The sequence below is a fragment of the Musa acuminata genome, chromosome BXJ2-4 (assembly GCF_036884655.1).
Source record: "Musa acuminata AAA Group cultivar baxijiao chromosome BXJ2-4, Cavendish_Baxijiao_AAA, whole genome shotgun sequence".
NCBI lineage: Eukaryota > Viridiplantae > Streptophyta > Magnoliopsida > Zingiberales > Musaceae > Musa > Musa acuminata.
In genome coordinates, this window is record NC_088341.1 from 6,400,289 (window position 1) to 6,660,045 (window position 259,757).

The 259,757-nt window shown below is 40.6% G+C and overlaps 32 protein-coding genes, 3 long non-coding RNA genes and 3 pseudogenes across 67 annotated transcripts; 21 read left to right on the forward strand and 17 right to left on the reverse strand.

The window, feature by feature from the left end:
• Positions 1 to 5,829: 5,829 nt before the first annotated feature.
• On the reverse strand, positions 5,830 to 7,069 carry LOC135608961 (protein VERNALIZATION 3-like). Its single transcript, XM_065102043.1, has 4 exons — positions 6,869 to 7,069; positions 6,670 to 6,731; positions 6,263 to 6,303; positions 5,830 to 6,169 (listed from the first exon to the last, which is right to left on the reverse strand). Exons 1-4 carry the CDS (start codon positions 7,064 to 7,066, stop codon positions 5,931 to 5,933), a joined length of 540 nt encoding a protein of 179 aa, XP_064958115.1. The 5' UTR covers positions 7,067 to 7,069; the 3' UTR covers positions 5,830 to 5,930.
• A 586-nt stretch (positions 7,070 to 7,655) lies between these two features.
• LOC103981615 (uncharacterized) lies at positions 7,656 to 15,047 on the forward strand (annotated as a pseudogene).
• Positions 15,048 to 16,455: 1,408 nt separating this feature from the next.
• On the reverse strand, positions 16,456 to 20,645 carry LOC103981616 (TPR repeat-containing thioredoxin TTL1). Its single transcript, XM_009398363.3, has 7 exons — positions 19,485 to 20,645; positions 18,618 to 18,813; positions 18,336 to 18,520; positions 17,921 to 18,254; positions 17,627 to 17,831; positions 17,215 to 17,321; positions 16,456 to 17,123 (listed from the first exon to the last, which is right to left on the reverse strand). The coding sequence occupies exons 1-7, from the start codon at positions 20,408 to 20,410 to the stop codon at positions 16,971 to 16,973; spliced, it is 2,106 nt and encodes a 701-aa protein (XP_009396638.3). The 5' UTR covers positions 20,411 to 20,645; the 3' UTR covers positions 16,456 to 16,970.
• Positions 20,646 to 24,370: 3,725 nt separating this feature from the next.
• On the reverse strand, positions 24,371 to 27,916 carry LOC135609717 (protein trichome birefringence-like 42). The gene is made up of 5 exons (XM_065103264.1): positions 26,999 to 27,916; positions 26,732 to 26,906; positions 25,508 to 25,689; positions 25,219 to 25,377; positions 24,371 to 24,796 (listed from the first exon to the last, which is right to left on the reverse strand). Exons 1-5 carry the CDS (start codon positions 27,712 to 27,714, stop codon positions 24,460 to 24,462), a joined length of 1,569 nt encoding a protein of 522 aa, XP_064959336.1. The 5' UTR covers positions 27,715 to 27,916; the 3' UTR covers positions 24,371 to 24,459.
• A 2,997-nt stretch (positions 27,917 to 30,913) lies between these two features.
• On the reverse strand, positions 30,914 to 34,921 carry LOC135609718 (malate dehydrogenase, mitochondrial-like). Its single transcript, XM_065103265.1, has 7 exons — positions 34,542 to 34,921; positions 34,234 to 34,407; positions 33,932 to 34,100; positions 33,780 to 33,841; positions 33,536 to 33,660; positions 32,442 to 32,559; positions 30,914 to 31,298 (listed from the first exon to the last, which is right to left on the reverse strand). Exons 1-7 carry the CDS (start codon positions 34,794 to 34,796, stop codon positions 31,158 to 31,160), a joined length of 1,044 nt encoding a protein of 347 aa, XP_064959337.1. The 5' UTR covers positions 34,797 to 34,921; the 3' UTR covers positions 30,914 to 31,157.
• A 1,198-nt stretch (positions 34,922 to 36,119) lies between these two features.
• LOC103980952 (riboflavin synthase) lies at positions 36,120 to 39,842 on the forward strand. Of its 3 annotated transcripts, XR_010485849.1 has the most exons (3): positions 36,120 to 37,119; positions 38,569 to 39,473; positions 39,570 to 39,842. XR_010485849.1 is itself a non-coding variant. In XM_065103267.1 (2 exons), exon 1 carries the CDS (start codon positions 36,231 to 36,233, stop codon positions 37,101 to 37,103), a length of 873 nt encoding a protein of 290 aa, XP_064959339.1. In that variant the 5' UTR covers positions 36,120 to 36,230; the 3' UTR covers positions 37,104 to 37,119; positions 38,338 to 38,555. The 3 variants fall into 3 exon arrangements, 2 of the variants coding, with proteins under 2 accessions (XP_064959339.1, XP_009395767.2); XM_065103267.1 differs by lacking the exons at positions 38,569 to 39,473; positions 39,570 to 39,842 and adding an exon at positions 38,338 to 38,555; XM_009397492.3 differs by lacking the exons at positions 38,569 to 39,473; positions 39,570 to 39,842 and adding an exon at positions 37,894 to 38,185.
• A 3,048-nt stretch (positions 39,843 to 42,890) lies between these two features.
• On the reverse strand, positions 42,891 to 43,711 carry LOC135609719 (eukaryotic translation initiation factor 1A). Its single transcript, XM_065103268.1, has one exon. The coding sequence runs from the start codon at positions 43,584 to 43,586 to the stop codon at positions 43,152 to 43,154; it is 435 nt and encodes a 144-aa protein (XP_064959340.1). The 5' UTR covers positions 43,587 to 43,711; the 3' UTR covers positions 42,891 to 43,151.
• Positions 43,712 to 47,064: 3,353 nt separating this feature from the next.
• On the forward strand, positions 47,065 to 48,126 carry LOC103981617 (protein RKD1-like). The gene is made up of 3 exons (XM_009398364.2): positions 47,065 to 47,210; positions 47,287 to 47,803; positions 47,950 to 48,126. Exons 1-3 carry the CDS (start codon positions 47,065 to 47,067, stop codon positions 48,124 to 48,126), a joined length of 840 nt encoding a protein of 279 aa, XP_009396639.2.
• A 624-nt stretch (positions 48,127 to 48,750) lies between these two features.
• On the reverse strand, positions 48,751 to 49,880 carry LOC135608962 (uncharacterized protein At4g00950-like). The gene is made up of 2 exons (XM_065102044.1): positions 49,184 to 49,880; positions 48,751 to 48,957 (listed from the first exon to the last, which is right to left on the reverse strand). Exons 1-2 carry the CDS (start codon positions 49,799 to 49,801, stop codon positions 48,892 to 48,894), a joined length of 684 nt encoding a protein of 227 aa, XP_064958116.1. The 5' UTR covers positions 49,802 to 49,880; the 3' UTR covers positions 48,751 to 48,891.
• A 702-nt stretch (positions 49,881 to 50,582) lies between these two features.
• Positions 50,583 to 59,840, forward strand: LOC103980954 (uncharacterized protein At1g51745-like). 9 transcript variants are annotated; one of them, XM_065103271.1, is made up of 9 exons: positions 50,583 to 50,736; positions 50,834 to 51,042; positions 51,152 to 51,257; positions 51,396 to 51,632; positions 51,751 to 52,453; positions 52,564 to 52,663; positions 54,124 to 54,328; positions 56,474 to 57,513; positions 58,535 to 59,840. In XM_065103271.1, exons 7-9 carry the CDS (start codon positions 54,138 to 54,140, stop codon positions 59,701 to 59,703), a joined length of 2,400 nt encoding a protein of 799 aa, XP_064959343.1. In that variant the 5' UTR covers positions 50,583 to 50,736; positions 50,834 to 51,042; positions 51,152 to 51,257; positions 51,396 to 51,632; positions 51,751 to 52,453; positions 52,564 to 52,663; positions 54,124 to 54,137; the 3' UTR covers positions 59,704 to 59,840. The 9 variants fall into 9 exon arrangements, with proteins under 9 accessions (XP_064959343.1, XP_064959347.1, XP_064959346.1 ...); XM_065103275.1 differs by having other exon boundaries at positions 50,834 to 50,996; positions 51,390 to 51,632; XM_065103274.1 differs by having other exon boundaries at positions 50,834 to 50,996.
• An 853-nt stretch (positions 59,841 to 60,693) lies between these two features.
• Positions 60,694 to 64,706, forward strand: LOC103980955 (vesicle transport v-SNARE 13). The gene is made up of 6 exons (XM_009397499.2): positions 60,694 to 60,863; positions 61,242 to 61,392; positions 61,464 to 61,522; positions 61,605 to 61,793; positions 62,695 to 62,865; positions 64,338 to 64,706. Exons 2-6 carry the CDS (start codon positions 61,299 to 61,301, stop codon positions 64,488 to 64,490), a joined length of 666 nt encoding a protein of 221 aa, XP_009395774.2. The 5' UTR covers positions 60,694 to 60,863; positions 61,242 to 61,298; the 3' UTR covers positions 64,491 to 64,706.
• A 595-nt stretch (positions 64,707 to 65,301) lies between these two features.
• On the reverse strand, positions 65,302 to 66,258 carry LOC135609720 (small ribosomal subunit protein eS30z/eS30y/eS30x-like). Its single transcript, XM_065103278.1, has 3 exons — positions 66,145 to 66,258; positions 65,687 to 65,824; positions 65,302 to 65,569 (listed from the first exon to the last, which is right to left on the reverse strand). The coding sequence occupies exons 1-3, from the start codon at positions 66,146 to 66,148 to the stop codon at positions 65,523 to 65,525; spliced, it is 189 nt and encodes a 62-aa protein (XP_064959350.1). The 5' UTR covers positions 66,149 to 66,258; the 3' UTR covers positions 65,302 to 65,522.
• A 1,312-nt stretch (positions 66,259 to 67,570) lies between these two features.
• Positions 67,571 to 72,724, forward strand: LOC108952530 (uncharacterized). Of its 3 annotated transcripts, XR_010485851.1 has the most exons (5): positions 67,575 to 67,604; positions 69,674 to 70,454; positions 70,854 to 71,699; positions 71,771 to 72,053; positions 72,220 to 72,724. It is a non-coding gene; the product is annotated as an uncharacterized LOC108952530 (long non-coding RNA). The 3 variants fall into 3 exon arrangements; XR_010485852.1 differs by lacking the exon at positions 69,674 to 70,454 and having other exon boundaries at positions 67,571 to 67,604; XR_010485850.1 differs by having other exon boundaries at positions 69,674 to 71,699.
• Positions 70,021 to 72,338, reverse strand: LOC135582599 (transcription factor bHLH87-like). Of its 3 annotated transcripts, XM_065103277.1 has the most exons (3): positions 72,198 to 72,338; positions 70,823 to 72,073; positions 70,021 to 70,370 (listed from the first exon to the last, which is right to left on the reverse strand). In XM_065103277.1, exon 2 carries the CDS (start codon positions 72,050 to 72,052, stop codon positions 70,850 to 70,852), a length of 1,203 nt encoding a protein of 400 aa, XP_064959349.1. In that variant the 5' UTR covers positions 72,053 to 72,073; positions 72,198 to 72,338; the 3' UTR covers positions 70,021 to 70,370; positions 70,823 to 70,849. The 3 variants fall into 3 exon arrangements, with proteins under 3 accessions (XP_064959349.1, XP_009395775.2, XP_064959348.1); XM_009397500.3 differs by having other exon boundaries at positions 70,021 to 72,073; XM_065103276.1 differs by having other exon boundaries at positions 70,021 to 72,079; positions 72,198 to 72,337.
• Positions 72,725 to 78,578: 5,854 nt separating the features above from the next.
• On the forward strand, positions 78,579 to 84,111 carry LOC103980957 (single myb histone 4). Its single transcript, XM_009397503.3, has 6 exons — positions 78,579 to 78,857; positions 80,264 to 80,460; positions 81,137 to 81,221; positions 83,081 to 83,164; positions 83,498 to 83,780; positions 83,871 to 84,111. The coding sequence occupies exons 1-6, from the start codon at positions 78,708 to 78,710 to the stop codon at positions 83,900 to 83,902; spliced, it is 831 nt and encodes a 276-aa protein (XP_009395778.1). The 5' UTR covers positions 78,579 to 78,707; the 3' UTR covers positions 83,903 to 84,111.
• A 323-nt stretch (positions 84,112 to 84,434) lies between these two features.
• Positions 84,435 to 85,551, reverse strand: LOC135609722 (uncharacterized). The gene is made up of 2 exons (XR_010485853.1): positions 84,953 to 85,551; positions 84,435 to 84,716 (listed from the first exon to the last, which is right to left on the reverse strand). It is a non-coding gene; the product is annotated as an uncharacterized LOC135609722 (long non-coding RNA).
• Positions 85,552 to 87,299: 1,748 nt separating this feature from the next.
• On the forward strand, positions 87,300 to 96,960 carry LOC135609724 (casein kinase 1-like protein 2). 2 transcript variants are annotated; one of them, XM_065103280.1, is made up of 14 exons: positions 87,300 to 87,674; positions 87,765 to 87,805; positions 88,511 to 88,580; positions 88,656 to 88,804; positions 89,197 to 89,292; positions 89,371 to 89,441; positions 93,994 to 94,055; positions 94,232 to 94,295; positions 94,379 to 94,463; positions 94,550 to 94,676; positions 94,787 to 94,869; positions 94,969 to 95,029; positions 95,400 to 95,545; positions 96,327 to 96,960. In XM_065103280.1, exons 1-14 carry the CDS (start codon positions 87,599 to 87,601, stop codon positions 96,615 to 96,617), a joined length of 1,422 nt encoding a protein of 473 aa, XP_064959352.1. In that variant the 5' UTR covers positions 87,300 to 87,598; the 3' UTR covers positions 96,618 to 96,960. The 2 variants fall into 2 exon arrangements, with proteins under 2 accessions (XP_064959352.1, XP_064959353.1); XM_065103281.1 differs by having other exon boundaries at positions 87,305 to 87,674; positions 96,335 to 96,538.
• Positions 96,961 to 98,259: 1,299 nt separating this feature from the next.
• LOC135609723 (IQ domain-containing protein IQM1-like) lies at positions 98,260 to 101,171 on the reverse strand. The gene is made up of 9 exons (XM_065103279.1): positions 100,318 to 101,171; positions 100,128 to 100,242; positions 99,971 to 100,036; positions 99,802 to 99,890; positions 99,624 to 99,711; positions 99,392 to 99,529; positions 99,208 to 99,300; positions 99,010 to 99,111; positions 98,260 to 98,934 (listed from the first exon to the last, which is right to left on the reverse strand). The coding sequence occupies exons 1-9, from the start codon at positions 100,785 to 100,787 to the stop codon at positions 98,497 to 98,499; spliced, it is 1,599 nt and encodes a 532-aa protein (XP_064959351.1). The 5' UTR covers positions 100,788 to 101,171; the 3' UTR covers positions 98,260 to 98,496.
• Positions 101,172 to 104,218: 3,047 nt separating this feature from the next.
• LOC103980961 (WD-40 repeat-containing protein MSI4) lies at positions 104,219 to 115,320 on the forward strand. Its single transcript, XM_009397507.3, has 15 exons — positions 104,219 to 104,463; positions 104,992 to 105,055; positions 107,062 to 107,148; positions 109,007 to 109,069; positions 109,570 to 109,635; positions 109,721 to 109,795; positions 109,988 to 110,063; positions 111,088 to 111,304; positions 111,536 to 111,617; positions 112,469 to 112,542; positions 112,731 to 112,842; positions 112,942 to 113,016; positions 113,474 to 113,553; positions 114,725 to 114,824; positions 114,987 to 115,320. The coding sequence occupies exons 1-15, from the start codon at positions 104,342 to 104,344 to the stop codon at positions 115,086 to 115,088; spliced, it is 1,395 nt and encodes a 464-aa protein (XP_009395782.1). The 5' UTR covers positions 104,219 to 104,341; the 3' UTR covers positions 115,089 to 115,320.
• A 426-nt stretch (positions 115,321 to 115,746) lies between these two features.
• On the reverse strand, positions 115,747 to 116,574 carry LOC135609286 (NDR1/HIN1-like protein 6). Its single transcript, XM_065102393.1, has one exon. The coding sequence runs from the start codon at positions 116,565 to 116,567 to the stop codon at positions 115,815 to 115,817; it is 753 nt and encodes a 250-aa protein (XP_064958465.1). The 5' UTR covers positions 116,568 to 116,574; the 3' UTR covers positions 115,747 to 115,814.
• Positions 116,575 to 120,116: 3,542 nt separating this feature from the next.
• LOC135609725 (SWR1-complex protein 4-like) lies at positions 120,117 to 132,822 on the reverse strand. 2 transcript variants are annotated; one of them, XR_010485854.1, is made up of 17 exons: positions 132,575 to 132,822; positions 132,369 to 132,458; positions 131,161 to 131,226; positions 130,999 to 131,058; positions 130,842 to 130,898; positions 128,632 to 128,761; positions 126,644 to 126,711; positions 126,124 to 126,216; positions 125,995 to 126,042; positions 125,518 to 125,682; positions 124,076 to 124,186; positions 123,824 to 123,919; positions 121,110 to 121,181; positions 120,855 to 120,912; positions 120,708 to 120,742; positions 120,375 to 120,505; positions 120,117 to 120,270 (listed from the first exon to the last, which is right to left on the reverse strand). XR_010485854.1 is itself a non-coding variant. In XM_065103283.1 (16 exons), the coding sequence occupies exons 1-16, from the start codon at positions 132,686 to 132,688 to the stop codon at positions 120,425 to 120,427; spliced, it is 1,344 nt and encodes a 447-aa protein (XP_064959355.1). In that variant the 5' UTR covers positions 132,689 to 132,822; the 3' UTR covers positions 120,117 to 120,424. The 2 variants fall into 2 exon arrangements, 1 of the variants encoding a protein (XP_064959355.1); XM_065103283.1 differs by having other exon boundaries at positions 120,117 to 120,505.
• A 3,266-nt stretch (positions 132,823 to 136,088) lies between these two features.
• Positions 136,089 to 153,262, forward strand: LOC103980963 (protein ROOT HAIR DEFECTIVE 3). 3 transcript variants are annotated; one of them, XM_065103285.1, is made up of 24 exons: positions 136,089 to 136,122; positions 136,192 to 136,273; positions 138,220 to 138,369; positions 139,544 to 139,610; positions 139,702 to 139,804; positions 141,270 to 141,340; positions 141,451 to 141,514; positions 141,606 to 141,671; positions 141,774 to 141,821; positions 141,898 to 141,960; positions 142,045 to 142,101; positions 143,245 to 143,403; positions 143,474 to 143,542; positions 143,625 to 143,716; positions 146,183 to 146,261; positions 148,328 to 148,490; positions 148,603 to 148,727; positions 148,877 to 149,139; positions 149,230 to 149,326; positions 149,425 to 149,586; positions 150,269 to 150,377; positions 152,351 to 152,441; positions 152,527 to 152,623; positions 152,723 to 153,262. In XM_065103285.1, the coding sequence occupies exons 3-24, from the start codon at positions 138,222 to 138,224 to the stop codon at positions 152,951 to 152,953; spliced, it is 2,424 nt and encodes an 807-aa protein (XP_064959357.1). In that variant the 5' UTR covers positions 136,089 to 136,122; positions 136,192 to 136,273; positions 138,220 to 138,221; the 3' UTR covers positions 152,954 to 153,262. The 3 variants fall into 3 exon arrangements, with proteins under 3 accessions (XP_064959357.1, XP_064959356.1, XP_064959358.1); XM_065103284.1 differs by lacking the exons at positions 136,089 to 136,122; positions 136,192 to 136,273 and adding an exon at positions 136,444 to 136,569; XM_065103286.1 differs by lacking the exons at positions 136,089 to 136,122; positions 136,192 to 136,273 and adding an exon at positions 136,701 to 136,810.
• A 517-nt stretch (positions 153,263 to 153,779) lies between these two features.
• Positions 153,780 to 157,112, forward strand: LOC135609727 (mediator of RNA polymerase II transcription subunit 9-like). The gene is made up of 5 exons (XM_065103288.1): positions 153,780 to 154,056; positions 154,615 to 154,677; positions 154,876 to 154,956; positions 156,760 to 156,818; positions 156,918 to 157,112. The coding sequence occupies exons 1-5, from the start codon at positions 153,865 to 153,867 to the stop codon at positions 156,979 to 156,981; spliced, it is 459 nt and encodes a 152-aa protein (XP_064959360.1). The 5' UTR covers positions 153,780 to 153,864; the 3' UTR covers positions 156,982 to 157,112.
• Positions 157,113 to 157,998: 886 nt separating this feature from the next.
• LOC135609726 (probable mitochondrial-processing peptidase subunit beta, mitochondrial) lies at positions 157,999 to 161,391 on the forward strand. Its single transcript, XM_065103287.1, has 9 exons — positions 157,999 to 158,925; positions 159,008 to 159,172; positions 159,257 to 159,394; positions 159,482 to 159,633; positions 159,726 to 159,834; positions 160,300 to 160,398; positions 160,532 to 160,597; positions 160,754 to 160,861; positions 161,054 to 161,391. The coding sequence occupies exons 1-9, from the start codon at positions 158,341 to 158,343 to the stop codon at positions 161,132 to 161,134; spliced, it is 1,503 nt and encodes a 500-aa protein (XP_064959359.1). The 5' UTR covers positions 157,999 to 158,340; the 3' UTR covers positions 161,135 to 161,391.
• A 3,085-nt stretch (positions 161,392 to 164,476) lies between these two features.
• Positions 164,477 to 168,173, forward strand: LOC135609729 (protein REVERSION-TO-ETHYLENE SENSITIVITY1-like). Of its 4 annotated transcripts, none has more exons than XM_065103290.1 (4): positions 164,477 to 164,546; positions 164,654 to 164,766; positions 166,394 to 166,781; positions 167,622 to 168,173. In XM_065103290.1, exons 3-4 carry the CDS (start codon positions 166,500 to 166,502, stop codon positions 168,039 to 168,041), a joined length of 702 nt encoding a protein of 233 aa, XP_064959362.1. In that variant the 5' UTR covers positions 164,477 to 164,546; positions 164,654 to 164,766; positions 166,394 to 166,499; the 3' UTR covers positions 168,042 to 168,173. The 4 variants fall into 4 exon arrangements, with proteins under 4 accessions (XP_064959362.1, XP_064959364.1, XP_064959361.1 ...); XM_065103292.1 differs by having other exon boundaries at positions 164,528 to 164,546; positions 164,654 to 164,749; XM_065103289.1 differs by lacking the exon at positions 164,477 to 164,546 and having other exon boundaries at positions 164,591 to 164,766.
• A 1,137-nt stretch (positions 168,174 to 169,310) lies between these two features.
• On the forward strand, positions 169,311 to 174,120 carry LOC135609730 (uncharacterized). Of its 5 annotated transcripts, none has more exons than XM_065103294.1 (11): positions 169,311 to 169,511; positions 169,598 to 169,675; positions 169,763 to 169,814; positions 170,086 to 170,159; positions 170,245 to 170,375; positions 170,480 to 170,546; positions 171,005 to 171,348; positions 171,445 to 172,365; positions 172,652 to 172,720; positions 172,851 to 172,976; positions 173,723 to 174,120. In XM_065103294.1, exons 1-11 carry the CDS (start codon positions 169,487 to 169,489, stop codon positions 173,780 to 173,782), a joined length of 1,947 nt encoding a protein of 648 aa, XP_064959366.1. In that variant the 5' UTR covers positions 169,311 to 169,486; the 3' UTR covers positions 173,783 to 174,120. The 5 variants fall into 5 exon arrangements, with proteins under 5 accessions (XP_064959366.1, XP_064959367.1, XP_064959368.1 ...); XM_065103295.1 differs by having other exon boundaries at positions 171,011 to 171,348; XM_065103298.1 differs by having other exon boundaries at positions 169,493 to 169,511; positions 169,763 to 169,895.
• A 797-nt stretch (positions 174,121 to 174,917) lies between these two features.
• On the forward strand, positions 174,918 to 181,534 carry LOC135609731 (V-type proton ATPase subunit C-like). Its single transcript, XM_065103299.1, has 11 exons — positions 174,918 to 175,235; positions 175,346 to 175,414; positions 175,493 to 175,620; positions 175,731 to 175,830; positions 176,650 to 176,717; positions 176,808 to 176,949; positions 178,570 to 178,686; positions 178,904 to 179,029; positions 180,741 to 180,824; positions 180,902 to 180,981; positions 181,174 to 181,534. The coding sequence occupies exons 1-11, from the start codon at positions 174,933 to 174,935 to the stop codon at positions 181,268 to 181,270; spliced, it is 1,314 nt and encodes a 437-aa protein (XP_064959371.1). The 5' UTR covers positions 174,918 to 174,932; the 3' UTR covers positions 181,271 to 181,534.
• A 287-nt stretch (positions 181,535 to 181,821) lies between these two features.
• Positions 181,822 to 185,027, reverse strand: LOC103980969 (protein CHUP1, chloroplastic-like). Of its 5 annotated transcripts, none has more exons than XM_065102046.1 (4): positions 183,878 to 185,015; positions 183,679 to 183,773; positions 182,852 to 183,472; positions 181,822 to 182,743 (listed from the first exon to the last, which is right to left on the reverse strand). In XM_065102046.1, the coding sequence occupies exons 1-4, from the start codon at positions 184,005 to 184,007 to the stop codon at positions 182,498 to 182,500; spliced, it is 1,092 nt and encodes a 363-aa protein (XP_064958118.1). In that variant the 5' UTR covers positions 184,008 to 185,015; the 3' UTR covers positions 181,822 to 182,497. The 5 variants fall into 5 exon arrangements, with proteins under 5 accessions (XP_064958118.1, XP_064958117.1, XP_018680511.2 ...); XM_065102045.1 differs by having other exon boundaries at positions 183,679 to 183,776; positions 183,878 to 185,014; XM_018824966.2 differs by having other exon boundaries at positions 182,852 to 183,598; positions 183,878 to 185,012.
• Positions 185,028 to 186,835: 1,808 nt separating this feature from the next.
• Positions 186,836 to 193,976, forward strand: LOC135609732 (KRR1 small subunit processome component-like). Its single transcript, XM_065103300.1, has 12 exons — positions 186,836 to 187,140; positions 188,109 to 188,185; positions 188,376 to 188,486; positions 188,849 to 188,917; positions 190,191 to 190,247; positions 190,369 to 190,407; positions 190,516 to 190,620; positions 190,733 to 190,815; positions 190,902 to 190,983; positions 191,954 to 192,097; positions 192,191 to 192,271; positions 193,778 to 193,976. The coding sequence occupies exons 1-12, from the start codon at positions 186,924 to 186,926 to the stop codon at positions 193,898 to 193,900; spliced, it is 1,188 nt and encodes a 395-aa protein (XP_064959372.1). The 5' UTR covers positions 186,836 to 186,923; the 3' UTR covers positions 193,901 to 193,976.
• A 2,548-nt stretch (positions 193,977 to 196,524) lies between these two features.
• LOC135609733 (verprolin-like) lies at positions 196,525 to 198,800 on the forward strand. The gene has a single exon (XM_065103301.1). It carries the CDS (start codon positions 196,876 to 196,878, stop codon positions 198,622 to 198,624), a length of 1,749 nt encoding a protein of 582 aa, XP_064959373.1. The 5' UTR covers positions 196,525 to 196,875; the 3' UTR covers positions 198,625 to 198,800.
• Positions 198,801 to 205,343: 6,543 nt separating this feature from the next.
• Positions 205,344 to 206,355, forward strand: LOC135608963 (uncharacterized). Its single transcript, XR_010485651.1, has 3 exons — positions 205,344 to 205,645; positions 205,746 to 205,895; positions 206,016 to 206,355. It is a non-coding gene; the product is annotated as an uncharacterized LOC135608963 (long non-coding RNA).
• A 2,207-nt stretch (positions 206,356 to 208,562) lies between these two features.
• LOC103980971 (3-ketoacyl-CoA synthase 4) lies at positions 208,563 to 210,387 on the reverse strand. The gene has a single exon (XM_009397520.3). It carries the CDS (start codon positions 210,220 to 210,222, stop codon positions 208,768 to 208,770), a length of 1,455 nt encoding a protein of 484 aa, XP_009395795.1. The 5' UTR covers positions 210,223 to 210,387; the 3' UTR covers positions 208,563 to 208,767.
• Positions 210,388 to 214,714: 4,327 nt separating this feature from the next.
• Positions 214,715 to 216,933, forward strand: LOC103981623 (uncharacterized; annotated as a pseudogene).
• Positions 216,934 to 218,655: 1,722 nt separating this feature from the next.
• On the forward strand, positions 218,656 to 227,729 carry LOC135586668 (type IV inositol polyphosphate 5-phosphatase 3-like; annotated as a pseudogene). Its single transcript, XR_010485856.1, has 11 exons — positions 218,656 to 218,920; positions 219,094 to 219,199; positions 219,454 to 219,525; positions 220,400 to 220,487; positions 220,693 to 220,797; positions 222,270 to 223,095; positions 223,491 to 223,665; positions 224,810 to 224,918; positions 225,815 to 225,957; positions 226,354 to 226,582; positions 227,025 to 227,729. The product of XR_010485856.1 is annotated as a type IV inositol polyphosphate 5-phosphatase 3-like (transcript).
• Positions 227,730 to 237,028: 9,299 nt separating this feature from the next.
• LOC135609734 (brassinosteroid LRR receptor kinase BRI1-like) lies at positions 237,029 to 240,808 on the reverse strand. The gene has a single exon (XM_065103302.1). The coding sequence runs from the start codon at positions 240,671 to 240,673 to the stop codon at positions 237,221 to 237,223; it is 3,453 nt and encodes a 1,150-aa protein (XP_064959374.1). The 5' UTR covers positions 240,674 to 240,808; the 3' UTR covers positions 237,029 to 237,220.
• A 2,922-nt stretch (positions 240,809 to 243,730) lies between these two features.
• Positions 243,731 to 248,259, reverse strand: LOC135586070 (pentatricopeptide repeat-containing protein At4g18520, chloroplastic-like). Of its 3 annotated transcripts, none has more exons than XM_065103305.1 (4): positions 244,744 to 248,259; positions 244,570 to 244,632; positions 244,286 to 244,407; positions 243,731 to 243,917 (listed from the first exon to the last, which is right to left on the reverse strand). In XM_065103305.1, exon 1 carries the CDS (start codon positions 248,105 to 248,107, stop codon positions 245,354 to 245,356), a length of 2,754 nt encoding a protein of 917 aa, XP_064959377.1. In that variant the 5' UTR covers positions 248,108 to 248,259; the 3' UTR covers positions 243,731 to 243,917; positions 244,286 to 244,407; positions 244,570 to 244,632; positions 244,744 to 245,353. The 3 variants fall into 3 exon arrangements, with proteins under 3 accessions (XP_064959377.1, XP_064959376.1, XP_064959375.1); XM_065103304.1 differs by having other exon boundaries at positions 244,570 to 244,637; XM_065103303.1 differs by having other exon boundaries at positions 244,570 to 244,647.
• Positions 248,260 to 249,812: 1,553 nt separating this feature from the next.
• On the reverse strand, positions 249,813 to 251,328 carry LOC103980975 (ribonuclease 3). The gene is made up of 4 exons (XM_009397530.3): positions 251,170 to 251,328; positions 250,711 to 250,863; positions 250,416 to 250,608; positions 249,813 to 250,335 (listed from the first exon to the last, which is right to left on the reverse strand). Exons 1-4 carry the CDS (start codon positions 251,266 to 251,268, stop codon positions 250,055 to 250,057), a joined length of 726 nt encoding a protein of 241 aa, XP_009395805.2. The 5' UTR covers positions 251,269 to 251,328; the 3' UTR covers positions 249,813 to 250,054.
• A 3,445-nt stretch (positions 251,329 to 254,773) lies between these two features.
• On the forward strand, positions 254,774 to 257,828 carry LOC135609738 (auxin-responsive protein IAA1-like). The gene is made up of 5 exons (XM_065103309.1): positions 254,774 to 255,191; positions 255,366 to 255,547; positions 255,646 to 255,757; positions 257,376 to 257,437; positions 257,571 to 257,828. The coding sequence occupies exons 1-5, from the start codon at positions 254,935 to 254,937 to the stop codon at positions 257,603 to 257,605; spliced, it is 648 nt and encodes a 215-aa protein (XP_064959381.1). The 5' UTR covers positions 254,774 to 254,934; the 3' UTR covers positions 257,606 to 257,828.
• The last annotated feature ends 1,929 nt before the right edge of the window (positions 257,829 to 259,757 follow it).

A 259,757-nucleotide genomic window follows, 5' to 3' on the forward strand; every position in this document is an offset into this window, starting at 1 on the left:
ACACAGTCCATTTGTTACTGTGGTCTTCCTCAGCGTATCTCTGTATCATTACTCTAAAAACTTTAATTGAACCTTCTAAAAAAATCATTGGAACCTTGTAAAAAATGATTGATTCTGTAAATTTTAAAGTCAAATTATAGATAATTTTCGTCATCTCTCACGTTGTGTTCATTTGACTGAAAGGAACCATACATACAGTCTATTGGTTTGGATTTGTACAATTTGATTTGTTTCATTTTTAAAAGTATTTCTTTGTTTCTTCTATAGACGTTTTCATGTTCATTCATATAGAAGGTTATGGCCAAAAAGGATGAAGATCTTATATATGCACACGTCTTGCTCGTGGAGAGTGGTGTACAATTTGATTGTTTCATCTAAAAATTGTTTTTCGTTTCTAAGTATGTTCATTCATATAGAAGGGTTCCTCGTCTATATGAATCCATATTGGCCAGGAGGCAAAAGAAGTGCGGGAGAAAACACAAGATGTGGGTTCCTCGTCTCCTTCCTCTCTGCAGATGATCCTTCTGCGGCTGAACCTGATGCTCTGCTGTCAATCCTGTCTGAAGGACCTCCGAATATTCCCTCTGAGAAGCCGCCAGTTGTGTATGGTTCTAGTTCTTCTACAGTGGAGAAACCGAGCGCACAGGTGAGCATGCCCAGGTAAGCACAAGGAGTGAGTCAATCAGGGTTTGCAGGTCAACTTTCTTTCCAAGCTATGCCTAGAGCTTACATGCTAAGGAAGTTGCCTGTAACGGGAAAGTTCCTGGGTAATATTCTCACTCGGGTGGTCATTTTGCATAGCACAATGTCCCTATGTCTAGATGCGGTGCCTTGAGGAGCTCAAGGAAAATACCTTGATCGGGTCTCCCTTTGCCCAAGAAATTCATGACAAGTCTATCCCCCTCAACTTTCGCCTCTCGACGTTGGAGACCTACGATAGTTATGCAGGCGTTCTTGACGGGTCTACGACCTTCAAGGTTTTTTTGGTCGCTGGTCGAGAGACCACCAGCGATCGTTCCCGAGATACTCCAACGAGCCAACCAGTATGTTGCGACAGAGGCACTAGTGGCAAGAAAGCACAAGGAGTCGCACAAGAGAACCCGTCAAGAGCTACCCATGTGAGCAGATCGGGGAAAGAAGAAGACCCACCACGACATGACCAAAAGAAGAGCCCAAGATGTGCAGATCAAAAAAAGAAAAAGAAAAAAAGAGGAGGTGTTTCCCAAGATGTTTAGCCAATGCCTGAGCTACGTTGCTCGGCTAGTCCAATCCCCAGTGCCCGAGCAATGTTGCTCGACCAGTCATGTATAATCAGTTGCTACTCAGTTCGTTCAATGCTCGAGCTACGTTGCTCGGTCAATCCAATCCCCAATGCCCGAGTAGTGTTGCTCGACCAAGCCAATGCTCGAGCTACGTTGCTCGGTCAATCCAATCCCCAATGCCCGAGTAGTGTTGCTCGACCAATCCAGTCCCCAATGCCCGAGCAGTGTTGCTCGGTCAGTCATGTGCAATCAGTCATTGCTCGGTTCGTTCAATGCTTGAGCTACGTTGCTCGGCTAGTCCAGTCCCCAATGCTGCTCGAGTAGCGCAGCTCGGTTTTGTCATGTGCAGCAAGTCGCTGCTTAGTTCAGTCATGTGCAGCAAATCGCTGCTCGGTTCAGTCGAGATCTAAGCAATTGCTCGGCCAAACATGGGCCCGAGTGATGTTGCTCGGCCAAGCTAATGCTGCTCGAGCAACGCAACTCGATTCTATCATGCACAGCAAGTCGCTACTCGGTTCAATCGATGTCCGAGCAGTTACTCGGCCAAACATTGGCCCGAGTTATGCTGCTCGGCCAAGCCAGCGCCCGAGCCACGTTGCTCGACCAAGCCAATCCCCAGTCAAATGCCTGAGCCACGCCTTGCAGTCCAATGTTCAAGTCACGCCCCAGCCAGTCCAAACTCCCGAGCCGCGCCTCCCGGCCAGTCCAATGTCCGAGGCACGTCTCGGCCAGTCCGATGCCCGAGCCACGCCTCGCGGCTAGTCCAATGTCCAAGTCACGTGCCCAAGTAGTGTAGCTCGGCTAGTCTAGCGCTCGAGTAGTGTTGCTCAGCCAGCCCAGTCCTTGAGTTATGTCGCTCGACCAGTCCAGCTCCCGATCAATCGACGACCGAACCACTAGTCCCATCACGACAACCAACCCAACCAACAAAAGGCACCAAGCCATGCCCCGAGCCCCCCCACACGGAACCCGGGGCATGCCTCTTTGGGGGGGGGGGGGGGGGGGGGGGGGGGGGAAGGAGGGGGAGAATGATATGGCATATTTTGACATTGTCCACGTGGACCCAAGTAAGCAAACACGACAATGCAAACGTGGAACCTCAAGTACGATGTGGCACACAGCACACACGTGGTAGGTAGCTGCTTGCCGCCCCCTCCGTACGAACGACATCATCACGGTACAACCGTCCCGGAAAGCTCAGGGTGACTACGAGTGGCACCGATCCGTGCAAGTCGGTCGGCGCTCGTACAAAAGCTAAAGTCGACTGCCCGAGGAGCCGACCGTAGTTAATTAACCCTATACGACTAACTCATCCTCGCAGGTATAAAAGCTAACCCTCCTTAATCAGGAGGGAGAGGACTTCAGATACTCAACTCTCGCTCATTTTACCTTAAGCTTCAGAGGGGTCGAGTCGAGAAATCCCCCTCCCGACCTCGACCTGTGTGCAGGAGTCCAGCGACGGAGAAGCAAGCCACTCATCAAGAGAGAAGACCGCGCTCGGGGGATGAGGCTTGAACCCAACCCGACTTACGCTCGCCCTCACCACCCGAGTATTCACGTGGGCAACCTTGTACATCTAGGACTAGACCGAGCCCCTTGCTGACACCTTGATCAATGCGTAAAGGTTCACCAACAAATAACCCAGTTTGAAAAGTAGATTTACTGTGTATGTGAGTACCCCAGTTTGGTTAGTCCCAAAATGCTTGTGGTCTATACTTTTGATTCTAAATCGGTCACAAGTCACCTTCAAATTTTAACTACTCCTTTTTGGGCATAGCCTAAGTTTGTTATATTAGGGTTGTGACAACAGATGGCGTTCTTATCACCACTTTTACAAAAAAGCATATGTTCAATTCCCTTACCTGGAAAAGACTCGTTCAAGCCAAATCATCCCATTTTTGACACAAACAGCCGACTAGAGAACTGAATATTCCACTTGTATAATGACTATCACTATATCCAGTACGAGAGATAACTTTCTCCGACTCTTTATTGAACAGGTAAGGTTGGTGGTTTAAACTTTAAACCTTACATCATCATACAATAGTCGTCACACATTGTTCTGCCACAGTCTACGATAACTATATTCAAATAGTTCTAATGACTAATTTATTGAGCTAGATACAAATAAATGATCCAAAGATTTATAGGCACCAAGAATTTGATTGATTAAAAAATTCATTGATTTTGTATGAAAAGGCAGTGCCACAGAGATGACAAAAAAGCCATTGTCTAGAAGACTGGTTGGAAATGAATTTCAATAAGAGTACAAAATAAATTTAGACTAGCTAATTTTTCTCAGTGATCATGTAACAGTGCTCTTGTCTAACCTTTAAAACTAATGTTACTGCATATGTAGCATCCCACCAATTCGATTAGTCTCACAATGCTTGTGGTCTAAACTTTTAAATGAGTTACAACTCACTGACAAGTGGTCGGTCGGTTACACCATTTAGGGGCAGCATAGTCTACACGAGGTTAGATTATAGTTGTGACAACACAAGTCACACTATCCATTACAGAAAGCATATAATTGGTTTATATAAGCGATATTAGGTTCGTATGACAGGTATCACTAAATCCAGCAAGAGGGATTTGATGTACACAACATAATTATTTTATGCATCCTTGAACTGCAATTTTATTAGTCTATTTTGCAATGATTTCATTTACTATAACATTTACTACATTATCTTATCAATTAAAAAAAAACATCAAAGAATCTTTTAAGCATCGCAAATTTCTTTCAATAGACATGCCTTGTTTTATTATTTTTAATGAAAATATCCACAAATCCTGTCACTACTGACTTATTCTAATTGTCATCAAAGCAAAATCATGATTGCAACTTGTGCCACTCTCTCATTAATAAAAGAAAGCTCCTATTGTTTTCATTGTCCTAGTTAGAAAATCTCACTAAGAAGAAAAAGGTATCAACAGTTCAAATGTCTCACGATCATATAATGCAGGTGAGACAAGTTACACGCTGCAGCACAATATTTCTGGTGACATTGAATTACTTCTTCTTTAATAAATCATTGGCTTATATGTCGATCGTTATAATTAATTTTATTTTTTGCTAATGTTTCAAGACACAAATGGTGCCATTTTCACTCTCTAATACCATAGAAAAGGCATCATTAAGTGATTGGAAAAGGCCAAAATAAATTGCCACCACATCTTCCTCGACAACAATTCCTAAGTCCACTAAATCATAATAAAGAATGAGTTGAAATTTCTGCATGATAACCTCTCTCAAATTCAACCTACAATTGTATGTTTTAAGATAGTTATAAAGAGAAATGAATAAAATGGAGAGAACAGTGACACGAACAAATTCTTGACATGTAAATCAATCAATATAGGCATGCAGTTGTAAAGAATCACCACAATAAAGCATATTGGCAACAATCAAACGAGAATATAATCTACTAACAACTTTGAAACTAAAAAGGATGATGGCTGCCTTACCACTGTCGGCTCTTTAGATCATGCTCCATGGGCATCAGGAATGTCCCTGCCAAAAGCCTTCCTACGCCATCCCGTTGGCGCCGTTCGAGTGCTGGCCGGTGATGCCACAATTCCTAATTCCACCAGATCTTTCTCAAAGAGGGCCCGGCTCCACCATCCCGGACGCCAGATCTAAAGAAACCCTAGGGTTCAAGATTGCAACCGGCTCCTCCTCCGTTCTCTTTGCCTCGGAATCGGACCGATCCCACACCAACCTCGCGCGGGAGGGACGAGATACATGGCGAAAGGTCCCCAGAACCCTTGGGATCTAGGAAGGTACAGATCGAAACCCTCGAAATCGATCCGAGGTGACGCAACACGAAGGAGGGCTTGGGGGTCAAGAAACAGAGCATACCGCCCAAAGCCGAAGAGGATACCGGAATCAAGAAACGAGAATACCGCTCCGAACCGAATCGATCTATTTCGAACCCGCCGCCTTGGGTCCGACGTCGACGCAACGGAGAAGACGGCGTTGAGAGACCAAAAGGTCCCCAGAACCCTTGCGCCACCTTGATCGTACGTTGGTCTCTGTCCGCCCTCCTTTCCGTTGTGTGACCGTCGGATACAAGGCGGCGGGTTCGAAAAAGATCTATATATATATATATATATATATATATATATATATATATATATATATATATATATATATATATATATATATATATATATATATATGTGTGTGTGTGTGTGTGTGTGTGTATGTATGTATGTATACATACATAGATATATATATATATATATATATATATATATATTACATATATATATGTATATATCACAATACCTCTAATATAAATGATTCGAAATATTTAATATTTGTATTAACAAATATTCGAAATATTATAAACGTCGTATCCAATCCATAAAAGTTTCTCGTGTAGGTATTTATTCCATGTAGAATACCCATAAAACTTGTCTGGGTTTTATGCTGTTCCTAAAGGTTAACCTGGAACGTCGGATTCACGACCACAGTGATCGGCATCTACTTTTCCTGCGGTCTTCTTGCTTTCCATGTTACAGTCATCTTCAGATATGGATCACACGTTATGAAGCCTCACAAAGAAGGGATAATTTGATTCCAGTTCACCACCAAGCATGCAATCCAATGGCTTTATTGATACTAGCATGGAGGAGGTGTACGAAATGAGACATCAGAATCTAGTTCTGGAAGAGGTACATGCGCCTACCGCCGGAGCCGGCCTCCCTTTGGCAGTTGTAGTAGACGGCGGCGACGGGGGAGCCGAGGTTGTAGAGCTCGGCGAACTCCCTGGTGTTGAAGTTTTGGCGCCACACGGGGGCGAACACCGTGCCGCGGCCGAGCTGCTGGAACAGCACGAACACCAGGCGGTGGATCCCGGAGCTCGGCCGTGGATTCTCGTAGCACATCGTCTCTTGCCCTTCGGCGTTCATGCAGCAGAGGAACACGTTTGTTAGCGACGGCATGCATGCAGCACGCAGAAGAGCCTGTCATAAAGCTTTAGATAGCTCACCAAAGCTTGATCCAGTGGTTGCAGGGATGTCTGTCACCAGCCTGATTCATTCACAGGGAGTTCGATTAGTTAGTATTTAGTAAGGTGTAGCAGAAAGCCTATCCCTAATGTACAAGAGAGATGTCGGCCATGGCCTCCGGGAGCAATCAGTTCATGTTATATTAAGTGTATAGCCAGCCTCTCACTGAAAGATTATATGACAACATAGATTCATAAGACCAAAACTTGTCACTCTAAGTTGGACGGTGATTGCCTTTTACTTGCCATCAGGACCTGAATCAATCTGCCAAAGACTTGTAGAACTTGGTTAAAGGATTGCTAACGGAAGTGGTCTACAGGCCTTCGGTGCTTGGCCATGCTATCTGAGAAACGAGAGAGAAACCGAGAAATGCGTGAAGAGCTTTTACCAGTGCAAGTATTCTCTTAGTGTTGGATTGCTCGGACTTGGCGCATCAGGATCCACCATGACCTGCATCATTTAAAGGCACCACAGCTAGAATGAACAAGATCACAGCACTTGTTGGATCATTTTGCGGATATCCAACTAGCAAAACCATCATTATAAGCAGCTTAAAAGATGGATACTGCACGTAACAGGAGTCATACGAGAGTGTAGAAGGTCCTCAGGTCATTGCCTCCGACATCAACCCTGGGTTGATTGACCACCTGCGAGGGCTTAAACTCGCGCCCGTTTGCGACTTCCCTGGAGCCATACCTCACGCTGAGGGCGACGCTTCTCGCGAATGGATCCAACACATCCCCGACCACCCTTCCCACAACCAGTGGATCAGTCTCCCTACTCATGGTGAGTGAGCATCAATGCCAGGAGAAAGGTTGGGCATATCTTCGTTCTACAAGAGGACCTCTATATATACACACATATACACACACACACTCCTTGCGAATGAATGGATGGTTTCAGATGTGGAATATTCCTTTCTTCCAGTACGTAGCCCTGCCACTTTCAACCCTAAAGACCATGAGTATCTATCTTTACGCCCAGCTTTTGTTTGCTCAACCTAGTCCAGAGCTGATGCCAAAAAACTTGGCTGATCATAATATGTTCTTACCAGCCTGGTTTCAATCGGAGTGGACAATGCGACAGCAACCAATTGCCTTCCTTCAAGGCGTGTGATGGCAGATTAGCTTATCGTGAACGCTTGTGTGCTGCGAGGGGGAGATGTCACCAGCGAGACATACTCAAAGCTACGATGACAAAAGCCAGACATATCTGATCTATGCACCTTTGTGAGAATTATTGGCGGCCGTTGGAGAAGAGGTGGGGAGCAAAGCATTGTGGTCGGAAAGAGCCAAAGCGGATGTGCTCGTCGTCAAACCCGAAGAGGGTAGCTTGGAGACAACGCGCCTTCCAATCTCGGAAAATGAAGCTCCCATGGCGCATGCAGTACAGAATCATCTGCGTGTTGGCGTTGGTAAAGGGGAGCTTAAAGGAGAGACCAAAGCTGCTGCAGCACTTCGATCGCCATCCGCTTTTTATCAGCAACAGCACCATAATTTTGTGCACGGCTTTGTGAATGAGGCATAAATGGTTCGCATTTGCAGCTCTTTCTTCTTGTTTTACCCACTGCAACTTCTGATATCGTTCTTCCTTACCAACCAAAACAAGATCGTCTGATGATGGTGAATGACTTCACTTCTCCCTATGAACTGAAGTAGATTAATGGCGTAAATGATGCATATGATTTTATCATCGACTGTATGTATGACTTTTATGATTCACGTTAAAATTCTGGCTAATATAATTGGATCATTCATTGAACGACGTGCCTCAGGTCAACCTTCTGCAGTGACCGCTGGGCCCAACAGAAATGCTGATGAGTTGCTGGTGCAAGCGGTGTTTGCTTTTCCTAGTACTAAATGCTTTTGCGGGCCCGGATCGGCTACAAAGTAGGGTCCCACATTAACAATGGTGGGAATCCTCTGTGCGTGGATGACAGAGAATTTGATTGTGGGCCATACTAAGATGTTTTGTCGAAGTGGTATAAGCTGCTACCGTTTTATTACTTAATTATTAATTTATTTAAATATATGTGATGAAAAAAGATAAATAAAAAATAATTTTATATCATTAAAAATTAAAATAATCGATATATATATATATATTTTTTAGATTTGATTAGAATCTAAAAGCTTTGACTTCCCTAACGACGTCCAAAATGATTACACTTTCAAGTATAATAATGTCAACACGTTGACATCATTGGTTAAAAACTAAATCACGGAATCATATGCCAAGATTATTTATGTGATAGATTAGACGCAATCTCACGTTGACTTTCTTTGGCTGCGGTGTTGATGATACTTTATACATTGAGTTCACTAGTTTGACACAGGAAGCCACCCCCAACGACGTCAACTGTGATGAGAGAATCCCACGATATATTGATCATAGTAACCAGTAAAAATATTTGTTCTTCGTAAAGATTTCCAACGGAACGTCCGATGCAATACCGAACGTCGCCTAAGTCTGTGGAAAGGAGATCGCAGACTATGAGGCAGACGCGCCAAACGGGATGTGAGGAACGCACCCACTCGAGGTTTGACAAACTTTTGATGCTTACTCGCCACTGTTCTCTCTCCCTCTCTCTCACGCACACCTTTCTCATGAATCAAGCCTCCCTTTCTGACCTTGTCGATGGTTCTTGTTGTTTGGTCTCAAAAAAATTTATGAAAGGATAATTTGATAAAAAAAATAAAAGAGATAAAAACATCATATTTACGTGATCAAGAAGCAAAACTCTACTATAAAAGAGATTATTTCTATATTATAAAACACCTGAAACTACTAAACAATAAATGTTAAGTCTAAACTATTTTAACTAAGTGTGAATTTAATATAAATTAAATTCAAAATAAATAATTAGATTTTTCTTGTGATACATCTAACTTCAAAGTCCAGACCCTTATTTATAGTAATAACAAGTTTGATTTTCTCGATGTGTGACTATGTGAAACTTGCCAAACTAACAAATCTCTACCTTGGCATGTCCCAACATTGACAATTAATAAAACTTGCTCCATCTTCTTCATAAAAGTCCCAACGGATAATCACCAATAATGAACACCAACCAAGTCCAAGTACTACTTGAACTTGTAAACCGGAAGAGGTTTCGTAAGCATATCAATTGGATTGTCCTTTATATGAATTTTCTGAATAAGGATATTTTCTTCGACAGTGGTATCCCAAATAAAATGAAACTTCATATCAATGTGTTTCGTCCTCTCATGATACATCTGGTCTTTAGTCAAATAAATAGCAATTTGACTATCACAGTAAATTATAGTAACACCTTGATGCAAACTTAATTCACCGAAAAAACCAACCTCTTAATCATAAAACTTATTTGATCTCCTCTGTAGTAGATAAAGTCATGACAGGTTGTAAGAAAGCTTTCCAACTAACTGCATAACCGCCAACGCAAAAAATATGACATGTCAAAGATCTTCGTTTATCAAGATCCGCAGCATAATCAGAGTCGACGAAACTAACCAAAGTGTTATAATTTTTTCTAAACTTCAAACAAGCATCTGAGGTCCCTTGCAAGTATTTGAGAATCTACTTCATAGCCTGCCAATGTGTTTTATCCGGGTGACACATATATTTGTTAACCACACTGACTACTTGTGAAATATCTGGACGAATACAAACCATTGCATACATAATACTACTGTTGATGGCATTGGAATATGGAACTTACACCATATATTCTTTCTCTTCAACTGATTGTGGTGACTGAGCAACAGATAGTCGAAAATGGCTAGCAAGAGGAGTACTTACTAGCTTAACATTTTTCATGTCAAACCTCTTCAAAACTTTCTCGAGGTAATTTTTCTAGGTCAGAAATAATTTTCCAATTCCTCATTCTCTTTTGATCTCTATGCCAAGAATTTTCTTAGCTGCTCCCAAATCTTTCATTTCAAATTCACTACTCAACTATATTTTCAAAGTATGAATTTCTGACAAATTCTTAGCTGCAATAAACATGTCATCAACATAAAGCAACAAATACACAAAAGAACCATCAGTTAACATCCAGAAGTAGACACAGCTATCATACATGCTCCTCGTGTAACCATGACCCAACATAAAAGAATCAAACCTCTTATACCACTATCTTGAAGACTGCTTCAATCCGTATGAGGATTTCTTTAACAAGCAAACATGGTCTTCCTTACTGTCAACTTCAAATCCATGAGGTTACTCCATGTAAATTTGTCCTTCAAGTTCATCATATAAGAAAGTTGTCTTGCCATCAAGTTACTCCAATTCCAAATCATACATGGCAACCAAAGCAAGCAAAACACGAATAGAGCTATATTTAACAACAAGTGAAAATACATCATTAAAATCAACACCATGTACCTAACTATAGCCTTTTGCAACCAATCGTGCTTTGTACCTTGCATCTTCAACCCCTGGAATACCTTCCTTCCTTTTGAAGACTCATTTGCATCCAACAATTTTCTTACCCGAAGGTGGCTTCATAAGATCCCAAGTTCTATTCTGATAGAGAGATTCAATTTTTTTATTCATCGCAATCAACCACTTAGCAGAATTATCATAAGAAACTGCATCTGAGTATGTAGTAGGCTCACCAACTTCACCTGTTTCTTCTGGATAAAGCATATGTAACAAAATTTGCATATTTTTGTGGTGGTAGAATATCTCTCTGTGGTCTATCCTTGGCTATGGAATATTGCTCTTCCTCTGGATCATCTTCGTTAGTAGACTCGGGACCATCTACCGGTATTCTTTGAGTAGAAGAGTTCGATTGAAAAGAATCAGAACTACCAATCTCAAGCTCCACCTGCTTCTGTGCACTATCATTTGTACAACTAGTAGATTCCTCTTTGGAAGATAACATAGACAATTTATCAAAAGTAATATCTCTACTGATTACAAATTTTAGGGATTTAGGATCAGAACACCATAATCTGTTTCCTTTCACCCTAGAAGGATACTCAAGGAAAATGTACTTTTTAGCTCGAGGCTCTAATTTTCCTTCATTTATATGCATGTATGTTGGACACCCAAAAATTTTTAAATCAGAGTAATAAGCAGGAGTACCTGACCAAACTTCCTCTGGAGTTTTAAAATTAAGTGCTGTAGAAGGAGCGTGGTTGATAACGTAACAAGCCATATTAATTGCTTCTGCCCAAAAGTCCTTTGTCAACCTTACATTTGAGATCATACACCTTGCTTTCTCCAAGAGTGTTCTGTTCATACGTTTAGCTACACCATTTTGCTGAGGCTTCATCCTAATAGTGTGATGCCGAATAATTTCTCCATTTTTACAGAATTCATCAAAGTCACCTTCACAAAATTCCATGCCATTATTTGTTCGGAGCCGCTTAATTTATTTACCTGTTTGCTTCTCAATCTAAGCCTTCCATTGTTTAAAGGTTTAAAAAAATATCATTTTATGCTTCAAAAAATAAACCAAATTTTTTCTGGAATAATCATCAATGAAAGTCAACATATACCTGGCACCACCCTTAGACTAAATACGAGTTGGACCCCAAAGGTCTGAATGAATGTAGTCAATAGTACCTTTCGTTTTGTGAACTATCGGAGAATTGAAGTTAACTCTTTTCTACTTTCCAAAAATGCAGTGTTCACAAAAATCCAGTGGCCAAGTACTCTGTCCGCAAAGAAGACCCCTTTTGCTCAATATGCTCAAACATTTTTCGCTCATATGACCCAAATGCATATGTCATAATTTGGTGATGTCAGAATCAGATAATGATGATGACGATACTGCAACCGAGCCTGTGACAGTAGTTCCCTACAAAATATACAAGCTACTAGACCTACAAGCTTTCATAACAATAAAGGCACTTTTAGAAACTTTCATAACTCCACATTCAACTGCGTATTTACACCCAAGAGTCTCTAGGGTGCCTAAAGAGATAAGATTCTTTTTTAAATTAGGAACATATCTAACATTAGTGAGCGTCCTCACAATACCATAATGCATTTTAATTCGGATTATGTCTCTATCAACAACATCACACGCGACATTATTGCCCATCAAAACAGTTCCACCATTACAAGATTCATATGTGAAAAACAAATCTAGATTGAGACATATGTGATAAGAACAACCCGAATCTAAAATACATTCATTTTTAGACCTCGTCCTATCATCAGTAGCAAATAAAATATTTCTAACATTCTCATCAGCTGCTACACTAGCTTTAACAGACTAAGTAGTTTTCTCAATAATTTTTTCTTTTGCTTTAATTTATTTTTTTAATTTAAGTGTGCCCCATTTTATGACAATATATGTACTCTAAATTTCTATGTCTGGATTTAGATCTAGATTTAGATCTTCTACTATCAAATTTCCTTTTATCCATTCTACCCCTGACAACCAAACCCTCAGTCTGATTCCCTCTACTTTCCCCAATGATATCCCTGTCTATCTGCTCCTTAGATTTAGTGCATATTTAATTTCCTGATACGAAATTATTTCTTTTCCATCAATCATAATGTCACGAAAATATTTAAAGGATTGGGGAAGAGAACACAAAAGTAATAGGGCCTTATCCTCGTCATCAATTTTCACATCTATATTCTCCAAACCATAACTAAGGAATCAAATTTATCAAGATATGAGAGTATAGATGTACCTTTAGTCATCCGAAGCATATACAAACTCTGCTTCAAGTAGAGACGATTCTCCACTGTCCTCTTCATATACAAGGCTTTAAGCTTGTCCCACATGCTCTTAGTCGTAGTCTCCATAGCTACATCCCGTAAAACCTCATCAGAGAGATTTAGAATAATGCTTGATCGGGCCTTCTTATCCATATCTATTGCCAAAGTTGATATTTCTATTAAATTTCTTGACATTTATCTTTGTTATTATCATCATTGCCAAAAGATCCCGAAACCAGGCTCTGATACCAGTTTGCTAGAGTTGGCCTTAGGAAATTTACCAAAGGGTAATTTGGCAACCCAATAAAGATGATAAAATAGAAAAATAAAAGAGATAAGGATACCAGATTTACGTGGTTTGATCAATTGACCTACATCCACGGATGGAGGATGAGCAAAACTCTACTATAAATGGGACAATTACAAATTCTTTAGGAAAATGTTTCTTGGCCATAAAGCACATGAAACTATTAAACAAGGAAAGCCCAAGCTATTTTAAATAAGTATGAACTTAATATAAATTAAACCCAAAATAAACAATTAGGTTTTTCTTATGGTGCATCTGGCTTCAAAGCTAAGTCCCTTATTTATAGTTGCAATAGGAGATAACAAGCTTGATTTTCCTGATGTAGGACTTGCCAAACTAACACTTCCTCACCCTCTCTGCCGGAGCCATCATCCTCCTCCATTCCCGGTCGATCACCTCCTACAGTAGCAGCAGCAACATCAACTGTTATTTAGTTAGTTACTACGGATGAAGCAAGAATACACTTGAGAATATCTTGTAGGTGTTATATGTCAATCCTCCTGTTTTAAATGCTACATCAGTTTTCTTGAATCGAAAGGATTCTTTTTACTTGTATCGTAGTATTCTGTTTATCCTCTTGTTTTAAATACTACATCAGTTTTCTTGAATCGAATGGATTCTTTTTACTCGTATCGTAGTATTCTGTTTGCCCATCCATCCCCAACAGTCATCGCGCCCGACCCTGTCGTCGAGTGAGCGACCACCGGAGCAGGGAGGGAGGGAGACAGGCCGCCCGCGGCTCCACTTCCTCTCCGGCGCCAATTGGCGGTGCCACGAGGCGTGGAAGCTGTACGAGGCGGGAGGCGGAGCGGGGTGGCCCATTTGACGTGGTCCACTCGGAGAGCGTGGCGCTGTTACACCGCTGGGCGCGCGATGTGCCCAACTTGGCCGTGTCGTGGCACGGTATCTCCTTGGAGGTCCTGCACTCCGGCATCTACCAGGACCAGGCTCGCGGCCCCGACGAGCCCATGTCCCCGGGCTTCAACCGTAGCCTGGCCGAGTCCATCTAAAGGGTGTTGAACGATATCAGGTTCTTCCACGACTACGCCCACCACGTCGCCGCCAGCGACAGCACCGGAGAGATGCTGCGCGACGTCTACCAGATTCCATCAGGCCGAGTCCACGTCATCCTCAACGGCGTCGACGACGACAAGTTCGCCCCCGATGCCCAGCTCGGCGCCGCGTTCCGGAAGGAGATCGGACTGCGGGGCGGCGCGGCCTTGGTCATGGGCGTGGCGGGGAGGCTGGTCAAGGACAATGGCCACCCCCTCCTCTTCGAAGCTTTCTCCAGGCTGGTGCCGAAGCATCCGGACGTGTATCTGGTGGTGGAAGGATCGGGGCCGAGGGCGCAGCGGTACGCCGACCTCGGGGCCAACGTGGTAGCGCTCGGGCCGGTGCCGCCGTCGAAGCTGAAGGCGTTCTACAAATCGTTGGACGTGTTCTTGAACCCCACGCTGAGGCCGCAGGGACTGGACTTGACGTTGATGGAGGCGATGCAGTGCGGGAAGCCGGTGGCGACGACGAGGTTCCCGAGCATCAAGGGGACGATACTGGTGGACGAGGAGTTGGGGTACACGTTCTCGCCAAATGTGGAGGCGGTGTCGGAGGTGTTGGAGAAGGTGGTGGGGGAAGGGAAGGCGAGGCTGGCGCAGAGGGGGACGGCGTGCAGGGAGTACGCCAAGTCCATGTTCGTTGCCACCAAGATGGCCTTGGCGTACGAAAGGTTGTTTCTGTCTATGAAGAACGAGACACACTGCACGGACCCCTCGGCGTTTGATGAGAGTCCTTCGTTGTAACCATTGTACCGGATGGAATTACTATGAACAAGATTACATGTTTTCTAAACCACATGTTGATTATGGCATGAGATTAAAAGAATAAAGAATAAGATTAGATATATATTGGACTTGGCTCGCAACATATGGTCTCTCGTGTCAAGCATTTGGGCGGGCCATCCTACTGCAACTCTGAGGACAACACTGTTCCTTTGACCTTCATCGCTTGGATCATTGTCCTCGAGAAGTAAACTAAGCAGTCCACTTCCAGACTGTAGACCTCCACGTTGCTTTACATGTTCATAGCTAGAATGGCAAAGAGAGGGCAGCACTGTGGATAGGCGAGCCAACAGGAGCTTGGGATCCATTCAAGAACTCCACGGGAATCGATGACGAGGTGATGGTGCTCTTTACAGCTTGCAAAAGATCCATCAGCTCCAACTATTATGTTCTCCACCTCGTGAACTACAGTTCTCTGATTGCCTCAGAGAATTTAGTGCACGGGGTGGTAGGCACCAGCCACCTCTTGCATACTTCCTGTGGGAGCATTGTCGCGTCGTTTTTGCTACAGGATAGGCCCAATTCATGGTGATCCATCGAGGAAGAAGGACGGGGGACAAGTAATCATGGGAAGGACGACGAGAAGACATGCATGCATGAGAGGGAGGCTCATGACGGAGAAGCCTCGCTGCATGAAGCCATGGGAATGGTCCGTCTTCGGAGGTTGTGGGGGGCACCCCAACGATGGTCACGGGTTGGATCACCTGCCTGCCGACACCCAACCCAAGCAGGGAAGAGGCAACTGCTGCTGGGCGTGAAGACAAATCCGGTGTTCTTCCCTCCTTCCCTCCCCACCAAGCTAGCTTCCATAGCAGATGAGTTTGATACCTCCTTTGTTGACCAACTGCTAAAGACATGATGTAAAGGGTTCATCCGATCTGTTCGCCCACGTTTGGGAGGTTTGAAGGTCCTCATACTCGTATATTTCTTTTGGACTCTTGAGGGAGACAATGGTAGACTTGGTTGTCATTGAGGACCTACTTTGGACACCCCCTAGTCCTTTATTCTTGACTTGTGTGGCTCTCGCTGATATCAGAAGATTTCGACGTTCTACCTGTCAAAACCAATTCAAAGAGGCAACAGAGGTGGCGGTCTCTGTTCAAGGAATGAATGCATCCAACAACCAACAACAGGCCACCGCCGATGTGCACCATCACCAGACCTACACCATCAGATCTGGGGACCATGAAGAGATTCTCTACCCTCAGAACACTCTTAACATGAAAAGCCAAGGAGAACCCTTTGTCGCTCCAATCACCAGTAGATACACGGAAGCACAAGCCAGATGAAGAAAAGGATTGGGATCATACTATGATCGAAGCAAAACCAATCAAATTTTGCCCTGTGATCAAATAGTGTTGCTATGAAGTGAGAAATAATTTTGAAGAGTTCTTTTATTCAGAGGTGGTAGCATGTATCAGTCCGATGAAAGAAAAAACATGAACATCTCTCTCTCTCTCTCTCTCTCTCTTTTTCCTCTCCCCTTCCCCTCCTGTTGACACCAATTTCATGGCTTCCAATGACTTTTTATATGGGATATATACATGCCATAAATCCAAACCAGCCTCTGAACTAAAGAAATGGTACAATCAATTTTCTAAAGAGATAAGAAAGATGAGAGCAACCTGAGCTGACAAAGGCAAGGGATGAAAACGGATTTAGTGATATTGAAGCGCCGCAAATGGAGGGAAAGAATATATTAGGTAGCAGAGGAAAATAAGGTTAAAAGAGTAAATGGGGAAAAAATGGGATTGGGGTCTCCAGTTCATGCTTTGGCACAAATCAATTATTTTGTAGCTCAGTTGCTGGTTCGATGGCAGCTGACATTTGTATGAACAAAGGTGGGGTTTGCCAGTAAGTATCAATGCAACCACTTGTTTGATCTTAAAGACTGTAGTGCCTCACCGAGTACTCCAACACCTGCTGGCTGGGGCAGATCATCTCCTTCACTCTTATTCCATTTTTGTAGATCTTAAATGTTGGGACTATCCGAACATTCTCTGCCTTTGCAATAACAGGGCTCTGGTCGACGTCAACCTTTGGCACAAGCACAGAACAAAATCAGACAATAGAAGAAAAGAGGATGTGCAGATAGAGCAAAATTGCAATGCATCACCAACCCATTTACCTTGAGGAAGTTCGCAGATGGGTACCGGGTACAGAGCGCATCGACAAAAGGGGCTATCTGAGTGCACTGCTTGTTCAAAGATGTCATGAAGTAGACAACAGAAGCGCCTGAAATAGTGAAACTTTAATCTCAGTGGAAAAAGTATAGTGGTAGATCTATGTTGCTAGATGATGTTATGACGTGAAATAGTCATATCGACCACATGAGACCTGAAGAATGTCTGATGAGCATTAAATTTGAGTACACCATATTAACAGGAAAGGTATCGACCAAAGAATCGTGGTCTACCAATAAACTAAAGATCACAGGTGTACCACATCCAAGCTGCAGATCCAATCTAGGAAAGAAAAGTGGAGCACAAGAACAGAGGGCTGATAACACAGAAATTTAACCAGTCAAAATACATACTGACCAGATAATGATACAGCAGCTTGGAATTGTTCTGCACCAGTAACCTCCTCTACCTCTCCTCCAAACTTCAAATTCGAAACCTCCTCGCCACGGGATGCTTTTAGTGCAACCTGAGCATGGAATAAGGCCTCAGCCACTTCGTTGTCACCTGGAAGCTCCTTCCTCAGAACTTCATAATCTCGTACAGATTCAGCCCAGCGCTCGAGCTAATTACCATGCCACGTGATAAAAAATGATGTTAAATGTCAATTAAGCCTAATTTAAATGTCAAAGAAGCTGGATGATCTGCGACAACCTTCGCATACGAATCAGCTCGTCTGAGAAGAGCCTTGGTGTAACTGGGTTGGATTCTAAGGGCTTCATTGCAGTCCTCCACAGATTTAACCCACTGCCCAAGCTTAGAACGGCAAGCTGCTCTGTTGCATAGAAGGACTGGATTTGAAGGATCATGCTTTAGTCCTTCCCCATACGCTGTGCAGGCCTCTGCAAAGTTTCCTGACTTAAAGAGCTCATTTCCTTGAGCTCGAGCACTTGCCACCGATCTTATATTGCTCAAGACCATTGCCACCTCTATGTTCCTGGTATCTATCTGCTTGGCCTTTTCGGCTGCTGTGACTGCATTCTCAAACCTGTAAGAGTTCCACTTTCATTCTCATCACCCAAGAATTGATTATATGCTATTGTTCAGAACTTTGGAGTTATCAGCTTACCTCCCCAATGCCATATCAACTTGTGCTCTAACAATGTAGAAATAGGAAAAGGAAAGCATACCAAAGATCTTGGTAGCTGTGGAAAAAGGGAATGAATCTTCAAACTTGGGTGATCTTGTTAAAACTGAATCAGCCTCATCAAGATGACAGAGATGGAGAAGAGATTCTGCCCTGGATGCAACAAGCTGTAATATCAAAGTACAAGTATATTATATATTCATTTTCACTGGAATAAAGAAAATCTGCACACGACAGAAATCCAATCAAACATTCAGGATTTACCAGCGGAGAAGAGTCTGCTCCTGCAGCAATTGCAGCATCAGCTTCCCTTAATGTGCTCTTCCAATCTCCTATCTTCCTCGCATCTCCACATTTTGCCAAGTGTCTTTCCACTGCTTGCAGCTTCTGCAACTCCACTGAATCGGGTGTCTGCCCAGTCAAGAAAAGATGCTTCCGTGCATCCCCAACTAGCCCTAGCCTGCAATATGAAATGGATTAGATAAAGGAAAACCATAAACAAGTTGAATTAAGAATTATGAATTACATTGCGGTTATAGAAATTACTGAAGCAAGAAATGTATTTCAAAAAAAAAAATTCTGTCTCCGGCAGCAAATTGCTGGATTAAGAAGGAATAATGTGCTTTGCAAAGCATCCACAGGGCTCCCAAGCAACCATTATTTGAGCAGAATCACAGATCAGCCAGCCAGCCGGACACAGTAAAACAGTCTGTGAATTGGTCAGAACATTGATCGTATCCTGTGAAATCAAGAGCAGCAAATATTTCCATGGATAGAGTAAGTTTGCAGCATTTACCAAATTACAATTTTCCAATCAAAGGCATACTCTACTGGCAAAAACAAGGCAACTTGAAGATGTATATAACCCTAATCCTTAACATGCGAAGTATGGATCATAGTGTCATCACATGCCATCCAACTACAAAAATATGACGCAATAGATCACCCACAAAAAGGGATCAACATAAAACAAAATGTACATAAAACATAGAAGATCTACCGAGCATAAAGATCAAAACTATGGACAACAGAACGAAAAGAACAACCAAAAACATGAACGAGAAGGGACTCCCAAAGTGACAAGAACAAGCAAGTAAACTAGAACACATAGATGGTACTTGTCGGTCTCACCGTCGATTTAGGCATGCCAGCCGATGATGCGCCCGCCCGCTCGTGGGATCCAACCGGACAGCCTCCTCGCACTCCTTCACCGCCTCTCCTAACCTGTTCAGCCCCATCAGCGCCGCCGCACGATTACTCCGGCATGCGGCACTCTCTGGGCACATCGCGACCGCCTTATCATAGAAAGCCAGCGCCTCCCCGTACTGTCCCTTCTTATAGTGCATATTCCCAGTCCGAGTCACTTCTTGCGGATCCAGTCTCCCTGCGCTTGCACCCGTCAAATTTCCCATTCCGACATCGCCGCCGGAACTTACGGCAGCGCCGCCACCACTCATCCCGCCCCGGATAATGCTTCCGTGGCCGTAGTTCCCGGTGCCGGAACCGAGCACGTCACTCCTCGGCGTCGTCCTTGGCATCATCGCCGTCTTACCGATCTTCCCCGAGGGGAAAATATTCCCGGCCGGAAGTGCATTGGCGACAGGAGAGCTGGCCGTGCTACTACTACCACCACCACCACCACCACCACCGTTGCCGCCAGAGAAGATCAGCGGCCCCGAGCCCGATCGACGGTGGGCGGCGGCCTTCAGATCGCGAACTTCCGCGGCGGTCGGGCTGATCTCACCAACAAGCTCTCCGGAGTGGCATCGCCTCCCGGGGTCGGGCGCTCCCGCGCCGGGCTTCCGTACGGCAGCGTCGGTGGCCGACACGGACTTGCTGGTGGCAGAGCCGGAGGAAGTGGAGCAGCTGCTGGTTTGGGTGGATGCGTGGGGGCGAAGGGGGGAGACGGGAGAGCCGAGGTCGGGGAAGTCAGGCTTGTTCTCCTCGAAGGTGAGCGCCGCCTTGAACCGGTCGGCGACTGCCTCGACCCCGCCGGGTGTTCCCGAGTCCAAACCGGTCTTCTGGTACGGCCGGCCCATCTCGCCGGCACGTGACATCGGGGCCTCGTTCCCTCCGCCTCAGATCTCCAGCCCCCCTTCTCTCCCTTTCTCGGTCTCTAATAGATCAATGCCTGCAGAGACACAAGAGATTAAAAGAGGAGGAAGAAGAGATGGGGGATCTCGTGATTCGGGAATAGGAGGATTGAATGCGAGTGGCGTTGGAAACGGAAAGGGTGGGAGAACAGAAGGAGAGGCAGAAGGGAGAGAAAAGGAAGGAAAAGGAGGAGACGACGAAGAGAGGAGAAACACAAAATTAAAAGGATCAAAATTTTCAGTGTCACGACACTTTTTCTCTTGTTTACCCCTCTGCTTCTACGACTCGGTGGTACGCACTCATTTAGTCAGAGGCCCCACAATCCCCCCTCTCTCTCTCTCTCTCTCGCTCTATCTTGTCTTTTCCCAAAGTCAAGATTTCTGATTCCCGTGCGTCGGTGTCCAAAGCACCGTTACGTTATGACTGTTGCGTAACATTTGTTTTTATTACAGACACCGATGGTGGTGGTTGAGAGAGAAAGAGATTTGGGAATCCTGATGAGGAGAGGGGCGTTTTGGGAAATTCGATCGGGTTTGGGGACACAGGCAACTGGCCATGTGCGGTGTTGCGAGTGCCAGCTGGCCCATTCAGGAAGCCCGAAGCGCCCCCATCGCCCGTCCAGCTAAGCACTTCGCCGCTCCACTCTCCGGAAAAGAAGAGAGAAGCGATCGATTTCGACGCACTTAACCATAGATTTATGGTCGTAATTGGTCGTCGTTAATGAACAGGTGTCATCCTTACGCAAACTAGATAATTCGGGCAGTGAATGGACCATGGTCTTGTCAGCCAACTCGAGACCAACATCATTTGGACGAGAGAGTAAAATTGACGCAATCAGATCGACAGGTTGCCCGTCATCATGATGAAGTGTTCATACGTCCCGGAATCATGCAGTGTTCCACCTAAGAATGTGACACCTGGTGGAGCATATGAACTCTGATGCAGAAGGGGGTGGGAAGCTAAGTACAAATGGAACGGATGGGCAGGAAGATGGCAAGCTAATTAGCTCTCCCCTAGTGGAAGAATCGTGTTAATTATGGCACTAGGAAAGGCTCCTCTTTCCCTGTCTCATTGGATTCATGCGCTCGGTTTGATGTGCTGGGAGCCGCTCAGTGCTTGGTTTTGGTGTTCTTCTCCTACAATTGTCAACCGCAGCTCATTGTTTTATTCATGGCGAGCAAATCATTTAGCAGACAAACACGTTCAGTGAAAAAGAATGGCCCATTGCTCTCTCTCTCTCTCTCTCTCTCTCTACTGATCGAGGCTACCATCACTCATCATTCCTCCAAACTTAGCCTGATCATGACATATGATTACAGTGACTGCATCTGGACAGTGAACCCTCTTGTTCTCAACATGAACACTTGCTGTTCTTTCGAACGAGCTCTCTTGCATGTACATTCCAGCCAAAAGCTTATGTTCATATTTGCCCCCGCCAGTGTAGATGTGGAAATCTTGATCTCTCATTACACTATATGCATAGCGTGGTGATGCAAACCTGACCACTTTTTGGCGAAGACCAAGTACACACAGCGGCCGCTCATTTAAGAAGAAGAAGAAGAAGGAGAGCTTCCATGAGCCATCACCTTTCTTCATCGCATCTTGGTCGAGTTATGGTCAGTACGCACTAACTTGCAGTGAGAGGTTCGATTCTGCACATCATACCGAAGCATCAAAATAGCCATCACTGATCTGTGGTCGGAGCTGTGTAAGAAGAGTGGTACTACGCTAGCTTTCAAGTTTCCCACTCGAATTAAAGACATAGGGTACCCTTCTGCAGAGCGAGGCCCATTCGTTCGCCTTTACCGTGCAAGAGATTTAAGCTGGAGTGGTCCTACAGGGTCCTCTAATCCTCTTCAGCTCGAGGGTTGCAAACTTGTCCGGCCTCTCATCCTTAAAGTGATGGCTTCTTGTAGATTCCCTGACACCGGTGAATGATTGAAGAAAATAATGTGCATCCTCCAACGAAGAACATTAATGCGTCCTCCCTCTTCGTTTAGCCACGCTGCAAGTTCAGTTCCTCTGATGATGCTCAAGATCAGAGGTTATACATATGGAAGACCATGTAGCAGATCTATATATTACTCGAATTACTTAGATTTTGACCATTAGTGGCCACAAGATACCATGATATCTGTGTACTCCGGCGTGGATGAGGAAAGTACCCATCAATGCATCATTGAGATGGCCACAGAAACCATGTGAACAGTCCCTTCGATCATTACAACCACACTGCACCATGTTCGACTGCATTGGCTTCTGAGTTGCCTCAAGAAGCAGGGCCAATGGTTTCTCTACCACTAAAGGAATCTGAAGCAGGCAATATTGAACAGTAGCTTTTGATTCTTCTACGACAAAGAATAATTAGGAAGTAAGTTCCTATGCAGTGAACCAAATGGCCAGCTTCAGAACTTTTGGGACTCACAAAGTTCACCATGTCAAGCAATCTGAAGTCGAAGTACTTCTTTTCTTTTTGAGAGCTACAGCCAAAATTCCTGGTCCTCAGATCACATGGTTAGAAAATAGGATTACAGTTCAACATGTTCTTGAAGAGATTCATAATCATGCTTAGAGAGGTACAAAGAGAAGAAGGATTCCAGCTATGAGAATGCTACACTTTCATCTGAGGTGTGTGACTGGTGGAAGGCATCAATCAGTGGACTTCAAGTCAATTGAAGTCCTTATGAATCCTATAGTTCCTGTGGCTACAGTACATTAGAGCAGTTAAGGGCCTCTATCATGCATGTTCAGCTTTCATATCTGTTGTTTTCTTCTCTTTCATCCATTCACTGCTACATCTAGCCAAAAAAAATAAGCCTTCCTCTACATCAAAGTATCTACAGATCTTCCCCCCAAGATAACAAAACTAAAACCTAGAAGTGATGGCAAACCTGCTAGAGCTCACAGCCCTGTTCCACAAACACCAACACAGATACAGAGAAGATAGATGCAAACAAATTTGATTACATGGGCCGATTCCATCCAAAGTCTTAGCCAGTGGCATCAGACGAGGACGAGAGCCAAACAAATGAACCCATCTCCCAAGGAAGCCCACACAGCAGGGAATCTATTGTTCACAGCATGTCACATCTCAGTACGGACGTATGAATCCTTAGAGATATGAGCAGAGGAGGAGTAGAACACCACCGCGATCGTCAGTATAAATCACTAAATATAGAAGACAGAGAGAGAGAGAGAGAGAGAGAGAGTTCCAAGGTTGCTTCAATATTCGCGACGTGATCACGTGGAAGGAAGTCCCTCAAGGCTCTAAAATGTGGAGAGCGCATAGAGCACGTGAAGGATTCAGGTCGGTCACGTGCCCCGCATGCCGAGGCTTGGGGATTCACAACGCAAGGGAGGGAGGGATGATGGAGGTGGTGGTGGTGGACGGTGGCTGTTAGTGTTGGTGGACATGGACTTGGCTCTCGTTTCATAGCCAGTCCTCTGCACATCCTCTCTCCTACTTCTGTTTGCTACTGCTCTGCTCCCTCTCTCTCTCTCTGCTCTCTCTGCTCTTCATGCAATGGAACTTATCTGCAGCTCAGGAGTCGCCATCTCTAGTGTAGATGGATTTACCCGAGCCTGTGAGCATCAGATGGCAGAGACCAGGGGATCACAACTATCTGTACAGGCTGAGAGTCAATACGGCGTGGGGATCGAAAGGAAGATATCTGTAGATAATTCAACCCATTTCTGTCTCTTTTCTGGTCCACAACACACTATCTTATCACCCCCAAATCCATGCAGAAGAGCAGCATCCATCGGTCTGCTGTGCTCTTCTCATGGTCGGTAACAGCTGGGTTTGACTTGGAACAGTAGCCATTTAGAATTTGATTGATGGGCCTCCTCCCGTCGCATTGGGCCAACTTCAATTTCGATGGGCATTTGGTATTTGATGATACTGTTAGGTTTCTACTCGAATGTTTCCATGAACTTTTTTCCGATTTATAACCCTCAGAAAAGAATGGGTTGCAGTCTTAGAGGAACATTAACGTACGTACAATGAGAAGATTCATGAAGGGATGGTGGGCGTTCCGATGAAGGAAGCAAACAGCAGCACGTTCCAAGTATCAGGTAATCCTGGAAGACACCAGTGGCTGCAGTCGGCATATCTTGCCGGTTCCTGCCTCTGCCCCGCCGTCAGCAGCTTCCCTTGCTTCGAAGTGTAGACGGCTGTGTGCGCATCTCTCCGGTATTCCGACAGCCGCGTGATGTTTAGATACGTCACCGGCGTCCTCATCTTCCTGATGGTTCTCTCCACCAACTCCACCATGGATCTCGGAAACAACTGCACGTACCTCTGGTGGGTGATGGGATGGGTCTCGTTGTAGCACCAGTGTAGGTTTTCCCTGCATGCATGCGATGAGTTAGGTTGTGGAACTCGAAGGTTCCGGAGCACCGGATGATGCATGTGAGAACGTGGAAAAGTTGCACTTGAGGCGACGGCTCGTCTTCTGCTCTTTGGATGCATCTCCATTGTAAGGCCATGCATCGAACATATGCTTCGTTGGGTGAGTCTAAAGACAGCTAAAACATATGGAGAATTTGAGGGAGTAGTTGAGGGGCATGGATAATATTCTGTGGAGCAAAAAGGCAAGGAAAAGCTTCGTAGAATTAGTACTTCTCGTTGTCAAAAGACAAGGCACTCGGGTTCCTTTTGCCTCCTTTAAACTAGAGAAGGCACCTCTTGTGTTCTACAGATGTGATGTGGTGGACGTAGAAGATGTGAAGTAGAAGAGAGGAGAGGAGTTGTGGGTCCCTGAGTACGCACCGCTTGTGCTCGGGTGAGACGCTCCTGAAGAAGACGGTGGTCTTAGCGGGGTCAACACTGCCGTCAACCCAGCGGGCCCACGTCCTGAGCGCCCTGTTGAACGCCTCGTTGGCCTCCATCGCCTCCGTCAACTGCTCCCGGCGCTCGAAGTAGTTCCACCTGCACCCAGACACCATTCACATGCGTCGTTAGGTACCGGACCGAGCTGTACAAACAACGACCATCTTGTCCCCGTGTGGTCGTTAGAGAGAGAGACTGTGGGGAAGACGACATGGCAAGGTGCACTCACGCCCTCATCTTGCCGCGGTGCGTCCACCAGTGGCCAGTGTTGAACACCATGACGTCGGCGCCCAGCCATCGGTTAGCGCTTTCCGGGAGCTTATCGACCCTGAGGATCTTGGCGTGGTCTTCCCTCTCCTTCAGCTCAACCAGGAACGGGCTCCAGAAGAACTCCACCGAGCAATCATAGTCCTTCACAGAGAATACAAAAGAGAGAACGCCGAGATCAGTCTCAACTGTGAATTGCAAGGTCATTCCCCCATTTCTGTGGTAGATCGGGACGAACCACAAGACAGATTAGAAATGGACAATATATGAGGCTGCCCATGCATATGATGCACACAGGTTGAGAACGACTTGTCACCCAAATGTACTCTCGCCTCTCGTGTGTGGAGTACTGCAGAGAAGATGAGATAGATCTAACCTCGTCAGAATCGATACAGATGAGCTACCCCCCTCAATAATTGAGCTACCTCTGTGGCATCTTGTTTCGACGGAGATAGCGAAACAATTGTGCGCATCTATCTACACACTGTGTTGGTGTTCTCGCTGCCCAAACTGTATCATCCTCCTCCCGGTGGTGCATCGTGTGCACACCAGCTACTTGATACTACGTCTCAAGAGTTCAGAGCTTAGTCGCATCATGCACGCATGCATGCACGAGCATTCCTCCTAAGAAAAGTTGCTGTTGTACATCCCACGAACCCGACGCAGCTTTTGAATTCTACAGCGCTGCTAAGTCATCTAATATATATATATATATATATATATATATATATATATATATATATATATATATATATATATATATATATATATATATATATATATATATATATATATATATATATTAGAGAGACCAGATAGGAGTAATATGGTGATATATTTTTGGTTACTGTTACAATATTTAATTCACAAAGTTTATAAGATTCACATAGTAAACACCTCAAATGCTTTCGATCTCGCACTTCACATCAATGGCCCCATCAAAAATATTCTTCTGTTGTTGTTCTTAACCGGCCTGCTATTTGAAACAGAAAATAAATATCATATAATTGACGCAATTAAGACAGATGAACAGGTGGGAAAAGTCAAGATGGGACGGACCGTCCGATGCGACTTTCAGGGATTGCACACGTACTTTCGATAGTGTATCAGAATTCATGAAATAAAGCGATATGCATGTATAATCTGTGCATAGTAGATCATGATGAAGCAAGCAAGCGAAGCATACCAGGGCTCGGAAGACCTTGTATTCTGAGCCGTGCCACTTGACGTAGGCGCGGTTCCGCCGCACCGACGAGTAGAGGATGCAGGCCAGCGACTCCCACATGTTCCTGTTCAGGGAGTCGCCGACGATCACCACTCGCTTCCCTCGCCACCTCTCCAGCATGTCCTTCCCATTAAACCTTCATGCGTGTTCGTAATCATCAGCAACAAGACTGCCTTCAGGTAGTCAGAAGCAACCGAAGAAGCTGACGATGGCATGAGAGGTACTGACCATGGAAGGTCGCAGCCATTAGGCTGCCACCGCCAGTGCTCGTAGTCGGAGTCCGGCCTGCCGTTCCGCTGGCAGCTCACTTGGTCGCTGAGAAAAGGGCACCAGTGGGAACGGTACAGCGGGTACCGCTGCCGGTCGTAGACCCACCGCCCGTCGAAAATGTCGCACTTCTTCTCCACCACCTTGCCCTCCTCGCCGCCGTCAGCTTCTGGATTCCTCGCGGCACCAGCTGCTTTCGCCGTAAGGATCTCTTCGTCGATCACCTGCGAAGTGGATTGCTGTGGTAGCAGCGGTATGCTCGGAGACTCTGCTGAACTAGCCATCTCTACGACCGCACTGGGCTGTAGAGACACCAGCTCCGCTTCAGCAGTTGGCGGCGGGGACATGGCAGCTTCAGAAGGAGGCGACACGTCCACATAATTCTCTACGACCGCCGCACTGGGCTGTGGAGACACCATCTCCGCTTCAGTAGTTGGCCACGGGGACATGACAGCTTCAGAAGGAGGCGACACGTCCACATAATTCTCTGATGGCGCTTCCGCATCCCCGCCGAGAGTAAGCTTAGCAGGGCCATGGAACCCAGGGAAAGACACGATCGTTGTGCTCGGGCGGAACGCTTTCTCAAGGCTATAGGAGAGCAGCAGGTAGCCAAGGAAGCAGGCCAGGGTGCAGAGCAGCCACTTACGGTGGACAAGAGGAGGAGGATGGGACTCCATGTCGCGCGAGCTCTCACTACCTCTGCGAAGCAGGAGGTTTGTACTTGGGTCGGAAGTGGTTCTCCTTTTGGTTGGGAGGGGTTGGGGATTAGGTTAGTGCATGGAGAACTTGAGATCCCAAGCGTTCTTAGGACCGAGTCAGAACTAGAAGGGATTTGGTGGCCATGGCGCAGAGGAGCTGGTGGTGCATGCAGCGCCACATGGTCCTGTAGGGAGGGAGAACTACAACCTCTCTTTTCTGCTGTCATGGGGGGTAGAGAGAGGTTAGTTTATGGAAGCGGCGGACAAGTCAAGAGAATAACAATTTATTGCCTCTTTAATTAATGAATTACTCCCTTTCCTTTTTCTCTCACTTTTTGGTTTTGGATTCCATTCAGTCTTATGGCCAAATAAGATAAAAGAAATATATCGATAGGAGGAAATCAAAGTTCAATATATTCCCAATTTTAGATCGTTTTGTGTGCCTAATTTGTCAACTACAACCTTCTGGATTGAAAATATCTAAAAAAAGGAAGAAGAAAAAACCACATATATTTCCTTAAATCTTCTGTAATTACCACCAAAGAAGGAAATAAATCTATAAATAGATTTCTATCCAGTATCCAAAGACAACTTCTGATAGATACGGTATTCTCGTGAAATCTATGATGCACAAGCTTAAGTTGAGCTGGAGATGTTATTAAAGCCTAAACACAAATGGCGTGAAGCTAACGACAATAAAGAATGGCTTTTAGTTGAACCTCCAAAGTCAAGCGGCAAGTGAAGTAGAGAAGAAACAGCGCACCAAAATGAGCAATGGGGGCACAGTTAACTCGTCCGTCTCAACGTCGAAAAGATGGAATTAAAGAACTCCCAGAACTCCACGCTCCATTGATGGCTATCTAATTAAGGAGATCGAGCACGACATGGTTCGATGGAGAAAGCCAGAAAAAGGACCGGAGATGAGAATAAAAGAACAGCCTACCATCACGACCGAATGAAGGCTACATGTTTGAAGAAGGAGAACACCAAAGCTAACTTAGTGGAGATAGATAGGTTAGTTTGCTTTGTTTTCGTTGGATTACTGCAGCCGTGGGAGTTAAGACTGTGGCCATCTCGCCGGTCTCTTTTGGTAACATCTTTTCGTGAGGAGCGTTAATCGAGTCGGTCGATCTTAGAAAGCAGATAGCTGGAGTTCATCCTGTAATAGGAACAAGAACCACATGACCACAGCAGTACTCTTGTGCACCACCTTTTTCGTCTCCTCCACGAGGGGGATTGGAGACGACCGGCAGCGCAGGCAACGTTGCTTGCCGTGGGAGATGGGGTCTCGACGAACGTGAACTGGGCATATGATGATGATGATACATAACGCAAAGACTTATCTTAGCACGATGTGCACGGTCATCAAGAATGAACCTCTCTCTCTCTCTCTCTCTCTCTCTCCCATTGTGTGTGCGTTGCATGAACATGTGCTTGCCGTACTAATCATCTAATCGATAACACCATAGGTGATCACTGGATCCAACACAAATTAATACAAGGTCGTGGGAGGAGAGAGAGAGAGAGAGAGAGAGGTGTGGGAGATGCTTTTGACTTGGCAAGCACAGCAATTATGGTTCTTAGAGAGGATGGGCAAACGAGGGTTCATAGCATCGAAGAGGAATGTGCATCGTTGAGGAGGAGTAAATGAATGGGAAGGACGGAGACGGTGACAAAGATGTGGGCCGCCATATCTTGATGTGCCACACCACAAGTTTCCATGACATCAGTTGCGCCCATTGAAGGCGCCGTAGAAATTGGACGCCACACACTTAAAAGAGTGTCCCTTTTACTGCAAAACACTGATATTTATTTAGAGTGAGGGGTGAGAATTCAAAGAATGATGAATTTGGTGAAACATGTTCAACTTTAATATATATCATTTTAAATATTAATTTCATTTAAAAAAGTAAACTTATAATTATCGATTAAATTTAGTATGTTCGATATAACTCTTTTAATTTTTAATGGTATTAATATTTTTGGCATCTTTCCTTCTTCCCGAGAGAGTGGCCGATTGTTTTTCTCGTACGATATTCGTTTAATCGAACTATAACTTGATCATAATTATAAAGTTTATTTTGATTTTTTTTAATTCATTCGAATCAAAATTTATTTATATAATCTAATATCATATTAGATTATTATTTTTTTAATCTCATACATACATATGAATACCTTCAAGACATATTAATTATAATTTTTCAAACTGATTGGTTTTACATCAGTTTTTGAAATCAGAAAATTGTAAATTAAATAAAATCATCAGAGACAAACAAAATTAGATATTATATAAAAAGGATAATTCAGTTAAATACATTAATTTTAAAGACACGCCTACACTTGCATATAATTAGGTGGATCGATCGAGTCCGTGAGGTTGGAGAACCAGTGGTTCTTTCACCGGGGAAGGACGAACAAAACACCGTGGACCGTTGTATGCAATGTGGTGGATCGCCAACACTATCGAACTTTTGATGATACGCATTATGGATTTGGATGACCTCATAAGACCAGTGTATAGATGTAATACCAGTAGATTTCACTAATAAAGATGAAAAGGAACGGAGGATCACAAATCAAAAGAGAAAGGGAAGAGAAGAATTGAAAGAAAGGGAGATGGCAATGAAACAGAGGAGCAGAAGATAAAATTCATGGTATTACAGCGTCTTCGATAGCGAATACCTATCGTTGTCGTCTTTTATTCATGGCGGAGCAATTGCACGTCACGGCATCACAATCGATCTTAATGGATTCGGGGCATAATGCCATGTAGAATGATGGGTCAGTCCATCGTGATCGTATACGATTAAGCTCGGGAAGAGAGCTTTGTGCTTTTAGTAGTGCACTGATTTGTGTTAGTAGGTCTCCTGAGCTATGCCAAACGCATGAAACGACAAACACGCGAGGAAATGCTTCTACGCCCGTCAATGGCTGGGCTGGCTCAAGTTAATTGCCTGTTTTACTTGCAACTCTGCATAGACCGACTGATTCCATCTCCAGCGGGGTTTAGGTCCCCATCACTCAGGTAATCGAAAGACTGATTGATGGTAGCAATTCTTGCGTCAACATTTGCGCAAGGACTACAACAAAGCACGTAATCGGCAATTGGTTTCCGCACAAGACTGACAACATAACGATCGGAAGAGTTCGAGTTGAGAGAGAAAGTAAAAAGAAATTGTGCCAGTGAAACTACCAGTTTAATTAAACCATCCGAAGTGTGTAAATAATCAAAATAAACAGGTCATGCCGATCGGCCTGTCAAATTAATCATAGTTGGCATGATTTATTATTACAGGTTTGGAAGCCTCACGAAGTTGACCAAAAAATAGAAAAGAAAGGCATTGAGATAAGGACACCTCAACAGCAGATGCAAAATCAAAATTTTGATGGTTCTGGGAACCCCCACAGGTTGGGGCTCGTTAATTCTCCTTTGCAAACTTGATGCCCTTCTCGATGGAGGCCTTCAGCTCAGGCTTGAGCTTTTCCAAGCCCTCTTTCTCGTAATCAGACAGAGGACCAAGTCCGAGTACTTCCTCCACTCCATTCTTTCCGAGCCTTACCTGCACGCGAGACACCGAGGAACAATTTGTCATACACAAAGAAAAGTGCTTGCTAAATAAAGATCGGTGAATCAAGGTAACAAGTAAAGCAACACCATGTAAAGAAGAACCTGATCGGGATTAACAATTTTCTACTCTATGTAAGAGGGAAGCAAAATATGCACAGAAACCAACCATCAATCACATCTGTTGAAAAATTGAAAGACCAAGGCATGCAGCTGAAAGAATACAACAATGGTTCTTTACAGAGAAATAAATACATGTGTTCCTTAACAGAAGTTATTAGACACTGAAGGATTGGAATCACCTATGATCAACAACTTCAACTAATTGTAACAATTTAGCAATCAGAATCGTGACCAACTTCTTCAGCATTATGATACAGCATTAAAGTTTATGAAGTTCATAATCATGTGAACATTGTACAAGGAAGAGTAATATAGAATTTTGGCAGTATTATTACTTTAAAAAAAAGGGTGAAAAATGAGCAGAAAAGTTGAGGAATCAGTCTGACTACTGAATATCATGGAATCAAACTTTTTTCCCTTTTTATTTCCTTTTTTGGAACCAACTGCAAGACATGTGCCTCGGTTCATATTCAACTGCCAGCTACTAGATCATATATTACAAAGAGAGTAATTTGCACTACACATATTATGTGAAAATGATAAAATCCCATCCACACGAGAGTCGATGAGTGACGCGTTGTCTCACTCATCACAACCACAGTCAGATGTCAGATACAATGTCGACAGATACACTAGATTACTCACTGCAGCTACATGTAAATAGGCAGTCGCTGAGAAAACCAGCTGGTACTGCAAAATATGAGATGATATTCTACGCATAGGAGTTCATCCTCGTGAACTATATGATCAAATAGATGATCTTCACAGAAAATAATTGCATTAATTATGTAGTGGTGCCAAGTTATACGGTGGGTTGTTAATGTTTGGACATTATAGCTCATTATTCTTGTTGTTGATGATGATGATGACGATGTAGTGGTGACAAAACATCTAATTTCATGTATAAGAAAGAAGAAGGTGCAGATTGTGTGAAACAGTAATGGGTGCTAGGTAAGAAATTTCTTCCATAAAATCGATAAACCCAGAATAAGATGACAAAAGTTTGTTAAATAACCTTTGAAGCAAAGAAAGGCAGCTCTGTGATGCTTGATTGGACAAATGTACACTCCACAATGTCAGGGACTCCATTAAGACCTTTCAAGCATGCATCTGCAAAGATGGCCCCTGCATATCTGTATGAAACTGTTCCTTTAGACACAAAGAATAAACTTTAACCTTTCACAGCTTCTACTCGGATGAAATAAAAAAACTTGAAATAACCAACTAGCTAATCAAAGGCAATGAAAAATGACAGTCAGACAGTACCAAGACAAATGCAGTCATGTCCAAAATTTTCTGGCTTACATTGCAAAAATCATTAAATTGTATGGATTGTCAGATTACAAACTATTTCTAGTTAACCATAAAATATTAGACATTCACTACATTCATTTGAAAAATTAATTATACCACTACTGATGCAGATGAGCATTGAGAGAGAGTTTTGGAGATTTGCATGTATATGGATTATAGTCCTAGATAACTATATTTCCCTAGTGGTCTAAATGCCTAACTGAGGCACCTTTTTGACTTCAATATAGGGCAGTTGGTAATTAAGATAGTGATCCCACAAGATAACATACTAATAGCACTAAAATCAAATGACATTTTTTACTGGTATATTATACAATTAAATACATATAGTCAGCTTACCTCTCTGGAATTCAAAACACCACATAAATCCCTCATTTAAGACCTACCAATTTCTATCCACTCGCTCTATAATTCACCTACTCTTAACTGTACAATTAAATGGATAACTAAATCCAGAACAGTAAAATGAATTAAATAATTTAACAGAATAAAGTTTTTTCTGTTTATACATAAAAAGAGGGCTTATTATCCCCACTTAGTGGCAAAAGCAATCATGTGACATGTCAATATAAGTATCATAACAAAGTTTACAAATTGCAATAGCTTTAAAGGAGCTGTGAAGATCGAAATTTAGATCTCACTTTCTCAACTGAAACTATGCAAATATGGCCTACATAACATTCAGATAACCAGTATGAAATAAATAAATGAAACCTACGACTAACAGTGCTTGAAAGTTAATCATATTATTAATACATAAAAACAAGAGTTGAAACAATATGTATAAAGACTTACGCCATAGACAAAGTTGCTGAGCCTTTCCCAGCTTTCGCCTCCACAACCTCCGTCCCACCATCCTGTGTCCTCTTTGTAAGAGCCTCGATATCATCATCAGACAAATCATTACTAGCAGGAGTTGCCTGTACAGATTTTTTAAAGCAAAAATGCCAACATTCTCAGAGTAAAACCACAAAATAAAAATCCTTATTATGCATTAAAAAAGGCAGTTGAGGGGAGACATCAGATCTAGGGAAATCACCTGAGAAAACAGTGGCAGGATGGTTATGCCAGCATGGCCACCAACAACAGGAACATTAACACCTGCATGTAATATCCCATACATCAATTGAACACATTTCTAAGCAAAACGAAGAACAAAACAACCTATAACGAAAAAGTAGGAAGCATTACCAGCTACCGGAACCTTTGCTTTCCCAGCATAAAAAGTTTTAGCCCTGACAACGTCGAGTGTAGTGACACCGAAAAGCTTCCTCTCATCATATGTCCCCGCCTTCTTGAACACCTCAGATGCAATTGGTACAGTCGAATTCACTGGATTGCTTATCATAGTAACAACAGCCTGACAAGAGACAATAGCATGATTTAACTCCTTTTATAGATTAGAAGTCCAAAAAGTTGGGAACACTGAGATTGCGCAAAAAGAAAAAATATGAACAAACATCTTTGCCGGTTGTGGTCACAGAAGCACATACATTAGGGCAGTACTTGGAGATGGCGGTGCATAGCGACTTCACGATGCCGGCGTTGATGTTGAAGAGATCATCACGAGTCATACCGGGTTTCCGCGGCACGCCGGCCGGGATGATCACGACATCGGAGTCGTCGAGGGCCTTGCCGAGCTGCTCGTCGCCAGCGTAACCGACGACCTACATAGTCATACAGAAACAGATCCAAAACCCTCGATCCGATCAGATCTATTCAGGATAAGCAGGATTGAGAGAGCAGGGGGGGGGGGAGGGGGGAGGGGAGGAGGAGGGAGAAAAAAAGGAGATCTGCAAACCTCAGCGCGGGTGTTGATGTGGCTGACGTCGGCGGCGACGCCAGGCGTGCCAGCGATATCGTAGAGGGCGAGGCTGGAGACGAGGGGGTTGAGCTTCATGAGGAGGGAGAGGGGCTGGCCGATCCCGCCAGCGGCGCCGAGGATCGCGACCTTACGCTCGGGGGCAGAGTCGGAGGAGAAGCGGCGGGAGGAAGAGGCGGAGGCGCCGCCCCGACGGATGGCCGACTCGAGGGATCTGATCACGAAGCGCCTCATGGTTTCAGAGAGAGAGAGAGAGAGAGATTGAGTGCGGAAGGAGGAGATGAGATGGGACGAGGGCGCCGATCGAATAGAGGGAAGGAGGGCGAATGCAAGATGTGCGCTAGGGCTTTTGAAGATAAAAAAGAAGTGGTGGGGGGGCGGGCGTGAACGGGTCCGGTAAAGCAATCCCAATACTAAAATCGAATTTAACTTTTTTACTGACATATTTCATAATAGACAAATATCTTTAAAAATTCTCATTTTTTATTTTTATTTTCCACGTAACGTTCTTTTCTTTGGTTATTCTCACAAGATATATATTTTTTAAAAGATAAGATTACCTAAATCGTTATTTTATTTTGCATATATATATATATATATATATATATATATATATATATATATAGAGAGAGAGAGAGAGAGAGAGAGAGAGACTTGATCGTGATGTAATATCTTAAATTTTTTTTGTGATTGTTCAAAGATTGTAAGGTGCATTGTAAGTTTGCTAAAATAAATGTGATCGTGAGATTTTAAATTAAATATATTTTTAATTTTTTTTATTTTTTTATATATTTTAGGTTTTGAGGATATTGATATTTTGCGAATGAACACATAAGTGTGTCGTATGATTTAGATAAACTAAACTAACTTCATTGAAGTTAAACATATTAATTTTTTAAATTGATTTTATTGAATAATTTAGTAGATGAAACAAATTATCATTAAAAAATTTTGTATTATTAATCATCATGTTTACTCTATTATTTCTATCTTTACTCTTTTTGTGTATTATAAAAAAAACAGGCGAAGATGATAAAAGAAAAAGAAAAAGAGAATCAAAAGAGGAGAGGATGATGGGTGACGAGACAAAAATCATAGATAATTTTATCTTTATAAAAATAAATTATACTTTACGATTTTATACTCCAATTCGTCATCACCCATATATGTATATTTTATACTCCAATTCTACTATTTTATCATCGTTTTCATACCTTTTAACCTTCTTCCTCATCTTCCTCCTATTTTCTTTTTTATCATTTATTTTAATCTTTTTCGCCTTCAAAACAACCAATACATATCAATATTACCATAAAATGTTAATATAAATTGATATATACCAATCCCATCAATAATCAATATGGGTAGAAATAATAAGACTTTCATAATATTTGGTGTGTATATATATATATATAAGAGAATTATAAACTACCCTCCATCACCGTCCATCATTATATCTGCTTAAATTTCAACCGCCTGATATCTCAGGTTTGTTGTTGTGGACCTCGACGGACGGTGATCGAGGCAGTTTTATATTCCATTATTGTGCAGGACGCTTGCACATCGATTTCGTTGGTCACAAGTCTCCAGCAGAGCAAACGGACCCTATCGCCGTCCCCAATTTTCGCCGCCTTGCATTTTGCTGCCCTCGAATCGTCGAACAGAACAATGGCGGCGTCGTCTGCCTCCGCCCGCCTCCATCTTCCCCTCGCCAGGCTCGAACCCTCTCTTCTTCGTCCTCCCCCGACGAGCGCTTGCAATTGCTACTTCTCCGTCTCCTACTCGCTCTCTCTTAAACCCTCGTCGTCGTCCATCTTTCTCAAACCCCTCCTCCTTCCCCGATCCCTTCGCTCCAAGCCCCTCAAGAGCCGGGCCCCTAGATCTAGCGCCTTCACGTGCCTCTTCACCGGCATCGTGGAGGAGATGGGCCACGTCGAGCGCCTCGGCCCCTCCGGGGACGATGACGGCGGCATCGAGATGCGCATCGCCGCGAGCACCGTCCTCGAAGGCGTCCAGCTCGGTGACAGCATCGCCGTCAACGGCACCTGCCTCACCGTGTCCCACTTCGACCCCGGCGCCTCCACCTTCACCGTCGGCCTCTCGCCCGAGACCCTCCGCCGGACCGCCCTCGGTGAGGTCGGCCTCGGGTCCCCCGTCAACCTCGAGCGCTCCCTGCAGCCGATATCGCGGATGGGCGGCCACATCATGCAGGGCCACGTCGACGGCACCGGCGAGATCGCGTCCTTCGTGCCCGAGGGGGACTCGCTGTGGGTGAAAGTGCGGGCCACGCCGGAGCTGCTGCGCTACGTCGTGCCCAAGGGCTTCATCGCGGTGGACGGGACGAGCCTGACGGTGGTGAAGGTGTACGAGGAGGAGGGGTGCTTCGACTTCATGTTGGTGGCCTACACACAGCAGAAGGTGGTGATCCCGCTGAAGAAGGTCGGGGATAAGGTGAACTTGGAGGTAGATATACTCGGCAAGTACGTCGAGAAGCTTCTTAGAGGCAGATTCGATGATCATTCCGCTGCTATTACTTCTTGACAGGAAACGGGAGGAGGTAATTGATTCTGATCCTTGCTCTTCAGTTTGGAGTTCTCTTTTCTTAGATTTACATGTTCTGTTTATCTATCAGTTAATCATGAAACAAGAATCTCTTGTGCTTATTTATCAGTCAATGATGATGGGATTTGGTGATCCTCCCAAGTCTTGGTGTTTGGAATAAATGCACTGAAACTTCATCTTGCAAATTTGAGCATCAAAATCAAATTTTGCTTTTGATGAATATTTTGATAGATATGGATATCATAGTTTGCCTACCTTAGAAATTTCTGCATACTTATGTTATATACATGCACACACATTGCTGCATTCTGTACATGTACCAAAATCTTTAGTTTAATAATCACTCTGCCTTCTATGATGAACATGAATGAATGTTATTACGAACGAATAGTGTTTCTCTTCATCATTAAGCCACCTGTGACTTTTACCAAAAGTTTACTGTGATCTTTTTGTTCAAATTACAATCAAAATGAAGTAGGGTTGGGAATAACGAATCTCGTCTCTGTTGAGACATCAGGCTTGGTCGGTGCATTATTGCACAAGTGATAGGTCTCAGATTCGAATCCACGTGCGAGCATCATATATGCCATTTGATATAATGAAATTTTCTTCTAATTTTGGAGAAAAAAAAAAGGATTAATGAATCTCTTTATGATTCGGTATCTAAAATGTTTGCTATGCCTGTTGTGGTTCTTCGGCACAGTCTTCTCTTTCACTGACTTGTATTACAAAGATACGTTGCGAAGCTAGCTAATGTTCTTGCCTGTAGTTCAAAGGCAAGAGGCATCAACATAAGCAAGCATCCAACCCGAACATTTTAACAAGTGTGAGACTAATGTTGCCGATCTTTACCAAGGATAGTTTCACAAGACGACACTACTACCTTCTATGAGGAACATGATTGATTTATGACTATTACTTGTTCTTGAACATGATATTATGCTTCTGTCATTCTATAGTCTAACAATGTATGCTATGCCTGTTGTGGTTCTTCAAAACTGGGTTTTGTCTGTCTTATCTTCTTTGAACTTTTATTACAACTATACATAAAGCTTCACGCCTGTAGTTCGAAAAGCAAGAGGCATCAACATAAGCAACTAGCTAACTCTAACACAACATTCTTGCCTTCTATGAAGAACAAGATTCAGATGTTCCTCAGTATATTTTTGTGAATGACACTAAACTTTTCTCTCGCTGTTTTTGGCATCTGCAGATAGCACTATATTCTGTTCTAAAATGTTTCCTGTGTTTGTTGGCGGTTCTTCGACACCGGGGGGTCTGGTCTGTCTTTTTTTTTTACTAACTTTTAGGACAACAATACCTTCACACTTTAGCTAGCTAATGTTCCTTCCTGTAAGTTCAAAAGTAAGTGGCATCAAAATTAGTAACTGATTTTTCCCGACTCCTGAAAATAATTCTTGTTCTTCTTCTTTCCTACTTGTAGGGAGTTGTATGTCATCAGCCGATTGTACCATTATGGATATTCTAGGAGGAATGATACATTTATTGTGCTTGTTTTGTTTTCTTACGATTAATGGGCAATGTCACTTCATTATCATGGGCTCAACCTTCCATAAGTTAATTGTTGAGTTTAAACTGTTGATTCAAAAATGCTTAAATAAATCATAGTTAACAATAGAAATAGTTAATCCATCATCAAACACTTATAGGTCTTTCTAAGTAACCTGTGCATCTTTGTTAAGATACAACATAACCCAAAATCAAATCCAGTAATAGTCCAACGAGGCCTCACATCATCGCATCTTTGAACGAGAGATTACACTCATCTAAATTATTATGCCTAGTCATATAGAGTCATATACGATTCCTTGGCCATCAATCCCTCTCCCACATCAGAGGTGGTGGCACGAAGAAAGCTTTACTTGGGGAACAAAAAAGCTTATGTCCAATGTTACCGAGTAGAGTCAATATATTTTGAGGCAGTCTCCATACGTGTTCTTAAGACGAGGGTAAATTTGGGACGGACATATGCACAATGATTGATGTTCATCGGGTGGGACGATCGGTGTGCCAACGTAGTCGCGTTGGCCACCATACACGCGTTCTGATGCCAGCTCTCATCGCCTTCCAAACACATGCTTTTGCTGTGTCGGGTTAGGATTATAAATTTGTGTATCGATATATACCCATTCGCCTATACCACCACCAGGAGAACAAGAGAGGACCAAAGAGGGAGAGAAGAGAGAGAGAGAGAGATCTGCCGCTACCATCATCATGAAGGCGACCGGCATCGTCACGGTCGCTTCTACGGCGATCATGGCGGCCGCCTCGTACTCGACTGCGGTGTCCGGCTCGCTCTCGGATCCCAAACTCCAAGCTCCAAACCAGGTAAGTGGGCGTCCGTCCACATCAGCTATAACGCGTAACTAAGGATGCTGTGTTCGACTTCTCACCACGCTCCTCTCGTCCGACACCATGGAGCAGGGCCGAGAGTCGTCGTCTCAGGAGAAGCAGAAGCAGAAGCAGGAAGATGGATCGACTCCGAGATTCGACGGGTTGCGGTTCATCGAGTCGCTCGTCACCGCGCATCGATGAGATGAGACCGCGCACCGTTTGCTGCTACCAATGATTGCACATCCATTCTTCTCGACGGTGCAACTACGTTTGATCATTGCTGTTTAGTGGTTGGAGAAGGTGTAATTTTCTTCCCCCTGTTTTCGTGTTTACAATGAAACGAGAAGCACATGTTCCATGTGATGCTGCTGTTTAATCGTGGTTACGTCCTGCGGAAGTCGATCTCGTCGACCACGTTATACGCACCCGCTCCTTGTTTTTCTCGAATCCAAAAACAAGATAACGATTACTTGATACCGTAAACTACACCGTTCCTCGAAAAATCAGAGCCAAGTACGGAGGGAGCTCTACTGACCAAAGTTTCTACCTCACACAAGATCGGTCTTTTGGTTCAGTCGGTTTGCAGATACATTACCTTCTCTAAGAGCATAAACAACAGAAAAAGGCTTCAAAAAATATTACTAATCTATTGTATCGTTGATTCGTCCTTGGAGTCGACCATCCGGCTCGCCAAATGACGAGTTAGTCCGAGTCGTACTACATACATCGGAATTTAGCTTATACATAGATAGGTTGAGATTGTGAATTCTACTAGTATTCAATCTCCATATATGATAATATTGATGACGAGTTAACACTAACTACATCCGGCAACGATTCATCGAGTTCCTACTTCGCACAAATGGATCCCAAAACAATGCAATGAAGGATTTATGAGAGAGATGAACGCTGAAACCGAGGCCACCTCGCAAACTCTTTTATAAGGTGAGTTTACCGCATCATTACCAAGGGAAAGAAAATGCTCCATAGGTAGTGACTTATAGCTGCAAACCCATCCCCCTTTCCGATGTTCAAATCAAATCGAAAATTGAATCAAACCAAATCAAATTTGAATTGAATTATTTATATCTCATCAATGATTCTGACTACAAAAAATATTATCATGTCGTTCGTTCAATTGGAACAAGATTATGATTCGGTTCGATTAACTGAATCGATTCATTTAAAAATTATATATATTTTTAAATTATTTAAAATTATAAACATATATATATATATATATTAAAATTATTTAAAATTATAAACTAATTAATCAAATCAGATTAATTAATTTTGAATCGACTCTGACTTTCCATTATCACGAGATCAAAACCCTCCACCACTTTCCATTTGTAAAAGACATCGTAGCCGCAACCAACAGATCCCTGCTGCAGGAATCACAAAACTTACGGAATAGGGAATACATAACGGTCCCAAGGCTATTATGATTAGGCTTCAAGCACCTTAACTGTCCTATTGAGGATCTAATGAACACCATATTATAGGGGCCCTCTATCACACTTACCCTATATGACTTATTTAATTTTCCCTACTCTAGAGGAACATATTAAAACAATTAATATGTTAACATCAATGGAGAAGCAAATAAATTCAGATGTTGCATAGCAAGAGCAGAGGAATGATTTTAGTGTTTCCAATAAAGCTGCTGAAAGTTTTAGGTACCGGCCGTCAAACTATGCCAACCAATATTGATTGGTATTGCTAATAAATAATTAAAAAGACAAACATCGGGATGATATCAAACAATATTGACAGTAGATTTGCTACATGACTGAGAAGCTACTTAGCATTAAACTAAGACTCAAGAAAAACTTGGCAACAACACAATTCGACAAACCTCATCAGATTTCACTTACCTGACATCCACCGATGCAAAAGAAAGTTTCAAAAATCTATCAATGACATCCGCATAATAATCACAGACATCCTGCCAACTTCCAGTATCATTTTGACTAAAAGATTTGCTTTGAAACATGCTGCTTCCTCCCAGCAAATGTTGTGGCAAAAAGGGTTCTGTAAGAGTATGATTTCAACAGAAATATTTGCCTCCTCCTAACAAATGTGGTGACAGAGAAGGGTTCTCCAAATGTATTTGATCCATGAATAGCAAATTCAGCCTAAAGAAACAGGGCAATCTGCTGCATCATTATGAATGCAGGCGGGTCGTCGTTAGTCCATGTGTCACACTTATTCACTAGCTAAGAAGATGAATCATAGACAAAGCCATCATCTTCTACCTATTGTCGTTCCACTCATTCACTAGCTAAGAAGATGAATCATAGACAAAGTCATCATCTTCTACCTATTGTCGTTCCACTCATTCACTAGCTAAGAAGATGAATCATAGACAAAGTCATCATCTTCTACCTATTGTTGTTCCACTCGGGGACAATCTCTTAACACCAGATGAAGTGTCACCAAGGGAGATCTAGATAAAAAAACACAGTATTATGAGTTCATGACGCCAGTAATTTCTAAAGATCCCCAATCTATCTTTGCCACACCTCGTGTTACCCAGATCACCCACCTTCTTCATACTTCGGAGTTGCCCGCGCCATTCATATTGCAAAGTTACATGCTCCATCAGCAAGAAAAAAAGAGATGACAAAGTTGCTTCATCCAACCATGATTTGGCAGGCTAAGATGTTCATTTTTCCACAGAGAACTTCTCGAGGTTGCAGTAATGCCTATCGCTATCTATTCTTACTCCCCCAGCTGGCCTTCCCAACGACATGGCAAAGCCACCAGAACAACCTATCAGGTTACTACGGAATCACGCAAAAGATAAATAAATCCCCACCATCTAGTTTAAACTTTAAAGGCCATAACAAGTCCAAACAAACTTGTTCATTGCCATGATTTCAGAAAGAATACGGTAAACTTCATCGGTCGATTAGAGAGCACATTTCCACCAAATGGTGCTTGAGAACACTTGGATCAGTACGATCGAGGTCACTCTGGCTATCAGAGGTAACAAGAGGGAAAACGAGAACTACAGTGACACAAGTCCTCATGTGGTTGCATTCTTTTTGCCCTTAGGCATGGAAAGGCATATGGTCAAACAAGCAATCTACAATCATCTTAAATATATCAACCGAACAAGATTATCACAAAATCATTGAGATAATGAATACCTGCTAATGTGAAGACAACAAAAATGATTGTAATCACACAAATGTTAACCAATGCCTCTCCAAATACATATGGAAATTTAAGCTAAGGCTTCTTGAGGTTTATGAGGACAATCCTTTGTAAAAATTCTCTAGAATTTCACTGAAGACCTGAAAAGGAGACATGCCTATGACCACAAAACTTCTGTTTCGACCTAGATGAAGATAAGAACCATTTCAAGTTATTGTTAGATTGAAATCAAAAGTATTGAAATCTGCATACCAAGAATCCTCAAGGATACTAAATTAATTGTTATGATAGCACAGTGCGACAAAAGCATCATCATGATCAGATAGACACAGTCTCTTTTACACCACCAGTAATCATCATAAGATTTTAAGACCATCCAAGCATCTGTGTACTTATTTCTATATTATACCCAAACTCCAGCAGCATACTTGCAAGAAACGGAATTGACATCAAATTCAAGACATAGATAGAAGGAAAGGAAAGCCAGACCTTATTCGATCCTTCCACCGCTTAGATCTTGTCGATGTCCTCGTCCTCGAACTCGATGTAGTCATCAGCGGCGCCCTCCTCCTCTTCATCGAGTCCTCCGATGCCTTCGTTGAGGCGGGTGTTCTCGGGGAGCTCCCCGTAGGCCTTGAGGAGACGGGCCTCGTCGGGCATGTACTTGAATATGACGTCGGCCTTGTCGTCCTGGTAGTCGCGGAGGCCGACGAGGATGATGTCGCCGGCGGCGATCCAGACCTTCTTGTGCATCTTACCGCGGATGTGGCAGAGCCGCTTGCTGCCGTCGATGCACATGGCCTCGCAGCGGCCGTTGCCGAGCATCCGAAGGACCTGGGCGTACTCCTGGCCGTCCTCCTTGAAGACCAGCTCGCGCTTCTCGTCGTCGGCCTCGTTCTTACCGCGCTTGCGGTTCTTCCCTCCCTTACCCTTGTTCTTCGGCATCCTTCGCGACCGTCGATCGAAACCCTAACCCTACTCCTCGATCGTTCTAGTTTCTGCTCCTTTCCTTGAGCAGCCTTTGTTCGGTCCTCAGAAAGGATCGCGTGAAGGCCACGCAATACGAAAACTTGTGTGACACGCTTTTCTTCTACCTATATATATATAATGGACGTTCGGAGGAGATGATCTCCGTTAATCTGGCGTTGCACGCATCTCGGAGCAAGCCCCAATTGTAGGCGCCGTGTAATTGGAGGAAGCATTGCTCAGTAACTTTTTATTTACATAAACATAGATAATTATTAATTATTATTTCTATAGATGATAAAATAAGAAAAAAATTCATGTAAGATGATGTCAAGATATATTGTCACTAGTAAAACATTATTATTAATTTGGCTTAGTGACTAATTATCCTTTTCAAAATTGCTAATAATGCCATTTGTACTCTAATGGTTTAGCTCATTCCGCGTCGTAGGTCTAATCGTCTGTGCCTTCTCTTAATTAATTATCAAGCAATTGCAATAAGTGAATTGACGACATGGAGCGATCACAGATTTGCAATGCGGCTCCAAACAGACGTCGCTTAATCTGTCGCAGCACGAATCTCGAAGCATGCAACCCAAATCGGCATATGTAGACGTCGTAGCGAAATCACGATCAGTGTCTTTGACTGCGAGGCATAAGAACTCGAGCACTGTATGCATTAGAATCACGCCTAATACTATATAATGTGGGTGGTGATACATACCGAAGAAAAATCCATATATATATGCCGATGGTATGATAGATGTTGAGTTTGTGTTGGAGTCCTTGAGGCTGAGGTCCCATGATCAATTATCCTGAAATGTCGAGAAAAGAGTTTTCTTAATGGTGTATTCTCAAAGAAAAATATTTTAATTTTGAATCTCTTGTGATAATTTCTTTGGGCTCTTCTTATGACATCAATCTATTAGTATTAGACATGATTATTTGATTCATCTAATTGAGTTGTGCAAACCTACCAAATTTCTAAAATATGTTTGTATTTGAAAACCAAATATGGCTCATAAATATAATATTGTGGGTATGCCTGACAAAAATTGTTTTGATAGAGTCAATAAAAAAATATATGTGAGAAAAAAAATTAAAGAGAAAGTTATACTGTACAGCACAAGCTTCTATTGAATTACGAGAAAAATATTCATACAATAATAAATATTTTAAGTCATAATTTTCTCTTTAATTTATACTAATATTAGGAGCACTCGACTTTACTTGCTGTGCTCGGTTATTTTAAGCAATATTTTTCTCCTCAATTCATATTAATCTTTAAGCAAGATTTTTTAGCTCCAAATATATGAAGAATCCAATATAATCTTTCTACAATTTAGTTATAGGAATGTTGGTGATGATATGAGTTTCTTTCTATTTAGTCTTACGAAAACACAAACTCATCCCGCAAAATAATTTTTTTTATTTATTATTGAATGAGTGTTCATTCAGATATTTGATATACGTCAACAAGATGATTAACTTTTAAATATGTATTTATTTTATAGTTGACTTATAGTGATTTCTACTTACCGTTGATGAAAAAATTTTGTTTTAATTTTTATTCTCTGAACAGTCTCTCGGCAGTACTAGAGCTTATTGGATTTATTTTTAAATTGATATCACTATGTTTCTCAAGAAAGTCTATGATTATTTTTTATTTATATTTTGATAAATAAATAAATTATAATAAATAATTATAATTTATAAATATTAATAAAATGATATTCATTTATTTAGTTCTTGATACACATGTGAAAAAATATTATGATGGCGTGAAAAGAGAAAATATAAGATGTGATAACAATCTTGATATCTGAGTTTGGAATTATGATAATTATCTTCCTGTGTAAGATTTGCATAGACCATACATAATTGGATTGGATGAATACAGTAGTCCAAATTTAACAATTATATTGCATCTTAGTTAATACCGGATGTATACATTAGCATGATAGCTCGAACAATGTTCTCATTTATCGAGAAAAAAAAATGTAGGCTAGTAAAGTTCAAAAGTTTGTCTTGTAATAGAAATTTATCTTGATAATTTGTCTAGCCTTTTTTTTTTAATCTTTAATAGGAAAGTCATGTTGCATAATGTTATCAGTATTGTGGACGGTGCAATTGTCAAGTCATTTAAAGCAAAGACCTAAACATCGATGCTTCTTTTTGTGTGCATTGATCGCTCCACCTATATTAACTTGCAACCATTCATTTGATCAATTATCATTTGATAAATCTATGCATGCTTATAAGTACATCAAACGGTGCAAAGTGTCCCAAATCATGCACGGCTTTTTTTTCCCCGAATATGATTCCCAAAAATTTTTTTCAAATCAACATGAGTTGGCGACCAAAAGAAAAGAAAAGAAAAAAACATTAGTTTTTTTATTATAATACCTCTTTGTTTTTGCTCGATTTATCGTCAGTCCGCATGATTTGGTCTTGTCCTGAAGGCGTGAGGTTGTTCGAAAAACCCTCGTGATAGTCTCGAGCAGTAGTTGCACAATATTGAGGTGCCCAAGATGGCTCCGAAAGAGTCTTCTATATGACTTATGAGGATCCGAGGTGAATTTCAATCTCCTCTATGGGTTCCTGCATAAAGGTTAGCATCAGAGGGAGTTTCTTGACTCGATTTTTCTGACGTACAAGTTAGCTCTTTTTTCCGGGATTACGTAGAATGTGAAAGGTTTTGGAAAAAGGTTCAACTCTAGGCAAATGTGAAGGTTCCATTTTTATACCTGGTGGATTAAGGGGATTGTCTGTAGCTATCGTAACGACCTCCTTTTGGGTCAACTAATTATAACACCAAAAAATAAGATTATATCTAAGCAGGTGATTCGTATTCTTCCAAGCATCATAGAATCTGTTGGTTTGATCCAAATCAACCGAGGATGACGAAGAACTCTCGATGCTTGTCTTCGACCTCAAACGCTGACAGCGAACGTCCCCATTAGCTGGTCAGCCTAATCCCCACGCGTAGGTGTGATCGGGTAGTCAGCTCACCCCCAAAAGGCTTCCATCAAACGCCCTTATCGCCCTCTCTGTCACCCAATTACTTGGAAACCCACACACGCATACGTTATCCTCTCCGTCCATCTTTTCCTCCCTTGCCCTACAAAAAAAATATAGCAAAGCGTTCTTCCCAAGGATTAATGCCCCCTTCGCAGAACCAGAGGCACGAATCGAGAAGGGGGGATGAGATCTCTTTAATCTCTCGGGAACCATCATAATTGGCCGTAAATGCATGCATGCATGCATGGATACGTTGAAGTTGAGAGAACTCGATAACGGCGCTAATAACCACAGTAATAATTAGCCGCATAACAAACACGTTCTTACGCCGTGCATGCGTATGTATCGGATGTATATATTCGCCCGTCTGTGGCGCACATCATCATTCCCAAAGGGAGGTTTTGCAGGCATTCGCTTCCTTTTGTCGGTCGCTTGCATGGATCGCAAACCCGCGGCGAAGCCCCCTTTATTCTTCGGCATGGATCTCGACCGCATGAACAATCTCATGTTACTGGAGGAGAAGTTCTTCTCGGAGTGGCCTCACTATGGAGATTCCCTCCCTGAAGTCCCTTATCTCCTCAGGTATGTGCTGCATGAAGCCTGTGACTCACGAAAGCAACTCGTGCAATAAGATCGTCCTTTTGCTTCGTTGGTGCAGTGGGACGGACGATCTGGTGCCGCTGCCGGAGAGTCTCGACCCGTTCGACGACACCTTGGGGTTCTCACCGTCCCTCATAAGCTCTGATACCTCTTTACCTTCGGTTCCTTGTCAGTACCATGTCCTCCCGGAACCGCTCAACCCAGTGCACTTGGAAGATATCGATCTGGAGCCGTTTGCATGGCCGCACGACTGCGTCTCGACCAGCAACAACGAAGACCTTCTGCTTGATCCCCTGCCTCTTAACGCTTGCGACTTCCCGATCGAAGCCTTCGACGGTGAGAGTGGTTGGGACGGAAAGAGAACGACGGAGAAGCGAGTTGACGGACGGACGTCGAGGCTGAACGATGTGGGCTTCGACGAGATCAAGAACTACTTCTACATGCCAATAACGAAGGCCGCCAAGGAGATGAACGTGGGGTTGACGGTGCTGAAGAAGAGGTGCAGGGAGCTCGGGATCGCCCGATGGCCTCACAGGAAGATGAAGAGCTTGAAGTCTCTGATCCATAACGTGCAGGTGCGCCTTCTTTTCCCCATCAAGTGATTAGAACAGCCATGATGCATGCAGAAGCTCCCAATGGCTGCTTGTCGATTAATGATCGCATGAATAAGCATAATCATCTCGGATGCATAAATGTATTTGCTGCGCGTATTGTTCTGCAGGAGTTGGGGAAGGGTGTCTGCGAGGAGAGCATGAGGAAAGAGTTGGAGACATTGGAGGACCACAAGAGGCTGATGGAGGAGAACCCTGAGATGCAATTGACCGAGAGAACGAAGAAACTGAGGCAGGCTTGCTTCAAGGCTAATTACAAGAGGAGGAGATTGTCGCAGCAGTTCTAATGATCACTGTCATATGGATTGCCATACACCTCTTGGTTATGTACTCTTTTTGCATCTTTTGTGCTGGAGAAATGGTGTGCCCATCAAATCTCGGGCCTGTGAATGTGAATATAGTTTATCATAATACACTTAATTTGAGATTCCTCACAAGCATCATGACATCCCAAATTGCAGTTTTCCTTTTGCATTTTCACAACTATTACTTGATTGATAATTAAAGGGTTGTACTTAGTAAAATTATATTTTTATTGTTTTTTAGTGATTACATGAAGTATGGTAGATTGCGGATGTCAATCATACTAATAATTAGTATGAATGACCGCTATAAATAATCTCCATTAAATTTGAACAATGGTATACTATTTAGATAGAAAATTGCATTTACAATTCTCCTTCTTCACCATTAATGGAATCATAATGATATGGTCGGCCACTATTTATTCCCTGGAACGCAGGTAATGTGTTAATTGGCCATCTGATTGTAGAGTGAGTCATAAAACCTCCGTCCTCTCTCTCTCTCTCTCTCTCTCTCTCTCTCTCTCTCTCTTCTGATGGGGTTTTCATTGTTTGTTTGAGTGAAAGAAAGAAAGAAAGATGTTGCCATATTTACTGAAAACTGATACAATTCCTTCAGTGCATAGTGATCATATGCATATGCAAAAGCCTTGTATAGAACAGATATATGAAGGTTGAAGAACACCGCAGAATGCCTCCCACAAAGATCGACTGGTACATCGAGGATTGTCGTCAGTTGTTTTGAGAACTTCAAACCTTGCGCTCCCTTCTCCCTGCCATCGGCAACACCTTCTTCAGGCTGCCATAAATGCTACCCTGTAGCCATAGGGAAAGGATCGCATCAAACGCTCTCACCATGCATGACAGTCCACATGAAGACCCGACAAACTAGAAACGAAAGAACACCACATCTTCTCTTTATCGAATAATTCATGCATCCAGGCTAATCTTACTTGTTGTAACTAAGCAAACAAATGGACATGGAGGATAGATTGGTTGACAGAAGAGTTGGAAACTTGGGTTTTAGGAGTGAAAGACTCACCCAGAGATGAGAGGTGGATGTACTTGCAATACTTCTGTTCCTCCTCAGCCTTGTGATCCTCACCTTCCCCTCCTCTACAACCTCATTCTCATAGTCTCCACCAAGCTTGCAAGAAGAAGAAAAAGAAGAAGAAGAAGAAGGCATAGAGGAGCAAGCGATACCCTTCTCTGTCAGCCCTTCCAAGCTCATCTCGCAGCTGTTTCCCTCCCTCGTCACCTTCCTCGCACTTCCCCTCTTCCAAAACCAAGCCACTCCTTCCTTCTTCCTACCTCCCATGTTGACGACGGTCCTTCCCTCTCCAAACGAACAAGAGTAGCAGGAGCCGAGTGGCATGGCCCGGGACGACCGCTCTGGACCGTCGAGAACTGTGGTGGGCGACAGCGTCGTCTTATCGAACTTGATCTCCGCAGCCGCCACCAATCTAGGAGGCAGGTCCAAACTCCGGATGGCACCGGCGCCAAGGGTGGGTTGCTTCCTCGGCTTCCCCGGAGATTCTTCCCACAGGAAGGGGACGGAGACCGGAAGCCCGGGAGGCGGTGTCGCCATGCCAGGTGGCTCTGGCCGCTGGCTGGGAAGCCAGTAGAGGGAGAGCTTGGGAGGCGTGGAGCTCGGATCCATGGTGGAGCTCGGTAGTGTCTGACACACACTAATACACGTCGTGACGGCGGTCTCGGTGGTTGTGCATTTAATATAGCCGAGACCGGTCGAGAACGGGACTACGAGAGGCTACTTGACATGGTGCGCCTGAACAGGGAAGGGCGTGCGACTCAAGTACGAGAGAAGTCACAACTCAATGAGCGATCTTAGCGTCGGTCGTCGGTGCGGCTGTGCATCCTCAGTTTTCGCATCCCTTCAACTCGTTTGACGTGCGTCATCAACGCGGTTTCCGCTTTGAGTACGGAACGTAGCTGTCAGAGGCGATGATACGGTTTATGGCTCCTCTTCCCCGTTACGTTATTCGCCTACCCGTCTTTGTCACCTGCCGACGTTGTTGTTATGACGTTATTAATGCTGAACTAAATCTTTCTTTGCAAGAAATTATTGAAATATTATTATTGAACTCAATAATTTCAATAATTTAAATATTATAATTATTGAACTAAATCGATGACGAAGGATCCGAAGCGAAAGATGGGTCCCACACGGCCTCGTTATGAGTTGCGTCCGGGTAACGGATAACAAGGTAGGAGAAGTATTTTCTGCCACGTCGACTCTCCCGACTTCACCGCTGTGGGCTCCACCTCAAACCTTGCGATTTTGTGATGGCGCGTAAAGTACCCACCCCAAGTACCAGAAATTGACCCGGTGGAGGTACTCGGTGGGTCCAGAGGGTTCCGCCAATCACGACGCGGGGAATCATTTGCTATGCAATATTTCAGTTGGTTGTCGACAGGGGGTCATCACCTATGCAACGGAACCAACCCGCGCTTCCGCCGCCGTTCTCCTCTCTCTCTGCCTTCTCCCTCACTACCCCCCGCTTCTTCTCCGACTACTGGCTGGCAACCCTGACCTACCATCACATTGTTCCACTGCTGCATTCCGCGATTCTTGGGGTAATCCTACTTTTTCTTGGTCCGTCAAGGTGCGTCCTCCTTTACCGTCTTCTCCGTTTCGGTTCGATTGATATCTTGCGTTGGGCATGTTCTTCAGGGATCCGTTGCTTTAGGGTTTCTAATCCGTCAGATTTATGGCGCATGGACCGGTCACAGTGACGAAGAATGATTGATCGTTGCTGATTTGTAGTCTTAATTGTTGCCGTGTATCAATGCGCGAGTCTGTTCGGCAGATATCAATTGGAGCAGCATGTGATCTGGTTACCTTTCATGGCATTTTTTAGGGTGTTTTTGATGACGTTGAGAGTATTTTGCTCCATCTCACAATTTGTTCTTCTGATTACCAGATGGTTTGAAAGACTACATCTGTTATTGGATCTAATCTTCCTTCTAACTGTTGCTACTTTTATGGTAGGAACTCAATTGCCACGCCCTGAAAGCATGGAAACAGTGAATTCTTCAATTGCTCGTACTAAACTCCGACATTTAAAGAGTCAGAACAGTAGTGTTTCTCTCGATTTGTAAGTGTTGCTTTTCCAATTTCTTTGTTGCTTTTTGATATTGGAAGAGTTGGAATACTGGTTTTAGATCTCTAATCATTTCACTTCTGGACCAATCTATAAGATAAAACAGAGAGCTAACAGTCAATTCAGTTGCAGGTCAAGGAACAGGGCAATTACTTCCGTCTGCTGTGTGACATTCACCTCCAATTCCTCGGACAATGGACTTCAAGAAACCAATAGCTTGCTTTCTGATATTGCATCTGATGTTAGCAAGAGGCATTTGATTAAATCTATGGTATGGCGGTCAAGATGCATAGCCTATCTGGGAGAACAAATTGTTATTCATCCATGCACAATGTTCAACCATCCCTATTTAATTTACTTGCTGCTCCGGTAAGTAGCTTCATCAACTTTCGGAATAGAGGCAATATGCATATACATTTGTCTTGTTCCACCTCTATTCATTCCATTGGTTCCAATAGTAACTAGTCTATTTGTAACCGTTAGATAGATTTTCCTCTTGAAGAATTTGAGGAAGGAAGAATTTTAAACACGAGCATTGGAACTGGCCCTTGAATACAATGATCCACATGCCAATGTATATGTGAGTATGAGTTACTGGCACCCTTTCCAGATGGGGTGCTCTTCATCAGGTTTGTAATTGTGATTGGCATGCTAGTAATCAACAAGTTGCTTAGCCCATAATATAACATGTATCCAAGCTATAATTGTCTGCGGTATATCTTGACAATTTGTAATTTCTGTATCTGATACCACTGGCTCTTCAATCATGAAACTATATGTCACATCAGACTTATTGTCAAACCAGACTTCTTTCTTGTTATTTGTCATTTGTTGACAGAATTCATGCATTCTGCACAGCCTCAGTTATGCAATTTTGTTACAGGCATAAACAAACTATAAAGTTGTGCAATTCACTGCACCAGAAATATCAACAAGGTTATTCTGACCTCAATTTGCATATATATAATTTATTTGGCGAAACTTGGATGTGATTTGGAGTGCTTCTTTTAGTTTGTGAACTTTTAGCTCTCCTTTTGTTTTGACTAGATATATAAATGATTTCATTTTGAGTAATTATGATTACAGATAAAAAAAGATAAAACAGCAAGCTCGTTATGTTTCCCACATTATCATCAATTCTCTATATCTACTAGCAGTTCTAGCATCCATGTTCTCCAGAGGATCATCGGGTAGATAACAATTTCTTTTTCATTTCTGTTGACAATTATGAATTGTCTTCCAAAGTAAATGTGTTGGTTTGTCTTTTTTTTTTTTTAACTGGACAATATTCACATTTCAGGAAAGATGCTTAGTCTGTAGAACTCCAATTTCTATCAGTGAAACCATGGTATGAACATGAAGCTAATGATGAGCTACAAAGTTTCTCTAAGCCTGAGGAGGTAATCCATATTAACTTTGTAAATGTGTAAATGTTAAGCAGTCTTTCTTCCACTTTGTCGATTATGCAATGTGATTTGACGGTTTATCGTGTAGCATCATCACATGTATCATGTCTGTAACATTTTCCCATCTGATTTGTTTATCGTTTATACTTATGTGTTTTTATACTGAGTTGCATAAATAATGGATGGAGTGAAGTAGAGTCATGAAACTTGCTTGTCAGACCAGCTGACTCATTTTGTGTGGAAGGGTGATGGTGTGGTGGTGGTCATGGTTTTAGGTCAATGTTAAGCAGTCTTTCCCCCTCCTTGGCAAAGATTAATCCACAAAACATGCTTTCCCTAAGCCCTTTGCATGATAAAGGAAAATATAAGATATTATGGATTATTGAAGGTCAAGCACACTTCTTATATCTCCTTGCATTTTGAGTGATGTTAATGGTAAAGAGCTGTAACTTGTGGAGGATCTCATACTTGATAGTCTTTCCTCTTGAAAGCAGATTTTATATATGTGTTGGCTTCTAGTTTCAAAGGATGAAGGTTGTGTTAAATAACTAATACAAAATTATATTAGATCTCATGGGAATCGATTTCAAATGTCTTATTGTTGTTGTTGCAGAAAAGTTGAAGGTAGAGTTAGGTTGGACTAATAAGAGTGGAACTGTTCCACAGCATATAAAAGGAGAGTTCCTTATAGCCAGTAGTTACTGCCATTCTCACTAGTAGAAGCCTCATAAGAAATACCAAGTGACGTTTGGCCCACTTGTGTCTACGAGTTCACCAAACACTGCGCCGGATACCTCCTTCCATGCCCTCCCTTGTCTTTCCGTCTCCCTCTCCCTCTCCCTCTCCTCCTCCTCTCCACTCCTCTGTCGTCTCTGCGCTTCGCCGTCCCCTCTCAACCTTCCCCCATTTGAGGTAACGCCGCCATCGCCAACCATCTCTTTGAAGAAGACAACTGAAAACTATAACGAAGAAGAATAACAAAAAAGATCAAGCCGCTTTCTTCACTAGTGACTAATCCAGTCGAGGTTGGGGAGAAGCAGATGGAAATCTCGTAGAAAATGATATTTTTATCCTATCTCGGATCTTTTCTTCCTTGGACCGTTTAAGCTTCGTGGCCTCTCGTCTGCGTTTGCGGTCCTTTTGGTCTCTTCTTTTTCGTCAGCAGGGAAGGACCTATCTTCCGTAGGTTTTTTTTGCCTTCTCGTCCATCTTCTCAATCCATTACCCAATAATTTGTTTTTTATTTATTTATTTGATCTTTTGTGCTTTGTGTTTTCTTGAGATTTTGTAGTGCTCTTCTTTACTTGGCATAGTCATTTTTTCTTGTTTTTTCTCCGAGCTAATAAGATCTGCTCTTGGAAATTTCTCCGTTCTAAAGCAGAAGGGGGTGTTCCTTTTTCTCCTCTTTTATATGTATTTTGATTTGGTTAGCTTAAATGGTTATGTTCTTGTAGGTTTTGGTTTTGCTATGGGCAGCCAGCAAGATGCGAGCTTAAGCAGTATCAATGTGTCGGCTGGGGGCCTGGTGTGGGTCCGCCGCCGAAATGGATCATGGTGGCCTGGACGGACTGTGGGGCTGCATGAACTGCCTGTGAAATGCTTGCTTCCTCCGAGATCGGGAACTCCCATCAAGCTTCTTGGAAGAGAAGATGGGAGCATGTGAGCTTTCTCATCTGTTAAACCTATTCTTCTTTCTGTCTTTGTTAAGTTGCTTGAAATGTTCTTCTTTTCTTCAATAGGGGACTGTTCTCAATTAAGTACAGAAGTAGAGAGATTTTTCTATGTTCACATTCAAAGTATATAGATATATGTTTTCACATTTAGAATAAGTTATAATACATAAGACTTGAACACATGTCAGGTGATTATGGAAAAGAGAATCATTTATATTTATCAAGTCCTTAAGAACAAAGTTTATAAAATAGTTCACCTGCTGCCACTACTGCAGTCTTGACCTGGTTATCTACTCAGTCTTCTGGGGAACCCTCTTGATTTTTGATTGTGCCTTGTATCAAATCCATCTTGCATGATATTGATAATTACGAAGTTAATGATGATGATGATGATCCACCCTTGCTTTTATCTATTTATGATACAATTATCGCCTTTGTATGTTGACTTGTGTGGTTATAGAATCTGAATGTAAGTGTTTAAATGCAGAATTCCTATAAAGTCTGTCATAAATGCTAAATTGTTAGTTCATCATTTATCATCATGAGGCCAATTGTAGAGACTAAAAGCCTAACTTTAATAACTTGAATTTCTTAAAGATGTAAAGGCCTCCAATTTGCATGCTGATTAATGTCCTTTGTATCAACCATGTTTTTAACTAATGAATTATGGAGGAGGGGAGGGGGGGAGGTTGGGAGTATCTTCGTAACTAAAAATCATTTGCACAAAATGAAAACATAATGATAATCTTTGATTGTAAGTTAGATGTCCTATTCTGAAATAGTGCAGGAGTATGTTCAAAAGTGTTTCAGAGTCATTCTCACATTCGCTGTTGGTTGAAATTTGAGAACGAAGTGGTTATGGAGTTATTAATGTGGTCATTTTAGGTTTTCGATGTTATATTTGTGTACAGAGATAACAGCAGTCTTTTCTACAGGCTTGTTGCTGTTGCTGTTATATCTTTGAACGAAAAGGTCATATGGAAACTATGATCAATTGGAATATTGGCATTACCGATGGACAAAGTTTGTGATTGCTATGATAGAATATCTGATGTTTAAATATGAAAGACCAAATTTTACTAGTTCTTGATTCCCAAGTTTACAGTGATTTTCATTATTTCAGGAGTTTAACTATTTTAAACTTTTGAAATCAGTATTTTCACTCGATCTGTGAAGAAAACTTAAGGGAGAGATATCATAAATATAAGCATCCAATGCAGCATAGTTTTCTGGACCCTTGTGAAGGAAGTCATTCCATGCAGCTTAATGATAGGAACCATAAAAGAACAAATCCCAGATCAGTTCTTTGATCAACATACAATTTTCTGTGGAGCCCATCTAAGAAATTGTGAATAAGTTTAAGGGTTTATGGATGTAGAAGTAAAATAATCCTTAACTTCTTTTTATTGCCTGATTAATGCTCCCAAATTACAAAAAAATGCAACTGAACCTTCTATTCTCTTGGTGGTTTGGATCAAGTCAGCTGTTCAATGACAGAAAATTTGGGTTAAGGTGTTTAATATGGATGGTTGAAGAGTTGGGATATCATTTCAAGCTTAAAACAGAGACTAAAGTGACAAAGAAGTGAAAAGGTTTGGGAAAAATGAGATATAAAAAGGAAAAGTGAAAAAGAAAAAAATTATATTAATTGGGTTAAGGCATTTATTAAGTTGACCTATAAGAGAGATGACAAAGTGGAGGAATATGTTGCAAAAGTATCTGCATATGACTCAATAAAGTGACATCTAATTGCTAAGTGTTAATGTAAGGCATTCCATCAAACAAGGATTTAAATCTCAGTCAGATATCGCCTTTGATAGCTGATTGGACCGACATGGTACCAGTGTAGCAGGTGGTTTACCGATTCATATCTTCCAGTTTTATCAGAAGAAATAATAAAAAATTAAATACTGACCAGTGGCAATCTATATGGTCTAATACTGGTCCTTGGTGAGGCCAGTGGTACATACTGACTGGTGTTTAATTCCTTGGATTCTTTGGTTTTTTCTTTATTATTTAATTAACATTGGCATATCCCATGCGAAAAAATTTTCTGCGACTAGTCTATGTGATGCTTATATTATCTTGCTACTAGCATAAACTTTGTTTTGCTAATAATTTACTTATTCAGGGACTGGTATAACCTTGAGAAATCAACACGTGTTAAAGCATTTCGCTGTGGGGAGTTTGACGAATGCATCCAGAAGGCCATGGCTTCTGCAGTTCATTCAAGTAAATTCTCAACCAGTACAGGGAAGTACGTCCACAGAGAAGATGCCATTCTTCATGCCTTGGAGATTGAGAAGTCTTACTTTCCTTCCAGAAAGCAGAATGGCTCAGGAATGAACAACTTCTACAGAGCAACAGGTTGTGATTTTACCAAAAAATCAAAAAAGATGCATAGACTTGACAAGCAACGAGGTTTGATTGCCAGAAAATTTGATACTTTTGAAGAGAATTCACCCCAAGAGATACCTCAATCTTTGGTGTCATATGAACAGCTGGATAAGTTGATTGCTGCTGATGCTCAACTGATGGAGAAAGAACATTGGAGAACTCCAAATGATTCAGAAGGTGAAGGAATAAACCATGTGAGAGATCAAAAGGACATAGGATTGGGGATTATATCAACTAGAAAGCCTCATGTGCATGTTGAAACAGAATTATTTACTGACTTAGCCCTTCCTGACAGTGCTTCGCTCAGCGAATCAAACATAAATAACAGGTTTTTTAGTTCTGGTCCAATAATAAGCTGTAAAAGTTCTGGTTCATGCCTGAAACGGAAGCGATCGAGTGCCAAAGCTCCTGAGGATGTGAGAAGAGACTGTCACCATGCACTGAGTAGAGTTTGCAAAGGTAGTAGGATTATAATTCCATCATATTGTTACTGGGATGGTACTTTTGGAGGATTCTGGCCTCTTAAAGAAGCTACTGAGAAAACATCAAAGGAACTGCTATCTATTCCAAGTTGGACAAATATTACATGTGGTTCAGGAACATCGGGTGAAACATTGTTGGGTGCATCTGAGAGCACTTGTAAATTTGATGGCACAGACTTCAATTCTCAAATCAAGGACTGTGAACTTGCAAGCATGTTGGAGTTCATCGACAATGAATGCTCTGATGGCCTCGTCGATATTCCCCTTGTAATGGGTGACCGTATTGGTGAAGGTAAGCTTTCAGTTTCTTTCTTATTTTATATTAATAATTGACAGCCTGGCTAATTGCTTTTGCCGCAGAATGTGAATAACAATGAATTACTTAAAGGTTGAGATTGCCAAAAATCCTATTTGCGGTTGATACCTCTATTTTGTTTTGCCAATAACCCAATTGTGGTTCACCGATAGGCATGTTAGTTGGTCATATGTGACGAGTCTGGTGTTGTTAATTGATCCTTTTTTTTTATGGATTTGTTTTAAATGGAGATGTTAAGTCTCATATTGAAACAAGGCTAGATTACTACATTAACGAACAAGGCTGACTGTAATTTAAATATACCAAGTACCAACAACCTAAGTAAATTTCCTTTTTATAAACTTGATTGAGGTCCACATCTCTGAGAATCAGATATCCTTCTATTTTGAGATTTTTGGTTCATATGGTATCTGCAACATTGATGAGATTTATGATTAACAACCCTGATAGTTCTGGTTAGTGTAGCTTTATCTTAAGGATACATTGGTCATATTTTGTTTAAGAACTTAGTCATATATAAATTCAATGTGTTTGGTTTCACTGATCTTTTAATATCACCTTCTGGTTCTCCATTTTAATTTTTTTATCACACGTTTTTTGTTTTATAAATTTCTTGTTGTTATAAGATGGATCTTCAGTGCAAAACAGGGACAGCCATCTCCATGAGACCACTGTAACTTAAGTTTCCTATGAGTGAACACTCATCTGGTGCTAAGAATTATATGCGCTACTTAGTGCCTCCAAGGGCTTTGATATTTGTAATGTTGTTGGGTTAAAGATTTAATCACATAATGTAGTCTTTTGCTTTTTTTCCCCCATCTACTTTTGTCTTTTCATTTGTCTTGTATTTCTATGTTCTCTTTTTCTACTCATCTGTACTTGTTTCATATACTAGATGATATAAGTCTGAGAAAAACAGGGTTGATATTGCATGATCTTATGTTTCCTGTTGCTGGTGGAAAATGGATTAACTGTTTATGATTTGATGCGGTTCCAGATTTTCAGAAGGCTTCTGAATATTGTCCGATCAGAGATCTTCTGCCACGTGTAGATGAGAAGCATTATAATGGTTGCTGCAAGGATGATCTTGTATCACATTTTGCTGAAGGGCTTAGAGAGAGTAGCTTTACTGATTCTCGACATCAGCTTAATAGTGTCAATAAGAAGGCAGAAAAGAGGAGTGTGGAACCACATTTAATCAGTAAAAAGAACCTGAATTATATGAGGTTCAGTAGAATTACAAATTCTGAAAGCCACATCAATGGGGCCAATCAATCTGAGAATTCCTTGGATCAAATGGAGAAGAAAATTTTTTTTGCAGGCTTGGCCAGAAAAATTGGCAGCAATCATTCAGATGAATTATTGACTCTCAATAGTTGTCATTGTCATTTAGTAAAGGATGAATCAGTTTCAGAGGCATATGATGTTTCCCAATCTCAGAGTTCTGATCTTCCTTGCTCTTCTAGTGAATGGGAACATTGCCAGTCCGAAGCTTTAAAGCATTGTGTAATAAATTGCTCTACCTCACTTCTACCCTCAAGAGACCATGAGAGATCATCCAGGCGACAGATTCCTATCTCCACTCTGATGACTCGACAATTGTTTCCTCGTGACCGAGTCTCTACTCTGACTTGCTCCAAGTACCAGGTTGTGAAGCAAATAAGAAGTACAGGTCTGGGTTCTTCACTATATGATGTTGAATTGACTGTAGAAACAAAAACTGGCAGACCTCATGTGCCTCTGAATTCTCTCATGAGTAAATTGAATGGTAAAGCAATTGTTGGCCATCCTGCTCCTGTTGAGGTCATGGAAGACGGCTCCAGTGATACTCTGATAACTAAGAACGACTGTTGGCCAGCTACAAGCAACATTAATCGGTCACTGAAGAATGGATTAGTAATTATTGGGAGAGCAACTCCTAGGAAGAAAGCAGCACAGACCTATCGTGGCGTTCAATGGGGGAACTATGATCAGCTCAATGTTCCTTCTCTTTTGGAAAGAAAACATTCAAATAGCAGAACATCAAGGTTGTCTCCCAGAAAGATCCGGAGGCTTTCATCCATCAGAAAGCCAGAGGTTGAAACGATTGTGAGACCTGCTGTTGCATGTGTTCCACTCGGACTTGTCTTTAGTAGGATTACCGAAGCATTTCCTTCATCACTATAGCTAACTCCAGTCATTGTAACAATTACTTCCCTTAAAGCGTGCCCAGAGAAATCTGTTCTACCTACATATCACTTCCTAGTTGGACACTGTAAATTTTTGCCACCGGTTTGATGCATAGTGTTGCACATATCTTTCGATTTGATCGTAGTTCATTTGTGATTCGGTTGAAGCAATAGGCATTCAAGATGAAGCTATAATGCTCAGATTTTGATGTAGTGTTGTCAGCCAATGAAAAATCTCATCTTGTTCTGTCCAGTGAAATGGTTGCTCTAACCTTTTCGATGTTCTTCTTCATCAGTATTTCACATGACCTTATACTATCTTACAAAATCATTCTTCACAACCTAAATATGTTAATGAATTCTTTAGATCAATCATATAATAAAATTTCTTCTAAATTTTTTGTTCGATCCTACGATATAAGCCTATCTCATAAGCCTTTTGAGTGAATGTATCGAGGAGCTCAAAGTCTAATCTCAATGAGATTTAACAGGAAGATTCACTAAAAACAAAAGAAGAAGAACGCTCTGCACTTGGAAGAACACCTCTTCTTCTACTATTCCAGAAGAATAGAGAGAGAGAGAGAGAGTAATCTACGAACTCTGATCAAAGAATGCTGGCAGCTTCCATGTTTAGCGGGTAGAGTTAGTCGTCCGTTTTCTAGCGCCGTTAATCTCCTCCTATTCTTTATTTTGTCTTGATAAAAAAATTAAAGGATTGATTTCCAATTTTAATGATCGTAAATTATTGGCAACGTATATGAGTACAATCAAGTCCGATAATTTTTGGATCGAAGGTTGATCTTTAGATCTTGATTTTTCTTATTGACAGTGATGTGAACGAACGTATGACGTTCAGTTTTGCTTCGTGAAACACAAAAAAATCTCCACCTCTTCTTTCGCGGTTTGAGTTAACCTAACTGCGGTTAGTTGTGATGTAAGCTAAGGATTGTCCGACCGGAAGGCGCCTCAGGTGATGGACGGTCGGATTCGCGCTTTCTGGAATTTTCTATCCTATTTCCTCCCCCTTTCGATATAAATAAACGAACCAATAAAAAGCCACCTTCGTTGATTTCGTCCGATCGCCCTGTCTCCTCTCCCTCCCCCCTCGCTCTCGTTCTCGAATCGATTTACTTCGCGACCTCGTCGTGCGGTCTAATCGTAAGATCCGATCCTTAAAACTCTTAATGGATGTTTTGGCTTTTGTTATGATTGATCTCTCACTCACTCTCTCTCTTCGTCTGCTTTAGTTCGATCCGGAATGATCAGTTTCTAGAGAGTTTTTATGCTCGATCTACGAGGAGGGGTTTCGATTTCGATTCGTCGGTTCTTTTTCTTGTTTAGTGGGTATCGATTTCTTGCGATTTCCTGTGTAAATTTCCAGATGCCTTTTAGTAAGATGTACGATTAGGTTTTTGGCTTCAGATCGGTAGTCTCGTTGACCTTCGAAGTTCCAAGGAGAAACCGATCTTTCTTTACTCGACCGCCTTGTTTTTGTCGATCGTCGTTCTCTAAGCTTGATTAATTACATCTTTATAGGATCAATATTTCAATTGTGATTTTGGGCATCGAATCAAAAAATAAGGAAAATTCAGAATGAGCGAAGTTTTTGAAGGCTACGAGCGGCAGTATTGTGAGATCTCGGCGGCTCTCTCGCGGAAGTGCACATCGGCTGCTCTTCTCGATGGAGGTAATAAGATTTAGGCGCTTGTCTTGTAATTGAGAGGTGGCGTTTGGATAATATCATGTGTTGTTTCGCAGAGCAAAAGAAGCAGAAGGTTTCGGAAATTAAATCTGGAGTGGATGATGCAGAATCTTTGGTAATGTTTTGGACTGACAAATTTACCGGATTCCTCGGTCAGATAAAGTTGTTCTTAAAGCTCTTCATGCATTGTTTTGTAGATCCGAAAAATGGATCTTGAGGCAAGAAGTTTGCAGCCCAGTGTGAAAGCTGGATTGCTTGCAAAGTTGAGGGAGTACAAGTCAGACTTGAATAATTTGAAAAGTGAGCTAAAAAAGATTACTACTGTCAATCCTAATCAAGCAGCGAGGGAGGATCTGCTCGAATCAGGAATGGCCGACACACTGATGGTAAAAGATCTTATACTTTTGCTCAGTTTTACTGTGTTTAAGAGCTATGCTACATCTCGGTACAGTTCCATAAATTATATCTCCTCTATCTGAATAGCAGGTAACTAACTACAAAGAGACTTAGTTCATACAAGAAAGCTTATATTTTTTGTTGCAGTATGGTTTCAGAGAAGATTTTGTTTTTGGGCAACTAGTTGTTGCAGTGGCACAACAACAATAAAAACAACAAAGCCGTAGGTCTCAATTATTTGGGATCCACTACATGGATCATTAACCGCCATTAAGATTTGTTGCAGTGTAAAACTGATAATTTAAACTTATTGAATTGACCTTTTTTTTCATGGTTAACAATATTCCACTTAGGTCATCTTGCAATGAAAGGGATATCAAGACATATGATTCTTGATATGCCTCTTCCATTGATAAGTGCTGCTACTATGTTACCCATTCTGATCTTGTATCCCATTTATAGTTTTGCTGAGTGATATCACATTTCGAAGTACAGTGTCTTGTATAGGTGATATGACCAGATAAAATGCTAGAATAAGTTTTTTTTAAAAAAACTCATTATATTGGATGTATATATGTCGGTTCCTAGTTCACTAAATTGAATATTCCATTATGAAGTTGTTTTTCTCCCCTATGACGTCTTTCACCAGTATAGAAGGCTGCAAAACCTCCGATCTAATGTTGTTCACCTTTTGCTGCCCTTGTATCAGCCAATTAACACCAAAGGAATATCAGATCTGATCTGATTTTTCTGTGCTTCTGGGCCAATGAATAAAGTTTAAAAGTACTTTTTGTTGCTTTATGATAATCAACATAGTTGTTTATTAATTGGCTGGTCAGTGACTAGTGCTTTCTAATAGGATTCATGTTTCATTGGGTTCATATGTTACAGGTCTCCGCTGATCAAAGAGGAAGGTTGATGATGTCAACAGAGAGATTGAATCAATCTACTGAAAGGGTAAAGGAAAGTAGAAGAACAATTTTGGAGACAGAAGAACTTGGCGTGTCAATTCTTCAAGACCTGCATCAACAACGTCAATCTCTCTTGCATGCTCATAATACAGTATGTTCCCATTCCGATCATTTAATATTCTCTTTGTGATAGATATATCTGTAAAATTCTGCACTACCTGATGTCTCTCTTTTTTTTTCTCTCTCATTTTCTTTATTGTTCAAAAATGTGGATGGAAACACCTTGGATCATGCCAGTCGTGGCTTATAATTTAGAAAATACAAAAAATTTTGGAGTCTTTTTATTTTCATTATGGACCAGTAGTCATAGAGTTCTGAGTGAGTTGCAGAGAATAAAAGGCACTATGGATAAGCTGAAGCGATCTGGTGAATCATAAGTCAGATTTTAATTAACTTTAGAGCAGTAGTTCTCTTGGTCCCTTTTGGAAATTTGTAGTAGCCATGTTAATCATAGTGCTTTGCTGCTGGATATAATTTGGGGTTTTTGTAATTCTGCTAAAAAAGAACCATCTATAACATATCAATAGCTAATGCTTCTGATTATGTGGGGACAACTGCTTAGCATTCTATTACATACAATGAACACTAGTATTTGTTTATGAGTATAATCACAAGATATCCTTAGTTAGCTTGTCACTCTAATCTAGTCATTGATAAAAAAACCCGTAAACTTTATCTCCCCTCTCCCACCTCCTTTAGCTCGGGCTTCTTTCCCTTGAATACTTTTTTCCTATTAGCTATACATCTGAAATCGCAATGTCAATCCAAGCTAGCTTCCAGATGGTGGTCCTGAGGAGTAAAATTTGTGCACGGGAAAGTTTGACTCAAGTGACCAGGTGAATATAGTTACCTGCTCATGTTCGATAAGAGAGTGAGTTCCTAAACTGTTCTTGGCTGCCATGTCATCTATTACTTAGCAAATGCTAAGCACTAAATTAATTAGAGACTATATGCCACTATGTTTGCAATTAAAGCTTTGCTTCTCAGGTATCGTGCACCAGTTGGAACCTGCTCTGCTATCTTGCTCTTTGAAGAGCAAGTCCTTGTTGGGATAATCCAATGGCCCTCTTTCTCACATACTTTGTGATCAACTCTCGTTGAATTATATGCCTTCTCTCCTGATACGATGAACTTGACTCCTCTTTTCCTTACTAATGCATCTAACTAAAATGAGCTTACTGGGACATATGTTGAGACCACTTAGACTATCTTTTCTTTTGCACCATGCCCAACCACCAGAAACGAATTCCATGGTATGGTTTCACTGCTGAGGTACTTCAATATGTTTTTCTGATTTGATGGGACAATGCATCCCAAATATGTTACAATTTTTTCGAAAAGATTTGCTATATGCATTATGTTTCCTCATTGAGAATCCATCATCATTAACTTAACATTACGATGCATGATTGCATTATCTTTCCATGCCTAGGTCAAGAGACAGAATGTGCAATATATTTGCTTGTAGCTGTAAGAAATCTTTAAGCTTTCAGTCTGAATTTTGTTTTTATTTGGGCCTCAATGTTATATGTACTAAGTTTTTTAGCATGACTTGAATTGCAGCTGCATGGAGTGGACGACCACATCAGTAAGAGTCGAAAAATCCTGACAGCCATGTCGAAGAGAATGGACAGGAACAAGTGGATCATCGGTGGCATCATTGTAGCGCTGGTTTTGGCAATTGTGTTGATCCTATATTTCAAGCTCAGGCATTGAGTAGTATTGAATGGATCAAACTTTGTACATCTCCTGCCTCGTGTGAATCAGTTCTTCCAATCATTTCCTACTTTGATGTTCCGTTTGGATCCAGATTTATCATTTGTTTGATATGGAAAACGTGTGTTTTCTTTACGCAGACATATAAAACACATGTATAAATGTTTGTCAAACCAAAACTTGTTTAAATATAAAGTGTGTTGATTTGCTTTTCAAGTTTTCTGGTAATATTACTACAGCTACTTCAAGTTTTAAGAAAAGGTATTACTAGCTTATATGCCATGTGGTTGTTGCAATTGTTAAAGCGTAAAATACTTGAAAAGTGACATTAACGTGTATATCGACATTTAAAAATTCAAAATCATTTTTTTTATGTTCATCTAAACTATTTTTCTACCATCTTTTTATTTCGTCCAATGTCTCATTTGTTGAAAGAGAATAAAAAACTAAATTACTAATAGAGTCTTTTACGAAATTTCTCCGTTATCATTAAACATATGGATCCACAACAAATGATTTCAAAGAGGAACAAGGATTCAGGTTTTGTCATATATGAGAAATAACGAGGGGCAAAAAAAAAAAAAATTGTTCCTCGCATGTTATCGTTCTCTAATTGGAACAGTCACCATTACGAGCAGGGTTTAGGGTTACTCCTCGTAGACTACCTATGCAACTAAATCTAAGAGATTCTTACATTCTTCAAATAGTTTTGGAAATCTACAGATAGTTTTGCTCAACAATAATACTGGACGGACACCAAGGTTGGTTCAAACCCTTCGGCACTGAGAAAGAAGTCGGAATAGCTTACTCGGAGAAAAGAGGCTCAATGCATGAATCATGTTTGACAAATTCCATTAACAAGCCGTGAATTAACGACTAAACTGACGAACTATATACTATGGATTCGACTTCATAATTGGATAATCCCAAAAACAATTGCAAAGTCCTTAAATCCAACTATAACTATAGCATTCAGAAAGGAAAAAGAAGTCATAAGAGATGGAAGTAAGAACTATATTACAAGAGAGCTGTTTACTTGTCGGACGAGTTGGGCCCCTTCTTCTTCCCGAATCCCACGACTGAATTTATGGAGGGGGAAAAAGGAATCGGAATCATTAACAGCAATGATTCAGTTATAGAACACGAGAGAAAGGGAAGGCGAAAGCTTTGAACAAGAGAAGGATAGAAAGAAGTACCTGCAGTGACGAAACGGCGGTTGTACTGCATGCGCTTGAAGGCCCTTCCCCTGGGATCCTTCGGTTTGTCCTTCTTCTCCATCTTGGGTGTCTGCCCTCGCACCTTTCCAGCGCGAGCCAACGATCCGTGCACCTTACCTATGCAAGAACACACACACCCGCACACAATAATCTAACGATCAGGAACGAGGTAAACCCTAGAATTCGATCGAAAGACAAACGATGAAGAAGTAAAAAAAATATTAGATTGGAACAGACTAAACCCTAGAATCCGATCGGAATCAGCAAGGAAAACGGGTGTGGAAGTCAAACAATGGTAACGAAGAAAGAAGATAAGATTGGATTGGATCAGATTCAACCCTAGAATCCGATCGGCAGCAGTAAGGAGAACGTGTGTGGAAGACAAACGATGAACAAGAAGAAAGAACATAAGATTAGAACATATCAGATCAACTTACCCATCGAACTAGATCTCGAAGAGCCTGCGGCGGTTGGTGGAGGACGGAAGAGGGCGGGAATACGAGACCTCTACGATGGGGTTGCTCCTCCGGAGGTAGAGTTCTCCGTTCAAGGGAGGAGGCTGCAAATATATATAGCCGCGGACAGGGCGCGGGAGTACACGATCGGCACGTGCCTTGCAAGTGCATTCATATGCCGGGAGGAAACGTAGAGCGACGGGCCAACGACCGCGCTCACGTGACTAATAACAGGCCAATTATGGGCCCGTTTGGATTTCAATTTTGGGCCATTTGGAATTCAACCGATTCCTCTCTTTGATGAATTGTTATAACTTCAAGAGTATTCATCATGTGGGTTTCTATATAAATCGATCATCATTTAATTTCGCATTGAATGTGATAAAAGAATTGAAATTATTTATAAGGGTAGGATTTATGTACTAATTTGATTAAAAATATTTTAGAACGATGAATCATGCTTTAAAAATTATTTATTTATTTATCCCATCAAAAATAGTTTTTATGCCTTCTTTTCTTCTCTTAGCCTATCTTAGTCTCTTCTTTCCTTCTCTTTGTGTGAAATCACCCAATTAAATTTAAATTTAGAATGTATTTAACTAACTTTTGATTTATAATAATTTTAAATTTTAATTCATGTGAAATCATCCAATTAAATTTAAATTTAGAATGTATTTAAGTAATTTTTATTTATTTAGAATAATTATTATTATTTAGATGAATTCTTGGAAAAACCCTCTTGTTTCTTTTTTACCCAATACCTAACACTGCTGACATGTCAATTGATCCACTAACAATTTAAAAATACTGTAACATAATATATATATATATATATAATTTTATAAAAATATTTTTATTTTTAAGTATTTATAGGAGAAGCATTTATCCGAATCACACACGTGACGATACAATCAATAAGAGAGAGCAAACGCTATCCAACAATGTAGTCACAAAAGTATTGATATATTATAATTTTTTTAAATTATTATATCCATATAATGAAAATATATTTTTAAACTAAACGCACCGTAAAAGTCGATCAAACTTTCTTTGAAATTAATTAAAACATGAGAAAAACTTCATTGAATTATTCAACCTTGATCGTTATGTAAATTGATTGTTCGATGAATACTCAAGCGTAGTGTTCGACTATATTGGACTATCAACACATATAGATATGAACTAAGTTAGGTTATTTTAAATATCATCCGGATTCATCATATCAAATATATAAAATTTTAAATATACATATATATATATATATATATATATATATATTCTCTTCCTATCTTTATTTTCGTTGGTGCACTAATAACAGGCCAATAATGGGCCCGATTGGGTATCAATTTTGGGGCAATCGTGGGCCGACTATATAAAGAAACGACGACGACCGAGGCGGAATAGCCTTCTGCGGAGGAATAGAGGGAGCCGAGCACCTCCAGGTGTGTTTCCCTCCTCGTTCCGTTCTCATCTCTCTCAAACTCTTCTTCTGTTCTTCGATGATGTATTCTGCTGTTAATTCTTCTAACCTCGGAGCATTCATCATGTTGTTGTCGCTAACTAGTTGATCGGCTGCGTCTTAGGTTTCTTCCGACTAAGATGATTCGAGTTCATGCTCTCGCTTGCCGATGCATTCTTAGATTTCTGTCTTACCTCTCAATCTTCCCTTATAATTCGCCTCAGGCCAATCGATTTCTTTCTCTGGCGTTCTCTCTCTTGGATAGCTTAATAGCATCTGGAATTCGTGGCGATGAACAAATAGATCTGACTGAGTGAGGACACATTCCCTTGTGTTATTTCCTTCTTGATAAGATCGATATCTGCGTGAGTCCGACAAACCGGCTAATATACTAGGAATTTCGTAATTGTCGATGGGGGCTTTGAGTTTTAGCATACACATGTTTGTGTTCTGCAATCGAAGGCCCTTTCCAATGATCAAGGAATGAGAATTAGCCTCCCGTGATCATGTAGCTGACAAACATTGCCTTTTTGATAAGATCTCACTCACCTATGTTTCTTATGCTTTTATGGTTGTGAGAATACCACGTTACTTACATTCTATTCCACCATCGGATCACCAAAGAGGGATCGTTTTGATGCTCTTTTTATGTCTGTTGTATGAACCACTCTGGGACGTGTATAAGATAGAGCTGCTTTGCTGCAAGTTTGGATCTATGGTTCCTTTCTACCACTGTAGTCATTGAAGCTACAATTGTTGTAGTTGATGGCTCATATCGTATAAGCAGTGAAATAGGACTCGATCATAATCCTAAAATGTTAACTGACGGCGATGGGGAAGGAGGGGTCCAAGAGGAGGGTGGAATAGAGGAGGAGGATCGGAGTAAAAGTGGGGACGAGAAGGGAAGGAGAATGGCACTCAGGCCCTTGTCGGCCAGGGTCACTTTGTGTGCATGGAACAACATGGCTTGTTGCTGGGTCTGATCTATGGGCCTCATAAACTTTGCCATATAAACATGTCTTCCTTTTCATTAAAAAAACATGAGTAATTAATGTGAAGTTAGATTATTACATAGTTTCTTTTACTATGGGTTCCATATGGTAGGGAAATATTCATCTCAATCCGGGCTCAACACGTGGTAGCCTAATCAAACCAAGGTGGCCAAGGACTCGGTCAACGGTTGAGCCGCATAGACATTGGCCCAATATAAAGTTTCGAAGAAATATTTTATCCATATTGTAGAGTAATCGATGCGAGTCATTGATTTACTTGAAACTCTCACTTTCTATTCCGTGACTAACTTAAGCGTTAGAATGATCATGTTGGGAATTCAATACGTCCTCGGTCTTTGTTTAGGTCGGCATCCGAGACTTTCTTGGCTCCACCTAAGTTTTTGTACATGTAAACTCGAACCAATTCCGGCTGATTCGGACATTACCGACATTCTCCCAAATGATAGTACTCTTGCATAGCACTTCATCATTACCAGATCTATCTAGTGATTAGGTCTTCAATTGGATCACCAGTTGCTGAGAAACGGCAGCTACCGATTGTAAATGCTGAGAAAGGGCCCCAACACACTTAGGTTCTTGCAAATGCATGTTCTAGGGAACATCAATGTAGCAGCCAATATCAATTTCTTTGTTAAAAATGCAGGATATTACTCAACAGAGCATCAAATGTAGTACTAAAGTTTTCACCTCTATCGATCATAGCTTGCAATATTCGAATTGGACTTCTATGGTGGTTCTCTTGTTTTCCAAGTAGTAGTTCATCAAGTGTTGGTTAATAATACAAGAAACAGTTTGCATGACAATCTGCCTATCCATTTTTGCATTGCCATGCTTTAATTAATGACATACACTCCTTAAATCTTTAGTTGTTTTGATCATACATAGATCCACGACTGTGAAATAATTATTTTTCTCTGTTAAATTTTTTTTCTCTAAAATAATGCGAGGCTGTGAATCATCTATTTTGATTTGTATCCTTTCTGTTTGGTAGAATCACTTGGGTTCCTTCTCAGTTCTCATATAATTATCTGGTCTACAGATATCAGAGTAGAGATGGTAGCGAATGCTGAACCAGTAGCTCAATAAAGGAAGAACTAATGCAGCTAAAACTTGAAATCACATAAGGTAGGAGAAACATCTGCCCTATCACACAAGCCAACTGGGTTGGGTACCCCATAGTCTAAGTTGCCCTCTCTTCGAACCTTCGAACCCAACTCCAGTGTCTACAACTTGATCTCCGACTCCCCAAATCGAGTAATAAAAGAGATCCTTTTTGAAACAGAACAACTATCTTTCAATCCCTTGGGTGAAGTCAGACCACTTTGGTTTCGATGTACCAGACCTTCTTTCTCCTTCGAGCATAGAAAAATGAAGGGGCAATTGACATGCAATAAGACAAATTAGCTTAGAGTGCCGCCCATTACAAGTTGCCAATTCAAGTGGCCAATTACACTTCAATTTTATCCAATGCTTCACCTTCACATTCTTTGTTCTCCATGAGACCTGAACAGTGGAAGAGGAGGAGATAAGAAAGACGTTGGTTGAGGCAGGCAGGAGTTATTGTAGAAAGGCTTGCTCTTTTTCTGATCACCATGTGCTTGCCATACTTGGTGGCCTTCTCAAGGGCACGCTTGCCTTGAATTGATGGGGGACAATCCTCTCTGCCACATGCCCGGACCCAAGAGAATGTCTCAGCTTTTGGGCCGCATGCCCGAAGAGACGCAGCTTTTACTAATCTGTAGAAAGGAATGAGATTATGAGGGAAGCTAAAGATGGAGTTGAGCAGCCCAGGGAAGAGAGAAGTTGTGACCACATCAAAGGTAGGGCTCCTAATCATAGATGTCATGATTCCTCATTCCTTTATGCATTGGAAGGGTTGGATTAAAGGCTGCGGCTGCCATGCTTCCTAGACAACCAGAAAGGAAGAACTCGCGACTGTATGATGGTTTTGTTTAGGGTTTTGCATGAGACTGACAACTCACAGAAATGATTCTTCGAACTAATGGGTTTTGGACCAAGATTGCTTTAGTTGAATTAAGGTTAAAAGGGAGGAAGACCAGCTTTAGAATTAGGATTCTTTGCAAGGGAAAAGTATGTCTGCTACAGAGAAAGGGATGAATCCATGAGCCCGAGACTCTAAGCTAATGATGAAGGCAATAATATGATGTGTGGGTCTCGAGGAGCTTACTTAATCTGTCTGACCTTTTGCATGTGTTTAGGGTTCTCGGTGGAGGAGAATTGTCTGCGTGGAAGAAGCTTGGTTCAATGGCAGTGGGAAGGGTGGTGCTGTGGTGCTCCTGTTAACTGGAAGGAACCTGTTACCCAGGGTTTCCAGATCTCTGACTTGTGACTTGAGGAACTTGAGGTAGTTGACAGCCTCATCGAGCATAGACGCAGTGTCCATTCTGCTGCCCCCTGGGACCAGCCTTTGCAGTATTCTCAGCCTCTCACTTATCCTTTCCCTCCTATGCCTTGCAGCCACAGTCTGTGGGTCACTCGATATCTTCACGTTCTTCCTCTGTGGCTTCTCCGCTGCCTCCTCCACCCCCAGACTCACCGGCCGCAGAGCTGCAGCCCTATAGATCATCTCCTTCGCCTGCGCGATCGCCTCGGTGTCGGGCTCGTATCCGCCTTCCCGAACAAAATCGATACTCGAACTCCCCGAGTGCTTCTCTGATCTCGGCTTCTTCGATTGGGCTCCCCTCGAGAAGCTAATTTGATAGCCTCCCTCCCCTGTTGAGCAACTCGATTGGAGGAGGCTACAAATCGGGTGGTTGCTTTCCCCTACTCTCTTCACCTCATCTAACTTTCTCTTGGTGTTTCTCCTTCCCTTCAGAGATTCAAGTTGCCGAACCGAGGAAGCCTGTGAAGCCACATCGTCCAGGTTTGGCCCGCCGTTCTCGGACTCCCCCGAAGAAATGTTACCGCTGCAACTCAAACCATGCACCACATTTGTGCGTCGAGAGAACGCAGCCGCGGTGCCATCTTGCGCATCGACGGTGTTGCTGATGACTTGTAGCTCTTCAGATGTCCCGAATGATGGAGGAGCAGCAGCATCGCCCAAGGTAGTACCCAGTGCTGGTGTCACGAGAACAGAGTCAGCTGCTGACATTATCGCTTCTTGGTACTGCAACAGATCCAGATTCAAACTGTTGTTGATGGAGTCCGAGGCGGGAGTTAAGATTTCCATCGACTCACTGATTCCATCAACATCAGAACTGGTTTGGCGTGCAAGAATCCGCTGAAGCTCGAGACTTGAGCTGAGGATGAGAGCTTCGTTGAGGTCCGACTCCTCGTTAAAGCTGTTGTGGCCTTCGCTAGAGGTCGTGAAGTCATCGTAGTGATTGCTCCATATACTTGGCGACATGGAAACCTCGGTTCTGATGGCCGCTGGATTCTCCCAACCAAATCTATCCATGGTGAGTTAGCTGTTCCGGATCTGTATCTTCCACAGTCATCAAGATAGCCTTAGTTTGAGTCGTAAGACCAAAGCAAACATTCTATCAAACATTTGCACCTCGTAAAATAAACACGATGTTTCTACTACTGCATATGAGTTATACCTTTGTGATCTGGTGGATGCAGCAACCTCGATTCCTCGATTGGTCTCAGGAACTCAGAAGAGTGTGTGGCCAAAGACCGAACGATGTCGTCGCCGCTGTCTTCTGCCCACTGTTTCTACGATGTCGTCGTTCATCACTCGTGAAGACATTAACTGCACGGAAGCCAGCTAAAGCAGCTTCTGCTAACGTCACTTGTGGCACAGGCGAACTTGCTGACTATATACAACAAGACAAGGCATTAAAACCCCGTAACCTCCCAATAATGTCCACCAGATCACATGTCGAAGCCGGGCATCCCCGAAGAAGCACCGGGGCAGAGATAAAAAGAAGAAGATGCATATGGCGTACCGCTGTGTTATGTTATCTTCTGGGGTAGGCATGAAGAGCTCATCTCCTGCAAATAAAGCTTATAAGTGAGTAGGGCAGTGAGATGGTCTTTGATGAGAGTTGTCTAGAGGTTCTCTTTCACCTTTGTGTTTTGGGAGTTTGGTGGTAAATTGATGTGATTTGCCTTGTTGATGCTTCTAGTTATGCAGTATTACTCGTGCTGTCCCTGTCCCTAATTCTACATCAACGATTCTATCTATCTCCTCCATACCATACAAGGTATTTCTGATCACATATATGTGAACAAAATAGATCCTTTTCTAATAGCTTAAGCTTTTAAAGTTCATGATATTTAAACTGGTTTCACAGCACATCATGAAATCTTTAAGAACATATATACATACATATACACATGATCATAATGCACTTCCACCTTTGCTTAAATAGTTAGTCTTGGAAACAATAACAAAGCCAATTTTTTTTTAGTTTACATCGATCTCAGTTTTGATTATTAGTTTGATTTCTTGTCTGATCTAAAGTTGATTGGATCCAAAAGATTAGTGCATCACAAATCAAGAAAGCAGAATCAGAAAAATCTAAAATCGATCGAGTGGATCAAAATATTCAGATCATCCTCACCCATTGAATGAAATCGAGATCGATCGGCCTCGTAGAGCCTCTACCCCCAATTTCATCTATCAAACACTTGACGTAATCTCGTGAACCGGGAGACCGATGTTTGAACTACAGCACTACAGCAGGCCGCGAGTCACCTCCCAGAGATCAATTCATGGTTGACGTGACGGGCCTCGATTCACCAAATCGTGATGTGATGTCGATCATAAACTGTCTCCCGCTTCGATGTGACCTCGATCGTGGCCTCCGGTGAACCGGTTGACTTCATCTTCCGCTTACATTAACTACTGTTACACTCTTTAACCGCTGTCATTATGAATTTATATATGTTGATGAAGAACGAATGATCCAACAGTATAAACAAAGATGTGCTCCCACAGTGCATACAATTCCTAAATGTTTTATTATATTCCGAGAATTATTTGTGCTGTGCATACATTTTTTTACGTCGGGAGAAAAGAACACCGTAAAGAGGTGGTACCACCTGGAAGAGCGTAAGGCCCATTCCGGGCCCGTATCGACGGCACCAGGAAGTCGATCAGGATTCGAGACCACTGGTCCCGCTATCACCGTGGTGGGGCCGAGAAAGGCGCTGCGAGTGAGCACCGGTGCCGTGGGCCGCACCGGGGTGGGACCAGCCCGCCACCAGCTCACCCTTTCTTTGCTGCCGGATCCGGCACGGGAACTGCACGTGGGGTTGACGTCTCGCCCGACGACGTGTCCACCTCCTATTGCGCGAGTCGAGGGGCCGGCACGTGGGAGCGTTCGCTCTCTGAGGGACCACCCCAAGACATGGCGAGTTCTTGAGGCCAAGGAGAGAGAGAGAGACCAGCTTTGGGCGTTCACGTTCACTCCCTCCCCTCGCTGTCGGTGCCTCACAGAGATAGATAGAGAGAGAGAGAGAGAGAGAGAGTCCATTTCAAGAGCTGCGATTAATAGGGCAAAGAAAAGAAAGAATACGAACTAATTGTTTTGTTGGCCCCCACCGCATTTACTGCGAGGGCCCACCGATGATTGGGCAACAGCACAAACAGGATTCTCTTGCCTGCAAGTACATCCATAAGTGGCTGTCCATTCTGACATGTTTCCTTCCCTCCTCCCGGTGGATCGATCGATCTCATTTCCCCATCTGCCGGTCCCTCTTCGCTCGACCTCCATCTCCACGTCAAGAGACATCACGTGGCTCCTCGAAACTTCAAGAACATGTTTCTGCATCATTTAAATCTTGGATTGGAGATAGATATTAATGAAGCAGGAAACCGTTCTTCGGTGTATCACATTGTCCTGTTGATATGCTGCTGCATAGCGAGAGTTAAACTACAGGTAATGGTGTTCTATGTGGTCCTTCCTGTTCAGTGGGCTTCATGGTCCACAAATTGTTCGTGGAGCAAATGAAGAGAGTTAAAAGCACTGTGAAATCTCCCCTGTTTCGGCACAGAACCAAACTGAAGAAGAAGGCTGTTCGATCGTGTTCATTCCTCGGATGTGGTCATGTGTGCCTCGCAAAGAGAAGAAGACCGTCATTTCTCCGTGCCGATGCTTCGTTGGTCTTTCTTTCATGCAGAGAACAACCTCGAGAGCGTCTCAGCATGCCTCTCGAGGACCACTTCGCGGCTGGAGCCGCCGTCGTTGTCGCCGACGTGTTGGCATGTGAATTGTTTGTCCACTCTATTCGTCGCCATCGATCAAATGCTCATCCACTCGCTTGTCGTTCATGCATCGCCCATTTGGAGTAGCTTTGTCATGTTCCTCGTCTTTGTACACTTCGATCCCATCTCTTTCTCACGTTATCCCGTCCTGCGTGAACGTATCCAGCCGGAATCCAACCACCGTGGCTCCACCTGGCCGCCTGAAAGAGACAGATTAACTCCATTATCGGCAGTCCCGACATCCGTCGATCCGTCACTGTTAATGCAAACTTTAGCTCGAAAGAGACGCAGAAAAAAAAAGACTGTCCTGATGACCACTCACATTTCGCATTAATACTTTCTCTCGGTAGATAATATTTGCTGTCACTGTTCCTTTGACCTTGTGTTCATCTCCTCTCCTTCGTCTGTGAGGATCCAGAAAATATGTCCATGAAACTGCGATCTAGATGGTCCGGCAGGATGCATTGCATGACGAAGGCGCCTCAATGGAAGAAGATGACATTGATCGGTGGATGGGTTGAGGTCCCCTACACTTAAAGTGCCTTACGACAGAAGACTTAGGCAACACCGGCAAACCATGGCCCCAGCACTAGAGGAAATGAATGACTTTCCTCCGCAGAGGCAGTTCTTCCTCTTTGATCCTTTCTCCACATTTCCACATATTTTTACTGTTACAACACGCATTGGTTAGGGTTAGGGGGACAGGCTGACCCTCTTTGGTCCTGAAAATTTCGGAAGACATGAATTCATGTTCTTCACATCCTTCATTCTTGTCATGCTTCTTCCAAATTGGGGTCATGTGTCTGCCTTACTGCTTCCAGTAAAGGAAGCTCTCAAATGTAGAGTCCAAGACTAGAGCTATACAAAGAATTTCTCCATGCTCTGTGTAATGTAAAAAGGGAGTTACATAGCCGATTATTCATTGTGCAGATGAGGTAGAAGTGACCACAGAAGCAGATCTAATGATTAAGATCATTAGCAGGTGTACTTTCTATCAATCATGACCGTAAATGAGGTTTTAGTTTGAAGCAGCCAACCGATTATGATGGACACATTTTGTACCCAATGTGCTGGAACAAGACTTGCCAGAACTACTAATTAAGACAGTGGACCGCAAATCTCTTAGCATGCAAGGAATTAAGTTTCTTTTTTCTTCTGAAATAGGGATAAATTAAATGACGGACCACATACCTCACAAGAATTTGGATGCTGAAAGTTACTTTCGATGAATGACAACCGAAGGTCTTGCTAGAAATCTAGCAACTGTATTTGTTCAGCTGTCCCCTTTCAGCTTCGGAGGAACAATGGTGAAGAGCCGCAGCCTACAGGGAAGGCACTAGCATCAGGCACAATGCTATCAACATCTTAAATGTCAGATATAAAGAAAATCCGATAGATTGTAGGCACAATATGGTAAGAGATGCTGACAACGAGGTGTTCATCATAACTGTAATATCGAATCAACAGTAACTATCTAGTAGCGATACTTTTCCGACTCTAGAGTTGCTTACATTTTACCAAACAAACATATTGAGGATTGAGATGATCCGAGATTTCTCAAATATTTTGCAGTCAATGATTTTCCAAATTGGAAAACAGTCCAACTGATATTAGTATGTGAAATGACTTTGAATGGCATTGATCTCCATTTGTTTCACGAAAGTAAATAATCATTATCTAGTAAAAGAACGGAAACACTTTGTCAGGTTGCAGTTGTTTTATGAAATTCTAGCAACGAAGAAATGAAATAATCTTCAACCCAATATCATGATACTGTCTTCTGTGGAAAAACCAAGAGAGAAGAGATCTTTACAAGAAGGCAGATCAGATGATCGAAGAATTAATGGAAGAATTTCTGCAACAGCACATAAGGAGTTTCGTGAAGCTAAACATTCCACAAAACTCATATACTCCCCATTGTCTTCAAAAACTTAGCGTTCCTTCAGAAAGCTTACTTTGGTGTAGGAACTTCTTTTTAAGTGTGCTTTTATAGGACACCTTGATAAGCAACAGTAATTAATGTTCTAAGCACCAGTCACAAGATTTTTGGTTGAATAAAACAGATCAGTGAAATATTATATATCTATTCGATTCAATTTCATTAAGCTATCAAAACCATACATAGAGAATATGTCCCAACAATTCACTCATTGCACATTGCTGCTTGCTAACAATCGAGCCAAATTAACCGATGCTCCAAAAGAATGTATGAGTTCAACAGATGATTCTGGTCTTAGACTCCAACGGCAGATTAGATATCAAAATATTGATATAATTAATAAATTGTTTTGCCGTGACAACGATTTCAGGGCTTCAATGTTTGCAAAAAAACCTACAATGTTCAGTTCAAGGACAACAAAGAAATACCTGTAACCATTGGGTATCTAGCATCAGTAATGCGAAAATGCCTAAATATAATAAGCTTGGGAAGTGTGAGCACTAAGTAAATAATTAGTAATTAGGAAACTACCAAGAGAAATGGCAACTAAATCCAAATATATCTATAAAAATAAAAATTCTTGTAAATTCGTCATTCCATTTTTTTGCTTCATTCACTTAAAATTTGGCTGCTGGCTTATAGGCTTGTATTGGTGCCTTCAGTAGCATCAGCATCAGACAGTCATAAAACTCTGCAAACTGTGAATAGGAACAAGCAAGATTGAGCAGAGGCAAAAACAATTTTTGCTCATAATCCTTTCAAATTGAATATTACATGGAAAGGGAAATCATCACTTCGATTTTAAGAGGATCAAAGTACAGTTGCTAGTAAAGTCCAACTTAAGGAGTGAGGTGAAATGCCGTAGAGCTTAAAATTGCAAACAAAGATAAGGAGAATTAAAATTATGGGAGAAGATAACATACAAGATCCATCTGTAATTTGCAGAAAGCCATTTAACTCTATGCCGTGAAGTTCAAATAGAAACCGCAACGCCAAGTCAAGATAAAGAAAGGGGTTAATTGCAACAGTTCAATATGGCATCAAAGTTTTGGGTTTTCACTAAGTGGAACTTCCACGATATGTTTTGCATAATCCTCAACAAAATGAAACCTTTTCTCCAGAAAATGTCCGCCCAAATATTATTCGCAACAAAACCAAAAAGTAACTTCAGTAAATAAGATTTACCCATTGCCAGAGTAACTCAAGCCCGATGCTTCACGAGGATCGACCGCAGTAATGGTCACATCCACGAGAGGATCAACGAAGAGGGGGAAGGGGATTTCAGGTGATGGGATTAACCGCGTTTCCTATATAACAATGTATGTATACATTCTACCTTTTAATGCAAGAAGGTCTCCCTAACGGTGGCGGATCCTCCCCAAAGAAGCTTTGAGATCAACCCTTTCCAATTCCCGTGTTCAAATCCTCCGAGGAAATGGACCCCAACTAAATCAGGGATCCTTCCGAATCTGACCGTCAGATGCCCCTTTCCTCGGATCCTCGTCGTTCATCTATGCACGGCCCCACAAGTTTTAAAAGAGGTGGTTGGACCCACGGAGAACGGTGCAGCTCACGTACGTTTTCTGCGTCTGAGGAGGATTCAAGGAGCCTGTCTCGATCGAGACACCAATCAGGAAACGACGACTTTAAGTTGTACGCAAGATTGGGTCCTGCAAGTTGGCCACACTTTCGTAGGCTCAAGTGTGGGCCATCTCTTGCGCCGGACAGGTCAATGACCAATAGAAAGAAGTTCTATGCTGTTTGGTGAACCAGTTAAGACACAGGATAATTAACTCGACTGTACGTCTTCGCTCTGTTTCGTCCCGTTGTGCTGTTAACCCTAATATGAGAGGAAGGGCGAGGAGGATGAAGAAGCGGAGGAATTAGGGTTCGATGCTAAGTGAAGAAGAGTTGAGGAGTGGACGGAGAGTGATTTGACGTGGGAGAGAAGGTAACTCGATGGGGGCTCCGAAGCAGAAGTGGACGGCAGAGGAGGAGGAGGCGCTGCGCGCGGGCGTGGACAAGCACGGCGCCGGCAAATGGCGGACCATCCAGAAGGACCCTGAGTTCAGCCGCTGCCTCGCCACTCGCTCTAACATCGATCTCAAGGTCGCCCTTCGATTCCTCTTCTCCTCCAGCAACGTTTTTGGTCATTTAGGGTTTTACGTTGCCGTTTGTTGTCTTCTGTTGATATCCTTTCATGTATTTGGATCAAACCATGTGTAGTTTTCTCTAGGTCTATTGCTTTTCAAACAACAAGAACAATATGATTTCCCCCCCGTAATATTTGGGTTCAGCTAAAAGGATGCTTTCCCGCCATTGAGCTATCTTCGGAGTAGTGTTAGTAGATAATCTAAGAGTTACAATATCGTTTTCAATTGTTTCTAACAGAGTCTTCCTTATCTTCTTATACATCTCCTGACAACTTTAATCAGTACTGGCATCCCATTCCATACAGTGCATGAACAAGTCTTCTTTGGATGTCGATGAACTACGTTGACATTTTCACCTCATTTTTATCCTCGATTAGTATTATCTGTATCTTTTTGTCAGTACAACTGTGTCTTATTCGAGAGCCTACATCTCATTATAGTGTATAAAAACTTGAAAGTTGTAAACAAGTTGATAATATAACCTTGTTGTTCCCAAGTTTTCATGAGTTGCAAATTTCGAATATAAATTAATCGTCAGCTACGAATTAAATAGCTAAAGCAATGCTCTTGAACAACACGACAAATTATATAAATTACTAGATAAATATATGATAAGTATGTAGAATCAGAAAAAAAACATAAGGAAGAGAACAAAAAGTAGGAAGCATAATTAACAAATAGAACTTTACAGAGTGTTTCGTTTATGTATCTTGTGACAATATTACAGGGAGCACTTTGGAATAGCTTAAATTTAGTTTTAAGTCATTCATTTAACTAAAAGTGATACTATACATTAGATCAATTATGTAACCAAGAAAACAAAATAATGGTCATTACATCTTTCTCCTATTGGAATATGTTGATGCCAGAATATTGTGAAAATGACTTGTGTTTAGTAGGTGCATTTTATGTAAACTGGCCTTAGTGCTCCCTGTAATCTTGTCACAAGTGCAATTTTCTCATATGGACCTTTCTAAGAGCAGGGAAGTAACCGAGGTCCCTTGGCATATGGGCCTATGTGAAGCCTATAATGGATCTATGTCATGCTTTTCTTCGCTTCTCATCTTTCCTTTTTACAGTTTGTTTGGCTTGTGAAGTAATCCTCATCTTTACATTTGTAACATAACAAAATCAGAAGTCTTCTATTTGATGATTTTGTTTAGTTTACCTGCTTAGGTTTGATTCGATAATTGTACTGTGAATAATGCTTAATGCACCAGTTAACATTTTATATCATAATACTAGGAGAGTTACAAATTTTATTTTGTTTATACATTTTAGATATGGAACAATCCCCCATCTTCCTGCTTATGTCATTTATGCTTTTATAGTTCCATCTAACTCATGCAGTAAATGTTTCAGGATAAATGGAGGAATATGAGTATAAGTGCCAGTGGCCAAGGCTCTAGGGAAAAGGTAAGGACACCAAAGGCAAAAGGTGTTCCAGCCACCCCAGTATCTGGCTCTCAGAGCCTTGTTGTCTATGTCCCTCATAAAGATGGAGCACCTGCAATTTCAGATCCAACAAAAAGTTCACAAGAGGCAAAAAATCCTCCTCGGTGGGTGATATTTAATTTAACTTATTCCATTATGATCTAGTGAACTTCTCTTGGAACTACAAGAACTTCTCTTGGAACTTTTTTCATTTGACAACTTTTTTCATTATGATGTAGTGAAATTCTCTTGGAACTACAACAACTTTTTAACTATGGTCCAGTGTTCTCTTCAAACTACTAACAAGGATAATATGGATATTAGTTCCTCGATTTTAGTAATGAAAAAGTAACTTGTAAGTATGAGATTTTCACATTGCAACCTGTTAGAAGATAAACTTCTGTGTTTTATTGAATTATTAGTAGGCATTGATTAATCAGGAAAACGCTTTGTTTGGTATTCTTGAATTAGTATGTAATAGGAAGATGAAATCGCTTTTCTGGTAAGATCTCAGATGCTATGGAACCAATTATAGTATGATGGTGCTGCAATGCTAATTACATTTGAACTTTGAGATAAAGACACCTTTGTTTTTTTGGATGCTACTGTATCATATTTACATATATAGTTTGAATCAGTATGTTATCGGTGTCACTTTTTTTTTTTCTTCAGGCATGAAGCATTTCTTAGCTGGGGAAAGAACTTTCTGCTAACTTCATTTTTTTCCTTATCATTCAGATTGTAACCAATATTCCTAATCAGTATTTGTTCTTACATTGTGATCCATTTTTTGTTTATTAGGTACACTGCTATGATAATTGAAGCACTTGCATCTATGCAAGAACCTAATGGATCAGAAATTGGTGCTATTTGTAGTTTTATTGAGGTTTGTGGGTATAACCTGTCATCATCATGTTAGTGAAAGGAGCATCCATGTTGGTTTTTTTCCTTTGTGCTTTGGAAGAATGGCAGATTTATGCATTTCATATCATGTTGTCATTGTTAGAATTTGAGACATCTATGCTATGATACTTTGAAGTATGTCAAGGTTGTCATGTTCTCTGCAGTCCTCTAGAACACCCGAGATATGAGGCTTCTATTATGAGCATTTTTTTACTAATGTAACATTTTCTTCTGTGGTAAAGTTTGTGCCTTTGATTTCAATTGCAGCGTGCGGAGGTGCTAACATAAGCATAGTGGATAACTCTGTTTGCTTTTGTTGGATTTTCACAACCATCAATTTATGTGAAGGCTAGACCCTGTAAATCTATAAATTTTTACCCACCTGCATTCATGATGGTCATGGACTTCCTTGTCATCTTTGTTTCTTTCATGACCCTTTGCATCATGTTTTACTCGTAATTGCTTTAATTTCATAACTTGGAAAACCATGTGCAATAGTGTTACATCTTCAATTACATTTATACTATTGAAGAAGGTTTAACTCGAAGGCAATGGTGAAAATCCTATAGTAAGTTTTATTAATTGCAAATATAGTAATGACATAAATTATGTTTTCATTTAATAAAGAATCTAGAAGCATCAAATCTCTGTATTTTTCTTATGCACAGATCTACAAGAATTTGACCTTCAGATCATGTGTTGTTCCTAGTCTTTGTGACATTTTTAATTGAAATGAAAAAGGGCATACCCAGCACCCAGCACCCAGCGCATGAGGCTCCTGCTACTGTGAGGGGAGGGTCAATGCAGTCTTTCTAGCCGGGCAACATCTTTAATTGAAATGACCTATAGAATATAGTGCTTACCTGGTTTTGCAACATATAGATATTTTTGCACGTACAAAAGGTTCTCAGTTTGTCAGAATCTTGGTTTCTACGCTTTAAATGTTAGAGATCATATTCAACAGTGTCAATCTTCGATTTGGAGCCTCTTGTTCAACATTAAGTAGACTTGAGGTCTAAGTACTTTTGGTTGCTTGCTAGTTAAACTCTATTTCATTTACCTTTTATGTTTTCCTAAAATTTTTAAAAGGAAAATTTATTAAGTTGATAATTAGGAGGAAAAGGAATACATATGTAGATTCTGGTGTTCTAAAGTAGCTTGATCTGTGTGAACCTAAATATGTTTCTTTGGGTTAGCATGATTGGAACAAAACTATTAAATGATGGCTACATATCATCTTAACTCAGTCAGTAGCATTTGCCTTTATTCTGATTTGCATTGCAACATCTGTTAACAAAGATGCCTGGTACTATTAAATGACTATATAAGCAATCTGATATATCCAAAATTTAGAAGGGGAACCTTAAAGAATAGTAGAAAACTTGCATTATCCATTTGCATCTTTGGTTTACATTTTGTCACTGAAATTTTCTATGTTTATCTTGCTTTGCTGTAGTACTCATTTCACTGTGGTAGGTTTCATAGACAGCTGGTTCTTTTTAGCTACTGAAATAGTTAAAAAGCACAAAATTTACAGCTACGGCCTATGGATACCTTATATATTGTTTACATTGTCATCCTTTCAACTTACGCAAATGTTTAAACATTACATTTCAGATGATCCTGCAAATTTGTTAAAAGTTAGGTGAATGTTATTGTAGATTACTTTGTGATATACAGAAGCATTTTGCACTTATTTTAAAAGAGCATTGAGTATAGCATTGCACTTGTGCATGTAAAGTTTCTGTAGTTCTATGATATCTTTGCAGTAGTACTTTGCCATGGTTGATTCCTTTTTAGTGATGTTTGTCAGACTGTTAATTTCTTTGATATCTTATGCAGCAAAGACATGAGGTGCCACAGAATTTTAGGAGGTTGCTTAGTTCAAAGCTAAGGCGGCTTGTTGCTCAAAATAAAATAGAAAAGGTAAACCATTAAGACACTCTCATTGTTTAATAGTCTGGTACTTGTATGATGCTATTTTTTTCATAATTCCACTATTACTAAATTCATCATTTTTGTTTGCATGAAGTGGATGGTAAGTAGTTCTTGAATCATATAATAATGAATATCATGTCCCAAAATGTCAAACAATACATGTGTTCTTTGAGAGAATAATTAGGTATGGATGCTCACTTGCCTTTATTTTTAAATTATAGGAATATGCTTTTTCACATGCTTCGAGAAGAAATTTTATTGCCTTATACAAATAATTTTTTATCTTAAGCTTGTTCATCATGTTGTGTGAACACATTGTAGGTTCAAAAGGGTTACAGGCTGAAAGATTCCTCGTATGCAACAAAAACTCCAACCCCAAAACAAAAAGATCCGGCAAATCGAGCTAGGGTACATCAGAATTCCAGCTCAGCAAATTCGATAGACCCTATAGAGGAAGCAGCAATAACTGCTGCTTACAAAGTAGCAGATTCAGAGGCCAAATCATTCTTAGCTTCTGAAGCAGTCAAGGAAGCAGAGAAGATCTCAAAGATGGCTGAAGAGACGGATTCACTTCTGCTTCTAGCGAAAGAAATCTTTGAGAGATGTAATTGGATACAACTGATGATCTTTTTAATTTTTTTCTTGAGGTTCTTGTTTATTCATGAAGCACTTAATGGATCGTCTAATTTTACAGGTTCACGGGGTGAAATTGTCACTATTGCTTAAGCTGCATGGATAGAATTTGTTGTATCTTCAGGTATGCTCTCTGGCTTGCTCAACCGAACCTTTAATTTCCTGTAGTTTGCTAATTTATGGCTGATGCCGAGAGATGCAATTGCATGAAACCAATCGGACATCCATGCTGGATAAAATCTGTATATAAGCTCTCATTCAATCAGATTACAATCAGATGATGATGACTCTTTTTGTTTCAAGAGGGCAGCTCATTCATTGTGGATGTGTTTGCAAGTTACTATCTGATGCCTCCATATTTATGAAGGAATCATCAATATTCTGCCATATGATATGTATATGATTTGTAGGTTATTTTCACATGTCAGGTTATTTCTGTTGTAAGGTCATTAAAAAACACTCAAGCTGGAGATCATTAGGACACTGCAAACGTCTCTTTCTGTTCCATGCAAATTGCACAGCTTGAAAGAAAGTTAATTGTTCTTTCCCACTTGGTTAACTCTGCCATCAAATCAAATCCATGGCTTACGGATCTAAAATGCATTTTGTCTTCCACATGTCTGTGTATGGAAAAGTATATGTCGTGCCTGACAAATGACAATAATATTCACAGGTATTCAGATCCATCAGCAGATGTACACTATTTCGGACAGATTTCTCTATTAGATAACAAACATATACCTTTTATTTAACACGCAATATTTATTCAAACCTTAGGGCAAAAATCAATGAGCAGAAACTTCTGGCTGGAATATAACTACTATTGCTGATAATGGAATCAGCAAACAACTTCCTCCTTCAACCTTCAAAATCCAATAACTTCGACAAAGCTCTACAAACCATCAATCTGCCATGGTATCAGCAAACATTAACTCATCATCGACGAAGAACAATACCATATGAGAAGAAATAAGAGAGATGCAAGTGACGGACGTCTTGTGTAAACGAAGGATGATAGATATTTACTGAAGGTAAAAAGAACAGATGCTTGATCAGATGAAGCAAGCTCATGGCAAGTTCCGATCTTTTTGGCACAGATCGATTCCTAAACGGAAAAAGATGAAACCTGGTTAGAGACGATACCAGGAGGAGACGGATCACCACCAGCCATAGACGATTTGGGTGTATTTATCCTTGAGCCAGCGGAAGCCCCTCCTCACGGACCCCTTCACCCTGCCCTCCACGGCATAGGCCTTGTAGCTGGCGACGCGCTTCCGCCGCTGGAAATCAGGGTCGCCGAGCACCCACCCGCCCTTCTTGGATGAGGAAGAGGGCGCAGCGGCTTCCTTCTCCTTGATCCCTTTGGAGCCGTAGCCACCGTAGGCGTAGGAGCTCGTGCTGTTGCTCCTGTAGTCGTAGAGGCTGGACGGAGGAGGCACCGCCGCCATCCGGCCGTCGTTGTATGACCTCGATCTGAAGTCTTTCATTGGACCCGTGCTCTCTGCGGAGGGAGTCTCCGGAGAAGAGGATGAGGGAGGCGGGGAAGAAGGCGGAGGCGTGGACGGGGATCAGGTTCGGTTATTGTGGTCACGTTTGGCCCGGTGGTTGAATCTTTGTGAGGTCGAAGACCACCATCGAGTCGACGCTGCGACAACGTGTGGAACAGCCTGTTGACTTCCGTCCGTTTGCAGGCGCTGCTTTCGTGCGCTGCTAGGCATGATGTGAACTCCTCCGGCCGCCCTGAGCGTTGACTACTTTTCACTCTGCTTTTTTACCTTTACGTTACTATTTACTGTTTCTTCCTCACCAATTTCCTTCAATTATATACATAAATAACTTATTATTTTTCGGTATTTAAAGCCCTTCAGTAATTGAAAACGCCTCGTTATATATTTTTTTGGGAATAATAGGATATCAATGTGCAATAAATGGCAACGCAAACTGAGAAAGAAAAAGGACAAGTTGGATATGCACTCCTCTCCCTCTCCTTTTCTACGTTTAATTTTCCCCCACCCTTTCCCCGTTCCACATTTAAGACTTCACTTTTGATTCAATTGCCATTCTTGCGAATTCAAATTTAGTGTTTGAAGGTATAATAATTCGATTTCTTTATATTATAAAATTGAAAATATACGCTCTCAGTGAACTATATTTTGGATTTTTCTCATATCTCTATTTTATTTTATTTTATTTTTCAAACTAACTTGAAAAATATATAAAATACTTCTCAAAAAAAAATTCATTATATTTTTCTTTCGTATTTTTACTTGTTTTTGAACTGTTATATTATTTTTGTAATATTTTTTTATTGAGACACTAAAAATATTATTAAAAAAATACTATGCATGACATCATATTGTATCTCTCTGATTGCAACTATTTGTAGACCATTACGATATTTAGATTTATATTATATCATATTTTTAGATTTATATTTAATTTGATTGAGGTTAGGTGTTTATTTGAGCTATTTATAATATTTATAATAGATTTTATAGTATTTTTATTATGATGAACAAAACACTCTAAAAAATTAATTTTTTTTTATATGGGTGATATTATTCATAAACAAATATAAATACCTATTTGAATCAGTATTTTGATTTAATTTGATTTATTTATCATGTTTTCAAGTAGTCTTTATAGTATTGTCATGACCAAGATATTATAACACATCAAAAATATTATAATAAGTAAGATATTTTTAAAAAAATAATAAAAATATTTTTTAAAAAAATTAAAGAATTATTTTAAGAAAATATAAAAATACCAATTCAAAAAAAATTAAAATTATGAGTGTTTTCTAAAAAATCGCCCAACATCTTTTGGTTGGAACGTAAATAATATTTATAATAGATTTTATAGTATTTTTATTATGATGAACAAAACACTCTAAAAAATTAATTTTTTTATATGGGTGATATTATTCATAAACCAATATAAATACCTATTTGAATCAATATATCAAATACTTTTTAGTGTATTTTGATTTAATTTGATTTATTTATCATGTTTTCAAGTAGTCTTTATAGTATTGTCATGACCAAGATATTATAACACATCAAAAATATTAGAATAAGTAAGATATTTTTTAAAAAATAATAAAAAATATTTTTTTTAAAAAAAAATTAAAGAATTATTTTAAGAAAAATAAAAAAAAATACCAATTCAAAAAAAATTAAAATTATGAGTATTTTCTAAAAAATCGCCCAACATCTTTTGGTTGGAACGTAAATAATATCATAGTGGTGAGGTATTTCGAGTCGGACAAGAAACGTACGTTTACACCCCCACCCACATAGTAAGTAATAGGATTACTCGTTGCATGAGCGATTCCTATCCGCATCGAAGGGTTGGGATAAGCCACCATTCCCATTCCCTGCGATAATTGCAGATCCGCTACCATCAAAAGCGGAAACCCCACACCGTTACGAAACGGCTTCAAGAAGGTTTAGGAAAGGCTTCTCCCTATTACGATATATGGAGACTCCTATTGTGTCGTATCGTATCGTGCGCTATAGTAGTTGGTTACAGTCGGATTATGCTCCTCCCATTGTTCTCTCCGACTCCGAAACCCTAATTTGCCGAGCGAGTTCGTCCGAATCGGAGACTCCGAGGCCCTGACCGATCGATGGGTGCGATCTCGCTTCCGTCCCCCGCGTCGTGGATTTGGTGGGATTCTCTTGGGTGAAGCTGTGTGGCTTCGCGATTTTGTTTTCTTGGTGATATCCGTCGCTAGGGTTGCGGTTTGACTTGCATTTTTCACCTGCTCGTGGTCGCGGTGGTCGGATGGAAGCTCGCGTCGGGAACAAGTTCCGCCTCGGTCGCAAGATTGGGAGCGGTTCCTTCGGAGAGATCTATTTGGGTCGGTGGTTGCTTTTTTTCTTCGAATTTTCTGTGGGCTGTAAACTTTCAGGAACTCTTAACGTTTGCTCCTTTGTTATCTTGGTTGCAGGTACTAATATCCAAACGAACGAGGAAGTTGCGATTAAACTCGTGAGTGTAATAGCCCTTATATTTGTCTATGTATGACTGTGGTGTTTGATTTAGTCGACATGCTGGATTGATATGCAGATGGTTTAAATTCATACTCTTTTGAGTATATATTACTTGCTTAGTTTATTTTAATTTGTATGTTGAAAGTACAGTTTATTCTTGAGTCAGTTTGCGTGCTATTTTTTTCTTTTCTTTTTATATATTCCCCTTAAAAATAGAAGCTGATTAGCTTGCAATACAACTTAATGAAATCTTTAGATTGCTGATATTTATGCAGAAAAAAAATTCTATAAGCTAAGAGGAACTTGTTTGCTTTTATAATTTTTAGTTCAGGTTAATAGAATGACGTTCTGTCTAAATTTGGTAAAGACCCCTGCAGCAAACTTCATTTTGCTGTGTGGATATCCCTGTTTAAGCCAGAGAAAAGAACAAATTCCCTTCGCATAGTTGGTGTTATTCCTTTTCAGTATCTCTTATCGGTTGTTGGCTTTTTGAATAATTTCACAGTAATATACATTCCATCCATTATGGTTATTGTTCTCTATTGTTGATTCTCGTCTTTATGTATAAGCTAAAATCTGATGTTGTATGAGTGTGTTTAAGCTCGTGATTGATAGGTTAGTCTTTAAAAATTTTATCCTCTACATTGAATACTTCTAATGGCCTTGATAATTTTTCTCATGTTTATGTGAATCTTCTTATCAGGAAAACGTGAAGACAAAGCATCCCCAGCTGCTATATGAGTCAAAGCTGTACAGGGTTCTTCAAGGAGGAAGTAATGAAATTTGTACATCGTTTTGGTGTCAGGCATTCATTTAACTACTTTCACTCATTCCTTTTTTTCTTGCAGCTGGAATTCCAAATGTCAAATGGTATGGTGTTGAGGGTGAATATAATGTCCTCGTGATAGACTTACTAGGTCCAAGTCTTGAAGATCTGTTCAACTTTTGCAGCCGAAAACTTTCTCTAAAGTCTGTTTTGATGCTCGCAGATCAGATGGTATTTTATCGCTATAGTGTACCTTTCTGAATTAATGTGGTACTATGCTTTTAAAAAATTGGAACATGCTTGATGAATCCTTTATGGAGTCAAAGTTCCTTTAGTACCAACTGCTGTTACCACCTTCTTTCTGCATGCTTTCACTCGTGGCATTTAGGTTTTTCTTATTATTCTTATTTTTCTTCATAGATGCCTTTCATATACTGATGATCCTGGCAATACCATTTATGTCTATCTGCCTCTTACTCCTTACCCTGATTCTGTTTACTACAATATGCTCATGATACCCTCTACTACAAATGTCACACTGATCACACCTGTTTATGGTTGCCCAAGATTGAATTGCTCACTTTATATGGCTGCATCTGATCTATTCAGATTTTTCACTTCAGATTAATCGAGTGGAATTTATGCATTCTAAATCATTTTTACACCGAGACATCAAACCAGACAATTTTCTTATGGGCCTTGGTAAACGAGCTAATCAGGTATGCCTCCTAAATTTTCTATATTTTTTTCTTTCTATTTGTTTACTGAAGAATAGTTTTGCATTTGCTTCCATCTAGGTTTACATTATTGATTTTGGCCTTGCCAAGAAGTATAGGGATACTTCAACTCATCAGCATATTCCGTATAGGTAAGATATAATTGACCAAACAATGTCTGAGCAAGGTGCCAAAGTATTCTGTTTAAGTGATTGACATTCGATGTTGGGAAGTGATGGCTCTTGTAATGATTTCTTTTTTCTTTTTCACAAAGTTTGCTCTAAGATGTGGTAATGTTTCACAAGGTGGATGCATATGGATGCAATACCATAGCATAAGGTCTTTCTTTTGTTGCTTTTAAAGGCCTCTCATTTTTCATGTCTTTATGAACCAATGATACACAAGCTCTTGTTTTTTGTGTCTTCGTCAACCAAGGATAGCCATTGCACTAACATTTCCAACCAAGCAATATTTAGAAAGTTTCAAATTGCAGTGTTCCTCTCCTTTCATGCCATTCAAGTGAATGAAGTATTTCCCATAAGACTATGCAAAATATTGAATGAAATTTTTGTTGCCCATGGTTCTTTGTGAAATCCATCTGAATGATAATGTCATTCTAGCGATTTGTCTAATGAACTCTGCTGGTGCTTGCTATCATATTTCACCCTCAACCATCTTTCCTACACAGCAACTTGTTTGTGGACTTTATCATGATATAATAATTCAATTATGTTCGTTGTTATGGTTGATAAATAACACTCTTTGTGCTTGCTTGCTTCAATTCAGTACTTGTATTGGACCATTTAGCCTTTTCTTTATGCCATTTTAATAAAAGTTTGAGGGATTCTGTGACCTCTCACACTTGATGAGTGGGGCAAGGATCCCATGTGCTAAATCTGTTTGAGACCACATCACCATGAAATGCTGAGGGCTGATTTAGTTCACCTAAATGGCTTTTGGAAACCTTTGCTGTTCCTTCCATTGATTTTTGTTATTCATTGGGAGGACATTCTGTTCCTGTATATGGACAATAGCTTCTAAATTAGTTGCATGCTGCATATTCATCCTAGTTGGCCGGGCTTATGAGATTCCTTAGGTTTCAGCTACATTGTTTCTTTTACATTGCCCTGAATGAAAGTTGCTTTTAAAATGTTTTTGATTATTGGATCTTTGTTGCTTGTCTCCGTCCTTCAGTTTCCTAATCAAATTGGCACTGTACTATCTTTTTTTGGAATTCTTTTGGATCATGTACTAATTTTTAGATATATTTACAAGTAGTTAAGTTGAAAGTTTGTTTACCTTGTAGGTGTTTGTTACCAAGCGGTTGCTAGTGTTTATTACACTAAAGCCAACCTCACATCTTTAAACAAGTTCATTATAATGAAATCATATTTCATACTATGTGCCTAATAGCTGATGAGGCTGCGGTTGGCTTCGGAAGGGTTAGGCTTCAAATTTGGTCATTTTGTAACTGTCAAATCTATACTTTGTGCACATGTGTGTATATATGGAGAACAAGAATAAGGTTCCAGACTCAGTTGAACATGTAAAAATTTTCCCACCATACCCTATTCTGTGTTGGATATTTTGGGCCCAAACCCTAACAAATATTTTATAAGTTTGGTGACCCTATAAAATTTCATTTTTAGAGGCGCTTAGAACTCCCAGATAAGTGATTGTAACTAAACAGCTCTTACAACCTAATCCTAAATAGCTCTTGCAACCTCAAAGAAGGACTTCTGATGCCTTTAGGACTAGACATGAAAACTAATCATCATATTGTTTAAAATCTTAACAAATTATAGCCTCCAAATTAACTTAAGAACTGACTCATTCCCGTGTCTGTTCTCTATAGTTAACAGGAATCAGGTTACATCATTCCTACATTGATCACTTCTTTGAGTCCTCAAGCGACAGAAGCAAATTTACTTTAAAAATAATTAAATTAGAAAATATGATAAAAAATGGTTCCAAAATTGACTCGACTTGTCTCTAGAGTTATTAGGACTTAGATTCAGCACATTTGTTCTACATTAGTTGCTTCAACGGGACCTTCTAGACATTTTCTTCACATTTGGTCCACTCAGTGAACTGAACTCCATGACATAATGGATACTAGAACTTAATTCATGTCCATTTTTACTGACTAATAGATGAGCAACAGCATCACAATCATATGTATTTTACACTTGATTAACTATGGAATTGATGTCATCTTCCATTCAGACCATGAAATAAATAGGATTTGTGTTCTACAACTTTCAATGATTTACTGATCCCATTTTGGGTTTTTGTGGATCTTTTTTTTATATTTTGAATAACTTGAATATCTTTAAATTCGATGGTTCGTTTGCTGCTCCATTCTATTCCTTGACTAACTTCGGATATTTTTTGGTGCTTCTGGAATCAGTGGTGCTTGCAGCGAGTAATAAAATGTATGTTTGCCAGTGTTTTGTTTAATTGGTCACATTTTTCATTTGCAAGGTAAGCTTTTGTGTTGGGATTTGTTGTAAGTTAAGTGGAGTATGGGATGTGTGGAAAATAGGTTGCAGATATTGAAGTATTGCAATTGAGATTACAAGATTTAGGATTATCTGCAATATGGAAGCTAGGTCTTGGATTTTGATCTTGCTAGAACATGAGGCCTTGTAGGAGGCTTTGTTACTAAGATACTAGTGATGAGCATGTGAAGGCCTTTGGACAAGCAACAGGGTTTAGATCTACGCAACCTGTTGAATCTATAGATCTTATGATGTGGATTTTGGGGTTAGGCACATTAAGATATTGATTTAGATCCTTGCTGTTATTAGAGAACATATTGTACTTGCTATGCCGAAGAGAAAACAAAACTTGATAGATGATAGCCAGGAATGTGCTATCCATAAGAAAATTTGTTAATGTGCCATTTTAAGGAAAATTCGATGGTAGATTAACTATTAGAAGAGAGATAACAGTTAAATGGAGAAAAGAAAGCATATAAAAGCATTTATATAGGGGAAAGCCCTAAACATTATTCATCAACTACCAAATTTGCTCAGCCATATACCTAATGACTTGAACTTGATAACTATCCTATTCAGCTAGTTGTGCATTTTCTGCTTCTGTTTGGCTTGGTTTCTTACCAAATTAAAGCTGAAGTGTATTTTCTGCATAAGTGAATGACTAGAGAATCAGTTGAAAAAATATATATGTTGGACTTGGTCTCAGTTTCCTTTTGTTCTGTCAGAGAGGAGACAGAAGCATTCTGAGGATGTTGAAGTGGGAAAGGTCAGGAGTTTGGGGAAAGATGTTTTCTTGGCCTCCTGATTGGTGATCATTAAACTGATGTCATGGTGAGAGTAGTTGATTGGCCTCGTTATCTGTGAGGACCTTGTCATCAAGTTGTACATAGGTTGAGTTAATACATTTTCCAAATTGGGCACTGTGGATTTGTACCACCCCTGTCAGGAGATTATTGCTTTAGGTTGAATCTGCAATGGTAAAGGCTGTTGATAGTGGCACAATAGTTCGAGGAAGGGTTGATCGTAGATTTGCTGTCAGAGGTAGTTGGTGGGGACATGGGGTAGTCATCAGATGACAATCTTGGTTGGGATAGGCATCAGATCAAGGGAGACGATGCCTGTAGGCGACTGGGAGATTGAAGAGGAAAGGGCAAAGGAATTAGTGGTAAGGAGGTAATTAAAAAGGGTTAGAGTGCAAAAGACTTCTGACCTGCATTACTCTTCTAGAATTTAGGATTAGAAGTTGTAGAACTATTGGAAATCAATCTGCACTGAGGAAGATCTAATAAAATGGTTTAGGAAATGTATGTGGATAGTTGATCTAAGATATAATAAAAAAACTCTGGTCCTTGCCTACATAGAGCTAAAGTTACAAGTCCTTGATGCTTTGACACTGACAATAATGATGGAACATTTGACTAGGAAACTCGAATGGTTGAATGATCAAGTGCACCTAATGTATCTATTAATGGAAATTGTTTCTTTTCTTGTGCTTGTACTCATTTTATAGTAAAATCTAAATGTTCATTTTATGTTTTGACTTGACCTATGATTAAACATGCCCATATACATTTGGGACGAGTTTTTTTCATATTTCTGATCTGGATCAATTGTTTGGATTTTCAGATACATGGTATAAGATGTAGGATATGATGAATTAGAACCATTTAGGCATTTATACTGCCCTTTTCAATTGATAAATAATCATTGAAAGAACAGAAGTTTGTTTTCTGGGCATATCATATGTACTTCAGTATGCTTATCAGTTCTGATTTTTCATCTTATGCTCTGTCATTGATTTCAGATGGAAAGTATTAAGTGTCAGATACTATATCCGATTATTCTGTGTTTGCTTCTGATTAGCTCAAATCCATTAGTATGACTGCTTTACTAAATTTGCACTCCTATGTGGTGTGTTTTCTTTTCCTTCCTTAACGTATCACATTTATCATATTGAGGCACTTTGGCCTAATTTTATGGATTTACAATTTGTCATCCACAAGTTTGAACTATCTTTTTTTCTGAAGTTTGAATCTCATTAAGTACATTGTAGTCCTTAAATCAATAGTAGTTTTATATTAGTATGACTGATATGGTAATGCTTATTGGGTAATTTAATTTAAGGTTGAACATCATGCAATGTTTGTAGTTTTTAAGAAGTGACCCTTCTGTTTCATATTAATGGTCTTATAATCTGTGGCAGAGAGAACAAAAATTTGACTGGGACAGCAAGGTATGCAAGTGTGAACACACACCTTGGCATAGGTATATTCAGAAGATTGTCTGATTACCTTTTTCTTTATTTTGATACAAATCTGCTTATGCAGATTGATTAACTGTTATTTTTCTTGACTGTTCTACTCGTATCTCCTATATCTTTAAAATGATTGATTCTTTGGTTTTTCCATCTTGATTGTGTGTGTTGTTTTTCTTCTTTTAAGAACAAAGCCGGAGAGACGATTTGGAATCTCTTGGATATGTTCTTATGTACTTCTTAAGGGGGAGGTATGTTCATGTGGTGGAACCTTTCCCCTCCTCTCTTGGTTTTTTTTGACATGTTTAACTTTTTTTTTTGTTGTTTTTTTAAGTCTTCCATGGCAGGGTCTAAAAGCAGGAACCAAGAAGCAGAAGTATGAAAAAATCAGTGAAAAGAAAGTTGCCACATCAATTGAGGTATTCTTATACTTTCATTATGACTTTGAGTTTTTTTGTCTTTTCGCCATCGTTATGATAATGGAAAAATGTATTTGTACCCTTAGGCTTTATGCAGGGGATATCCTTCAGAGTTTGCGTCATACTTCCATTATTGCCGTTCACTACGATTTGAGGACAAGCCTGATTATGCATATCTTAAGAGACTGTTCCGCGATCTTTTTATCCGCGAAGGTTGATTTTTTTTCTCATATTTGTCAATTTTTGGGTTTCATGATTAATCAAGATGCAGAATTTGCATGTTGAGTATAATGGGCATCATCTCTATTATCTGTCCTCTGCAGGTTTTCAGTTTGATTATATATTTGATTGGACTATTTTGAAGATTCAGCAATCACAGATAGCTGGTGCTCCTCCCCGTGCTATTGTTAGTCAAATGCAGGAATTCTTTTGTTATTATATATAATATATATACATTTACATACATTTGCTGAACAAGTCAATAACCTTCTCAACTATTTCCTAGGGTCCGAGTGTAGGTCCTAGCTCTGGCCTGACACCTCCCGTCGCCAATGATAAGCAGTCAGGTGATCCTCTCTCTCTCTCTCTCTCTCTCTCTCTCTCTCTCTCTCGCTATATATATATATATATATATATACATATATATATATATATACATATACATATATATATATACATATATATATATATGCCCCGCACCCCACCCACACACAAAGAACACCATTATTGTCATTATACCCTATATCTGCTGATTTTGATATTGACGATTGACTCCATTTCTTGGTGTCTATCTTTGTGTTGATTATTATATTCATGTTGCATGACTCGCAAAAGCACATAGTTTCTGATCTATTACTTATGCTTGCACGTTATAAAGAATTTGCATATTCTATTTTCATAATTTGGAGGGATATATTTTTCAAAATTGCCTTTCAGGTGGTGAGGAAGGGCGGGCAAGTGGTTGGTTGGCGATGGACCCATCTCGCCGTGGACGAATTACACCTCCATCTGTAAATGTAGGCAGCTTATCAAAGCAAAAAGCCCCTGTGGGGAATGATCCATCTGTCAATAGAGATGCAATGGTAATTTTGTTGTTCCTTATCTTTCTCTCTCTCTCTCTTTTATCCTCCATTTCTTTTATATGCATGTTTATGGAAACTGTTCATAAGGCTTTGTGATATATGCATGGTTTTAGCTGTGTGGCTAGCATGGAACTTTAGCAGCCATGATGGGTTTGTGATGCCTAAAATAATTACTTAGAAAGGGCAATGATAATATAAAGTTCTGAAATAAGGAATTTGCAACTGTTAATAAAAGTAGATCATATTCAGTGCCATTCTAATTGTCTGAACTCAATCTTAATTATTTGGATTGGGCTTTATCATCCAGTAAATGACCTAAAAGTGTCTGGTATTCTTTACGAAATGGACGGGATGTGGCCCATAAGTGAGCCCACTCCCTCGACTCATCTTTTCTTTAGTTTTCTTTTAAACATTTTTCATTATTTGTATCTTATTTTGCTTTGCTGCTTCAACTGCAGATATAGTTGGTCCATAATTTGGTTTGTCAAGATCAGTAATTATTTAAGGTTAATTTACTACAAGATAGTTGAAAGCAATTGATTTAAAGAGTTCTTGTGATCAATCATGCCTAAGTTATGATTTTATGCAAGCATCCTATGGCATTTGTCCTCATATAAGCGCCCTCTTAAGGATGAATAGTAAGTAGCAAATAATGGTTTGTGTATGTTGCCCACCTTCATATGCTTTTGCGTCTTGCATATAGGCTACTTTGGCCTTGTGTGAGATTGTCATGTGAATTATTCTTTGTATAATTCCTGACCTCGAATTCAATGAATATTAGTTTTCCAGTTCAACTTTTTTGGGACGGTCAAGCGGGTCCTCAAGGCGAGCTGCTGTTTCCAGTAGCAGAGAAGTGACCGGTGTTGAGGCAGATCAATCTCGCAGTCGTACCGCAGATGCCAGCCCAGGGACTTTCCGCAAGGTTTCAAGTGCTCGGAGAAGTTCCCCAATTGGTTCCATGGAGCACAGGTATACTTCTGGAAGGAATGTATCTACAATAAAGAATTACGAGTCCACGCTGAAAGGAATCGAGGCCCTTAACTTTGACGGCGAAGAAAGAAAGCAGTTATAGTGACTGCAAGTGCCGCTGCAACTTATTTTATGTTTCTTCAGCGCAATTCATGAACTAAAGTAAGAGAACACTTTGTGATGTTTTCTCCTGTGAGTGAAGAACAAGTCTGAGACAACTGTGGATGTGAATTGCTGATTTGAGGTGCCTCAAAGACGAAAAACAATTACAAGGTTGGTCTCATCGTCCAAGGAGCTCTTCGTGCATTTGCCCGAACGTAGGTGGCTCCTCTCCTGTGTGGATTGCTGTCCTTTGTTATTTCATTGTAATTCTTGGAAGTTCTTATGCTTGATTATACATTTCAATCCATCACTTCCCAAACAATTCCGTTTGGGCTTCTGACCAATTTCTATTATCTCAGGTAGGCTTTTGGCACTGCAGACATTTAGAAAAGATGATTGTTCTTAAAACCAGGGTTTATGTGCTTTGCCTTCTATAGCAGATCTTGAATGATCTATCTGCTCTTTCCACTGTCTCGTGTGTAGTTTAACATTGATTCTTTTGTTTTTCTGCATGAGGGTAATTTCGATAGATGTGGTTTTTGCTTCTATCAGTTGACAATTTTAAGGATAATGCTGCTATCGAAGGATGGTTTCTGCTGCTAGCAGCTCGAGTAAATATTTATTCTGGACAAAAGAAATTACTGAATAAATAAATAAATAAAATACTTGAGCATAAATTTCTATCGAGATAGTTTTTTTGAGTAATTAATACTTAATAATATATATCGTGTTTATGGAGGTCTTGTCAAACTTGGATGATTCTTTTCCCAACAAAGACAAAGGCATCAAGGAATCTAAAACAACCCCAACGCTCACTGGGTTAACCTCTACTATTAATTCCCATGCTTTGTTTCCCCTCCTGTGAGTCGCGTCTGTAAATAAACGAGCGAGCGGAGGCTGGGTCTCTCTGCTAACTGCTCTCTCTCCTCTTCCCTCTCTTCTCCACCCCTCTTTTGGTCTTGCACGACAACGCAATGCCGTGGTACAAGGACGGCAAAGACTGGTACCACTGCATAGAGTTCGAGTCCCTCCTGCTCACCGTGACCACCGACGACAAGATGGCCATCGCCACCCTCGGCTCCACTTCCTTCATCATCGACGAGGAGGGGGTCGTGGTGGACACTCAGTATACTGTCGAGGTGGTGCACATCCTGGAGAGTGAAAGCTACTACCTGGAGAGCATGCAGGTCTGGCATCATACGTTCGTCGTGGACTGGTATGATTTGGTTGCCACGTTCACCGCTTTGGTGTATGGCAGACAGATCGAGTCTCTAATTCTGAAGGTGGAATCATCTCCACATATCAGTAGTTCTCGGCCGCTCTGGTAGTTTCAGTTTAGTCTCTTCCGATTTCTTCTTCCTCTCTCCATGTCTGTAGGTAATTAGTCCGGTGTAATCTCTTTTGCACCGAGTGTGTCTCCTGCATGGAACCGAGCCATGATCGAACATAGTCCGTGACCTTCTCATAATTAGCAACATACACAGCTACGATGATTCTCCTGTTTGCCATAAACAAACGTTGATGCCTCGGGTTTTCTCATCGTCCAATTTTGCTGGTTGGTTTTGCCATGGCGGATTTCGATGGCATCCGACGTCTAAGAAAACTACTACTCGTCACATTCCATGAAGAACCATATTCTTTCAATAAAACAGTTACATAGAGTTCTTCTACAATTCCATGACCAAAGACCAAAAGAAAGAAGTGAAGATTTCTTCACGATCGAATGAATGTCTAGAAAAAGTACGAAACTAATCAAGTGCTTCAGCGATCAGACAAATCTGTAATCAATTCAAAGAACGAAAAAAAAAAATCGCTGTGCAAAATGTAAGCTTGTATGATGCTGTCTGTCGGTGCACCGAAGCTTTGGACGCGCTGAAACATCAGTGATCGGCGCTACCAGCGTCATCACGCAATCTCCTCCTGTGCTTGGGTAGAGTGAGGGAGACGGTGGGGCTTGGGATGCCCATGTAGTGAAGCCTCGGGGAAAGCCTCACCTTGGGGCTTGGTCGAGGAGATGGGATCGGGACTCGGTGGCTAGTGTGCGAGGGAGTCACTCTCGGGGAGAGGTTCACGTGCTCAAGTGCCTTAGTCTGGAGATCGACTGGGTAATCCCGCACGCATCCGATTCGAGCTCCGGTAGCGGTCGTCCACTTGCACGGTAAGCGTTGGCCAAACTGCGACGCCACGGCCCTGTCATGCTCTGTGGAATCCCCCATAGGTTCTACAGCCTTTGCCTTCCCAGCCTCCTCAGCTGCGGCCTCCACATCATTGGCACGCTTTCTAAAGGAAGGGTGCTCATCATCGTCGACCGAACATTTCTGTGAATCAAGACATCGTTCATGAAGTTTTGGTAGCTAAAATTGAACCGCGAGTATGAGGCAAGGAATGTTTACCTTCACATTGCTGAGGTCTACATTGTTGTCCTGAAGGAAGATGATGAATTCCCTGAAGTTTTCTTCTGTCGGGAGGTAATGACCACTGTATGGCCATATGGCCTGAAGAAGAAGAAGAAGAGCAGCACAAAAAGAAATAACCTTTGATCAAAACATGTTCCTCGATCAATCAGCTTCATTAAGGCGTACGATGCATACCTCCAATGCCCCTTCTGCAGCAACCAATCTTCCAGCTGCTGTTATGGCTCCACCAGCCAAAAAACTGGAGTGCTGGAACGTGCCTTTCTTCTTCTGCTCAGGGAAGAACATGTCATGATGTCAAACAAGAACTCTAGGCGTATGAAGAATAGGTAAGACCAGCCATAAAGAGATTGGCATATACCTGACCCACATACAGTACTCTCGATGTGCTGAGGACAAATATCCACTTGGAGCCTTCCTTGGTACAGACAGGCATTTCAGTTTGTTTATAGAGAAGCTTTCCATTCTTCACGATGACTTCATATGCTTCCCTCTCTTTCTGCTTACAGGGATAGAAACCTTCATCAGAAGACTTGTTCTTTTGTCATCATCAATAGAAACACAAGAAACTTAGATAAGGCCAAGTTGCGTACGGGTCCAAGGTATTTGATGCACTGGCTTTGAAGCTTGCTTCTGGGGCACTTTTCAAGGTTCATCTCCCTTCCGTCACCAACATCCAGCCTTACCATGCGCGAGGAAAGCCAAAAGGAAAGGAGGTCAGCGCTGAGAGTCTCCGAACGATAACATGCCATGCGTGCTTCTCATACTTACCAGTAAAAGAATGGTTGGGTGCTCTCACTCTCGAACCAGACATCATAATAGTAATGCAGATTGTGCCCATACCGATGCCGTGGATCGATCTGTACAATGAAGTCTCTTAGTGCCCTGTGTTTCATTCTGAGCTGCACAACTTAAAGAAGATGCAAAGAAGGAATCTTACAGCTTCCAGCCAGTGCTGTAGTGCTAGCTTCTGAGCCTTTTCATCTTTTGACAACCCCTTACCAACCTGAGGAGGATGGAAATATATGTACACATATCTCGATTTGACTGCACGAAATAGAAGCAAACTATAGAGATGAAATAGATGATCTCATTACCTTTGCTGCTCTGGTTCTTGCCCTTGCCCATCGCGAAACTGCAGTCTCTGGTTTTTCGACGTTGAAGAATGACACAGAGCTATGTTCCAGAGATGCAAAGTCTAACGCCTTCCACCTGCAGTCGAAGGAAATGAAATCAGAGGAAGTCTTTCGTGAGGTACAACATCTGGCAGAACGGTAGGAGACGAACCAGAGCTCCTCAACCACGACCGCGCAATCTGCAAGATTTCTTCTGGTTCGGTAGCTCTTGTACACCTTCTGCAGCTTCGTGGCAGCTGCGTCAAGCTCACTCAAAGGCCTCGGAGAAGAGAACTCGAAAGGGCACTGCAGGACTGCAATCTTCATGGTGCTCTCGAACGAGCCTTGTGCTGTTTCGTTCTCATCCGTGACTTCATTCTTGAATGATAAGGCCGTTTCTTGTTCCCATCCTTTGAAGCTTAATGACTTCTCCATCGCCGAGGTATCGGTTACCTTTGACACCATCGTTTTCGATGAATCACTTCGTTTGAAGCTGAGTGATCTCAGGGTCATCTTCACGTCCTTCTGATCACCAAAGCTGATAGATCTCACCAAAGCATCTGTCGTTTCCGGCAACCCAAATATTTTGCTCCTCATGCATTCAATCCAAGCCCAGGAAAGCAAGGAAAGGGATAAACCCATCGAATCGACCCCTGTTCTCGATCACAGAATATTACCCTGTCAAAAATGTATCACCAACTATACCACAAAAAGCTCCTTGAAACGAAACCTATAGCAGAGGTAGCAGATGCAACAAGGGGAGAAGATCAAGTTCCGATCGATGTTACCTGATCAAACGGAGGAAAAGAAAAAGCTTACAGCTGCTTGTCCACAATCTCTGACCACTTCCTCCCCTTGATTTATAAAGGCACAAGATTGCCATAGCAGTTCTTCGTCCTTGGTAGTCTTCTAATGAACTGACCGCGTTATCGTGGAAATCGAAATGGGTTGGGAGTTGAATTTGCAGAAGAACGACAAGGCTGACGACCACAGTTTTCCTCCGTCGTAGAATGGAAGGAGGATAGTACGAGAAGGATTCAAATCTCGTCTCCGTGAGAGATCACGGCACTGCACCTTCAAAGAAGCCGACGATCTAAGAAGTCAACGTGCATCAACAATACTGCTAGATAACTCACAGCGTCATCTCGCACGGACCCTAACATTCATTATGAAGCTCACGTGAGGGTCACGTGCGCGCACGAGGCCACCATCGCCACCGTTCATCCAATAGTTTCGATGGCACGCGGAGACGTCGACCGATGTTTTCTGCTTCGGCCGTGCAATACGGTGTGCTATGGTTTGTGCCGCTTCAAAACATTCGACCCTTTATTTTATGGATGAATGGGATGTAACCAAATCTGATCTCTTGATTGTTAAGTGGGTATGATTTGGAAATGCAGATTGGAAGTCAAACATAGCATCTAACACATGATCAGTCATTTACATATGCCGATTGGAGAATGATGGAGATCGATTGAGTGTTTAATGAACCACATATGCGTATATTCCCAGTATTTTGATGTTGATATACACTGACACAATGTGCTGTGTGAGATACAGAATATTTCCTGTGGATAAAGCGAATAAAGGGAGAAAATAAAACGACGACGGGGTGTGTGAAAGATACGAGGGAGACGGGTCAAAGAATGGACGATCCAATCGTCAACGTTCGCCTGCGCATGGGGGGTTGACCGTTGACTAGATGCGGCATCCGTGTGCCGCGTGTGCCGCGTAGGACGCAGACATGTCTCCGGTTATCCATGAATCTGAAGTACGCCGGATGGAGACTGTGCGTCGACGCGATCGGCTGTCACGACAATGGTATCGAACATGTTTGGAACGAACATCTATTCCTGATCATGCGTTTATCACGTCCGTTGATGCTTAGTCTCTTTCGACAGATTGTCATGCAGTACAAGTAAAAATAAGTAGATCTAATTTATGTCTCATCATCTTCTGTTGTATTTTCATCACATTCATAAATCTCGCTCCTACTACGATGAACATTTGAATGTTAGATAGATCTATTGATCCTCCTCTCGCAAACAAACGAGTCAACAGTTCTCCATCAAGATACGCTTACAGAAAGGTCAACGATGTGTGTGACTTAGTACGACTACTGCATGTTGGCGATCAAACACGAGAGACTGCTCTCTCATTGGGTGTCAGCTGTGGGTCTCTTTAAATGGATTGATCTTACGTGATTCCTTCGATTCCAACGTTGAAACCAAAGGATGACAATCTCATCAGGGCTGTAGAATTTTCATATCAAACCAAGTCAGATTCAAGATCAAAATTCTAAGTAAAACCAGCTAAGCTGTAACCTAATTTGACCGCACGTTCTCATGTCCAGACCAAGTCATAAGTCATAATCTCATCAGTCCTACTTGTGTTGGTCTAACGTATGATGTATCATCATGTTTGCACGATACAGAGAGAGTGTCTTTTGGAGGTTCATCAATGACTTGTTCACCTCGTCATGATTGACATAAAATGTTGCAATCCTTTGGTTTCGTCCATGACAAGTCATCCACGTACTTCTGCAGATAAAGCTGTCATCCATGAAGGAACAATTCTGCCAAAGGCTCATCTCGAAGCACGTTGACCATGACGTTCATGAGATTATCCATTAGACTTGTCTAACAGCGCTTCTACAAGCATGCATGCGTGCATAGCTGCGACGATTTCCCAACACTTGTGGAGACTCGGTCGTTCTTTGCGGAACTGTTACCGCAGCTCTGGACCGAGAACCACTGTGTTGACAGGATTCAATGTTTTCTCTTCTTTATTGGTAGGATATATTCTGCAAGGGAAAAGAATAGAATTCCAATAATAAAATGACACATATTCTGCCTCCCAAGGAAGCTTCATCGCAGCTGCTTTGGCAAGAGACTTCGATGTGCATCACTTGTTCTTCGATGGTAGCAGCTCCGTGGCATAGATTCCGGTTGAGGATCCTCCTTTACTTTCAACATTAGACCACTAATCTATTTGAATGGAAGCCGTCTCCAGCATTGTTCAACTTGGAGTTGCAGTCTTTGTCGTCTTTCTAAGGTTGTAGTCTTTGTCGGATGCTGCTTTGCAGCTCGAAAGAAGAAGTTTGACAGAGTAAACGGATTAGCCTCACACGGAGGAGGCGGTAAAAGGTGAGGTTGTAATCTTGCAGACTATTGGTTGGTCAATGGGGAGTCTTACGTATGGATCGCCTCTCTCTCTCTCTCTCCCTCTCCTCGAAGAGCCAGTTTTGGCTAGCAGAGCCTTGAAGAGGGGGCGAAACATGAGGGCAAGGGAGAAGCAAAATGGGTGGATGGAAGAGGAGGCAGGGACGCAGCGTGCCTCCTCTTCTGCGTTCCCCCAAGAAGCAAGGAGATGAGTCGGTTCGTTCGTCGAACGGGTGGTGCGCGTCGGCCGTTCCGGCGCAGGGAAAACTCGAGAGTTCCCAGATATTTTTAAGAATGGATGCGGGCCGTTGCTTGGGCCGATAGCTTATTGGAGTCGATCCGTGGCAGCCCATTCATTACAAGCGTCTTTAAATGGACATTGCCTCTAATGTCTCGAAATTAGCCCATCATACAAACCATTACAGGCCCTCTTCTTCTAGGGTTTCTCTGGTGGTGCCTCTGGTTTGAAGTTTCATAGGTGATTACTATTTACCATCCGGTCTTTACTATTTATAATTTTATTTTATTTTATTTTTTAATATTTTTAAAATATTCCTTTAAATATATATAGTTATATATATATATATATTTCCTTCTTAAAGAACGACATCAGTAGGAAGTTAAAAAAAGGATAAAATCTATAATACTAAGTTTACAAGATTATAAGTAGTAAAATAATATTTTATTATTTAGAAAAAAAAGGTATTAATATCAAGTAGGTGTGAATAATAAATAGGGGACTTTGAATAGTAGATTTCTTCTAATATTATTATTTTTATCTAATACTTAAAATACCTCAGTTGCATATCTTATTTTCCCGAATTGATCTAATTATAATATTTTTATAATATTTTATCGTAACTGAATCAGTTCACTATATATATATATATAAATATATATGCGATGTTGCCCAGTTAATAGACGGGTGATAGGACTACTCGACTGACAGGTTCCAGCGCACCGAGGTTTAGTGAGGGTTCGCCGAAGGATTCCAAAGCGGAGTTGCCGAGGAGGAGAAGGCGGAGGTGGAGGAGGATGAGGGAGCGAGGAGGGAAGGCGACGGTGGACGAGAGGTACACGCAGTGGAAGTCACTCATCCCCGTCCTATACGACTGGCTCGCCAACCACAATCTTGTGTGGCCTTCCCTCTCCTGCCGGTACTTCTCTCTTCTTTTTCTCCTTCTTTCGTTTCCTCCCTTCTCTTCCTTCTTTGGTTTCTGGGCCGTGGCTAGGGTTTTTTCATATCGGAGCTCGTCCTAGGGTTTCGCATGTTGCATCCTAGGGTTTCACGTCCTTTCGGTGCTCGATCGTGTCGTGAACCTGATCCGTGCTTCTCCCAGACTAAGATGACTTAGGGATCAAGATCTACGGAGAAATACATGTGAATTGAGAAGATTTCTTGTGCATTTGACCTTTTCCCTTCCGTCTCCTGTTTCTACGGTGCTCCTGTTTGGCGCAAACAACTGGAGGGTCTCGCATTTTGGGATTTTGGCAATTGGTTTGGTGTAACAATCTCATATATAGCTAAATCAGCAACCTTTTCATATTTTCTTTATAAATTAGGGATAATGCAAGAATACGAGGGGATTTTGGTGTATGCATCGTCTTGATGAACAAGTGACTGATTTCTTTTCCTTCATACACTTCACTGTAGCTGTTCGCCTATATTTCTTTCTTCTTTGTAGGTGGGGGCCACAACTTGAGCAAGCAACATACAAAAATCGCCAGCGTCTGTACCTCTCCGAGCAGGCAAGTGAATCGAGATCCTTAGCATTTACTATTATTTTGGCTGGTAATGCAATTCATCCTTGCTTTGGTGGAGCAACGTATATTGCATGTGGTCAAAGCCTGTTGTTGATCCATCTACCTGCAAGATGACAAGTATTTCCCACTACTTGTGGCTTAGAACCATATTTTCTGTTGTGCAAGAGTGTGCAGTTTTGACTGCGTTTCTTGTCATTTTGGGTTTCCTTGACGTGTGTCATGTTAGGTCGGGTAAATTTTATATTCCAAACATGTAAAACCTTTCATCAGAACTTATTTCCCGTTGCACTTTTAGCAGTAATCCTCTATGATGCCATTGCGACACACTAAATATCTTTAGGGCATGACCTGGACCACATGTGACAACAGACAACTTTTTCCATTAAATATGTAGAGGTCTATGCATCATCGAACACCATCTTGAGTACAAAATGCTATCGTTACTGAGAATGATATAATATGAATGAATAAATAATCTAACTAGAGAGCATGGATGGAGTTTGTTTCATCCCTTAAGAATTTGCTTACAACAATAAGAACATTAACAACAGCAAGCTGTGATGTTCCAACTATGATTTTTGGAGTTCTGACACAGTTTTAAGGTTCATATAAACCAATGGAGATTATTTATTTACAGTGGATTACGTGCAATTCCTGACTGATAGAGTTGAACTGCAATTGGTTTTCTATAGCATCTTAGCACCAAAGCTAAGATCTAAACCTAATAATTGAATTGATAAATTTCCAACAGAATAAAGATTCAATCGTATTGCCTAATGTATGAAAATTTCGTGTCAAAGATTTCTTTTAATCCTCACTTTTTCTAATTATGATTAATCTTAGTTATTGAAATGTTAATTCCACTTTTAGGAATCTGCTAAGATTGATTTTCTTCTTCACTTTGCTTTTGATTGAACTGAAGCAATATCACTGTCATTTCCAATTTTCTATTGCTATATACAAGTGCGAATCTGGTAGTTCTGCTCGTTTAACTTAAAAGCATTTTCTTATATATATATATATATGTGTGTGTGTATATATATATATATATATACACACACACACACATATACACACACACACACACATATATATATATATATATATATGTTTGTGTGTGTGTGTGTGTGTGCCCGTCCGTCTGTCTGTCCATGTATATAGTAAGCAATACCAACCAAATAAAAAAAAACAAATTGTATAAAGCAGATGATATTAGCAAGCAACCAGTCTGCTCAAAATAGTCAACTAATTCAATAATATCTACAATGAGATTAAAAGACTAATCAAGCATACAACACATTTTATTAATTTCTAACTGAATGAAGTGGTAGAGAACCTCAGGCATTAAACACCTTGCAAACACCATATACACTTGCAAATCAATCTCATTACAAACAGGAAGGGCTCAGGGTTCTCATATTGATGTCTGGATGGTAATTTATATATATGCTGGCTACTCTTAATGTTATTGATAATGCACCTCTGAAAGAAAGCAAAACTAATTATGACAATCGAAGACAGAAGTTTGATATCTTTGGTTGTCAATGGGAGATATGTAACAAGGCAAAGTATCTTTCCTTTCCCAATACCATACGTGAATAGCACATGTACACACTACACAATATTTGAATATAATTATTCAACAAATCATAAGTGCTGATTTTTTCTATGATTGCCTCTATAGCAAGCCTTTTGGATGTATATTCAGTTGGCCCTTGAAATGCACTTATTTGTATGCATCTTGTCATGTGACGTACAATGTGTCATGTTTTTTGTATCACTTTGTCTATTATTGTTCTTACATGCTTCAATGGTGCTGAAAGATATTTTGAGATCTTCTTTGGAGAGAGTAATTTTGTTTACCTACGCTTATCTGCTTCTGCTGTGGAACAGAGAAATTTTTTGTTGTTATTCTATTTTCTTTCTGATGTAGACACTTTGAAATCTGAAAATAAGCTATAGTGTGTGTCTAATTAGCTGTAACATTGCAGACTGATGGCTCTGTACCAAATACCCTTGTTATAGCAAATTGTGAAGTTGTCAAGCCAAGAGTTGCGGCTGCGGAGCATATATCCCAGGTTGGTTAAATAGATCATTGATATTTATGCATCTAGCTCATGCTTTGATCTGAAATGCAGTGGTGCATACTTCAGGCTCATCCAGATCCAGTCATCTAACTAAGCTGACAAAAAAGAGTATTAATAATCTTATAGTCAATTACTATAGATACTCTCTGATGATTACCATTTCAATCTCTGCTTCGAGGTTTTGGTTAATGAAGCTAACTTCCATGTCAGAACATTTGATCTCGAAAGGATGAAATTGTAGCTTGTCCTTATAAGTTCATGACAATTGACATGATCCAATATTCAGTTTTTTCAATTTATTCATGTTTGTAGCACCAGTCATAGCAATATTTTATTTATTAGTTAAATTTAGTTATAGCAAGAATATAATTTTTTTTTAATCTCAGCTGGAAATTAGATGTTTTGCATGGCTATGTAAGTTACGCGTGCTTTTGTACAACATTATATATTGTTGTAACTTGTATGAGACTATGAGTCGCCTTATTATTTTAGTTCAGATTGTTATGTTTCTGGTTTTGAATTCATTTTGTTGGTGCTTTAGCTATACTGGAACTAGAATCTCTTTACTAGAATTCATTTTATTGGTGTAATATCCCAGTAGTCCCACTGGTTTTGCTGGAGTACGAGCTTTGATAATTCTGCCACTGGTAACTTGGGCTTAAGCATCAAGCCTTATGGTTTTAGGCCTGTAAATCCAAGTTACTAGTTTAGTAGTTGTGTTCGGATAGGTCAGGACAATATGTGTGTTCCTATTCCTGTTTTTTTATTTATTTCGTACAAATGATCCAAACATGGAGCATTGATGTAAAAAGCTTTTCACTAGCGCAAGCAATCATTGATCATCTCACTGCATCATCGAACCACAAGGCATGGAGACATTGCAATTTCTCTAGATGTGCTAGTTGACATGTCTCAAGATTTTCAGTGGAATAATCATCAGCTAGATGTTTAGTTATTTACTTCTGCACTTGATTTGACAAGCATAGGTAATTTTTATTTGTTCTTTGTTGAAGCTTTGATATCACAATGATTTTACTCAGCGTATAGTCGCCATGATTCACTTGGGGAGTGCTTTACTTGCCAAAGGCTGGTTTTATTACCCTGTTCAAAACCGATTAAATTGAGGGTTTGGTGTGTGTTCTCTTAGCCAATATTAATGCGCCTTAGTTGTTGTTGGCTTAACACATTTATGCATCACTCAAATGCGCAAATAGATTTACTTAGGATCTCTATTTTTCTCTTGTACACTAGGCATTAGGCACATGCAGATACATAAGTACACAAAGTAAAAAAAAACTATGGATTTGGTAGTTTAATCATTTTTATGAACTATGAAATAAAAGTAACATATAATGAAATTCTCGGTTGATCGCATGATAGTTAATTGCAATTGCATGTCTTAACTTCTATTTTACGTTATAATTAATACTATTATGTATTAAATTAAGTGTGTATGGCTAATAGCAGTTGTAAATGTTTGATGAAAAGTAAGTCTGACAGCTTTCTTAATTCTCTTTTAGAAGCATAGCATTTGAAGTCTTCATCTGTAGTTCATGACAGTATTGATTCTTTGGTTCTGCTAAGTACCAGTAGTAATTAATACACACACTGTTTTTTAGGTTCAAAAATTTTAGTTTTGATGGCATCTTGTAATCTTCATGCTTATGGTTGTTTGTTGTGGTGATGCTCGCTTTAGTCACTTGCATAGATCTATTGGGTCCCATATGTTTTCTTGCCCTAAACAGAATAGAAATCATAAATTGCATGTTGCTTCTACACTTTTGCAAGTTAAATTAATCCTAGATCTTTTATTTTTTGTAATGCTAAAATAGTGATGTGATGCTTGCAGTTCAATGAAGAAGCCCGTTCTCCTTTCGTTAAGAAGTATAAAACAATTATACATCCTGGGGAGGTATGACAGTTGGTATCTTTCTCTTATACATCCATTTATCTGTCAGTGAGCCACTATACCCTTAGAATTGGTATTTTCCAGATTCAAGATGAGGAACTTAGAGATGGCTCTTATCAAACTTATATTCATGTCACGAAGTATCATGAATGTGATTGCGAAATTCAATATTTCAGTTTAAGCTGGCAATTATGGTCCTCTGTCATGTTTCAGAAAACATTTAGGTTATGCGAGAATCTGGTTGGAATACTTTGCAGTGTATTTGAGCTAGCACAACCTATTGATCCTTGCCTAGCTTAATTCAATTAAAAGTTGTATAAAATAAATTTTGGTACTTTGCTTTATCAAACATTAAAGAGTGTCAGGTTGTTGTCTAAAATGGAGTAGCAAGGAGCTATTGACTTCAACTTTATATCACTTGCCTTGATCTTCTTGGTTCCTAGATGGCTAGATGTATATGAGATTGGAGAATTAGTTCCTCACTAATGCCTGACTTCTTGCAGGTCAACAGAATTAGGGAGCTTCCTCAGAACAGCAAAATAGTCGCAACACATACTGATAGTCCTGATGTAGGGTGAATGTAATTTTGTAGTACTTTTTCCTTATCAGGTTCATTCTTTGGGCCTTCTCTTATGTTTCAATACTCTTATGAAGGTTCTTATTTGGGATGTTGAGGCACAACCAAATCGTCATCCTATGTTAGGAGCTGCTGAATCCCGTCCAGATTTGGTCAGTCATTAATTTAAAGACAAATACATTTTCAATAAAGCAAGCACTTGTGTCATATATATGGTTATGAAGCAAAACTTTTATTCTTTTACCAAGGACTGTTAACAGTGATACTCACTATTAGAGTAGGACTGTTAACAGTGAACTTTTGATTGCTATTGCGGGTGCAACTTACAAGTTCTTATTTTGCAGATATTGACAGGTCATCAACAAAATGCAGAATTTGCTCTGGCTATGTGTCCTACTGAACCTTTTGTGCTTTCTGGAGGTCATAACTCATCCTTTTGAGTACTATTTTACATACTTTGGTTTTATTTTTCCCTAATACATACAGATTTTCTTGCATCTGTTTATCTTACTTGTCATGCCATTGTTCAGTATGGATTGCATATTTCCAGGCTGTTTTTTCCATTTTTACATCTAAAAAATGTCCCCTCATCATTTTCCAGTACAGAGCTATAGGTTACTCATAACTTACCAGGCTGTTATTTTCACTTCCCATCTAGAAAATGTCACCTCATCATTTTCCAATACAGGGCTATAAGGTAATCTTAACTCACCTGCACATAAACTCTTGATGTCCTTAAAAGGGAACCATTGTTTATGGTTTAGAATTTCTTTTTCCTGTAATGATTGTGAGACTATCTAAGGTAACCATTTACTTGTTTGCTTAAATCAACTACCTTTTCAGCATGTGTTAACCTTCACGGAATTATCTGCAAAGATGCTTTGGTGCCACTTATTATTACCCAGGCAACCTGTGGTTCGATAACTTGAGCAGAATATATCTAGCCTCATGGAACAAAATGCTCAACTAATAACTTATTAGCTGACCATTATTTTTTTGTTTACTCTTCATGGGGAACCATGCCATATAACAAAATTTTCATGCAAAAATTTAGCTTATCACAATTACCTTATTCTCTTGAAACTGGTTAAGTTAAAAAATTGCCTACCCATAATCAAATATTGCATTTTAGCGCATATGGTCCATAAATCTTAGCATTTTTTTGACAGAATGCCTTGTTATCTTGCTAATGTCAACAGTAGATATGAGTAAAGATAACATTCTTATGCAATTATTTGCTGCATCAAATCCATGTTTATCATTCATTTCCACTTTTATCTAATAACATTGTCAATGTCATATGTGATTGTTCTATACTGGGTCTGCATTGCTTAGTCATAATTTGTTATCAATTGTGGGCTAGTTTTTCCTTCATCTGTGCATTATGATGAAGCTTTCCTTTATCCCTCTCGTATACATCTTGACATAGTTTTGCCTATTCCAGGAAAGGATAAGTCAGTTGTCTTGTGGAGCATCCATGATCATATCTCTTCTGTAGCAGAGTCAACTTCGAAATCTCCTGCATCGGCTTCAAACTCGAGTGGTAAGCAATCCATTAAAGCTGGTAATGAGAAAAGCTCAGACAGCACAACTGTTGGACCAAGAGGTGTGTACCAAGGGCATGAGGATACAGTTGAAGATGTGCAGTTCTGTCCATCAAGGTACTCTGTAATATCTATTTAATGATTTTATACTATATGATTCTTGCATGTTATTAGTCTTGTTTATTTTGAGATATAAATATTTGTTACTATTTCTTGAGACATATTGCTTTTTTCTTTCTTCCCCCATGATTGCTATGCTCGTTTAGATATTTTGCTATTTTGTAACTAAAATCTGTTTATTGTATTATTTTGCTTTCTTACTGACTGCTTTCTTTAAACATGCTGAAGTGCACAGGAATTTTGTAGCGTAGGTGATGATTCTTGCCTCATTCTCTGGGATGCCCGAGTTGGTACTAGTCCAGTTGTTAAGGTAGTTATTTGATTCTTTCTTGATTACCATAACCTATTGATGTTGTTATCATAAACTTGTTTTCTTAGGTTTCAATTTTAAATGAGTTGCACATTTTACCGTTTGAAGTCGGAAACAGACTCGAACTTGTTAATTCTTAATGCATTTCTGAGGACAATATTATTTTCAGTTGAAGTAATAAATTACTCATTTGTATTTGAATTCTTTTAAGAAATTTGAATCTTGATCATGATAGTATTCTTACCATAGCAATGAGGTCTCAGAATGTGTTGTTTTATAATGAGATGAACTCACTATGTGCAGCATTCCATCTTCCTTTGTCTAGTATCCTTCTAGAATTTTGTGACTTTCTTCTTGTAGATCTATTATTAGGCTCTACCATAATTGTTCCAGGAGCTGGTTATGTCCATCCAGTTGGTTGTAGTTGCATAACTATAATTAGTTGGCATGTTCTTTATCTTGAAGCTTCAAATTAAGCTCTAACTTAGATATGGTGTTTTGTGCTATCTTGTTTCAACCTTTTCTAATCAAATCTGACCCTCGTAGATGTACTACTTGAACAATTTGGCATCAGCGTCAAAAATCTTCATATCACTTGTATCTCCAGCATGTTCAGTTTATTATGCATTGAGATTTCTATTGCATTAAAATTTTCATAGAAGAATACCTTGGAATGTGAAAATCAATTAAGCATTGTCATGATGGTTTTGCTGCAACTTTCTATTATTAAGTCCTATAAAAAATAATAATAATACAAATTTCTCTTATCTATATCTTAACCTTTTCTTTGCCTTCTTTATCACATTATCCTGTAACCTTGCTATATTATGATAACCTCATCCTCTTTTCAGGTTGAGAAAGCTCATAATGCTGACCTTCATTGTGTGGATTGGAACCCCCATGATCAGAATCTTATTTTGACTGGGTAAATGTTCTGATTTCATATTTTTCTGTTCACTTAGTCTTTGTTAACGTATTTCATGTCTGTTGCATCACTTTTCCTTTTAGTTATGTTATAGTTTTTACCATTTCCATTTTGAATGTTGTCCTAGCTTGTGAGTCAATGGTTTATACATTCTCATTCTTTTATTTTTCTTGCCAACATATTCTCAGATCTGCTGATAATTCTGTTCGTATGTTTGACCGCCGTAACTTAACTTCTGGAGGTGTTGGGTCACCCATATACAAGTTCGAAGGTCACAAAGCTGCTGTTCTTTGTGTCCAGGCATGCTTATATCCTGCTTCATGACATTTTGTAAAGTGTTTCATTCGAATTGTTGAAGTGCTGCTTTTATAACAAACTGTCTTTTGTTTCATGTTGTAGTGGTCTCCTGACAGAGCATCAGTTTTTGGAAGTGCTGCTGAGGATGGCTTCCTCAATATCTGGGATCATGAGAGGGTATTCTCTTATTGTCTTTCTTGTTTTGAGAAATATATTTTTCATGACTATTATATATGCTGTGTCAGGGTATTCTCCTGACTATTATATATTTTTCACGACTATTATTTTCCTTAATATCAAGGTATTCTCCTGATATGATGACTGTATATATGCTCATGTTAAGGCTTTCTTCTAGGAATGCAATTCCTCTATTGTGATAGAAGAATCATCATAAGTTTTGTCCCTTTTTCTTTTCATTGTTGTGGCTGTTGGACTCGAGTTCTGCATCTAACTGATATATTGCTTTTTGTTGGAGGACTATTAACCTTGAGTGTTTTCATTCTCTTTTTTAATGCTCATCTTGGATGGAAACTTTGTGGCAGATTCCTTTGTGTAATGGATACCAAATATTTTGCTGCTTCAAAATGCATCATTTGATTCATTATAACATTTCAAGTTTTTTCTTTCATTTTAGGTGGGAAAGAAGAAAGAACGTGCTGGAACAAAGACACCTAATTCACCTCCCGGTCTATTCTTTCAACATGCAGGGCACAGGTATTACAACATAAGATTTTCAGCCTGCTCATGTTTAAGTTTGTGGGTCTCCCTATTTCCTCCATGTTGTCTGCCAATTTTGTTAATTATGATGCGAGGAACCTGGCTTGGTGGAGAAAATATGTGTCCTAATCTAATTTGTATCTGTTATAGCTATAGCATATTAGCATGTAGCGCTGCATCATCTTTTGAAAAATAACATACACAAAACCAAATATAGACAAAAAGATTGGATACCAGTTTACTTCATAAAAATTATGCCCTCATGATTTTTTGTTGTTGGAACATCTTGAATCCTTGATTATCAGTATTTGATGAAGTACAAATTTCAGATATTGGACCAATGTGATTATTCAGCACTTCATGATTGCTATACTGTGGTTGCTTGGCATCAAAACTGCAGTCAGTTAAATAGTTTTCATAAGGTATGCCAAAGTATGAGGACATTAAGGATTGACTATGGTTAGGATGAAATTGGATAGAAGGCAAGGAATAAATCTTAAGGTAGTTAGAGAAGATGAACTACTTCGTAGGGATATCCAAGTTTGCTCTGATACCCTGTTAATGTGAACTGGGTGGCTTGGTGAGTTAGTACATCCTATAAGATTGAACTTAGATACCCTACTAATAGTTTGTGAGATTAGTTTGATCCTTTTTTTGTTTTTACAGAATGTTAGAGGTTGGTTCAGTTAGAAATAGTTAGATCGACTAAAAATTAAACATAAATTAGTTGATCTATCAGAATCCAGCTGACTAGTCGGGAATTAGCCAGATTGTTGGGATTCACTGGTAATTGGCTTGGATCAATTAAACACCAGTCTAGGTTGATGAATTTTCAGATAAAACCCATAATAATCTGAAACATCTAAGAATGGGGAATGGATATGGATGGTGATAAACATGCATATGGTTAAACATTAATTGATGACAAGAACCAGAATCAAGTAAAAGATGAACCGATGAAGGAATAAATAAATGATGAACTGATGAAGGAACTGACTGTTAGATTAAAGAATGACGGTTATCTTTTCCTCTCCTCTTGTATCTTATGCTAATCGTGAGAATACTTTTGAGGGCTACTAGGTGTTTGCTGTATTATAGTATGCTTGTTGGTAATGGCATAAACAGTTCATTGACAGTTGCAAGGGTTCTCTTTTTTATGTATATGCAGAGATAAAGTCGTAGATTTTCACTGGAATGCATCTGATCCGTGGACAATTGTTAGTGTTTCCGATGACTGTGGTAGTACTGGTGGGGGTGGTACTTTGCAGGTAACCTCATAAGATTCTTTACTCGGTTTTCTAATTTGATTTGCCCATCCATTCGTATTTCCATTACCTTCAGAATCGACTTGTGTACAACAGAAGTTTCTCCCCACGGATCATTTTTACTTTGTTTTGGCAATTATGACATCCTCATGTACGGTAATGCAGATCTGGCGCATGAGTGACTTGATATACAGGCCAGAAGAAGAGGTTCTAGCTGAGCTGGAAAAGTTCAAAGCCCACTTATTGTCATGCTCACCCAAGTCCTAAATCTTCGATTGTTGCTCACCCAAATCAGAGTGCGTATGGCCTTTAATTAGTTCTGACAGTATATCGTAGAACCCTCATCAGGGATCAACGGATGTTAATTTTTATGCTGTAGTCGTACTTGCCGAGTTTGCTGGACTGGAATGGTATCTACTGTTGTATGGCTTGCCTGCCTGCGTATTCCCACTTTGTTTGGACTTTGAACTTTAAGTGGGTTTGATTTCTACTGTCTTAATTACATGTGATCAATTGTCTCCTACTCGCAGCTGGTTCAAATCACTAACCACTTAGTACTTCATACGGTATTTTTTGTTCGCCTTTCTTAATTTACGTTGAGCCGGATTGCAGCACGAATATTTTTTCATGATTAGACGTAAATCATGTCCACAGTATATTTTCCAGTTGATGAATCCAAGGCAAACGTCGTTATCACTCAACGGCCCATCACGGCAATGGATTGCACGCTGCAGTTGTAGTCTCAATCAAGGGCGCTTTCAGCATCACTGAAAGGGTTAGGCTCCGAACACTAATATGTGAGACTTAACATCACCATCACAAATATGTGACTGGTCCACTGAGAAGCGACCATAATTACAAATAAAAGACGAAAAATCATTAAAATTAGTGCATAAATCACCAAAGTAAGAAACTTCTACTCCAATGCGAAACTATAAACTAAAAAGGAAACTCTATAAACACGTCCTATTCCAACATGGATGGTCGTTGCTTCTAAATCGTCCAGTTCCAGATATCTAAACGAAGCTTCACTTTGCATCTCGCCGACCCGGTGGTTGTGGCAGCGGCGGTGGCGTTGGCTTCGGTGACCGCTGCTTCGATCCCGTCGCACGAAGCCCGGACACCGATGCGCTTCGACTTGAAGCCTCCGATCTTAATACTGGCCTCGGTGTAGAGACCGATCTCCAAGGGGAACAGCTTCGTCTTCCTCAACCGCGATGCTTCTGTTGGGTCCAGGCTCCGCCCCGTGCTCGAGACGGTGGCTTTGAGCACTGTGGCAGTGTCGGAACCCTGTGCGAATCCTTGGATCGTCCCCTCGCCTATCGCGACGCCGTCGGAGGAGGCGGAGACGGTGAAGTCGTCGTAGAGGAAGACAAGATTCTGGTTGCGGTTGCGGGCGGTGACGGAGAGGTCGAGGCTCGAGGTGAGGAGGTCGGCGTCGGAGAGGTTGAGGGCGGCGAGTCGAAGGGAGGAGACGGAGAATGACGGGCGCTCGGGGCGGTAGCAGACGTAGAAGACACCGGCGGCGATGGCAGCCAGGAAGACGAGGCCAACTAAGAGTGTGAGCGAGAGGCAGCAGCAGCATCGTTGGCGGCGTCGGGGCGGTGGCGCCAGAGATCTGTGGGGGAGGCCGTGCTGCTGTGCTTTAATGGGAGAGGAGGTGGGACGCTCCCCGCTGGCGTTGCCACCGCCATTGACCTTGACGGCTACGGGAGGGTTCGCGTTCGGTCGTTTCGACGCCTCCATTGCCACCTCTCGCTCTCTCTCTCTCTCTCACAACAGCAAATGCACCCCAAGTAGGAGAATATTTATATGAGCTTAAAATCTCTCTCTTTCTCTATGCTAAACTCACCCGCAAGTTAGTGCAGAGGCCAAAAATTGATCAGAGCCTGTATCACGAGAGCCCTTCGATTGTGATCCATCGGCCGTGGAAAGAGCTCCGTGGGTCGGTGGACTATTCACCCAGTGAGTGTTGAGTACAAGAAAGGGTATTTGTTGTCAGTGGTTTTGGTTATGGATTCGTCATCTTTTTATTGAATCAGATGACTGGATAATTAAATCGATAATATACAACTGTAAGCATTATTCAAAGAGAGATGAGATAACGAGGTTGTTATGGAAGTAGAAAAACTCGAGGAAGATGAGCTTTCTATTGGCTTGTTAAAATTTTGTTCATACTATATATACATCAATTGTGATTCATTTTATGTTATTGGAAATTCTCCAAAAAAATTATAATTTCTTGAATAATCGTTCAAACTTCGTACTCTGATTTCTCTTATACCCGATAGATCGACACGCGTCTCCGATGCTCTCATCTCTCTCCAACAGAACGGGAAAGCAGTATGTTCCCTGGACGGGCCCCACACGAGACCACGAAACTTGGTACTGCTTCAAGTACCGGACTTAGCTGATGATTTGAGAACGTGGCACACATCCAACGGGCGATACGAGGAGGGGAAGTTGGCAGAGCGGTTGTGGATGTTGGGCACATCGACCGGGAGTGGGACGAGCGTTCGCTGCGTAGGCACACGAAGTACTTTCCCGTGATATATAAGTGGGTCAAAGCTCGTCCCCACTGTTCGGAAGAAGCGCGCCATTGAGAGAGGCGAGGAAGGAGGCGAAAGCCATGGCGATCGCGGGGGCGGAAGAGGAGGAGGAGGTAAGATTCAACTTCGATTCTTCTTCTTGATTCTAGTCTCTTTAACTTTGAACGAATCCTTCCTTCGTCTTATGAACTGTGTTTCCGATCCGTGAGTCTTTGTTGGAAGCGACTTGAACAATCGCAACGCTGTCGGTCTGGATATTGCAGATGTTTCTCCCCTTTCGTTTCTGATGATCGTATTATGCTGTGAAACAGCTAGAAAATTAGTCTCCAGATCCTACATTTCCCCGTCTTAAATATTTCTAGTGTTGAGGTTTCTCATTCATGGTAGCATCAGATCGATCTGTTGTCCCGAAGAATTGATTATATTTTGTGGTCGGTCATGGTGTCGCATCTGGATCGCTCGAGATGTATCCGATTCGTGTTTTTTAAGGCACCGACATTTTCTAGTTTGTTCGATCATGTTTCTTTCTATGGGGTCGATCCACTTTACGATGAAGTAACCCGATTTATGAGTCTATGGTATGGATTGACTCGTAAATCATGTTAAAATTGAGATTGATGCTGGTCCATCGATGTTTTCTTTTCTCGATCATCGCATACCTTTGAATTCGATGGCTAGCTGCCGGTCCTCCTTATCCTACTGAAGCTGAAATTTCTGGGCAACCTTCCCTCTGTTTGTCTCTTGGAAAATCCCGACCATCATCAAATAAGTTGAGACCTCTCTCATGAATCACTGGAATAGTAAAAGAATTGAACTCATCTAGAAATTAAATGGGGTATTCGAAGTAAAGTTGGCGCATCTGTTACTATTCTCGCTCTATGCACATTCCTCTGCGGCATTCTCTTCCCTCTGTGCTCGTTCCTCTGCTACATTCTGTATATGTTCTGAATCAAACGCGCCAGTCCTTATTCTAATCTGCATTTAGCCAAACCTATTTTCTTGGGTACCCCACAGTGTTCTGCAACCACATCTTGATAGAGTTGTTAGTAATCAATACTATATTGTGATTTAATCTTTTCTTTGAATTTTGCTGCTGACAGAACTGCTGAAGGTCTATACATAGTGATTGGGGTGGGAATCACCAAAGTTGGTCGTACATTTTAGAGAATAACAAAAAATAATAATCTATCAGGTTGATATTACTTTGCACTGTTCTTGTTATTTGTCTTCAGATGCCAAATTTTATTCCTGGATCGTAACATAGAAGTGAGACTTCTCAGATATTAAAATCTCATCCGACTGAAATGTGCGGTGGTACTCAGGATAGAATCTAATTCATTGCATTATTAATACGATGGATTTGAGGAAAAAAATATTTAATACGATGAATAACGCCATAGCATTTGTGTGATCGAGCACCTAATATAGAATTTAGTAGATGGTGTTGGTATTTCTTAAATCACAAATTTATGATCCTGTCAACTATCTTTTTTAAGTAATCGCATGAGTTCATTTTTTTTATGATGACCTCAATCCGAGCCCATAACATCTAGCTGGGTGGTTGCTCTCCATTTGGATGATGCAACCCTTTTATGGATTTTAAGACTCGAGAGATTGCATCCGATTGATGAAGCTATAAGTGTTTGATAGTATCACAGACGGATCAACAACTTCTGGATAGCACCGTAGAAGAGAGGTGATGATTCATAAGGGCGCGGGGGCAGTGCACTGACGTAAGTGGAGATGAGTAAAGAAGAAGAAAGGAGAGAGAAAAAAAAGGGCAGGGAAACAAGAACCAGATTTTGAAAATTGCTTGCATTTCATCTTTAATTAGAAGTTAAAGTTTTAGAGATGGGTGATGCGCAGGGAACGAGTAAGAAGATGATGCCTGTTTGGATGCCATTCGATGACATCTTCGGCCACAAAGAAGGAGAAAAGCACAGCAGCTGGAACCGTATCATCCAAAGATGATCATATTCTGCCGATGACGCGCCATCCGGGTGTCGTCGTGGACAGCTTTTGCCACGAGCTTTGCATTTATTATTATTATTATTATTATTATTTTGTGGATAAGCAATGGACGCACAAAGCGTCGCCGGAAGATTTGAACCCTCCATCTTAAGCGCGATGGCAATTGTCGTACGCAGTTGGCATGCTATTTCACCATAGGATTCTTATACCGTGTGCTTATACATATGCACGCATACGTAGGATGGGATATTACGCTTACGTGAGGCGTGATCTTTCGTATGCAAACAAGAGTCAATCTGGACCACAGCACAGCCTAAGACGGGAAATGGGCGTTCAGATGCAAATTAGCGATTTATTATGTAGAATCCCGTTCTTAACAAGAAGCAGAGAGGAAAGAGGCTCTGGCTTGCGTCCGTCGTTTGTGTCATCGCCGCTCGTCCATCTCCAAGCCGAGCCGATGTCGCTGGCCACATCAGCTACAATTCGGCAATCTTTCTGAGAGACAATTTAGTGACCTGATGATGCAGGGCCGTGTGAGGATACGATGTGCACCGACCCGATACAGGCCATCCAGATTGTCATCATGCGAACTCGAACATTTAAGGCCAGAGGCATTTGAGAGCAAATAATTTAGAAAAAAAGTGCAACGGCAGAATCCGAGAGATATAGTAGTAATGGGAGGCAACAATTCTTTCCCACTATATACAAGAGAACCATGGACTCAAAATTTAAACTAAACGGTAACAGTGGTGGCTTCAGGGTGCGAGGAACCAAATGCAAACCAAAAAGGATTCACGATCAATCAAAGGTACACCATCAGCTGCAATAGGTACATTCTCAGCTCTCAGGTTAGGCAAGAAGCTTCGCCAAGACTTTTGCCACCAGGAGCTTTGAAACATGGATCTTCCTCTGTTAGATCTTACTAGCCTCTGTGCCAGCCAAGAAAAATCCAATTTGGAACTTCACATTAGCCAAATTACACAATCAGCAATTTTGTCATGGGAAAACCCAGTCTGTACAACTAACTACTAACAGGAGTGCTGTAGAAAGACAACAGTTGTGATTGGATCACCCTGGATATCATCATCCATCGGAAGACTTCAATTTCCTAGGCCTTTTAGATTGTGGTGGTGACGGTGGTGCATCAGTGAATCTTCCAGGAGCCTTGAAAGCAAATTAAAAAAACATTAAAAAAACATATCTCAGATACTGTAGGTAAAAGTAGGTACATTATGCATACAATGAAAACATCACAGTTGAGAAAGAGGTTGGAGAAAACAGATTGGATAGTGGAAATTTTGATCTTTATCCGATTTCACCCTAGAATGTAGGCAAAATAATCATTATAGAATTTTTAATAACTAACCTTCCGCTTGTGGTCGCGTTTCCCCACTCTGTCACCTGTCAAACATTTGATAATAACACCATTTAAAGGCTATACTCTGTTTTACTTTTTGGCAAAAATAAAGAAAGAGCTCAATTAAATAAAGAATATTAGCTTGCTTTTGTCTACCTCCAAACCCAGCAGAATCAGGGACAAGTGATCGTTCAACATCTCCCCGGAAAGAACGCTGTGACAGTAAAAAACCAATCAGATAATATTTGTTTTTATATAAACAAATGACAAATTTCGAATGTGGTCATGCCTCCAGACTAATTGTATGGTAGCAAATGGATACGTAGAAGACTCAAATCTCACCACTAAATAGTTGGAAGATGTCAAAGACTACCATAGATGGTAGGAAAACAGTAGAAGTAAAGCATTTACCTTAGGAGTGCTTGGTGTTTCAGCATACGAATTGTCTCGGTTCACTGAAGCTTCAGCCTCTCTATTTTGCAACTATTAGACCAAGCAAGAGAATTAAAAACCAAACAAAAGGCTATGCTATTGCATTGAGCATAAGAGGTGTATTTGATGTCAAACATCCTTGCAAAAAGACATTTATTTATATAGCACTCTCCAACCTGACTATGTTCTATCATAGATTGAACTTTCTTTATACAGTAATAGCTAATATGTTCTGTCATGAAATTAGCCAAAACAAAATTGTCTTATCCATTTAACATAACAAGTTTGTTCACTGACATAAACTTGGCCAAGGCAATTTATATATTTTTCTCATCTCAGTGCTCTTATTATCCTAGATATCTTGGACATGGTCAGTTTGCCGCAGTCTTCAATTTTTATAAAAAGCGAGGATCCAAAATTAAAAAGAGAAAGGTTTAGGATACTCCTCCAAAAGACACATTATACATGAAAAAATTGATGCAATTGCATATCTCAGCATAGGGGTGTTACAGCTGGTCGCATAAGACCCAGAACAAAACTCGATAGATAATCACATAATCACAAGTGTGGATCCACATCCGATATTTTTCAAATTTGGGTAGGGTATAGGGTCCACATCTAGTATTTGGTTGGTGTTTTCAGGTTAGCAAGCTTCATTGACACCCCCTTATCTGCACATGTAGTCCAGTTGATTATGCATTTACTGAATATGTAATTTGATCCATACACTGAGACAAATATTACTTGTGTGCAAATATATTTGGCAAAAACTAAGTGACTGAAGTATATTTTGATCCCAAGACCTTATATAGGATGAGATTCATGACGCTTAACCTAGAATAAATCAGATACACCATCACTATCACTAGACTAACGGACTTTCAAACTCTCAAGCCAGAATCAGGGTCAATACCACCATACTAATGTTTTAAGTGGGAATGTGTAGGATAAGATTTCAAACTGTTGACCTAAAATAAGAGAGTCAGGTACAAAATTTGTAGAATAAGATTTACATATCTCAACCTATAAATAAGTCAGGTACACCACCACCAGGCTCACGTTTTAGGTGTTAAAAGTTTGTATAATGAGGTGTTAAAAGTTAGATGCACAACCTACACTAAGTTAGGTACAACACCACCAGTGATTGAAAAAGGCGCTCGGGCGCTCGCCTAGGCGCTCGGGCGAGGTCCGAGCGCCTCGCTAATCTCCTAGGCGGCGCGCTTCAAACAGGCGCCGCCTGGGCGCTCGCCCGAGCCCAGGCGCTTCGGGCGAGCGCCTGGGTAAACCAAGGCGACCGAACCAGGATTTTAGGTCTGGTTCGGTCCTGGTTTGGTTAGTTAGTTGGTTCAATCGAACCAACTAAACCGATATAACCCTTACCCAACCCTAACCCGCTGCCACTCCCGATCCCGATCCTGATCCCGATCTCGCTGCTCGCTGCCTCTGTCGTCGCGCGCCTCCCGCTACTGCTACTCGCCGCTGCTCGCAAACGCTGCCTCTGTCGCCGCTCGCGCTTCCCGCTGCTCGCCGCTGTCGCTGCTCGCAAACGCTATCGCTGTCGCCGCTCGCGCCTCCCGCTACTCGTCGCTCCCGCTCCCTTTCCCGCTGCCGCTGTCGTTGCTCGCCGCTCACCGCTGCCACTGTCGCCGCTCGCCGCTGCTTCCTCGTTTCTCAGTCAGCAGGCTCAGTATACAGTAATATTAAGTTTATTTGAAATGATTAATTTTCAATACTGTTAATAGATTTTCTTAATTTAATAGCATATTTTTATTTAAAATTTTAAATAATTATATTTATTAATTATATTATATATTTTTATATTTTAGCGCCTCGCTTCGCTCGGGCGAGCGCCTAGCGCCTCGGGCGTTTTTGGACCTTGGTGCCTTTTGGCGCCTAACGCTTTTTAAATCACTGAACACCACTAGACTACTAGACTTGTATATATTGAAGCCTGAAATGTTTGAGCAGCAAACTTATAGCATCTACTGGGTTCCTATCTGCACATGTAGTGCATTGTTTCATATATGTAATTCTATCCAAATATCATAGAATGCATTTTGATTCCAATTAGACGAGCACCTTTGCTCAGATATGATTGCTCCCATTTCCTACCGAATACCAATACCTACCTTTTTGTCTCCATGAAAGAACAAATTTTAGTGAATATATGGAAGTCTCAGAATAATGTAGCAAGCACTTTTTTGATATTTTAGACAGACAAATAAGTAAAACCTGCTGATTTAAAAGACTTTTTCTTCGATCTTGTAGCACAAAGTAGTTGATTGGTTTGCTTACTATATATAAAAGATTATTAAACTAAAATTATTTGGCAAAAACCCCACCAATCAACTTTAAGTTTTAGTAACAATTGATTGATAAGGGATACTTGTTTTGCATATCTGTCACGAATTGAAGAGAGAACCAAGAGCTGAGAGACACTATCAGGGTCAAACCAATCATTAACCTGAATATGATATAAACTATATATACCAAACAAACAGTAAACTAAACATATGCATGCTACGGGTCAATTGTCTATAGTAGGAAACCAGAATAATATTTCTAACCAGTATAGTGATCAAATTAATTATTAAATATGTGACAGAAGCATAATTTCTTTTAAGGTTTAACTGTTGTCTGAATCTCTTTAAAGGCATGGAGTACTAGAAAATAAATCAGTAGTTAGTGAGTACCTGTTTTTGCAGGTTGAGAAGTGTAAGTATTTCTTTTCGCAACTCAAGGTGTTCTGCACAAACTGATTTAGTTGGGACCTTTGGTTTCAGATGAACCTTCAAAAAAAAAAAAACACTGCAGAATTTAAATCTGAGATTGTACGAAAACAATACAAACACAAATTTTACTTCATTGCAAAATTTTGCAGTCATACATGTCCAAATTTCTAACTTGAAATAGACTGTTAGATAACTACCAAGAAGGAAACAAACCCCAAGATCCTGGAGAGTCTGATCAACCCTTTTGATAGTCCTCAAACCAGCAGATGAGTTTGCAGCTTGCACCATTTGCTCAAGTGCATGTGTTCTCAAATATACACGAAGCTGAAATTTTTTGCCAGTGGAAGTAATTTTAGAGTGATATGAAAAGAATATATGTATGGTGACTGTTTCTGCTGGTACATAATCAACTACAAAGGAAAAAATCAATGATCGGGAACTCAAGTATGTTGACTATGATCAGAATGACAATTTTCATAGACTTGGTAAGTGTAGTCATGAATTATAACAGCCATATCCATTGCCAAATGAAATTACAAAGTCTATACTGGCAAAATCATAACTGATATGATGAAATAAAGTAGGCAGAAGACACAAAGCAATTGAAATTGTGAATGCTTTCATTATGGTACAGCTCCCAGGCAGCAAATCTGAGGACTGTGAAATGTGTATTTGTTCAATCAGATAATATTAATGCATCCTATATGTCCATATGTTAAATTTCGGTTGAGTTACAAATTTTATTTCAAGTTATCTGGACCTATTGACATCCCTATCTGAGATGGAAACCTGTCACAGTGATTTATCTTTACCCTTTTCTTCATACTCCCAACTGAACATTAGTTCTATACTTCTATTACTTATATTATTAGTGGTGCGAATAGAATGATTGCAATGCAAGTGCAAGGCTTGTTGACCCATGCTAGAAAGATACTGGCACACTGACCTATGGGCCATTGTCCATGCCTGTACAAATTACATATGCAGGTACTTAAACAGCATATGACAGACATGCAAGTGACTCAATGTCCATGCAGCAATTCGTACCATAACAGTCCAATACCAGCATGCCATCATGTCCCAACAAGACAAGTCTTTATCTGTGTATCACTTGTTATTGGAGATAACACATACCAAATCACTTTTCCAGTATATAAAAATAAAAAATCTGCTAGCTGCACCTTTACCCTAGTCACTAGGCATGTCAATCTGAAATGTTTCATGGTAGGCATAAATTCAAACAGTTGTTGAAATATATGTTAAAAGAAAAACAGTTTTAACCAGTATGTGGAACAAGCATATATTGTAAAGACGCTTTAGAACACATTCATGCATAACAAGCTGAACATGCACAAGGATTTCCCATACTGTAAAGGCACAAAGTAGATAGATGGGTGTGTAACATGTCCACATGTAAAGCTTGTTATGTGCATACGTGCATGACTAGCAAGGGTGTTGTTAACACAAGGAATTTATTGTGCCTTCAGCATGCAGCACAGTGATTCTTGGATATGCAAGAATCAAAATGATGTTAGAATGACAGCTAGCAACAAAGGGAATGAAGAGGAAGGGCCAAAAATAGCCAATATAGATAAAAACAAAAAATATATAATATAATAACAAAGTTGAATAAACAGGCTGAAAATTGGATCTACCATTCGAAGTGAAGCAGGAGTTGAGGTACACTCGGCTGTTGGAGGTGCAGCTGTCGAAGAGGACAGATGATTGGTGTTCAACAATGATATGGATTCAGCATGAGCAGTAGCCTCGCTACCCTCATTACCAATTTGGTTAACTGGCAATTCGACATCTTCTGCGTTCTGCAAATGATCAGACATCCAATAATATAACAACACAGAAAGAGAAATGCATACGCTAGTTTCAATTAAATATCTTTAATCCTGAGAGGCAACAGTTCCAGTTATATATTACCTTAAACAGTACATACAAGCATGAAAATTCATTAATGGTTCAAGAAAAAGTTCAGTGGTATATCATGATTAAATTGCTCTTTCATTTTACAAGAAATAAGATTTATTACATTAAATTTTCACTAGAAAGTAGAAACAATAAAGTTAGGCTACACAACCAGAAGATTATCAACGTATTACACCCATGACCAATATACTCACTTTGCTAGCCATGCGTGACTCCATTATTTGTTTAGCTTCAGCAAGGATCTGAATAAGGAACCAATGTTATATACATGAGATCTTGGAAAGCATGAACATGTATCAGCAGAATGCATATAACAATGGTACCTCTGCATCTCTTTGTTCCTGCTGTTTTGTTTGAGAAAGTACAACAGATAATGCACGTTTCCTCTCAACCTCATGTGTCATATTGTAAGGTTCCTAAACAAGAAGTCAAAGGAAAATATGTTATACAGCTAGGGAAACTGTTATGATCAACCTGATGCTTTTTAATAAAGGAATGTGTGTTTATGTTCTCAGTGGTACAACTTTGAGCGAGCAGCAATTCATAAATGACAAATTTCCCCTTTATTTATTTTTCTAATAAGCTATATGCATTAGCATAATTTAGCCTGCTTGCAGTGCAGATCTATACTTTTACATTGCAGTCAACTGATGATTACTGCATCTATGTGTTGAAAAAAGCAAGGCAACTCATACATCACAAAATGACCTGCTCTAGTTTTGCACCAGTGGAGGCAATATAACCTCACCACATATAAACATGCATAGATATATATACATGCATGCATATGTATACACATACGTATGTATAATCCCACCAGATTTTGTCAAAATGTAGCCATACCTTAACAATTGGATTTCCAGAAACATCACCAGGAGATGGTGCTCTAGCAAGTAATAGTGCTCGGGTCACTGCGGATAGATGAAGAACAGGAATTGACTTTATATGTGAAAAAATGTTACAATGTTGCAGCTATTACCACAATGCATGGAGCTTTGTTGTCAAAGAATCAAAGACAATTTGATTAAATCACAGATAATTACGGATCCTGAACTATTTTTTTCCTAGTTCAGTAATATTTGCACTAATACAATAGTAAAAGCAAATTAAGTTATCACTTTGATAAATCTCACAGGGGATCCAACAACAAATCCTGAATTTTCTCCAAATTAAGCAGAATTTGCAACAAACATGATGTCAACAACCAATTAGCAGAAAACCAAAAAGCTAAAGGCTTGTATCACTAGATTTTTTTCTGATCATATCACAGTACAGCATTTGCAACAAGGACAATGTTAGTGATCATTATCATAACCAAAAAAGCTGGAGGCTTGTATTATTGTATTTTTTTCTCAAATTGTATAACAGAACATGCTGGATTATAGTATTAGACAGCATAAATTGAAAAAGAAGCACACATCCTAACAACAACTTGTCCACATTGAACATTATCAGAACCAAAAAAGCTGGAGGCTTGTATTATTGTTTTTTTTTTCTGAAATTGTATAACAGAACATGCTGGATTATAGTAATAGGCAGCATAAATAAAAAAAGGACACATCCTAACAACAACTTGTCCACATTGAATATCCTCCCAATCTCATGCATGATAACAACGTTATCATCCGTCTTGATAACAGAACAAAAGTAACACAAGAAACTTATTCAGAACTACTCGACATAAATAGCCTCACTGTCTTAATTAACTTAGACTACTAAAATTTTGGAGTTGGGCTATTTCCTGCTCCAGTAAAACTGCAGTTTAGAAAGTCAATGAGGAGAACTAGTGGTTCAGATTGGAAATTGGGGAAGAAGCCACCTACTCATTGTAACAAGCATAGTTCAGCCGACAAAGTACATATCTAGATGATTCCTGGATGAACTAAAACTCCAAAAGAATGACCAGATAGGTGAATTTTAAAGGTTATACCAGGTTTATACCAGGCTATACAATTTTTCATTTTGATACATGTAATAAGCTGTAATAGGCTCGAAGTGCTCTCCACTTATTTTTTTGAGGGAAATTTGGTTATCTTACTGAAAGTACCTCTGGATCATCAAAACGACATCAGACCCATCAGGAAGTACATGATAATCAGTATTGGTACCACACATCACCCAACACATATTGGCTCTATTAAAATAATCAACCCATTGGTCATATGGTGTCTTCAATTCACTGCCTTTTTTTTAAAGTAATCACCAAACCAAAAAGCTACCTAACAGTTCAACTAATCCAATGCCAAATAAAACTCTCTCAGAATACTTACCTTCATATTCATAGCAATATTCTCTTCACCTTATTCAACTGTATGAACCACCTTGACATGGATCAACTTAACAACGGTAATGGGAGTCCTATCCCAACATTTAAGCAGATCAAGGTTTTAATTTTCATAATATGAATAACTGCCTTTGTCAATAACAGTTTCATGTATTATGTTCTTTGTAATGCAGACCCAAGAAAGTTGGTTGATCTTGCAACAAAGTGACTGGTTCTTAGTTCTTACATCCAATAAAGTGTCATAACTGAACTTGTTAATCAATCAACAAAATGCATGATCTTACAAAATAATGGCACTTATACCTAGATTCTTGATCCAATTATCCAAATGAACATAGTACACTAGTTACTTAAGTACATAGTACACAAGTTAGTTAAGTATATATGGTACACGAGTTACTTAAGGAATATGTAGTACATAAGTTACTAAAGTACATCACATTGCGTCAGTATTGACACAAAGGTGCCAACGATGTTAGCAAAAGCTAAAGAGAGAACCAAAATATGAATACTTGCAGACAATAGCCATGCATAAAGAAAGATGTACCAGCATAGTAGCGACTCTTGAGTTCCTCCACGGTCCTGGGGTAGGGGAACCTATCAGCTATTATGATGAAGCGGAGATCAAACCGTTCACACAAATCAAATAGCTGATCTGTTTCTTCCCTGCTCCACATCTAATTAAATCAGATGGAAATTAGATCTTGCATACACAACAGCATAAAACTTGGGAAGAATAAGTTCCTTTAAGATTATACAAAAAACAGGCTTGGCCCTTGTGTAGTATATCCATTACAAATGTGACAAACAACTACTACTACAAAATTGGAAAAGAAACCACAAGACTGAAAGCCAACAAAGATAGGTCAATAGATATTAGAAGGCCATGACATTTCAGCCAATGCAGATAAAACACACATATAGGAACTGACTTCTAAGCCTTTCTAAAGGCACGCATATTATGATGTGATAAATAATCAAGGAGTGAGAAAAAGGAACGTAACAGATGTTGATTTACAAGATTCAATTTAACAATCTCATATGTCTACGGTACACAAATGAACATTACAAAAGAAAGCTAAAAATCAACCCATGTTTTTATTCTAACCAACTATAATTTGCATATGGCATGAATCTGGGAATGATATATATTCAACAGTCAACACTTCAACCAATGGTGAACTTTTGAAGTTAACCCAACTTTGTGATTAAAAGAACATAATGCCACACACAACCTTAAACACAAGACACCAGCTAAATGAACTTCAGCTGCTGCTTCTTCATTACTATATTGGTCTCTTCATCTTTCAGATAAGAGGACTATAGAGATTAGGAACACATCCACATGAATTCCTGATCTAGTGGAACCCTATATTTTCGAGGGATATGAGTGCAAGATATAGGAAATCCAAAACTAAATATATCCATGCTTAACAAACAAGATAAGACTTGAAAGCCCATGAAGCATAATATCCCACATGGTTCAAAGTGAAATAAGGATTCCTACTGAGTTAATGAACAATGACAGAAGGACCAAGCAAAATTGACTTGCTGTCTCAACCACAAAACTATGATCTTAAATCACTAGATCAACAACCAGACACTATTCATGAGAAAGTGGCTGTGCATTTGGAAACAAACTTCAACACAATAAGAAATTTAGTGAGCCGCACCTTCTTAGAAACATAGTTTTCACCATATACAAGTCCAAAGAAAGACCACAAGTAACAGACGAACATTAGGTGTAACTAAGAAAATATTGTACTCTTGATCAAAGCTAGAGATGAAACGACTCACAACTAATCAATCAAGATAAAGAAAAATCATCTAGAGATACTTTTGAGTTTTGACTCCAATATTTTGCTGATAGGGAAACAATGATGAGGATGAGGAAACAAATTAGAATTCTACAGCAGTTTATTTATCATGAAGATTAGCATACTCAGAAGTATCAACCATTCATCTTTTTCATCACACCTAAGGATGTTTAGATGTGGTATCTGATCCACTTGCATGAGTTATTACAAGCTAATATAGAGTATACAAAATACTAGCTGGTAATTATTAGGATTTACTGCAGGCTGTATGCAGTAAAGAAGCTCTGACGATAACCTTAATGATGCAAGATTTACAACAATCAATTTTGGAACATCCTTATTATTAAAAGGTTCCACAGATTTCAACTTTTTTGTCAAATAATAACAGCATTATCTGCAGCAATATTCATAGATTGTGAACTTTACAAGTAGCAGAGAATATAAAATGATATAGATAATCTGTATCAAGTATGAACTGTGGCTTTATGTGAAACTATAGATTATGCATTGAATCATTAATCTCCCTTTAGAACCGGAGATGTGAAATATCATCCTCCTAAATTTAACAAAAATGAGTGACTTGAAAGTTCTTGCATTAGCAAATGGAAAAATATCGAATCGAATGAAATGAAAGTCTTCCATAAGTAAATGAAATGCTTGATATAGCTTTTCAGACAATTAGTTATGGTCAACGAGTCGAAATGAATAACATAAGATGTAAAATATCTAAAAATCTAGCCAATGACTTCACTAGGATGTCATAACCATAAATTGATTTTACAAAAAAATGTATAAATTTTTACAAATTTTAAAATATACTATTTGAATAAAAATATTGAGATCCTGTGAACACTGGATCTAGAATTTCCAAGAAAATCTCCCTAGTCAGCAAATATTGCAAAAACTTAAATTTTAAATTATAATTGTATGTAGTACCTACAGGATCAGTCAAATGCTTCTTATATTCCTCATCTGTATACTTGACAACATCCACAGACTGCATCCACATGACAAGAATCACATGTTATTCCTAAGTGACAATAAATATCCAACAAAATGCTCGATATGAGAGAACTGTAAGAACAGAACTGGTTTACCTTGTTGTACTTAGCGAATGAGTAATCACCAGTTGGTGGAACGCCATTAACAACCCTTACCTGAAAACAAAAGTGATTTCAAAGTGATAGAAGGAAAAAATTAACTAAGTCATTAGGCCGACTCCATAATCATCATATGCTGAAAGAAGCACAAGAACATACCCAATGATAAAGGTGTAAGTTATCTGTTCGAGCTGAAGATGTAAAAGGAAGCCATTGCCATGAGATCTGCACAGGTAGTTAAAAACATATATATTTATCAAGACAAATTACAATAGCAGAGTTAGAAATTATTTTATGGGAAACAAAAAGTTTGGATCTCCTTCAACTAACACCAACCACTAATGTTCATACAAGTAGCAGCTAAGGTACTAGCTCCCTTCAATTTCTAATTAAAAATTAGCTGTGGTTAGAAGTACTAAACTTGATCACTTGCATCCCATGATACAAAGAACCATATAAAGGAAAAGCAAACAAGTGGACGATAAATGACATGAAAGTGTTTAGCGCATATGGTGCTCCAGAGTTCATGTTGCAAAATGAAAAGAAAATTGATTTAATCCAATTATAGCAACAAAAAGTTTTCTAAATCCTACAACTGAACAAAAGCCCTATGACAAATTCAAGCTGATCAACCATGATGTTTCCAAAAGTTCACTCATTCAAGCAGAAGAGTTCAAACCTCTGATTTCAACCGGCCATAAGAAAAACATTCCAGATTAACAATACTTATGCTAAATCTTCTATGAGGGGAAAAGGAAGAGGACATATCCCAAATGTAAAGGACACTAAATGATCTTGACAATTTTGAGTTGTTTGGTTCTCACATGATATTCTGACAATAAGAGTCAATCTTGTATGTGGTCCAAGTTAGGAGGAAACAAGACAATCCGATGTTCTGAGTTATAAAGCTAAGTTCCAGCCAATGATATTCAAAGAATTTTTCTACCAGAACAAAGAGCATCGCATGGACAAGGTTATATCCATGCTACCAAGGACCTTACTGATCTTCCTAGCAATTCAGTTCTTGTCCAAACTATTCCTTACATGGTTTTACAATTTCATTATGTTTGAAGCCGAATGGTAATCTACAGAAGTTCAGATTCCTCCGTGCAACCACTTATATTGCATCTTGATTATCTGCCACCAAAAAGAAACGTTCCTAGTTCTGGCAAGAAGAGTGACCAATCTTGTTGGTATGTAAACAGAGAACAAATAGTTCCATTATCACGAAAGTGTAATCCCAAAAACCCTCGAGTTGATGTCTGGATAAGAGCATGTACTGATATAAAAACCCTAACCTAATTTTCTAAAACATCAAACAAAAATAAAGAAAATCAAACTATTCTAAGGTGACTAAGCTTTATTACCTTCTCCTTCTCCGTATTCTGTCGTTTCTTCAGGTGAGAAACCTCGATCGTGGGCATCAACGGCGCCATTCCTCCTGTAAGCGCGTAAACCTAGATTCCAGAAGAAACTCGTAAATGGGGCGACCAAATAGACAACAAGACGGAGGACAACAAAATTCAAACTCCAAGTGGAAGAAAGGGGAAGAAGAGCGGGGGCAATGGTTTACCTCCCGGTGAACGCCATCGGGCTTCCTCTGAGTTTCCTTCTGAGGCCGGGGTTTCTTCTCCTGGGTCGCCGGGAACGGGTTCTTGGGGAGTCCGAGGATGTCCTTGGCATCCATGGCCGAGGGTTTGAGAAGCTCCCAAGGATTAGGGTCCGATCGAGCTCACTCGCACGATTCGATCGTTTCGCGGAAAGAGGAAGAGGAACTCCAATAGGAAAGACGAAGACGGTCTTTTCCCGATTCCCGTCCTCGGTGACTCGGCTACAAAAGAGTCGGGTTTTAAGAGCGTCCCGGTAATAACGGTCCGGCTCGACGACATTTGTTTGCCATCGATTCATCCGTTAAATTAGACTCGAGCTTGAACCAAACCTGAACCACCGATGAGTGATCGTACACGGCACGTGTATCAAAACCATGGTTGTGCCAAATCGAATTGGTGAATCAGACTAACCCAATTGCATAGTTAGTCCCGTTTGTGTTGCGCAAAATTGGATGGATCAAGCGATTTCGAGTCGATTGATCTTACTTGGAGTCACCTGGGTGAGCGAGCTACATTCGTGTACCACCAAGAAAAGGTCACTATAAATTTCAACGTGTAAATAAAAATAAAATAATTTATTTGACGAGTTGCCCTCGTTTGCTCATCAACATTGTCAAGTTTTTTATGGTATTGCTTCCGGTACCTCAGCAATGTTGGACGATGACTTGATGGGATGATGGTTGATCGTGAACTCACATGGTTGAGGAGTCAGCACGGTTTGATTCTCGGGTCGATGTCAAGAAATCTTAACGTTTCAAGGTAAGTCTCTTGGTCAGTTGGAAGAAGCATCGAGGCTGAGCTGGAACAGGGGTCGAGATAACGCCACCAAAGTTCAGGAGCACGTCTCTCGGTCGATTGGAAGAAGCGTTGAGGCGGAGCTGGATCAAGGATCGGGGTGGTTGTCTCTCCAATGAGGGATTGAGTCGGTTCGGGGGTGGTCATGTTTCTGCACACAAGCCTTGGTCGGGAGATTCCCAAGTTGGGCCTCTTGTAGATTAAGTCAGTGGTTTCTTTTTCTTTATTTGTTCTCCATCCCTTGGTCAGATGCTGGTCAAAGGCTTTTATACTATTGGTCGATGATCAGTCGTACATGAGTTTGGCATGACGACTGATCTCCCGAGGGGTGAGTTTGTACTTTTATACGACCGTCACTCGGTGTGCGTGGAACGACGCTATGCAACGTCGTCTCGAGCTTTCTGGGACATGACTTGTTGAGAGGACGCCCTCCCGTACGGGCTCCGACTCGACGTGGGAGGAAAATAGCTCTGAACCTGTATGGGTGTGACGTGACGTGACAATATGAAATATGCCTTATCAATGATCCAATCATACCATTCGCCCAAGAATGATGGGAATTTAAGGAAATTGACTCTGGTTAAGAGTGTTTTCTCAATTCAAGAAAGCTGAAATCAATTCGGTTAAGTTAAATTGCTTGAGTTTTGATTAAAAAATAATGATTTTTAATAAGAACATATATTGAAATATGAAATATCCAAAATGTGCTTTTTTCTTTCATCAAATATATTTTTGACTGTCATTTCTTTCACCGTTGATCCGGCAACTGATGCTGAGTCGCCGAGCAATAGGCGCAGGTCGCTGCACCACTAGATATTGGCTGTATCTGGATATCTCGTCTCAGAGAACATCCGCACGTTGGGCACTTGGTTCCCCAGCCCTTGTCGCCATGGCCGAGAGCAGCTACCGGAGATCCAAGTCCCAATCGATTCCCCAGTTACGACACCGCAGGGCCACCGGAGAGCAGCCCTTGTGACGGGGACCGGTGACGGTCCACTCTATTCGACGCAATTCAAACACTATAGCGAACTGCCGGTCAGGAGTGATCCAGCAGCCTCCTCATTATTATAGTACATACTCTTCGCTTTGCACCGTGACAGAGGGAGAAAAAGGCCTGAAAGCTGTCGTTGGGATCCCACCTGCATGTACTCTCAGGTCAGGAACACACGTGACACCGTTTATTCGGCAGTACAACAGCGAGGATTATTGGGTAAAACCTTAAAAAAACCCAATATTAAGCTTTTATCGGATAATGCTCCCCTAAATGATTTTTACTTGGGTTACCACATTTTTATCGATTTGATGAAAATGTCCTTCGCCTCCACCAGAAGCCTCTGATTGCCATCGCCGTCTCAGCCGACCGCCGTCGCCTCCGTCGACCCCTTCTCCCATCACGAGCGGCGTCGCCCTCTCATTCCTTCCCCTGCCCCTCCCTTCCCCTTTCTCCTCTTCACCCGCCGCCCGCGCTGCCTCCACTGTTGGGGCCCTCGTCGCCCGCCTCCCTCAGCAAGGCTGCGGCCACCGCGGCAACATCTCCACTTTCCCCGCGATCGAAGATGGGGAGATCGCTACCTGCGCCGCCCTCCACCGCTCCCTCTTCCTCAGGATCGAAGACCGGAGCCCTCTGGCCCCGCTCATCGGACCACTGTCGAAAGGCAAGCGACGAGGGCACTAGGCAGGCTGTGAGGGTGCCAGCAACGTGTGGCGAGGGCGTCGGCAGCGAGGCGGCGCGAGCAATGAGGGAGGAGGAGAGGACGGCGTCGCTCGCGATGGGAGAAGGGGTGACAGTGGTCGACGATGATCAGAGCTTGCTGGGGAAGGGGAGGGGTGTTTTCGTCAAATCGATGAAAGAGGGGTGTCCCTAGATAAAAAATCATTTAAGGGACGTCATCTGGTGAAAGTTTAATATTGGGGTTTTTGTTAATTTTAACGCTGAGGATTATTTAACATATGTTATCATAAGGAACTCACCTGCGATCCAATAGTTTTGTGCCACGAGGTAATGGGGAGTGACCATTAGGTGTTCCTTCTCCTCTGGGCCGGTCGAGTCAAGATGGGCTGAATAAGGTCCGATTCTTAGAGCGATGCGTGGGTGAGACGCGTAAGAAGTACCGCCAGAAAACATAAATCTTTTGCCTTGCCCATTATATACTACCCAACGCACCCGCCTTGGAATGCGTGAGTTTGCCTACTGGTGATTCTAGCGTCGGCCCCGCAGTTGCGGCCAATGAAAGCTGATGCAAGCAAGTGTGTGGCTCCGAACGAGGGGGATCGATGGCGAGAAAGGCGTGGGTGGAATTGGGACAGGTGGGCGGTTGCTTGGTCGGTCGGTCGGTGCCTGCTGTGGAACCCACCTCTCTGGATTATACGCAGAGACACGCTTTATATTTGCCTCGTTCGATGTACTTATATGAGATTTTTATTAAAAGTAATTTTCAGTCGGGAAGTTGAGGTTAGCAAAAATGTGAACGAATCAGTAAAATAATAATACGACGATGTAAATAATAATTTTGTACAGAATATTTTTATTTTAAAATTTTTTGAAATAACACATCTAGCCATAAAACCCATTGCTCGCGAGAGCTATCTCAACTGACATCGTTAGTCCAATAGTTGCACATCCGACCTATGACTCTTGCATGAAACGATGATGGAATCTCTTCTTCGCCCTCCCTTCTCTTTTTTCTCCCTTGCTTCCCTACGGTTAACAGTGAGGGTATGTGATCGCCTCTTCTCATTCCTCATCCGTAGTTGACAACGTGCTTCCTTCTTTTTTCCATTACAGTTGATGATAAGAGTTGTGGGCAAGTCTGCAAGCAACTGTTCGGAGTGAAGGAGAGGGATCAAGCGACAAGCGAAGGACAAGGGTAAAAGAGTCATTTAAAAATTATTTTTGATTTTTTAGACCCTCTGCGGGAAATTTCAAAAAGTAAGGATTTTTTTAAAATTTTGCCTAATAATAATTAAGATTACAATAAAATTACCTCGAAAAAAAAAATTAGTAGGGAATGGATTTGATTTGTAAGTTGTTTTTAAGAGGACGAGGGAGCCGCGGTCGAAGTAACTGGATCTGTCATCGTCGTAGTCGTCTTTCCTTCTTCCTCTTCCCTCGTCGGTCGGCTCCCCGTATCTCGATCCCCACCAACCTCCCCTTCGCTCGCAGGCAAGACTTCGAACTCAGCCGCTTCTTCTTCTGATTGGATCGGAGCTTTCATTTGCTTTGTCGATCCGATGGAGCGGCAGTCGATTATTTTGACCTTTATTTCGTTCACTGGTTTTGATCGTAATCGTGGATCGGCTTTTGATAATGCCTCGTCGTTCAGAAGGATATTTGTTACGATCTGATTGGTGATTCCTTGTCAAGTTTTCTTTACTGAAATCGTCTTTTTTGCCCTTTCTTACTGGTAAGTCTGAAAACCTTGCATCCAGTCTCGTATTATTTTCTTGTTCTCTTTCTTATGATCAGATCACGTTACACACTTCAGTGCTTCTCATCTTCAGCTGATCGAAGTTGGTGATAACTTGGATGGCTATCTTGTTTTCTTATATCACATAAATGCAGGCAGTAGTGCTTGTGATTCTCTTGACCTTTGTAGTCTAGTGGTGCTGGCATAACGGGGTTGTTTATTTGTAGGACCTCAAGTTTATGAGGTTGTTGAATATAATTTTTCTTAATTGGTATAATCATCAGAGAGACCAAGAGCAACAATCTTGCTTGATTACTCTATATTCATTCTCCAACTTCGTGGAAGTTGCCCACGCTAGAGTTTGTGCCTGAGGTATCTTTTTTAAGCATGTTTTGATCACGAAGATAGTACACATATTTCCGAACGTATGTTTAGTTTGTGCCCTTCTCCATTGTCGGTTCCAGTACAATTCTCTTTTCAAAACCAGGGAATCTTTCTGAAGCGACAATTGCTATGACTTGCCCCTGAATTTTTGTACTCCCCCTAGTTCTTGATTACAGATTACGAACTGGTTTGAAATATGAGCATGGGTATACTTCCTCAAACAGATAACTGACTTTCCAATATAAATGCGATTCAAACTAACTGAACTCTTTTTAGTCGATTTAGGAAATTATGAGATTAGCAGAAGTTGATAGTCAAATATGCAACTGGTTCTCTTTTGTTTTCATTTTTCAGGAGCAATAATCCTATGATCCTGATGTTTTGCTGATTTTCCATTGCAATCTTACAGCTTATAAATTTCATGATTACCAGTTTCTTTTACTTGAGTCTTTGTGTTTATTAGGATTTTCTAACTAAATTTAGTTGATTTTCTTGGGAAAGGATAAAGTATATATTTCTCACGAGCATGATGTCTATCAGTGTTATAGTAAGAGTAGGATTCAGTGTGATCATCTGTTGTTTTTTAAGGTCTTTCTAAGATGGTATACAATGACCAATCGTTCTTTGTTTTTGTTGATTTGCATCTAACGAAGTCCTTGAGGATATCTTTTAACAAAAAGAGGCTATTCTAAATATCAAATAATTAAATTTTAATATTGAGTTCCAACAATTTGGTTGATGAAATTCTGTTGCTTTCAGATATATTTTTTTTCATTGTTCTCATTCTAATTAATTGTATTATACTGTGGTTAATTGATTATCTTCCGGTTTTCTGGGGATACTTTGTTGCTTAAGAGTTAATATGCCAGGCTATTCTGACAAGTATTATGTCCCTTCGTCTGGTTGTTTTTTTTCCTTTGTTTCAACATTTCTGGTCTGCTTTTTAAATAGGACCATAATGGCTTTCTACATGGCAGTGTGAAATTATAGACAATTGAATCTTACATCATTTTCCCCTCTAGATATGGGTGAAGGTGGTTGTTGTGTTCAACTTCTTGATGGTGATGGCGTATTCAATGTTGCTGGCATTGAACATTTCATGAATTCGGTGAAGCTGGCTGAATGTGGACTGTCCTATGCAGTGGTATCTATAATGGGTCCACAAAGTAGTGGTATGACTATGGGTTTTTTGAACTTCTATTGGTTATTGCTTTTGTTATATTCTTGTTGCATAACTCCCTTGTTTTATCTTATCACTTCTTCTTTGTTAAACTCTCTTGTGATTTTTTTAATAATGTTATTGTTTTCTGTTTTTGATTTTAATCCTGAATCAGCTGAACCAATTATAGGCTTCCTACTCCTATCGGTTGATGTGGTTGACTGCCTATGTTGATGTTTGAGGAATTATATTCCATTTGTCTAGGATGGCTGGCTTTGTCAAAGCTGTGACTGATAGATGCTGTTACCTAAATGAAAATGCTCACTGTAGGTATTAGAAAATAGCCTGATACTGAATGGTTTAATTGCTTACAGAAAGAAGAATGAACCCTCTCCTGAAAATACATTTTTTATTTAATGCCTTTCTCCAAAATTGCTTCATTAAAGAATCACCTCTGGTAAAGGTAGGACACTGTACCCTATTTCTGTTAGGTTTGTTATTTCCCAAATTGTCTGAAAGCATACTATGCTGTCTACATTGTTCATTATTGGAAATATGGATATAACTGAGGAAATATTGCCTAGGAAAGTTTCCTGCACATTACATGCTCAGGACAATTTGGTTCAAGGATTTACAATTTTAATAACTCATAATTGCATGTGAGGTGAATGGCATTAGATTTTGAACAGTTCTCATAGACTTCAACTCCTTGAGAGATTAACCTTGGCAATGTCAACATATGGTACCCATGCTTTCTAGTGATTTCTGTCTTTCTGAGTCTTTCACTTAAACTACCAGCATATGCATTTGTTATTGCCTGGTTAACCTGCCTGTCCTTTTACTAAAGCTGTTGCCTTATGCAAAATAATTACATTAATTTCCTCCAGCCTATACAAACTTTATAATTAAGCTGGTGACTCTTCTGAGAATCTGGAATTATTTCTCATACTACAAAATTTCCAAAGTTCATTTAGCAAGGAAGAATGTTTTGACATCTATTTGGAAATGCAGTCTTCAACTTATGTATTGTGTAAATTACTTTATGTATGTGTAATCTACATAGTGTTATTGCTATCACAATCCAACACCTGGCTTTTGCCAGTTTAGAGATTTTTCCTTGTTTCAAACATAAACATTAGATGCATTTAACTAGTAGGGTTCTGAGTGAATCTTTCTTTTGTCCACAGGGAAGAGCACTCTTTTGAACCATTTGTTTGGGACCAACTTTAGGGAAATGGATGCTTTTAGAGGAAGGCAAGTTTTTCTCTCTTCAGCCTTGGATTTATCAGCATTTATAAAGTTAAATCATTTCAAGTTGTATTTAACTGAATTCCCTTTTCCTTAGGTCACAAACTACTAAAGGCATTTGGTTGGCAAAGTGCGCTAATGTTGAACCATTTACAGTGGTTATGGATTTGGAGGGTACTGACGGAAGAGAGAGAGGAGAAGTAAATATCTAACTTATGCAATATCAACATTTATTATAGAGAGCTTTATGGAACTACACTTTGTATTCTATATGAGCATGGAATTATACATATTATATGTGAGCCATTTTCTTTTGAATCTTGCCACACCTATGTACCTATTTCCTACGATATATTGTGTTTAGTGTGATGTCTTTTAGTTGAGTGTGCACAACGTAGGTATTTACTGATTGGATCTAAATAAGCCTTGATAACATCATCATTAGAAGCATGGACTGCCATTTTGCCCAAACCGGTGCGAAATGGGTGGTACGTTCAAAGTCTGGGCATGAACCAGTATGTGGACAGCCTCGTTTCGGACAGCCTGCTTCAACCCATTAAAAAAATAATTAAGACATTTTAATACTTGTGTTTGCAAGCCCTTTTCATATGTTTAGTCTCCTGCTGTCGCATGCCACTTGCTGTGCACTGCCAACTCATACGGTTCCAACTCCACTTCTCCTCCTCCTCCTCCTCTTGCTCCACCGCCTCCTCTCCTTCTTCGTCTCCCTCCTTCCTCCTCGTCTTCCTCCATCTCTTCCTCTTCTTCGTTTCTCTTCCTCCTTCCTCCTTCCTCTTCCTCCATCGCTTTCTCTTCTTCGTTCATCTTCCTTCCTCCTTCCTCCTCATCTTCCTCCACCACCCCTTCCTTTTCTCATTCTTCTTCCTCTTTGAGTCACTAGTAATACCGGTGTACATTGTGTCAGATCTGAAACGACTTTCCTTGATTAGAATCATAGCTACTGTTATTGACAATCTTGTACAACTCTATGGTAGAGTTACTAATCATTCTAGTGTGCATTACCTGCAAAGCAGGCATGAAACTTAGAATAAGATGGAAATTGTTGCTTGATAATTAGATATCTTCAAATTTCACTGGTAATAGGTTAACGATGAATATTTTTAACAGATCAAAGTTCAGTAATAGATTCCATTTGTTGTATTTGTTGATACTGTACCTTGGGAACATGAATCTCCTTAAATGACTTGCTATTGAAACTTTGCAGACTTCCATTTTTTTTGTCTTTTGAAAATTCTGTATTGGCTTCTCAATCCAGGAATACAAGAGCTGCCGTTGTTGATTAAGTTTTATTTAGGTAACTACTTGTTGGAGTAGGGCAAAAATTTCTTTGGATGGTCAGTGAAAACCACCTTTTTAATGCCTTATTTTGTGCTTTTGTGAGGATAGTAAGTAGCAGCTTAGTTGTTGACTTGTTTCAATCTTTTTTTGTTTTCGTTTGTAGTGTTTAACATCATTATGCATCAGTTATTAATCAGGAGTTAGGGCAAAAACAAACAATTGGGTTGTGGTTTTATTGTTTATGCAGATCCTTTGAATATAGTCCAATACCTAACACTTTGACTTGTCTTTGTTCCAGTCATCATGTGTTTCTATATCTTCTGGGATATTTTCAACCTTGTTTTACTGTCTTATTTATATGCTCAGGATGATACTGCATTTGAGAAGCAGAGTGCCCTTTTTGCTTTGGCAATTTCAGATATAGTGCTCATAAACATGTAAGCCTGATATCGACTATGGGGCATGACTATTTTATTTATAATTTAAAACCTTGAGTACAATTCAACTAAAATGTCGGTGCATTTTCTGACATGCCTTGATATCTTAGGTGGTGTCATGATATTGGTCGTGAACAAGCTGCAAACAAGCCCCTTTTGAAGACAGTGTTCCAAGTATGTTTTAGTTGTATGTATCTTTGATTCAACCATGTAGTATATTGGTAGTTTCAGTTGTTCACTTTTGTTGTATTTCGTCCAATAACAGGTCATGATGCGATTGTTTAGCCCTCGTAAAACAACATTGTTATTTGTTATACGTGACAAAACCAAGGTGCAATTTCATTATAATAATCACGAATTTAACTTCTAAGATACTGCTATTACTTCAGTAATGTCTGAGTTTCAATTTCAATCGACTTTCATTTTGTGGCAGACTCCCCTAGAACATTTGGAGCCTGTTCTCAGGGAGGATATTCAGAAGGTGTGTCAACTATTACTCTGTCTATGCTGTAATAATTCATTGCTGATATATCCTGTTGATATTTTTTCTTTTGCAGATATGGGATAATGTACCTAAACCGCAAGCTCATAAAGAAACTCCTCTTAGTGAATTCTTCAATGTAATTTATTAAGCTTTCTTTACTTCGCTCCTTGCTGATAAAGATGCATTTGGAGCTTTCTATTTCATATCATAACTTTTGCAGGTGGAAGTAGTGGCTCTTTCAAGCTTTGAAGAGAAGGAAGTGCTATTTAGAGAGCAGGTCTGTTGTCACATAATTACATACTCCAATAAATTGAAGTCAACTTCTAATTTATTTGTAGTAGTGGTAGTTGTATATCATTTTCCTTTATTTGATCTAGTATAAGATAACATTTGCTTGCAGTCCATGTGATTTGCATGACCCTATGCAGTCAAGTTGCCTTTAAATAACAACTCTGATTGTAAGTGGAAGTGTGTCTTAAAAGCACTCATTGCCTCTAGAATCATGAGTATGGTTTGAATCATGACGAGGGTTCTGTATATTGTGAAAGTGAGGGAGTGAGATCTGCTTCATATAGCGATTGTTCTCTAAAATATATCAACAAACATAGAGCCATAATTTTAAACATACATGATGACGTAGTTAGCTAGTTATTGTATGACTCTAAATAATCTGTAACTCCTTGTAAGCCACTATTATAAACCACAAAGGAACACATTTTGCGATAACATGGATTCCTGGGCTTATTGATTAATTTTCGTACTTTATTGAAATTCAACAAGATAGGACACCACTTTACTCAAACCTTTAGAACTCCATAAAATGGACAGGATATAGGATATACAAAATGTGACTAGGAGAATGATCTTAAGAATAACAGTATCTTAGAATACCTAACAAATATGTGAACTTACAATTGGCGAAACATGGAAAGCTTCTTCATTCTTTTGGTTGCATCAGCCTTGAATCTCTGGTATTAATTTTGAAGAATAAACAGTATCATAGTATTTGAGAGATTCTAGGGTATTGCTAACTTGTTAGGTAGAATTAATGGTTGGTAGTAGTAATTGTTGATATTCGCGGAGGATTGTTGATGCAGCTGCTCATATTTGTTTTTCACTTCAAGGGTGAGAGCCAAACTATATTGCTTAATCAGCTCATTTCACACAATGATGTGATACATGTAAAATTTAGATTGTTGAGCAAATTACATACTCTCTGCTGCTATAAACCATCATTTTGATGGGCTAGCTTATTTTTTTTCTTCTTGTCTTGGTTCACTTTTTATTGGCAAATATATTTGGATCCACTCATATAATCAAGAACTGCATTTTTTATAAGATACTTAAGAAGTTTGTTGGTATCTAGTTCTTTGGGGATATTCCTTCTTTTTGTTTCTTATATTTGTTATTGATGAACAAGGTTGCCTCTTTAAGGCAAAGATTTTACCATTCCATTGCTCCCGGTGGACTTGCTGGGGACCGACGGGGTGTTGTTCCAGCATCAGGATTCTCATTTAGTGCTCAACAGATATGGATGGTTATAAAGGAGAACAAGGACCTTGACCTTCCTGCACACAAGGTGATGATCCGGTTGCTTCATTAATTGCTCTATCAGCAATCCAGTTATCAGTATTTGTCTGCATTTGTAGGTTATGGTGGCTACAGTACGTTGCGAAGAAATTGCTAATGAAAAGCTTGCTTACACAAGTGCTGATAAGGTAGTTGATGGCTAACATAAATTTTGCCTATATCTATGTGACATTTTCAATCATTAATTGCTTAAATTCATCTGCATTACAGGAGTGGGTTCAACTTGAAGAGGCTGTTCAACATGATATAGTGCCAGGTTTTGGGAAGAAGATTACTGCAATTCTGGACAAGTGCTTGGCTGGGTCAGTGTTCTTTTTGTTTGGAATTTTCCTGTTGAAGTTATCATTAGTAGTATCAACTTTCAAGTATTCTGTTCTTTTTTTTTTTCACAAGGAACATTGATTGATGGTTTCATACTGTTTGAGATTGTCTCCTTGCACATCCAATGCCTTGTATTGAGCATGTGTTGCCCTTAGGTTGGCAAGGTAGGTGCTGTATGTGCCTCTGCCTACCTTGCACCCATGGACTTTTCTATTGTGAAGGATAGGCTGGCATGCATTCATCCTCCCCAGGGCCTGTACCGGCAAGTGACTATGCCAAATAGTAGGCAAAGGCTTCAACAAAACACAGGCTGTTCCAACTTCCAATATCCAGCTTTAAGTTTCTCACAGCAAATTCCTATTTCCCCCTCTAGTATTGGCAGAATGAGAGAAACCAAGCCTGGTTGATTGTTTTTGGGGTCTGTTATTTTTTGTGTTTCTCTGTTTTGCTTTCTCACTCTCTGTCCTCCCCTCTCTTTAATCCGTATGGGATTTGTATTTGATAATCCGTCAATCTGATACCACCTCTTCGATGGAAGTTTTGACGGAGAGAGTTATCGTTGGGTGCTCTCGGCAGGTTGAGGATCGCTGTTGGTTTCAGTCTCCCCCTCTCTTGCTGTTGTCTAAGGTTTGGATAGCGTGTAGCTGGGCTTTGGGTCTTCTCATAGCAGTTAGACGAAGTTTAGATGGACTTCAGCTGCTGGAACTTGAGGAAAAAGGTGTTGCGGTTGGAGGGCAGAACCCTTTTTTAAACTCCTCTTCTTTTGGCTTTCGGCACAAGCTGGAAGGCTAGGGTCGATTGTGAGACTTATTGGCTACTTTTGGTTGCTTTTCTTCTTGTTGTTATTGTTGCCAAAGGTATCTTTGGAAGCTATTAAGGCCAACAACAATTCAGAAAATATCTCTACAGGAATGTACCTGCAAGCAAGATGAAGGGCTGTTGAACTTACAACCTCCTTCCTCTCTTTCTCTCCTATCTTCTCAGCTTAGAGTCGACTAGTCACTCAAGAGGGGGCATGACTTGGATGCTTTCAAGAGGGGGCATGACTTGGAACTTGGTGGATAGTAGAACTAGTGGATAGGTCCTGAGACAGGTCCTGAGACAGGATACTAGTTGAAGGAATCGACTAGTCACTACTTTTTGCAACCCCTTAGATTTATAGGATTATGGATGTCCAAAGTCTTATTTTGATTAGGACTTCTTAGTTCCTTGCAGCCGCAGGAGTCTTTTGTTGGGGGTGCCATAATTGTCTAGGGGCTGCCCTAATCCTTGTCCTGCTAGGATTATGATCGAGCTGACTGGGGATGCTTTAGATGGGTCGCTCTTTTATAACTGTAATAGGGGTGGAGTCCCAAGGGTTTTAGGACTTTCCTTGTAGAGCTAGCGCACAACCTTCTCCTATTCCAAGCAGGAGTGTGTTTCTCTTGCTTGGTGGCTATTGCTATTTGGGTGAGGGCTGTTCTAATCCTAGTTCTGCTAGGACTGAGATTGAGGTGAGTTAGCTGCTGCAATATGGGTTTGCTTGGCCGAATAATGCTTTGAGGCTTCAAGAGGCCCTTAGATAGGGGTTGACTTGACTGGTTGAGTGCTGTTGAGATCGTTCCTGATCACTATTTCTCTCCCCCCTTCCCCCACCTCTCTCTCTCTCTCTCTCTCTCTCTCTCTCTCTCTCTCTCTCTTTCTCCCTCTCTTACACACACTATTTCTGTTTTCTTGATCTGTTAATCTGGTCGAATCCCATTACTAATTTGCTACGATATCATTTTTTTAAGGTCTAAGTAACTGTTAGTCTTAAAGGAAGATGCACTAGTCATTTAACTAAACCATGGTTAAGTGACAGCAGATGGACAGTGATGATAGAATTAATCAGGGACAGATATTCTTAACAACTATTTGTACCCAGGAGGTTTCCTATATATGTGTGTGTGTGTCTGCCTGTGTTTCTATGAAAACAAGCATGCATGGGTTCATGATATTTGAGTCTATAAATTTCAGAGCTGCATAAGCAAATTTAGAGGGAATTGATAATTATTTGTTCTATGTTTACAGGTGGTGTTGTATAGTTCTTTTGGATGCATCAAAATGGACTTCTTTTGTCATGCAATGATGTAGGGGTTATATTATTTTATTTGTAAAGTTCGTAGTTTGTAATTTGTATGCCTAAATGTAGGTACAAATCCCTACAAATTTGTTAAATCTAATTATATTACAAAAAAATCTTGCCTTTCAAATGACCATTGTTAAGGTAATTTTCTTTTGAGGCACTATTTCATATCGAGGAGCAAATATTTTTTAATGGTTTTACAGTTTTAGTTTTGTTTCAGAGCTGTTGAATCTTGTACTTCTGTTCTTTATTGGTTTTTGACTTGTTCAGAAGGTGGAATTAGTCATTATTCCTTAATGCTCTATGTCCTGCTTTTAAGCTGTTAAATATACTACTCTGACAGATATGACATAGAAGCTTTTTACTTTGAGGAAGCTGTCCGGACTTCAAAGAGGCAGCAACTTGAATCAAAACTTCTGCAGGTACTATTCTCTTCTGAGCAACAGCTTATAGGTCAAGTTCATTTGCATTTACCAGGCTGGTGCACTTTTCAGTTAATAGGTTTGTTATTATACAGGTAAATTTAAATGCTCAAAATTCTTGATAGCATACCATTTTGTTGACATGATCTTCTAGCTATACATGCTTATTGCACAGAGAATCCCATCACATTAAGCCTTAATAGCATTATATTTCTTTGTGGTATCTACCTACCACTTCAGTATGCCTTTCCTGCATAAAAGATACCATTGTTCTTATGTTTAATGGTCTTTACCTCTTAGTATCATAGTTCTTTTTTTAAATTTTCGTGGAGCCAACATTGCTGGTACTAATAAACCATTATAATATACTACATATTATATTATTAGGTAAGAATTTGATTGTTGTTCATGTAATTATCTCCCGATCATAGTTGGTAATTGTCAGCTTAGATAGTGGGAACTAAGATATCTTGTTAAGGATATGTACTCTTGTTTTACAAATTGGAACATTTAATTATATTCAATGGTTGCTTATTTAGAAGCTTCTTTCAAATTTTCTGTCGTTGTGGTAACCTAATTTTATTATTTATTTAACCTTGTATTAAGCCCAAAAAAGGAGTATCAGGGTGAACTGAAAATTTTGACAACTTTATTTAGCATGTAGTATGCCTGAGGCTTTATGTGATCTTTTCCAAGCAAATGATTCTTAACATTAGCAAAACAGGTTAATGTAAATGTGACTGTAGTAACATCTGTTAAGCTACTTATGTTAGCTTGGGCTTGCTATTTTCTGGTTGAGGTGGGTAAGATGTATGCTTTTGTGCAATATTTCTGTCTCTTTTCACTTCAAATGTAGAAGCTGGATTTCAAGGGAATTCTGATGTTAAGGGAATGTGTACAGAACGTTTGATGTATGATTTTCCATGCCATTGAACATATTTAATAATTTTTCTTAAGAAAATTTTCACTAACTTGAGTGGAATAACTTTTTTCGTACAATAATCAAGATGATAAATCTAGTATCTTACTTGTTTTTTGGGCAATGACTTAAGCTAAAATGAAACCTGTGAAATTGGTAGAAAATTTATCATTAATAAAATGTGTCTTCCATCAGTGTAGATGAATTTTGCAAATGTAGAAATGCTTGGTAGGCACTGTGTATTTTGTTCATAGCATATGTTCAATATATATGCTCATAATTTATATCAATTGAATTTATATATTTCCAAATTGAAAAGATATCATTGTCTCCAGTCTGTAAGGAACATTGGTATTCTTGGATTAATAGTAAAATTGTGTAATATATCTTTTGATCAAAGGAATATGAAACTTATCTCCATATGGATCTCATCTGTTTGAATTTTGCATGGTGCTAATGAATTTTAAAATTTGATTAGAGACATTTAGCTTGGTTTTCACTTCACTCTGAAACCCTCGGTGGGTGGAGCCTTCTGCACTAATCTGCTGTTTTCCAAAGCTGTCATTTGGAGGTTGGATAGTGAATCAGCACAAAGCATATTCTTAATTGGCATTAATTTTTCAGAAGTTTCAAGTCCCCTCCTCTTTTTTTTTCTTCATTTCTTCCTTACTGATTCAAGGGTGATGCTGCATATTTTGCAATAGGTTCCATAGGTTCCCACCACATGAATATTCAGCCTAATCCTTAATCGATTACCGGAGGATCAACCTCGTGTTGCACCAATCCCTACATTACAAATAAGGTTGAATTTAGTCTTAGGTTGTATTAAATTAATTACAGTTATACTTATAACATCTTATACAGGGTGCTAATACATCTGGTAAATGTCAAAGTGAAAGAGTATATGATTCTCAGATTTGCTGGATTGAGTTTCCTTGTCATGGGGAAATGTTCATGATATTCTATGATTGCTTAAGGGTCTTCTTAGGAAAAAAAGAATTCTTGAATTCATAAATTTTCTTCTTGTATCATAGACTGGATCTGTGTGTCATAAATTTTTTGGTAATATTTTGCCGAGAAATTTTTTTCTCAAACTAAAGATGTTTGTAGTTTTCTCCTTCTCAGTGACACATTTTGCTTGTTTCAGCTGATCAGTCCTGCTTATCATATAATGTTGGGCCATATACGGTCCAAAGTTTTAGATGATTTTAAAGAAGCTTTTGATAAGGCCCTTGAAAAGGAAGGATTTGCTGTTGCTGCTCTTGAATGCACTCAATCTTCCATGTTCAAATTTGACAGATGCTGTGAAGGTACATGAGTTTTTTGAACTTTATCTAATTATGTAATACGTATGGTTACTTTCTGTAACTATGTGCTTGTATTTTGATTTGTGGTTGTATTGTGTTTTTGGGGGGGTTACAGATGCAGCTATTGAACAAGCAAACTGGGATCCTTCCAAAATTCGGGATAAGCTTCAGCGTGATATTGACACCCATCTAGCTTCAGTTCGTACTGCAAAACTTTCTGAGCTTACTGCACTATTTGAGGTATGGTAGGCTTTTGTTGTTTATTTACTTTAAGTTGGTGGTCTTATTGTGAATCTCTCTTTTTCTTTTTTCAAAACAGAAAGAGATTGAAGGATGAATAATTTAAGGATGGTATTATCATTGGAATTAGTAATCTGATTTACTTGCAGGGACAACTTAATAAAGCCCTTGCAGAACCAGTTGAAGCTCTTCTTGATGCGGCTAGTGATAATACCTGGCCTGCAATAAGAGAACTTCTTCAGCGAGAGACTGAATCAGCTGTCTCAGGATTTGCTTCTGCCCTTTCAACATTTGCACTAGACCAGGCAACTGTGGATAAAATGCTTGTGAAACTAAAGGAGTATGGTAAAAATGTTGTTGAATCCAAGGCAAGAGAAGAGGCTGGAAGAGTTCTGATCCGTATGAAGGATAGGTAGTACATAATATGATTTATCGGTACTTCTGAACTTTGCTTAGAGTTTGGACATCAGGATGACTATCTTTCTTTTATTTTCAAATGCAGATTCTCTACATTGTTCAGCCGTGATGCTGACTCTATGCCAAGAATTTGGACGGGAAAAGAAGACATAAAAGCAATAACAAAATCTGCACGTTCTGCAGTATGTCATGGAAAATTGCTCTCACAATTAGAGTATTTGTCACCTTAGATTTCAAAATAACTGTTTGTTTGTCAATCGTTGTTGACATATTTTTGCAGTCTCTAAAGTTGCTGTCTGTTATGGCTGCTATTCGTTTGGACGAGGAAACGGATAAAATTGAGGAAACTCTTTTGCTTGCTTTGGTAGATGCTTCCAGCAATGGTGTTAAGAATAGAAGTATCCAGTCATTAGATCCACTGGCTTCAAGCTCATGGCAAGAGGTGATTAATGATCTTGTCACTTTTTCATGTGACACAATTCTAGTTTAAGTGCCAAATATACAGATAGAATTGTGATCCAGCATCTCATAGTCTTCATTTTGAATGTGAGACTCGTGTTCATATGTTAGGACATTATGGCTTGTTTCTGTTGTCGTTGGATCAGTTCTTCATATGGAATGATGATCTAATAATCTATGGTCCTCAACTATTTTATTTTTTGTTTGAATTCAGGTTTCTAAGGCATATCAAAGACTCAATGTTGTACTCACAACAGTCTTGAATATTTTTCATTTCAAGTTATAACTTACTGCTTGGATCATTAGTGTATAAACTATTATTGTCTGCACTCCCAAGTGCTTCTGACTTCGATTACATTGTTTGAGTTCCAGCTGAAATATCACATCCTGATAACATGTAAGATCTCGGATTCTAAAATAATGTAGACTTTGATGGAGAAGTTGTGTTTTTAAGACAGTGAATTCTGCTAAGTCATTACAATGTATCCGTAGTATGTAGGGTTACATTATCAGTCACTTTAGATAACGCAACATGGTGTTCTTCTTTCAGCTTTTGAAACTCATGTTTCATTTTGATGGAATGTGCATCACTTTCCACTTCTTTGGTTATGACAAATTTATAATATGATTTTGGCCCCAAGTTGAACTGCTTTGTTTTTCACCAGGTTCCATCGGCGAAAACTTTGATTTCACCAGTCCAGTGCAAAAATTTGTGGAGGCAATTCAAGGCAGAAACAGAGTACACTGTTACTCAGGCCATTGCTGCTCAGGCATGTCCTCTAACTTGCAATTTTAGTCCAGTCTTGCAAACTATAGTTGCCATTTTATAATTTATCTTAGGAAGATTTAGTTATGCATGATTTTCTATTGCTTTTAGAAGTACTTAGATAACCTGGTGATTAAGGGCATGACACATATCATAACATACAAATTTGGGGTTGCCTGCTTATATTGCCAATTGTCCCAACTGAACAACTCATAATATATTGGGTTTATGAAGTTGGTCTGCCCCATGTTGCTAGGCCCATAATGAGTCTTTGTTTTGCAAAATCAGTCATTGACCATAAGAAGGAAAAAGGTAAAGAAAGGATGGGGAATGAGATTGATGGAAGTAGAGACATTTTCCAGATCTATGCTATGCATGAAAAGAAGGATCAACCCAAATCCCTTTTGAATGGTTTGAACTTGGGTTCAGATTAACTTGACTTGTTTTTAATTTAGTCTAGTTAATTTTTCTCTTCTCCTTTGGAATAGTGTTAAGTATTTTAGAGAGGGCTTTTGCAAATAATTAGATCACATGACAACATATTGTATATTTATACCTTTGTTTCTTAGATTTATCAAGGAGAAGAAAGAAGAACTGGATGAAGAAAAAGATGGAAGGATCAAAATCTGGCTTGATTAAAATTTCAATCTCTACAAGGAAGTTTCATGTAATTGTAATTTGTAAAAATAGAAGACCATCACTCGCATATCCAAACCAAAGATTATTTGCCAAGATAAATCTTGAAATTTAACTTCTCCAGAGAAGGAAAAAATAAATGATCGATTAGCCTTGACATAATTATATTTTTATCCTTCTTTTCTTTTTGCACTCGAATCTCTAAAAAAAGGGAAAGAGATTGTAATTGGGACGTCCATTATTAATTGTATGAATGAATTTCTTCTTCCACAATATATATGAGTGAGTTGTATAGGTCATAAACTTTCCCTTGATGTGAGTTTGGAGGACTTGAAGCGAGTCATCAACAATTTCTCTTCCTCGTCTCTTCCCCAACTATCCTACCACCTAGATTCTACTATTGCAAGCTTCCTAAATTCCAAATTGCTAAGAGTCTGACATTGTTGGAGTTGCGAGTACTGGAGACTCATGGATCAACTTCATAAAAAGTCAAAATAGTAAAGAAAAGGATGGATCGATATCTTCCTCTTCAAACTGGTATGCGTTTGAAGTTATACTAATTGTTTCATTGTTTGATTTGACATTTCTGCAAACCAACTCACTTTTAGACCCCTAAGCTTATTACCCTTGGGTTGTCCTATATCAGGGATGGAGTGAGTTTTCTTTTGGTTGACATTTAGCTTTTACCACCTCTTTGTACATCTTAGTATGGGCACTCACCTAAAACATTTGTTTCTTCAGTTGTGAAAGCAGCAGTAAGATGGTTAATGGTAAATTGCTGGCTCATGCATGGTTGTTTAGATCGCAAGTATATTTTCATTTTCTCCTTGTTTTCTTCAGGTTCAAGGTTTGTATATGTGTGGAGTGTTTGATGCTTTGTATCTTTAAAATATTTTGATGTCTATGGCTTGACGACCATATTCACACATGGTACAGTGGTTGTAATATCAGTTAGCCTATTCCTAACACATTGATGGAAATGAGTTGGTGTGCACACCTTAGCCCCGGAGTAATTGGTATTCATTGGGATTATATTACTCGATAGAGGAATGGGGGATGATTGCCAAATTGCAAAGTTTGTGGAAACACCCATGACATAATATGGTTGAGTAGTTGACTTCCAATGACTTGATATAAGCATTCAGTATCTTGATTCTTGATATAAGTTTATGGTCTAATTCTAGTGCTTAAAAGTATCATCATTTCTTTGTTCCATAAAATTTTAATGCTACATTGTTGTGTTTCTTTGTGTTCTTCTGGTATCAGGACAGCCATTATATAACAGATCATTTAACAGAACCTTTTATCCTTTACATCCTTTGCAATATTTGCTGATTTCAGGAAGCCAATAAGCGTAACAACAGCATGTTACCCCCTCCATGGGCAATTGCTGCTATTTTAGTGTTGGGATTTAATGAGTTCATGACACTTCTTAGGTAAATTTACTTAAAGCTATGACTTTGTGTTAAAGTACAAGGTTCCCTACCTCCTGGTAATAATGTTTATGTTGTACTTTTGCAGAAACCCTTTGTACCTGGGTGTTATATTTGTCGTCTTTCTAGTGGGCAAAGCCATTTGGGTTCAACTAGACATCGCGGGTGCATTTCAAAATGGCGCTGTGAGCGATAAATCAGAGTTCCAGTTGCATTTCATTTTTCGACAAAGCTAAAGATACTATTTTAATTTAATTGCACCTTGTTAATTCTTTATTTGACAGCTTCCTGGGCTTCTCTCCTTGTCCACAAAGTTTCTCCCAACAGTAATGAACATCCTTAAGAGATTAGCAGAAGAGGGTCAACAAGCTGCAGCTCCACCATCCCAGAGCAAACCCGAACTGGATTCAAAAGTATTTAGGAACAGCATACGTAGCAATTCAACATCGGATCCATCTTCTAACATAAGTTCAACAGAGGATGGGGATGAGTATTCGAGTCCTCTGAGAAAATGATGACCAAGTAACAGAATATGACATGCCGTTTGCAATTTTTTTTCATATCGTTTCGCCCAATTGCAATAGCTTTGTGTTCAGCGAAGATGGCGTTTTCGTTGTGGTACGAAGAGTCTATAAATGTATTCATATCGTGTAGCTGTTGGTGTTATGATACCGCAGTTCGTATGAGAGAGAATTGCAAAAATAGCAAACGGTGCTGCTTTATTTAGAGGGTTTGGGTCCGGGGTTTGCTATACACGAAGTGCCTTTGTTCTGAAGCCTAACTGACATGCCTGTCTTCTCAATTGAACTTTGTTTATTTTTTTATTTGTTTAACTTTATTGAGCATGCATGCATGCATCGCATCTTTTACATCAATCCACTGAAAACAACACAATCTGATAAAGGGAACTCCGTTTGAGAAAATTTATTCATGCTATTGTCGTGTATCAATTGAATTCTAGCAAGGTAGAAGCTGGTAATTCATTAGCCTGCACAGAAAAAATAGAAATACGTTGCTCTGTCCAAAACAATTTACCGGCAACTTTTCAGCTTCATCTTCACAAGGCAGAAATGCAGCTGGAATTTTTTTGAAGATTGGTAGCTACTTTCGTATAAGCATAGCCGAATGGTCTTTGTTTCTATCGAGATGCGATGCCATATGATGGTACTGAACTTCTACAAGACTCGTTCGTGCGTCACATTCTATACGATCGAATTCTGAGTGCATAAAAGCCACACAATTGGCTATAGCTACTCGACACTACAATTCTACGGTAAAAAGCCCTCAGAACGCATTCCATCAGCCCAACTCATAAAGGCCCATATAATAATACTGATACTTGGAAAAAAGGTTTTCGAGTCCGTCAAGTCGCTGGAGAACGGGGAACGAGAGGGCTTTCTTCTGATTAGGAGTGCGTGTGCAGGAGATGGATCACCAGTACAATGGGGGGAGTTGGATGATGATCCCAAATCAGAACCCTCTCAATCAGGATTTCCACTCTCTCCAACCTCAGTACCCGCCGCCGCCGCTACTGTCGCAGCCTCAACAGCAGCCCCAGCAGCAGCAGCAGCAGCACCATCACCACCCGTCCTTGGCTTCTCACTTCCATCTCCTCTCCGTAAGTGTTCTCATCCGGTCTGTTTCGCCCCAAGTCAGGTCTGTTTTCGTTTCTTGATTCAGGTTTACTGTAGACTCGGTTGAACTTATGATCGATAAAATAGACGGTCGATCAAGGTCTAATTCGAGTAGATGCTTTCAGTTTTTGTTAGGGTTATGTCGATGATATCCTTTTTTTTTGTTTTAGTAGTCCGATTAATACTAGCGTTCGTTCTTCTACCAAATGCTCATATTTTTTTTATTTTGAGACATGAGATCGAAGCAAAGTTTTGTGGATCGTTTTTGGATAAGGTTGATCGAATCTTTATATATTACTTCATCGAAGATCATGCATGAAAAGAGGATATTATTTTGAGAACTCGATTACTGTTTCTGATGCAAAGGAATTCGATTAGAGAAATACCTCTTTGAAGTAGAGAAAGTGTTCATATTGAACCCATGGTCATTTGGAAGTGGATAAGTATCTGCTAAAATCTTAAGCTATATTTGTAGTTGTATCTGGAGGATGTCCTATACTGCCAGTTTTTCTTGCTGATGCTTTGCCTCTTGTCTTTTGCAGTTGGTGGAAAGGTTAGCCGATGCAATTGATAGCGGAGGTCGTGATCAACAATATGAGGCTCTGGTTAATCTCTGTCTCTCCTCCCCATATGGCAGTAGCAATTTCAATAAGCTTGAGATATTTTTGCATGTTCTCTGATTCATTTTCTTTAAAATGGTTGATGACAAGCCTATTACCTGATTATATATAGAATTTTTCGTACATCTAGTAATTTGGCTTTCTAACTAGCAGGCAGATTATTTTTCTTATCCTTTTTTCCAGGTTACTGAATTGACCAATCAATTTAAAAGGTGTCAGCAACTTTTAGATTCTATTTCAGAAACCATCAGTACAAAGTCTTTGGTGAGTAAGACAATGATTTTCCATCTGTTCTATACAATATACCTTACACATCTATGTTGGATTTTTTTAAAAAAATTCATTACATTAAACAGCATATAAGATTTTCAAACATTTGACTTCATTTGATCAATTACTTGTGCAACAACGCACTAGCCATTTGATGTCTTGAAGTCCAACATCTATGTTGGACTTTATTCAAGTGCTTTTTTCAATGGAATGATAGTATATTCTCAAATCTACTTTGACAAGAGCAAATTTGTATAACATGGACAATAATTTGTTATATATCATGTCTAGTGGTAATGTTATGTTAGCTAACTACTAAATTATCGTTGCATATTTGTTTGCTTGGGCAGACAATATCGGTTTCGAATGATTGCTTTTTGAATCAAGTAGGGATTAAAACAAACAATATTATGTTAAATTTCATATTCCTTCATGGATATGTAAAATATTACCCCAATATATGCATACATTAATATGTAGATAGATGTCTTAGAATTGTATATACGAGAATTTAACCTTGATCCTCTGTATGGTCATTTACCTGTAGATGCTTCAAGGAGGTAATATATACACTATAAAACACAGTTTTTTTACCTTCTCTCTTAGAGTAAATGTTTGAGAGAGGATAAGTATCTTGAACTTGTTGTGCATATATCAATTTAACTTTCTCAATTGACCAATGATAAACTCCTACCAGAAATGTACCCGGACTGTTTTACTGAACTTGTCAGATAGATAGGCACGCAAAAAAAAAATCCTGAAATTGTTAGATAGGTAGACAAAAGAAAGTGAAGCAGAAACACATTTGAGGACTAAGATATTCATGATCTCTTACCTGGAAACATATTATGGCTTCTCTCTCCCCTTTCTCCCCTCTCTTTCGTCTAAAATCATTTTACCCTTTCTATTATCAAATGAATCTGGTCGTGTGTGTGCGCTCTCACCAGGAAGCACATCATGGCCTCCCCCCTCCCCTTTCTTCCCACCCCCTGGTGTAAAATCATTTTACCGTTTCTATAATTCTGATATATTGTTTCAGTTGATAGAAAGAGATCACTCTTCACTCTCTTCTACTTCTATCAGTTTTCTTCTTATTTTTTTAATAATGAATATGGTAGGCATTGCGAAGCATGTATGAGTCCATAGCTCTAACATGATTTATATAGAAGGTATAGAATACTGATATTCAGGCAACTATTGGACCAAAAAAGGTACTCAAAGATGATTTCATAAATCAGTTGTTGGCTAGTAACAGTAAAGATTTGGTTGTGGTTTCATAAAGCATCCATTAGTGACATAATGATTTATGGACATTTGGAGCACCCAAATCTTGAACTAAATTTAATCAGTGTCTGGAACTGACTACAATCTCACAGCACCATTTGTTTACCAAAAAGAATGATCCATTAGTATCATCACACCAGTAATTGGCACGTGTTTTGTATCATCTTTTTCCATGCTTGTCAAGCGACATAAAGACCACAAGCTGAATTTTTCCCAACTTTCATGTGTGGTGGCTTGCAGAAAAGTTTTCCGTAGCTTATGAATCAATGGTTTTCTCTTTTCTCTGTGAATATGATTTTGAATCCTCTCTCTCTCTCTAATATATATATATATATATATATATATATATATATGATAAATATTGCCTTGTATTCCTTTATTTCTTGTGCAATCTGACATTATTCCATGTGTCATTGAGGGTTAGAAGGATCTCAAGTCTCATGTAGCTTGTGTGCGCATTATTTTCTCCTTCCCTTTCTCTGGTTAATTGGAGTCCTATTCTAATTCTTCCAGACAGTTGAGGGACAGAAGCGTAGGCTGGAAGAGACTATGCAACAACTGAACCAGAGGAGGTATGTTTATGCCTCATAGAGATATCCATGTGCATTATGTATTCCTACTTGGTTTTAGTTTCTTTTTTCTCTTTCTTATTAGTGCTTGTTTTTTAGCAGGGATCTAGTTGTCAAGTACAGAAGTCATGTAGAAGAACTGGTTAAGCCAGAGAGGAACAGATAGTACACGTTTCCTTTTTACATGTGATATAAGAAAACTGTATGCATGCTTGACTTTGGGTTTAGTTTTCACAGACGATGGTTGCTAACTTCTTCTAAGTTCAAATGCACTTTAAAGTGACACTAGTTGAATTATCTTGATACTTCTTCCTGTGCGGGTGAATGCTCTGTTCATGTATCACACTGGTATGCCAAGATGAAGTTGATCGACCGCACCATGCTTTCAAGCTACCGCCAGGTGCCCACACTACTGCAGTAGAAGCTGTAGCCGTGCTCTCACTCGAATGCTCTATCCATTGCCAAGAGGTTATCATCCATCATTAGCTCATTCGTTTCTTATTAGGCCAAGATGAAGTAAATATCTCTGCTCATTTTCTTAATGAAGTAGTGTTTGATGAAAGTGCTAGTTTGATTGATAAAGATTTTGTTTTTGGCTCAGAGCCTTCCTCCATTTATAGTTTCCAAAGAAAAAAAATATTTTATTCAATTTGATTGGTTGTCTTATTTTCCCGCATTGGCCGGAATATTTAGACGATGAAGGAAAAAAGATGATCAATTTTCAAGACTGTCTTCAGGACAGAGGTATAGGAAAATAGAAAGAAAAGCTAAAACTCACTTGATAAGTAGATACGGATAGGCGGAGATAATTCCTTGACACACAGGAATTGCCTTCTCGACACATGAAAGAATTCCATATAGACAATGATTGAAGGAGTTCTACAATGATCAAGACTCTTTAGAGATTGGGTGATGCGGTAATTTCATAACGCACAAGGAGTTGTGCGTATCTTCTATCAGTGTATCTTTGTTCTAACCATCCATTTTGGTTGGGGCCCGGCCGAGTCCTACTTAGACTAGGACTTGGCCAAGTGGTTAGTTGATATGGGGCTGACGTGGATAAATGATATTTTGCTTTAACAACGAGTATAGTACCTCAATGGTTGAAATTTGATTTGATTTTGAGAAGCCACGTCGCCACATCTCCTTTGAGATTGGTTTTGATATGGAGAAGATCATCCCTGATCAAGGTAACTCACGATCAGTGCTTAGCAGCCAAGTGTAGATCTGTATTCGTGTAGGTAATCAGGCGGGATGCGTCACGGCTGGTATCTGGTGGTATCTCACTCGAACCCGATTCGAAGGGGATTTAGGGCTTCAAACTTGCGGGTGTCTTGCCCTGGACTTGTTCGTTGAAATGTCTTAGCGCCGTATCTCATCTTCCGACCCCTTTCCTCCCTCCCAATTGATGTTATTACGAATTTGTTTCCTCGGAGCTCACAATTTGAGCTTCCGAAACATCGGCCCGACGGCATCAGATTGCGCGCTTGCTTAGCCAAAAACGAACGAACCAAAGCTTCTCTTCATGGCGTTTTCTTTCTCTCGCTTTCGGAGGAAACTCGACGCCGCCCTCTCGTCCGCCGTCCGCGCCCGCTACCTCTCGCTCTCTGCCCGCCCAAGTCTTCCCGAAGAGCCGGCGCCGGACCCCCGCTTCCTCCGCTACAGCTCCCCCGACGCCAGGCCTCCCCTCGACCACTCCCCCTTTCTGCGCTTCCCCCAGGTCCGCCACACCACCCTCCCCAGCGGCATCCGCGTCGTCACCCAATCGGCCCCCATTTCCGCCTCCCACACTGCGTCTATCGGCGTCTGGATCGATGCCGGCAGTCGCTTCGAGGCCCCCGGTACCAACGGCACCGCCCATTTCCTCGAACACATGATCTTCAAGGGCACCCGCCGCCGCACCGCCCGCTCCCTCGAGGAGGAGATCGAGAACATGGGCGCCCGGCTCAACGCCTACACCTCTCGCGAGCAGACCACCTTCTTCGCCGACGTTCAGTCCAAGGACGTGGCCGTCGCCGTCGACGTGCTCGCCGACATCCTGCAGAATTCCAAGTTCCCTGACCACGCGATCAAGCGGGAGCGCGGCGTCATCCTCCGGGAGATGGAGGAGGTCAGCTCGTGGTTCCTCTCCTTTTCCTTCTGTTTGCTCTACGAGTAGGTTCTTATGCATGTCTGGCGATGTGAGGGAACAGGTGCAAGGACAGGTAGAAGAGGTAATCTTCGACCACCTGCATTCTGCAGCGTTTCAGGGCCATCCTCTAGGGGACACAATATTGGGCCCGGAGGAGAATATACGAGGGATCTCGAGGGTTGACTTGCAGCAATACATTTCCACTCATTATACAGGCCATAGAATGGTGATTTCTTGTGAAATAATCTTTATGCTTTGGGTTATAGATAGCGTAGAGAAATTCTGAGGTCTTGGATGTGTTCTGTCAAAGGTTGTGTCGGCTGCAGGTGCTGTTAAACATGATGAGATTGTTAACATGGTCGGAAGGCTGTTCACAAATTTCTCCACAGATCCAACCACTGCAGATCAGCTTGTAAATGCAAATCCAGCTGTTTTTACAGGTTCAGAGGTTTGTGTTATTACATCACTGAATTTATCTTCCTTGTGCACCCGATTTGTTGGGTTATATATCACCAATAGACCATATGTATTATAGGTTCGAGTGCAGGATGAGGGAATGCCTTTAGCGCATTTTGCAATAGCATTTAAAGGGTCATCCTGGACAGACCCTAACTCTATCCCCCTTATGGTAATCCAAAGCTTATTGGGTAGTTGGAACAAGAGCATTGGTGTCGGCAATTGCTCAGGGTAAGATGAGTGAAGGCAGTTTCTTTTTTGCCAGTACAATACACTTTTAGCCGAGTGCTTCAACAATGTTATGCTATTCCATGAACTATCAGGTCTCAGCTTGCTCGTCGAGTAGGCACTGATGACTTAGCTGAAAATATTATGGCTTTCAATACCAACTATCGTGATATAGGATTGTTTGGTGTCTACTCCATTGCCTCGGTAAGCTTTATTCTCATAGATTAAGAGCTTAATTGTAGCTCTTTTATTTTTGTTTCAAAATATTGGGTTTGTGTCGATGTATCTTTCTTCTCATGCATGTTGTTGCTTATGAACTGTTGGTCATTGAGAGTTCTTTTCAATGTCCTGGTGGCATCTGCTAATGGATTTTATGTTAAACAAACTTGAGCAATTATTATGAAGAAACGGCAGCCCAGTGGACATTCGTTATCCTCTAGATGCATGCGATATTGATAATAAATCCTGAATATTTATTCAGGCATAAATATGTTAAGACAAATATGGCACTTTTTACCAGCATTCTTAATAGACTCTCTGTTAGCTTCCCTCACTTAGAAATTTGAATCTTAGGTAATAGAAGTGCTTTTGTTACTATGACTTGTTAAGTAACAACTATGGAAGTGCATGCCACCTTTATTATTTCCATTTCAAAATCTGTTGTTGCAGCCAAAATGTTTGCGTGAATTATCATGTGTCTTGATGGATGAGATTAAGAGACTTGCATACCAAGTGTCAGAAGCTGAAGTTGTTCGTGCTAGGAATCAGGTATATGGAGCATTCTATTTGCATATCAACAACGTTCACCACTATTCTCTGTGAAAATATCCGTTGCTGACTTATGATCGTCAGATAAGCTTTTTCTGAATGAATCTCTTAGTAGTTTCTACATGTTATGCAGTTAAAATCCGTGCTTTTGCTTCACATTGATGGATCCACTGCTGTTTCTGAGAATAATGGCCGTCAGGTAGACATCAGTGCTCAACATTTGTGCTGCTCAATACTTCTTTTTGCAATATATACCTGAGGGGGCTTCATTGTTAAGCAAACATCCTAAATTTTGTTGAGCTCAATATATTTTGTCTAGAATATTAAGAAGGATCACTTTCATCGCCACGTGCAGATGCTGACATACGGGCGGGTATTGCCATTCGTTGAGCTTTTTGCTCGCATTGATGCTGTTGATGCTGCTGCAATTATGGAGACAGCTAGGAACTTCATCATCAATAAGGCAATGAGACTTTTTTGTTCATTTAAATCTTACATCGCAACTCATTTAAAATAAAGACTATTATGCTGTGGGATTTTTTACCTTGAAGTTCGTCCTGCTTGTTCTTTGATATTTGCTTGAAAGATGAGTCAATAATTAGGCAATCTTTCTTTCATGTTTCATACTGTTACTAATCACCATTTAATGTTTCAGGAAGTTGCACTTGCCGCAACAGGACCGATCCAGGAATTGCCAGAGCACAGTTGGTTCTGCGCTCAGACCGCGGCTCAGTGAGGGAACAGGATGTGAATCTTCTTGCAGGAGTCGATGGTACTTACATGTTGTGCCATTTACCATATCGATCAAGGCATCATGTAACAATCAAAGTACAAGAATCAAAAGGCCAATGATATATCGATTATATTTATCTTCCCTTTACTTTTCTTAGCTTAGCTTATATCTCTGTAACATGTGAGATATTGAAGCCAACTTCCTTGAGTTTGATCATGTGCACATTTATGAATTTTCCCGAAAGGCTACTTATCACACAACCATCGATATCATGAGAATGCTTGAAGTGCAATATTTCAGCTCGTAGCCATATTTTAGTTCATGAATAATGAAACATGATTGTCGTCAGAATCTAGAATTGTTGTGACTACTATCTAGCGGATCATAATGTGGTACCCAATGCATACAGGATTACGTTTACCCCTATCATCCTATAAAGACCCAAGACAGGATGCTAAGGAAAAAGAATTGGGAGACAACTCAGCGATATCCTGCGTTATTAGCATAGTGGAAGCAAAGCATCTAAAAGAGCCCATCACCCGTTTGTTTACTTGCAGAATAACGTATCAAGCAATGTAGTCACAGTTCACTCTCTTGCGGTCGAGTGGTGTTGGCCTTTTCCTGAGAGGTATTCCATTGCGTAAAAATGTTTGACCTTGATTAAACCCATCATATGCATCTTACGTGGTTTTGACCATCAACTCAGCAGCCTAATTAATTTATCTTTCTTGTTTTTAGCATAATTAACATTCATTATTATTTTATATATGAAGATATTAGTTAGTTGTAAAACTCCTAAATTCATATCTTATATATGTCACTTTTTTTTTAATTTTTAAAAAATAACTTTATGATAGAAACTATACAATTAGTTAATCGTTACCTAATATGTAAACGTGATGTTAAGGGTGGAAGAAGAAGATGAATGCTATCCTCCACCCATTTGCTTACTTGAGCAAAGGTTTTAAGACACGTGATTGCCTATGTGGACAAGAGGATAAAAGGAGATTATTGGAGACCATTAGAAATTGTCATCGTGTAAAATATTGTATGAAATATTTTATCATTTTATGACTAAATATAAAAGCTCATCGTCAATTTATTCAGCACCTACGTCAGTTGTGGTTTGATTTTCCTGGTAGTTCTTAAAGATATACTTTGTGGTTGGCTAAATGGATTGTTCCTTATCTAGTTATGTTATTTTGATAAAAAATTTTGAACATACATAATAAACAAATCATCTTTGGTTTCAAGTTTTGTAATGAAAAGCCTAGGTGTGCTGTGGCAGCTATGGAAATGGACCCTCTGGTTTAGATTCTGTTTTAGCATTTTGACATCCTTTATGCTTGAAATTTTACAAAGTTTAATGCATTTTTAATAAGCCTTTTTCAGTTGGAATTAACAAGGTAGTTTAATGAACAAAAAGGCCTGTTGAAATTTAGTTGTCGTTTAATCGTTCCAATCACTTACATATGTTAACAATCAGTAGCTTTTCAAGTTTTTGCATGGTTCTAAAAGTGACCGAGTAACACCATCTAATTTAGGCTTCACAATTAAACTGTAACCTGTGATGTTTTCTTGGTGACAAGAAAAACTGGAGCCTCTGAATCTTCTGGATGGTAAACAACTTTGTAACAATCATGTTTATGTTGAGAGGGGCTAAAATTCTGACACAATAACCCATTAAACATCAAATAGAAATTATTGCAATGTCAGGTACTTGGGCTTAATCAGATAATTTGCAATTCCATTGTACTTTTGTTTTAGGCTAAGCATGAGATTGAGGACCAATGAGTTTGAATTCTTCTGCTGGATAGTATTACTAATTGTATGTAACTATATTGGTAAATTGATAATTTGTTTCTGACAGTTAGTATTACTAATGGCATGTAACTTGATTGGTACATTACTAATTTATTTCTAATATTTCTTTTCCCTTTTATACAGAATTATAAATGCAGTTACAAGAATGTTGGATAGCAGAAGTTCACTTAGATGGGAAGGGATATTCTATAAAGATTTAATCTCATACATGACATTGTTTAGTTATATTTTCTGTATTTTTCATCTTGGATATTCTTCTTTGTTTATATTGTTGCAACATGAATTATTCTCCTGATTGACATGCTTCTTTCATTGGTGTGAGAATTCTCGTTTTACTTTAGCTCCTCTTTAGAGAAGATGACAACATTTCACACATGGAACTCCTCTATGGTTCCTAACATGGTCTACTAGACTGATGGATTTCAATCTTACAAATCGAAGCTATGTTACTCCTATCGAGTTATTACATACATTTTTCATCATCTTTTTTTGTTTATACACATTGAGATGTACCATCATGTTCTCATCTCTTAACATATAGATTTGTATTTCTTAGGTGAAGCAAATGGTTGTTGTTGTTATCAAGGAAATTGATGTTCAAAAAACAGTTCTAATGGTTCGCATTTTTCCCAGGGAAGTCACAACACTTTTCCCCAGGTTTGTCTTCAACACGGTGGCCGAGGACTAAATCAGACATGGGTTGCATGCTGGCGTGCTGGTTAACTCCGGCAGCTATTGACAGAATCAGACCGATGTTCTCCAGGGAGCAACATCATATGGCAGAGTTGTGGCGCCGTTTGCTCTTTCAGCGACCCATTTTGTTGGCCCACTACTCCTCATGGCTTTCGTTGTCTCTGCCTGCCTGCCTGCCTGCCGTGTTGGTCCAAAGGTGTTGTTTTCATGTTTCGAACCTCGAAACAAATTGAAGTGCGTTTCTTCTCGTTTGTACATTATCATGTTCAGTTTTTCTACTTCGGCTACACTGTGCAGTATGTGTACTCGTGTCGCCAGTTTTTTATTCTCGACTTTGCAGCAAAATAAGTGATGGGCGGAGTTCCACTTCGTCTCACAAATCGATCAAGGCCCAGACGGACGGCTGAGATGCTTTCGATGGATAACTCCAGCGGCTGATCGAGCTCCCGCCTAGAATCTTCTTCCTACTCGATCGGTGGGGGCCACTGGCGGCGTCCCTTGGGACGGTGAAGAGACTACACTCACCGTGGGACAGAATTCGGCTACTCGATCTTTGATGACCCGTCTCGCTACCTGGCAAGCGATCGGCGACACGGAAGGCCCGATGAAGTGTTGCCTTTACGGATAAATATCGTCTTCATGGCCGTCATAATAAAAGAACTTTCCAAATCTACCTTCAGATTCACCCATTCGCTTCTGCTTGCCAGGAAGCAGTGGTGGGCCATACAGGATCAATCAAGGTCGTGCTGCCCGGGAATGGTTGGGTGGGAAACCCAAAACATTTTTTCGGTCCCCGCTTCGTTGATTCGTGAGACAAAAGTCGTTGGCATACTTCCACCCACCCTCCGCGTAAGCGCATCCTAAACAGCTCCGTCATTGGGCGGCGCGAATCGTCAAGGTTCATGCACCTTCCGCTTCCCCTTACCCTTCCCCTTCCAATGATATTATTGTTTATTATGACGGCCTTTTAATCTTTGTCCTCTCGAAATACTTCGCATCGCCCAGTCGACATTGTTGATCGTTCGACCGGAATCCGCCGCCCATTAGCAGAGGGAACGAAATCCTGCTGCCCATCCCCAGAAGAGTTCGCATCCTCCCAAGGTTGGTTCTTGGCGCAGGTGATTCCTCAGTCTCATCTCTGAGACACATGGTACAGAGAGCCCTCTTTCTAGTTTCATCAATTGGTGGTGATTAATATCTTAGTCAGCCTGTTTTGATGAACGCTTCGGCTTTTGATCTTGCTGTGGGAGCTCCTATGCATGTTGCTCTGTCGTAATCCTTTGCGTTGGCGCATTTTCTCTTTGGCCATTGCTTATGTGATGATTTGGGATTTTGACATTCGTAATATGCCAGAATTTTCCCTTGACAATAATTTTGTCTTGAGAAATGTGGAGTCGAATAGATACTGAAAGATTGAAGACATCCTTTGCCTATATGGATTGACTACGAAACGATGATGATTTCAGTCTTGAGGCCAGTCCTGTTGATTCACCTGTGATGCAGTTGATGCTAATTAGTACTACGAAGCATTGTTTTGTGGTTTACATTATGATGTTTAAAGAACTATATTTCGGCCATTACAGAGTTTACCTTGAATATGTGTGATTAAATGGTTCTTTTTTGCGAACTACAGTGATGAAAGCCTGCACTGATTAGTTCCCCCCTCACTTTATGCTTCACTGCCAAGTGCCAATTATCTCCTTCTGACCCTTCCTTTACTAGTGTAATAAAAACGCGATTGCATATTGTATACCTCCATCTCTGCTCTGTGTAGACCTTAAGCTTGATAATCTCACAATTTATAGTCCATGAATTCATAAAGACAATTCTGCAATTATCATTACGAGAAGTATTTAAACTTGAGTCTTCTTTACAAAAGTGAGGATCCATCATGCCTAGCAAAATAAGTCGTGATTTCAGAAGAGATTTGGCAGTGGGTCCAACTCTGACTCAACAAGAATGAAGTAGATGCCAATTTTTATATATTGAAGCCTGACGAATGTTTAAGTTCCCATCTTTTAATGATTGTCTTTATTCGATGTTTTACTCCAAATAGGAGGTTGAGCTTTGATGACTTGAATCCCAAGTGCAAGGTTTGATAGAATAGATGTGCTGAAGATGGCTGTGCATCCATCTCTACTTTCAATTGCAGCTTCCTTGCGCACAGCCTCTGATCTTTCTCCTTTTGATCTAGATCCTTCAACTCGCACTCAACTTTCTGAACTAACAGATACAGAATTTCCTGATCTAGCTTCCTCTCTAGTCGACTTAACAAGAACAGAGAAAACTGTACTTTCACTTGCACCAACATCTTTCTTTGATACTGCTACAAATACAGATCCTGCATGTTTCAGATACAACTTGACGAAGTAATTGAATAGTGTGATACACTCCATAAAGTGACCTGATATATGGTAGATGAGGAAAGAGTCTCACGGTATGACTTTTTGCTGAAGCATCTAGTCTACACAATATACGAGGAAGTTTGGCACTTTGTCTATATAATCAATTTTGGGTTCTGTTGTTATCTCATAATATAATTTTTGTTGAATATACATATTGGTTTTTCCATGGTTTATGTACAAGTTAAGGCTACATATTGGATGACTTGCATCAACAACATAGAAATCCATGCTATTGTCTCGTGAGAAATGCATTCTTGTTATCAGATTTTATAGATGGTTTTTTATACATCAATTCAAGTTGGAATATCAGTTACATTCTTAAGTATTCTTCTTGTGTCAGTGAGCATGGTATAGTCAAGTACTACAGAGGTACAGTGGCTGTTCATACTTCATAACATGGTCAATTATCTACAAAAGGATCAATATCCCCAAGGCTAAATTTATCGATGGACATTGAAGCTGCTGCTGTGGATAAAGATTTCAGTGCTAAAGAAAGACTGAATGAACTATGTCCACTCAATGGAGTGGATCCTAAGAAGGCTAGATTTCCTTGCTGCATAGTTTGGAGTCCACTTCCAGTAGTTTCATGGTTGGCTCCTTATATTGGTCACGTTGGAATTTGCCGGGAGGATGGAACAGTTCTTGACTTTGCTGGTTCAAATTTTGTGAACATTGATAATTTTGCATATGGAGCTGTTGCCAGATATCTTCAACTCGACAGGGAGCAGGTACAACAGACCCTAAGTTTTGTTTGGCCTTTGATTTCAGTCTGTAATTTTGATCTCAACTGCACTAAATTATTTGTCCTTTGAATTCATCACTGGCATCTTGTAATAGTGCTTCATTTTCATTCTTGTATTATTCCATCCATGAAGCAAAGTTGCCAATGCCTAGTATAGTTAGTACATTTAAATTTATCTTGTGCATAATGATTATATCCTGATAACCCAATAATTGCAATGTTGCTGCAATTGTTCTTTGGACTTCATACAACATAATGCTTCTTCCAGACTAGGCTGCTTTATGTTATGATCATGAACTAAGTTGCTGAAATGCAGTATGTACCATCAGCATCAAATTGAAATGCAGCAAGCTTACTCATATGGCACAATCACCACATGCTGCAATACCATCAGTATGATGGTACCATTTGCCGACTAACAAAGGCAGGGCATGCAACACTTTTTATTATGACAACCTATGCTTTTCCGCATATAAATTATGACTAGATTATTTTAATGTGAATTTGGTGAGAAATCATGCTTGCTTCAAGTAAAACTACATAACAAGCCCAGTAACTTTCTCCAGGAATCTTTTGTTGAGGTTATTATCAGTCGTTGTTGTTTCAAAAGGCTTTTATATTGAGTTTTGAACTTTCAGCAAGTTAAGCTAGTTGTATGAATCAAGTATTTGGTTGGCTTATCGTATACGTTTGTGCATGTAGATCGTCTCCTAAACAGTCACATTTGCTGTTTCCTGAAAACCTTGCAATTGAATGTTATGTATGACCATATTAAACCAGAGATTACCTTCTAACTCTATTTTAATTTGTTATATTTTCTGTGCAGTGCTGTTTTCCTCCTAACCTATCGGCACACACATGTGAGCAGTCCTACAAACATGCCGAACAAGGAACAGCAATATCGTGGGACGATGCACTGCATTCGAGCACGCAGCATTTTTCGCATAAGTACTACAACCTCTTCACCTGCAACTGCCATTCCTTTGTGGCTAACTGCCTCAATCGGCTCGCTTACAAGGGATCTGTGTGGTGGAACATGTTGAACTTGGCTGCTCTCATCCTCTGGAAAGGTCAGTGGGTGGATGGCATGTCAGTACTCCGATCATTCTTCCCCTTTGTGGCAGTGCTCTTTGTTGGTGTTTTAATGGCTGGTTGGCCTTTCCTGATTGGGATGGCAGCATTCTCATTCCTTTTGATTGGATGGTTTGTTTTTGGGATATACTGCACGAAGAATTTGATAGAATAAAATTCTTAGCCACGATTTGTTTGAAGAAGAGACAATGGATCGATGTTGACTTTTCTTGTTTTTGGGATATACTGTATGAAGAATTTGTTAAGACTAAAATTCTTAACCACGATTTACTTGTTGAAGTGACAACGGATTGATGTTGACTTTTACCATTTTTGGGATATATTACATGAAGAATTTGTTAGACAAATTCTTAGCCATGATTTGCTGGGAAATGTGATAATGGATCAATGTCTGACTTTTTCCGTTTTGGGATATACTTAATGAAAGAATTTGACAGACTACAAATCTTAGTCACGATCTGCTTAGAGAAGTGACAATGGATCGATGTTGACTTTTCCCTTTTGATTGTTGAGTTTATTTCCTTGTCAATTGCCTACTGGAAGTCGAATATTCTGATACTACTGAATATTATGTTACAGGTTTATGTCTAAGTTACCTCAGTTAAAATCTGATACTACTGAATATTATGTTACAGGTTCCTTACAAAATTTCTAATGTCAATCTTTCCTGTTAGTCAAAATCAATTGGTATCAAATTAGCCCATTTTTTTTTTGCAAGAGCATTTGAAATAAGAGAGAGCTGACAGAAAGAGAAAAGGGCAAACAGAGGAAATACCAATTCTGAAGAGGTAAATTGTTCATCGTTCTTCTAACTATTGAGCCTCATGGATTGACACCTAGCATCAGGGGAGCTCAAAGCCAATAAAAAAATCAAACTGGATCAAAAATTGATTTGGTTCGAATTGATTCATAAATAGTTTGATTTGAAGATTATAAATGATGAAGTATTATTTTTTTATTTGATCAATCGAATTAATTTTATAAAATTATTTTGGGTACATCGGTTTCATAATATTAACCAATTTAAAAATCATAATTTTACAAACCACGTGAGTCCAATTTTATAAATCTTATTGTGTCGATCCAATTAAATCAAAATTTTAATTTGATTCAATCGATTTAATTAAATCAGATCAATCTATTTAAATATATATTTTTAAAAATATTTAAACTTATAAACTGATCAATCAGTTTTAATTTAATTAAATTAAAATATATTCAATTAGATTTTACCTTGAATGGTTCCATTCGAATCACTATGAACACTCCCCCGACCAAAAATTTTGAAGAGGAAGTAACGTCTCCTGATCACAGAATAGAAAGATCTTTCTATCTCGTACTGCTTGAGATAGGGACTTCATCACACTCATTGGCGTCATCCGACGTTTCACCGAGGACGTGCCCATTTCTGCGCTTAGGGGGCCCTATTCGTTCGTTCGTTCTCTCAGCCACAAACGCCAACGCCCCATATCCTTCCGCCACTGGGCGGGTGCTCTTCGCCTCTCGTGCGCCAAACACGAACCCCGTCCTTCTCCTTCAGGCACACCGGCTTCTCCTTCGATCTCTTTCTTTGTCATCGGATCTCCGAACCCAACTGCGATGCCGGGCACCATCCAAGTCTCAGGTAGTTGTTCCTTTTTTATTCTTTTACTTCCTTTTCTTGATCTGTTTGCATAAAGTCAACAGCTAAAATCCCTGTTCAAATTGCAGTTCTTGAGTTGATGGAACCTCCTCCATCTGCTTCGCCAGCACTAACCGACGCGAAGACGAGATCTCTCTCTTTGAAAGGTTTTTCTTTTTCCTTTTTTATTTTCTGGTTCTCCCTTTGCCCTCGTATTCCTGTTGGTAATGATGTTGATGTTCCGCCTGCTGCAGTTACCGCGGGAAAGAGGGAGTACCAAACAGTGGGGAAGATGGACATCACATTGTGAGTGTCTTTCCGCTTCTTGTGCTTTTAAAGTTGAACCCCCTCTTTAGAAGCCAAGGCTCCTTTTTTTGTCATTATTAGGTAATTAAAAGCTCTAATTTCTTCCCCTTAACTTGCTACGATTACTGAATAAGAAAATTGATAGACTACAGCTCAATTTTCTTGATTTGCTTGGAACACGGTAGGGCAATTTCCTCGATGCTTCTTATGCTAGCATTAACCAAATGAATAAGGATAATTGGCCCAATCGATCCCCTGTCTATGGATGCAGCCCAGTTGTGTCTCTGAGGGAGAACCTGGTGGTGATGCTGTACAGTTTAGACGGGAATTTGTTGTCACGAATAGGTGGAGTTTATTACCATGTTTGATTACCAACTTAAAAGTTCAATCTTAGTAAATGCCAATCACAAAGGCTCATGTCGCTTGGTAGAGTTCAAGACATTGTCAGTGGTTGAAAGGGGGATGCTGGATGATACGTTTCCTCTTGAAGGTGGTGGCACTGTCCGTGTGAGGCTGCAGTTCTTACTCAGCGAAGAGGAACGCCTGAGGATCCATGAACTGGTATCATGAGTTTATTTATAATACTATGAAGCTTAGTGGATTTATGCATGCCATATAGTGTTTCATTGTTTTATCTAAACATAATGCATTTTCTTTGTTAAAAGAGGAACTCTACACTTAGACGGAAACATGGGGAGATGCTCAAGGAAGGCCTTGAGAGTAATATTTATGGTATTGCTTTTTTTTCAGTCTCCTGTGCTTTTCACTCTATTTACATCAGATACATGCATTTGTTTTACAATTTGCAAGAGATAACATCAAAGATATGATGCTGACTTGCAATGCTGAACACAATATAGAAGGAACTGTAATTACTCAGCCAAAGCATGCTGACCAAGTTAAGTATCAAATCTCAGTGCAAATGAATTTGATTATTTAATCCGATCGAGATTTCATTGTCTTTGATAGAAATTCAGGACTTATGAGATTTGTCATGGACATGGTCGCAGTTACTCTCTTTATGCCTGCTCGTGTCTCTCCACTTAGGCTTCAAGTCACATGATGAATTGATTTACTTCTTACAAAATGAAAATATTAGTCATCTTTGATTTTCTCCTTTTTTTTGTTTATGTTTTTTATTTGTGTTAGCTCTAGGTAATTGTTGCCTGACAGCACTTAGTTCCTCTTAGTTACAGATGAGTACAGTAATCCATCAATCACCCAAGGTCTTGAAAAGCACTCCCGGGACTCTGAGAATGACACCTGTAAATTAAGTGTTACAGATAAAGGAAAAAGCAAGAGAATATCAGCTATAAAAGGTTTTCAAGAAAGGGACACCATCCCAGAAGATAGTTCAGATCTTCATAGAGAACTTGCAGCATCTCTAGGACCAAGAAATGCTAGGGAAGAAATCATTCCCTTCTCTATTGAGTTGAAAGACCATATTCAAAGGAATGAGAAGAATCCTTTGGCAAGAAGCACAAGAAGCAACATTTGGAAAATGATAAGTGCCTTTGAAAATAGCCTATCTCAGGTAGTTATCTAATTGTGCTATATATGTTGGTTTTGTTGGGGCTTTATACATGCAACTCTTTCCTACTGAAATCATTACAAATTGAATGCAATGTAGGGACTAGGACATCCTGTTGACTCAGGTATATTATCGGTTGGAAAGAATCAAAATGAACAATCTTTGAAAAGAATATCTTCAGAAGAAAGCATGGAGAAAAAATTCTTTGGCCAAACCATGGCTAAGTCATTTTCTGCAGAGACGCTTTCTGATAACAGTTTACAAGACAACTTGAAAATTCCTGAACGACCACATCATGAGAAGAAGGAAGGAAGAGACATAGATAATGCCACCAAGTTGGAAGACATGGTAAATTACAATCAAATTTTGGATTTTGAGAAAAAGGTCAAGAACAAAGGATCGGATCAGAAAAATAAATCTCTGCATGCTGCACTGTGTCAAACTTCTGAAAGCATAATTAAAGTTCAAAAACCAATCATGACTGACGACAACATCTGTTTAGGTGGATCTATAGAACAAATGAATGTTCAAAAACTGAAGGCCATATATGCTGGACATGATCCATGTAACGAGGCAAAACCAAGGACGGATAAAGCACATGCCTGCTATATGGCAACCGATCAGAATGTTGGCAATGAAGTAAACGTATTTCTGCATAAAAATCAAAATGAAAATCGCAAATTTCAGAAGGAAACTAACCGATCAAGAAGTATAACTTCTGAGGCTGTCAATGTTGATCCTTGTAGTACCAGGACATACCAACAAGAGTGCTTGATTAATGCAGCTCCAGAGGACTTCTACTGTATATCCTGCAGAGGTCATTATGAAGAACTAGTGTCTGGGAATTCATTTGAATCAATAGGACTTTTTTATACTCAGACAGAAGAGTATCTGTGGGGCACACTTGGTATCTGGGCACCACGTCACCTGTGCATTACCACTGGAAGCAAACAATTGAGAAATCTTCTTGAAAGCTGCAGGATATGTCTAAGATCATTGTCAGCGGAGGACAAGTCCATGGTAATCGCTAATTATAATGTTTCCGTTTCTTTCTTCCTCTGAACTGCCTTATTCTACACGATTTTTATTTAGCATGCTGATGATCTTGGGGAAACACTTGTGTAAGTAATGGAAATACATTCACCCCTCATTTTATACCCTTTAAGATTGCAAATAAAGCAATGTTATCTTCATGATTTGTTTTCAATCAACATTTGACATAAGTAATCAGTAGACGGCATGATAAAGTAACAAATATCAGGGATACAGTTTTTGAGGTTTAAATTGGTGCTAACCTTCCCCCTAGGACCGAAACATACATGAGGATTACCAACGCAACTCAAAAGATTACGCCAATGGTGGGCTCTCATACATTGTAGGTTTCCTTATGTCCTTGATAACTTCTTCCACCTACAGTATAGTGTAGCCTGTTTGACAAACTCATCCTTTGTGTCAATTATAATTTACTTCTAACAGGTGCATTCTAACGTAGTGTCTTGTTGCAGGAAAAGATGTTTAGTGATTCATCCGTTTCAGTGACAAAAAATGAGATTGTGTCACGCAGTCCACGAAAACTGAACCATGAAAACTTGGTCAGCACATCAAATTCGAATGGAAGGCTGATCGACCAGGTATTTTCTTATTTTTGATGATTTAACATGTACTTTTTTCATTCTGATGTAGAAGTTTTAGCTATGCCTAATTACTCATTCTGCAAACAAAAATCATGTTTATTTGGTCCCTAAAAACAGAAACCTGTTAACACTCCAGATATCTTGATTTTGTTATCAGTGATGCCATAGCACATCCAACATGGCAAATTTGCTTTTAGATTTGTATAGTTGCCATGAATTTGGTTGGTTTCCACCTTGCCATATATATGGATTGGTTTATAGGACAGGAATATGATGTTCTCACCATCGATCAATGCTCACTAGATGATGCTGACTGTTGTCTCTACTATCAGTAAATGGTTTCACTTTCTATGCACATTATACTACTCTTCACTTTCAGATATATGGACTCCAGATGATAAAAGTATATCTTATATTGTTATATATTGTAATTTTTTGTTTAGCACTTATAGCTACTTAGTATTGTTGACTTACCTACTGTGTATTGTCGCAACTCAAGCTGAAAACCATGTAGGCCTTGCTATCCAAATGAAAAATAAAAAGTTAGGTTCCCTTTTTTGGGTGCATACAAAAACCTACTGGTCTAAATTACTGTTTTTGTGCAAAATATTTTTCATTAGTCTGAAGTAGCTGAATTGCTCATTTTTATGGTCACATCTACCTTCTTCTCTAGTTCAAATACTAATATTTAACCGTGCACTACTGAAAAGAAAACCTGTCATTTTGCCTTCTTTCTTTAACAGGGAGTACGAATCATTATCGTAATAATTGCTTGTGGGACACTTCTGCTGCGTGCCATATAAGGAAATCTGAGGACCTTGTACATCTGCTGGATTTTTTTCTCTGGCAATGTATCAGCCAAGAGCAAGATTGCCATTGGTATACCGAGAACAAGATGAATAGAAGAAAGGCAGGAGATTGCAAGAGTAACAAAACGGGTGGATTTCTTTCCTTTTTTTCCTCCAAGGTGATGTACATAAGAATGGTGGGGAATCGCAGAGAGTAACAAAACGAAAAACAAAATCGGAGATTTTTTAAAGACCCATACCCTGTGAGATTTTACAGCAGTTCTTTTGGGGGATAAAAGTAGGATGTTTGTATGCTACCCATCAATAAAAGTTCCTTTTTACTGAAAAAAAAATCGTTGTTTGTAAAGAGAAACTTAAGAAAACTCAAGTCAGTATCCTGTCACATTGGTTTGAGCTTCTCTCATCATAACGCATCCTTTGAACTGCTTGTTTTGGGACGATCACGATTAGATCACTATGAAGCTTCTGCGTCTTTATGCCTAATTTCTGAATCTCTGATTGGTTCAGTAAATCTTATCTCAAATATGTCAACTTTCAACTGATCATTGTTGTCATCATCAACAATATTATCATCATCAAAAGTATGTAGTCCAAGAAAAATTGTGAAGAATTAAAATATATCTTTGGGACTAAAGAGGATAAAAACCTTATTCAATTATTAGTAATATTATTTATAAAAAATTTTCATTGCATTATGTAACACATGAATTCAAATCTGAAGCCTATCACTTGTATAATATTATCTTAATCAATTGGACGTCTCAACAAAGATAATAATATTATCTAAAATTATTAACTTTTTATGACATACTGCAAGTATTTTTATTAATTAATTATCATAATCATAATAATGATTCATATACGGTTATTAAGCTCATAATAACAACTGGAATCAAGTGGTCAAAGTTGATCGATAAATGAAATGATTTGGTTATGTAGTCTTATTCAGAGACACATAACTCATATAAAGGAAAGAATTTTATCAAGTAGAGAATAAAAAAAATATTTAGTCCAGAATATAATTCCTTGGTTCAACAGAAGGAACCAACGTAGGGGAATTCCAAAGAATTGGCACTTCTTACCGGCAAGTCAACTGACACGAGCGAGTCGCAAACTCGGAGGTCACGTCTTTGGGTGCGGCTACATGATGTGGTTGATCAATGAGGTGCGGTGTGGGACCGTTCGAGGTGGCAACGTTTTTGTTCTGGTATCTGTTGTGTTTGTTTTAGAAAGGGGAAGGAGAAGAGCAATTACCGGCGATCGCTTCCTCCTCGTCCTCCTCCTCCCCCCGTGTGAAGAATCCCCTTCGATCCTTCTCCCAATCGCAGCTTCAATGGCGACGAGGTATTGGATCGCCTCGCTCCCCGTCCACACTTCCGCCTCTGCTCACTGGAACCGCCTCCGCGAATCCATCTCCAAGAACTCCTTCGACACCCTGCTCTATCGTGTAATGCATCGCAAAGCCTGTTCGCTGTCTGTCGATCTTGTTATCGTTACGATTCCTTTTAGTTTTAGGTCTTTGAATTCTGATCGTGTAAATGCTTTCGTGGAGCGCAGTTTAACACGCCGGATCTGCGGGTTGGAACCCTAGATTCTCTGCTTGCCCTCAGTGATGACCTCGTCAAGGTAATTATTCGATCACGTCAGGGTCTTTTGAGGCTTGATTTTGCTATGGCGTTGATTTTGCTCGATTCGGATGCACAGTCGAATGCTTTTATAGAGGGAGTGACGCATAAGATCCGACGCCAGATCGAGGAGCTGGAGAAGGCGTCCGGTGTCGAGGTTGGTGCTTTGACCGTGGATGGGGTTCCCGTCGATTCCTATCTCACGAGGTTGGTATTTGGTGCATCACTGATGGATCCAAAGTGTTTTTTCCTTCTTTGTCCTCTCTTTGATGATTTTGAGTATACACGGGGGAGGTAATGATTTGATGGGATGGCAGGTTTGACTGGGATGAAGGCAAGTATCCCACAATGTCGCCTCTGAGGGAGATCGTTGACAGCATTCATGTCCAAGTAGCTAAAATCGAGGATGACATGAAGGTCATTTTGATATATCTGTCTCGTCTCATGATTTTTGTTGTCATATTTATTTCCTAGACATTGCCCGCTTTTTACAATTTAACTAGCAATAAAATTGAGGAATAAGTATTGCTTTTTCCAGTTTGTGATGTGTAATTTATGAATTAAATTATAGAATCAGGGGAGCGGTGGTCAGTATTTATGTAAAATTCCAACATGGAGATGTTCTTGATGATCTAAAAAGGGATCTGGTTTACATGAACCTCGCAAGGATGAAGTATCATAATCAATTGAATCACTGCATCAACCAATTTGTACTCTTGTGGTCAATATTCCAGTTTTATATGGCTTATCCTCCTCTTTTTTTCCTTGAGACTCAAAAACTATCTTTTTTTCGTTTTCAAATTTGAACACTTTCGACTTTTGGTGCTATAAGTTTAGCTTAGTATCGAAACTAGCAGAAAATGTATGAAAACATTGGTATACCAAACATATCTTTGTTTCTTTCTCTTCTATTGCATGCATTCTATAAAGTAAATACATATCAGTGATTGACAATATAGTCATAACCTTCTTACATTTTGCTTGCATATTAAATTGTTTAGCGGTGACATTGTATTAGCTTAGGTAATTTTTTCTCCAAAGTCCAAACTATCATATCCATTTCACCATTGCCAATATCATGTATGGGAAATCTCCTCCTGTTATTTTCTTTGTACTGGAAAGGAAAATCATAAAAGATAGTATGAAAGTCAAAGACAACTTTGTCTCAACCTGTTCTTGAAGGTTTTTTCTGACCCTTTCATGTTAAAGTCCATAATAATGTTTGTACTTTTGCAGGTTCGTGCTGCAGAGTACAGCAATATCCGTAGTCAGCTTAATGCAATAAACAGAAAGCAAAGTGGAAGGTATGAAAGGATACACTTTCTGACTTTCTGCCTCAATTTGTTCAGTGTCAGCTTGGTTTTGTGATTCAAGTGTCATTTTGCCTATTGCAGCTTAGCAGTTCGTGACCTTTCCAATTTGGTAAATCCAGAAGATATTGTAGCATCAGAACATCTGGTGACACTTCTAGCTGTAGTTCCAAAGTACTCTCAGAAGGACTGGCTTTCTAGCTATGAAACTCTGACTACATTTGTGGTAAAATATTCTAGTATCTTATGCTTTCATTAGTTGTCAATGGACTTTAATTGATTCCCTTAATTTGTTCATCTTACTTTTCTTATATCCACTTTTGCCATTAGAAGAACCACTCATGAATTCTTAAACTGAGGGTTATGCTCATGAATTAAAGCTTACTGGTAACTGCTTGAGGAAACAAAAAAAGGTAAGCTCTGTAAATTGACAACAAAAGCATAGCCAAAGAAAAGTTAATGAAAGAACGGATACACAGGGTCTACATGGGTACATTTGGAAGTCCAGAGAGAAACATCTTTTATTGACTTAAAAAAGACTCTCTCTCTAGAAAATCAAAGCAGATCAGCCATGCATGTACCAATCATGAATAACCATGTGCACCGAATTGTCATATCTTCTTCATGGGCTTTTATCTAAGAATTTGTTGTTATGGTACTGAGACATTGAACGATGGGAAGCCTTTGAGATGGTGCTAAACTGCTTATTGAAACTTAAATTTTTATAGTATTAGTCACAAAATGGGGCATAATGCTCGAGTTTTTCAACCATATGGACTCATGTTGGTGCTATTATGCACATCTACTCTTGTGGACATTTGTGTACAACCAAGGAAGGCACATAGCTTTTGGAAATGGAATTCCGGTTATGCTATCTCTAACTGTGGGTCAACAGTTGCAAATTGAAAGGGAAAAAATTAGACGAGGCAGCTCATTTTGTTCTTCCTCTCACACTTTATTTCCTGGCCATTGTTGGTTAACTATTATGCTCTGTTAAAAGCATGAAGGTTTACATTTATATGCTTTTAATTCTGGTATATGTTTCAACATTTAATATTGACAAGTATACTTAATAATAAGATGATATTCTTGATATTTTTAGGATGTGTTTGGTTTAGGGTTAAGAGAGTTAAACCACATGGCTATTAGATAACCTTTTAAAAGTTTGGAGTTATGAGAGGTTGAATGAACTTAGCCTAAGACGTTTAACCTAGATAAATCAGGTAGAACTACCCACCTAATGGTGGGTAAAAATATCTATACTGTAATTTTAATTTTGTTTTACAGACCTACAATTTGGTTTAGTTTGTTATCTGGGTTAGTAAACTTTACTAGATTATTCTAAACCCAAACTGGATGCAGCATTAGTGCAGCATGAGTGGTTTCACTTTAAGCAGATTAAAGTACGTCTGCAGCATGAACATTTTTTATTATTCTGTTGGTCTAGAAGAGCACAACAATTTAAATCTACCTAATAAATAACATACATGTTTTAAGCATATATTATATGGCTATATCATCAAGTTATAATAATGCTTCGTTTTCAATTAAATATCTGCTTCTGATTAGATATGTGATTGGTTTTGCCAACTTACAATTTTGATACCCTAAATCGACCCACATATATTGAACATGAACTTATACAAACTTAGCAAAGATCATTTTGTCTCAACTCTCAAATGAAAGTAAAAGTTCTATTAGGTCTTATGATAGGTAATCCCTCAGTCTCAGTTCATGTACATAGATAAACCAGTACTCACTTTTGTAGACTTGAATTTGGAAATTTTGTAACGTATGTTCTTCCTGTTGTAAGTTTAGCACTTGACAGTGACTTATATTTATTTAGGTTCCTAGGTCAGCAAAGAAGTTGCATGAGGATAATGAGTATGCTCTTTATACTGTGACTCTCTTTCGAAAGGTTGCTGACAACTTTCGCAATAATGCACGTGAAAAAGGATTTCAGGCAAGTTTCTTACTCAAATTGATTTGCTGAAGTTACCCTGTGTCTTTGACAGAAATATTGAAATTTGACTTGTATTTTAGACTTTCACCTAGAGTTACCAGAAAACTCACTGACCTGCAATTCTTTCCCTTCTGACAATTCCAGATGGTCAAGTTCTCTGGTGCTCTTTATTCATTTTGTTCTTGGTGAAATTTATTTTATGTTTTTTGTGGTTCAGATTCGGGAATTTGAGTATAGTCCAGAAGCACAAGAAAGTAGGAAACAAGAGTTTGAAAAACTAATACAGGATCAGGAGAGCAAGAGGAGATCCCTTTTACAATGGTGCTATGCCAGTTATGGAGAGGTGCACTGAGTATTTAAGTTTAGTTATCTTATTTAACTTTCTTATGGTGCAATGCTTCTGCCAGTCCTTTGTTTTAAGTTTCTTTGAAGAAAGAAAGCAATGGTTTATGTTGTTGCATATATGACTGAACCATTGATTGTTTCTGAACTTTTTTTGGTAAGACGGTTATTACATTCTTGACAATTTTCCTGTATCTATGTACAAGGATATATCTCTATCTTCTACTGATTATATTATGGTTGGTTTGCTAAGTTCATTCAGATATTTCTTGTATATACTTAAAGTGGTAAAGATAATGAACTTCAGAAGAGGAGAACATTAGAATCATTGAATGAAAAGGCCAGCTCGAACAACTAGAGAAAACAGAGAACAACTAATTAGAAATAGCCATGACATCTTAGGATAGAGAACTGAAGCAGGTTTAATCCTAAATGAGCTTAGCATCAAGGCATGCCAATATATACATTTAAGTTGAAACTACAATTTTGATAAGTTGGTGTTTGAAAATTGGGTAATGTAAACAATCCAGTCGTAGTTGTTTTCTGTTCAACAGATCATGAATGTATATTTAAGACAACTCTCTGACCACTAGACTCATGCTCGGTAAATGTGGTGTGGGCACAGAGTGTATCTTTTTTCAAATTTCTGAGACACCAATTGTTCTGTCAATATGTTGCATGGGATATCCCTTCTGTTTTCACAACTTCTCTTCAAAGTCTACTTTACTTAATGTTTTCTTGCTTTTCAAATGTTGTTGTTTAGTGGTATTAAAATGCAATACCTGCTTATACAAATCAAAATTTATGCTTTACTGTTCTACACCATCAGAAGATAATCAATTATAGCAACTACTATTTTCATTTTTAGGTCAATTCTCTGGATAACACATCATAAGTTCTATCTTGATGTGTTCAATTATTAATTTCTATTGTTTGAATTTACTGTATGCTTCCAGTATTTCTTCTTGCATAATTCTTTTTAATCAAATGACTGGATTTACTTTTAACTTGCATTCACATCACTTTTCTTTGGTTAAAGCTCAAACCTTGGTTTCAACAAGTCCAGGAATCATTGCAGTAGGTGGAAGTTCTGCATGGTGCAACAATTGTGTCATATCTCATTATGAATTTTGTTAACAATGTTGCTTCTTCACAACTCTTTCATCATCTGCTTTTGCCGCTGCACCAGTTACAGAAAACAGTTGTACTAAATGCAGGCTCAATACCTAACTAACAAATACAGAAGTAATGCACAGATGACAAAAAGAAAGTTAACCACAAATATGTAAAGACATCTGAAATTTCAATGGTGCAACTGCTGGAACTGAGTTATACAGAAAACAAAGTTTTGCAAATGTGTCAAGCTGATGCATTTTGTGAACCTAAGAGTTTTAGCTTAATTGATTTTAATTACCTCTTTGTTCTTCTCTTTCACCAACGTCTCCTTTGAGTTTAAAATTATCAGTCATTAGTGTAGCAGCCGTGGACATACAAAGAGAATTCTTTACTTGTATGTGATAAATAATGACTATTATGAAACATGTTGGATTTCATACGTCAGTGTTGCTTAAATTTGCATGGGATAAGCACAATGCAACTGCCAGCATCAAGCTGTATACAACGCATTTTCATATTTCACCAATGGATTCTTTGCTCAAATTGTAGCTTATTTCCACTATTAATGTCACTTTTATATATGCATCTGCTTGCAGGTTTTCAGTTCCTGGATGCATTTCTGTGCTGTACGGGTCTTTGCAGAGAGCATTCTCAGATATGGGTTGCCACCACAGTTTCTGGTATTAGAACCTATTTCTCTGCTTTGATTAGATGTCCCCACAATAAATACCAACACAATTCTGCTGGTATGTTACAGGCTGTAGTATTGGCACCTTCGGTGAAAAGTGAGAAGAAAGTTCGTGGTATTCTGGAAGAGCTATGTGGAAATGTTAACAGGTAATGGTTGCTATTATCAACATATTCAAACCGGATTAGTTTTCATCTGAAATGCATAGCCTTTGTATCGATATGTGCATTTAATCTCTTTTCCAAACTCAGACTATGCTTAGTTTTATTGTGTTTCTCTTTTCCAAACTCAGGCTTTGCTTAGTTTTATTGTGTTTCTGACCGACTTTATTTGCCTTCCAGTTCCTATTGGAAATCTGAAGATGAAGTTGGCTTGGCTGGTATAGGTGGTGAAGCTGAGGCTCATCCCTATGTCTCCTTCACTATCAATCTTGTCTGATGTGAAAAAAAAGCGAGTTGTGAGTTGATCAACCATGGATGATATCGAGTAAAATTATAGCCATCGACACACAATTGCATATTGTATTATATACTTGTGATGCCATATGCCAATATTTTTATGCATGTGATAATTTTCACAATTTTGTTCTTGGCTCTTCAGCCGATCAATAATGTAATCATGTTGAAGTCGTTTTTTTTCACTCAACCTGAAACTTGGATCCCTTTTGATCTAATAAATCTGGCACTTTAATGGCTTTTGCAATTTGGATTCTATTGTAAGCACAAGGCTGTATCCCTAATTCCTGCCTCCAGATAGCATATTTTGAACTGCTAATCCTTTATTAGCATTGTCTGCTTTCAATCCTCGAATTTGATGTAGATTAGTATAGACTCCTTGAACTCTCTACTTGTTTTGATCGTTGATGCAGATAATTATTTGTTTGTTTTATTCGAGAAAATTAGTAGGCTTTTCTTAGCAAAATGTTGAATTAATGAACACCTTGAACATGGAACAAAGTTCTCCGCGAACACAAAGAGTTTCCTACGACGTTTGAAGAAGAACCACACACTGAAAACTATCGATTTAAGAAGAAAAAGTGATCTTGCAGTTCCAAGTGCATGTCAGCAAGCCAACAAATATATTCACTGTCCCCACTAACGACATGTTCGACATAAGGCAACTTAAAACAGTGGCGCCATCAACTGTGGCTGAAGGAAGCTGACCGTTGCGAGAACTCATGAAAGCTTCGGCGTATCTGTGTCTCCGAACAGTCTCAGATTCTCCCTGGTGAAATGAATTATTTCGACAAATATTGCTGTCATCTTCACTGGTCATGTTTCTGTGCTCCATGGTAGTAAGTAATAATACCCAGATCCCTCTCGCAACGGGCTCCTTTACAGTGGGATCTAAAAGCAGTTCGAAACCAAGCAGGTCTCTTCTTCCATCTGTCGTCGGCGTGCGACGCGGTTCCTGTCGAATGACTGCTCACCGACTTCTCCCCAGGCAGGCAAGAAGCCACGCCATCGGAGGAAGCAACTCTCTTGTCTCGACTGCCTTTTTCTTAGCGCCAGCTTCGTCAGTCCGCCAAGGAACTTCGATCTACGTGGGCTGGTCCTTTCGACTGGAGAATCGTCGTACTCGCCACTGGATTCCTGAGACGAGCAATCTGCATCGAAGTCCCTAAACCTCGAGTTCTTTTGATCGTCGATGCATGCGTGTGTGTAATCAAGTATGAGCTGCTTGGCTTTCTCCTCTGATGTTGGGCTCCAACACTTGCTTAGATCCTCGGCAAACGATTTCCTCAGAGGGGGGTTGATGCTGTCTCAGCTCATACCTTAGGCAGGCATTGAGCCACCGGAGATACACGAGCTCCTCGACATCTGCGCAGCGATCTGCTTGAAGCTGCTCGATTTCCTTCTCCAAATTGTCATTGGCTTCTCCCAGCTGGTAGACTTCCTCCATGACTTCTGCCTGCATAACATAACTGAAGGTTAAGAGGTGATGCAACTCAGAATTAGAACCAAAAAACCATATATATTTATGACTCAACTGAATCAACGAAGAGAAATTATGAACTACCTGAGGCTCCTCGAGAGTGGAGATGGACGTCTCTGCGTACGCCAACCTTTGTGCCAACTCCATGTTTTCCTGCGACAGGATCGAGTTCTCCTTTCCGAGTTCATCAACCTCGTCTTCTAACTCCTTCAGTCTCTTCAACTTGTTTTGGAGATCCACATCCTCTTGGCTATCCTTGTGCTCCACATCGTTCAGCTTCCTGATCTTTTGCTCGAGGAACGCTATCTCTTCTCTTGCCTGAACATGGACGGAACTCATCCTCCTCTTGAGATGCTTTATTATCACCCTTGCAGAATCGAGCTCCGGCGCTATTTTCCGGTACTCCGATGCCTGAAGTTTGAGCCTCTGGTTCTCGTTCTTCAAGGACTCGATCTTCAGGGATAAACGGCTAGCCTTCACTGAGTTCAACTTCAACTCCCCTTCGAGCTCTCGAATGGCAGCATCTTGCTCCTTCGATCCATAATACTCGAGCATTTGGATATCAAGGCTCCTAATCCTGTCGCAGAGGGACTGCACCAGGTCGCGAAGGTACATGATCTCTGCGTCCGTTTTCACCTTCTTGCCCTCAAACTTGTCACCAGTGGAGTTCCTCGGCTCCGCACGCTCAGGTTCCTGCTTGACTGCCTGCAAGATGAGTCCGTCTTCATCCACTAAATTCTCAGGAGACTGCTTTGTGAAGTTGTTGGTCACTGTTGTTATAGTGGCAGGAGCAGCGGAAGTTCCATGGACGACGTTCGTTTTAGCTTCTTCCTTCTCAGATGATAAGGAAAATTTATACATCTATATACATCATATTTAATCATCTCAAGTTGAAGGAGCAGGAATCTTACATTTTGTAGGATGAGGAGCCCATCTGTGAGGTCTCTTCCACAACCAATAGGTGCAGCATCTATAGATCTACGGCCAGTTGCAGATTCATCATTTCCTACTACAAGTAATACACACAAGAACAGGAAATGGTTAAAGAGGATTCGGCATCGAGTGTAAGTTAAGTCTATCCTGCGTAGAAACAGAGCCGAAGACGCAAACCAGTATCGGCTGAGGTCTGGAAGTTGAGATGGGAGACGAGGTATCCGGCAATGGGCACTGCCAGAGCGACGCCAAGTTTGAGGAGCAGAAGTCTCCCGTCCTCCATTCCTATCTCCAACAGCCCCTTCATCCCCGATCCTTTATGACGACGATGGTTATCCCGTCTTCATATGACCAGTGACGGATCATGCGTCCACGATGATAGAAGGAACAAGGAAAAGAAGAGGAGGGAAGAAGAACTCAGTGGGTGTCGTTTTGGCAATCGAAGGCCTAATCCTTTTTCGTTCTTCTCTTCCTCTTTTCTCTCCTAAAGGCGGATAGGATGGCTGACGACTCATCTTCTCCCTCCCCTGTTTTATATCAGCAACAGCAGAAGATTGTGGCATCTACTAAATTGAACAACGCAACGAATGGGATCAGTCAGAGTTTTGAAACAAGACAAGAAACTAAAGAAACTTGTTCTTCTTGCTCTGTTTTCTTCCTTGCTGCAATAATTCTGTAGGCTCACAGTTTGTTGCTTCTTTAAAGTCTGGACGTGGTGTTATACCACCAGATCTTTCTCTGTCACTTTTTGCTATGTCCTCGCACTACGTGGAGATTTTGGAGCGAGAAACCCGCGGAGAGAGACGCTGACGCTTCTGGGTTTCGTTTCTTTACTGCAACAAACAACAGCCAATCACCACCATACCATGGCTTCTTTGGCAAAACGAGAGAGCCGTGATTCTGTGCTCATTCCCTTCCCTTCTGCAGAGCAAGCGAGGGTTTCATCTTAGACTTCACTTCCAACTCTTAAAGTGCCATAGTTGAGTGGATTATGATCCTTTCATTGTGCCAATCTTTCCTCTGGTACACGAGACTACCACCTCAACCACGAACGTGTATGGTCGGCTGCAGGTCATGTGAGAGACAGCTACTACTAATGGATGATTTAAAATGAGAAACAAAAAGAAAATTATCGACTCTAATGGCTTAAAATGAGAAACAAAAAGAAAATTAGCTGAAGAGAACGTCAAACATAAACTAATCCCGAGCTACAGCTTCCACTGATGTAAACATCCTGAAGACTTTCTCCTTTTGTTCTTCAAGATTCTGAGTTCCGCCAAAGAAAGAAAACTCTGATGCAGCCATGACATTATCTCATATCAGATTCATATTGTTTTCGTGTACGATTGATGTGCCACAAACTGTTGTTCATGGCAAATAAAAGAAACAAAAATCTATTCTTCTTCCACAAGCTTTGTCTGAGATTATATGACATATTCTCTTCCTTCTCCACAAAATATTAGAAGTACATAAAATAAATTGAATGCATTTATATATTAATCTGACAATATTTGGACAAAGTTTAAACAGTAGTTTTACAATATTAAAGATTTTTAACTGAGTTTGACAAGTAAACAAAAATTTAAAGGAAATCATATTAATTCTGGACCAAATTATGAACAGAAGTGGAGTTACAAGGAATAACGAGCAAACTCGGGAAGAAAACACTTGCTTCCTCTGATCACGTCCCACAAAAGAAGTAACAAAAGCTAATGCTAAATGCTGAAGCTTAAGGAGCCGATGACAGAGAGAGCAGTGAGCACGCATAGACTCCCCCATGCACCATGCACAGAAGCACCATGGGTGCTCACTCTCTTCTGTCACCATCGCCTGTTCCTCTACATACCTTCTTCATCTTGAGCAGCACAGGTGGGAGAGAGAGAGAGAGGGAGATGGCCAACTTCTTTCTTTCCTCTTCTGTGGCAAGGAACTGACAAGGGGAGACGTTTTTATAGGTGGCGATGTGCTCCGTCATATTACGTACATCCCATTCCATGGAACAAACATGCTTGCAGCTTCCTCCACATATCACACTGCAGTAAACTATAAATTACCATAATTCTAAATAATTCTCATCCTTCTATGGCAAACCTTTATTTCCTTTCTGATCGCTGAATCTCGTATGATCGATCATACAGAGGGGAAGACGGAAGTGATTGCGGAGGTCTAAGCTTTTTTCTCTAGATATACTGTTCGACAAAAGTAGAACAGTGTGGATCTCCTTTGTATTAAACAAGTAGATTAAAGCTAAAGAAAATTCTTGTGCAAATCTTTAACGCAAAACTAGTCAACGTGAGAGAACAAAGTGATGCATGAATTCAAGGGTCTTCATTTTACCTTTGCTAGCTTTCCTCCTCCTCTTTTCTTGTTTCCTTCATTTCCCCTTACTTTTAAGTATCATGTCTGTTACCAAGCGAAGAATTAATTAGCTCCCCAGCATTCTTAGAGGATTAATCGAAACATCAGGAGCAGCATAGGAATCAAGACTTTTCATCAAGCATTTCTTTAGTCCATCCATAAAAAAGAGAGCAATAGGTGGACTTGCTTTTAGGAGCACCTATCTTGATTGTTGTTGATCAAAAATTCTCTTTTCCTTCCTTTTTTTATCGTCGTCGACTTCCTTTAAAAAACTACAGGAATATAGTTCTTTCTCGAGTAGAATCATTTAGGTTTGGCCTTTGCATTTGACCTTTTCTTAAATATGCATCGAAATTCTAATATGAACGTTCGCTGGAATAATGATGATTAATTACGTGGAATTATATAAGCCGCATTCGTTTGAGATATTATCTACGAAATAATGCTTAAGAAGATGGAAAGTGTTTGTGCGATCCTCCTTTACCCATCCTTTTTTATGTGGCCGCATAAAGACATGTAATATTAATTACAAGTGATACTCAAATGCGAATCTCAAAGACTCTCGGGTGCCTGTCGCTTTTGTTCCAAGACAATAAGAAGTTTAATTTGGGATCAAACGGTCAGTCGCTCGCATTATATTCGATTCCTAATTAGAAAACATGGTGGGCCTAAAGTGACCAAGCTTGGCCCATTATGGATCTAAATGGGCCTGGGCCTTATAACAACATCCTTAAATGCCCCATTGTTTTCCTATATAATGCATCCGATCGACGCTCCTGCTCGGGTAATTGTCTCGACACCGCAACCTTTCGAGTAGCCGCCGGCTTCGATCCTCCGAACCGAAGGCCACCACGACCGCGTGTCCATGGCGGAGGAGGCTTCCATTGATCGGGATGGCGTCGGAGGAAAAGGACCCTCCACGGCCAAGGGCAAAAAGCACAAGGGGAAGCACGACAAGCCCAAGCCGTGGGACGAGGACCCTAATATCGACCGCTGGAAGATCGAGAAGTTCGACCCCTCCTGGAACGAGGGCGGGATGCTCGAAGTCAGCTCCTTCTCCACCCTCTTCCCTCAGTACAGAGGTAAAAGCGCCCCGGTTCTCTTCTTCTGCTTATTATTATACGACCATCTGCCTCTCTAGGCTTTCTGGTATCTCGGATTTCCTTCTTTTTCTAGTGCCGTGCTTTGTTATGGACGTTAGGGTTTCGTTCTTTTTTTTGGTCTCCAGGTAGTAGCGATTGTTGAAGGATGACTTTGAATTGGTACTTGTATACTATGTGTGTATGTATTTCTGCGTGGAAATTTTGGGAGCTATCCAACTCAGGCGAGCTGAAAATTGTCATAATTTGTCGCAGAGGGCCATTGCATGGAGGTCCTCTAAGAATTTCTTAGGGCTAGTGAATTAGAACTCTGAGAAAGATAATCAAACCAACCTTCTCTTAAATAAAACAATGGAGTATCAATTAGCCTGATCAATAGGTTTGGTGCATTGGATTAAAACTATTGAGCGGAGGACAGTGTCAAGCATATTGTTGTGGGTTAATATAGCATTACTTGGAGACAAACACTCGAAACTAAATGTAGTAAAGGTTGTAGATTAAGTATATTAGCATTTCCTAGAGGAAAATTGAAAGTATATTAAGAACAATGATTTCCTGGAGGTTCAAAATTTACATTTATTGGATATATTATTGAATAGGAAGGGAAGATAGAGACCTATATATGCCCTGAATAGACAAAGTAAATCAGTCAAGGTTAGGGGTGTGAGGAGAGGAAGAGGGAGACTCACAAAACTTTGTTGGAAATATTAAAAAGAGATTTGATTATGCTTAGTTTGACTTGTGGTATTGTCATAAATAGTGCTGACTGACTAAAGGGATCCATGTAGCGGACCCAAATAGTTGAGACATTATGGCTTTTTCTTCTTCTTTTGTTGTACTCTTTGATATCTACAACCCATCAAGTTATTTCTATCCACACACACACACACATAACCTTCTAAATATTTATTTTCCACTCATGAGGTGCTCATGAAGTCATAGTTTTACAGAAAAGTACTTGCAGGAAGTATGGCCTATGGTGAAAAGTGCACTAAAAGAACATGGCGTCTCATGTGAACTTAATTTGGTAAGCCATCTTGAACTTTGTACTTATTTTTGCATTTAAATATTGAAGTTCACTAGTGATGCATATGACAGCTATCTGCTATTCTCAATGCCTTTGTTTAAAATTGATATATTCTTCTTGCTTCTTGGTTTTGAGTAGCAAAGCTATTTACCTATATAATAAGTAACTTTGGTTGAATTTTATTTTGTAGGTTGAGGGATCTATGACTGTCTCAACTACTCGAAAAACTAGAGATCCATTCGTGATTATCAAAGCTAGGGATCTGATAAAGCTTCTTTCACGTAGTGTTCCTGCACCTCAGGTATGTCCAATATTTTACCGCATACCACAAGTTATACTTTTTTTTTTTCATTATTTGAGATTTTTCAAGTTTTTCAGGAGCACAGAAAAATTGTTCGTCAAGTTATTTTTTTAGTGATCACATTTTTTTCTCTTTTCTGTAGTTATTTTTTCTTTTTCTTTTTCTTGATGGAACTCTTTCTCCTATAGTTGAATGTCAAGAATATTTTCCTTGTAAATTACATTAATAAACAAGCCTTTGGCCATTGTCTGAACTATGAAGGACATGTTTCTTGATTTCATTTATTTTCAGATGTCTTTTAGTGATTCTTTCTATTGATCCTAGCTATTTTAGTGTTTATCTTACAATTGCTGTCCTTATAGGCAATCAAGATCCTTAATGATGAGATGCAGTGTGATATTATTAAGATTGGGAATCTCATACGCAACAAGGTAAATTGGTCAGTACCTCTTTAACATTATATTGTTCTTCATTTATCCTTTTCTATGTCAAATAATGAGTAGGTGTATTGGGTCATTTTCTTGTGGCAAGACTGCTAAAGGGGGAAGTTCATACTTCAAACACTAAGTGAAAGTAATGCTTTCCTTTTGTATATTTTCACTGGTAGCATGGATATTTAGATTCAATATTTGATGAGTGATCAGTGTAAGTTGGATTTTTTAGTTATGCTAGAACTCTTTTTCCAGCATCTAAGGAAGGTCCACAGATACCAATTCATATCATGGATGACACATGCCTGATGTTTTGTTCCAAGCCGTCCTCATGTCATACTGGTACAGTGTGTTGACTGGGTGCGAGTCTGTGCTCTACCAAGTTCATGCCCCAGGTATCATCTGCAGGCATGTAACAGGCACTGCTATGTCACAACATCCATGAACAATAGGCACTGGTGGTGCAGCACGTGCCATCAGGTGATCAATGCATGGTGATGGGCATGCCTAGAAAACAAAGATTTTGATTTGTATGCCATGAAGTCAGTAACCTATACACCTATGTTTGGATCATATTTACCATTCAACTTTCCATCAAAGAATAAAATGAGATATTCTAAGTAAACTTTATATATGTAAGATGTCAAGAGAAACAAGATGGAGGATTTCTTTCTCAAATCAGCCAGCTAAGGGGCTGCTGTGTATTTTAATATTATGGGATCTTCATATGTACATGGTTGATAACATTATGACTTTTGTCTCGCACTATCTTTATGCTACTTGTGTTCTCAACTTCATGTAATTCTGAAGCAATTCTGTAGGAAGCTTATTATTTACCTGTTCTCTGAATAAATAGTTATTGGTTTCTTTCTCTTGCAAAAGTTTCCAAATAGCTTGTGATTTTTTTTTCTGGCTCTTGATGCTGGGTTTCACAAAGGTGCATTATGATTTTAGACTTCTGTGCTAGAAGTGATAGTACAACTGATTGCTAGCATAGAGTACCATGGAAAAGGTTGCTTGAACAGCTTTGGAGTATCTTCCTTCACACGCAAAAGCATTTTTTTGAAGATAGTGAACCATTATTTTGTTGAATTTTTATGGATCACTAGATGTCAAGCTCCATCTGCCAATAGATTCTTTTATTTGATCTTTTTACCTGTATAATGATGACTGTAATAATTATAGTTCATAGTCCTGTTTGGTTCTTTTGAAGCTAGTAGTTAAATATGCCTAATTCAGTTGCTAATAGTCTATGGGACTGTAAATTTTCCAGGAACGATTTGTGAAGCGGAGAGAACGCCTTTTAGGACCCAATCTGTCTACTCTGAAGGTATAAGTTGTATTTAAGAACATCATCAATATATAAATCTCAAGTCATTGTCAAGTGTGATTTATTTGTCTTCAACTCCTGTTAAATTGGTTCATGGTTTGGTTGTATATGCTATATATAGGCCATTGAGATCTTGACGGGGTGCTATGTGCTAGTGCAGGTGCTATTCTTTTTTTTTTGTGTATTTATTTAGTTGTATTGTTTACTCAAATGGTTCATCTCTATGTGTCATGTATCTAACCAATTTTTTTTTTACTAAATTGACTAGGGAAACACAGTTTCAGCCATGGGTTCATTTAAGGGTCTGAAACAAGTCCGAAGAATAGTGGAAGATTGTATCCAAAATCAGCTGCATCCTGTTTACCATATCAAGGTAACCATATCGTCTTTTTTGGCATGAACAGTTGAGAAATAAAGGTTTCATGTAAATTTCTGAGTGGATATGGTTAGTTTTAGCAGTTACTAAAGTTTTATTTCCAAAGCAGACCCTTCTGATGAAGCGAGAACTTGCCAAAAATCCAGCATTAGCCAATGAGAACTGGGATAGGTTCCTTCCAAAATTTAAAAAGTAAGGGGTTTGGCATTTTTGTTAGTTATATATTTGGTTAACTAGTGCTTACCAATTGTTGATCGTTACTGTCATTGGTTATTCAGGAAGAATGTTAAGCAAAGGAAAGTGAAGGCCAAGGAGAAGAAACCTTATACCCCGTTTCCTCCACCTCAACAACCAAGCAAGGTGAAGTTAAAGTCATAACTGTTCATTTTCAGCATGCTCCTCTGACTTTTGAAGCATCATTCCATCTTCCCCTTTTGTAATATCTGACAATCAAATAAGTATTCTATTTTATAATTTAACTAATTTGGATATAACAGATGTTATAAATTTTATTTCTTTGACAAATTTGCAATATATGGAACTACAGTTAAAACAGTTAGAAATTCTATCATAACTGAGGAGAAGTATTAAGTTGCACCATTAGAAGGTTCCTCAACAAGTAGCATAAAACGGGAAGATCATATAGGTTCATGAGGTGAAGTTCCACTTGTTTATCCCATGAGCATTCATGACATAGGGTTTGCTCTAAAATGCTGTATGAATTGGGAAAAGGATTGTAAAATTTATGATGATATTAATCAGGATGGCTTGCATAAAAGCAGAAAGGCTAAAGTTATTTTCTCATATTATCTTCTTATGCCATATCTATGTTGATACATCGTCATGGGTTTAGGGATGGGAGTTGTTAGGAACATTTGTCCTTTAAGCAAGTTTCACAAAATATTAGGTGGCAAAATAAAACACTTAAAATATGCACTTTTATTTATCTTTTGGGATGTCAGCCGTCATATGCAAGTTATTTTCTTATACTTTGTCATGTCATACCTATAGTCGTCACATGCAAGTTGTGTTTATCCTCTTGAGTGTAGTCATGCTGTTGAATTATCTCGGTTATTAAGAAGAATGTTGCCGCTAGTTTCAAATTCTCTCAGTTTCCAAGATGGGTGTTGCTTCTAGTTCTTGTTTATTTTCTCCCTTAGGACCATTATATTTGATTTATTATTATATACAAGTGCATATCCTTATTTGGTTCTAAGTTCTGCATTGATAGTGGAGGGACTCAATTTAGTCTCCTGACAAAGTGTTTCCTTGAAATAATTATGTTGCAGTATTTTTTTCTGATAATGACAACTTATTGAATACTTTTCAGATTGATCTTCAATTAGAAAGTGGTGAGTATTTCTTGAGTGATAAAAAGAAATCAGCAAGGAAGTGGCAAGAGAAGCAGGAAAAACAGACAGAAAAGGCAGCTGAAAACAAGAGAAAACGAGAGGCTGCTTTCATTCCACCAAAGGTTGGCTCTGTTTTCCAAGATCCCACATGTAAAGAAAATATTTTAGTAGAAGTTGTACCCAGTTAATCTTTTTCTCATCCTCTATGTTGGCAGGAACCTTCCTCTCATTTGACTGATTCTAATAATTCTGACAAGAACACAAGTGATCTGGCTGCCATGACAAAGTCCTTGAAGGTACTTTCTGCTTCCATGTTTAATGTGGTTGTTCTGACATGTTCTGTCATTATTCTGATGTCACGCATCGTGGCTTATAAATTTGACATAATTGTACAATTTTTGCAAACAAAAATTATTTTTGAGAGTGTGATTAGTTATGCCTGAGGTAAGGGTACAAGATTTTGAGCTAGATAGTCGTGGTTGTAGTGAAAATTCCTTGAATTAATTCTTATTGCTGATTGCTATTTCTGCATAGAAGGATGTCATATGCTGCACCTCTGTTAAAATTTAAGTAAATAAGAAATGTAATGTTTAGGAGTTATGTCATGTGTGAATGTGTTTCTCCAACAAGCATGACAATTGTTTGGAATATGTTCATTATACCTCCTGGCATCAGCTGACTGAAGAGGTTATTTTCGGCTATTTTTTATTTTATTATTAAATGATTGCTTAGCATTTGGCTGCCGTATGAAATCATTGTGGTTGCATGGGTGGCAGATTTGTTGTGCCTGAATGGTTAGGACCAGTTTACTATACTGAAAGAATTTATCTCTGAATTATAGACTAAAAAAATGCTTTGTCATCTTAGAATATTTTTTTAGGACCTTTCTCTTTTGGGTGTGTAAGATACCATGGAGACTGAAAGGTGAAGTTGTCCAAGAATGGGAGGCCTGCTGGCTTTCTTGTGATTGAACTCTCTCAACTTGAATGATTTTGTCTTAGTCTAGCGCCTATGATTGTATTTGGATGAAGCACATACCTTCCACATTTAGAAGTTGGCAAGTGTTCTGCTTAGCCAAGGTGGTAACCTTGTGGAGAAATGAACTTTGGCTTGGAGTGGTGGCCAGAGTCATCCAGATTCTGGTTAGCCGGTAGTGAGCCTCGTGCAGTTTTTCTTGGTGCACTCCAAAAAGCACCTCTATCAAAGGAGTGGCTCTCCAAACTTTTTAGTCATTGTAGAATTTATTGTGGCCTTATTATAACAGACCTCTTGGACTCTCACGAGTCGCCATCTGATGAGGTCCATCACTAATCATTACTAGTATAGCCATTGTAGAATTTATTGTGGCCTTATTTCAACAGACATCTTGGACTTTTGCATGAGTCCTCATTTGATGAGGTCCATGACTAATCATTACTAGTACAAGCATTCTATACCATAAGTAATTGTCGTCTCTGTAGTGAGCCTTGAATGACTTTGTTCTTCCAGAGTGGACCTCAAAAGGCAACTTTGGGAAGGGTGTGTTGTTTGGCTCTTTACTTAGCATCCGCTTCCCAACTAATGTGGGACTGTTAGAAGAAGGGCAGTAGATAATATTATATAAACTGTTAAATCAGATTATAAGTTTTCATGAAAAGTTCAAAATTTGAAATTTATATATGTTTTTGTTTTTTCTAATCTGAAAAGGCATATGTTGTAATGTTTTGGCAGATAATCTGCTATACGATGTATGAACTGTGAGGCTTCATGTCGAACCGTGATATTCTTCTCTTACGTTTTTGTTTCTCGTCCTTCCCTTGCAGGACAAGGCTAAGGGCTTAAAAAAGCTTAAAGCACACGACAATGTCAGAGCTGAATCATATATTGCTGATGCTGAAAGTTCACGTCCGAAGAAGAAGCACAGGTCGTCGTCCAAGACTGAATGATGATATAGGTTAAGGAAATTGTTAACGTGGTCTTTTGCTTGTACTGGTACTTTTCATAATCTAGCACTTCTTTTCAGATAGTGAGGCCAGTATCTTCTTGGAACAACTATCTAGTGCCACCACCGTAGAATTAATGTAACATTATCAGGTTATTGTTGTGTTTGTGCCCTCATGATTCTTAAGGTAAACGAGGTGTCTTCAGAAAACTGTTCATGATATGTATGCCGCATTAGCTGCATCTTTATTCCAGTGTTTTGGTTGTCGGATCTGTTGGAATTTTGCTCTTCTCTTTCCTCTCGATCTCGGGAGGAAAGACTAGTTTCTTCTCTATTCGCACCTTTCTTCTTCGTCGTCTCAAACGGCCTGCGGGCTGCCCGCTATATCAGGCGAGCAACCAGCACAGTAGGTCGCGGGTCCCGCGCTGGCCTACGAGTCTCGCGCTCTTGACCACGTTAACTGAGGTCTCGTCCGCCGGTTTGTGTCAATGCCTCATGGTGCCTGGGCTGGGCCAGGCCGTGAGTGTGGCAGACAGGCCATGCGCCCGCGCAGTGCGGGCCGTACACGATCAAGCTTGCGTCCCACACTTTACGGCCGGGCCAAAGTCCTGCATCTGCGTAGCGCGCCCATCGCCGTGTCTGGGGGCCCTGCTGCAAGCAGGACCGCCTCAGGGGTGCACGCGGCAGCTGGCAAACTTGATAAGCATTCCTAAGCCTAATCTTCGACCGATCAATGGACTATAAGGACGCATACTCAATATTTCAAGAACTCTCTACGGAAGGAAGAAGATATGAAGGTGCTTCCCCTCTCTATCTTTCCCAATATCTCCTCAAGTGATCTACAAACAGAAGACATGAGAAGTAGGAAAGTGAGGGAAAATTAGTCCGAGGGAAAGAACACCTTCTTTCCTGTAATTGATCCCCAAGAAATTTGAAACTACGTTTCCTCCAATCCAATAACTAAGACCTTCTTCACATTACAACCTCCCTTGGTCTCGTAATGGAATAAACTAGTCTCGTAATGGATCTAGCCTGGGTATTTCCTTGGGTCAACCCATGCTAATACAGCCTAGACCTCATTTCCTTGGTAGCATACTAGACTGGTCTGGTCAACCAACCAAAGTCAACTTGGAATCTTTTATATGTGAATACAGGAAAATATCATCGTAAGAGTTCACACGCTTACATTGGTGAGCCAGATTGTCGTGGGGTGTCCGGAATCGAAGGAACTTTGATGGTTCAATTATAACTCAAACACGATATCTATGGTCGTTGAATAGTGACCGTGAAATAATGATCACGTATAAAGTATACTCATTTCTCAAATAATAATAATAATATGGCCTTGGGTGATCGACCATGTCTAGTAGCACTCTAAACTAAGATAAGATTCTCTAATCTCATCGTATTCATATTTAGTTTATAAGATGTAATTACCTCATCTAAAAGTCAATCATGTCAAATCTGTACAAGATAAGAGTCCTTAAACATAATAATACTTGACCTTCACAGTGACTTGGAGAAGTATTACACGCAAAGTCTGAGGACTTCCCGTAAGGCATCATCGGCACGAAATAGTTTGCCCAGTTCATTCACTAAATTAATCTTTCACCGGACGACGATCATGCTTTGTTCATCACCAACCATTCCGAGGTGAATCAGCTGCTCATGATTCACGTCACAAGCATGTATGTGCAGCTTGAAACCACCATGGAAACCTTAGGGAGGTTCCTTCACGTTACGTGCCAGAGAAATGAGCCAATCAACATCCAGGCTGTGGCCAACTCCACCCTCACCTCACTTCTCCCATAGGCTTTCTGCTGAATAGTGTGGTAGTGTGTTTACTCTTCTCCTTCTCCTCCTCTTCCTTTCCCTGTCGAAAAGCCTGTGCCAACTGTTATCTTCCCAACCAAGCAACTGTGAGTAGGTGGCCACCTGGTCCTAAAGTCAGCCATAGATTATACGTAGGCTGCAGCATTCGCTATTCCTAACACACTTCCGTGTCATGCTTCATCGATTACGTGCCCACAAACACCCAATCATTGGTTGCAGAGAACTCTTCCGGAAGAACTGATGTTGCCGTTGCCAAACGAGAGCGAGCATTCACCTCTTTGCTGTCTTCCTTTTGTTTCTTGGACTCTTTCATATCCTTGCAGGATAAGCTACTGCTACCCCACCGATCGAGAATACTGTTTCGGTGCGCGCTGAACCGTATGATTCCATGAGGCTTCTACGTCGAAGCCAACACCACATTTAGAATTGCTTCTCGCACATTGGATCGTCGGTCTGCTCCGTCTTCTGGTTTTCGTGAACGTCACGCGCTCATTCCGCTGCGTCCGCAGTCGTGTTTGAATCCTGTCGCCCTCACCGGTCCCCTTCTGCTCCTTTCATTCATTCACGTTACAGCAGCACGCTTTTGGCGTGTCTCTTTTAAAGCTACTGTTGATCTATAGGGAAATCTCGACAGCGGAAAAGTAGATCATCGGCTTGGTGTGGTTGTACCATCACCAGTCGAAAGCATACTTCATCTTCGTGTCCAAGTCGCCGAGATCCGAGACATTATTACAAATGACAATCGACTCTGCCACCATGATTTCATAATTACAGAGACATTCCAATCGATCTACGAGATACTCTCGATGAGAGAGCGTGCATTAGGTGAAGACCGAGGACTAATTATGGGTCCAATAGTTAATGATTACTCGAACTTGCTTCGCTTTGGCAGATAAACAATGGAACAGTTGGCTACTACTAAGACTGTGTTGGGGACGAACAGCTGTAGAGGTGTTCGTAATCGGCAGCACCTGCTTTAACCTTAAGATACATCACAGGGCAGCCTCTCCCCACTGGTTATCCCAAGTGCCCGTGATACGAGAACAGAGAAAGCAGAGGAGCATCAAGAAAGCCAAGACCCACCAGGAGCAAAGCTTGGCATCAGAGCAAAAGGAGCCAATTTGAGCTGTCTACAGATTTATAGCGATGGGAAGAGAAAGAGATGAGTCTTCTTCCTCCTCTGGGATTCCGCCATGGGGTTTGCTAGTGTTGCTCGCCATCTTCATTCTTCTCTTCCTGCCTTCCTTCCTCTCTGCCTCGTTTCGTGGCTTCCGACCGACGGCCATCAAGAGCGGTTGGGATACCGTCAACTTCGTCCTCGTCCTCTTCGCCATCCTGTGCGGCGTCCTCGGCCGCTGGAATGCCGGTGATGATGCCGACAGTACCCCCTCTGCCTCCTCCCCTAACCAGTGGTTCACCAACCAAGTGGCCCAGGTGAGCTACCCTGATCCCGCTGCGGCGGACCATGCGGCGGGGATTCGTCGGATGAGGAACAGCAGCTCCTACCCGGACCTGAGGCAGGAGGCGGCGTGGGGCGGCCCCTCGGTCGCTGAAGAGTGGCGGTGCTACGATGACATCCAGCTTTATCGTCGGAAGCCGGACTCGCGCGGTTGGGAAAGGCATAGCTTCCGGGAGCAGGAGGCCAAGACCATTCCGGTGGATACGTTTGTTCTCCGGCGGAGCCCTCCGCCGGGATTGAGATCTCCGCCGAGTCCGCCGCCGCTGGCTGCGGCACAGCGGCTGCCGAGGAGGAGGAGCATGCACAAGCTTCCGGAGAGTGTGGCAGAAAAAGATGCGATCTTTGAATCCGGAAAGCCCCAGCCGCAGTCTCCGCCGCCGACAGCGCAAACGCGGCATCGGCTTCGGAGAGGCAGGAGCCTCGAGAAGCTTCCGGCGAGGGAGGTGGAGCGAGACACGAACCATGAAACGCGGCATCGGAGAAGGAGGTCCCTCGAGGATCTTCCGAATTGGGAGGTGGAGCAAGATTGGAGCTTGGGACCACAGAGGTCCAACCGGCCACCTCGGGCGCCTCCACCACCCCCGCCACCGCTGCCGCCTCCACCTTCTCACGAGAAGAATAGCCATAAAAAGAAGAACGGAGGAGGAGCAAAGGACATCGCCGCCGCTATCGCTTCATTCTACCAGAAGAAGAAGAAGAAAGGGAGCAAGACAAAGAGGAACCATAGCGACATTTCGCTTTACTTCGAGACTTCCTCTTCTCCGCCACCTCCGCCGCCGCCGCCGCCGCCTCCGTCTTCTTCTGTCTTTCACAGTCTGTTCTCTCACAAGAAAAGCAAGAACCGAAGGATCCACTCCCTCTCGGCATCTCCTCCGCCTCCTCCTCCTCCGCCACCACCACCCCTTTCTTCAACCCGACGTTCCAAGAAACAAACCTCTTCGCCTCCCTCGCCACCACCTCCTCCACCAACCCGACGATCCGAAAAGCAAGTGTTATTGCCTCCCCCACCGCCTCCTCCTGCTCCACGGGGTAACCTCTACAAAAAGAAAGCAACATGCAACCATTCTGACTTCCCATTCGCTCCTCCATCTCCCTTAAATCCACCACCTTCGCCACCGCCACCGCCGCCGGCTGCGGCATCTGTTTCTCAAGAGGAGGTGGCAAAGAGCAAAAGCAAGAGATTCGGAGGAGCCGACGCGAACGTCGGGGAAAGAGGAGCGGTGGCGGGGACGGCGGTGTTCTGCCCGAGCCCCGACGTCAACAACAAGGCGGACCTTTTCATTGCCCGATTCCGCGCGGGTCTGAAGCTCGAGAAGCTGAACTCCATCCGGGAGAAGCACCAGCAGCAGGAGCAGCAACAGCAAGAAGAGGAGTTCATGGTGATCGGAAGCCTCTTCGATGATGATGATGATGATGATTGCCTCATCTCAAGCTAAGCGTCGGTGCCGCTCCGGCTGCCACCACCGGAACGACCAAAATCGAATCTTTTACCATCAAAATCTTATCTCATTCTTTAACCTTTTTTTCTTCTGATGGATATTATTATTACAAGAATTCTTGGATGTGATTTATTTTGTTTATGGAGAAGCAAGTGAGAACAGTGGAAGCTCGATCTGTGGGTTTCGTTCGATTTGTATGTATTGGTAAACTATATAGTACATTGCGAATGAAGAGTGATCAAAATAAAGAAAGAGTGAGAGAAAGAAAAGCCTGTGCCTGTGTTTTTGTTGGCGGGCTTCTGCACGCTTGATTTGATTCGATTGTATCGAAAATAAAGTGTTTAGTTGTCATGACACATTTGCTTGATTGTATAATTCTATGGAATTGCTGCCGTATGTATATTTCTCCCCTGTTTTTTTTTTTTACTTTTAAAAAATATTATTATAAACATACTTAATAGATTTGAATCTATGACCTATTATTTATATAATAATATACTAACCAATTTAAATACCTCAACAAAGATATATATATATATGTACACACTAAACTACATCATTAATTAGGAAAAAGATATTTTCCGACATCATTGCATCACTTAAAAACTACATCATTATTTTCCACTTTTTGCAAAGTTGATGGTGGGGAACAAAGTTTTTTTTTATTTTAAAGAATCTAATAAAGTTGATGGATGTTTGCAAAGTAATCGACGGACTTTTTTAAGGTCGGATCAATTCACACAAAATCTGCAAAAAAAAGAGGATCTATTCAGACCTTTTTTTGCTTGGATCCTTTTGTTGGTAAGACATAATTCGTTTGTCGGATTGCCTAAATTAGCTCTTGCATACATCAATGAGATAGATAGATGGATAGATGGTTGAGAGATGATTCACAGTTGTTGGATCTAATCAAAAGAAGCATATTATCTATCATTCAGCCATTTATACTTTCAAGTTTGGGAAAAAGATGATAGTTGTCTGAAAGTGAGGTCCTCCTGCATGGGGGCTACTCGGCATCATCCATAACATCCGACGTTTGTCTGCTGGAGCAAATACTCTAGTTTTCAGTGACTCCACCAACCGGATGGATCATAGCCATGAGCTGATATGACAACAAATAATAATAGGTACAAATCACTCGCTGGTACCAAAGCTTCTGTCGTTAGCCATGAGAGATACCGGACGGTCGAAGCATGGAGAGAGTAGTATACAATTCGTGGTTTGTTCTTGAGGGATGGGCATTGCAAAAGGGTGGGACTTCTTCTCAATCACCATCGAGGCAGTGGGAGGATGACGACCTATTCGTCCCAAGTGCAGTTGATCCATCGTTCATCCACAGGTGCCGTGATGTTACGTCTTACCTTTCGAGGGGAGCTGCAGCTGCTGCACGAGGCTTATGTGTATGATTGCAAGGGCCATGGCCCGATGAGAAAACAATAGGTTAGCGATTAATTCATGACTGCAAGTTCCCCATTGACTTGGATCAAAACTCACGATCGAAAGGCCAATCGAGATGAATACGATTAGACAATCAGTGTGACATCTATGGGACACTATGTCATGTCAGCTCGACAGTTCATCTACAGCACATCAATTCAATATCAGACGTTTGCTCATCGTAATATTTGACTCATCAAACGCTCACATGCATACTGATGTAATTTCACCTAACCATTCATAAAATTTCTAACAAAATACTTTATATGCATTCAAAAATAAATATATATTTAAATATATTATATTTTTTATATAAATCTTCTGAGTCTATTAATATAAGTACCAAATGAGTTTTTATCGAACATAACCCAGGTATAATTTTATTATTTTTTGTAAAAAATACTACTTGAATCCCTCTTTTTATAATATTAAATTTATAATAAACTCGAATGGTAAATCTAGATTTGAACCATTATATATATATATATATATATATATATATATATATATATATATATATATATATATATATATATATATATATATATATATATATATATATATATATATATATATATATATACCATTTTTTTTCTAAAATTTACTCCTTTAGTAATATGAACCGCTACAACAACTATCTATCATTAAGTTCATATGAGCACACCTCTGACCACATCAACCAATAGTTATCTTTTAGGCTTGTACTCTCATATAACTCCAGTTCAAAGCACCTCATCTATTCTATAATTTTTTCATCCATCTATCCACTAACTCACTTTGCAATGTCTGAAGAAGTAACACCATCGGTACTACAAATGATGTCTTTATCCTTTCCTCATCCAAGTGATCTCAAAGTGTATCAGCTTGATTAGATATATGTTACTAACTATTCATCAATTCTCACATCATTAATATAACTCAATTTTTTATATAATCAACACAACCCAATAATATCACCGAGCCTAAATATTATATAACAACATAATCTAAAAATAATATCTTTAAATTATGTTAAATCTTTGGTCTCCACACTATCACAAGCTCTCCACTTGACCCTACTAAATCAAAATATATATTCAAGCTCAAAAATCTCCACGCTAGTACAAAGTCATGTATGAGGAATATGACACCCTACTTTATAATGTCACATGGAACCTTGTATTATCTCACCTCACATAAAATATTATCCGGTATAAATGAATCTTTCAAATTAAGCAAAACCTAAATAGATTCATTATTTGATATAAAACACGTTTAGTAGCTAAAGGATTTTACTAACAATCGAATATTAATTTCATAGAGACCTTAAGTATAGTTATTAAACCGGCGATAATTTAACTTATCTTAAGTTTGACTATCACTTAAGGTTGGCATGCTTATCAACTAGATATTAACATTACTTTCTTGCTTGAGACATTTACTTAAGATGTCTTTATGTAATAATTACTTAGCTTTATCCATCCTTAATATCCGAACCATATTTGTAACCTACGAAAAGTTATTTATGGACCTAGTCAAGCTTCACGAGCCTAGTAAATGAACTTTGCTTTTTATTATATCAACCGATTTTGTCAACTCCAAATTCGATGGTGATTAATCTCATATTTTGATGATAAAATTAATTAATAAACTTAAGATCTAATGTGTATTTGAATGACGCATGACTAACCTCGATCAAGGAAAGATCATTAGATTAAAATGGGAAGAATCAAATGTTGGGTCGGAGTGAAACATATCAGAAGACTAAATGTCAGACCAAAGGAATAGTCGACATGCCGGAAGGACTTTGTGCCATGAGTTCAAGTATCGGGCCGAAGGATCGAACATTGCGCCAAGGAGATCAGAAGTTATGGGAGTCAACATGTCGATTGAGCAATACGCTAAAGGAGAGGACACTACACTGAAGGATCAAACGAAGCGTCGGATAAACCAATAACATATCGGACAAAATAGGATTCATGCTTATAATTGTGTGTCTAGATCGAGTTAGTTTAATTATAATTGAGTCGTTTTGGGGTGAAACAATGCCAACTAAATTAGGGCCAATTGGGCTCGAGTTGGGGCTATTTTGGACTAAGTTGAAAGGTCATTTGATCACTCATAAAAGGGCCAGGCGATGGTATTACCTAAACAAAATCTCCCAGACTATGTCAGGTAGTGGTACCGCCAGACCGGGCGATGGTACCGCCCAAACACAATCTTCCAGACTAGACGATGGTCCACCCAATATCAATGTCAGATTAGGTGATAGTACTGCTCAATGTCAGACTGACAGGCAGCGGTACCACTAGTTGTCAGTCTGACAGATGGTGGTACCACCCAATAATGGCGATAGTATTGTAAGTATCCTGAAAACTCGGGATGAGACACTTTTTTGCTCCATTTTTGAAGTCATTTGGAGTCTATAAATACCTCAGTTATTCCTACTTGAACCAGCAAGAAATGGAGTTAAGAAAGGGGGAAAGAATCCTTTTGAAAAAAAGTTATAAATCTCTCATAAGATTTAGAGTCTCTTCCTCCTAGAATTAGAAGTTCTTTTAAGTGAGGAGTGAGGTCTAAAAGAGAGGTGTAAAGGTTCTTTCCTGAGTTTGTCAAAAGGAAAAAAAAGTTATAAGGGTAGTTGATCTTCGCTCATTGAAAGAAGAGACTCGAGTGAAAAGGGATCGAGAGTGGATGTAGGTCACGACGATCGAACCACTATAAATCGGTTTATATTTATTTTATGCTTTTCATTCTTATTATAAACTGATTTACTTATTCACTACGTTTATGAATATTTTCAAGTTAAATGTCTTTCTGATATGGTATTTATCGAACGAGATTTTTGAATCGACGTAATTTTTACAAAAATACTAATTCATCCCCTCCTCTAGTGCCGAAATGGTTCTAACATATAGCTCTTTATTCCTATGACAACAAAAGAAATATACTATATGTCTACTAATTTTTATGGATAACATTATCATATACTATATGTCTACTAATTTATATGGATAACATTATCATCATAAGCAATACTTCTATAGAAATTAAATAATTTCTTAAGTAATTGACAATCAATTCTCCATCAAAAACCTAAAAATCTTAAGCTATTTTTTGGTGATGGAAGTAATATTCATATTTTTTGATTTTTTTCTATCTTAAAATAAATATATATGAGATTTATTATGAAAGATAAATATGTAGAATATGAAAGAAATTATCACCCCACTCTTCTCCACCAAGTCACTCAAATTATATAATAATAGCCCTATAACGAATCCCACACAATATCGAAAATTACTCGGTTCATTATAATATTTATCTCATACACGTCCATAAATTTTATTTATAATTTTTAAATTATCACAATGCATGCATCGATCATCTGCTATGTATTATTTTATACTAAAACATATTTTGTAATATCTTAAATAGACTTTCAATCATAGACTTCTTCATAACCACTCATCTCTTCATCTCCATGCCTTCATTAACGTTGATTAGGTAGGTAATACCAATGATAGAACATCTACATTAGCCTATATCATCTTCGTTGAAATAAATTTAATTAGTTGGAGTTTCAAGAAATAAAATACAATCGCAAGATCTGCTACTAAGTCATCGTCGCCATCACTATAGAACTCAAGTGAGTCACTAATCTGCTGCACGAACTTAGCATCACCTCCAAACTACTCTAACAATATACTGTGATAATGTTAATACCACCTACTTATGCTCCAACTCAGTGTTCTACTCTCACATAAAACACATTGTTATTAACTTCTACTTTATTATAAATTAATTTGTCATATGTCAACTATGTGTTTCTCACGTTCATACTTCTAACGAACTAGCTAACTCTCTCACAATGCTTCTTACTTACAATAATGTATTTCAATTACATCATTCCAAAATTAATATTTTTGACCAAAAATCAATCTTATGGGAGGGATCATGATACAAATAAATATAGAATGATAACTTTATATTCCTTATATATTTTAATCCTCAGTGTCAATCAATGATTTGAATATCAATTATCATGATAAATGTGCATGACTTAAGCATACTCTTTAAATCTGTATAAATATATCTGAACGAATGATATTATCATCATTTTCATAATAAATTTTATAAATTGAACTTGCTACTTGCATAGCAGGACGTCAGGTGAAAAAGGATTGTAATCATGTGCTTATGTGCAAATCTCATAGATATAGTCCATTAAGTTTTCATGCAATTCAATAAGAAACATAATTGAGACAAGTATAAACAGCACTTTAATTGCATAGAACAATATTCTTGGGCGGATTCATGTTGAAGCTGACGACATGCTTATCGTAGATATCGTAGATATCTTGACCTTCCATGGACTCTTATTTGTGGGTCTACAAGTCTAATGCTAGACAAAACCGGTGTCTCAGAATACAGGTGTATGGTTCGAGGAGGAAAGAAGTCTTCAACACCAAGTAATGATGCTTTCTTCTGCTTCTTTAGAGCCATATGTTCGTCTTTGATTTGTACAAGTTATTGCGACTTGGACTTGCAACTTTTCAATCATTTTTGCCAGCTCAATGCAGCAATTTGTGAAGTAAACGAAGGTTTACTATGCGAGACGTGACCTTATCTTTTGCGATAGAAGAAACCAAAGCTTAGATATAAATCATAAGACGTTCAAACACAGCCGAAAAGCAATCGGTATCATCCTTTTTAGATGCTTTTATCTTCTTAATTAGACTTAATTATATTAGCAATAATGTCGGTGACTCGAGCAAGGTTGGCTTGTCTTTCGTTCATGTTGTGGGACTCTTGACTTCTCACGTGGAATATGTGAAGACTCTGCTTCCCTGTCTACACGCTTTAATTTCGGACAACTCGGCTTTCCAACATCACTTGGCTGGTTTCCGTATGGAGTTCTACCAGCGAAGCGGAAGTTGTGATGGCGGATAAGTAATAGAAGTCCGAAATGCAAAAGAATCCCAGTCTGGCTGTAAAACTGAAGGCATAGGAAAAAGAGAACGCCGTGGTGGAATTCTTGCTCGATGCTCGATGTGATGGCTGTGCCTATTCCTTTTTCAAGGTGTTCACATGATTCTTAGAGAGACTGCTGCATGTGAATGTTCTCCCAAGTCCTCACCACATTGGCTGACTAATGTCCTCTTCGTTTACATGTGTAAGAATGATCCCCGAAGAGTCTACGGTCGCAAGTCAGCCAAGTCTTTCCCCTTGGCCGGCATCTTCTTCATCCCCAGGTGGGGTGAGTACAGCTTTAAAATGTATGTATGGGGAGAGCGTGTCGTGGCTGAAGGTTTCTCACCGAAATCTACATGATAGCTGTCAATGTTCGTTAGAAAGACTGCCCCGGCGTCGGTTGGAATCAGTCAGCTTACTCCAGTCGAATCAGCATGAGTTGGGGTTCCTTGCCAATGTCTTCCTCCTCTTCGTTTTTGCAGAGTTCTTGGGGGAATGATCAGCCTGACAACATAATTGCTGCTATCGACGATTTCCTAGCTTTTGATGAAGATCCGCAGACGGCACATGCCGTGCTCTCTCCTGCAAGTCAGCAGCAGAGTCCGGAGTTCTTCCAGGATCATGACAAGTAAGATTTCTTTGGCTCCTTGATATGATTCGAGCTTTGGTTCTTTAGAATCATGATGTATCCTTATTGAGAACGCCCGCCGTCTTCTTACTGTGTGCAGAAATGAGAACAAGTCGAAGGGCTCTTTGAGGGGGAGTAGCAGCGGGAGCAGAGTTGCATTCAGAACCAAGTCAGAGCTTGAGGTATTGGATGATGGATACAAGTGGAGGAAGTACGGGAGGAAGAAGATGAAGAACAGCCCATATCCGAGGTAAACCTCTTATCTAAATCTCCATCGAAGCATGTCGTTGCACCACAGTTACTTGTGTTCCTCATTCAGCAATCTTTCTTGTCTACTACTTGGAAAAGCAAGCTGATGAAATCGTGACAGGAACTACTACCGCTGCTCGACCGTAGGATGCAACGTGAAGAAGACAGTGGAGAGAGAGCGAGAAGACTCGAGGTTTGTGTTAACGACCTACGAAGGCACTCATAACCATCATGCACCCCTGCCTGCAACCACACTGCATCAGAGGCTGGAAGGCCTCCCTCACACGGAATACTAGCAACACTTGGGGAATTAAAGGATCCATGCCATTTGAAGAAGAAGTTGGAGGTGTAGCGGTGTTTGCGTCGTGTCATAAAACTAGTGCAAATTTACATTCCTTTTTCTATGTTGCTATACAAAAAAATTAGATTAACATATTAGAAAGAGTGGTCCGCTTATTATCTTTTCGCCTTGTGAAATATTTTGCCTATCAATCAAATTCATACAGTATAGCTAAAATACAATGATATATGATAATAAAATAGAGAATTTTTCTTAACAGAATAGAAAGATTATTTGTTGATTCATCCACTCGTTCTTGTCGTATTAATTAGATGACACCATCATCAATTTCTTTATTTTATTTTTTATTAATAAATCTTAGATATCAAGAACTTTCCTTTCTGGAAAAAAGTGATTTAGATTGAAAAGAACTAATAATAATAATAGTAAAGAAATCCTCTCTATTGCTTGCATTAAGTTAGTGGCTAATGTCAAACTTAAATACGAATAGCCATTGACAGCTATCTTTGGAGGTAATCGGTTTGGTCATATTTATCATGTTTGAATCGAAAATTAATTCGAATAAGTTATGTATCACTCGATTATAAGAGTGTGTAAAAGTTTAATTGGATTAGTGATGATTACGGGCTACAAAATTATCTTGATAAAGCACATAGGTTTCATCTCATCAATCTGATCTAAAGAGAATTTTATATTCGAGATTAATTGGATAATCATATTGATAAATCAATATATATATATATATATATACACATATATAATTCACTTGTCTACATGAAAACTGCGAGTGAGATTATTTATTTATTCAGTCAGTGGGGATTATTTTTAGTCGTCGAATATATGTTTTCAACTGCTCCAACATATCATTGTCTTGGTGCGATACAGCCAACATTTTCACATAGTCAGTTCTATGTCAATTCTCTTACCCTCAGTCCCCCAAATTTGGAGTTGCCTATCAATTCATTTGTTAATGGTAGTCAGTTCCTAAACTTACATAGTATTCTCTGGTCTCACTCTCGAACGAAGCAACCCAGAAAACGAAGCCAGCTGGTCTCATTTTACGGACATCATAATTAATAGCTTGAATGTCTCCTTATCTCATATCCGATGGGAGTTATTTGTCACATCTAAGTTTTTAGTCTTCATGAGAGGAATTTATATATAAATAATCCGATAACATATATTATATGGATATGATATTTTAATTATATCATTATTTTATAACTATGCTAACTCGACATTCATACTGATATCATACAATAATCATAATGTTCGACAGATAATTGAACGCTGATCTTTCGTAAGGTCTTCCTTACCCTTACAATTACCTTTTAAAGCTTAGGATAATACTGTGAGAGTATCCATTGAATTCCTCTATTTCTCGGCATCAGACTTGTGATAAGATCAAAGATGGAATCTCAATTGAATCTGAATCCTTGACACATTGAACGATTAAAAATTTAAAAGTATAAACACAAATGGAGAGGGATGAAATCTGTTTTTAGACGCCAACCTTATCGCCTTTCCATTATTTTTCACCTACTAAGAATATGATAAATTAATATGCTGGACTTGTTTGTCTGAATAATACGTTTAAATTAATCTGATAAGGAGTGGTGATGTCGGGCACCGGTGAGATCATGACTGATGTCTCTTCCCATATAACGTAATTAGTAATATTGCTATACCATTGAGAGACCGTGGGTCTTCTTCTATACCGCCTTCCGCGTGCCCCATCCAAACACGTGAAGATTCGTGCATCTTGATTTATACATTGTACAGTGAAGTGCGACATTATGCGCCGTTAAGTGGATCCATCAATGGTAATGGTAATTATCGGATGACAGCTGTCCATCAATCAGCTACGGTCCATGTCATATAAATGGGTGAAGAACGACACATACCCGTCCCGTCAACTCACTATAACACATCCATATCTGTGATGTGTCCTGCCCACTGAATCGAGAAGCACTGCAACGCCACAGAACATAATGCAGAATTTATGCACATAGCCTCTAGCGGTGACCACCTGACCGCTGGCGTGAACCGACGTTACTCGTACGTTTTATGTCGAGAATATTAAGTATTCGTCGTCGATTAGCGTTCGGTCAATGATGTTTCTCCCGCTGCAAGCGACTGCATGCTACAACCATTCAGAAAAGACTGACTGCTGCGAGTAACAGTAACCTATTGACCAATTAAAACTTCCTAAAAAAAATGATAGTAAAGTTGACTAATTCTATTCAAACCATATTTCACAAAGAGAAAGCCAATTTGTTGAGCCTCACTGAAACTGAAACGGTAACACACGACAAATGACGGGAGAAGAAAACTGCAACCCAATCCTAAACCAATACACCAGTAGAATTAACAAAGCTATCCATATCTTGATGATGATAATACTGCTATATATAATAATTTGATTATGACATTGTATCCATCTCCAGCTTGTTAGAGATGGGATAAAATCAAATCAAGATGGGTGGATTATCAATTTATTCACCGTCACCCTCAGCTTTCACGTTTCAACTTTACGCACAGGCACCCATGGATGCATTTGACTGATTATTTATTACCACGTCTTCATGGGGTACCTGTGGATGCAATCCTTCCATGGGTTGTCTGGCTCCATCACAGAGTCCCCGAGCGCCCTCCACACCAGGCTGCAGACTTTGAACCCCGTCCCGAATGCCAGCATCCATATTTTGTCCCCGCTCTTTATACGTCCCTTGGCATCAAAGTAGGCCAACTCGTAGAACACCAGGCTGCTCGACGTGTTCCCGAAGCGGTGCAGGCACATCCGCGCCGGCTCCGTCACGCTGTCGTCGAGCTGCATCAGCCGGCCCACCGACTCGATCACCGCCTTCCCTCCCGTGTGCACGCACATGTGCTCGAACGCCGTCGTGAAATCCGGCACCTTCTGCTTCTGGTCGCCTTTCCTCACCCACCCACTCACCACGTGATAGGCATATTGTATCAGCTGGGACCACGGCAGTGCCCTGGGCGCCAGGAGCCGTATGTGGGCGCGCAGACCCTCGCCGGCAACACGGATAAGATCCTTCTTTAGCGCGACGCCCACGGTGCCGGCATCGTCCTCCTCTTGGTAGGCGGCACGGTAGGAGGCGTCGTCCGCGCCGTGGTGCGTGCGGAGGGAGTGGAGGAACTCCATCTTGGCGACATCACGCTTGGCTGGGTCGTTGGTGATGAGGACCGCGGCGGTGCCGACGCGGAAGATGCAGTTGGTCACCAGCATGGAGCGGTTATCTCCGAAGTACCAGTTGAGGCTTATGCTCTCGGTGATCACGACGAGCGCATAGCGAATTTTACGTGAACTTTTTAGTATTCTTGCCGCGAGGTCGATGGCCCCCACGCCGGAGCTGCACCCCATGCCGCTGAGGTTGTAGGTCGTGGTCGACTCCGGGAGGCGGTAATGGTGAACGAGAAGGGACGTCAGTGAGGGGCACGGAGCGAACATGCCACAAGTCGCGATGAGGAGGTCGATAGCGGAGGCCGGGACGTTGGTTTTCGCGAGAAGGGCGTCGACGGCGGCCGTCATGCCCTCCTCGGCTTCCTCGAGCGCCGACTGCAGCTTGGCTTCGTAGTCGTTCTGGAAGATGAAGGACGGCACATAGGTCTCGTCGCCGAGGCCGGACTTGTGGTAGATCCCGCTCATGAACTGCTCGCTGACGTCGTTGTAGCGGCGGCTGCGGCGGACGAAGTACTCGCACGTCTCGTAACTGCATTTGCGATCCGTGTCGGGGCGGAAACAAGCATAGTCGAGGAGGAGGACCGGTCGAGGCCGCGTGGAGAGGTAGGTGAGGAGAGCGACCAAGGTGCACCATAGAAGGGAGAAGAGTGCAATCCTATGTTGCGAGAGGACGAGTCTGATGTTGTGGTCAAGTAGAAGGGTGGAGGTGGAAGAGAGTATGGCATGGAGGGCGAGTGTCAGAGCTAAAAGAAAACAGAAGAAAGCCTGCAGGAGTTGGATTGGGGTGAGGAGGGACAGAAGCCGGGTTTTGGATCCCATCAAGGCTTGCTCTCTTTCGGTCTTGTGTTCTTCCCGATTCACGTCGGTGAAAGACTTGGAGATGCAAGGGAAGAACAAGAGAAAGAAGGGTATATATAGGCGACTTCTCAAGTTTCTACTCGGGGGATTTATCACATAAGCATCGACGACTTACAGTTCATAAATCCATCAACCAACTCGGAAGACTCTCTAATGAATGGGGCAGGGCAAATGTAGATGGTGGAATTAAATGGAGTTGGAGAGCGTTGGGAGCGAGACGGCTTGGCAAAGACTGGCGAGACGATTCATGTGTGGCGACGGGACTCGGAGCTGGCGCGTCGGAAAGAGAGCTCCTGCTTGGCGTGTTGTTGTCATGCAATCTTGACGTTTCAATCACAGATCTTTAATTTGTTGGTCTATCTGGGTGGAACATGATCTCTTTGCGCATGCATGATCGAATAGAATGGGATTTTCCATACAAATTAAAATATAGGCACTCGGAGATAAGGGGACTGCTATGCCTGTGAAATGATAATGTTTCGCGTCTCCAGATTGTCTCCTTTCTCGTGCTAGCCGACAAATTTAACCTTGGAAAACACACGGGCCCCACGTCCTCATGTTGGGTGAGCTGTGATCCAGTTCATGCACAATGGGCTTCACATCACATTCTCGGGCGAGTCAAAAGCAGCTTCCCTCCTGCCTTTGCCGGTGGAGGCGGATTGCTTCGGTTGATTACAGTTTGTAAGATCCAAAAATGCGAACCCGAATCTGCCAGTTATCGGATTTGGATGCAACATGCGGTAAGTATCGAATTTGTCGGGCGTCGATGGAAGAGCCAAAGCTGACCGACCACCCCAAGGCTCACAATTGGTGAATTATCGGGTCGGACAAGCAAGTTATGAAGATCCGCTAACACGCATGCGTATATGTAGTAGATAAGAAGAATCTTCTCATGTCACTGCGCCCCTACATCTCGATTCGATTGAACACGTCTGTTGCGGAAGGCGTGCGTCATCAATGCGATCGTGCGATTGTTTCCCTTACCGAAAATAGAAAGACATACTCGATGGATTACTGTTGCAAGACGTTTGGACCCGAGAAATCCGACTGAAAAATATATGCTCCATTGGATACGCTGCCGCAACTCTACCTTTTAAACATAGCTTACACGAACACTGGATTCAAAGTAGGCATGCATTTATTGGTTATTAGAGATGTATAGACTCTTCACCAAGCAGGTGCCATCCTTCCAGATTTGGAGCTCCCCACCAGCCTGTCAGGTTAGGAAATGCTTAGGTCGATTGCTACTCCCCTTAGACATGGGGTAGCTAAGACAGGTCGCGGAACTATTCATTGGTCAACCGAGTAAGTACAACAAACCACAATAACACTCAATGAAAGCTTCAGCTAAACACGCAAGTTAGAAACATGGTTCGGATGGGTTAGCTGCACAATAAAGGCTGTCGAATGTTGTCCACTGTTTGTCTCGTTAGCTTTTGATATGGAATGTGCATTGCCGGATTCATAAGACTAATAGATTTAGTAGTGCTCACCGTATCATCAACCTCAGCATGGCTCCTGTTCCTACTTACGGTTCGATTTGGAAAATTGTAAGATTTTGAACCGGATCCAACATGAATAATTAATTGCTCAGGCCTGGTGTTATTCCACGAAGGGCGTATACTTCGCCCAGCGTCCAAGGTACGTGGTGTTAACGAAGTACTTCCTAACGCTAACTCACAAGCGTCAAGTATGACTGGGAATCATTAATGTATCACTGTTGGATCAACCCACGTACTCACGTAGAGATTCACCAACTATATTCTTGGACGTGGAGAGATACAGATCATAAGCAACACCCTTGTGAGAAATTAAAGTCAATGACGTATATACAAGACCATACAACAAACGGGAATATATATATATATTCTCCTCATTAAAATGGCGGGGTAATCACTCTATCGTTCGCTCGCTTTCTGAAAGAAAAGGTCAATACAAGGCCGGGAGACGTTGTGAGCGCTTACGTGATAGCTATTGCAGTTGGGTGGATGTTAGCTTTAAATTGGCTACTATCGACTGGCTGCGGACCATTCAACGGAACAGCACACGGCACAACCCAATCCAGAGAGGCTCATAATAACAATGAAAGTGAGGGGATGTTAACGAAGGAGGCGGGTGGGCGTGTCCAACTCCAGCCGCATCAGAGAGTCGCTCGCTGACCACCTCCGACGTGGCCAGGGATATCGATGCCGTGATCGCCAAGCCGCAGTCAACCTCTATCTTTTTCTCTGTTTAAGAAAGTAAGAAAGCATTCTTGAACCATGGGTTCTTTCTTTCTTTGTTATCCAGAGAAATTTCTTGTGACAGAAAACGAAGCTCGGTTACGTACGTATCATGGTTTCTGCCTCCATTTCCACGGATGCCAAACGTTCTCGAGACCATCCATATCTCATTCTGATTTTGCTGGGACCCATCATCAAAGAAGCGTGGCCCGCACCGATATTTTCGTGATTGCACCGTATGAATGGCTCGAGCAGTGTGTAGGCTTCGCTCGCCTCCGTGCACCAGTAGGACATTATTTGCCCCGTCTCTTTAGCAGTTGGTAGAGACTCAAAATCGGTGGCAGAAAGTCAAGAACCGATTAATATTAACAGATCCAAAAAATCAAATCGATGTCAAATTCTCTTAGGTGACGTACATCACACAAGTTGGTATTAACCTGTCTCTTTCTGTAGACAACGCAATGTGATCTTTTAAATGAGGTGGTTTCCTGGTGCTTTCTTAGGCGAAGTAAAGTATTGGTATATTACTCGTCTGCAACAAAGAAAAGCCATTATAATTGCGTTTGCTTAAATTATATGTTCACCACCTTTTGGAGAAGAGAACGGACAGTCTTGTTGGAAAGTGGACTTTGTAGTTTGATTGCATGCAGTTAATGTGATGTCCAGAAATTATTGACCAGGGAGCTCGAGTTACAGTGATAAGAAAGGGACAGGTTCCTATTTCCGCCCTTTCTTTTACGAAGCGCTATAAATTTGCTTGCACGTTTTACATGCAAATTACAATGGATATGTGTATTCAAATCTGAATTAAATTACATATTTTTATCCATAATCAGGGGACCCATATTACGTTGATCAATTTACATTCACTATTGGGTTGAAGACTTGTCCAGTAGTCTAAATCATCCCATGTTAATTAATAGACACCACGTAGATGAGGTAAGCGCTGCCATCATGCTGTTGCAGTGATTTCGCAAGAGTCAACGCGAGCATTGTTTTACTCTTGACCATCACGATCACACAATAATTACAAATTATCTCTTACGATTAGACTTTTTAATATTTTAATCCTTAGATTTAAAATTTTTATATTTATATCATTATAATTATAAAAGTAAAAGTTTTAATCTCACTTATCTTAACGTCATCGATTTAGTTAACGAAAGATACAAATTATTGATTTTACCCATGATAAAATAATCATTTTCAGGTAAGTGAAAGAATGAGACCATTTGCTTAAGGCAACGAATAGAATCGATGCTGTTACTTGCAGAAGAGGATCGTGAGATTGAGTACTATGTCCCCTTGGCAGTAAAGGCTGAGGACAAGGAGGATTGGGCAAAAGTGCTCTGCTCTCTCATGATCAAAGAAGGGGAGGCTTTGGGTGCGCTCGTACCTAACGGTTGCAATGTTGATTCCAACCACTTGTTGTTGTTGAGGATCCTCGCGAAGCCATTTTCGTCGTTACCTCCACCTTTAGGAAAGTAGGCAAGGAGGTCGGGGACAAGATGATGAAGCCATCTTCGAGGATTAACGATGGTGAGCTCGTCGATAAGGCATGATCATGGGTAAGTTAAGATGGAGAGAGTCTTATCCACACCTGCCCAAATGCTAGGTCGGCTCTGATACCAAATATCAGGACCCGAGTCTAATGAGTCAATTGACCAATAACTTTATTTTGGTCCTTCAACCACGAATAAAAATGCTTAAACGAGAGTTAAAATAATACACTCATTAGACCCATATAAGTCAATCATACACATTGCCCACTTTCGATGTGGGACTAATGGGATGTTATAGACAGGCCCACCCAAAACCTCTAATTCTTTGTTCACGAGAGACCACAACACCTCTACCCACTCCTCCTCATCCTCAACATCCACCGCAAAGAGGACGTATAACTCGATCTCACTATCTTTCACAAGTAGCAGTATTGACTCTATTAGTTGCCTAAGTCAATGGCTCTATTCTTTCGCCTATATGAAATGATCATTTTTTTCATTAGTAAAATCAATAATTATGCACATATTGTTATGTGTTATATTTTCGTCGGTAAAATCAATAACATTATGATAAATAAAATTAAATATTTTATTTTTATAATTATAAAGATATTAATATAATTTTTTTAAAATATATGGATCAAGATATTAAAAAGTATAATAATATGAGATGCTATATAATTAGACGGAATGAGTGCAAGAGAGAGCGAGAGAGAGGTGTTCGGAAAAATGGCGAGGTTGTTCCTAAAGCAAGCGACCATCTATGCGGAGGCAAGGCCCATGTATCTCGAGGACTGGTTCTCCAAGCTTGCATCCTTCACATCCCATCACAAATTAGCATAGGACATTGGCACCGGTAACGACTAAGCCGCTATCAGTGTGAAGTCCCACCTTCCCCTCTCTCCCTACTATCTCCTCTGATAGGGTCTCTTTACACCGTGGCTGGCGCAGGGTCGCCTTGACTAGCACTCGGGTCTCAAAAATTGGCTTCAGCCGTCTCATGTCTGGTGCAGCCCTTTATCTTGGGGTCCTCGATACGCAGGGTCTTCTGTGTCTTCGTTCGTGCGTCAGGTTGGGTTGAAACCTTGTCTCATGAGGGTTACCCTTTCTATCGTTGGGCTCCTGCACATAGGCCGAGGTCAGGAGGGAAATTTTCTGATCTGACCCCTTCGATGTTTTAGTTAGCTTTCCGTTGAATGAGTGAGAGTAGAATGCGTGAGTGAAAAATCCTCTCCCATGTTGGCCAGGCATTAGGCTTTTATGCCTACCCGCGGGGGTTTGTTGTTACCAACCTCTTAATGGTCGTCGCCCTCTTAAGCGATGAACTCATACCTTTCACGCTGACACCAGTTGTCCTGCGCAGCGTCGCACTTGAGTGGAGTTGTTCCTGCCTTTGCGGGGTAGAGGCGTACTCGAGTGGTGTCGTTCCATTATTTGCGAGGACGATGTTGTACCCGAGCGATGACGTTGTCACACCTGAGCGACGCAGTTCTTCTATTTATGGAATGATGTCGTACCCGAGCGGTGCCACCGTCATGCCCGAGTGACGCTGTTCCGCTCTTTGCGAGACGACGATGTACATGAGCGACACCACCGTCATACCCGAGGGACATCGTTCCACTCTTCGCGGGACGACGTTGTATTGACGTGGTGTGCCACACCGACTTTGAAACTTTTCGTTGGCACTGTGGTGGCTGCAGTCGGGTATCAGGAGGCGTGCTACCAAATTGTGCCCTATCATCCTCCATCGATTCCCCGTCCTAATTACATATGCATACATGTATTGCGGGCGGTGGATCACTACGAGCAGGTGATGGCAACGGACATGAGTGAGGCTTAGCTGAAACATGGCACCCGAGACCCCAAATTCCGCTACATCCACACGCCCCTCTCCACTTCGAACGATGAATTGGTGTCAATTGATTTGGTGACGGTGGCGCAGGCCGTCCATTGGTTCAACCTTCCCAGATTTTACTCCGTGGTTAAAGGTGTACTAAGAAATCCCAGAGGAGTGATTGATGTGTGGGGATACAACTATCGGATGAGCTCCTCAGAGGACACCGCAAAACGCTTCCCTGATACCACACTTCCTCGTTCGGATCCTAGAGCTCGGTACGTCATCGATGGCTACCGGAACCTCCCCTTTCTCTCCAAGAGCGTAGGGATGGGAGGCGAAGGGAATCCAATTATTCTGGACATGGTGGTGCTGGACGTGACGTTTGATTGGTTTTGGGGCCTGATGAGGTCATGGTCCACCGTGGCTACTGCAAGGGAGAAAGGTGTTAGTGAACAAATGTGTCGTGGCTGGTGAGTCAGCACGGCCTGGTCCACGGGTCAATGTCGGAAGTCTTCTGTCGGCTGAACTGGATGCCGAGGTCGACCGGGCCCTCTCGACGGGGTATTGATCAACGTTCCTTATGTGCCGATCCGGGCGCCGTGTATGCCAAGCTGTGTCTCTCCTTCTCCAGGATGGCTGGCAGCTCGCCTTTGTGAGGTGGCCGGGTTTTCCTACAAAAATGGCCCTCGTCGGGATCACCCGACGAGGTCCCTCCGACAAGCAAGTCAGTGGAGTGATCAATTGATCTTTTGCCCCCATTCTCCCAGATGTTGGATAGAGGTCTTTATAGTATTGCACGTGGGTTGGTCGTACGCGGGCTGGTGTGGTAGACATGCCAAACAGTGGAGTGATCGAGATATGACGTGCCGAGTAGTGTCTTAGTACAGATTCTGACTGTGCCTGATGGCATCGGACTTTGACGTGTCTTGGGCCAAAATATACCATATCATAACGAGTGGAGCTGTTGTCCGAGGACGTGGTGAAGAAGCTCGAGTCGGACCGGGGCGGATCCTCCGAGGTGAGGACGATCACCCACAAGGTTCCCATGCCATTTGGCACGTCCGAACAAGACCATATGGTGTTCGATAAAATGCTTGTGCTGCTAGTGTAACTCGAATCCGTGTATATCATGCCCATGACTCGTTATCTCGCTCCTAAACTTGGGTTTGACCCAAGCAATTAGACTTGTTGGGAGGAATGAGAGAGAGAGAGAGATTAAAGACATGCATCCGCGAGGGAGAAGCGAAGACACGTTAACATTTTACATAGTTGTATGTTGTATGATGGGCCTAAGTTGGGTTATTCCTCGTGATCCTGTTAGAAATCGACATTGACTTTTATTTTGTTAGAATTAATATCGATGAATTTATATATCAATTTAATCCGAACACTTAAAATTTTTAAGATTAATACCATATCAAATCAGATATTAATTTAAGCCAAATATTTAAACTTATATATTAATTCAAATATCAATTTAACTCAAAATTTTAAAATTATAAATTATAAATTAAATATAATATATATAATTTGACTCTTTCGGTCTTTAATAATATAAAATTATATTACAATTTATCTCTCTTTATCTCATTCGCATAAATATTAATCAGTCGGACTCACATCTTTGTTATGTTCGTCTGCTGAGATTTCGGGCCCTACTAGATAACATTGGTGATCGAGTGTGTTTGATTCCAGCCGATCACCAAATATGCCTACGCCATTCGCAACTACAGAAACTACTCCGTGCATATGGGCCAAAGGTTGCACATCCGCCAGGCAAACAAAAAAGATTCTGTCATTGTTTAAGATCCATCAAATGCCTCTGATCGGTCCAGACTGCTGTTGATTGTTGACCTTTCAAAAGGACTGGTTCAACAAGCTCATGGTCCAATCGGTCACCCTCCTCCTCCTGTGATGAAGCTGAGTCCCCACCACCACCACCACCACCACCACCACCACCACCTTTACATATCCAGCCAACTAGGGATACGTGTGCTTAACTTGGCCGTATGCCCAAATCCCATGCTCTCATAGCTGTCACCGCACATCGTTCTTCGTTCGCCGTCGCTCGTGTGCGAGCAGCCAACCTCCCACCGATCGCCTCAAAGTCCGTCAGCCGATACTAATTCAGTACGCCAAGAAACTGGTTAATCCATCCACCGAGGCCATAGCGCGATTCGGTCTTCAATGCTATTTCTTCTTTATTTCGAATCTTCGTCGGCCTTCGATAGCATGGACTGACACCCTGGGAATGCCTGAGTGGTTGCGGTGGAGAACGCAGCCGACCATGTGCTCTGTTGCCGCCCAGTAGGATAAAAAAGGAGTCTTATCGATTTGTGCACCGGTCCAGTCGTTGCTAAATCATGGTGTCTTATCGATCAAGTCCATCCATTTCAATCCTTCGAGTTCCACTCACCGACCTACCAAATGTATCATACGCTTTACTTACACCATCATGTAACAACCCACGCTTGTGGTCTTTTAACTTTGCTCTTAAAGGCACAGCTTTACGCGGACACGCCATACGTACTTCCATTTCTTCGCCACCGACGCTTCCAAGTGGAAACCATGAAACGAGTATCGAAGAAGACGAAGACAACCCACACTTCGAGTTGACGAATACGGTGATCTGACAAATGTATCAACGTCGATGTACGTCGACAGGAGATCTCAATCAGACAAGTCGGTTGGCACGTACGATTCGTGATAACCACGTCACAATAATCACAAGCAAGTTGCCCAATTTCACATCCATTTTGATCAGCCATTTACAATCTACACATACTTTATTGCTTACCGTAGCTTTCACGAAGACATAACAATTTAATTACTGAGAAATAATTAAGCGCATTTATCCCAATCTGAGGCACATATCCTGAATCGTCCATTGACGTGTCAGTTTCTTACTTGCTATGCTGCTTTATTTATTTATTTAGTTATTTGTTTCATATACTGCATTGATGAGGGAGGCCCCGTGTGCACATAGATGCCGGTCTGAAACAGGGGAAGCGAGATTAGAGAAGCTATCCGACCGAATCCGCCGCCCTCGCTGTCGCCCTCCGCCGCAAATGAGGCAGACGAGAAAGAAGCAAAGGGAGGTAAGGAGTCTGTCTAGCTTATCCCTCGGACGCTCCCTGGTAATGGCGTGAAGAAGCTCTGGTCGCCAGGGAGTTCCATGCTTTCTTTCTTTCTCGCTTTGGTTCATACGGAGTTGGGGGAATTGCAGCGGAGTTGGGTTGAACTCTGTTGTTTCGGTTGCACCTGCCTGCAGCTCTGGCCCAAGATCGTCCTAAGGAAATGGCTCAACATCAGCTCCAGAGAATCCGATTTCAGCGCCGACGAAGGGGACACCACGGAGAGTGAGTTCGAGTATGAAGGTCTGCGGTGAAATGCGATTCTGTTCTTCCTCTGACTTGCGGAAATTAGGGAATGAATTTTGCTTCTTTTTTGTTCGATTGTCTCTCCTCAGTGAAAGATCTCTTCTTTTTCGCTGATTTAATATAAAAATGCGTTATTTTTTTGCCCCCTTTTCTCCATCCAAAATGAATTTAGCTTGATGTTGCCCTCTTGTTTCATCTGTGTTGCTGATTTTGCTACGTTTAATCCCTGGACTTAAAATGGCATATCGCAGAGATGTGCGGTTGGGAGCGTCGACTGCGAGATGAGGAGGCAAGATTGGGCGGATTTGGAGCCGAGAAAAACGGTACATTCCATATTTCGCCATTAATTCTTTTCAGATTGGGACATCATTTCCGGTGGTCCACGTTATGTATCCAAGAAAAAATAGGGATGCATTGTGTGTATGAAATATATTCAGATATGACGACTCAAGTAAAGAGCATCAAGATAAATTTGCGTGTCGCAATATTTGAACTGATAAAGTAGAGTTTATAGGAGGGTCATACAATACTGAAACCAAAGCAGCTCCCGTGTAGATACCAGAACAGTGTAGTTTTTACCGACCACCTCATAAGAAGTACACGCATCTCTATAAAGTTTGTGGGTACGTAATGAGTTCTTGAAACTTATTTGTAGTCATCAGTTTCCAACAATCTGATTAGCTTAGATTGCAATATATTCCTGCCAGTGGTTTTAGTTCTCTTGGGATTTGAGTGATCATACATTATAAACAACACCAACAACGAAACTATAAAGGTCTAGCTATTTGGGGCCACTATTAAGCTTAAGAGCATTGTCAGTAGTCAAATTAAGAGCCAAAAGTACTCAAAATACTCTTAAGGCCTAAAATTCATTTTGGTCAAAGTACTCAAGATACCTCTAAGGCCTAAGATCGGCTTTTTCTGCTTAATACAAGCCTTCTATGGTTTCTTTGCTGCAAGGAGTTCATGCTTGTGTGTGCTCAAGTACTTATCGTTCTCATGCTCTATGTATTTTATTTAATTTTTCATTAGATTATTTTCACTTTATTGGCCATTAATTTCATTCTGATATCATGTATTGTTTGGCCATAATCCATAAAATAATTTGATGAGGCTTCAGCAAATTTGATTTGCTTCTCAAGTTATGTGTTAATTCGTGCAAACCCGATGGATAACTTTGTCGCCATATACATGCAGGTAACAACGTGGAAGGCATTCCTTACAGATTACGAAGGCGAAAATCTGAGACTCTTCGTGCACAATATATTAATACCAAAGAACTCAGGTATATTTCTGTTCTCCATGTCATTTTAATACATAGCTACTTTACATGCTTGATAATAGCAAATTTTTGTAATTCTTGGAAAACCCAGGTGCTCCTAATTCTCTTCCTCTTTTTGCAGTCTATTTTTACTTCGTGGGTGCCTTTGCATTTAACATCTGTAATTAAAGGCACTTTCACCTGATCTGCTACTTTTTGGTCCATGTAGGATCTATGTGGGGACATGGAATGTCGCAGGGAGACATCCACCTGCTGACTTAAATATCAAAGATTGGCTAGATATGGGGGAACCAGCTGATATATATGTGCTCGGGTAACTTTTAATTGTCACAAACCTTTGATCCTGAAATTATATTGAACTGTCAAATAATTGTTTAGGGGCTCTTTTTTTTTTTTTTTTGCTTTGGAGTTGCATTAACTGGAATAAGCAGTATATGATAGATGTGTCTTAGGAAATGGCAAGCACATTTATAGCTATTTTGTTATATTACATCACCACTTCAACATATTATTGAACATAAGTGAATAGAATGATGAATCATGCTACCATCCTCAATTGTAAATATATAGTTAATCCTCTAGAAACATGAGATACGTGACTATGCCTACACATGTAAGCCTTGTAGAAGGAATTGCAAAACATGATTTGGAGATGATGCGAGCAATATTCGCTATCCTATGGAGACTTGACACATGGATGCCAGTGCAGAAAAGACAAAATGGATTGGTCAAATCTGCCATATCATCACAAATAATAACGAAAAATTTTCTCTGTATGAGGAATTTTTCGAGAGAATATTTCCTCCAGTAGCAATTAAGGACTCCTAGCTATAAATAAGGATCCTTCCAACCACAATGCATCTTCTCTGTTTTTCTTCCTTTCTCCTCTCTCTATAATTCATCTTAGGCAATCCATTCAGCTGACTTGAGCATTGGAGGAACCACATTGTGACTATATTCGGTGGTGGCAGTCTTCTTTTGCAAATGGAGTCATTGAGATCCGTCTCAGCCCTAAGGATTTCATCGTTGATCTCGGTTTTTCTCTCCTCGAGAGGGATGCTATTGGATGGTTCTTCTTTTGTGTCAAGGTTCGGAAATGGGATCAAGTTGGATTGTCTCCGTAATGCAGAGTGACATCCAAATTTCGGACTAACAATGCCATATGCACATCTGTAGTGCTTGTAGTCTTTGTATTTGCACCAAAAGTTCCCTCTTTATGAATGTATTCTTAAGAATGAACATTCAACAAACCAACCTTAGCATGCTTCAGTACACAACACACAAGATTTTGCCCTGACATTCAGTAAGGAAACAAATATATAAATGCTGCACCTGTAAACTGGGACAGGTCAGCGGAACTGGAATTAGAAATTATTACAAAGTTGAAAGTCACAAGTGACGCTTTTGTTTTATGTTTTTATTTGAAAGGTAAAATCATTATTCTGTGCAAAAATTGTGATTTCGGCAAAAGCCACACTTAGGTGATGTGACAGAAAAACTCACAGACAAGAGCTAAGGTTAAATGTGCACTAGATAAGTTTTGATGGTTATCTATCATTTGATGATCTTGGCTGGATGGTTTGATATTTCTGCTATGTCATGAGTCTATTAAGTGGAGTGAAATTTACATGGAACAATACGACATTCTCTCTTTTAGATTGTGATTTCTTAAGTTAAATGTTGGTATTAATGTTTATCTCCTGATATTCTTTCATATATGTGTAATCAATAATATCTAAGGGTTTTTTATTTTAGTTAACTATACAAGGCCTACTTTTCTTGCAGCTTTCAGGAAATTGTTCCACTAAATGCTGGAAATGTCCTGGGTGCGGAGGACAGCCGCCCCGTTCAGAGATGGGAACATATAATTCGTGAGACACTAAACATGATTCAGCCAGTTAAAGAGAAATATAAATGTTACAGTGATCCCTCTTCACCATCAAGATTCAAACAATCAGATGATGTCATAGAGGATGAACTATTGCTTGAGTCTGATAGTGAAAGTGATGAGGAAGTTCGACTTGATGAACAGCCGAATTTTCAGTCTAATGAAAATCAGATTGATGCAAGTGAAGATGATCCAAAATGTAATTTAGCATCCCAGTCCCTTTTCGCTGCAGATCAATGTGCACAACGAGAAAATATTGACAATCAATCTTCCCTGTATGTATTTGATAGATACCATAGTTCGAGTTTTAAGAATCATGGAGCAAGTTCAGAAGCCTTCACAAGTCAGCAAAAGAAGTTTACCAAAACATTAAGCAGTTCAGAAATGATTGGTCTAATTTGGCCAGAGCAGCCATTGGATCTGTTATCCCAACACAATAGGGATACATCAAAACCAAAATCATTAAACCCAGTAAAATCTTTTAAAGCATGCAATTCATTCAATTCTCTACATGGAGACCATAATGATTCATTTCTGACTCCTGAACTAGATCTGGGAACTGTCGTGAATAGAAAGAAAAGATCATCTTTTGTACGGATCATAAGCAAGCAAATGGTTGGTATTTTTCTTTCAGTCTGGGTCCGCAGAAGCCTGCGGAAGCACATACAGAACTTGAAGGTATCAACTGCTGGAGTAGGTGTCATGGGCTACATAGGCAACAAGGTTTGGTTCCTCCAAACGTCTTCCTCCTTTCAATATATGATAAGTTCTCATTGTTTTAATTGGATTGATGGTCTGACTGTCATAATTTTAACTTCTTCAAATGGTTATGGTGATAATATGACTTCTAATTAGGTTGCCTCCTGGTGGTGTCGAAGGATACTCTCATATAATTGAATTATTTGGATTTACGTACACATTTTTAGAGTACCCAGGCGTCATTGAAGTAAAGGATACTCTCATATAATTGAATTATTTTTCCTTATGATGTCCATCAATGCTTTTCAATTTTTAATCATGCATTGATGTTCAACAATTTTTTTCTTGTCATGTATAGTGCATTGTTTGTTGGATATTTTATATGTCATGGAGATAATAATCTTTTGATTATTCACCAGGGATCAATATCAGTCAGCTTGTCTATATATCAGACACTTGTTTGCTTTATATGTAGTCACCTGACTTCTGGAGAAAAAGATGGTGATGAGCTGCTGATGTGCGAGAAATTCACAGAAAAACATTATTTAGTTCAGCTCCTGGTGTTGGAGTGGCAAAAACAATCTTTGATCATGAGTAAGTAAATCAAACATCCACCTTGTCTTAAGATACATATTGTCATATTCACATAATCAATGCATGCTTTTTCATGTTTGATCTAACCAAGTGCAATAAAACAATTATATGCGACATTAGTTTGCCTCCTGCCATTTTACTTTGATGTTAAATGGTATAAATTTTCTTGCAACTTCATACATTGACAATGTTTTTTTAATATAGAGCTATCATGATACTCTTAAAGTTGCGGTTAGTTGGAAATGAGGTACTCTCAACTCTCTAGTACTTATTTAATCTGTTAGTGAAAAGCTGATCATATGAAGGTGCAATTATTTCTTTTTGTTCATTACTTTAGGATTTCTATCTCAGACATCTTAGCCACAGAAAATAATGCAGATGCTGTTTAAGTTGGTTCTAATATTCCAATCTGGATGTACAGGATTAGGAGAGATACCACAAACCTTGATGAATGTAGTAAAAGTAAGTCTTTGAAAGCATGCACCTGAAAAGGAGTATAGCTTCTTTTACAACTGTAGGATGAATAGAGATTCTCAAATTCAGTATTAATGTTCAAAGAGTTTATCCTAGAATTTATTATCAGAATTCATGATTAAAGAATGCATTTTGTGCTATTATAACTCTCAGTTTGGTGAAAAAATCTCTTTCTGAAATTAAGAAAGAAACATTAGTGTCAAGTTTATAATGTCTTGTAACTCGACATGATAAAATGAACCATGAAGATACTAAAGATGTATAATTTAGTGATATCTTGACTGAAACTCTGAACCACGACCTAGACTGTATGTTTTAGCAACTACATGACTGAAATTTAAGTCTGAACTATGGCCTAGGCTGTTAAGAAGAGCACTAGTGACTTCCATCAAAATTAGATAACATGAAACCATTCAGGGATCAGTAGGATGATAACTAAGGATGGTGCACTATGTGCTTATAGTGTGATGCTATGATATAAGCAAAATTTTGGGGTTTTGCTGGGCTTACTGGTGGTAATTGCATGAGTTTTAGAGGCTTGACACAAAATTTCACTTGTAGTTCTCTACCAAAGTGTTCTTTTAATGCCTTTGAAGTTTGAATCATTTCATTCACCTGCTTCTGAAACTTCAGAAGTTTCTGATCTTTATTTATTTGCAAACATTTTCAGAAGAATTATCTGGTTAGGTGATCTAAATTACCGCATCAATATGTCATATGATAGAGCTCACGAACTGATTTCCAGAAAGGAATGGTCTAAATTATTTGAGAAAGACCAGGTCAGTGATCTTATGTTGCTAGTATTTTAAGTCGACTATGTTGGTTGATTTTGCCAATATTTGTGTGGATCGAAAAGGTATTTGCACCTTGCACTGTTGGATAAGTTGAACTTAGTTCATCTAGAAGGATGGTTATGATGCTTCCTTTTAGCATGCATCCCATGGTGAACCGGAATTTATATTTATGAAGCCTGATTTTCCCTTGTTCGAATGATGACATACTGCAGGAATACTGTAAATCACAATAGCAAGTTGAAAATCTGTCTCATATATCTAATAGCCTTAGTACTTTATTCTGTGTATTCCTAGTCTAACAGCTAATTGTATCAGAAACATGACATAGAAATGTAGAAATGAAATACAAAGCTGTTCATCTAAATTCTATGTTCCTTTCTGATATGATCTAGAATGTGTTATGCCTTAAAAGACAGCTATTATATAAAAAACAAACGTAGAAATTAGGTGGAATTTGCTGACACAGTTTTAAATGTTTAGGTTAGTCACCATAGTACTTTGCTGAAACAACCAAAAAAACTTTCTCGGGGATAGTCCTTTTTGTGGTGATATACCAATTGATGTATTTCCTAGGAAATACTAGTATTATTATTAAGCGCACATTTCTGCATTGACAGAGTTGGATGGTTCTCAATCAAAACATGATATATAATGTTAGAAACTTAGAATTATTATTTTGTAAAAAAATACGTCAACTTCATGATGTGATAGCCGGTGTTCCTTCAACAGCAGTAATACCACCCCCTATCCAATGCATGCTTTGAGATACTGGTGAGGCTATCATAGAATGCGTACTAAATTTTTCAAAGTATTATTTTGTTGGCTAATGAGCTTCATGGACTGGTTTAATTAACTTGTAGTTCCACTTGATACCATTGCAGTTGAGACTCGAACTTAAGAAAGGCCATGTATTTGATGGATGGTCAGAGGGTGTTATAAATTTCCCTCCTACCTACAAATATGAGTTGAACTCAGAGAAGTACGTTGGGGATGATCCAAAAGGTGGAAGAAGAACTCCTGCTTGGTATATAAGCTGAAAATAGTGTTTATGTGTTCTTCTGCTTCTAAAGTTAATTTCGGCCTGATCAATAAATCTATTGCTTTTCCAGTCTTCTTCTATAGCGTAAAACACCTAATATGTTGGAGTCGAAGTTTGGAAGACCACAGCTAAATTGTTTTTCTTGTCCTGTTTGATTTCATAAGAAGTGACTATATTCTTTTATCTAGATGGAGTATGTATTCTTGATAAAAATATCAAGATTTGCACATTTCTCAGGTGTTTAATTTTTCTATAGATATTTGGTGTGACATAACCTTAGAAAGATACTTTATAAAGCATCATGAACTCTCACTCTTATGTTGAACAATTTCTACCAGTTGAGATATGGAGTATCTTGATATTTAATTCCGTTTTTGTCAGGTGTGACCGCATTCTTTCATATGGTAAGGGCATGAGGCTATTAGATTACAGAAGAGTCGAGCTAAAATTTTCAGATCACCGTCCTGTTGCAGCAATATTCATGGCTGAGGTTGAGGTTTTCAGCCATAGAAAGCTTCAGCGAGCTCTCACCTTCACAGATGCAGAGGTTGAAGAACAACTAGTTTCAGATGCTGATAATGGAGTTGCAAACTGCTTGTGGCTAGGACAGGTCAGTTCTTGGAACAAACAAAAGCATGCGTAGCCAATTTTTCGGCACTAACATATTTTCACTTGTGTCGATATTATCATGGAAGGAATCTCCATAATCAACAGATAACTAAATCATATCAGTTTCACAAGGCTTAGGTTGCATTATCAAGTAGCTGAGACACTTGATTTTACAACTAAAAATGACTTTTATGTTCTTTCAAAAAGAAATAGGGAAAATCCCAAACTTCCATTGAAAAAATTTGAAGTACAGGAAAAAGAAAGTACAAAAAAAAGGGATAAATTTGTTTATCTAGCTTTGTGTATGGTGTGTGAAGGATGGTGGCTAGTGATTACAATAGACTTGTAATCAGAACATCACCTTTTTCTTGATTTCCTTTTCTTGTCATTGTTTTCTTTTTACCTTTTTTTTTAGGTGAATAAGTTACCTTCCCGTCATGCAGGAAATAACAGAATAACTCAGATGGAAAGATGCAGGCTGGTTCTCAATAGGGTGGGTACGTATTCAACTTGGCTGTTGTTTATCTTTTTAGGGTTTTTTTCTTGTAGATTCAGGGCATTCAGAGTACATAAACTGTCACTGTAAATCCATCTGCAATGAGTGAAACTGAGAGGAGGTAAAAATTTCATGTCATACCTTCTTTTACGATCTCTAGATGTCCTTCCCGCGGAGTTACTTGAGCATATGCTGTGCATCAACATTTCATCATTTCCTGCTACTTAAACCGCAGTCATGGATTTGCACATTACCGTGGCTTGGTGCTTGGAGAAGCGAGAGGGGATCATTAGGTGCAATAATACTGTGCGTGGCTCAATGGGGCTTGTTTTGGATTGCTGGACAGTGTTTTGGCAGCAACGAGCTTATTGCAGCAAGAGCAACTATGGTCTATGACTGTCCTTTTTATATATCAGCACGTCTACCTGCTATCGAATAGCAATCTTCTAGGAAACTTGCATTTGGAATTTCCAAGATGTTCATGATCCATCTTACGCACGACTGGGGGAGGTGACGGATGGAAGTCACCTTGTGGCCTTGATGACCTAGGGAGGATTGTTGATACCTCAATGTCATCATTGCGTGATCGATCGATATTTTATTCTTTGGATGTTAGCATTCACCACTATAATTATATCCTCCTAATTTGACACTACCTGATCTAGCTTCTCCATTCCGGAGCTCCAACACCATTTGCACGTCGGCTTCACTCTCCTACTACTCCTGTACTCGAAGCTGGACTTGAGCTGCTTACTCATGGTAAAAGTCCCTCTCGGTAGTCTTCTTATTCTCCCTCATTAGGGCAAACATGACTATTGAGATGCCTTGTACTCAATTAATAAGCAATGTGTGGTGTTATGTTGAGGAAGAAAAGTCAGAATTAATCCTAAAAGGCATCTTCTACATGAAAGGAGTTCAGTTTGTAGTTTCTTACTATGACGATGTTACAAGCCCTTTCTTGGCCAGACCCAAGAGAAGCACTCCTCAATTATGTCGAGTTACCTCTCGTGAAACCTCCAAAGGCCGGTTGGCTCTAGTTATCTCCGAGTTGAACGGAAAGGGACCTTCACGCCCCCCTTTAGGCCAACTCATCGTCGACTCACAACAGAATAAAGTCTACTCACTCAAACAGACTCCGTACATGCCTGCAGGCAACTAATCACTCGAGCAAGCCATGGAAGATAAAAGGTCTTGGCACCTCCATTTGTTGTTAATAATATTATTATTCCCCACGTTGAGACATGTTATGATCTTAACTTAACGGCAGGTGAATTAATATAAAAATATTTTTAATTGATTTTAAAATTTGATTGATAAATTAATATATTTTAAAAACTTGATTAATAAAGTTAAAGTAGTAAGTAAAGAGAATAAAGCTAAGTCAAAAGTAAAGGATAAATAAAAAATGGTAAATCAATTTCCCGACCTACGTCTATTCTAATTTTTTTCCCCTTAAACTATCGATTTTTATTATTGATCTTTTTTCTAACGTTTTATTTTTTAAAAAAATCTCTCACCTTTTATAACTTAGAATTATAACAATACTCAATAAGAGAAGACTGAAACTATGATTAAAATAAGATTTTATAATATTTTACTAGCTCAGGAATATATGCTCCATCAATCAAGCTATGGGTGGTACTTGATACGGGTTAAAATATGATTAAAATATATGCTCCATCAATCAATCAAACTATGATTAAAATATATGCTCCATCAATCAAGTTAAAGTATTTATAGGCTCAAAAGGCTTTAAGAATAGAATAAAAAAATTCAAACGTTCGAATTTCAAGATATGGGTGGTACTTGATAATCATAGGTGTCTTACAAGTCAATCACATGAGTGATGACACATGTGACATGATACACATTCGTTTTGCTTATTATATTTTAATATTTTTATCACTTATATATATATATATATATATATATATATATATATATATATATATATATATATATATATATATATATATATATATATATATATATATATATATATATATATATATATATGAGATCGATTCACCTTTAAACATAGACCCTAAATAATCCTAGTCATATGTTACTCGAGAAGAACATCGAGATAACAAGACATACTAGTGTGTTGTATACCAATCCATATGATGGAAGCAACTGGTCTCATAATTGCTCGTGTGGAAACACTAAGGATATGGTACAAGTACTCATTAAAGAATGAGTTCACTGATTAATCCGCGAAAGTTAATATTTATATGGATTGAATGACCCTTGGGCTGCTCTCGATGGTTTGTTCATTTACTTGATAGTCCACCTAGATGGATAAGAGCGCAACAACTAATTGGGTGAGAATAATATAAAGCCATGATGGTTTGGTGGATCACCATGTTGAGCTCTCTAATAGCACCATTGTAAGGATGTTAGGTCATCATCACCATGTTGAATTAAATCTGATCAAATTCAATGCAACCATCAAAATGATACACTTATAGGAAGGCAAATGATGCCTCACACATGAGAGCATATACAATAGTAAATCTGTCATGTGACCTAAATTCAATAACGATAAAAGAGTCCCAAGTGGTATAATCGTATCAAACTAATTGACATTTCAAATCCTAAAATATGATTGAATCGATCCAAAATGCTCATTTCAAACATAATGTGATTGAAACGAGCCAAAGTGCTCATGATAACACAATCAAAATGACCCAAAGCACCCTTTTTTTTTTTATTTATGATAGTATAGTCAAAACATCCAACATGCTTTTGACGACTTTATTGTTAAAATAGCCCAAAACATCTTTTTTGATAGTAACATAGTCGAAACTATCGAAAACACTCCATTTGATGACAATGTGGATGAAATGATCAAAAGTACTCCTTTCGATGATAGCAATATTAAAACAACCCAAAGTGTTCATTTTAACAATAACTCAATCGAAACGATCCTAAATGCTCCTTTGGATCACAACTCAATTAAATGACCAAAACTACTTTTGATGACAAAATGATCCAAAACATCCATTTAGATGATGGAACGGTTGAAATGACCCAAAGCACTTCTTTTAATAATAGCACAATCAAAATGATTGAAAGCGCTATTTTTAATGACAAAGAGTTCTTTTCTAATATAGTATGACATAATCGACCCAAAAACACTCATGATTGAAATGACCCAAAGTATATTTTTTAATATCAACATGGTTGAATCGGCCTAAAGTATTCTTTTCGACGACAACATGATTGAATCAATCTAACGTGCTCTTTTTTATAATAGCATGGTTGCAATGGCCCAAGATGCTCCTTTCATGATAACATAGTCAAAATGATCTAAAACGCTCCTTTTTGACGATAGGACGAATGGATTGGCTCAAAGCACTCTTTTCAATGACAATACAATCAAACTAGCCCCAAACGACTCCCTTTTTTTTATGGTTGAATCGTCCTTGTCATGGTCGATAGTCAAATAGAAATTTCATCATGTATCAAGAGTCAATTGCGTAGCAAGCATGAAGAAGGTATTCTATGACGGGTTCAAAAGTTCTAAAACTTGAAAGTCTTGAGTGTCAATTGCATAGTAAGCATGAAGAAAATAGATTGTACGTCCTCCTTTTATAAGAGCCGAGCGACCCTTAAGTTTTATCATTGGTTACTTTGTATGCTCAATGATTCGATTAGGATAGTGGTTATAGATTGGCCATTAAACACTTGGATCATGATCTTCTCGATTCCTTGATAGTTTGATTAAATATTGATTTATAGCATTCCAACTAGTCATAGGAAAGATCAATCATTAGACAGTGATTATGAATCATCTATTAAGTGGATCAAGTGTCATAACCAAGCAAACCATTAATGGTTATGCTTGTTATGAACTAAAATATAAATGGTAGAATACATTATCAAATTTTAATCATATCGATAAGTTAATACTTGATGAGACGAGTTCAACATATAACTCATGTAATAACAAGAAATGCACATGAAATGTTCTTTCGTGGACCAAATCTAGTCATGGAACATCATCCAACACTGATATAGTCGAATCTGACCTGGAAGTATCATCCACTGACGATGTAAGTATCTCCTAACAATGATTTAGCAGAATTCAATCATCCGATGATGACATGACCAAATCCAACTATGAAACATTCTCCAATAATGATATGATCAAATCCGATCGTGTAGCATCATCTAACAATAACACGATCAAATCTGGCCATAACACAACTCCAATAATGATATAATTGAATTCAACCATAAAGTATCGTTCGTTGATGATGCAATCCAATCTAATCATTAAGTATCTGATGTGGTTGAGTTTAATCAGCTATAATCAAATTTAGCTATAAAACATCCATCGATAATAATATGATGGAATTTGATTATAAATCATCATTCATTCGACAATAAAAAGACCAAATCCAATGCATCCCCAACAATAACTTAGTCAAATTCGACAACATAACCCCAAAGTAAATTCATAATAAATAATATGATTATATTGTCTACCAAGTATCAGCATAAGTCAACATGCTATAATCATAACCCTACTCTTTCCTAACCTCAAATTCCTTGAATCTCTACCGACCTGAGTATTAAATGGACCTTTGTTGGGTATGCTTTTCACATAATTCATTCAAGATCATCTATTAAATCCTCTACTTATCCATCACTAGACTTTTGATAAACTCAAATGGACTCCGAGTTGTGGTGGAATTAGTTGGAGTAAAAGGAAAACCACATCCACTTGGCTGTCATGCTAAGTTGTGAATCGAACCTGTTGTCATTTACATTGTGTATATAAAATGGGGAATTTTCTCTCTCAATCGTAGATAAGGTTTGGGCGGCAGATGCCCACAGGCCTAACCCATCTGTCGGGTTTTGAGCCCGGTGGGCCGGTGAACAACCCAACTTGTTCTTGGATCTCGTACTCTATTAGATGCGCGCATGCAGCAACTACGCCACCGACGACAGCATCTTTGTGCAACTCCGCCTGCAGCTTTTACGAGTCGTCGTCAGGTTATATCGAGCCTTCTGTATCTTTCTACACCTCACACTTGAGTCATCATTTGGCCGGCAGGAAATGGGTTACTTCAACGTGAACCCCTTTGACATTTGATGACTGCTATATTTCAGCTTAACCATTTTAGCTTAGTTCTATAAGAGTTCTGCAAAACATGATAAACTCCTCCTCTCTCTCTCTCTCTCTCTCTCTCTCTCTCTTCGAAATAAAATAAAATATAATAATTAGAATGAAAGAAGAAGACGAAGAGAAGGAAGTCCAATACAGGTATATATATACATATATATTTGCCGTTCCACATCAATAATCCACTCGCATCTAATCAAGGGGTCAGTAGATACTGTCCAGTGACACAGTCCTTGCATGATGCCAAAGACAGTATGGTGTCGCATGCAAGCATCTATATCTTACGGTGCTTGATCCCAGAAAATGTGAACATAGTAGCAGAATTCAAATCCACGCAGGACTAATTAATAAATCGATCGATAATTGATCTAGTCGAAAGTACAATTATGAGGTTCGACATCTACCTACGTCTACGGATGAGCATTTTAATGGACGAATTTGCATTAGGTTCATGGATGAAGCTGTCGGTGATCTATGCACTGAGTTACACTAAAAAACACATTTGCTTGCCCTGACTCGCATCCATTGTCAGAAGACGCAGATGAATTCGACCTCGCGGAAATGTCGAGCTGAGCTGTTTCGAGAGGAAAAGAAAAACTGGAGGACGTTTAATTATCATCAGATGGCCTGTCAGAGTCATGCATGGCTGTAACGATGGTTGGAAGGAAGGAAGGAGGCTGCTTCGAATAGTTAGGGGGAGACAGGAGGATTTCAACTGTATGTACCATTCCAAAATATCCTGCTTTTATTGATCAAGTTGGTACATGGCCATATCCTCAAGTAATTAATGGCTTGTCCTCTTCCTCGGTGGTTGATGCCATTGACTACATATTGTTTGTGTGGACAACATGATATATGTAAACACACTTGAGGAAGATGCTATGAACTTTCTTCTCCGTTGGCTTGCTTCTTCCACTAGTCCATAGTCGTATTACGCATCCATTGTTTCCCTCCTATTCGTTACACACACCCTTTATCTATGAGAGTGAGAGACGCATCCTCATACTGGTAAGAAAATTATTGAATCTATCTTGGAAACATTTATGTTTATATCGTGATGTGACAATTGTGATAACAAAAATTAGCTCTTTGTGGCTACTCTTTTAAGAATCTTCACAAGTTGAGGAGAAAGAAAAAGGAGGGGGGGAAAGGGCAAGAGAAAGAGACAAGAGTGTGCAGAGTTCCAACGCATGTCCAGGCAGTACTTGGTGCAGTTAGCTTCTTTGAAGATTACTGCTGCAAATTATAATAGTGCATGCAATAGAGTAGTACTATTTACATACTGTTGTCATCAGTAATAAGTAACGTGGGGCATGCAATTAAATAAACTCGACGAAAGGCATCTCTGCCAACTGTTATCTATTCATACTTCTATTAGTCTGCTTCGAAAAGGGACATCAAATCACAAATGTGATGTTCTTGCGTCTCAACCAACCATACTACCAAACCCACAAGGCTCGTCGCCCATTGGTTTCCGAACACTGTCATCACCAGTAGCGATGGTGTAGGAGAAAGCAATACATGGTTTAGATACCGAGGGAGGGAGGGTTGGTTGCCCAACTGGACATTACCCATCTGAAACGACACGCAACAGCGCCGAGAAATAGAAGATTAACACATTTGGGGTCGCCCTCAAACAATAATGGCTCCTTACGTCGAGGTCTTGACTTATGTGGCTGCGTGTCTCTTGGCATCAAGAAAAGAGAAAGAGTGGTGAGGTGCCTTACCGGACGTTCCCTCCCTCCCGCCCTCTCCTCCCTCTCAACGTGACAAGCCTTTATGCACACGGAGGAAGGCGAAAGGCGCCCTTCCTTAAGGAGCGGATCGACGCACTCGTATCACAAGACATTTGCACAAACATGTATTGGCCTCCTTGTCCTCCGCTGCTCTTGCTGAATAATCAAACCCCGCCATGTCTCCACCATGTTTCCTTGTCTCGCTCGTATTATAATAATGTCAGTCATAGATACATTCATGAACTCACATGGATGGATCGCGTTTATCCATACGTGGAGTGCACGCCGCAACTTTTTCTCGCGGAACACTCTAAACGCATGCTGACTGTTGAATTTAGCGATGCACTCGTATCATCGTCATTCTGCAGGCTCGTTCACGGGGATGATATCTCGTCACCGTTCCCCGGTTGAGTTGCATGGTATGCCGTCGCTGTTCCATGGTCTCCAGCTGAAGTCACCGTGCTCCATGTCTGTGATCGCGGGATACTGAGCTGCTCATCAAGAGTCGAATCCAGTTGGCAATTCCATCGGACTTGTGGTGGTGTCCTTTCTCCTCTCGAAACCCGAGGCGTGGGATCCGACCGAATGCACGACGAGTCCTTCACGTCGATACGTGGGCTATGGTTCGTGAAAGACCACATTAATTTCTAGGGTTATTTGGTCAACGCGAACAGCATTTGTATCTGCTTTTTCTATTACGTTAGCTGGGGATCAAAATGCGTTCGATCGAATACTAAATAGGAGTTGTTTTAAATGACGTTGCGGAATTGGATTCGACACCTAATTAATTGAGCGCATATGACATAACGTGACCCGTCGCAATTAATAGGTTTGCGAGGGCGGAGGAGGGCTCGTGTCAAAGAGAGGGCTGAATCACTGTGTTCAAAATAAGGTGGTGGTGGTGGTGGCATTATTGCATGTAATGGTAACACTCGATGAATTGGTGCCAACCTCCGTAAAAACCCACACAAATCAGTCGACGAGGCGCACAGAAATAAAACAAAGGCTGGGAAGAAGCATAAGCTAACGACACATGTCACCATTACCATCGCATCTCGAGTTTAATGGGAGCAGAGAGCTGGGTCATCTCTGAAAAGTCTCCCACACCCCAAGCTGGTACGCTTCTTTTTCCTCGATTCCGAGCGCTATCCTCGTGCGGGGCGGGGTGGCTTCCCGTGGTTCGGTCCCCTGTCGCTGTACAAGGATGTCCGGCGTGCTACCCACGCGTGCACGTGGGGGCACCACTTGATGCATGGATTTGATGGGAGCCGTGTCCGCTCCGCACACGTCCACACGTGGGTTGTACGTGAGATACGCACAAACAGAGATGCAAGCATCACACGTGCGTACGATACGTGAAGGGAGGGGCACAGCGGATGGGTTGTCGAAGGGACGCTTCGTGTTGCCGACTCAATTCACGACTTTGACAACGACGCCAAGGTGTCGGTAACCTGCGTCAGGTACCGTCCTGCTCCGGGCATCATATACCCCCTTCTCCTTTTAATCGAGGCCACATCCTTCTTCCCTCGAGAAGCGCTCCCTCTTTCACAACCGCCTTCTCCTATCCGATTCCACCACTGCAATTAACCGGCATCACAAGCCATGATGGCCCAATAAAATGGCATGACATGCATCAGATGGAATGCCCAACCTGATGATAGCTGGCTAAACTTAGCTGTCCTGTCCATTCATCCGATCTAAATGTCCCACCAGCCGGATATATATATATATATATATATATATATATATATATATATATATATATATATATATATATATATATATATATATATGAAGGCATATGTAATAAGTTATAACGTCTACTCAAGTAAAAATGGAAGGAATCAAATTTGATCTTGAGGTGGTTTTGATGGAAGATAATGTGAAAATAGATTCTTACAAGGATAGAAGCGTATCAATCTTAAATATTATCAAAGAGGAAAAAAAATAAATCAAATTAAAAATATTAGTTTATCCTTTAGAACAGATAAATGAGTTTATCCTTTCTAATTAATGCAGGAATTTAGTGACTGATTCGATGCGAAGGCACAGATTCAGTGGACACAAGAAAAATGCAGCACGCAGTGCACTGAGTTTGTCGAATCGAATCTCGACGAACGGGTAAAAGAGCGAAAACAAAAAATATTGGATGTGCAGATGGGGATTCAATTTGGTACCCAAAGCGCCTGGAGAGATGCGTTCTGTTCCTCTCTCTCTCTCTCTCTCTCTCTCACGCACTCCTCTTCTTCCTCCGTGATCTGTACGTTCCGGAACGCAAGCAAGCAAGCAAGCAGGCGACTGCATCAACAGTTTAGTAGGTCGTATCACGTGGTAGAGGCACGTGAGAGAGGAGACGGGATGACACAAGAAGAGGGAGAGGGGCTGTGCTTTTGCTTGTCTTCATCCATAAAGCGTCTCTCCTGAGATGCGTGCAAAAACATGATGAATGGGCAGTCTGGCACCACAGCTATTTTTAATACAAGCGAGCACGGCTTGTACTGGCATCGATACTAACGCACGAGCATCCGAATCACGTTGGAGATACATAAAAGATGACAAAAGCTTGAAGAACCTTTGACCAGATTAAGGCAGGAGAAAGGGTCGATGATCTGAAACCCGGGCATCACGAGTCGTTGATGCAAACCCACACGTACCCCCGATCTCTGCGGGACCCCCGCTAGGATGAGAATCTGTGCTGGGCTCCGGTTGGCCAAACTTGGTCTTGCTGTTGGTCGCCCTACAGCAGACCAGGGCTCAATTTAGGACTCGGGAGCAAAAGCTGGCATGCTTGTTTTCTAATGCAAGGGCCACATGGGAGAGGGGAAGCAGCACTGACTCGAAAGCACGCAACACCACGAGGGTGGATGGTCAGCATCGCCCATTCGAGGAAGAAAAATTGGACGACTCCTTGGCGATGGATGCTACATCAGCATACAGGTGATTGTGGCCATCGCCTTTTAGGCAAAAACGTACGTGAACCAAGAGATGCAACGGGAAGGTTAATGGGGGTTGGAAGCAGGTCGATGCGAGAAAGGGAATGCAGAGAGCAGTGGTTCCACCACCATTGCTGAGTGTTGTAGAGAAGAAAATTTCACTTTGTATGTACAAAGAACATTGGCCTAATGCGTATGAGACCGAAAAGAAGCATAACAAACTTATATGGTACATTCCATGACGAAACCACACGGAAAATTTGTGTCCAACCATCACTGCACTGCACTGCACTGCACTGCACCGCACCGCAGTGGTGCGAAGGCCAGAACTGAAATGCTCTTAACATTTTTCTTCTTTGCTTTCCTCCTTCAAGCTCATGTCCACCTCGGCGAAGGCGTCATCCACGGAAGCGGCGGCGGCGGCGGCGGTGGCGGAGGCGTTCGAGTCCACCATCGACCCCGCTTGTATCTCCTTGAACATGGCCATCACCTTCAGCATCGTCGGTCGCCGCAAAGGCCTCTCGTCGAGGCAGGCACAGGCAATCTTGAGGTGCTCCAACAGCTCCAGCTCGACGGCGGCACCCTCCTTCAATAGCTCCGGGTCGAAGACGTCGCTTATCCTCACCTTGGAGTGCTGCTTCACCCACCCCACCAGGTTATTGTCCCCAAAGTCCGACGAATCCGTCGGCGACCTCCCGGTGAGAAGCTCCAGCAAGACCACACCGTAGCTGTACACGTCGCCTTTGGTGGTGCACCTGAAGCTCTGGTAGTACTCCGGCGGCACGTAGCCCGGCGTGCCCGCCAGTGTCGACACGCTCAAATGTGTGTCCACCGTACTCATGAGCCGGGCCATCCCGAAATCCGACACCCTTGCCTCCAAGTCCTCGTCCAGAAGCACATTGCTGGACTTCATATCCCTGTGGATGATGTGCGGGATGCAGTTGTGATGCAGGAACGCCAAACCCCTGGCTGCTCCCACCGCAATCTTCCTCCGCGCTGCCCAATTCAATCTTAGTCCCGCCTTCCTCCTCTCGTGCAACACGTCTTCCAGACTGCCGTACTTCATGTACTCGTATACCAAAAGCCGTTCCTCCCCAACCTTGCAGTAGCCCAACAGAGGAACCAGGTTGCGGTGCTTGACCTTTCCTATGGTTTCCATCTCGGCGGTGAACTCACGATCACCCTGTCCGCTGACATGAATCAATTTCTTTATGGCGACGACGCTTCCGTCCCTCAGCTGCGCTTTGTAGACATCACCGAATCCACCCGAACCGATCTTGCTGTCATCGTGGAACCCGTTTGTGGCTTCGATGAGGTCTGCTAAAGTAAGCTTCATGAGCGGCTTCTCGAATGTGGCGAGATTGATTACTAAGGTCTCCTTGGTGACGGTCAGCTTCCAATTAGAGATGCCGGCACCGGAGTAAGAACGGCTGTCGATGTAGAAATCCCTGGAGTTGTTGCTGTTACCTTTGCCGTTCCTCTGCTTCTTTCTCTTCTCCACTGCGACTATGACCAGGCCAAAAATGCAAAACACGAAGACGAAAACTCCCATCGCGATGCTTCCGGTAAGATAGGCTTGTCGACGATGGGTTTTCTGATGTTGGTTGCCGGAGTTAGCACCGGTGTTGCCTTCGCAGGAGGGGAGAGGGAAGCCACAGAGGCCTGAATTGTTCTCGTACCGGTACCGTGGGAAAGTCGCCAGCTGACCCAATTCCGGTATCGACCCGTTCAGCTTGTTATTGGAGAGGTCGATCTCCGACAGCATGGCGAGGCCAGAGAAGGAGGAAGGGATTGGACCCTCCAGAGCATTATGAGAAAGATCCAGCACCGCCACAAACCGCAGGCTCCCTAGCTCCGTGGGGATCAGACCGGATAACAAATTGTGGCCAAGATTGAGGATCATGAGGTAGTACATGTTCCCAATCTCCTTTGCGATCTGGCCGCTCAACTGGTTGTAGGAGAGGTCGAGGAAGATCATGGAGCCGTTGTTGTTGAAAGTGTATTGGGTGCTCCCCATGTAAACCCTGGTGAAGTTGCAGATTCGGTGGCTGGGCAATCGGTTGAGGTCCTCCGGCCGAATCCCAGCAAACTCCAGGAGGTTACCCGTGCCACGGCAGTGGCTGCTGATCCCGTCGTTCCGCAGGTACACATACCGCTTGCCGGTGACCAGGCCGACTGCAATGTTTCCGGACTGCTTGGCCAGGGTCGGCGGGATGGACCCGTTGAGCTGATTGCTGTTAAGGTCGAGCCAGATCAAGCTCTTGCAGTCACCGAGCTCCGGCGGGATGGGGCCAGAGAAAGAGTTGTTGCCGAGCTTAAGAATGGCCAGGTTGCGGAGCTGGCCGATCCAGGAGGGGAGGGGGCCGCTCAGCTGGTTGCTCGACAAGGAGATCCAGTTCAGATTGGTGCAGTTGACGAGCTCGGGAGGGATCGCTCCGGTGAGGCCATTGTTGTCCAGAATGAGGTTCTCCAGGGTCCTGATGTTGGATAGCTCGGCGGGGATCTCGCCCTCCAGCGAATTCTGCCACATGATTAGATCGCGAAGGGAGGAAAGCGAGCCCAGACTGGGAGGAATGATTCCGCCGATGTAATTGAGGCTGAGATCGAGGGAGACCAGCTCGGTGCAATTGCTCAGCGATTCCGGAATGACGCCGGTGAGTTGATTGTTCTGCAAGTAGAGCTCCTTCAAGCCGAAGTCAGGGCTCGGGCAAAGCCCCGATGGGATGGACCCGGTCAGGTGGTTCGAGCTGAGGTCCAGCACCTCGAGGAGCGGCAACTTGGAGATGGAGTCCCCGAGGCTCCCGCTGAAGTTGTTGAAGGCGAGCTCAAGGAACCTAAGGTTAGGCATGGAGGCGAGGGCGTCCGTCGGGAGGTCGCCGGAGAAGTTGTTATTGGAGAGGCTAATGGAGGTCAGCGAAGTGCAAAAAGAGAGGTCGGAGGGGAGGCTACCGGCGAGGTGGTTGGAGGAGAGGTTTAGGTAGAGCAAGCTCGGGCAGCGGCCAAGGGCCCCGACGCCGAGCTCGCCGGAGAGGCCGGTAGCCGAGAGGTCCAGATGTTGAAGAGCAGAGCAGTTGGTGATCTCCGGGAACCTCCCGCCGTTGATTCGGTTGCCGATCAAGTCGATATGGCGGAAACCGCCGAGGCTAGAGAACAGCCACCGAAGTTCGTCCTGCCGGGAGATCTTGTTGAAGGAGAGGTCAAGGGTTTCAAGCTTGAACCCCACAGCGGCAGCTCCACCGGCAGGATGATTCCCGACGGAGTTGCCGGAGAGATTGAGCGACTTCAACCCTGAGCAAACCTCGGCAAGGGCGTGGACGTCGGCAAGGGAACCAAGGAGGATGTTTCCGGAAAGGTCGAGCTCGGAGAGCAGTCCCCCGCAGCGAGCTTCGCCGGCAGCGGCGAGGGTTCCCGTGAGGTTAACGGCGTGGAGAGTGAGGCTCTGCAGGCTCCCTAAGGCCAGAAGCGAAGAAGAGACGGAGTGGAAGTCGGTGTTGAGGGGTATTCCCCGGAGCGCGACGGCGACGACGTGACCGCCGGCGTCGCAGCTGACGCCGGCGAACGAGCATGGGGATAGGTCGCCGCGGCTCCAGCTGGGGAGGATCTGGGGGTTGGAGATGGAGGCCTTGAAGGCGATCAGGAGGTCCAAGTCGCCAGCTTCGCTGGATCCGGAGGCGGACAAGAACGAGAGGAGGAACAGGAGGAGGGTGGAGGAGGAGGCGAAGAGGCAACGGGGGAGCTTTGTTGTCATGGCGGCTGCTAGGACTTGCTGCTGCTGCTTCTTCTTCTTCTTCATGGGATGAAGCGAGCGGAGGAGAGGGTTAGGGAACCGCAGAGAGAGAAAGGAAGCAAAGGGAGGCGAGTGGAAAAGGATGGGAGTGAGGAAGAGAGCGACTCATTTAACAATGACACAATTAGGGAGAAGGGTGGAGGTGGGGAGAGACTGCGGAGAGGGGAAGGAGGGGAGGAGAGGGTAGAGGGTTCAGCCCAACAGCTGGGGGTCACATGGCGTGTGCCCCTCCCCATCTTTACCTACAGCTAGTTTCCTATTAATTTATCGTCTCATCATCTCCTTAATTAATCGCTTGCGTCTTGTAAGCGTTGCAATGAATCCCCGCCATGTACGTGGGGAAGGTCAGCAGCCCTCCAGGAATGCTTACGCTAAAAAGCTCCATGTAGTATGAAGAAGAAACAAGTCTTCTGTTCTTCTGCCGTTTTAGGTTTGTTGTATTTTTTTTTTCCTTTTATTCTCTTCTTATTTCTAAGTATTGATTCCACGTTCACGTACGTCATGGGTGTACTTCCTCCACAAAAATATGATGTACTACTTATCTAATTATCGAAGCCTGATTGGCAAATCGACTCACCAAGGGTCGATGCAAAGGGATACTGGCTATGGGGGCCACGGTGATCCCCCAGTTGACTTTTACTGTGGCAGGCCAAAAAAATACCCACTCAATTTTTTTTTTTCTCTTTAAAATAGCTCAAACTGAATTTAATTAACGCGACATTACTTAATCTATCAGGATGTGGTAAATTTCGAATGGAATATTTTCGATTAGGATGATTAACTTTAAATCATACAAGTGTTTCTAAATGTATCGTAGAAGTAAGTGACTGCATCTGCTTATCACGAACACATGTTTAAATGTTTGATGACGAGTGGGTTGTGCAGTGCAATTACCGAATCACCCCTGGTCTTGAGACCAGGCGCAGGAGAGAGGGAGGGAGGGGTCATGTGTTTCCTGTTCCGTCGGACGATACTACCCCGGGGGCCGGGGTGAAGTGGTAGGGGGGGCAGATTGGTAATTTTGAGAAAGGCAACATCTGGGGGTGGGATAACAATTACATGATTACCGATGTGAAAGGCAATATCGGAGTGGGAAAGGCTACGTGACGACGGACACGCACATGTGGAAAGGAACGTCGTGGGCGGCAGCGACTAAGAAAGAAGGAAACCAACTCGCAGCCCTAATAAATCTGGACGGGTCACCCACCAATAATAACGAACAAAAATATAAGAATGAAAAGAAAGGGTGGAGGGCATGGGAGAGGAACGATGCGTTAAATATTTACTACTATTTATCTTCATTTCTCTTATTTTTATTCTCGCCTGGTTTGGGTTGAGTTGAGTTGGGTCGGGTCGAAAACAAGGACGGGCGGGGGTGGTCCAACATGTGGGTGGTACGTGCGGATGTCCGCGTAGCGTGACCGTACCGCGACATGGGGAGGACTTGCGCTCTCGGTTTTCCTCTCAACCGGAACGGATCGGATGTCCACAGCCGTGGGATGCAGTCGGGGAAGAGGTCGGGCGTGACTAAAGACAAGGAGGCGCGACCTGATTCCACCACCACCACCACCACCATCATCATCATCATCATCGTCCCGCCGTTGCCTCCTCTCGGGGGCGGAGACTGGCACACGTGCGGACGCGAGGGTTGTGGATAGGACGCAATTATTGGTGGGGGTGGTGGGTGGAAGCAGACGCAGACAAAAGGGGAGGAGAGGGGAGAGTCCCGTGTGGGCGCTCCCTCCCCCACGCTTACATTGTAATGATGGCCGACGTCACACGGGGGGTCCCCACGGCTGGCTGCCTCTCCCATCACGTATGACATTATTTAGGAACCGAAGGCAGGAGATTAGGGATTGGTTGATGCGGGAGAACGTGGGGGCTCCTCCGCCTTTTCGGCCGTGTCATGCGCAAATCAACAAGAAGATTAAAGCAGGAGATAACATTAGCTAGCCAAGTCTAGGGCACTACTTTAGATTATGACTAAATAGATTGCAATTGAATCAATCATCGACTGAATTCATATCCAATTCTAATACTGACACGGCTGGTTTCCACCATGTCTATTTTGTTCGTTCACGTAATTTTATCATCCAGAATACACGGGTTTGTATTGATATTCATTTATGTTATGAAAAAAAAAAGGTTGATTATGATAATTTTTATCATCCAGTCAGATTTCGATTTAGGTTCTTTACATCATCCTACACTTAATCCACTCCAGTTTTATCTAAAGGAATGTCGGATCAAATCCAATCCATTCGGTAGCACTTCTTTCGTTGCGTGGCCTCCACTCTCGTCTCCTCCGACTTCAAACAGTACCAATAACTAACACAGTATAACATAAACTTGGGCTGATTTTTAATGCAAACAGCGAAATTAATTTGTAAAATATATGCCACATCGAACTATAATGCTCGATTGGATAGCGGTAGACTTGATGCTTTCAGTTGCATCGACTGAATTCCTGAGAATTTGTCAAACAAATAGACTCTCTATCGTAAAATCAAAGGAGTGTGAAGGAGATTGGAGAGGGAGGGAGAATTTTCAAGCACTTGGGAGAACCAGCAATACGTCTAATGCCAGTGATAGATGAACTATTTAGACACTAAGGCTGTTCCTAACAGAGTAAGGGAAATAAAGTAAATAAGGTTGGATATTTCCGTGTTCACATGAACTCCTGGACACAAACTCTCTGAGCACCTTTCTCGACCTATAGAAAAGTTGCAGAAACCCTAACACCACCACATAAATTTAAATTTCTGTTTAGGTCACCTAATCCGTAAAAAAAAAATGTATAGATATAGATTTTAACTGATGCAGCTCTATTTTCCATTTCTTCAGTTGTTTGTGATTTTGACCATAAAGAAAAATAAATTGGATCCAACCAAGATGAGTTTACGTAGAGAGACTTGGCTCCATCAAGCACAATATGTTCATCATGATTTCCAAGAGAGTAGGAAATCACATGCATTTTTTTCTAGCCCTTGGTCTATATGGTAGTGAGTAGCAACAACCTAACCAAGACAGGTTTCTATATGAATTAAAAAAGAATATGATAAATAAATGAAAGAAATGATAGAGAATAGTTGGCACAAAATGGAATTCGACACTCAAAAAGGATTTGCATGCAGCCTATGAACTACTAAATTTGTCGTCCTTAACAATTACAATATAGCTTATATGCCTGGATTTACAACTTGCACCTCACTTTTTCTTCACTGCAACATGACTCTTCAACCTGAAAAGCCTATTCATATCACCAAGTAGAAGATCTATGTTACTTTCTAAACCAAGTTTACAATAGATCATATATAATTGAACCACCATCAGAATCCTCACTCCAGGAAAGAAAACTATGCAAGTTTTAACTTTACTAGGAAACCATGAAGTACCAGAAATAACAAGAGCAGAGCACAAATATAAAACCATGAAATAAAACTATGCAAGTTTTAACTTTTTTGTACATGTTACAGGTATATGCATGGTCTAACTTGGAAAAAGCTAGCACAACCATCAGTCATAATAACAGGGAATGCAGTAAGATATGGGGCATCTAACTAATATTACAGAACTCATTGCAGATCACAAGAAGTAACTGAGAATTACAGGGCATACCTCCAATTGAGCTGCTTTTGATCCATAGTTGCTGTTGTTTTTCTGAGACCCAATCTTTCTATTTTTTTGTGATTTTAAGGACAAATACTGGAGAATCTTGAACTGATCTGCCTCTTCAGTCCCTATCATCCAGATATATATCTTTATGTTGACGACAATTGTACAAGACCAAATGTGTCTTATCCAAATATTTCTTATCCAATGAGAGTTTAAAGTTCATAATGACCTCCAACAGACAAAAAAAGAAAGGAAGAGCTTATACCATCAGAATTTTTTAATTGTACCTTAGAGATTTTCACATGATTAGGCATGCAATGGCTGATTGTTAAAATCCACATATGCTGCACCTGTGCTGCAGTGAACTGCAACTTATAACATACTCCATTTGATTAAAAATATCATGCCCAAAAGTATAAAAAAAAAAATCTATACTCTCATTTCTTAAGAACATTACTGACCTTTTTCATGATTACTTTTGGGTCTCTCTAAGGAGACTTCTTTGGGCACAAATGTATAGTTTAATCAATAGAAGCTGAGAGTTTGTATAGTTTATCAAATGTATCTCCTTCATGAAGCAGTTAATTAGCCCAAATGCTGCATCACAAAAAAGGTTAAAGCAACGGAGTTTCTGGCACCAGCTGAACTTGGAAAAACAACCAATTCCTTCCAAATTCTCTTGGATTTAAAATAAATGCAAGCAGAAATTTATTTTCTGCCTTTCTGAAAAGATAGATAGCTTCTACACTTTCTTCTTTCTGTGCAACAAAATCGTCATCTCATTTTCTCCATACACAATTATAAATGAGATCCTCCGTATCCTTGCACTGCTGACCCTTCACCTCCAGTTTGGATCATCTACTTCACAAAGTTGGAATATTAGGGACTAAGACTGGATGACTCAGTTTCCATCGCATATAGTTACCTTGCCATGCTTCTTGTTACAGCTCCATATTCCCATCGCTGTAGCATAAAGCCAAAATAATTCTGAACCCAAGCAGAATCAGTGACTCTGGTACATATGCGATCACTGAATTCTCCTGTTGCATCTGTCTAATATGGCTCTCTTATTCAAACTGGAATGCATAGTATATTTCCACTTGCACCATCCGATGATCGGTTGACTGGCTTGAAATAATCCATTCTTTCATCCAAAAGACTCAACTTGCTGTTACCTAACAAGACCAGTATAAGAGCATTGTCCCAAACTTTTTCCAAATTTATCAATTCATGTAGCTCACTTGGTCGATGTACTTTTTTGGCATATGCATTATCAATGGAGTTTGGTAGTAACACTCTGCTTTCTAAGATATCTTCAATCATATCTGAAGAATTATCGTGTATCCTGTACTTTGTATGTTCATTGTCCAAATGTGGAAGGGCAGAATTTTGATACATTTCACAAGTAGCAAATGCACTCAGGTAGGGATTCACCAAACATTCATAAGAATAGGTACCTTTCTTTACCTTTTCCAGTTCATACAGTCCAAAAGCTTTAAGATTCTTTCCTCTAACAATGGCATCCTCCAGACACCCAGCGAACACATAATCTGGCATCCCCTCTTCTCTTACTGACATATCATCAGTAACCTCCCTGAAATTATGGGTCTTTACAGATTCTGCATACGCTCCAACTAATGCATTTCCCATGTCAACATCTGAATCCAGACCCATCTTCACTATGGAGGCATGTATTTGTCTTCCAAGATCAATTGCTGCAGAATCAGTACAGCTCCTTAGAATTTTGCCAAAGGACACGGGCTTCACATGCAAACCACTTTGCTGCATCTGAAATAACACTTGGTGTGCTGCAGTGCTTCCTCTATTTTCTACGTAACCAAGCACTAAAATCGCATATGAATAAGCATTCCAACTTTTCATATTGTAAAAGAATTTGCAAGCACTGGCCATGCACCCACATTTGACATAAAGCTTTACAAGAGCATTTCCGGTGACAACATCTGAGAAAAATCCGCTCTTGGCTACACAACAATGAATTTGCTCACCCACCCTCCTCAACTGCATATCTGCACAAGCACTAAGAATAGTAGAATAGCTGAACTGATCAGGAACAAACCCCAAGTGATGCTTCCTTACAAAAAGGTCAATAGCTTTTTCTGGTTGAAAGTTCCAGCAGTACCCAGCAAGCATGACATTTATCAGAATTAGACTATGTGGCAAGGATATGCAGGAGAAAAGCCTAACAGCACTGTTGATGTTGCCACATTTAGCATACATGTTGATCATAGATGCACTTGTAAAGACGGAAAGTTCAAATCCAAGCTTTAGAGCCAGACAATGAATCTGCTTGCCCTTGTCTACATCTCGAAGGCCAGTGCAGGCATTAACAACTGTTACCACAGAATGCTGGTCCAAAAGAATTCCGCTTGTCCTAAAAGCACAGAAAACCTCAATAGCTTCTGCAAACTGCAAGTTCTGAATGAGGCCTGCGATGATTGCAGTCCATGAGACAACATCATGTATTTGCATGCTATTGAACGTTATATGCGCATTCACCATGTCGCCAAACTTGACGTACATTGAAATTAAAGAATTGCCCACTGGAAGACAAGACAGGTGTCCGGATTTCAAGAAATTTGCATGGATCTGGGTGCCATCCTCCTTGCAAGAGCACAGATTAAGAATAGCAACTAAGGCTCCTTCATTAAGACTCAAGTTCAAGGTAAGAAGTTCCTCTGCTAGTTTCACGGCCTCTTCTCTGTAACCATGTAAATGGTATCCCGAAATTAGTAAGGAATACAAAGTTGCATCTGGCTTTCTAATCTTTCTATGAAGCTTGCGAATGTAATCCACTTCCCCCAGCGCCGTGAGCAACTTGACAAGCTCAGCTACCACAAAGCTGTCAGCATCCTTACCAACTTTTACGGAGTAAACATGAAGGTTCCGGCAAAGCTCCAAAATTTGCAGAGCTGATGCGGCAGCTGTCACAACTCTCAAGGTCACTAAGTCCATAACAAACCCAACACGACACATGTCCCTGCAGAGCTCCAGTGCATGAATAAGGAATCCATTAAAAAAATAGCCCGAAATCATAGCATTCCAAGCAACTGGGGTCTTCACCGGAATTTCATAGAACACCTTCAATGCATCATCCAAATCCCCACATTTAGCATACACACCAACAAGCCCGACCTCCACGAACCTATCAAGCCCTAATCCCCTCTTGATGACCAATCCATGGACGAGGACGCCCATTTCGAGAATTCCAGATGCCGAGCATGCATTCAGAACCGAAGATATCACGAAATGGTTGGGACACCAACCGGCCCTCTGCATCAGCCGGAACGCACCGTAGGCCTCTAAAATGCAGCCACAACGCACGAAGCCAGAGATGAGGGTGCACCAAGAGATCAAATCTCTTTCGGTCATTCCATCAAACAGTTTGGCGGAACAGCCCATCAGCCCAACTTTTGCGTACATATCCATCAAGACATTGCACAAGAGAAGATCCGAGTCGAATCCGCGTGTAATCAAACGAGCATGAAGCGAGCTCACCATGCGATGATCCCCGGATCGCAGGCATTTCCTGAGCGAATTGACGTAGCCTTTGACATGGAAGTCGCCGCGGAAGACGTGATCGAGAGGAGCCAGTATCTCTAACAAGTCGGCTATGCGACCAGCGCTGCTGCAAATGGGCTTAGAGGAGTGGGTGGGATAGAGGGAAGAGGTTGGAGTGGCAGATCGGAGGTGATGGGCGGGGTTGACGAGGAGGAGGATGGAAGAGGATCTCCTGAACATAACAATGAAAACAATGGAGGAGGTCGAAGTTGGGCGTGGAGTGGTGTTGGGGGCGGAGATGGGCATGGTGGGGTGGGGGCCGCCGCCGCCGCTGCAGGTGCGGAGGGTGGCGGCGCGAGCGAGGGTTCAATCAAACTGGGCCGCCATCGACACCATGTTTCGTCCGATGGAAGAGGGAAGCATGTTTGAGATTCGTGCGGCTGTGGAATGGTTTCGTTTGTTTTGGGTCCGTCTCTTGGGAGGGAGTCACTCGTCCCGACCGAGCCATTGTGCCGTTGGCGGAACGAAGCACTCGGACGCGATCCAACACGACACCACAGCCAGATCAATCGGGCACGGCCCAAATTGGACGGCCCAGATCAATCTTGTACGACTCTGCATGCCCGACGAGCCAATGATGCAACAGAACTATATCGTTGCCCGTTCCAATCCATGTACTGTAACGATATTAAACCCTAAATATAAACCGGAATGAATTATTATTTCTCGTCCAATTGCTTATCTTTTCAGTATCTTTTTTCCTTCTATCTGCCTTTTTTATCTCTCTCTCTCTCTCTCTCTCTCTCTCTCCTCAAGTCTTTTCTGACCTTATGTTGCTAACCAATTTTATTCCTCTAACAATGCTGTCCTTTTTTCTCGTTGTGTTACTGTTGGATGAACTATTTATTATATGATATTTAACTTTCTTTTTGTCAAAATGATGAAAACGAGATTTAATCCAAAAATTTTACTATCGATAGTCAAGATTCTAATCAACCTATCTAGCTAGTCGATATCAACTAAATTAATCTAACTATATTTTAAAGCATCAAGCTAAAATATATCGGATGTGATTTTGAATCTCAAAAGTTGGTATTGAGTAATTTATCTTTAATTGATTTATTCTTTTTTATCTTATTATTTACGATTGAAATTTATTCTCATTTATGTTAAATTTTATTTATTTTGATCTCTCTCTTTTTTTTACAATATTTTTGATGTGACATATATTTTTGATTTATTTTATATATTTTTTTAAAAAATTAAATTAGCATACAATGTGATCAGTATATCTTTAGTATTGGATGAGAGTGATCAAGATTAGAGACATGAGTGGATCACTTCTGATCAAGATCAAAAAACCCATATTGTTCGAGTTGTATTTAACCCCGATGGAATGTTTGAACATTTGACTCTATTAGATTTGTTATGCATATAGATCTGAGCCGAATCAGGTTATTCATGCATCATCCATATCACCACTAATAAGGCATGTTTTGCCTCGCGGACACGTCACAGCTGATGCCACATGTTGCGTCAGAACCCATACCCCCAAGACACTGTTCGACACATCTGGTCCCGGTAATCCCGAAACGGCAACGCCCGCACACCAAGCCAAAATCCGTACTAATATCGTGCTGTGTCCACTATGCCAATTCACATATGACCGACTTTCTCACAGCAATATAAAGACCTCTATCACGGCCTCCAAAAAGGGGAGAAAAAAAGGGAGACAACTGACTTGCTCATCGGATGTGCCAAAGTCGGGGATCACCCGACGAAGGTCATTTTTGCAGGAAGGAAACCCAACCTCGGGAGTCGTGGACCGGCGCCCCGTGGTGAGCCATCAACCAACCCACCCCCTGACTCGAGGTTCTAGTCGGCTCCGACAACCAGCTCAACCGACAGGAGGCTCTCGACATCGACTCGTGGATCAAGCCGTGCTGACTCAGCAGCCACGACACATTCGTTCCCCAACAACCACCATCACAATTTATCTGAAATATTAAGCTAAGCAGGGAGAAAGATCTTTTCATTCTAATTATTAATAGCGGAAATTACTAGCACCATGCATACTGCTTGAGTTTCTCTTTGCCATAGCAGAGAAGGAGGAGAAAGAAAAGATGGCGTCCAAAGCAATATAAGCAGGTAGAAGGAGACTGGTCATAACTCATAAGCAAAAGGAAAGGCCAGATCCTTTATTCGGAGGAACCGAGTGCGGCCAGCCCAAACACTTCCTCTCGTTTGCTCTAATCATTCATCTGAGACGGGGAGTTCCGCCGGCGGCACGCTGTGGAGTTTGTTGGTATCGAAAGGGGTGAAAAGAATCTCCTCGGAACACGTGAACCGCGGCTTCACCGGGCACTCGATGATCGTCTTCCCATCCTTAGCCACGCATATGTAGATCTCGTACAGTTGGAACAGTCCCAGCAGTCCCTTGCTGCACCTTATCACAGGCGTTGCTCCGATCCCCTCTGCGATGGCTTTCTCGATGTCGGAAGCACCGTGTATGTACAACAACGACGGCTTAATACCTGCTTCATCAGCAAGGAGAAAGAAAGAAAGGTTGGGTCGGTCGTTCTCCGTTGTTATGTTTCTGGTGTTTCAAGGTTACCTTTCTTGTCTAAGAGCGAGAGCACATCAACCTTCGCTCTGAGGTCCAGTGCCGCTTGGAAGTACTCGGTCTCGTTCATGGGAGAGCAGACACCGTAAGTCTTCCACGACTTCTTCCAGTACACCACGCCGTTGTTGCTCGGACACTTCAGGTTAGCCCAGTACGAGTTCAGGTCGTCGTTCAAACCCGATAGCTGCAATTCATATATATATGTATCAGACGAAGTTAACTGCTGGTGATGTTGTTTGGCTTATTGGGACATAGGAGAAGAGAGAAGCTAACTAGTTATATACACCTGGTCGATGTCGAAGGGATCACTGTTGCACTTGGTGACGGGCTTCCCGGTGGTGATGTCGAAAGGCCACAGTCCCCTAACGAAGAAATCGTTCTTGGGCAGGCCCGTTGTTGGACGACAGCAAGCAGACTGTACGCAATACGCTCCCGGCCACTGCGATCGGGCAATCGATGGCAAACGTTAGATGAATCAACATTATCCAGTGAGATAGAAAATTGCAACAGGAGAACGTTAGCGTAGATATAGATGCATCATCGCCATCTAGATTGGTTTTTTATGATTAGGTAAAGCAAGTTATCATCCATAGCTTATGTATTAGCTTCCCTGAGCCATCTTGGACAGAGTTTTCATGGGAGCTAGAGATTGATAATGATGGATTAGAGCCATAGGTGAACCATCCGATCAAGCTGAAATTTGTACTTAGGTACAGGAAAATAATGTGGGAGAGATGCACTATACCATCAGGACTAGGTAGTAGAAATCGAAGGTTTTAGCAGCAAGCAAGGGAGAGGCAAAGAGCATGAAGCAGAGGAACGCTAAAGGAACGCGAGTCGCCATATCCTCTTCTTTATTTCCCTAAATGGATCGTCAAGTGATGATGGAGAAGAAGAGCACTTTGGGTTGCTATTTATAGAAGCAGATGTATCCATCTCCCAAACGAGGCGAATAATGATAATTTATAATATCCATATGAGTCAAGAGCATGGCAGGAAACATATATGAACAAATTACGTCCTGCTGGCCTTTTCCCTACCACATTTTAGGATAGTCGTGTGAGAGTTGTTGTGGTTTCTTCTGTCACAGGTTGAGGTGAGTTTTGATGCAGTGGCTGTGGAGGAAGACTCACCGGTGCTTAATTTATCGTCAAAATAACAGGAGGAAGTTTCACGAGGAAGAAGAATAAGCGATAGGGGAATCATGCACTGATATTGTCGGCCACGTGCGTAAAAAACAAGGGTGGGATAAATGCAAATGGGACATACATATTTTGGATTCATGGCAATGAATGCAGGAAACGCAGTCACCAACGTGGCGTCGGTGGAGTGGTCAGCGTCAGGGCAGGGAGAGAACTCGTAAAATAATGGGTGCGTGATTCACACGGCTCCTTTTTTAATTCCAGCTGAAGTCTCCACGGGTGAAGTGATGGAGAGGTGGGCCCGTTGCCTCAAAATCCACGAGTGATTTTAAAAAAAGAATTGATAGAGATTTTCGTTAAACCGTAGCGCATAACGTCGACACGTGCGTAATAATCTAAAATTTATATAATATTTTAATATTTTAAAAAATTAAAAAATATTATCGATCAATCATTATTCGACTTATGTTATAATATTCAGATAGAATGAAAAAGATAAAAATTATCCACATCGATTTGTGTACGTGAACATTTATCTCAAATTAAAATAAAATTATTAAAAATATATTATTCCTTTGTTATTGGATATAAAAACTTATTTTTAACCTAATCAATGAGATATTTTTTATCATTAGTGATTGGACTCATCAACCTTGGGTTATTAATTTAGGTATCGGAGGGATTGACTCGAAAAACTTTTTTCGATATTGATCTTCGTGTATATAACACCTTAGATGATCTTCTCAGGAGCTTAGTATTTTCATCTTAGAGATACCTGAGAAACCTTGTGCTTACAAGTTTAAACCATATCGGGCTAACCCGAATGTCAATAATATTTTTTCATATGTACTTACCAATCTGTAAATAGATATCTTCCCTTCAAACTTATAAAAAAATTTTTCAAACTTATCAATAGACTTGTGTTTCATCGACTCTATCGATGTCGCAAATAAGAGTTATGTTCTCGAGTGCATCTGATCATGCAAAGCAAATAAAATGTTGATATTTTTTTGATGATTCACCTTCAATGCTTAAGATATTATCAAGGAGACTAAAATCCTATGAGTCTTATCGATGAGTGAGTCAAATAGAGATTTACATGCTATCGGCCTTTTTGTATGTGTGCTCTCACCGTCCAATTGATCTCCTATGAAAATGAGACTTCATAGAAGAGGAACCTCTATCGATTGTGCTTTCATGGGGATGCTTTCCACTCCTTAGTTCCAGTTCGGTATGGTCAAACTAAGTGGTGCCTGAGAGGCAACGAGTAGGGGAGCGGTGCTTATAATAGTGCAAAAGATTATCAACCTTTATTCCGTATGATCTTACTATGTTAAAAGAGTAGTGATAACAATGTTCATAGTTTTCAATGAGGCCCCAAGATGGTCGGGGGATGATTCAGGGAAGATCGTATGCTATCCAGATGTAGTAGTCGGGTTAGGAGTGGGCTTCATCACGGGAGAAAGAAAGTAGAACATTGATTGAAGAGTATGGGAACCAATAACTCATAAGTCTGATCTTTTTTACCCTCAAAGATATTTTTTGGAGGTTATTTAGTCTCACATTGATTGAAGAGTATGGGAACCAAGAGCTCGTAAGTCCTCTTCTTTGCTCTTAAAAGTGTTTTTTTTTAGCTTACATGCTTCAAAAATGATAAAACTCACTCCCGAATCATCTTGGAGCATGATATTTTTAAATCTTTAATCGATCGATTAATAAAATCAGTCTAAATACCAAGGTTTACAGATGAAGTAGGTATAAGTGTTATCATGTCGATCCAATCGAACCAACATTATAGTTCAATTAGATTGGATTGATTAAAAATATAGTTGTTAAATTATTTAAAATTATAAGTTGATTAACATAATCAGATTAATCGTCTTTAGACCGATTAAAACTATCTTACTTTTAATGAAATCGAACCATTTTTTCGAGTCACTTTAATCCTTAACGGTTCGGTTCAGATTTGAGCTCCGAACGAGAAAGTCGAGTCGACCAGCCTAGACCGGATATAGTTCGCTGCGATGACCGGCTTAATTACGAAGACGAGCGACGGAGGGAGAGGAATAAAGCTTTGCACGGATCACTCCGTCATCTGTTCGTCTTCTCGCGCTTTAACTTACCGAATTCCAGAAAGGAACTGTGGAAATCTATGTTTGACCGATTGGTCGCCATTTAGTTGCAGTGATCGATAAATGTAATAAGCGTTAGACTGCACCCAAATCTCATCATAAGAGTCAATCCTGATCCGCCGGACGGGAGAGATGGCGTTGGCTTTAACAAGCCCCAAAGAGGATCCCGTAAATCCATCCCTGGTCTCGAGCCGGATGCCGCCATGGAAATCTTGCTTTGACCAACTGGTGGCCATTACACAATGTACTCTTGGCACTCGGCAGTGGTGAAGTACTGGTTCCAACGCCACGGCAAGCTGGGCTTTCACCCTACACTGCACCCAACTCCACGCTTAAATCATGGCATCCGCTGCTTCCTTTTCCTTCGTTCCGCGTTTTGAGGAGAGGATGCCCATTCGTCCGAAGCTGCTGAAGTTTCAGGAATGCCCTCAGGTTACATAGAAGAACAAGTGTTGTTCCAGAAATGCCCTTACGTATGAGATGGATGTACGAGGACAAGAGGCCGGGGAAAGGTAAGGAGAACGTAAAGCTGGAGCCGCAGCCCACTAGGAAGCCGACAGGTGGCCGTGACGGAGAGGCCCGGGGAAGACGGATCGCCGACAGAGCCCGGCTTCGGTCCACATGCCTGTGCTTCTGGGGACGGCTGTCTTCCTTCCCGAGCTACCAACCTCTCGTTTGGGCGCGCCGGCTTGCCGTAATGACCCGCTGTCCTGGGGTCCCAGCTCTTTTGGTGGGTGAATCTTTTGACGGAAAGTTGGTCCCGCAGTCGCTTTCTCTCCGTCCCTCTCCCCCCCTCTCTCTCTCTCTACTCGTTCGTGCTCACTCGGCTCCGCCTCGCTTACCATCGGCTGTGTCAACCACATTCCGTTTCCTACCCACCTAGAAAGCAAACGCGATTCGCCGTTTCTCGCCCCCTCTAGAGCCAGGCCGAGCCGAGCCGAGCCGAGTGAGATACGAACAGTGCAAATCTGAGAAAGGGCCCTCGCCACCCGGAAGCCCGCCGATGCTGCTTTCGTCGCTCATCCTGTCGGCTCACTTGGAATTGTTTATACCATCAAAATCATCCACACACACAGAGAGAGAGAGAGAGAGAGAGAGAGAGTTTCTGCAACAATAAGAAGAAGCAGAAGGAAATGGCAAAGCGTAAAAGGAGAGGGAAACGCTGACACATAGCCGTTACACGAAGCTTAGCGCAGAGGCATCAAAGATCACAAGGGCTAGGTTGAGGCATTGGATATGTCGACGACGGAGACCGGGTGTAGCTCGACGGAGCCGGAGGTGACCGGTGGGCTGGGCTACGACGAGACGGAGCTCACGCTCGGCCTGCCCGGGGCCGGGGGGTCAAGGCCGTCCGAGACGGACAGGAAGCGTGGGTTCGCGGAGGCCGTCGGCCTCAACCTCGAGGCCGCGTCTCGCGGCGAGGATTGTGGCGCCCGGTCGTCTGACTCCTCCGACGGGCCAGTCTCCGGCGCCGTCAAGTCTTCAGCTGCCAAGTAAGCATCAAAACCGAACCGATAAATCCTCATCCTGTTGGCTGCCGCCGCGGCGTCAAGAGCAGAGGAACAGAAACAAGCACCTGCATCATCGCGTTGTGGCGAGCAGTGTTGACCATCTCATGTTAGACAGATCAATAACCTGTGTTTTTTACTTTCTTCACCTTGGAACAGGGCGCAGGTGGTGGGGTGGCCGCCGGTGAGGTCGTTCCGGCGGAACGCGCTGAGGAGCTGCACCTACGTGAAGGTGGCGGTGGACGGGGCGCCGTACCTCCGGAAGGTCGACCTGGAGGCGCACGGTGGCTACGAGCAGCTGCTGGCAGCTCTGGAGGAGATGTTCTCTTGCTTCACCGTCCGTACGTCTCCTTATTCTTGCTCCCCCCGACTCATCCAAGCGGCTTCCCCGCTTCTTCCGACCGTATAATGGTCTGGTTTTGTTGGCCTACCGTGGCAGGCCACTATCCGGACGAGAGGAGGCTGGTGGATCCCGTGAACGGGACGGAGTACGTCCCTACCTACGAGGACAAGGACGGCGACTGGATGCTCGTCGGGGATGTCCCTTGGAAGTCAGTTTCTTTCTTTCTTCCTTTCCTACTGTTGCTGCTGTGCGATTTAACATGTTCAGAGTATTATAGCATCTGCCTAACCTGCATGCAGAAAGCACGCAATTCCTTCCCCATGGTTGTTTACTAGTTGCATCTCTTCATATCAGAGATTTAGAACTTATACTGTGTTATGATCTATAAATTATCTTGATTCTTTGTTCCAAGAACTTAAAAAAGGGGAACTTTATGCAGAAGGTGCCAAAATTTAATTGATTTGTCTTATGAGATACAAAATAACCAATGTGTTGCAAAGCATGCTGTGCAAGGGCTTAAAGCAAGAAAATAGAAGCAGATCATTCAAGAAACTATTTGCTAATTTGATTGTGAGGAATAAATATTTTCTGGGACAATTGTTTCCATTATAGATCTATGACTGTTTAAATATGTATGGCGCAGTACACCAAATAATCTATCATAGATATGGTAGCATGTTGGATACTGAACCATATTCAACATTGTACACAAATGATATAATTGGACCATCAAAGAATTTATGATAAGTAGCTTTCATGAACTTTATCTTTTTGATATATGATTGCATTAAAAATTTGGAGACGATTTGGGTGGTAAGGAGTATTAGATAACTGGTTGAGGTTTATTTTGGAGTCCAAATCATATACATATTTACTTCAATTAAAAAAATGGTATAGATGTAGGCTAAAATGCCTCTTGCATAATCAAAATACTGAAATCATCATCTTAACTTAAGAAGTCCGTAAAATGCAATAAATATTTATAGGTGAATGTATGCAATAAATATTTATAGGTGAATGTTTCATTGAGCATGAACTATTGATATAAAATACTTCAAGTTAACAATGGAATGTTCGTGAGTCTGAATTTGTCGTGACATTGTCGTAACTCATTAGACCTAAATCATTGGTTAAAATTATTGGTTTTGATAAGTCTATCAACTTAGTTTGAATTAAATCACTGGTCAAAATGCTTAAGCTAAAATTGATAATAGTAAACTCATCATACCCTTATAAATCAATCTTAATCTTGTGTACTTTCGATGTGGAACTAACCGGAATGTTACAAACATGATATAGAGAAGATCGTGGATCAGTGTTGGTTTCTGATCGCTTGAAATGATTTTGTGATGTTCAGGTCTCAGCTGTAGTTTATACTTTCGGTGCATGTGTGATGTTTGTTTTGCACCAAAAAGATCTGTAAAAGTAGAGCAAAATCTGGTATGAGATTTGGTTCTAAATTTTCTAGATGAGTTATGTGACTCAATTCTACTATGTAATAAGTTCTGGTGCCATGGTGAAATTGCTCTTCCCTGGCCTTTGTGACCAGGATTTGAGACACTGTGCCATCTTCTTTTCTTGGAAGAGTAAGACTGCATACATCAATTGTATGTTGGTCTAAGCCCACATTGAACCGTCAGTTTTTGTTGTTTTTGTATCAATACCAAAAATCCAAAATGCCTTATAGTACTGTTTTGCAGATTCTTTTTTGTGATCATATGGTTTTGACATGATGTGGAGATATATATTCATTGGTTTACTTGAGAAAAATCCATTCTGATTTGAAAATTCATGACTGATTTCTTTCTATCATTTGAAATCCGCAGGATGTTTGTTGCTTCATGCAAACGACTGCGATTGATGAAAAGCTCTGATGCAATCAATTTAGGTAATGCTTACTTTCTGCTCTCATTCTCAGAGTTCTTTTTCTTAGATCAGAATGAGGATTAGATTCGTCTGCATGAAGGTGTAGAGCGTGCAGAATCAACTTTTGATTGACCGGTTGAGATTGGTATTTGCAGCTACAAGAATGCCTCAAGAATGCTCCAACAAGTAGTGAATCGGAGACAAAGCACTTCAGATAGTATGATCATGTAAAGGGGCAGTGTCTTGTCCTTTGTTTTGGGTTTATATTCGAGCAGTATCTATGGCAGCAGGAATAAACATCTATTGTCCTCGTTGTGATTGGGTATTGGCAACAAGAAAATACTGTAACATATACATCACACAGTTGGCTTTGCACTAATCAGAGCAGACTCTGTACTCCAAATCTGAACTGACCTTTGGGAACCACTCCTTGTTTGCTACCATTCAACAGATGCAGGTCCTCTCGTTCAGGAACGATGGGACCTTCTGCCGATGCCGGAGATGATGGTGCTGCCTTGGATCATAAGCCACCATGTCATGTCTTACACCCTTCTTTTGACGCCATGAGCTAGCGTTTTCTCCTTTCCGACAGTGGGTTCTCCGGATGGCGGCGCACTTGCTGACTACAGGTCCATGGTTGACTTAGAATTGCAGTAGCTATGAAAGGACTTGATCGTGATCCTATCCTCAGAGAAGATGAGAAATGCAGTGCCTAAAAGAAGCTAAAGATACCCACAACCACCAATTAGAAAACAAATGTACGGCTACTGCTGTCAATGTGAGCTACACGACTAGCTTTCTCTGTTCACCCGCCGGCGACCTTTTTTTTTGGGTCTCCAGTGACCTATGGAGTAGACCTACGGCACCGAGACGAAGTAGCCAAAGGAACTGTGGATCGAAATCATTGAATCCCAACGCAGGGAAAGAAACGGAGACCTCATGTTATTCAAAGAGCAGGACAAGAATTAATTATGTCCTTTTGCAATCATGCAACGCTGACGGAAGTCGGTGTCCTTTACATGCAACACGGTGGCCAGAGCTCCTCTCTCAGAACCCTCGTTTGTCTTGGATTCACACCATTACAGGCTTCGACCCACCCAACTCATCCAGCCCAGACTGCCCATCATACGAAGCAGAGAGAAGTGGCTGGTGAAAGCCGGAGAGTGTCACCCTGAAAACCAGTCGGGTTCTCTCCTTTCTTCTACCCTCGGACTTCGTTCGTTGTCCACTTGTCACGGCACTCTCCCAACACTACTCCCACTTCGGGACGCCGCTCCTTCCGAGGCCCACACCACCAGTTCCAAATTTTCATCGTGTCATCTCTCTCTGCCTCTCTCAATCGAAGTACGTGTGTTGTCTCTTCTCCGGCACTCGAGAGACATATATTGATGTCTTTTACAAGTTACTTCCATCCCTTGTTTCTTTCACTTTATTTGAGTGTACTTCCTGGTGAGACCTCCGAGTTCAACATCTTTTGGAAATGACCTCAGGGCTTTAAGACGACACATTACCGTGTGGTGGTCTCATGATCCTTGGGGGGAAGGAAGATGGCGGAGGTGAGGCTGATCTCCATATACGTTGGTGTCGGCAGAAGCTGTTCATGTGATGCGCTGGGAAATGACTTGTCCTCCGAGAAAACCAGACATGGCCATGATTGGCATAGGACCGATATAGTGTTGTGTTCTCTCGGGATGACGTCGGCCTCGAGTGCACGTTGCGATACAGGGAGATCAACATGTGCAAACCATGATCTGCTAAGTCAACACACACACACACTCTTCGTCTGCCGGCGATGCGTTTTCTTACCCCTTTGTCGAAGGAGGTGGTGCGTGCAGACAAGAGAGGATGTACTGTTGCTGGCTTTGATTCCACAATTAGAAATAAGGGAGAAAAATTGACTGGTGTCCCGTACTGGTACGCTGCACGCTGCAAAGTCCACCACCAAAAAGCTTTGAGTTGTGCTCGCAGACACTGTTTCACGTGTGCACAGTCCCACTCTTGTTTTTCTCACCCTAAAGATGCCACATCCGGATAACACTGCTAGTGTCGCTCGGAGGACACAAAAACAAACAAACAAATGAAGCAAATAAAAAGAAATAATAATGTTTTCGTAATACAAAAAATGCTTTATTATATTATAGTATTTTTAATAATATAAAAAACAATTACTACAACACTGCATTATAATATTTTTATATTACTAAAAAATACTATGATATAGTATAAAAAGTAGTTAGTTAGTTACAAATAAGATAGGTGACTAAAAAAATATTATAATATTCTAAAAATGGGGCACTTTTCATGAAAAAGGCTAAAAAAAGCCTTTGCTCGAAAAATCACAA

Coding starts and splice junctions, on each gene's coding strand:
- LOC135609738 (XM_065103309.1), top strand. CDS start 254,935: ATGTCGACGACGGAGACCGGGTGTAGCTCGACGGAGCCGGAGGTGACC. Junction 255,758..257,375: donor GTCGGGGATGTCCCTTGGAA/GTCAGTTTCTTT, acceptor TGAAATCCGCAG/GATGTTTGTTGCTTCATGCA. Junction 257,438..257,570: donor CTCTGATGCAATCAATTTAG/GTAATGCTTACT, acceptor TGGTATTTGCAG/CTACAAGAATGCCTCAAGAA.
- LOC103980952 (XM_065103267.1), top strand. CDS start 36,231: ATGGCGGCGTCGTCTGCCTCCGCCCGCCTCCATCTTCCCCTCGCCAGG.
- LOC103980954 (XM_065103270.1), top strand. CDS start 54,138: ATGGGCAGCCAGCAAGATGCGAGCTTAAGCAGTATCAATGTGTCGGCT. Junction 54,329..56,473: donor GGAAGAGAAGATGGGAGCAT/GTGAGCTTTCTC, acceptor TTACTTATTCAG/GGACTGGTATAACCTTGAGA. Junction 57,514..58,534: donor GGGTGACCGTATTGGTGAAG/GTAAGCTTTCAG, acceptor ATGCGGTTCCAG/ATTTTCAGAAGGCTTCTGAA.
- LOC103980963 (XM_065103285.1), top strand. CDS start 138,222: ATGGGTGAAGGTGGTTGTTGTGTTCAACTTCTTGATGGTGATGGCGTA. Junction 148,728..148,876: donor AGCTTACTGCACTATTTGAG/GTATGGTAGGCT, acceptor ATTTACTTGCAG/GGACAACTTAATAAAGCCCT. Junction 152,442..152,526: donor GAGTTCATGACACTTCTTAG/GTAAATTTACTT, acceptor GTACTTTTGCAG/AAACCCTTTGTACCTGGGTG.
- LOC135609286 (XM_065102393.1), bottom strand. CDS start 116,567: ATGGAGGCGTCGAAACGACCGAACGCGAACCCTCCCGTAGCCGTCAAG.
- LOC103981616 (XM_009398363.3), bottom strand. CDS start 20,410: ATGTCACGTGCCGGCGAGATGGGCCGGCCGTACCAGAAGACCGGTTTG. Junction 18,521..18,617: donor GAGCAGACTCTTCTCCGCTG/GTAAATCCTGAA, acceptor TTGATATTACAG/CTTGTTGCATCCAGGGCAGA. Junction 18,255..18,335: donor GTTGATATGGCATTGGGGAG/GTAAGCTGATAA, acceptor GAACTCTTACAG/GTTTGAGAATGCAGTCACAG.
- LOC135609727 (XM_065103288.1), top strand. CDS start 153,865: ATGGATCACCAGTACAATGGGGGGAGTTGGATGATGATCCCAAATCAG. Junction 154,678..154,875: donor ATCAACAATATGAGGCTCTG/GTTAATCTCTGT, acceptor CCTTTTTTCCAG/GTTACTGAATTGACCAATCA. Junction 156,819..156,917: donor CAACAACTGAACCAGAGGAG/GTATGTTTATGC, acceptor GTTTTTTAGCAG/GGATCTAGTTGTCAAGTACA.
- LOC103980955 (XM_009397499.2), top strand. CDS start 61,299: ATGAGCGAAGTTTTTGAAGGCTACGAGCGGCAGTATTGTGAGATCTCG. Junction 61,393..61,463: donor GGCTGCTCTTCTCGATGGAG/GTAATAAGATTT, acceptor GTTGTTTCGCAG/AGCAAAAGAAGCAGAAGGTT. Junction 61,523..61,604: donor TGGATGATGCAGAATCTTTG/GTAATGTTTTGG, acceptor ATTGTTTTGTAG/ATCCGAAAAATGGATCTTGA.
- LOC135609734 (XM_065103302.1), bottom strand. CDS start 240,673: ATGAAGAAGAAGAAGAAGCAGCAGCAGCAAGTCCTAGCAGCCGCCATG.
- LOC135608961 (XM_065102043.1), bottom strand. CDS start 7,066: ATGAGTAGGGAGACTGATCCACTGGTTGTGGGAAGGGTGGTCGGGGAT. Junction 6,732..6,868: donor TGAGGACCTTCTACACTCTC/GTATGACTCCTG, acceptor TAAATGATGCAG/GTCATGGTGGATCCTGATGC. Junction 6,304..6,669: donor CTAAGAGAATACTTGCACTG/GTAAAAGCTCTT, acceptor TGAATGAATCAG/GCTGGTGACAGACATCCCTG.
- LOC103980961 (XM_009397507.3), top strand. CDS start 104,342: ATGAGGGAGCGAGGAGGGAAGGCGACGGTGGACGAGAGGTACACGCAG. Junction 107,149..109,006: donor CTGCGGAGCATATATCCCAG/GTTGGTTAAATA, acceptor TGATGCTTGCAG/TTCAATGAAGAAGCCCGTTC. Junction 109,636..109,720: donor CACATACTGATAGTCCTGAT/GTAGGGTGAATG, acceptor ACTCTTATGAAG/GTTCTTATTTGGGATGTTGA.
- LOC103980971 (XM_009397520.3), bottom strand. CDS start 210,222: ATGGGATCCAAAACCCGGCTTCTGTCCCTCCTCACCCCAATCCAACTC.
- LOC135609719 (XM_065103268.1), bottom strand. CDS start 43,586: ATGCCGAAGAACAAGGGTAAGGGAGGGAAGAACCGCAAGCGCGGTAAG.
- LOC103980975 (XM_009397530.3), bottom strand. CDS start 251,268: ATGGCGACTCGCGTTCCTTTAGCGTTCCTCTGCTTCATGCTCTTTGCC. Junction 250,609..250,710: donor ATCCCTTCGACATCGACCAG/GTGTATATAACT, acceptor TATGAATTGCAG/CTATCGGGTTTGAACGACGA. Junction 250,336..250,415: donor CTCGCTCTTAGACAAGAAAG/GTAACCTTGAAA, acceptor CTGATGAAGCAG/GTATTAAGCCGTCGTTGTTG.
- LOC135609730 (XM_065103294.1), top strand. CDS start 169,487: ATGCCGGGCACCATCCAAGTCTCAG. Junction 171,349..171,444: donor TTGAAAATAGCCTATCTCAG/GTAGTTATCTAA, acceptor AATGCAATGTAG/GGACTAGGACATCCTGTTGA. Junction 172,366..172,651: donor CAGCGGAGGACAAGTCCATG/GTAATCGCTAAT, acceptor CCTTCCCCCTAG/GACCGAAACATACATGAGGA.
- LOC103980969 (XM_009397518.3), bottom strand. CDS start 184,007: ATGAAGGGGCTGTTGGAGATAGGAATGGAGGACGGGAGACTTCTGCTC. Junction 183,599..183,678: donor GGCTCCTCATCCTACAAAAT/GTAAGATTCCTG, acceptor TCATCTGAGAAG/GAAGAAGCTAAAACGAACGT. Junction 182,744..182,851: donor CCACTCTCGAGGAGCCTCAG/GTAGTTCATAAT, acceptor TATGTTATGCAG/GCAGAAGTCATGGAGGAAGT.
- LOC135609731 (XM_065103299.1), top strand. CDS start 174,933: ATGATGTGGTTGATCAATGAGGTGCGGTGTGGGACCGTTCGAGGTGGC. Junction 176,950..178,569: donor AAACTCTGACTACATTTGTG/GTAAAATATTCT, acceptor ATATTTATTTAG/GTTCCTAGGTCAGCAAAGAA. Junction 180,982..181,173: donor CTATGTGGAAATGTTAACAG/GTAATGGTTGCT, acceptor TTTGCCTTCCAG/TTCCTATTGGAAATCTGAAG.
- LOC103980957 (XM_009397503.3), top strand. CDS start 78,708: ATGGGGGCTCCGAAGCAGAAGTGGACGGCAGAGGAGGAGGAGGCGCTG. Junction 78,858..80,263: donor GCTCTAACATCGATCTCAAG/GTCGCCCTTCGA, acceptor TAAATGTTTCAG/GATAAATGGAGGAATATGAG. Junction 80,461..81,136: donor GAGGCAAAAAATCCTCCTCG/GTGGGTGATATT, acceptor TTTGTTTATTAG/GTACACTGCTATGATAATTG.
- LOC135608962 (XM_065102044.1), bottom strand. CDS start 49,801: ATGGATCCGAGCTCCACGCCTCCCAAGCTCTCCCTCTACTGGCTTCCC. Junction 48,958..49,183: donor CATCCACCTCTCATCTCTGG/GTGAGTCTTTCA, acceptor CTATGGCTACAG/GGTAGCATTTATGGCAGCCT.
- LOC103981617 (XM_009398364.2), top strand. CDS start 47,065: ATGGATCGCAAACCCGCGGCGAAGCCCCCTTTATTCTTCGGCATGGAT. Junction 47,211..47,286: donor GAAGTCCCTTATCTCCTCAG/GTATGTGCTGCA, acceptor TCGTTGGTGCAG/TGGGACGGACGATCTGGTGC. Junction 47,804..47,949: donor CTCTGATCCATAACGTGCAG/GTGCGCCTTCTT, acceptor ATTGTTCTGCAG/GAGTTGGGGAAGGGTGTCTG.
- LOC135609720 (XM_065103278.1), bottom strand. Junction 65,570..65,686: donor CCGCCGTTTCGTCACTGCAG/GTACTTCTTTCT, acceptor CCATAAATTCAG/TCGTGGGATTCGGGAAGAAG.
- LOC135609724 (XM_065103280.1), top strand. CDS start 87,599: ATGGAAGCTCGCGTCGGGAACAAGTTCCGCCTCGGTCGCAAGATTGGG. Junction 94,870..94,968: donor GTGCTCCTCCCCGTGCTATT/GTTAGTCAAATG, acceptor ACTATTTCCTAG/GGTCCGAGTGTAGGTCCTAG. Junction 95,030..95,399: donor CGCCAATGATAAGCAGTCAG/GTGATCCTCTCT, acceptor ATTGCCTTTCAG/GTGGTGAGGAAGGGCGGGCA.
- LOC135586070 (XM_065103305.1), bottom strand. CDS start 248,107: ATGCCCATCTCCGCCCCCAACACCACTCCACGCCCAACTTCGACCTCC.
- LOC135609732 (XM_065103300.1), top strand. CDS start 186,924: ATGGCGGAGGAGGCTTCCATTGATCGGGATGGCGTCGGAGGAAAAGGA. Junction 188,186..188,375: donor TCTCATGTGAACTTAATTTG/GTAAGCCATCTT, acceptor TTTATTTTGTAG/GTTGAGGGATCTATGACTGT. Junction 190,408..190,515: donor GGTGCTATGTGCTAGTGCAG/GTGCTATTCTTT, acceptor TAAATTGACTAG/GGAAACACAGTTTCAGCCAT.
- LOC135609717 (XM_065103264.1), bottom strand. CDS start 27,714: ATGGAGTCCCATCCTCCTCCTCTTGTCCACCGTAAGTGGCTGCTCTGC. Junction 26,907..26,998: donor AATGGCTGCGACCTTCCATG/GTCAGTACCTCT, acceptor ACACGCATGAAG/GTTTAATGGGAAGGACATGC. Junction 24,797..25,218: donor GTCTCACCCGAGCACAAGCG/GTGCGTACTCAG, acceptor GCATGCATGCAG/GGAAAACCTACACTGGTGCT.
- LOC135609729 (XM_065103290.1), top strand. CDS start 166,500: ATGGACATTGAAGCTGCTGCTGTGGATAAAGATTTCAGTGCTAAAGAA. Junction 166,782..167,621: donor TTCAACTCGACAGGGAGCAG/GTACAACAGACC, acceptor TTTTCTGTGCAG/TGCTGTTTTCCTCCTAACCT.
- LOC135582599 (XM_065103277.1), bottom strand. CDS start 72,052: ATGGATAGATTTGGTTGGGAGAATCCAGCGGCCATCAGAACCGAGGTT.
- LOC135609733 (XM_065103301.1), top strand. CDS start 196,876: ATGGGAAGAGAAAGAGATGAGTCTTCTTCCTCCTCTGGGATTCCGCCA.
- LOC135609723 (XM_065103279.1), bottom strand. CDS start 100,787: ATGGGTTTATCCCTTTCCTTGCTTTCCTGGGCTTGGATTGAATGCATG. Junction 99,301..99,391: donor GAGTACTGTATGTGGGTCAG/GTATATGCCAAT, acceptor TTCCCTGAGCAG/AAGAAGAAAGGCACGTTCCA. Junction 98,935..99,009: donor TAGACCTCAGCAATGTGAAG/GTAAACATTCCT, acceptor CTTGATTCACAG/AAATGTTCGGTCGACGATGA.
- LOC135609718 (XM_065103265.1), bottom strand. CDS start 34,796: ATGAGGCGCTTCGTGATCAGATCCCTCGAGTCGGCCATCCGTCGGGGC. Junction 33,842..33,931: donor AGCAAAGGTTCCGGTAGCTG/GTAATGCTTCCT, acceptor TATTACATGCAG/GTGTTAATGTTCCTGTTGTT. Junction 33,661..33,779: donor TCCTGCCACTGTTTTCTCAG/GTGATTTCCCTA, acceptor AAATCTGTACAG/GCAACTCCTGCTAGTAATGA.
- LOC135609725 (XM_065103283.1), bottom strand. CDS start 132,688: ATGGATGCCAAGGACATCCTCGGACTCCCCAAGAACCCGTTCCCGGCG. Junction 130,899..130,998: donor CATTCGCTAAGTACAACAAG/GTAAACCAGTTC, acceptor ATGTGGATGCAG/TCTGTGGATGTTGTCAAGTA. Junction 128,762..130,841: donor AGAAGCATTTGACTGATCCT/GTAGGTACTACA, acceptor TGATTTAATTAG/ATGTGGAGCAGGGAAGAAAC.
- LOC135609726 (XM_065103287.1), top strand. CDS start 158,341: ATGGCGTTTTCTTTCTCTCGCTTTCGGAGGAAACTCGACGCCGCCCTC. Junction 158,926..159,007: donor TCCTCCGGGAGATGGAGGAG/GTCAGCTCGTGG, acceptor GTGAGGGAACAG/GTGCAAGGACAGGTAGAAGA. Junction 159,835..160,299: donor GTGTCTACTCCATTGCCTCG/GTAAGCTTTATT, acceptor CTGTTGTTGCAG/CCAAAATGTTTGCGTGAATT.